Source organism: Saccopteryx bilineata, chromosome 5, assembly GCF_036850765.1.
Source record: "Saccopteryx bilineata isolate mSacBil1 chromosome 5, mSacBil1_pri_phased_curated, whole genome shotgun sequence".
Classification (NCBI taxonomy): domain Eukaryota; kingdom Metazoa; phylum Chordata; class Mammalia; order Chiroptera; family Emballonuridae; genus Saccopteryx; species Saccopteryx bilineata.
Genome location: NC_089494.1, coordinates 46184426 through 46472783, shown reverse-complemented (window position 1 = coordinate 46472783; position 288358 = coordinate 46184426). Strand labels below are relative to the sequence as shown.

The window sequence follows — 288358 nt, the reverse complement described above, 5'->3', positions numbered from 1 at the left end:
ACCACCCTACCTTCTGCTTCTAAAAGTTTAACTATTTATTTTTGTAAGTTTTTTTGTTTGTTTTAAAGATCTTATTTATTCATTTTATAGAGGAGGTGAGAGAAAGAGAGAGGGGGGGGGAAGAGCAGAAAGCATCAGCTCCCATATGTGCCTCCACCAGGCAAGCCCGGGGTTTCAAACCGGCAACCTCAGGGTTCCAGGTTGACGCTTTATCCACTGCGCCACCACAGGTCAGGCCGGAGTTTGACTATTTTAGATTCCTCATATAAGTGAAGATAATTTTATATTCCCACACACATACCTGCATCCCCTACAACCCCCATCTCCATCCATCCCTTTCAATCAAGCCCAAATGCAATAAAATTACAGTATAGAAAAAATTAGTGACTAAAATCTGTCAGCTAATTGACATGAACAGAATTGGGATCCAGGTTTTTGTAACTGAAATGTAGTTTGGGGATGTTTCAGCTGTGAGGAAAAACACTTCACAGTCTTTATATAGATTTAACTATTTTGGTTGAGCAGTGTGGGCATTTTGGGTAGAATAATGAGGATTGGGACTCAGGGATTTGGCAATAAGAAGGCAGGGAAAATGTATTGAACCAAAGGGCAGTTGAAACCAGCAGCTGGGACCCAGTAAAAGAGAGCTAACTAGCAATGCCTTCTGATGGAGAACGGGGAGGGGACCAAGGAGCAGAGATTTTTAACAGGCAGCTTTCAAGTCCCTTAACTCTTCTTATTAACCACCGTAATCTATAATCTGCCTATCTTAACACTACCTTAGAGCACAAAGGAAGGTGCTCTGTCCTTATTTGGGGGCTTAAAGGAGACAGAGAAGGATCAACATGGAGTATGGTGACCCAGATGACCCAGATAGCCCATGACAATCAAGAACTGAGAAGGTAGTTAAATAAAAAGTGACAAATGACAACAGGACAGGCAAGATGCCAAGGAACTCTCAAAAATACCCATAAGGGAAATGAGTTTCTTGTGAACAAGCAAATAAGGGTTTCAACAATTTTTAGTTGGATATTGATGAAAAAGACAATCACAAAAGGCTGTAATCCTTGGATTATCTAGAACATTCTACAAACAATTATGAGATTCCTTTTCAATGAATCTGAGGTATAACTTTCTGAACACCTACTATAGCAACAATTTGTTAAAACTATTCTATCTTCACCTTATCAGGTGGTGGCACAGTGGATAGAGCATCGGAATGGGACGCAGAGGACCCAGATTCGAGACCCCGAGGTCTCCAACTTAAGCGGGTCCTCATCTGGTTTGAGCAGAGCTCACCAGCTTGAGCCCAAGGTTGCTGGCTTGAGCAAGGGGGTTACTTGGTCTGCTGTAGCCCCCCAGTCAAGGCACATATGAGAAAGCAATCAATGAACAACTAAGGTGTTGCAATAAAAAACTGATGATTGATGTTTCTCATCTCTCTTTGTTTCTGTCTATCCCTTTCTCTGACTCTCTCTCTCTGTCTCTGAAAAAACAAACAAACATTCTATCATCTTTTTCTCAAGGAAGTGAAGCTAACTATCTGTACTTAGAACCCATATATCTGTTTTGTACTTTTTTTTATCCCCAGGAATGAATAAAAGGAGTTCAAAGGGCAAGGAGAACTAACATTTACTGAGCACCTAGTATGTTCCAAGTACTTTATAGACATTGTCCACATTTAATCCATAACAACCTTCTAAGGAAAGAATTATAAATCCTGTTTTATAGATTGTTTTAGATAGATACATGATAGATAGATGATAGATAGATAGATAATAGATTTATGATAGCTAGATTATTTTAAATTAATTTTAAAGGGGTGACATTGATAAACCAGGGTACATATGTTCAGAAAAACCATCTCCAGGTTACTTCGACATTTGATTATGCTGCATACCCATCACCCAAAGTCCAATTGTCTTTTGTCACCTTCTAACTGGTTTTCTTTCTGCCCCTACTGTCCCCCAACTCCCCCCGTCTCCTCCCCCCACCCCATAACACCCACACTTTTGTCCATGTCCTGAGTCTCATTTTTATGTCCCACCTATGTATGGAATTGTATAGTTCTTAGTTTTTTCTGATTTACTTATTTCGCTCAGTATAATGTTATCAGGGTACATCCATGTTGTTGTAAATGATCTGATGTCATCATTTCTTATGGCTGAGTAGTATTCCATAGTATATATGTAACACTGCTTTTTAATCCACTCATCCACTGACGAACACTTAGGCTGTTTCCAGATCTTTGCTATTGTGAACAATCCTGTCATAAACATGGGGGTGCATATCTTTTTTTAAAACAGTGCTATGGTGTTCTTGGGGTATATTCCTAAAAGTGGTATAGCTGGGTCAAAAGGCAGTTCGATTTTTAATTTTTTGAGGAATCTCCATACTGTTTTCCACAGTGGCTGCACCAGTCTGCATTCCCACCAGCAGTGCAGGAGGGTTCCCTTTTCTCCACATCCTCACCAGAACTTATTCTGTGTTGTTTTGTTGATGAGCACCATTCTGACTGGTGTGAGGTGATATCTCATTGTGGTTTTAATTTGCATTTCTCTAATGATTAGTGATGTTGAGCATTTTTTCATATGCCTATTGGCCATCTGTATGTCCTCTTTGGAGAAGTGTCTATTCATTTCTTTCGCCCATTTTTGGATTGGATTGTTTGTCTTCCTGGTATTGAGTTTTACAAGTTCTTTATAAATTTTGGTTATTAACCCCTTATCAGACGTATTGTCAAATAAGTTCTCCCATTGTGTAGTTTGTCTTTTTATTCTGTTCTTATTGTCTTTAGCTGTGCAAAAAGTTTTATAGTGTGATATAGTCCCATTTGTTTATCCTGTCTTTTATTTCACTTGCCCATGGAGATCAATCGGCAAATATATTTCTGCGAGGGATGTCAGAGAGCTTATTGCCCATGTTTTCTTCTAAGATGCTTATGATTTCATGGCTTACATTTAAGTCTTTTATCCATTTTGAGTTTATTTTTGTGAATGGTGTAAGTTGGTGGTCTAGTTTCATTTTTTTTGCAGGTAGCTGTCCAATTTTCCCATCACCATTTGTTGAAGAGGCTGTCTTTACTCCAATGTAAGCTCTTACCTCCTTTGTCAAATATCAATTGTCATAAAGATGTGGGTTTATTTCTGGGTTCTCATTTCTGTTCCATTGAACTATATGCCTGTTCTTATGTCAGTACCAGGCTGCTTTGACTACAATGGCCTTGTAGTATAACTTGATATCCGGAAGTGTGATATCTCCCACTTTATTCTTCCTTTTCAAGATTGCTGAGGCTATTTGTGTTCTCTTTTGGTTCCATATAAATTTTTGGAATATGTGTTCTATATCTTTGAAGTAAATCATTAGTATTTTAATCGGTATTACATTGAATTTATAAATTGCTTTGGGTAATATAGACATTTTAATGATGTTTATTCTTCCTAACCATGAGCATGGTATATGCTTCCACTTGTTTGTATCTTCCCTGATTTCTTTTATCAATGTTTTATAATTTTCTGAGTACAAGTCTAATCTCCCTGGTTAAATTTATTCCTAGGTACTTAATTTTTTTGGTTGCAGTGGTGAAGGGGATTGCTTTTCTAATTTCTCTTTCTGACAGTTCATTGTTAGTGTATAAAAATGCCTCTGATTTCTGAGTATTAATTTTATATCCTGCCACCTTGCTAAATTCATTTATCAGGTTCAGTAGTTTTTTTACTGCGACTTTAGGGTTTTCTATATACAATATAATATCATCTGCAAATAATGATAGTTTTACTTCTTCTTTCCAATTTGGATGCCTTTTATTTCTTTATCTTATCTGATTGCTTTGGCTAGGACTTCCAGAACTATGTTGAATAAGAGTGGTGAAAGGGGGCACCCCTGCCTCATTCCTGATCTTAAGGGGATTGCTTTTAATTTTTGCCCATTGAGTATGATGTTGCCTGTGGGTTTGTCATAGATGGCCTTTATCATGTTGAGTTATGTTCCCTGTATTCCCACTTTACTGAGGGTTTTGATCATAAATGGGTGCTGGATTTTATCAAATGCTTTTTCTTTATCTATTGAAATTATCATGTGGTTTTTCTCCTTCCTTTTGTTTATGTGATGAATCACATTGATTGATTTGCGAATATTGTACCAGCCTTGCCTCCCAAGAATAAATCCCACTTGATCATGGTGTATGATTTTGTTCATATATTGCTGGATTCAGTTTGCTAATATTTTGTTGAGGATTTTAGCATCTAAATTCATCAGGGATATTGGCCTATAATTTTCTTTCTTTGTGTTGTCTTTGCCTGGTTTTGGAATCAGAATTATATTCACCTCATAAAAGGAGCTTGGAAGTCTTCCATCCTCTTGAATTTTTTGAAATAGCTTGAGAAGGATAGGAGTTAGTTCTTCTTTGAATATTTGGTAGAATTCACTTGTGAAGCCATCAGGCCCAGGACTTTTCTTTGTTGGGAGTTTTTTGATAACTGCTTCAATCTCATTTGTTGTAATTGGTCTGTTTAGGTTTTCTGATTCTTCCAGATTGATTTTTGGAAGATTATATGTTTCAAGGAATTTTTCCATTTCACCTAGGTTGTCTAGTTTCTTGGCATACAGTTCTTCATAGTATTTTCTTAAAGTATTTTGTATTTCTGTTGTGTCAGTTGTTATTTCTCCACTCTCATTTCTAATTTTATTTATTTGAGTCCTCTCTCTCTCTCTCTCTCTCTCTTTTTTTTTTTTTTCTTTTGGTGAGTCTGGTTAAAGGTTCATCGATCTTGTTTACCTTTTCAGTGAACCAGCTCCTGGTTTCATTGATCCTCTGTATTATTCCTTTAGCCTCTATGTCATTTATTTCTGCTCTGATTTTTATTATTTCCTTCCTTCTACTACCTCTTGGATTTACTTGCTGTTCTTTTTCTAGTTCTTTTAGATGCAGGGTCAAGTTGTTTATTTGAGCTTTTTCTAGCTTCTTAAGGTATGCCTGCAATGTTATGACCTTCCCTCTCAGTACTGCTTTTGCTGTGTACCATAAATTTTGAGTTGATGTATGCTTGTTATCATTCATTTCTAAGAACTTTTTTATTTCTTCCTTGATCTCATTGTTAACCCATTCATTATTTAATAACATGCTATTTAGTTTCCAAGTGTTTGAGTATTTTTCAGTTTTTCTGTTACGGTTGATTTCTAGTTTCATGCCATTGTGATCAGAGAAAGTGCTCGATATGATTTCAATCTTCTTAAATTTGTTGAGACTGCTTTTGTGCCTAACATGAGCACAAAAGAATGTACCATGAGCACTTGAAAAGAATGTATATTCTGCTGCTTTAGGGTGAGAGGTTGTGAAGATATCTATTAAATCGAATTGATCTAGTATATCCTTTAAGTCTGCTGTTTCTTTGTTAATTTTCTTTCTTGAGGGTCTATCTAGTGATGTTAGTGGGGTATTAAAATCCCCTACTATTATAGTATTGCTGTTGATCTCACCCTTTAAATCCATCAAAGTCTGTTTTATATATTTAGGTGTTCCTATATTAGATGCATAGATATTTATAATGGTTATATCTTCCTGTTGGATTGCTCCCTTTATCATTATGTAGTGACCTTCTTTATCTCTTACTATAGCCTTTGTTTTAAAGTCCATTTTGTCTGATATAAGTATTGCTACCCCAGCTTTTTTTTCATTTCCATTTGCGTGAAATATTTTTTCCATCTTTTATCTTCAGTCTATGTGCATCTTTTTAGTTTTAAGGTGTGCCTCTTGTAGACAGCTTATGTATGGGTCCTGTTTTCTTATCCATGCAGCTACCCTATGTCTTTTGATTGGATCATTTAATCCATTTACATTTAAGGTTATTATTGATAGGTAGTTGTTTATTGCCATTTTATTCTTTAAAACTGTATTCCTCTTTTGCTATATTCTTTTTCTCCTTTGATCTGTTTAAAACAGGCCCCTTAGCATTTCTTGTAGCATTGGTTTGGTTGTAGTGAATTCCTTGAGTTTTTTGTTGTTGTTTTTTTGTCTGGAAAGGTTTTTATTTCTCCTTCAATTTTATTTTATTTATTTATTTTTTTGTATTTTTCTGAAGCTGGAAACGGGGAGAGACAGTAAGACAGACTCCCGCATGCACCCGACTGGGATCCACCCGGCACGCCCACCAGGGGGCAACACTCTGCCCACCAGTGGGCGATGCTCTGCCCCTCCAGGGTGTCGCTCTGTTGCGACCAGAGCCACTCTAGTGCCTGGGGCAGAGGCCAGGGAGCCATCCCCAGCACCCAGGCCATCTTTGCTCCATTGGAGACTCGCTGCAGGAGGGGAAGAGAGAGACAGAGAGGAAGGAGAGGGGGAGGGGTGGAGAAGCAAATGGGCGCTTCTCCTGTGTGCCCTGGCTGGGAATCGAATCTGGGACTTCTGCATGCCAGGCCGACGCTCTACCACTGAGCCAACCGGCCAGGGCCAATCTCCTTCAATTTTAAATGATAGCCTTGCTGGATAAAGTAGTCTTGGTCGTAGGTTCTTGTTCTGCATTACTTTGAATATTTCTTGCCATTCCCTTCTGGCCTCAAGTGTTTCTGTTGAGAAGTCAGAAGTCATCCTTATGGGGGCTCCTTTGTAGGTGATAGTCTTTTTTTCTCTAGCAGCTTTTAATATTTTCTCTTTATCACTTAGCTTTGGCATTTTAATTATGATGTGTCTTGGTGTAGATTTCTTTGCGTTTCTCTTTACTGGAGTTCTCTGTGCTTCTTGAACTTGTGAGACGTTTTCCTGTCTTAATTGAGGGAAGTTTTTAGCTATGATATGTTTGAACAAAGTCTCTATCCCTTGTTCTATCTCTTCTTCTTCAGGAACTCCTATGATGTGGATGTTATTTCTCTTCATGTTCTCACAGAGTTCTCTTAGAGTTTCCTCAGACTTTTTGAGTCTCTTTTCTTTTTCTGCTCTGCTTCTGTACCTTCATTTATCTTTTCCTCTAACTTGCTGATTCGATTTTCAGTTTCACCCATCCTGCTTTTAACTCCTTCCATTGTGTTCTTCATTTCTGATATTGTATTTGTCATTTCTGATTGATTCTTTTTTATTATTTCAATGTCAGTTTTTATATCTGCTATCTCTTTATTTAGGTGTTTGTAATGACCATCTATTGTTGTTCTAATATCTTTGAGCATCCTTACAATTGTTATTTTAAACTCTGCATCTGGTAATTTGGTTATATCTGACTCATTAAGTTCTTTTCTGGGGATTTCTCTTGATTCATTTGTGTTGCATTTCTCTGCCTTCTCATTTTGTCTGTGTAAAAGAAGGTTTTGGCCACTGGAGTCCACTGCATGTGGCCTCTGTGTTCCCTAGGTGTGGTCTGTCTGCATGCCTGCCACCCCCTCTGCTGTTGCTGCCTAGGGAGTTGCTGGTGCCTGCCCACTGGGGCTGTTGCTGTGGTTTCCGCCTCTCCTTCACGGGAGTGGCTGTGATCACGTGCTCAGGTGTACAAGCCTCAGTGGGCTTGGCCTTCACCTCGCCCCCACAGGTGGCATTATGCTCGGCCCTTAGGGCAGAGATGAGCACCTTCGCTCAGCTATGGGTCTCCACCTGATTCCAGGCTTTTGTCCCGCCCCTGCAGGAGGAGCCCACTTGTGGGACAGCTGCAAGCCTTGGCTCCATAAGCTGCAGGCCCACGCTCAGTAGTGGGACTCCACCTGTTCTGGGCTTTTGGCTCCACACCTGCAGGAGGAGCTGGCTCCCAAGTCAGGCCACAAATCTCGGATCTGCAGGCGGGGCAAGGCTGTGCTCTTGTGCACTTGCTCAAGGGCGGTCTTCGCCCCTTCTGGGGCTCCTGCCCTTCCCCCGCATGCTGGATTGCAGGAACCTGCAGCTGGGCTTGACCACTTTTGGGTGTCCCCTCCTCCCTAGCCGGGCAATACTGAGCTCACACCTGCGTCTCAGTGATGGCCAGCAGGCTTCTGCCCTTGCCAACAGAACTGCACTTCTGTGTCCCACTGCCATCCACCCTCGGGCGAGCCCTCAGTTTTATGGGTGGGGGCGCTGCAGCTCAGACCCTAACATTCACTACTGTAGTCCCAAAAGCTCCCCCCTTCTAAGCGACTCTGCTCTAGGTACTGGGAGAGCTTGTTTGGCTGGTGTCCTGCTTCCCTTTGTTGGTATTGCTGTTTCCAGAGGAAATATTCACTTCAGATTTGGGAAGTGACTCAGCTCAGAGGTTAGGGTGGCTGTCCCTCAAAGTGTTTCTCCCTATGCCTCCTAGATTACACTCTCTTCCCACTGCTCTGGTCCTCTCCTCTCTCCCCATCTCCCAGAGCCCCCGGTAAGTGGTTGTGAGAGAGGTTTTCTGCTCAGTCCCTTTAAGAAAAATCCTGGGTCTGGGAAATCAGTCTCTTTCTCACAAACAGTATCCTGTCTTGTTTCCAGCTAAATACTGTCCATACACCTCTTCTAGGCTCTGGGGCTGCAGGCTGGGGCTTTGTTCCTGGGACTCAGGACCCTCCCCTCTCTGCTAAACTCACTTCCCACCATGCGAGCCTCCCCCAGCTGCCATTTGCTCAGGGGAGCTGGGCAGCCCTCTCTGAGTTTCTGCTTTTCCTACCAGTCTCAATGTGGCTTCTTCAGTGTTCCTTAGTTGAAGAGTCCTCTTAGTTTAGTCCAAAGTTGGTTTTTCCAGATGATGGTTCTTAAAATTAGTTTGTAATCCACTTTGGTTCTGGCAGATGGAAGTTGGTATGTTCGCCTACTCCATCACCATCTTGTCTTCCTCTTATCACTAGGGTTTTTGTTTCTTAGACCAGTGGTTCTCCCAGGACAGTGTCAGCTTTAGCATCATTGATAGCTAGATATTTTTATATATTATGTTTTATAGATTAAGAAATTAGAGCTCAAGTTTAGTCCACTTGCTCAAGGTTACAGTATTTTTTGTGCTTGAGTCAAGAATGACCTCTTTTATAAGAATCACCAAGAATGTGATGTCAAGTCCCAGTTTTAAAACATATTGATCTAATATATAGGGTTATGAGAGCATCTTTCAGTTATGAATTACCACTGTAAAAAGAAAACTTTTATTTATGTAAGGGTAAACAATAATTTTAAATATCATTGAACTGAAAACACATACACATGTACATTTTTCAAAATACAAAGGCTTGAGAATAAGTTCCTCAGACTCCTAGATGTCTAGAGATTTTTGAGAAACATTATTTACTATACTTTCATCATTCAGGCATCAATACAGTGCTCTATCATAATAAGTAGAATGTTAAATTGCTGGAACTCAGCTTATAGTCTGCAAGCAAATATGAAAACCCATAATCCTGATTTTTAATTTGCATAAAAACTTTCAGAAGGTATAGTTGCATTTTTGCAAGGCTTTGCCAAAATACGTCAACTCAGAAAAGTCAAAGTTTAGATACCCTTACGCTCTGTAAGGCCACTCTTTTTGGATCTGGTTTCCGCCAACTGTGCATTCTGCTCCCATAAGCATGTTCAACTGGTTTGAGCAATCAGAGACTCTTGCCAGCAAGTTGATCTGGCTTTTCTTCCCTTCCCCATCATGGGTCTGCCTTGCTCTAGGCTCAATTTAAGCAAACCAGTTACAGCTGGCTCTCTATATAGCTTATCTTACCCTTCAAGAGCAATTTCAGTACAAATTCCAGGGTTCAACTCACATGATACAAACTACTTACATCTAAGAATAAATGGGCCCCTTCAAGCAGAAATTTTCTTTATCCTAAAAACTGCCTCGACTTCTTAAACAAACATGTGATTTGGTAGTCTTCCAAGGATTTCAATATACTCTCTCTTGGCAATAATAGAGATAGATATCACTGTTAAAAGCCAAGTACAGATGGAAAATACATTGTGTAAATCAAGCACCAGGTCACTAGCAATCATTCTTAGGAATTCAGATTTTATCTTCTTGAAATTTTTTTTAGTAGACATTCATTGATAATTTTTTAAAGACTTATTTTTTTATTTTTATTTAGAAAATTAAATTTAACAGAGGACATTAATCAATAAGAATACATAAGTTTCAGGTAAACATTTCTATAGCATTTGAACTGTTAATTATGTTGTATATTCATCACCCAAAGTCAAATAATTTTTTGTCACTTTATATTTGTCCCTCTTTACACCCTTCCCACTCCCCCCCCACATTCCCCTCCCCATGGTAACCACTTTATTTTTATCTATGTCCATGAGTCTCAGTTTTATATCCAGCCTATGTGTGAAATCATACTGTTCTTAGCTTTTTCTGATTTTTTTCACTCAGTATTATGTTCTCAAGATCCATCCATGTTATCATAAATAGCACCATGTCATCATTTCTTATGGCTGAATAGTAATCCATTGTATATATGGACCACATCTTCTTTATCCAATCCTCTATCGAGGGGCACTTTGGTTCTTTCCATGTCTTGGCCACTATGAACAATGCTGCAATGAGTTTTGGGGGGTAGATACCCAGTAGAGGGATTTCTGGGTTATATGGTAGTTCTGTTCTTAATTTTTTGAGGAACCACCATACTTTCTTCCACAATAGTTGTACTAATCTGCATTCCCACCAGCAGTGAATGAAGATTCCTTTTTCTCCACAGCCTTTCCAACACTTGTTATTACCTGTATTGTTGATAATAGCCAATCTAACAGGTGGTATCTTATTGTAGTTTTGACTTGCATTTCTCAAGTAGCGAGTAAAGATGAACATCTTTTCATATATCTGTTGGCCGTTTGGGAGAAGTGTCTGTTCAGGTCCTTTCCCCATCTTTTAATTAGATTGTTGACTTGTTTGTTGCTGAGCTTTGTGAGTTCTTTGTATATTTTGGATATTAACCCCTTATCAGAGCTGTTAAACATCACAAAGGGAGAATTATTTCTGATTGAGAACCCAGTCTCTTTCCCATGTGGGATCTCATTTGCTTCCTTTTTAGACAACAAATTTAAATCAAGGGGATTCAAGGACCTAATATAGTAGTAGATATTTGAATTACAGAGAAACTAGATGAACATTTTAAAGGAGCATTCACTGCCTGTCAGTATCTATGCTAGATGCTTTACCTACTTGTCTCATTGGATGCTCAATAGTCCTGTGAGGTAGCCCTATACAATCTTTTTTTTTTTTTTTTTTTAGTGAGAGAGAGAGGGACAGACAGGGACAGACAGGCAGGGAGAGAGATGAGAAGCATCAATTCTTTGTTGCAGCATCTTAGTTGTTCATTAATTGCTTTCTCATATGTGCCTAGACCAGGGGGCTACAGCAGAGTAAGTGACCCCTTGCTCAAGCCAGTGACCTTGGACTCAAGCCCTGACCTTGGGCTTCAAGCCAGCGACCTTAGGGCTCCAGCCAATGATCTTTAGGCTCAAGCCAGAGACCATGGGATTTTGAACCTGGGTCCTCAGCATCCCAGGCCACTGTGCCACTGCCTGGTCATCCTACTATGCAATCTTAAAAGCTACCTTTTTACTTAGACAACCAATTACCTCAGGGCAGTGGGGCCTCTAGAATGTCCCTATTAGAGGGCCTTTAGAACCACATACAATATAGGGACATTACACACTTGTCTTAAAAGTGTACATAGCAAGCACATTATTTTTAGATTAAATATTTAGTTGTTACAGTTTTGAAAGTGGCCAAAAGTGCTGTGAAAGAGTTCAGTGACCTCTCCCCAGTCATCCAGACAGAGCTGCTTCTAGTATCCCTGCTCTGTGACAACAGTGAGGAACAATACTGTGCAAGGAAGGGTTTACCATGGGTCTTGAGTAACTACAAGAGTGGAAAATACATGATAAAAATGTTTGTGATAACTTAAAAAAGGGAGATAGGGGAAGTCTAAATTACATTTTCCAACAGGAAAGAGCTGATCATAAACTGTAGAGATGTGAGATTTTTATAGCAAAATGAAAACCATGGTTCACAGCTCCCCAGCAGTATGTTTTCATCTGCTTTCTCTGCATAACTGAAGGACTGACCATCTGATTTAGGAGTCCTTTTCCATCTAAAATGTCTAAAAATACCAGTTCAAATGCATGGTGTCAGCAAGGAATGAAATCCACGCTGTACATTTTCTTCTCTCACTAATAAGAGCTGAGCCAGGTGTTCTCATGAGCCCACTTTGGCAGGGAGACTGGAAGCAAGCAGAGTGTGGGAGAGAAGGAATGATGGCAAGGTTTGCACATGCTTGCAGATGCCACAGTTGGCTTTCAGCTCGTATTGATTCACATGTTAACACTGGAATCCTCACTAAGTGGTCAAAACTGAACAAAGAGCTTCAGTTCTACAGAATTCTTTGGCCTCTAGCTAGGAAAAGAATGAATATTACATCAGTCCTATATGATATACACTGCTCACAAAAATTAAGGGATCAGGGAACAGGTAGATACTCCAGTACTTTCAGCATTTTGAATAGTTTATTTTCACCAATGAAATAAAAGTTGTTTTGCATCTCATTTGCATAATCAAATAACTTTCTTTGACTTTTTTGCTTTTCTGATGTTCTTGTTTAATAAAAAAGTCAAATGTTTCTTTTATTATTACTTCATATTCATTTTGAAATATCCCCTAATTTTTGTGAGCAGTATATTTCATCTCTTATTGTATAAACCGTGGGAGAGCAATTTGCCAAACATACACACACATACACACACATACACACACACACCCCCCAAAAACATATAGCTAACAGGTTTATTTTCCCCTCCTTCCTTCCCTTCTTCCTTCCTCCCTTCCTTCCTCCCTCCTCCCCTCCCTTCCTTCCTTTCTTCCTTCTTTCTTTTTTCCTAACAATGACCTAAATAATAAATTTGTTTTACACTATTCATGTACTAATTAGTTAATTAAGAAAGATAAAACAGGCAACATGTTTTTTTCTTAATATTAAACTTCAGGTACTGAGCTGTTTTCATTTCAGGAGTGTTTGTTTTTCACCAGTGTGAGTCTGCAGTCTTTTAGGTCTGGTGCTGATATCTGGAACACGTCACTGGAGGTGTTAGATAACAAAAGTCCCAAGCTTGCGGAAGGCTGGCTGAAGCAGGCAAGGCCATATCTCCTCTTTGCTTTCTACCAGCCAGAGCTACACTTCCTTTAATTCTTGTCTAATGTGCTTCTTTGCTGTTTTGAAAATGTTGACCAAAATGTCAAGATTGTTTGGCTCTCCAATCCCAAAATATCCATAACCTTGATCAGAACATGCAGGATTTCTAAAAGAGACATGGCAGAATTGATGGTAAACCTTTTTATACAGTTTTTTCTTCCCAGGGAATAATAGCTATTTTAAAAGAACAACTCAACAAAAATTTGAGTTTACTGGGGAGTCAGAAAATTAAAATTTGAATAAACTCAGTTCACACAACTGAAAAATATCAAATTCTAGGTTGAATTAGATATTAAACTCCTATCTTCCTTTCCCCTCTGCCCATACCTTCACATTTGAGCCAATTGTAAAATAAGAATTTCACAAATGCTTATCTCTTCAAGCAAAATCTCAAGAATAGTTTAATTTTCACCAAAAGAAGCAGGCAAATCTGATATAAGAAAGATGAGTCTGGCCTGGACAATTGGCTCAGTGGTAGAGCATCGGCCTGGCATGTGGATATCTTGGGTTTGATTCCCATTCAGGGCACACAGGAAAAGTGACCATCTGCTTCTCCATCCCTCCCCCTCCCCCTTCACTCTTTCTCTTTCTCTTCCCTCCTGCAGCCGTGACTTGATTGGTGTGAGTGCATCAGCACTGAGATGACTCCATGGAACCTCTACCTCAGGTGCTAAAAATAGCTGTTTTGAGCATGGCCCAATGTGGGCAGATTGCCAGGTGGATCCTGGTTGAGGTGCATGCAGGAGTCTGTCTCTCTATCTTCCCTCCTCTCACTGAGAAAAGAAGGAAAAAAAGAAAAGAAAGAAGAGGCTGCCACTCACTTAGAAATAAAAAAAAAAATAGTTAAATTTATTGGGGTGACATTGGTTAATAAGATTTTACAGATTTCAAGTACACAATTCTATGATATATCATCCGTATATTGCACTGTTTGCCCACCATCCGAAGTCAAATCTCCTTTCGTCACCCTATATCAAACTAGAAAGCTTCTGCACAGCAATAGGACACATTTTGAAGTGTGTATATTTAGGGTACATAATTCCCTAGTGCTTCTGGTCTGTACTTTCTGACCCACTTGATAGCAGCTCTTCCCTGCTGCCCAGCTGCTGGTAGGTATGCACTCATTTCCTGCAAACCACTCACCCTCTCCAAAGCTACTCTCAAGTTGGGACACAGAAGAACATTTCAATGTCACTATTGGGTCAGTTTAAGTAAATGTGTTAATCTCATGAAGTGTGTTTTGAAGATGAGGTATCTTTAATTGTGAAGCAAAAGGCTTTTTCTTTGTTAAAAGAAACATAGGCCTCTTTGTACAGTTTTGGGACTGTGATGGGTGGTGCCGGCAGAGAACTCCCTATACTATTCTTAAGACTGATTTCTAGGCCCTGGCTGGTTGGCTCAGTGGTAGAGAATCACCTGGTTATGTGGATGACTCGGGATCAAGTCTTGGTGAGGGCACACAGGAGAAGCGCCCATCTGTTTCTCTACCCTTCTCTCTCTCTCTCTCTCTCTCTCTCTCTCTCCCTCTCTCTCTCTCCCCTTCTCCCCTCCTACAGCCATGGCTTGATTGGAGTTGGCCCTGGGCACTGAGGATGACTCCATGGCCTCTGCTTCAGATGCTAAAAAATGGCTCCAGTTACAATGGAACAAGGGCTCCAGATGGGCAGAGCATCACCCCTTAGTGGGCTTGCCGGGTGGATCCTGGTTGAAGCTCATGTAGAAGTCTGTCTCTGTCTCCCCTCCTCTTACTAAATTAAAATAATAAAAAAAAGACTGATTTCTAAATTTGGTTTAGATCCAGGCCCAGCAATTGCAGGGAGTCTTTGTAAACGTGTCCCATATAATGTGTTTGAGGGGGTTCTGTGTATTTGTGACACTCATACTTTGCAAGCTCCATTTCCTTGGCAGAGTAAAAACAACTATTGCAAATTGCCTCTTCTTGAAAATAATAGTAAAGCATTATGCTAAAATGTCTTCAAAACATCTGCCTCACAACAACCTGTGAGATCAACTGAGCTGGCCCTATTTTCCCATTCTACAGATTGGGAAGTCAATGCCCACAGAAGTTGAGAATTAATTCAGGATCAAAGAATCGAGTCATCTCAGAATTCTTTTCTTTGCAGCAATGGATCCCAAACATGACATCAGAATCAGACTCCCAGATCCTACCTCTAAGAGTTCTGAAATAAGCCTGGGAATATGAATGCTTGTAAAGGGTTTGCTAGTCATTCTGGTGCTCAGCAGGTTCACACTAATGAAGCAATAATAAGCAGGCAGGTAAATAGAGGAAATGCTGACACAGCATGGTGTCACCTGTGATCATCCCTCAATCAACTTTATGTTTAATTGGATGGGGTCCTCAAAGGAACAGACCTAGAAGAGGTATAATAGAGATGTAAAGAAAGCAGAAAATCTAGATTTGGAAAAAAAGCAAGAAACTAATGATTAATACCAAATTAGCCATCTCTACAGAACATTGGTTCAGATTCTTCAGCACACCAGAGTTGCTGCTGACCATGTTGATGCCTTACTAGTGAGGAGCTAGTGTAGAAAAACACTCTCTTTGCTTTATTTCCAAGCTTTGGATAATTTTTGTTAACAAGGTATATCAGCAGGGAGCAAGGACTTAGGGCAAGAGGGAACAGTGGCAAGGAGAGGCTCTCTGCCTGCATCACTGGTAGATGAAGTCTCTGCTCCAGTGGCATGGGACAAGAGGGAGGCCTTCCTTTATATGAGTTCCTATGTCAGGTGTTCTGGAAGGAAACCTCATAATTAACATTTGCAATGATGACAGGTCACATGGATACTTCATGAATAAAGAAGACACAAAGGCTTTGTCGATTATAGAATTTATTAAAATGTTTTGGTAGATTGAATACTCTTGTTGTGTGTCTGATGCCACATAAATTTTATTGACTATTAACTAGTGATTTATAATTTTGTTCCTTTCTGGAAGTTGAAAGTGTTTTTCTTTCTCAGCTCTTCAGTTTTTGACATTCCTAAAAATCAAGTTTTTGTCTTTTCAGTCTTATAATTTGAGGACAAAGCAGCAGAATTCCAATGCTATCTGGTTAAAAAATGTCATTGTAACTTGGTTATTCTAGAATAAAACTGTCATTTTTAAGAAATCCTACTTTTCAGGACATCAAAATGGAATAGATGTTTATTATATTCTAGGATTGTTTTCTTCTGCTACTATCTGACACAGGGAATGAATTAGATGACCTCTAGGAGTCCTTTATATTAGGGCAGTCCCAGAATTCTATATTAGCCAGATTTCCCAAATGGTCCTATAACACATTTTAGCGGACAGATCTTTAAAATTATACATTGAGACAAATTTTAGCAATTCATCCCTTAAATTTCCTGTCATCAACATATTTAAAATATAAAGTCTGTGCTAAGAACAAGTGCTATATTCTACCAACTAAATTATAGGGAATTTAAGAGTTGGGATCCTGTTATCTTATGTACACATAAGTCTAACATGGTGTATAGTATATAGCAGCCGCTTAATACATATTTTTGATTGAATAAATGAGTATTGTTAAGTTAAATATCCAGAGACAGAAATTCTGATTAGAAAAATTATTGTGTTGGTCTGCCAAAAATGGAACCACCCTATAAAAATATTGAGAAAATAGTCATTTAAACAAAGGTGGGTTTTTTTTCCCCATTTGAGAATAGTTTATATTTTAGAATGCGAAAAAGAAAAGAAAGAAAACAAGATCTTTTGCTATTAATTGTTATATCACAGGTAAAGCAACAACTTAAATATTATTGACAGGATTAGAAGTCTGTAGTATTTGTCTCCAAGATGTTTCATCAGCTTCTTCAGAGTGTCTAAATTATTCTTTACTACACTCATATTTTGTGTCCTCTGGTCATTATCTGCACCTATCACACAATTATAAAGTTGTTCGTTCTATTTTGTTGTTTCTGTTGTTGAAAAGTAATAAATAATTTCTAACCTTTTGAGTCACAGTTTATTGAGGGGAAAAAACTTTATGCTCTTTTAAAGCTATCTAAGCTCTGTTTCAATGTGTTTTCAAATGTGTCTTTTGGAGAACTCTTTCAAAAACTCTTTCAAAATTAAAAGCAGATGGTGAAAGAATTCTTTGTCTAAGACCAAACTATAAAATTGTTGGAAGTCCAACTGTGGTTAAGTAAAATAACAAAATTCCATGTTACAACTCACATCCAGAAAAATTATTCCATCTTGTTTGAAAAAGGACTGTCAGAATTTATGCTGATGGGTATATGCTGTGTAATTTCACTCTACCTCCTTCTTTGCTTTAGCAAAAAGGCTTGGAGCAGGGAACTGAATAAAATGAATCTTTAGATCTGCTTAAAGTTCCCAGTCCATGCATCCAATAAATTTATTTCCATCTTCTAAGTCTCTGTTCCAGGTGCTGGTGATAACTAGTGAACTATACACGTATACAAAATCCCAGCCCTCAAGACTTACAGCCTAGTAGCTGAGACAGACAATAAACAATGAAGCAAATAAATCAAGAATAGAATTACAGATTTTGGTAAATAACATGAAGAAAATAAACAAGGTTCATGATAAGCAGTCATGGGAAGAGGGGACCATTTTAGATAAGTTTGTCAGATAAATCCTGTCTGAAAAGTTGTATAGATTAGAACACTATGTCATAAATAAAACCAACAAAAACTGACTTACACAATAAAGAGAATGTATTGGCTTGTCCGGAAATAGATCTAATTTTCTGCAGGTTTTGGTCTAGCAGCTCAAAGTCATTCCAAAAGATCTTCAGCACGTCTCCCTTCTTTGCTTTCTTCATGGATGAAGTCATTCAATAGATTCTACAAATTTGCCACTTTCCACTCCTCATCCCCCGCCCCTGCCACATGTACACAAATAGACACCCATTTCTGAGCATAACTATTATCCAACAATCCAGGGAAAGAGGAAAGTCTTGTCCAAAACCTCTCTTGTTGCCTGACCTGTGGTGGCGCAGTGGATTAAAGCGTCGACCTGGAAATGCTGAGGTCGCCGGTTCGAAACCCTGGGCTTGCCTGGTCAAGGCACATATAGGAGTTGATGCCTCCAGCTCCTCCCCCCTGTCTCTCTCTCTCTCTCCTCTCTAAAATGAATAAATAAAATAAAAACAAAAATAAAAATGTCAAAACCTCTCTTGTCCAATAAGTAAAAAGAAACTGTTCTTCCTCAGAAGCTCTGATAAATGTCTTCTCTCACATCTCCTTGACTCGGACTGGGTTACAGGGCCATCTCTGAACCAGTCTCCATGGCCAGGGTTATAGAAAATGCTTATTGGCTCAAACCATTTGAGACCACACCTGGAGCTGGACATGGAATCCACCCCCCTGAAACGACTAGCCTAAAAGGAGGTAAAGGTGGAATTCTAGAGGAAAATTTAGTCACTCTTCTACCAAAAGAAGGATGGATAAATGTTGGGTGCAAAATGACAGATGCATCTATAAGGAGATGACATCTAAGCTGAAAAATGAAGAAGCCAGCCATGTGATAAGCCAGTGAAGAAGGAATAGCAAGTGAAAAGGTCCAAGGTAGAAAAGATCTTGGCATGTTCAAAGAACAGAAAAGTTTAGATATTTATAAGATAGATAATTATTACTAAGCTCTGATAATTTAATCAAGAACAATTATCTAACCACAAAAGAAAACTGAGTGGAAATACGAGTACCTCGGGGCTGCTTTTACATATTCGGGTATTTTCCCTATTATAGTAAACACTTCACATGAGCTATTTCAATAATAGCAGACCGTAATAAGCCATAAAATACCATGCATGGTATAATTAAATAATTCTATATAAATTTTATATTTGATAGTTATTCAGGTAAAATTTGGGAGTACCTAAGTGTAATCTCAAATTCTCATTTTTAGATGTGTAGCAGGACTAGATCTATTTCCGTCAACATTAGAAAGTATTTACACAATCTGAAGTTTTAACCACATTTTCAATTGCTTGTTTGTTTTTGCATGTTGCAGTTGCTAGGTGATTGAAAGAGTATATGCTTGTGCACTCAAATTACTTGTGTCAGATGATGCCTTGTATGTTCTGTGAAGAAAATACACTCAAAGTAAACCCCAGAGCTGGCTAGAGAGCAAGGCAGACTCTTACCCAGGGGCTTGAAAGTGCAGTGAGTGCCGGGCACCAACGCTGTGGAAACCTGATGTGGAGAGTGTGTTTTTCAAGTGGTGAAGGCTGTGAGATCTCTAGAAGGCTGGAGAGTTTGCCTGAAGGGATTTAGCATCACCTGGAAGAGATGGGGGACATGAAGTTCAATTGGACTGCTCCTCTATTTTGTTAAAGGTGCTATTGTCACAAATGGCAAAAGGACATAATTTGTAAGGCAGGAATGGGTACATTACAATAATATTTTTTTCTCTGATATTTTGAAATCTTTCATAACAAAAATAATTAAAATTAATTAATTAAAAGATAATGTGTGCCTCTTGATCAGAGACAGTCAGCTGGTCATTATTTTAATTTAGGAGTAATGTAAAACCTAAAGAAAAGTTACATAACCCAAATTTACCCTCTTTGAATGGATAGACATTTAAGGGCAGGTTACATATACCAAAGCTCTTTACCTATAAATATTACAGTTTTCATGTAGTTAAAAAAAAGAGAGTCCTCTATACATACACACATAAATAAAACTACACTAAATTTAACAACTGTTACAAAATTTTATCTCTTGTCTTCATTAAAATCTTGTCAGTTTACACAATTATGTCAACAAAGGTATTTTCTTTGCCATTCAGAACACAATCCCATAGGATACTTATATTTGCGTTTCATGCCTCTAGATATCGCCACAAAATTGTCAGACTCATGAATCAACCCCTGCGGCTGGGTCATCCCCATTCCATGAGCCTTGTGTCCCCAACCATGCCCTGCCAGCATGGGTGAAGTAGGACAGGCTCCTCAGGGCACTGTCCCCACTGTTTCAGGCTTTGTCTTTAGGGATGCATTTCATCAAGTTAGCAAGAAAGGAAAATTTTTATCGAAGAAATGTTTCTTTACAATTAGAGAAAATTAATTAGTCCACGTGCTACCATATTCTCTGGAGAGGATGGTTCCTGCTATTTCTCAGAACCAAGGATATTTATTCTTTTCACATGTTTGTTTTTCTAATAGATGAGCACTCTCTTCTGTGGGTGCTGTGTTTGGGTGTTGTTCAGGGAATCTCAGAAGTTTGGACTTAGAGGAAGGAAGGGGTCCTCTTCAGCTCTTACTGAGTGCCTATTTTGGATTCTCAGAAGTGACCAGGAGCTGGGAAGGAGGCTGACATTGGCTTTGATCATTTACCAGCTCAGAGTTATATAGACACAGGAGGAGGCAGTAGGGAGGCAGCTGGGTCTTGTTCACCCACGTAAATAAATGAAGACTGATTTTATTCTCAATGGCCATATTTACAGACTAAAGACCTTTCCTTGCCCCTCACCCGAGAGAAGGTGCAAAGATCTGGTGTGAGAGTTACAAGTGTTTGAGTATGTACATAGTAACCTTGGCTACCTGACTATAGGACTCTATTTACTCAGGTTGAAATAAATAGACAAGTAAAACCATATCTTGTCTCTTTTCCTTTCTGTTAGGAGGAGGCCAACAAGAGGGAGGACATCAAGGAGCAAACACAGACTGGGACAAGCAGTTTGTATTTATTCTCATGTAGTGCTCAGGTCACTTTCTGCAACTGGAATGGAAATTGGATTTCCACCTTGATACATAAAATTGACTCCTGGTTTGGCTCTCCCCCCATCTTTTCTTCACTTCCTCACCTTCACACCAAGACAACTCACATCTGTAGTGGGTCAAATATAGGACATTTTTCCTAAAAACTGGATTTTTGCATTTTAGAGAAAGGCTACAGTATACTGAACCCAGACTGTGTACGCCTGGGCTGGGGTACGTGTGGTAGGCAATACCACTGTGTTGGATCCTGGGATGTCTCAGGGCACAGACTAAGATTAGGGTAAATTCACTTAAGAATCTGTCATGCCTGTAGTGTTACTCTGTCTAAGAAGCAAACTTTAAACATGAAAAATAGGTCTCCTTCTCAGGTGGACAACCTAGGGAAGGAAATTCCCTCCCACTGAGTCTCTCCAAGGTATCCAACTTGATGACACATTGCTAAACTAAGGTATTATCTCTCTATCAATGGTGGAAATGTTCATGGTGTAGTTTTCTGCCTGGGGGAAAATGAGGCAAATGAAAAAATGGTTTGGGCTTTAGTAAATAAGGAGGAAGGAAAAAAAAGGGAGAATGATTCAGCTGGTTGGAAAAAATAGAAATGTTTCCATTATTCCTAAACACATCTCTCCATACACATACAACGTGATCTGGGCCACACCTCAAGAATATTGATGTCATTCTAAAGGAAATGTACAAGTATCTTGTCGTTGAGAACAAGATAATTTTTATAGGAATATTTTTGGCATGACATGGCCTTATCCCCTCTCTGACAAAGGTGACCTTGATGTATTCATTCCTTCCAGCCATGCTTGATGACAGCCTGCAGGATGTGCATACACTTTGATCAGAAGGGTTAAGGTACTGCCTTGAGATTTTAAAGCTCTTGGTTGATCTCTGAAGACACCTGTAGTTCATGCAGGACAGGTGAGTGGCTACTTCCAGGGTATACTGGTGCTTCAGTTGCCTTAGACCCCAGTTCCATGCTTTGAAAATCCAAGTAGTCAGAGATATCAAGCAGGTTCTCCTCTTTATTACATGCATGTCATCTGATCAAATCTATAGACTTCCAAAGGGAGTATCTGCAAGCAAAGAAGATGTCTAAGGGATGGGGCCACAAAGAAAGCAAAGGTGACTTCCAGGGCCCAATAGCAGATAAAGTAGAAGGAGTCTTTGAACCACCTGATGTGTCAACACCAAAGTGTAAGCCTCGGGTGAGAAGGTGGGGCCATGCAGATCATCCTGTGTCCATCCTAATCTCATCACCTCATGGGCCTAGAACAGCAGTCATTACCTTTTACAGAGAGAGCCAATCTTATAGAGGAAGCAAAGCCTACACAGTGGCAAGATTAATTATAACTCTTAATAATATAGCAGATAATATTGCACATCCCCCATTTTTTTTATTATCATATCTTTCAGTTTAGAGAGGCTGAGCTACCCAAAAAGTGAAAAATTTAGTTACTACAGAAATTCAGATGTGACTGTCAGTCTGGGGATCTTTGCCATGAACACTCCGGAAGGACACCTAAGGGCTGACTGACTGGTCTGGGGGTACAGTCAAAGTCATCCTTGGTCCCTAGATTTTTTCTTATCTTTGGAAACACACAGGAGATAAAGTAATCAAATGGGATTAAAAAAAATATGATAAAATCAAAACAGGTGTTAGTAATAAGGAACCCCTAGTTTGCTTCTGGCATAATGTTTCTCCTTTGTAGGATTCATCCCAGGTAAGAAAGCAGGAAGGCAAAACTCATTAGCTGAATATTGGTGGGAGAAATTATGAACTATTTTATTTTTAAAATAAAGTTTTCAAAATACTTTGTGCCTAAACCTGGGGCTCATAGTGCTCAATTTCTGGGGTCATTGTTTACTCTGCATAGAGTTGTACTGCAGGAAGTGATACTGATATAAAATACAATGGGAATGGGGCTCCCTATTGTTACAGGATCCCAGCTCCTACACCCTACACTTAATACAAGGTTAATCAAAATGCATGAATGAAAAAAAATTGCATGAGTGGGCTGGCAGCTTGAGATGAAGTGGCTCTGGTCTACATAGTTTTGGGAGTTAGTATTTTAATGTTACAACTTGTCATAAATTTAATAAACAAACGTAGTAGGTCAGTGTTTTAATTTATAGTTCCTGTAAGTTTTTCAGCATTTTTTTTTAAATTTAAGAAGAGAGGAGGCAGAGACAGACTTCCCCACGCACCCAACCGGGATCCACCCGGCAAGACCATTAGGGGGCAGTGCTCTGCCCATCTGGGGCCCTTGCTCTGTTGTAACCAGAGACATTTTTTAGCCCCTGAGGCAGAGGCCATGGAGCCATCCTCAGCGCCTAAGACCAACTCACTCCAATCAAGCCATGGCTGCAGGAGGGAAGGAGAGAGAAATAGAGAGAGAGAGAGAGAGAGAGAGAGGCGAGAGAGGGAGGGATGGAGAAGCAGATGGGCACTTCTCCTGTGTGCCCTGGCCAGGAATCAAAACCAGGACATCTACATGAAAGGGCTGACACTCTACCACTGAGCCAACCAGCCAAGGCCTCTATTTTTAAAGGAATTTCCTGTTCCTTATCTTTAGCTTATTTTTCTGTAGAATTAATTTTATTCTCCCTTTTATTTTCCACTCTTCTCTCTCTTTCTTTCTTTCTTTCTTTCTTTCTCTCTTTCTTTTCTTTGTTCTTTTGTTCCTTTCTCTCTTTCACTGTTAATAGGCAGGATTTTTAGAATTTTAAACTTATGTCTCTTCTATGTTTTAAATATTTTTCTCAGTGTCATTTGTAGTTTGTTTCTGGAGTCTTTTGCCATATAGATATTTTACATTTTTAGGTATAAAGTCTGCCAAACATTATCTTTTTGGCAGTGTTAAAAAAACCACATGGTTTCAAATACCAGACAGATAACACAAAAAAGTGAAGTGGTTCAGGAGAGTAGTAGGTGTACTAGAAAACTTTAAAAAAAATAATAAGCAGGTATTACTTATTTAAACAAAGGGGGAAACCCCTACGTTATAGATATGGCTGAGCTGGTTTTCAGGTGCTCCCAGAGTTCTGGCCAAGGTGCCAAGGGCCTTAATGGAAGGGCTCATGGTCACGCTGGGCTTGAGGGTTCCTTGAAAGCATACTGAAGCCATGACAGGAACCTCTAATGGCTGAGTGGAAGATGGGACTCGCCCAGGTTGGGACTAGCCATTCTTCACATGTCCACTTTGGTGAAGAAGTACAATGTTTGTAAAGTCATGGTGCACTTTTGACTGGTCACAGGAAAGCAATAAAAGATGATAGAAATGTGAAATCTGCACCAAATCAAAGAAAAACTCTCCCAGTTTCATGCCTATTCAGTGCAGTTCGATGTGGGCTCATGCACAGATTTTTTAGGGCTCCTTAGGTAGCTATCCCGTATAGCCTCTACAGACTCGTCACTGACTGATGGCCTACCAGAACGGGGTTTCTCCACCAAACTGCAGGTTTCCATCAACTGCTTATCCCACCATATAATGTTATTCCTATGTGGTGGCGCTTCATTATAAACGCGCTGATATTCACGTTGCACTTTGGTCACGGATTCAAATTTAGCGAGTCACTGAACACACTGAACTTTCCTCTGTACCATCCACATCTCGGTTGGCATGGCCGTGGGCTACTCTGTTGCATACACGGTGTTACATCATCATCTGCGCATACGCACATGCTGCCACATCATTCTACAGAAACTGGGAGGGTTTTCCTTTTATTTGGTGCAGATTTACATTTCTATCTCTTTTGTTGCTTTCCTGTGACCGGTCAAAAGTGCACCATGACGTTACAGATACACTGCACTTTTAGTTCATCCAATTTTGATGTTTGAGATATTGAGTAGTGCAACATGAAGGCAGGGTCCAGAAACTGAGAAATTGCCCTGAAGTCTGTTTGTGGTGATTATGAATAAATACCTTAATTTTCCCTCCCTTTTATTTCCACTCTTTTCCCCTTTGTCTTGCTAACTTGTACTCCTTCCAGTCTCAGCTTAAGACTTCCTTTAACTTTACCCTGACCTCCTTCTGTTTACCCACCCCTCTGGTTTGAGGCTCCTCAGGGATGCTCCCATAGGAAATTACACTTTCCATGTCACAGTTTCTGTCAGTAAAGAGGTTAATTGTTCATCGGTCTACCTTACTAACTACATCACATGCTACTTGAAGCAAAGACAGTTACCTGTCTTGGTCACAATTATATTCCCAGCACCTAGCCTAACACAAGTAGAAGCTAATATTTATTTGAGGCACAAATGAATAATGTGAGTATGGCTCTGTAGGAAGTACTGCATCTGTCTCATATTTTCATTCTGCACAAGAATGTATAAGGCGAAAGTGGTCTTCCACATTGGGACCAAGAAATGCTTTCTGGTTGGGCAGTACAACACAGCCTTTGTTGCCAACAGAAATCAAGAGAACTATGAAAACAAACATGTGGTCACTTGAATCTATCTTCCTGTTAGCGAGGGAGAGCTCAGATTTCATTACAGAGATTTACCCATGTTACTCCTACAGTTGTTTGGGGTTTTTTTTTAACTTGAAAAGAAATCAAAATGCTAACATGAAACACAATCTGCTAAACAACATCAAGGGGTGGGATAGAGAGAAAGAGACAGAAATAGGAAAAAACCAGTGAAAATAAACTGACTAAAACAGCTTTTCAAAACAATCATACTATGAGAGAATAGGGAGCTGGCTGACTCTGGTTCTCATGATATAAAACATTTTTACAAAGTCTGTTGATTTTCTAAAGAAAAAAATCAAAGCAACTTCTGGATTTGAATCTAGATTTTTTCTTTGATACCAAGTAGAAAATAAAATATTATATTTCTTTTTCCTCAGCAGAAATTTTAACCCCAAAAAAGAGAAAGAAAGAAATAATCCTGAAATTTAGTTTTTATGAATAAGATTATGCTAAACATATATACTAGGAAATAATTAATGATTAAAAATAAAAAGTCTGTTAATTTTAATTATTCTTTTTATTTTTTTATATTTTTAGGTGAGAGGAGGGGAAATAAAGAAACAGAGAAACAGACTCCTACATCACCCTGACTGGGATCCACTCAGTAACCATCATCTGGGGCTGATGCTCAAATCAACCAAGCTATCCCCAGTGCCTGAGGCCAATGCTCAGATCAGTGGAGCTATCCTCAGAGTCTGGTGCTATGCTTGAACCAAGTGAGCCACTGGCTGTAGGAGGGGAAGTGGGAGAGAAGGCAGAGTGGGGTAAGAAGCAGATGGCCACTTTTCCTGTGTGCCCTGACCAAGAATCAAACCTGGGATGTCCATATGCTGTGCCAATGCTCTATCCACTGAGCAACCAGTCAGGGCCTAATGATTCTTAAAATATTTTTAATGCTCCTAGAAAGGAAACAGTCTTTCTTTAATCAAGTTGAGCCATTACTATAGGCATTTCAAGGGTATCTGTATTGTGAAGCCCTTCTCATTCTCTCCCTACTTACTCCTCCCATGCTCACCCACTAACTAGGACTGTGGTCCCCTCCATAGGAAAGATGCACTTCAGGGATCATATGATGCCCCTTTCCTGACATAGTTGATTGAATCAGGGCCAATGTCTTCTCCCACTATTCCAATTAAATATATTCTCGCAATTTGAAGTGACAGGAAGACACTGAAGTCAATTTGGCTTTAATTCATCCTCCTTTATATGTAGAATAAATTTCTGTTGCTCCAACTACTAACATAAATATGTATCCACTACAGTAGAGCAAAGAAAGAAAGAAAGAAGAAAGAAAGAAAGAAAGAAAGAAAGAAAGAAAGAAAGAAAGAAAGAGAGAGAGAGAGAAAGAGAGGGAGGGAGGGGGGAGGGAGGGAGGGGAGGAAAGAGAAATGGAGGGAAAGGAAACATACTGAGGATTTCTGCAGAGCTGAGATAAATGTACATTAACCCTAGACAGGTTCTCAAAGTGATTCAATACATTTTGACCTACCAAAATCAGAATTTGTTATTTGGGTCAAATACTTATAGATTCTGGTAATATGTACTGCAAAGCAATTTACTGATCTCAAAATTTCTAAAATGATTTTACAGCTTCAATATAAAAAATCTGTACCACATCAATCAGTTATTATAAAGTTATCTATGAATTTTGAATTCAAGTATAGATCCAGATAGAAAAAAAAATTAAATAATTGACTTCCTTAGAAAATATGGAATAAAAAACTAAAGGCAATAAAACCATTTCCAAGACTATTTAGCTACTTTAAAAAAATAAAATTCCATTAATAGGTAATAATATGGTAGACAATTAATTTTTAGGTAAGCCAACATAATTAATTATAAAAATTATGTTCATTTATTCAACATTTATTGAAAGGTACTATATGCCAGGCCTTCTACTAGGCATTGGGGATATAACAGTGAACAAAATAGACATAAATCCCTGCCACGTGGAGTTTACATTCTAAAGGAGAAAGACAATAAATAATATTAATAAAATATGCAGCACAGTCAGTGATATAGTGAAAAAGTACCATATTTCCCCCTGTATAAGAAGCATCCTTTTTCAAAAAAGTTGGGGTTTAAAAACTGGGTGTGCCTTATTCAGTGGTTGTAGATTTTTTTTTACTTGAATTTCCTGCTTTTTCATGCTTGTTTTTGCACTTATTGTTGAAGACAGTGATTCGTCATCAGACACAGATGAGGACAAGCTAATGGATGGGAGTTTTGACAGTGATGAGGAGTTGTGTGAATTTTATGATGAATAAAACTTGAGTTCAATAACTTTATGTAATACTTTTTTTTTTCAAATTCCAGGCCTCAAAATTAAGGTGCATCTTATGCATAGGAGCATCTTATACATGGAGAAATATGGTAATATGAAAAAGGTGAAATAAAGAAGAAGATGCTCAAAAAAAAAAAAGAAGAAGATGCTCAGGAAAATCTTCAGTGAAAAACGTATCTTTGAGTAAAGATCTGAAGGAGCCTTTAAATATATCCACGTAGTCTAAACTTTTAAATTGAAATGATAAATTGAACTGATATTTATTTCAGGAAAACAAAAACACAAAGGGGAACTCTTCCTAGGTAAGAGTAAATTTTTTATCCCCAGAGTGAGCAGCACTTTAAGGTGGTGTCACTGAGCCTCTGTCCATCTGTCAAGTGCAGTCCAAATCCTATAACACCTTCCCAGACCCCCAGACTCTCTCAGACAGCATTAAACACTCTTCTTTGTCTGCTGTCTTCTCACTATGTCCAGACTTCTAAGATATATCAGGCTTTCTTCCGTAATAAATTATAGTCTCCTTGAGGTCTTTTGGGGCTCTATTTCTCCCACATGTAGCAAAAGGACTTATTTATTTCAGGCACTCCTTTATTTTTAACTGAACAGATGCACATGGCTAAAGGGTTAACAGTAAGAACAATTATAAAACACATCTTTCAATATTGGCTAGATGATTCCTGACCCTGAGAATTGAGTACTTCTGCCTATAATCCTTCAAGGGCTTCTCATGGCCAACAGGAAAAAATGTTAGATCTTAACGAGGAATTCAAGGCCTACAGCAGTGGGGCCTTGCCTACTTTCTCAGCCTCCTTTCTGACCACCGCTGCTCACCTCCCTTATTTCAGTCATACAAACATGCTTATTATGTCTTGAAAGCTATGTCTGTAAGCTTCTGCAGAGGCTGTTTTCTTTGCCTGAAGTTCTTCTTCTCCTCCTGTGTCTAGTAAGTTCATACTCATTTTAAGACTCTGTTCTGCTTTGTTCCCTCTGAAAAGCCTTCACTGATGTCCTCAGGTAGAGTTAGTTACTCTTTCCTCTGAGTTCCCATATTGCCCGTTCCACTCCTCAGCTTGAGTATTTACATCACATTACAGTGTAACTGTTTCCTTGTCTGGCTTTCCCACTAGACTGACAGTTCTTTAAGGTTAGAGACAATTGTATTCTTCTTTGTATCCTCAATGGATAGCAACAGTGTGGAGCAAGCCACCAGTGTACTTGTTCCTGGATGCCATTCTGCATATGGAGCTGTGGCTCACATTCCAGAAGCACACAAATTTAAACCAGGTACATCACTTATTTAAGGAGCCAGGACCTCTGAAATCCTTGGTGGCAGAACATGTATGTAGCATACTATTTTATATGTCATTAAAGATTTAAAAAAACATTTAAAATCAGCAATGTGAATAACTAAATGGAAGAATTTAGGCAAGTGGTTTTAACTAGGGACATTCAGCAATGTCTAGGTCCATTTTTTGTTGTCATAATTTGGGGGATAGAACTGCTACTGACATTTAGTGGATAGAGGCCAGGGATGCTGTTAAACATCCTATAAAGCACAAGAAAACTCCCTATAAAAATTACCTGGCCTCAAATATCAATAGTGCCAAGGTTGATAAACTCTGACCTAATCCTTTTACCTCAAGGAACAATAATTTTTTAAAAGTACTCTAATTACAAGTTATGATGGGCTCTTATGTATGTAGATATGACTGCTTCTCTAGTCAACTCCTGGAAATGTACAACTTCTAAGAGTACTGTAGTCATAAAACACTGTACTCTGAACTGAGGAAACTGTCAGTTTCAGGGAAAAGGGAAGGGCTGTGTTTTCATGTTCCACATTTGATCAGTAGCAATTTGAACTCTGCTAAAATAATTAGATGATAATAATCATCATACTCAATCTCAGAAACATTTGGATGAATTATTAGTACCATTAATTGAAGTATTATTGCTGATAAATGGATGACAACTTTGGAAAGAATAAGTTGAGTGCTTAGCAACAAGATTACCAACCTTTGTAACATTTTAGCAATGCATACCAGGCTATAGTGGTTTAAAAATAAGGAAATACATCAAAGCACAACCAGGAATGTGAAAGTACTCTAAATGGTAACACCTAAGATTAACTAGTCACCCTGACCCCAGAAATATGTCAAGAATCTGATGAGAGCTGCAACTCTTTAACCCTACCTACTTTATTCCAGTGACATAATAGCAATGTAGTACAAAAGCAAAATTCTACCCGTCTCTAGCTTCTTATTGATCATATTTTGATTGTCCAGAGGTTGATCTGCCCTTAGATTTTCATTTGACATATAGAATCTAACATTTCAAAAACTGAGCTTGTCTTTTTTTCATAATAAAATAGAAAGTCTTAAATTATTCTTAATGGTATCACCCAACTCCTGAGCACCCGGGCTCACAATTCTGTTTTCTTAGGTTTCACTGCCTGTACTTCAGTCTCAGCATCCAAATACCCTCTGGTTTTGTATCATGCAATGTCCTTTGATTTGGTCCTTTGCACCACTTATTCCATCTTTTTTTTTTTTTTTTTTTTTTTTTTTACAGAGGCAGAGATAGACAGGGACAGACAGAAAGGAACGGAGAGAGATGAGAAGCATCAACCATTAATTTCTCGTTGCACGTTGCGACTTCTTAGTTGTTCATTGATTGCTTTCTCATATGTGCCTTGACCATGGGCCTTCAGCAGACCGAGTAACCCCTTGCTGGAGCCAGCGACCTTGGGTCCAAGCCAGTGAGCTTTTTGCTCAAACCAGATGAGCCCGCGCTCAAGCTGGCGACCTTGGGGTCTCGAACCTGGATCCTTCTGCATCCCAGTCCGATGCTCTATCTACTGTGCCACCGCCTGGTCAGGCTTATTCCATCTTATTTAATCTCTGCTTTTCAAGCCACTACCTTAATGCAGGTCCTTATCACTTGCGCCTAGATTTCTGTAACAACCTCAGACAGTCTCCTATCAGGTAGTGTCTCCCTGATCCACTCTGATTCCCATCATATTGTAGAAACAACAACCACACCATACTGACAATTTTAGGCTGCTGTAGCTTAGGAGTTTATAGCTCAGATTTTGGGGTCAGACTACCTGGATTTTAAGCATTTAAGTACATTAATCCTATAACAAACTGATGAAGTAGCTACTATGATTACCCCCATTTTACAAATGAGAAAACTGAAGACCACACATCTAGTAGGCACTGAGCCAGGATTTGGCCCCAGTCTGCCTGACTGCACATTCTGAGCCCTCAGCATTGTATATACTGCCCATCTTCCAGCCGTTACCCAGGACTTCGTGAGTCCCACATTCATTCCATGAGGCCTGTCTCCATATATCTGGATCCTTGAACCCAATCGTTTTCTCTTTCTGTATCTCGTTTGCATGTAAGGGCTAGTTGCCTTTATTTTATGTGGTATATAGTAGTGAATTGTTGTGCTGTTGTTCTCAAATAGTTCCATTTGCTTATAGAGTATTTTGTCTCTTCACCTAGGTTTAAGATTTTAAAGAACTTTGTTATTTTTCTACATTCTTCCAAAGAACTTAGTATAATGCCCATGAGTGTTTAAGACTAAGTTTTTAATTACTTATGTAATTAAATACATAATTTACAAATAAAAAATATAATGAATTTAGGTGAATAGTTAATACTAGGTATTATTATGAATATAAAATTCAAATTGAAGATTTCCTAACAGGCATTCAAAGAAAGCTAGATTTGGAGAACTTGAAAATAATAAAATTTTAAAGCTTCATTTGTTAATCCCAAATATGGACTGAAAAACCAAAGACTTTATTTTTCCAATTATCTAACTGGACTGATCATTCCATAACGCTGTCTAGGTTGAGGCATAAAAACTTCTGATACTTTCAATTCCATGTGCCACTAAACCTAGGTTAGAAGTAAACAGTGGTGGGCAGTCCTACTATTTACACACTAGCAGCATTTGGGCAGGAATCCAGGGAGAATAGAGATCGACATCTTGTACCACTCAGCACCGCTATTACCACTGTGCTACCACTCAGGAATCTCGAACTGGAATAATAGTTGTGACAAGTCATTACCATGGGTTTTTGGTCTGACTTGTCCATATTCAGAAAAGGGAAAGAGATAAGAGGCTTAATGTTGGTCAAATAAGTCTTTAAATATGATATATGTTTGCTTGCTTATAGTTTGCATTGGGTGTGGGGGACAAGCTGTAAGCAGGCAGGGTAGTTATAGTCTAAGGCAGTGGTAGTCAACTTGGTCCCTACCGCCCACTAGTGGGCGTTCCAGCTTTCATGGTGAACAGTAGCGGAGCAACCAAAGTATAAATAAAAAGATAGATTTAACTATAGTAAGTTGTTTTATAAAGATTTATTCTGCCAAACTTAGCAAAAATCCGACATAAAGTACTTGGTAAGTAATGATTATTATATGCTTTAACTTGCTGTAACTCATATGAATTTACTTCCCTACTTTATAAATCACCATTACTGTGGAACTGGTGGGCAGTTAGAAAATTTTACTACTCACAGAGATACAATCGTGGGCAGTAGGTATAAAAAGGTTGACTACCCCTGGTCTAAGGCTTAGTTTTAAGACTAAGTTTTCCCCACACCCTTGATTGATTGCATGATGTGGGGTGGTGCACTCTCATGAGGAATCCCATTATGCTTCAGATAAGTGACTTTGTATCAGAGACTTCCTTGTTTGTATTCAATATATTGGATTAAAGGTTTTGATTTCTACACTTTGAAGTGGGGCAGACTGGGAGCTTACTCTCTCGGTTCCTGAGATTAGCACTAGAGGAGAGAGCAGAGAAAAGAGAGCAGAGAAAGGCCACGTGGAGGAGGCCAGAAGAAGCAGCCAAGATGGTGGAGTGCTGAGGGAGAAGCCATTTAATGCAGAGTTTGTGCAGAGAGAAGAAGATGGGGAACAGAGGTGAATAAAGCTAGTGAGCTAGAAACCTCTGATTCTAGGAAACTCGGGTAAATCAGTAGCTTTGTGAGTACTGAATGAGTGGGTTTTGGAGCCCAGTGTGTGTTTTTACTTGAAAGCCGGGTGCAAGCTAGGATTAAAGGTAATGGCGCACCAGTTGTTGTCTCCGTTGTTTCATTACCGTCTGTTCAAATCTAATGTGAACCTGCATGGGCCAGGCGGCTGTGATGGTGGCTGCGGCTACTGGCTTTACACTTAATTTATCAATTCATGTAAGCTCAGATTAGTTCATTGCAGTTCACTAGTTGTCTGTTTTGTTAATGTACGCACAACAGACAACTCAATTTGTTGGAATTAACAAATAGGTTCAGAAAATTATATTCTCTCTACATAACAGTAATAAAAACAATAATTTATTGGATTGGTAGTATAACATAGTAGTTAAAAACAGCTCTCTAGAGTCAGGCTGCCACCAGCAATTTGTCCTTGGGAAAGTTACTCAACTGTTCCGACTCCTGGTTTTTTCACCTGTAAAGTAGGCTAATAAGAGTAACTACCTTCCACAGGATTTTTGAAAGGAGTCAAGTAGAAAATGTCTGTTCTACAACTAGTATAGTATTACACATATTAAATACTCTAAAAATTATAGCTATTTTTGAGTGCCTATTCTATGTCAGGTATTATATCAGGGCTTCTCAATTTTGACATGAATGACACTTTGGACTAGATAATTCTTTGGTATGGGGTGGGAGGTTGTCCTGTGCATTGCAGAATGTTTAGCACATCCTTGGTCTCTATCCACCAGAAGGCAGTAGCACCTCCCCGATCATGACAATCAAGGGAGCTAAATCAGCCCTGGTTGAGAGCCACTGCAGTAAACTCAGCTCTTTACAAATATTTTATTGATTCTTTAACATACTCTGACCAGGTAGTATGCCAATGATATTCTCTCCATTTCACAGGTAAGGAAAATGCAATTCAGAGTGGTTACTAACTGGCCCAGGGTTACCCAGCCTGCCCAGGTTCAGTGGATTCCACAGTGTAGACCGTGCATTATACCTCCATACAGTAGGTGATGCTTCTCTTCAAGACTCTTTCTTGGCTTCTTACCTACAAAGGCACTACCTGTAAGTCGAGTTCACAGGAGGACCTTCAGAGGATAATAGTAAAGCCAAATGTCACTTCTACAGAGTCATGAGATGATCTCAAGAATCCTCATCTCATATTCATAACCCTTAAGCCACAGTATTTCTATGCAAAGCAACAGAGTTTTGATAAATCCCACCTAGAGGGTGTTAAAAAGAAAAAATGGTATTATTCTAAAAATATACTCAAGAATGTAAACTAAAAATATATAAGGCCCCATTTCTAATCTCTCCCTCTCCCTCAGTTTCTGTGTGAAGTCCTTCTCTAAGTAATAAGTATGCGCTTCCATTTCATTTCTCCTTTTTGTTTCCACAGACTCCATCTTATCCGTGGCTGTCACTAAAGAACATGTCCCAAATGCGTCAATGGCCCTCTCTGTACCACCGTTCAGTTAGCATCCTGCTGCCAGACCAATTTCCAGCAGCAATTAACTACACCCAGGTTCCTGCCCCACTGGACAAATGCCATGTTGGGCAGATAAAATATATTATGCTCACTTGGTTAAAGATGGCGCTGCCCACGTGGAAGCCATTGCCCAGGTGATATTAATGTATGTTGGGGGCGAGCTGTGGGTAGGCAGGATCCTTGTAGCCTGGGGCTTGGCTTTAGGAATAAGCCTTTCCCACCCTTTTTGATGTGGGGTGGAGCAATGCCATCTTGCCTCAGATAAGTGACTTTGTATTAAAGACTTCCCTATTTTGTATATTGAATTAAAGGTTTTGATTTCTACACTATAAAGTGGGGACAGAACGGGAAGTTTGCTCTTGGTTCCTGAGATTAGCATGAGAGAGCAGAGAGGAGAGCAGAGAAAGGCCACGTGGAGGAGGCCAGGAGAAGCAGCCAAGATGGCAGAGTGTTGAGTGAGAAGCCAGTGCAGAGTTTGTGCAGAGAGAAGGAAGGAGATGGGGAACAGAGGTGAATAAAGTCTTGTGAACTAGAAACCTTTGATTCTAGGAAACTCAGATATGTCAGTAGCTTTGTGAGCACTGAATGTGAGGGGGTTTTGGAGTCCAGTGTGTGTTTTTACTTGCCCGCTGGGTGCAAGCTAGAATTAAAAATAATGGCCCACCAGTTTTTGGCTCCGTTGTTTCTTTACCGACTGTCCAAATCCAATGTGAACCTGCATGGACCAGGCAACTGTGATGGTGGCCCTGGCTACTGGCTTTACACGCTAATAGATCCTTATTTTCTGAACCATCAAGTTTAAATTTCACTGACAAACATTCAAACCTTTTGAAACTCTCTCTCTTCTGCTGTCATGCTGTCTCTCTACTTCACCCCCTCCCACCCCGACTCTTCATCACCTCCCCACCAACCAAACGCCTAACTATCTTACCAATTGGCTGAAGGGAACCCTTGCTTCCCTGTGCTCCTCATCCTGTGTCTCCCATGTTTAGCAATGCTCTCCCTTTCCTATGCCTGTCAAAATCCTAACCATTCTCTTAGATCCAGCTCAGGCTGACGCCTCTCCACAAAGTATTCTCTGATTATTGCAGCCTCACCAAGACCTTTCTGTTTAAAGGTGTTCACAGCCCTAACATTCTATCCTATATCACCTAGCACCTTAATTTAACTCTCTGGTATCTGCTGCAGTTTCATGTTTGCCCAAACGGATTATAATTCTGTTGCATGCTGGTACCATAGCTCGTATTTATGGGCTGCGCTCAGAGAAGGTCCTTTTGAGTCCTTACAAACTGACTCCAGGGAAGCCTCCTGCTGCTCTGTTCTATTCATCTAGGTAATCTGCAAAGGAATGTACACCCTGATCTTATCCCTACATCTGGGCTCCACCCTATATGAAGTCACCTCATATGGTTTACTGCTACTTGGAGACACCATCGCCAGCATACCTGCTTTTTGCCAACTCATTTTGAGCCTGAGACTTCTTTGGCCCTCAGCTCTCAAGACTTCTGATCTCCTTTTCTTATCAGCATACCTTGACTTACTTCTGCATCATGGTCTTTGATACTGACCTTCTTCCTTGGGAGTAAACCCAAATTACTGTGCTGAAATTAGCTCTTTATGACCTCTTTAACTGGTGTCTCTGGAAATGGAAATTATGACATCATCAATTAAACCAATGATTTCCAAACTTAACTGATGATAAGCTCACTTGAGTGCTTATAAAACATCTGATTCCTGGGTGCTGCTCCAAACCTACTGCATCAGAATATTCAGGATATGCACTGAGGAATTGGAATGCTTAGCTAGCATACTGGTTGAATCTTATGATCAGACCAGTCAAGGAAACCCTAATCTAAGTTACTGGGTAATATTTTACCAGTTGATCTAATGAGATATTCAGGCTCAATTGCCAATCAGAAATTAGATATCCTGGAAAAAAGAAAATTCAGGGGCTCAACCGTATTTTTTCTTATCAATTTCCATTTTTCCAGCTAGTAATATAAGAAAGTATGTTCTACTAAATAGACCACTAATATAAAAACTTGCCATGTGACCTTGAATAAGAAACTGGGCTTCAATATATTGTTCAAAGTAAAAGGAAGGGTTGGGCCAGATTAGTAGTAGTTCTTTTTATACATTAGACTCACTTTCAAGAGTTTTCAGAATATACCATCCCCAGGAATTCTAATTTAATTGATCCAGGTGATTATGTTGTATAATTGAGCAGAGGTGGATTAAGATCAGTTTAGGCCCCGGGTGCAGAAGAAAATATTGGGCCCCTTAAAAAAGAGAGAGACAGGGAAAATAGAAATTACATGTTAAACATATTTTTAAATAAATAAAAAATATTATGTACCATTAATGTTAAAATTGCACATATGAAACCAAACTTGGTGTCATTAGAAAAAAGTGTAAAGTTGGGGTTTTGAGGGGCCCTTCAAAAGTCAGGGCTCAGGGTGTGCGCCTGGTGTGCCCACCATTAAATCCACCTCTGTAATTGAGGTTAGAATAAAGTGAACTGGGTGATTTTTAAGATACCTTCCAGTTCTGAAACAACTGATTTAATAACTCTATCATTTTTCAATTCTTTTGTCAACTCCAGATATATATGGCATATGTAAAAACATATATACTTTTTTATTCCACTTTCTTCCAATAATATCTTTGTTAGGTTATTTGATGTTCATGTAAGAAAGAGACTGAATAACTTTAAAAGACTCTTTTGAGTTACTACTCCCTGCAGAAATATTCAGAAATATAATGAAGTCTTTTAAAATAAATCTGTAGGTCTAGATATAAATAGCAATGACCCAGCTACTAATTAAATCAAAGATAGGGGTATACCTATCTATTCCTTCAGTATTTCAAGTAATATTGATTTCTGAGCACCTGCTATCTATCAGGCACTGGGCTAGTTATTGGTGATACTGCAATACATGAGAGACACAGTCCAAGCCCATGTGGAAAGATAAACATTGTATAAACAAACATTACAAATGTGATTAGGATCACAATGGCATACACAAAGCTATAAGAATGTATCAAGGGGACTTCACCAACTTTGTGCAGAAAAGCCTTGTAGGATGAAGTGAGAATTAAGGTGAAATCTGATAAATTAATTTAATTAAGTGTATGTGTGGGGGCATGGTGAACAGCATGTTGAAAGGAACTGAGGTAGAAAGAACTTAGAGTGCACTAGGAACAGAAAGACGTCCACGGACACTGTAACTGGTAAGTGAAGGGGAAAGTGACACAAGTTAAGGGCTATGCAAGGGAGTTTAGAATTTATTCTAAAATACCCAAGCATCAGAGTTTAGAACTTATTTTAAGAGCATTGAATATTTTAAACAGGGTGCTGGCCTGACCTGTGGTGGTGCAGTGGATGAAGCATCAACCTGGAAATGCTGAGGTTGCTGGTTCAAAACCCTGGGCTTGCCTGGTCAAGGCACATATGGAAGTTGATGCTTCCTGCTCCTCCCCCTTCTCTCTCTTTCTCTCTTCCCTCTCTATAACAAATAAATAAAATCTAAAAAAACAACAACAACAACAAAAAAACAAAACAGGGTGCTGAAGTGATCTGATTTATATTATTTATATATAATTTGAAGTCCCCACAGTGCTTGGAGTGCAGAGATGCCTATGTGGGTACAGGGAACACAGGCTATCACAGTAGTCAGGGGAAATATGGCAGGCTGAAGTGGTGTGAGCAGAGACAGAGAAAGGTGAATAGATTCAGGGTATCTATCTAAGGAGACTCAGAATGGCATGGGGATTGACGGGCTGGGGGAGGTCAGGGAACTTAATGAGTCAGGGTTTCAAAGTTGAGTAACTGTAGATGGCTATACCATTCACTGAAATGAAGAGCCCTGGAGGAGGAGCAGCTTCCAGTGGGAAACATGAGTTCAGTCTGGGACACGGTGAGTGTGAAACACTAGTGAGTCAATGAAGTGGAGATCTCGATTAAAACAGGTCTAGAACTCAAAAGAGAGACCTGGACTAAAGTTACAAACTGAGAGTCGTCAGCACATAGATGGCAATGGAAGTCATCAAAGATGAATGAAATCATCTACTCTGTGTCAGGAACTTATGGTCAGTCCTGGGGCAATAGATTGACTGCACTTCAGTGACTCACAGTCCAACAGATGCAGCCAGGTATAATCAGGGCCTGAATTTTAGTTCAAGTGCCATGAAAACTACCCTGAAAATCTCTATTATTGATCATAGTAGGTAAACCATTTCCTTTTTTGCTCTCTGAAGGTTTACCTCCCAATTCAACCCAAAGAACTAGAAATTTATCTAAAAGTAAATTAGTCTATACTTTGTTCTAAGAAAGTGGGCTTCAACACAGAGTACCTCTTAAGCTACTAAGGTGGTTCACTTAAATGTTGAAAATAAAACTTACAAGTTGAAATACATTTATACTAACACCATACCTTTTAAATAACATTGACTATGAGAATCCAGGAAGTAAATTGCAGATTTTCTGCTTGGTCATTCTCATGGCGATGTGAACTTTACAGTTTACAGGGCTATGATCACAAAGCCCAAGGTCTGTTAGGCCTATGCCACATGTAAATAAGTCCACAGTCTAAGGGGTTCTTGGGACATGGTCTACTTTTAAAATGTACTTTGTAATCTAAAAGAGCACTGCACCCAAAAGTTAAGCTTTCTGTTTGAAAGTTCACTGATACTAGAAATAATTACCAATAAACCTAATGGAGATTGATATTTCTGAGACTTGACCCTTCTCCAATTATCCTTTCCCTTCCTCCCTTCCTTTCTCTTTCTTCCCTCACTACTTCCTTCTCTACTTTAATACCTTTTTTTTTCATTTTTCCTTATTTCCATAAATAGTTTCTGCCTCACAGTTTTTATGGAATGAGACAAGGTGCACATGTACAGTCATCCCTTGTCATTTTGCGGTTCACTTTTCGCTCTCACTGTATTGCAGATTTTTAAATTGTATACTGTATTATTTGTATACCACATACAACAGTGTAAATGACCCTTCTATGCAAGGCACTTTGACAGAACCACAGCATTCAAAATAGAAATGGTAAAGATCTCAAAGGCCATCCTACTTAATTCACCCATTTTACAAATCAAGACAAACTTTCTTGATGTTCCACTGATGTGCCTGACATTCATCTTGGAATTTATTTGGCCATTATGTTAGACTTCACACAATAATGACAGAGCCTCTTGTATTGTTTTATTAAGGCAGCAAGCCTAGAACTGCACTAACCAATACATTAAGCATGAGTGCCAATTGAGCCCTTGCAATGTGCCATCTCAATTGAAATGTGCTATAAAATACATAATTGATTTTGAAGAAAGCATAAAAAGAATGTAAGTTATCTTGTAAATTATGTTTATATTGATTACATGGTGAAATAATAATGTTGGGATATATTGAGTTAAATATTTTAAAATTAATTTTACCTTGTTTCTATTTACTTTTTTAATGTGGCTACTCAAAAATTTTACATAAATAGATGATTCCCACTTGCTACTCATGTTATAGTTTAATTGAACAGGGTTGTTCAAATATAATAGTGCCTATCTCATATAAGGCTATTTTTGGTTAGTTAACATTTAAAGTCTTTATAATTTGAGTACCTAGACTCATGCAACATTGACAGATAAAAGCATTCACTCACAAAATAAAAGGGGGAGGGGGGTGGATCACATGTTTTAGACAACCCATACTGAGAATATACTGATTACAGCTCAAAAAGGCTAAGGAATTTAATGATTTGTCCAAAGTCACCTAGTTTATTAGTACAGAGATAATACCAGGACCCAGGACTATTTGCTCATTGTTCTTTTATCATAGGACAGTTCAATGAACAAAATTGTGAAATGGTTTTCAATGGCTGCAAAACGAGTTCCAGTTGAATTCCACAAATATTTGAATGCCTTTTAGGTGACAGGCATCATTCTAGGAAACAGTGGTTTAATTTATCACCTTAATGTCTGAGGAACTACCATGCAGTTCTAAACAAAACACAAAATTATTTTCATCACGTTTTTCTCATACTCATAACTTAAATAATACTACATCTATAGAAGAATGTTTTCTTAATTTTCATATTCTAAACTGAATATTTGATCCAAGTAAAAAAGCTGTTAAAAATTCCCTAAAATGCAAACATATTAATAAAAAACATTAATTTTGACTTTATGTGATATACATTAAAGCCATTTGAAAGTTTTTTTTCAAAACAGTAATATTTATTTTGGTTATGATTTAGTTAAAGCTTAAAACTGAAATGTACTATTACATGGTGGGGCAAAAGTAGGTTTACAGTTGTTTGCTGGTAAAATAATTTAATAATAAGTAATAATACAAGAATAAACCCTGTGTTTTGTATACTCACAACTACAAACCAACTTTTTGCCCCACCTGTATATTTTTTTCTTAGAGGGCTGGATTTTAACATCTATTGATATCATTATATGGTTATATGGCTTATAAAGACTCATCTGTTACTGAATAGTTTATTTACTATAACTTTAGTTTATTCACTATAGCAAATTTTATGAGTATCCTTGGTGAATTTAGAGTACTGTAATTTCACTTTATCCAGAGTAAATCTTGGTTGTGATTGTATTAAAGGAACTAATTTAATTACACTGCTGCTTAATTCTCTTTTTCTACTAACATCTTGGCTTTATCTGTCATTTAGGTCATCAACAAGGAAACCTGTCTTTGTAACCTTGGAATAAATTCTACTTTGCATGATCTTCTTCCAGTTTGATGAGGGGTTCAATTTGTTAATATTTCATTTTTTAAAAACTTCTTTTTAAATTTAAAAATTAAATTTAAGCCTGGCCTGTGGGGCACAATGGATAAAGTGTCAACTTGGAATGCTGAGGTTGCTGGTTTGAAACCCTGGGCTTGCCTAGTCAAGGTACACAACAATTATTATGAGTTGATGCTTCTTGTTCTTCCCACTCTTCTCTTTCTCTCTCTCTCTCTCTCTCTCTCTCTCTCTCTCTCTCTCTCTCTCATATTAGTCAATAGGTCCTGGCCAGTTAGCTCTGTGGTAGAGTGTCCACCCGGCATGTGGATGTCCTGGGTTCAATTCCTGGTCAGGGCACACAGCAGAAGTGAGCATCTGTTTGTCCACCCCTCTCCTTCTTCCTTGTTTCTCTCTTCCTTTCCCACAGCCATTGGTTCAAGCAAGATGGGCACTGAGGATGGATCCATGGCCTCGCCTCAGGCACTAAAATGGTTCAGTTGCCAAGCAATGGAGCAATGGCCCTAGATGGGCAGAGCATCACCCAGTAGGGGGCTTGCTGGGTGGATTCTGGTCTGGGCACATGTGGGAGTCTGTCTCTCAGCTTCCCTGCATCTCACCTAATAAAAAAAGAAAAATCAATCAATAACATCCCTTTGAGGTAGGCACTATTAGTAACCCCCTTTACAGATTATGAAACTAGGGCTTAAGAGATTCATGACTTACCCAAAGTCACACATCTAATAAGTGTAGAAGCCAAAATTCAAATCCAGCCATTTTACCATAGGGTAAATGGTAAGCACTATGTTAGGAAACCGACACAAAGATTTGATTTAGTAAATCTGGGGAAAGGACTGACAAATCCTTATGTATTTGAACAATACTTTCAGGTGATTTTACCTAGTGAGAAGGGAACCCACCTACTACCTGGTTTGAGGACCATAGCTCTATTCCCTACCTCATTTGAAACAGACAGGGAGGAGACTTATGTGACTGGAAACAAAACAGTGTTAGAGTATTCTGAGAAAGCGAGGAAAAACAGAGGTTTGGTACTATTCATCTAAACCTTGAAATCCAGGCTAATAATACACATCACTTCTATAAAACAGTTAGTAATGAACTGTGTGTTATTAAACAGAATAAAATGTATAAGAATACAGCATCAGAGAGTCTATAGAGCATTAATAAACATAAAATGATTCTATTAAGTAGGTTGTATGACAGCAATGGACTTAAATGAAAGAAGAACGAACAGCCCAGCTAGTTGTATGGTACGCTGCTCACCATTAGTCCTAAACCAGTTAGGCAAGGCAAATGATACAAGTGTGACTTAAAGCAATGCAGGAGTTACAGCAGCTGAAGGTGGAAATAGAAGCAACTGGAGAAACATGAAAAAATTAGATAAAATGTGAAAGAACTTTAAAAACAGTTTAGCACCATACTAATATAAACACCACTTTGTTTTGTATTATGGTATCTTCAGTGCCTCCTGTAAATAAATGGAAACATCAGAACCAGACAGAGCCTTAAGCAACAACCCATCCTCCAAAAGGGTGAACAACTATGGAACAATCAATAGTGTTTCTAGCCACTCAGAATGGAAATGATTGTGGGTCTAAGAGACAATTTCAAACATTAACCAGAGCTCCCACTCTGGCAGACACTGCCATAGAAGGAGGGGTATAAAGTACACCCATATGCCAGTATGTTCAGTCTCTTTCAGGTTTACAGATAAGTCTCACCATCACCTCCAAACACTAATTAAAATGACAACCCATGTGTCAGGAGCATGTTTCTAGGTTCCTACAAGCTCAGTTATGGTGAACCCTAAATGTTTTAGAAAATGAAGCTGAAGAGGGGAATTAAGAAAATACCAAATTTTAGTTTTTATTCAATATAATATTTGGCAGTAAAGTTTTTAAAAGATAATTATCTTGTGAATAAGCTTTCCAAACTGAAGATGCTTTGCTGAAACTTAAACATATTTCATAGTTTGTTTTTTTTCAGGGTAAAGTATTATAAACCAAAGCAAATAAAATCTACTTTCATCAAACCTTCTCCAATTTCCTATACTTCCTCCAATTTTGTCTTTCACTGTGTTCTTTCATATTCCCTATTTGAGAACACCCCTTTTCCTTGCAAAACAAAACTCATTCCATTACCTTCTATTCTCTATTACTTTTTCCCTTAGCCTCCCATTTTAATTATAAATTTTTAAAATTTTTAATAACTTTTATTTCATATAATTGGAGGTAGATAACTAAGAATTGTCATATACAAGAATTTTAGCAGACAAATAGAGTTCTTTCATACACATAATACAACTGTACAGCCATACATATTCCCTTTATACTCTTGCAAAATGGCAAAAATGAAAATGTCCCTAAACATGACTCAAAAGGATAGCCATTCAAATGCATATAAATACAAGAAGCAAAAGTCTATAAACTTAAAATTATGCTTTTATTAATCATTGTTTCAGTATTCAACTTTTAAAACAAATTATGTAGTTAAATAATGATTAATTTAGTCAATTTAATGTTATCCCAGCATCTTAAGTGACCTAAAATTTTTGAATTGTGTTTAAACTTACATGGTACAAAACATAATTATTGTTGATATAAAAAATTTGTTTGAATAACTATTCATTAGTGAACATAAAGTTATATATTTCAGAAAGTTAAATATTCATTAGCAGTATTCTAGGCATTTTAATCAGTAACCCAATGTAAGAATTAGGAAATTCAGATTAGATCTCTTCATAAAAAAACAAATTTAAACATCATAAAAAATAAAACATATACTTGTATTTTTACTTAGCATTGAGTCAGATAGAAGACACAATTGCCTTTTCTTTCTTAAACCAAAATTATTAAAATACCCTGATTTCACCTTACTTATATAAAGTTGTATTCTTCAAATGTTAGTTTTTGTAAAAAGGACTTTTTTTCTTAAAAGCCTAGTACATTTAAAGTATTGGGAATTCTGGACTTCCAAAAATATATATAAGCGCATATTTATGTCTATAGACCATCCTTTAAGAAACATTATAATGGAAATTATTAATACCATCCAAAAGTATGAAAATATTTTACATCTTCACAGCAAGATGTAAAAGCTGTTCTAAATTCAGACACACAGGCACACAAAGAGTTTATAACTTCAGTTTTATAACCTCAATCTCAAGCTGAAAGGAAACACAGAAACACAAAACTCACCAGCACAGATCTCAAAAAGTTGTTCTCCTTCCTAGTAGGCACAAAATTTTTAATTAATGTGAGCTTGCAAAGGACAAATGAAAAGACTAAAACACCATATTCTCTTTTATCGCTCTTCTAGACTAGGTCTACAGCACCAAACAGGTATAACCAAATGATTTAGAACATAAAACCAAATTCCCAATCAATGCCGCTGCTATCAGTGTGGAATAACTTAGCCATGCACAAATCAGAACTAAAAACAATAAAAATTTTAAGTCATTACTCAAGGAGACAATAAAATATAAGTCTGGGTTAAATAACTCATGAGGTACACTTCTTAACCATAGAGTTTGGCTCCATCTATCCTGTGAGTCCACTTCAGCATATCCATGCAATGTTGAGATTTCCAGCGTCAAAGTATAACTTAAAAAATATAAAATCATGTCCCTCATACAAATATAAAATGAACATATGCCAAAATTTTATTCAACTCATTAATTAATGAGGTAGCAGGTAAGATGTTAAGACCAATTCAAAGAGTCTATGAGAAGCTAGGCCTATACTAGTAAAAACATTTTACTGATTTCAGGGTTTGATACAAAACTGATAAATGTTTTACGGAACAATATATTATGTGGGATTATGTGGTCTGCCAAACAGAAATTATTTTTATTTCTGTAAGACAAAAATCTACAGGTTAACCTCTGTCCTTACAGAATTGTTAAGAGTCAAGTCAATAGAAAATTAAGCCCAGAAAATCACTGAAAAACAGCCAGTTATCTCTTGCTTGTTTCCAAGTTTTGGATCGCTTTTCCCGAAGGAGTGAGACATTGCAAATATTGTGTGGGATGTACATATACTAAAAAGTTATTCATTTATCTGAAACTCATATTAACTGGGCATCCTTCATTTAGTTTTTAAGTCGAATAACAAGTTAACAAAAACTTTACCAAGTCTGTATAGTTCAGTTTCCAACAATGTAGCGCTTAAATCAGGGCCAGCTTCATATCTTTGACTAGATATAAATAATAACTAGTATTTCTACTGCGCTTCTATTCATTATTATATATACCACTAGGGGGCGCAAACAACTCATAGCACTGCTCGTGAGGAACTGAAGAGGTCACAAAAACGTTTCTACTTGGGATCCGGAGACCTCTCAGATTTCGCAACCTGGTTCTGCGCACGCGCGCCTTAAGCATTTGTGCGCACGAGCAGAACTGCTCCCACGCCAGACCTGAACTGCGCAGGCGTTCCGGTCAGTGCGCAGACGCTATTGGTAAGGGCTCTTGGGAGGGACCCGAGGTGGGCGGAGCCCTGCGAAACGTGTTCTTGCTGGAGTCTGAGGCTGGAGGTCTGGCTCGTACTCCGTAGTTTTGGGTTGATGGAGATGCCTCTCCCGGAGGCACGTCCGGAGGACGGCGCCGGGCTGATCCCTTCCAACATTTCGGCTCCTCACAAAGAGGATATTAGCAGCAAGGTGAGTGTGAGACGAAGCGAGAGGCCGCGAGGCCGGGACGGAGCGCTGGTGGCCCCCTGACAAGGTCCACCGCGGCAGCACGTCTCGGTCTTGGCTTTACCCGGCTGCTTTGCGCCTTTGATTCTTCGCTCTGGACAGATGCAGTAACGGGAGACCTGAAACGTGTCCCGAAATTAGACCCAACGGTCAGTTGGCGATTTGGTTGGGATTAAACTTTCAGAACTGCCGCCCACCCCCGATCCGCTGCGGATATTCTCCATTTCGGAAAATACCACCACCATCTATCCCGTATCCTTGTCAGTAACTTGGGAGCCATCCTTGACACCTACCACGAAGTCCTACCCATTGTGCTCATTTCGCAGATGTCTCTTATCACCCTGTGCGCTCCTACCATCCCAAACCAGCCACCTTCATCCACCTGCCACGGGAACCCTGCAGAGGCTTCCTAACTGGCCTCCCATCCTTTGTTTCCTTCTTCCAGTCTGTTCTCCACTTCAGCCGGGGCAACGATCTAAAAACACGTATCTGCTTGTCATTCTTCCACCCCAAAATGGGGAGAGGGAAACCAATATCATATAAAATATAAATCTTATCTGCCATTGACAGATAAAACCTTTAAAAAACATTGGAGTTGGAGATGGTTACAGCCTTTCAGGTATTAGATGTTCTGGATCCTTTGGTTCTTTCCTAAACTGATGATTATATCTTGGGCAAGTCTCTAATTCCTCTGTATCAGTTTCTCCGTTTGAAGTAAAGTGAAATATATGTATAGGTGCAATTCCTAAAATGAATGGGAAAGCATTGTTCAAATACAAGTTTCAAATTCGGTCTTGGAATTCCACTCAAAGTAGTCAGTTACTATACAAGAATGTTAACTGGGGAGACAGAAGTGTGCAGACTCGTGGGTAGCGTGGATTTTCAAACCACACACAGCACACCCTTGATTACTACTATAGCAAGCCACTGACACTGATGTATGACCAGTCCCTGAGGTATTGAGGTAGGACAAAGATTATAAACCTGGTTTCAGAAACACTGGTTATACCATATAATCAGTCAGGTTCACAAAATAACTACTATTACTGAAAAGAGTTAGAAAAAACTTAGTTGAGCCCTTTCCTACTAATAAAAAGTGAAGCCTGACCTGTGGTGGCGCCGTGGATAAAGCATTGACCTGGAATGCTGAGGTCACCAGTCTGAAACCCTGGGTTTGCCCGGTCAAGGCATATACAGGAAGCAACTACTACTACGAGTTGATGTCTCCTGCTTCTTCCCTCACCTCTAAAAACCAATCAGTCAATCAATAATAAGTGACACCTCCTTCAACAGTGCCAGCACTGTGCTAGTCTGACACAGAGGAATAAAGCGAAGATGGAAGGTGGTAGGTCGTACTGCCCAGATAGGGCACTTAGTACTACTTGCTTTCTCTGAAGGCCTGGCTATACCACTTAGTACATAAATCATGAAAAGCATTGGTATTTGTGGGTGGAGGGGAGTAGCCTACCCTTCTTTCCATTTGCTGTTCTTTATTTTTAGAAGATAAAACATAACAAAAGAAATCACTGAAAAACTGGCACATACTGTCTATTTTAAGTAAAGGATATAAACCTTGTTTAGTAATTATAACCCTTGCATGAATACTGACTACCAATACCAAGCCCCCGTCTATACACTTGGGGAGTCTAATTACTGTTTCCTCTTCCAACTTTTCCACACTTGCACCCTCAACTAAATGGAAACAAAGAATCTGTATTTGACCATTTGGACAATCAGTACATTATAGCCCTTATCCCGTCTCTACTTTTAATGGGCCTCATTGAGCATACTTTGAGAACCTCTGATTTAAGAAGTTTTTCTCTATTTCAATAGATTAAAGAACAAAAAATTGTGGTGGATGAACTTTCTAACCTGAAGAAGAACAGGGTGAGTTATTAGAGTGATTTTGAATAGTATGCAGGAGGGTTTGATTATATAAGAATCTTATATAAGATTTATATTTCAGCATCTTTTTAAAGTGCAGAAGTGAAGTGTCTAAGATTTTATGTATGCATATATAGGTCTTATGTAGATATCTGTATAAATATAGGTATATAATATCTTAATTTTTGCAGTTCAAAAGAAAATTTAAATAAATATGTAGATACCTTTATATTAAAAATACTTGATCATTATGTTTAATTATGATCTTTTCCCCATAATATAAAATCCACATTACCTTTAAACCAAATGATACTAATTGTACTATATCTTGGAGCTGTAATAACTAATGTTATTTATTTTGTACTTAAATTTGATATTTTTTTAGAAATAAATGAACTTTATATTTATTGAGGAGAGGATACTGTTCCTTTAAGTGAAAGTGGATAATTGTTGAAAAAAGAAAGGATAAATTGCTTCCCTTCCCACCCTCACATTTTTTTTACATAGATATTCCAAATATTTAACATGGTTATTTAATGCCATTTCTATTAATGTATTCATAAACAAGCAAGCTACTGGTTCATGAGTTTATACTGTCATAAAATTACATTTTAAAGTTCAGGAAGAAATTATTTTGAACCCTTTAAAGCATTTTACAGATTATTTGATAACTGACAGGTTAGAAATTTCTGATATTGTCACTTGTGGAATATTAGAGAGTAAGGCACAATTAGAAGGCAGATTGGCAGAATGGGTCAAAAAGTATGTAACACTTTGACCCAGCAGTTCCATTTGTAGATATTGATACTTAGGAAAAAGCCATGGGAATGCACAGATATTCCCATGTTACCAAGACATTCATCACAACATTGATTTATAATAGTTAAAAATTGGCAACACCTTAAATAACTAAAACTTAAGGACTGAACAAATAAACTGTAGTATATGCATACAGTACTTTATAAAAGAACACAACATTAATTAATAAGAAAAAAGTTCTTGATATATTGTTCATTGACACAAGTAAGTTATAAACCTACCTGTAGTTATAGGAGCCTTTTTCATTTTTTGGTGAAAGTGGTACTGTGTTATGGTATATGCAGAGATAAAAGAGTTTCATCTCAATGTTAATGGTATCAATGACAGGATAATGAATAACTGTTGTTTATGCTAAGATACTGTTCTGGACATGTTACTGAAGTTCAAGAATAAGTCATTGAGGTCAGAGTTTTAGCATCTGCTGCTTTTTAGATCAAATCATAATGTTGGCTTAAATAATGTTTTGCAGAAAGTATATAAGCAGCAGCAGAACAGCAACATATTCTTTCTTGCTGACCGAACAGAAATGCTTTCTGAAAGCAAAAGTAAGTTCTTTTGGTATCTTATATGGAAATGCACAGAGAGTCTTTTGTAGGCTTATTGTAGAAACTCATGGTGGTACCTAAATTATGCTCTATATACATCTGAATTTTTAATTATGTGTCTGAAGATTGGATAGTGGTACACCTTTAATAAAATTAATGCAGTAGTTTGGTTTTCTTCAAGTTAGCTTTCCAAAGATGAGTTTATGGTAGAGATAAAAGCAAATTAAATTACATCTAATGTGTTAGAAAGCAGTAATTATTAACATGTGCTTTAGAGTTTGAAACATCTATACATGAAAACCTATTCTACCACTTTCTGAAACCTTTGTGACTTTGCAGAAATTACTTTAGTTTTCAAAGTCCTGTGGGATTTAAATATGATGGTATGTATAAAGTGCATAGGCCAAAATAAACATTTCATATATAGAAACTGTTTTCCTAAAAGATAAGCATTCATCATGAGAAACCTCTTGTAAATTACTATTTGCACTAACACACTGTGTGTTATACTCAAATGGTTTGATCTTGGTAAATACATTGTCCTATGAATTACTGTGTAAAGACCAAAAATTTTTATTTTACTTAATATTCTTCTCCCCTCCCCCCACAGATATATTGGATGAACTGAAAAAAGAATATCAAGAAATAGAAAACTCAGAGAAGACCAAAATCAAGAAATAGTCAACTTGATTTCACATAACAATGTGTGGCATTTGTTGTTCTGTAAGCTTTTCTATTGAACATTTCAGCAAAGATTTGAAAGAGGATTTACTGTGTAATCTTAAACGACGGGGACCCAATAGTAGTAAACAGTTGTTAAAATCTAATGTTAACTACCAGTGCTTATTTTCTGGTCATGTCCTTCACTTAAGAGGTGTTTTGACTGCCCAACCTCTGGAAGATGAAAGAGACAATGTGTTCCTGTGGAATGGTGAAGTCTTTAGTGGAATAATGGTTGAAGCCAAAGAGAATGATACTCAAATAATGTTTAATCGTCTTTCCTCTTGTAAGAATGAATCTGACATTTTGTCACTCTTCTCAGAAGTTCAGGGTCCGTGGTCTTTTATATATTATCAAGCATCTAGTCATCATTTGTGGTTTGGTAGGGATTATTTTGGTCGCCGTAGCTTGCTTTGGCATTTTAGTAATTTGGGCGTCTGCCTCTCTTCAGTTGGTGCCCAAACATCTGAAGTGGCCAATCAATGGCAAGAAGTTCCAGCATCTGGAATTTTCAGAATCGATCTCAAATCTACTTCTATTTCCAAATCTGTTGTTCTAAAATTGTATCCTTGGAGATACATTTCTATGGACAATGTTATCAAAGAATGTGTCAGTAGCCTGACTCAGATTTCAGAGAACTTGCCAACATTTGTATCAGTGGTAGCAAATGAAGCCAAACTGTATCTCAAAGAACCCGTTGTACCTTTAAATATGATGTTGCCACAAGCTTCATTTGATGTTAATTGCAATAATATTTCTAGCATCCCACCTACAAGGGAAACACTTCAGGTCTTTCTTACTGATGGACACATGAAGGAAGTAGTTCAGCAATTCATAGATGTCTTGAGTATAGCAGTCAAGAGACGAGTCTTGTGTTTACCAAGGCATGAATACCTGACACCAAATGAAGTTTTGAAACCTTGTGATAGAAAAGCAAATGTTGCAGTTCTGTTTTCTGGGGGTATTGATTCCATGGTTATTGCCACCCTTGCTGACCGTCATATACCTTTAGATGAACCAATTGATCTTCTTAATGTGGCTTTCATGAATAAAGAAAAGACCAGATCAACTAGTTTTAACAAAAAAAGGAGAAAACAGAAGATTTGTGAAATACCTTCTGAAGAATCTTCTACAAAAGCGGCTGCTGCTGATAGTCCTGAGAAACAATTCAGTGTACCAGATCGAATCACAGGAAGAGCCGGGCTAAAGGAACTGCAAGCTGCCAACCCTTCCCGGATTTGGAATTTTGTTGAAATTAATGTTTCTCTGGAGGAACTGCAAGAATTAAGAAGAACTCGAATATGTCACTTGGTTCAGCCCTTGGATACAGTGTTGGATGATAGCATTGGCTGTGCAGTCTGGTTTGCTTCCAGAGGAATTGGTTGGTTAGTGACCCAGGAGGAAGTCAAATCATATCAGAGCAGTGCCAAGGTATGGCACAATATTTCTGCTCAGAAGAATTTCTGAGACCTAATCTTGGCCCTTAAAACTTTTGGCATTGTAAGAATACAGCATATTTTAGTTGCATTTAAACTACAGTGAAATGTATATGACTTTAAAAATTGAGTGTATTGGCCCTGGCCGGTTGGCTCAGTGGTAGAGTGTCGGCCTGGCAGCAGAAGTCTCGGGTTCGATTCCTGGCCAGGGCACACAGGAGAGGCGCCCATCTGCTTCTCCACCCCTCCCCCTCTCCTTCCTCTCTGTCTCTCTCTTCCCCTCCCGCAGCTAAGGCTCTATTGGAGCAAAGATGGCCCGGGCGCTGGGGATGGCTCTGTGGCCTCTGCCTCAGGCGCTAGAGTGGCTCTGGTCGCAACATAGCGATGCCCAGGATGGGCAGATTATCGCCCCCTGGTGGGTGTGCCGGGTGGATCCGGGTCGGGCGCATGCGGGAGTCTGTCTGACTGTCTCTCCCCCTTTCCAGCTTCAGAAAAATACAAAAAAAAAAAAAAAAATTGAGCGTATTTTACTGTTTTATGACTTTGTCTTGTGATTTTTCTCTGAAAATGTTATCCTTGAGGTTATAATTTTTTTTTAATTTTATCTAGAAAATTACTAGGGTGACATTAGTCAATAAGAATACATAACCTGACTAGGCGGTGGTGCAGTGGATAGAGCATCGGGCTGGGATGCTGAGGACCCAAGTTCGAGACCCCGAGGTTGCCAGCTTGAACACGGGCTCATCTGGTTTGAGCAAAAGCCCACCAGCTTGAACCCAAGGTCGCTGGCTCCAGCAAGGGGTTATTCGGTCTGCTGAAGGCCCGCGGTCAAGGCACATATGAGAAGGCAATCAATGAACAACTAAGGTGTTGCAAAGCGCAATGAAAAACTAATGATTGATGCTTCTCATCTCTCTCCGTTCCTGTCTGCCTGTCCCTGTCTATCCCTCTCTCTGACTCTCTGTCTCTATAAAAAGTAAATAAAATTTAAAAAAAAATACATAGGTTTCAGGTAAACATTTCTATAGCATTTGAACTGTTAATTATGTTGTATACACATCACCCAAAGTTAAAGCATTATCCATTACCTTACATTTATCTCTTTTTACACCCTTCCCCCCATATCCTCCCCCACATCCCCCTCCCTCTGGTAACCACTTCACCTTTATCTATGTCCATGAGTCTCAGTTTTATATCCCACCTATGTGCAAAATCATACAGTTCTTAGCTTTTTCTGATTTACTTATTTCACTCAGTATAATGTTATCAAAGTCTAGTCATGTTGTCGTAAGTGGCACTATGTCATCATTTCTTATGGCCGAGTAGTATTCCATAGTGTATATGTACCACATCTTCTGTATCCAGTCCTCTATTGAGGAGTACTTTCGTTGTTTTCATGTCTTGGCCACTGAATAATGCTGTGGTGAACATGGGTGCGTGTGTCTTTACGTACCAATGTTTCGAGTTTTGGGGGTAGATACCCAGTAGAGGGATCTGGGTCATATGGTAATTCTATTCTTAATTTTTTTTAAATATTTTGAGGAACCATCATACTTTCTTCCATAATAGGTGTACTAATTTGCGTTCCCACCAGCAGTGAATGAGGGTTCCTTTTTCTCCACAGCCTCTCCAACACTTATTACCTGTCTTGTTGATAACAGCCAATCTAACAGGTATGAGGTGCTATCTCATTGAAGTTTTGATTTGCATTTCTCATATAGCTAGAGAAGGTGAGCATCTTTTCATATATCTGTTGGCCATTTGTATGTCCTCTTGGGAAAAATGTCTGTTCAGGTCCTCTCCCCATTTTTTAATTGGACTGTTGGTCTGCTTGTTGCTGAGCTATGTGAGTTCTTTGTATATTTTAGATACTAACCCCTTATCAGAGCTGTTGTTTGCAAATATCATTCATCTCCCATTTAGTTGGCTGCCTATTTGTTTTGTTGTTGTTCAGTTTCTTTTGTTATGCAGGAGCTTTTTAGTTTAATATGGTCCCATTCATTTATTTTTGCCTTTACTTCCCTTGTCTTTGGGGTCAAAGTCATAAATTGTTCTCTCCAGCCATGTTCCATGAGTTTAGTACCTACATGTTTCTACTGTGTAATTTATTGTTTCAAACCTTATATTTAGGTCTTTGATCCATTTTGAATTAATTTTTGTCCAGGGGGACAAACTGTAGTCAAGTTTCATTCCTTAGCATGTGACTTTCCAATTTTCCCAACTACATTTATTGAAGAGGCTTTCTTTTCTCCGTTGTGTGCTTTTGGCTCCTTTGTCAAAGATTATTTATCCATGCACATATGGTTTTATTTCTGGGCTCTCGATTCTGTCCTGTTGGTCTGTATGTCTGTTTTTCTGCCAATACCGTGCTGTTCTGATTATCATGGCCCTACAGTCAGGTAGTATGATGCCTCCAGCTTTACTCTCTGAGGTTATATTTTAAATTTTGCTTTTATCTTTTTTCACTTACTGTGTGGTAGATAACATTTTTATATGGATTGCTTTAAACCTTTATAGGTAGTTCTTACTGGAATTGGTGCAGATGAGCAACTTGCAGGTTATTCTCGTCATCGTGTCTGCTTTGAGACGCATGGGCTGGAAGGATTGAATAAGGAAATTGAGATGGAACTGGGTCGAATTTCTTCTAGAAATCTTGGTCGTGATGACAGAGTTATTGGTGATCATGGAAAAGAAGCAAGGTAACGCCAATTCTCTGCATGTTGTGTAATTTTGTAAAAATAATAGATGTAAAAAGATTTTTAGGTTCCTGTTTAATTGTTTAATTGAATAACCATTAGCTAAAATAATATCTTGGCTTTATATAGCTAACACAGACAGCAGCAAAGGAAGATAGCTGGTCATTTAGTTATAAAGAGAAGAAATTTGTTCAAGTAGATTAATTTATTAAGTGGTAGTTTATTGCAAGGATACAGCATACGAAAGCAGGGAGTCCAGATAAGCTTTGTGGGATTTGGAACATCACAGTACATCTGCGCTGAGCCTTCATTTTTATCTCTACTTCAGCCTTTTCCTCCTTCCACTGAACTATATACTATTGTATATAGTTCTGAACTATATACTATATACTATATACTATATATATATACTATATACTATATACTATATACTATATACTATTGTCATTCTTATGTTGCCAGTTCTGACACATGTAAAATTTTAACCACTATATCATTATTCCATCATAATTTTCAAAATTCCATTATAAAGAGATAATGCCACAATATGTTTTGAAGGGTGTATGTGTGTGTGAGAGAGAGAGAGATTGATTGATTGACTGAAATTCAGTCTGTTATTTCAGCTGAGTCAGAGAAAAGGAATTTACCTTGTTAAGTAAAAGCTGTTAAGTTTAAAGGTCCTATATGATGCCCTCAGGTAAAAATGCATATGAAGAATGTTTCAAACAGAGTTGTTATTTAACAAGTACAATCCAATGGCTTCAGCTATGTATTATGTGTTTTTAATGGTAATATATCAGTTAGATTCTTGTATCTAAATATGCTTTTACAGTTAATTTTTTATTTACTTTTAGCAAGAGAGATGCAGAGAGAGGGACAGATAGGGACAGACAGGAAGGGAGAGAAATGAGAAGCATCAATTCTTTGTTGCAGCACCTTAGTTGTTCATTGATTGCTTTCTCATATGTGCTTTGAGTGGGGGATTCCAGCTGAGCAAGTGACCCCTTGCTCAAGCCAGTGACCTTTGGGGTCAAGCCAGAGACCCCGCACTCAAACTGGTGAGCCCATGCTCAAGCAGGCAACCTCGGGGTTTCGAACCTGTGTCCTTTGCATCCCAGGCTGATGTTCTGCTGTGCCACCGCCTGGTCAGGCTACAGTTCATTTTTATAAAATATTCCATATAGCCAGTGTCTTTACCGTTTTTTCCAATCTCTCTACTTGAGCCTTAGTAAAATAAAGTGAAATAGAAACACTAGTGTAACTATTGCATTTTGAGAAATCCAAAGGAAGGAGAATGTTAAAGTATTTTAAATTAAAAAAATACAATTTTGTAGGAAAACAAGGAGGCCAAAAGAGCTGTTATGTTTTAAAATCTAATACTTTGTTCTGTAATATCAATTTAATGGTTTAAATGTAATAAAACTGTTTTGACACATAAAGCTTTACCAGAAGTAAGTGTTTCACAAGTTCACGATTGTAGAGCCCTTCTATTTTATTGGTTTCATATCCCTAAACTTCAGCTTCTTTAGACATAATAAAGACCAGATAGAAAATGACTTAAGACCCTGCTTATTTTAAGACATCCCCAAACATGTCTTGTAAACCAATTTGAAATTATTTCTCAATGCTGTAGGCCTAATTTACTTATTTATTGAGGCAAAATTTATTTATTTTGTAGCTATATATTAAAATTGCTCACATGTTGTGAAATATTTTTAATGTAATTAAATTTAGCTGCTGAATTGTGTAAATAACTGGAATACATTTAATTAAGAAAAATAGTACCCTCAAAAATTAATTTTATATTATAATTTTAACATATTAAGTAAAATGCAAAAGAATTATAGCAGATTGATTTTATTTTTTATAGTGTTATATTTATCTGTTTATTTTAGATTTCCTTTCCTGGATGAAAATGTTGTCTCCTTTCTGAATTCCCTGCCAGCCTGGGAAAAGGCAAACTTGGCTTTACCCCGTGGAATCGGTGAAAAACTAATCCTGCGTCTTGCAGCAGTGGAACTGGGTCTCACAGCCTCTGCTCTTCTGCCAAAACGGGCCATGCAGTTTGGATCCAGAATTGCAAAAATGGAAAAGAGGAATGAAAAGGCATCTGATAAATGTGGAAGGCTCCAAGTCATTTCCTTAGAAAACCTTTCTATTGAAAAGGAGGTTAAAACATGATATTTCACAATGTAACAACATTTACTAAATGATTATATAAAAATAAGTCTGTGCGGCTCGATTATTGTATAATGTAGTAATTTCAAAGTTCATCATGTGAATTTTTACTAAACTCTGCCGCTTAATATAACCAATTTAGTCAAAGTGACAGTCTACTTGAAAGAACAACTTGGATATTTGGACTATGATATTAACATTGTTTTAAACTCTTACATGGTAATGTCCTCCCAGCCCCCTGAAAGACGGAAGCTTTTACTGACTCTTTATGGTAGCCACATCTAAAAATAATTTGTTGTTGTTAGGATCCTGGTTTACACGATGAGAGAAGTAAGGTTTAGAGAAGCTAAACCATTTGCTCAAGGTTCACACTCCTGAGCAGTACTTGCTATTTCTGTTAACATCTCTTTAAGCAACTCATCCCATCCTGAGAACTTTTAAGACAATTTTAAACATGCTTCTGTCCCACACATTTCTACTTTCCTCTCTTTTCCCCTTTCTCAGCTCATGACCTGGGCTTTTCACAGAAAGTTCAGTCATGAGGTCAAGAACTGCGTCCAAGCCCTGGCCGGTTGGCTCAGCGGTAGAGCGTCGGCCTGGCGTGCGGGGGACCCGGGTTCGATTCCCAGCCAGGGCACATAGGAGAAGCGCCCATTTGCTTCTCCACCCCCCCCCCCTTCCTCTCTGTCTCTCTCTTCCCCTCTCGCAGCCAAGGTTCCATTGGAGCAAAGATGGCCCGGGCGCTGAGGGCAGAGCTGGTGGGCAGAGCTTCACCCCTGGTGGGCGTGCCGGGTGGATCCTGGTCGGGCGCATGCGGGAGTCTGTCTGACTCTCCCCCCCCCCCCCCCCGTTTCCAGCTTTAGAAAAATAAAAAATAAAAAAAAAAACAAAAAACTGCATCCACTTTCCAACACCAGAATTTCTAACTTAGTAGGCACACCAATCCTTTTTTCCCTTCTTGCCAATAGAAAAGGAAATGAGTCAATCCATCCATCAAAAGTCTGTGCCGCCTAACTGGGCGGTGGCACAGTGGATAGAGTGTCAGACTGGGATGCAGAGGACCCAGGTTCGAAACCCCAAGGTCACCAGCTTGAGCGCGGGCTTATCCAGCTGAGTGTAAGCTCACTAGCTTGAGCATGGGTTTGCTGGTTTGAGCTTGGAATCATAGACGTGATGCCATGGTTGCTGGCTTGAGCAGGAAATCACTCTGCTGTCGCCCTCTCCCCTCCCCCATCAAGGTACATGTGAGAAAGCAATTGATGAACAACTAGGGTGCCTCAGCAACGAAGAATTGATGTTTCTCATCTCCTTTTCTGCCCGTCTGTCCCTATCTGTCACTCTCTGTCTCTGTCACACACACAGACACACACACACAAAGTCTGTGCCTCCACCTGTTCTCTGTTATCTCAGCCCTTCCTGCCTTTCAGAAACCTTATACTCCTCTCTCCAGCAAGTCTCTTCAGTCTCTTCGTTGTAGGATCCTTCCTGTCATTATTTAAAATATTTCAATCTGTACCAATTTAAAATGCACCTCTCTAGTCCTCCCTCTTTCTTTACTTCTCTTGCCTCTCATGCTTGCCCTCTCCACCTTTCCATGTGATTCACTCAACTCCACTCCAATCTGACATCGGCCCACATTATTCAGCTGTGATCACTATCCCAGGGTCACCCCGATTAAGAATGACATGCTGGCCCTGGCCAGTTGGCTCAGTGGTAGAGCATCGGCCTGGCGTGCAGAAGTCCCAGGTTCGATTCCTGGCCAGGGCACACAGGAGACGCGCCCATCTGCTTCTCCACCCCTCCCCCTCTCCTTCCTCTCTGTCTCTCTTTCTCTCCTGCAGCCAAGGCTCCACTGGAGCAAAAGATGGCCCGTACTCTGGGGATGGCTCCATGGCCTCTGCCTCAGGCACTAGAGTGGCTCTGGTCGCAACAGAGCAACGCCCCGGATGGGCAGAGCATCGCCCCCTGGTGGGCGTGCTGGGTGGATCCCGGTCGGGCGCATGCGGGAGTCTGTCTGACTGCCTCCCCGTTTCCAGCTTCAGAAAAAAAAAATACAAAAAAATAAAAAATAAAGGATGACATGCTTTCTGGATATAGTCATTCTTTGATTCTTTTTTCTTTTTATTTTTAAGTGAGAGAAATAGAGGGATAGATAGAGACAAACAGGAAGGGGGAGAGATGAGAAGCATCAATTCTTTGTTGTGGCTCCTTAGTTCAATTGCTTTCTCATATGTGCCTTGACTGGTGTAGGGGGGCTCCATCCCAGCCAGTGACCCTTTGCTCAAGCCAGTGACTTTGAGCTTCAAGCCAGCAACCTTTGGCCTCAATCCAGCCACCCTAGGGTAATATTTGATCCCACAATCAAGCCAGCGATCCCGTGCTCAAGCTGGTGAGCCTGCACTCAAGCTGGCAACCTCAGGGTTTTTCGAACCTAGGTCCTCTGCATTCCAGGCCGATACTCTTATCTACTATGCCACCACCTGGTCAGGCATTCTCTCATTCTTTTAATCATAGAAAAATTAGGATACATATATGACAATTCTTTCAGACTTTCACATGACCTGAATTTATTCCCTGGTGAATGCAATGTTCAAACCAAATTTAGTATTACCTGGATAGGTTTCATGTCTACCTAAAGGCAGGTCTGTGGATAAACTCAGTGGTTAACCCAGCAGCACAGAGTTAAATATAATAATTATAATACAGTTCAGTATAAAAACAGCTATCAATTATATAGTGTTGCCTATGTGTCAGACACCATCATGTAAGCTCTACCTGTTAATCAGTTGAACCTCCAGGGAATCTCCAGGTCATATTCTCTAACAGGTTACTCTGTGTGCTGGTTTATTTGCTTTTTTGTTGGTTTATTTTTTTAGTCCCCAAAAGCCTAATTGTTTATAGCCTTCTTGTTAATTAATCCCATAAACTCTGGGATAAAGTTCTATCTTAATCCTTAAAGGAACAAACTTTTTCAAGATTGAGACACTTGGAACAAATCATCTGGGAACTTGATTAAAAATCTTTTAAGTAGAGGAATTTACATGTATTGTTCACACTTCTTAATCACAAACATACAACTCTTAAAGAAGGCAATGATTTTTGACATCCGTTGCCCTGGAACAGCAATCATAAATTTATAGATACTTACCTCCATAGCAAGTGTAAAAGAAACAGCAGATGCAAAAATGGAATCACTTGTGCTAAGCCCCACCAACACTTAATAGCTAACCCATTTCCACTTCAGCCTCTCCCATAAGTAGAATTTTGAAACCAGTCTGGAATTTCCTGGTCAGCACTAGAGAGGTAGTCTGCTTGATAAGACTCCCTGACTTCCCTAAGGGAAGCTGACCTTGCTTGAAATCCATTCTTTTAACCTTGTCCCACCACCTTCTGCCTGCAAAAACTCCATTTGTACGAACTTGCTTCGTATTTGCTAGGTTGGATACTGCTGATTCACGAATCCCTCAATAAAGCCAGTTTGTTTGTTTAATTCACTCAGTTGAATTTTGGTCTTTAAAGTTGCTAAAATAATTATATGGTTGGAGAAAGAAAATCTCCCAGTGGTCACCAAAAACCTCCATGTTGCTAACTTCAGTTAACCAGTTTCAGTTCCCATCTCCCTTGACGTCGCAGCAGCAGCCAGTGAAGTCGGCCATTCCCTTTTCATGAAACACTTCTCTTGGCTTCTGCGGCCACTGGGTTTTCCTGCTACCTTCCTGACTGCTTGCTCTTTGTCTTTGCTGACTTCACCCTCTCCACCTGACCTTTAAATTTTAAATGTTATTGGTCTCTGTCCTGGTTTCTCAGTTCTTCTTTATTTTCTCCTTTGGTGATTTCAACCATTCCCCTTGCTTCAATTACCCTAAACCTCCCAAATGTATTAATATATATCCAACCCAAGGTGCCATATTTAGCCCCGACCTGTGTATCTAATACATATCTGACATCTATACTTTGTCATGTCACAGGTACCTCAAAATCAGTATGTTCACAGCCACTCTTAAAACTTGCCCTGATTACCTGTTGCTCCTGACGGAAATTTTAAGTGTCACCTACAACCCCATCTCTTTTGAACACTCTGGCGATTAAACAGGCCATTTCATTACTTCTCAAATCCATCCACAAGCATCCATCCCCACTGCCACCACTCTAGCCTGTACCTAGCCTCTACTGCCACCAACCTAGCCTAAACTTTTGGAATAAACTTCAAAATTATAAACTCAGCAGCTTCATGATCTGCCCCTCACCTACCTCTGTGGTCTGATTTTGTGCCCACTTCTCTTTCGTTCTGTGTGCAAAGTTTTGTTCAGTTTCTCAAAAATTTCAACTTTCTTTCCAAGTCAATTAACTCTTCATCACCTGTTCCCTAGCCCTAGCCCTCTCCAACTCTGCTTGAATAGTCCTTCTCCATCTTCAGGCTCAGCTTAAAAGATCACTTCCTGGAGTTAGCCTTTCCCAGTCCCTGGTCTTGGTTTGCTTCCTTCCTGTTCTGTCCCTATACCTTACTTCTGTCACACCATTTGAATAAACGTATACGGTTATCCATGGAACTAAGCTCCTTGGGGTTCGAGATCTGCCCTGTGTCCCAGGGTCTCCAACTCCTAACGCAATACCTGACTCTTAAGCGGCCCATAAATGTTGAATAAAAGAATAATGATGGCGGTGGGGTTCCAACCTAGAAACCTTAGAGCTTGGTGCTTTCACCTCTGACACTGTTTTTTTCTTCTCAAAGATAAATAGTGAAAGTAGAAAGTAATAGAGTCAGGGTAACCAGAACGTGAGGAAGAACTGAGTTCTAAAGGGGGCGGGAAGAGGTGGGGGTGGGGCACGTGTATGGGAGGAATCTGAGCGGTGCCCAATGGCTGTGATGTCAGCGAGGGGGTGGGGTGTCCTGAGATGAGGCTTGGCCCCAAGGACTCCTATCCGTAGACCTTAGACTACTAGGTGGTGGGCTCCGAGAAGGCAGAGCACCACGCGAGGGAAGGTGGCCTCTCCAGGCTCTCGCCCAAGCCTGGCTGCTGATGGTGGATTCCCGCCCTGAGAGAAGTCATTCTGGACAACCACTGTCTGGCCCCGAGGAATAAGTACCCCGAGAACCCGCGTGGATACAGCTTCCCTCTTCAGGACAAGAAAACAATCCTTTCAAAGTAGGTTTCTATCCTTTCTCTTGACCTATGGGCATAAGTCTTGGACTTGCTTATGAACCAACCTGGGTGGGTCCTGATTCTGTTGGTGTAAACCTTAGGACCGGGCTGTAACTTTCTATACAGTGGGGATACTGAAGCCTGCCTCTAGGAGCCAGGTTCTCAAAGTGCCTTGCCAGCATCTGCAACACCTCTTTTGAGAAATGCAAATTCTCTGGCCCGACTCCTACCTACGGAATCAGAAACTCTAGGGTAGGGTCCAGCAATCTATCTTAACAAGTCCCAGGCAATTTCAGTGCAGACTAAATTTTGATAACCACTGTGAAAAAAGGGAGATGGAGGAATTAAATGGAATAAAATATTGTGTATAGAATTAAGCAAATAGATGTCAATAAATAACTGTTATGGTTTTATTATTCCAGAAACAGAAATAGCTAGTTGCGCAGAAATAGAAAGTTAAGCAGGCACTTCTTGTCTTTCCTTTTTTTTCTTTTTTTTCTTTTTTTTTGTATTTTTTGAAGCTGGAAACGGGGAGAAACAGTCAGACAGACTCCCGCATGCGCCCGACCGGGATCCACCCGGCACGCCCACCAGGGGGCGATGCTCTGCCCACCAGGGGGCGATGCTCTGCCCCTCCGGGGCGTCGCTCTGCAGCAACCAGAGCCACTCTAGCGCCTGGGGCAGAGGCCAAGGAGCCATCCCCAGCGCCCGGGCCATCTCTGCTCCAATGGAGCCTTGGCTGCGGGAGGGGAAGAGAGAGACAGAGAGTAAGGAGGGATGGGGGAATGGGGGGGGTTGGAGAAGCAAATGGGCGCTTCTCCTATGTGCCCTGGCTGGGAATCGAACCCGGGTCCCCCGCACGCCAGGCCGACACTCTACCGCTGAGCCAACCGGCCAGGGCCAATTTCCTTTTCTTTTTAAGCAAGTCTTTAATTTCTTGCTTTAAAAAATAAAAAATAAAAATATGCCAAAAAGCATCTCCAACAAAAAGTATGCAGCATTAGCTTCTCATATATAAACTTACATTTCTTTTGACATGATTGTTAGTATCTTTTGATATTTTTTAGAAAAGCAGAACATGATTATGTTAAAAGAGTTTTCAATTTTAATTGTTTTAATTCAAATTTAAACTTTCTTATGCTGCAATTAGTTTAAGACTGAAAAAAATATATGAAAAATCTGTCATATGACCCAGCGATGCCACTTCTGGGTATTTAGCCAAAGAAAATGAAAACACTAACTTGAAAAGATGTATACATCTCCATGTTCACTGCAGCATTATTATTATTATTTATTTATTTATTTGTATTTTTCTGAAGCTGGAAACGGGGAGAGACAGTCAGACAGACTCCCGCATGCGCCCGACCGGGATCCACCCGGCACGCCCACCAGGGGCGATGCTCTGCCCACCAGGGGCGATGCTCTGCCCCTCCGGGGGGTCGCTCTGCAGCGACCAGAGCCACTCTAGCGCCTGGGGCAGAGGCCAAGGAGCCATCCCCAGCGCCCGGGCAATCTTTGCTCCAATGGAGCCTCGGCTGCGGGAGGGGAAGAGAGAGACAGAGAGGAAGGAGGGAGGGGTGAAGAAGCAAATGGGCGCTTCTCCTATGTGCCCTGGCCGGGAATCGAACCCAGGTCTCCCGCACGCCAGGCTGACGCTTTACCACTGAGCCAACTGGCCAGGGCCTGCAGCATTATTAATTAGAGACAGGATATGCAAACAACCTGTGTCCAGCAATAAGTGAATGGATAAAGATGTGATATAAATAATATTTTATTAGATATATAACATGTATAATTTAACAATAAAAAAATAAATAAATCTTGCCACTTGTGACAACATTGATGCACCAAGAGGGTGTTATGTCAAGTGAGATAAGTCAGAGAGAAATAGAAATGCTGTATGATTTCACTTATATGTGAAATATAAACAAACAAAACAGAAAGAGGCCCTGACCGGTTGGCTCAGAGGTAGAGCGTCGGCCTAGCGTGCGGAGGACCCAGGTTCGATTCCCGGCCAGGGCACACAGGAGAAGCGTCCATTTGCTTCTCCACCCCTCTGCCGCGCTTTCCTCTCTGTCTCTCTCTTCCCCTCCCGAAACCAAGGCTCCATTGGAGCAAAGATGGCCCGGGCGCTGGGGATCGCTCTGTGGCCTCTGCCTCAGGCTCTAGAGTGGCTCTGGTCGCAACATGGCGACGCCCAGGATGGGCAGAGCATCGCCCCCTGGTGGGCAGAGCGTGGCCCCATGGTGGGTGTGCCGGGTGGATCCCGGTCGGTCGCATGCGGGAGTCTGACTGTCTCTCCCTGTTTCCAGCTTCAGAAAAATGAAAAAAAAAAAAAAAAAACCAACAGAAAGAGACGCACAGATACAGAGAACAAATGAAGGGGTGGTGGGAGAATAGTGAAGAAGGTGAGGGGTGTAAGAGGTACACACTTCTGGTTATAAAATAAAATAGTCGCATGGGGATAATGTACAGCACAAGGAATATAGTCAATGATATAATAATTTTGTACAGTGACGGAGGTTACTAGTCACATTGTGGTGACCACATTGTAAGGTATACCAGTGTAAAATCATGCTTTACACTTGAAACGAATATAATGTTGTCTGTCAGTTACACTTTAATTTTAAAAAAATGCTTTTAGAAAAATCGAAAATGTAATGGTTAACCATGAAACAATTAACCTAATAAGGATGAAAGAAACAGATGTATTTCTTGAGCAGTCCAGCTTTATCACCATGGCTAATCTTATTGTTTGTTTGTTTTTTTTCTTTTTACTTATTACAGAAAATTCAAAAAGGACACACTTGAATTAGTTAGAAATGTTGAGGTTTCCCAAAAAAGGATTACCTAGATTTGATCAAACTCAAGATGAAGAAACCTACATGAAAAATTTAGCAGTACAAAGAAATGCTTCTGCTCTTTTTGAAAAATATGACCGCAGTGAAGTGCAAGAGTTGCTAACTACTGCACTGTTTAACTGGCTGGCTGTCAATGAAGATGTGCACTGTCAACTGGACATCCCATCTGGGATTGCAAGTCAAATGAGTAATGTAGGCTTCAACACTGCAATCCTGCTGACTCCTGTGGACCCTGCTGCCCCCTTAGACTATAAAGAAGTCCATCAGATCCTAAGGGAGTTGGCTGTTGGGATTTATTGCTTCAATCAAATTCCTTCAATCACTTTAGAATCTAATTATGATCAGAGTTCTTCCTGTCAAGTACCTCCAGCTTATTATGATACCAGAATTGGGCAGATTCTGATCAATGTTGACTACATGCTGAAAGCACTATGGCATGGAATATACATGCCCAAAGAAAAACGAGCCCGATTCTCTGAACTGTGGCGTACCATCATGGATATTGATCCAGATGGAAAGCCTCAAACATATAAAAATATTTTTGCTGAGTTTAGTTCAGCAGGTAAGAGAATTTAACACATTTTGTTTTTATTAGAAGTCATTTTTTTAAAATTAAAGGTAATTTATGGTTCAGTTTTAGGTATTTAGCCACATTTCTTAAAAAGGGCTTTTTATGGCCCTGGCTGGGTGGATCAGTGGATAGAGCGTCATCCCAGTGCCCCAAGGTCCAAGTTTGATCCCTGGTCAGGGCACATGATAGAAGCAATCAATGAGTGCACAATTAAATGGAACAGTTAAGTAGAATGATGAATAAAAACCTCAAAAATGAATGACATAAGAATTGAAGTTAAAGGTAAAAAATGTGGCCTGACTGGTGGTGGTTCAGTGGATAGAAAGTTGATCTGGAACACTGAGGACCCAGGTTCAAAACCCTGAGGTTGGCGGCTTGAGCATAGGCTCAACAGATTTAGCACAAGGTCTCCAGATTGAGCGTGGGATCATAGACATGAACCCATGATCCTGGCTTGAGCCCACTGTCACTGGCTTGAGCAAGGGATCAGTGGCTCAGCTGGAGCCCCCTGGTCAAGGCACATATTAGAAAGTAAACAATGAACAACTAAGGTGCCATAATGATGAGTTGATGCTTCTCATCTCTCTCCCTTTTTGTCTGTCTGTCCCTGTCTCCCTCACCTTGCTTAAAAAAATGGGTAAATAAAATGCATCGGCAATCTAAGCTTTGGTATTTTAGTAACATTTGGTTTCATGAGTATTTATTCTTGATTTAACTAATTTTTAAATTTCTCCCTTCTCATGGCCATAATTCTCTAGTGCCTGTATATAAACAATTAGATACCACTAAATCTGGGTTCATGCTTGTTAGCATATTTCAGTTTTTTATTGAAATTTAAAAAAATTATTTTCCCACAGTTCCTTTGCAGTTAGCTAAGTGGAATGGAGAGTGAAATGGAAAATGTGTGACACTGTTTCCAGTAGTGTTCATTGATCAAATATATATTATCATTTTCTAACTAGATTTCCATAGTTTTTGGACACAGGTTTAAAAACAAGTCTCAGTTCTGGTAAAGAAAAGAAATGTATTAGAATCTCACTTGACTGGAAAGAGCCTCGCAATAGAGTTTATATAGATTTTATCACATCTGAAACTGGATGGTACCCTTCTTGGCTAATCTAAGAATAAACCTGTTGATTTACATATTGCATGTCAACTGCCTGCACATTATAGGGTTAATATTCAAAAATATAATATTTTAGAATTTTATTCAGTCCATTTTTATACATAGTCTTAATATGGCAAGAAGTTTTTGCATTGTCTTACTAAGACAGAAAAAGGTTATTATTCTCCCATAATTGGCCAGATTTTCCTTGGTGAAATAGATCTAACAACAGAAGCTTTTTTTTAATTAAAATTATTGGGGTGACATTAGTTAATAAAATCATATAGGTTACAAGTGTACATTTCTGTGATACACAATATGTATATTGCATTGTGTGCCCACCACCCAAAGTCAGATCATCTTCCATCACCATGTATTTGCCTCTTTACCTTTACTATAGTAACTTTTCACCCCATCCCTCTGGTAACCACCAGACTGTTGTCTGAGTCTGAGTTTCAGTTTTATATTCCACATATGAGTGAAATCACATGGTTCTTAGATTTTTCTGACTTATTTATTTCACTTAGCATAATATTCTCAAGATCCATTCATGTTGTCACAAATGGCAGTATTTCATCTTTCCTTATGGCTGAGTTGTATGCACCACATCTCCTTTATCCAGTCCTCTATCAAAGGACACTTTGGTTGTCTCCGTGTCTTGGCCACTGTGAATAATGCTGCAGTGAACACAGGTTTGCATATATATTTGCAAATAAATGTTTTTCAGGTAGATACCAAAAAGAAGGATTATTGGGTCATATGGTAACTCTATTCTTAATTTTTTGAGGAATGGCCATACTGTTTTCCAAGTGGCTGTACCAGTTTACAATTGCCACCAGCAGTGAATCAGGGTTCCTTTTTCCCTACAACCTCTCCAACTCTTATTACCTGTCTTGTTGATAACAGCCAATCTAACAGGTGTGAGGTGGTATCTCATTGTAGTTTTGATTTGCATTTCTCTAATAGCTAGTAAAATTGAAAACCTTTACATGTATCTATTGGCCATTTGTATGTCTTTTTGAGAGAGATATCTGTTCAGGTTCCTTGCCCAATTTTTAATTGAACTGTTTGTTGTTTTGGTGTTAAGTTGTATGAGTTCCTTATATATTTTTATTATTAACCCCTTGTTGGAGCTGTTGTTTGCAAATATCATCTCTTATTTGGTCGGTTGCCTTTTTGTTTTGTTGGTGATTTCTTTTGCTGTGCCGAAGCTTTTTGGTTTGATATAGTCCCATTCATTTATTTTTGCCTTTACTCCCCTTGCCTTTGGAGTCAAATTAATAAAATGTTTTCTAAGACCAAGTTGATAAGTTTAGTACCTATGTTTTTTTTTCTATGTAATTTATTTTTTCAGATCTTATATTTAGGTCTTGATTCATTTTGAATTAATTTTTGTACACGGGGACAAACAGTAGTCTAGTTTCATTTTTTGCATGTGGCTTTCCAATTTTCCCAGCACCATCTATTGAGGAAGCTTTCTTTTCTCCATTGCGTGTTTTTGGCTCCTTTGTCAAAGATTATTTATCCATATACATGTGGTTTTATTTCTGGGCTCTCACTTCTGTTCCATTGGTCTATGTGTCTTTTTTCTGCCAATACCATGCTGTTTTGATTATTGTAGCTCTGTAGTATAATTTGAAGTCAAGTAGTGTGACACCTTCCAGCTTCATTCTTTTTTCTCAGGATTGCTTTGACTATTCGAGGTCTTTTGTGGTTCCATACAAATCTGATGATTTTTTGTTCTAGTTTTAGAAAATGGCTTTGGGATTATGATGAGGATTGCATTAAATCTATATATTGCTTTGGGTAATATGACCATTTTAACTCTTTTGATCTTCCAATTCATGAACACAGAACAGCTTTCCATTTCATTGTGCATTTTTCAATTTCTTTTAATAAAAGTTTGCAGTTTTCAGTATATATGTCCTTCACATCCTTTGTTAAGTTTATTCCTAGGTATTTTATTCTTTTTGTTGCAATTTCAAAAAGTTTTTTTTAATTTTTTATGAAGTTTTATTTTTAATATAAATAAAAACACTGTATTTTTGTACATTGATTTTTTTTTATCCTGCACCTTTACTGTATTTATTGTTTCTAGTAGTTTTTTAGTAGAGTGTTTAGGATTTTCTATATACAGAATCATGTCATCTGCAAAAAGTGACACTTTCACTTCTTTCTTCCAAATTTGAATGCCTTTTTTACTTCTTCTTGCCTGATTATTCAGGCAAGGACTCCCAGAACTATGTTGAATAAGAGTGGTGAAAGTGGGCATCCTTGTCTTGTTCTCGATTTTAGAGGAAAGGATTTTAGTTTTTCAACTCTGAGTATAATATTGGCTAAGGATTTGCCATATATGGTGGCCTTTATTATATTGCGGTGCTTTCCTTCTTACTTATTTTATTGAATGTTTAATCATAAATGGATATTTTATTTTATCAAATGCTTTTTCTGCATCTATTAATAGGATCATATGGTTTTTGTCCTTTGTTTTGTTGATGTGGTGTATTACATTGATTGATTTGCATATGTTGAACCATCCATGTGTCCCTGAAATAAACTGTACTTGATCATGAGGATTTTTGCATCTATATTCATCAGAGATATCAGTCTGCAGCTGTGTGTGTGTGTGTGTGTGTGTGTTATCCTTGCCAGGCTTTGGCATCAGGGTTATCTTGGCCTCATAAAATGTGTTAGGAAGTATTGTCTCTTCTTCAATATTTTGGAAGAGTTTGAGAAGGATAATTATCAGATCTTCTTTGAATGTCTGGTCGAATTCACTAGTGAAGGCATTTGATCCTGCACTTTAATTTTAGGGTATACTTTTGATAGTTTAAATTTTCTCACTGTTTATTGGTCTATTTAGATTTTCCAATTCTTCATGATTCAGCCTAGGAAGATTATATATTGCTCACAAATATTAGGGGATATTTCAAAATGAATATGAAGCAATAGATATCCCCTAATTTTTGTGAGCAGTATATATTTCTAGGAACTTACCGGCTTCTAGGTTATTGTATTTGGTGGCATATAATCTTTCATAATATTCTGGTATGACCCTTTGTATATCTGTGATGTGTTATCTTTGTATAACTTTGCTTTCATCTCAGATTTTGTTTATATGAGACTTTTCTCTTTTTTTCCTTAGTGAGTCTAGCCAGTGGTTTGTCAATTTGTAAAATGTCCGTCTTTGTCTCCTGTTACCTTTGTTATTTTGAAATCTATTTTGTCAAGTGTAAGTATGGCTACACCTGCTTTTCTGTGAATGTTATTTGCTTGAAGAATCATTTTCTACCCTTTCATTCTAGTCTAACTTGTCTTTGCAGCTTATTTAGATGTGTCTCCTGAAGGCAGCATATGGCTGGGTTTTGTTTTTTGATTCAGTCTGCTACTCCAGTGTTTTTCAACTGCTGGTCTGCAGACTGGTCCATTTTTGTGCTGGTTCGTGAAAGTGTTAACCACTCTGATGTTGTATGAAGATTATAGACCCAATGATCTTAGTCAAATCACTTATGCTCAGGGTGATTTCTGCCTTAGTGCTCCTCAAAATAATTCTTCTATTTTCACTGGCCCCGAGTGTAAAATGGTTGAAAATCACTACTCTGTTCCTCTTCATTGGTTAATTCAGTCTATTTATATTTAAGGCAATTATTGATGAATGAGGTCTTCTTATAGCCATTTCATCTTTTGTTTCCTGGTAGCACTGTGCCTCTGCTGGTTCTTTTCCTTTTTGTTTCTGTTATTTTTGTTTGGTGGTATACCATACTTCTTTCCTCTAACAGAAGAGTTTAATGTGGAAATTGATCACTTTGATCTAAAGTGGATATGTAATTGAAGAGAAAAGTATCTGAAAAAAAACTTTCTTTTGTCCAGGTAAATCTGCTTACTAAAGAAATTGCCTTGGAAACCAAATTCTTTGTTTCTTAGCTTCTCGATAAAATATCGAAGAATTATGATCATTTGAATATTTAATGCATCTGCTTATTTGTATCTTCTTTGATTTCTTTCCCTAGTGTATTATAATTTTCTGAGTACAGGTCTTTTACATTCTTGTTTAAATTTATTCCAAGGTTTTATTGGGTTTTTTTTATGCAATTGTAAATGAGATTGCTTTCTTAGTTTCCTTTTCTGATAGTTCATTATTGGTGAATAGAAATGCAGCTGATTTCCGGATGTTTATTTTGTATCCTGCTACTTTACTGAATTCATTTATCAGTTCTAGTAGTTTTTCGGTGGAAACTCTTAGGGTTCTCTATATACAGTGTCATGTCATGTGCAAATAACGACAGTTTTACTTCTTCCTTTCCAATTTGGATGTCAATTTCTTCTTGTCTGATTGCTGCGGCTAGGACTTCCAGTACTATGCTGAATAAGAGTGGTGAAAGTGGACATCTCTATCTTGTTCCTGATCTTAAGGGAAACACTTTTAGTTTTTACCTTTTGAGTAAGATGTTGGCTATGAGTTTGTCATAAATGGCCTTTATTATGTTGAGATATGTTCCCTTTATTCCCACTTTGCTGAAAATTTTTACCATAAATGTTGCTGGATTTTATCAAATGCTTTTTCTGCATCTACTGATATAATCATATGATTTTTATACTTCATTTTGTTTATGTGGTGTAACACACTTATTGATTTGCAGATATTGTACCAACCTTTATATCACCAGAATAAATCCCACTTGATCATGGTGTATAATGATATTTTTAATGTATTGCTGGATCTGGTTTGCTAATATTTTGTTGAAGATTTTAGCATATATGTTTATCAGTGATACTGGCCTATAATTTTCTTTCTTTGTAGTGCCTTTATCTAGTTTTAGAATTAGGATAATACAGGGCCTGGTAAAATGAGCTTGGAAGTCCTCCATTCTCTTGAATTTTCTTGCATAGTCTGAGAAAAATAGGTGTAAGTTCTTCTTTGAATGTTTGGTAAAATTCACCTGTGAAGCCATCTAGTATAGGACTTTTGTTTGTTGGGAGGTTTTTTATCATTGTTATTACTGCTTCTATTTAATTAGTTGTAATTGGTCTAGTCAGATTTTCTGATTCTTCTTGATTTGGTTTTGTGAAATTGTTTGTTTGTAGGAATTTATCCATTTCTTCCAGATTGTCCAGTTTGTTGGCATATTGTAGTTTGTAATAGTTAATGCAGCTAAGATGGTAAGTTAGCCTCATGGAATTGGTTTTCTTATTTTTTCCTTTTGTCATTGATAGCTAAATCAAAAATTATATACACACATAGTCTACGGCCATACCACCCTGAACGCGCCCGATCTCGTCTGATCTCGGAAGCTAAGCAGGGTCGGGCCTGGTTAGTACTTGGATGGGAGATATACACACATAAAATATACATATACATTTGTAAAGAACTCTAGTTTGATTTATTCTTTTTTCAAATATCCATTTAGCTTTTATTTCTTGCTGAAACACAAAACTAAACCTAATGACAAGAACAAGTAAACAGTAAACTTAAGTGTAAGCTCCTTTAAAAAAAGGACCCTTACCTGCCTTGTTTATCACTGTATTAATGCCTAAAACTGATACATTATAAGTATCAACAAATATTACATGAATTGAACCAATTAATTTAATGCAGAGTTGTTACATATCTTGAAAGATTACGTCTACTTTGGCTAGCTTGGCTGTCCTTGAAGGATTTAATAATTGTGAACTAAGGAACAGCCTCTCAGCAAGAGTATCACCTTCCTACTTCTGTCTCAACCAACTCATTCTTCTCTAAGCACTTTATTTTCTCTACAATACATTCTCCCAATCTCTTCTCTCCCTCTCCCCTGCCCATTCCTCTCCCTTCCTCCCCTTCCTCACCTGCTCACTTCCCCTCCCTTTCTCCCTTTCTTCCTGCTGTGGTATCTGGGAAAGGTGATCTGGGAATCTCACTGCTGCTTAACCTTATACCACCCCCTGTTCTTCAGTGCTTACAAGTCTGAGCCTTTCCATGGTGACAGCTGACTTGCTCCCACCCACTCCAACCCATTGTTTCCATGGTATTGCCTCTCTAATCCTTTAAAAAGAATGGAAATCTAGCCTGGATTGTGGTAGTGCACCTGCTTTTCACCTTTAACAATTGTATTGGCATTTCATTATCCCTTTACTGTCATGTTAGTAGGATTACAGGATTCACTCTGTGTTTAATCTGCTATATTTATCTAGAAGCCAGTATGAAGTTTTCACTATCTGAAATTTTTCTTTTTCAATGTGAAGGTTTGATTGATATTACAGAGGATCCAGACTTTAATGGAATCTATGATGAAGAGATGAATGAAGATCCAACATATAAACCCAATTGCCCTGAAGAAAAAGCTGTATTTATGAAATATGCTGAAAATATTATGCTAAAGTTGACATTCAGTACCACACATGTTGAACAGTGTGAAAATGTTTTTATATTTGAAACAGCCTATTGGCTTACTAATGCTATAAAGTATAATCAGGATTTTCTTGATATTTGTACCTACCAGAGACTACAGCAAAGATTATATCTTCAAAAAAAGGTTATTCAAAAACACTTTGAGAAAAAAAAAGAAATCAGAAGAGGGATAGGATACCTAAAGTTAATATGTTTTCTGATTCCATTTCTACTGAGTTTAAAAAAGAAAATGAAAGTTCCGTATTTAAATAGTCTGCTTCAGCCTTTTTCAGGTGAGTATCATCAAAAGTCAAATATAAAATACAGATATATATTAAATTTAAATTTAACTTTGTTTTAGTATGTAAATTGAGGCATGTAACCTAGTGTTAGCCTGTTAGAAAGAAAAAACAAGATTTAATGTCTCCAAAGTAATTAAATATACTCAATGTTTGTACATACTACTTGGTATATATTCATATCAACTATAATGGTTATTGAAAACTTAAAACAATTTCTGAGAAATTGGAAAATGTGCTGTGTTTATGATGAGACAACACTGGATTTATCTTATCCAAATTATTCTATAAAGTCAGTGTACTTCTCAAAATTCTTATCATGTTATTCATGAAAGTTTATAAATTGATTATGAAATTAATATGGAACACTAAAAAATCATAAATAGTCTAATATTTCATAAAAAGAGATAAAAACACATTTTAACCTTTTTGTATATGGCACTCTAATTAATAAACAGACCGATGTAAGAGAAGAACTGAAATGAGACCACGCTTCAATGGAGTCTGACAAGAACGCAGTGCAAACTATTCCTCCCACCCAAATTAACACACAATTTATGTATTTTCATTAGTATCTGACCATATGGATTTTCTTTTCATATGGCAAGTTTTCAGTAGAAATTTTGCAAATCACTTAATAAAAATTTGTATCATGAACATTTAAATGCTGAATATTATTCATACCGGTGAACTCTTTGAAAATGAATCCATGAAAATGCTTGTCCCAGGGATGGAGTGTGTGTGGAACTAAGAGGGCCTTACTTAAAGGGGACGTTAGCTATATATGTAATATTTTATTATTTAGATTATTAAAAGCAAATGTGTTGAGTTAATATTAAGAGTTAACTCAGGTAGTGAGATTAGGATGTTATATTATTATTCCTTGTCCTTTTCTGTATGTGCCTTTTACATTTCTCAAAATATATTATATACTTTATATTGATGAAACCATATTCTGCTAACAAGTTAAAATATTGAACAAATTTAATCCTTACTGAGATTTCATAAAATTATTTTTTAAAATAAATGTTTTATGTGTGGTTTTATTGTTTTCCAGAAATACGTAGTCTGATTATTTTTGTTATGTAAGAGATACCCACTTATTTCTTTTTAATGTAACTTTTTACCTAAGCTAGCTCAGGTAATTCTTTGTTTATTTAACCAAAGATCCTCTAAGGCACCAAGTTTCAAATATTTCTGGTAATTGAAGGTAAAATACTAATTTTGAACTCACACATAGAAATCAATATATAGAATAATGTTTTGACTATTATTTTGGAATGTCTTTGCTATGAAACTACAGAAAATGCCCAAAAATGAATAACATAAATATATTTTAATCTTTAAAATACACACTAAAAGCATAAGTAATTATATAAACTAAAATTGCCAAGTTTTTCATTTCATGTAGATTTTTTCACTTTCTTTACATAAATGAGAATCTAGATTTCCAAAATGTGATTGTTTGTATGCTGTTCTTACCTTTTAAATAAAAGTTTGTTTTTATTTTTGGAGATGACAAGGTCAAGACAGAGCGAGAATTGCCTCCATTTATTTATGGACGAGATTTTAAATGCCAGAATTTTCACTACAAAGAGGATCAGTATTTTCATGTTCATGGAGGAATTGAATTTGATATCACCACTCCTTCAATTGAGAATGCTTTGGAAGATTTTAAGGTTTAAATTATTATTGTTCATGAAATGGTTTGTTATTTCACAACTCTTTTATTCTATTATCTATTTAGAAAGAATCTCTGTTGTTACAGACACTAGGCAGCTCTTCAAATTCTGATTTTTCCAACTCACAAATTTTTTTATACATTATGTAACATATGAAGTAAATGCAAACTATAAGGTACTATGTTAGATGACAGAGATAACATAATAAGTAAACTAAGTACACCTATCATCCTCACAGAATTTACAGACCTCTTATGGACACTAGTTGCCCTAGAATATTTAATCAAAAAGTGTAGTAGAAATCCCTGACCATTCACTACATATTCTACTATTTTCCTCAAAGATTAGTATTAAAGCAGAAATCCTCTAGAGTTTGGGATTAATAATTCTTCATCTGGTATGTAGTATAAATATTATACATTTCACTTGTCATTGCTTTTCAATCTTTACTATATTCTTTTCTTTTGCATTTTTTCCCTTATTGCCGAAGTAGGGATCTGATACATGCAGATATTATTAGGGTTAGGGAAATATATTATATATTTTTAAATTGTCACTTATATGTATAAAATTTTATCTAAAAGACATCATAATTATTTAAATTTGTTTAAAGATATTTTTTACTAACATGACTCATATTTTAGAACAATTTAGAAAAAATACAGGAGTGTGCTGCTCATACATTTGTAGAAGACTCAGGATACAAAGAACATTACTCAATACCAGTCATGGAATTTAATGGAAAAAGGTAAGAAACTTTTAGTAATGATGCACAGTGGCCACAAGTTGTTGAAAGTTAGCAGAAAACAGCGAAGAGTCAAAATTCAAAGTCTGTCTTAAAACCTTAAGATGGAGATTTTAGAACAATAGTAATCCTTATGATTGATGTGCAAACTCAACAAAGTATTAAGTGTACTATTTATTACTTCATGCACTTTGATACATTCTGTGTAGTAATCATTAGAGGTGGTAATTATAATCAACACACTCCTTAAGGTTCTAGAGCTTATCACCACTGTGATTTGAAAACCTTCTCAATGGAATTCAGAGTACGCACTTTTTGATTTTGGAGGTTGTAGTCTAGTAAGTTGACAAGTCCCTACTGATGAAGGTGGCACCTCCACAAGTGACAAGTCTTGCCACCAGCCCTGGCACTATACTTGCAAAGTGTGGGTGAAGACAGCCTTTAGCTTATATTCTTGTGGTCTAATTGCCTTTTGTTAGAGGAATGGTAGAGAAAAAGAATGACAACCTCAAATGCAGATAGCTCCTCAAGCCTACATTCATGCAAAGGTCTATAATATTCAGAAAACTGGGAAGACTGTTCTTTTTCTTTTCTTTTCTTTTTTTTTTTTTTTTTTTTTTTTTAGTGAGAGGGACAGATACGGACAGATAGGCAGGAAGGGAAAGAGATGAGAAGTATCAGTTCTTCATTGCAGCACCTTAGTTGTTCATTGCTTGCTTTCTCATATGTGCCTTGACCAGGGGGTTCCAGCAGAGAGACTGACCCTTTGCTCAAACCAGCAACCTTGAGCTCAAACCAGTGACCATGGGGTCATCTCTATGATCCCATGCCCAAGCTGATGAGCCCGTGCTCAAGCTGGATGAGCCTGCGCTCAAGCCGGGAACCTTGGAGTTTCGAACCTGGGTCCTTTGCATCCCAGGTAGAGAATCCCAGTAGACAGATTCTCTATCCAGTGTGCCACCACCTGGTCAGGCCCTAAGACCTTTCTTAACTGACCAGTGGGGCTCAGTCTCCTTTTCAGCTTCTAGGCAAGCAGTCTCCTGAGTGTAGCCAGTCACTGACTCACTTCCCTGAAAATTAGTACAATGGAACCTAATTCTGGGAACTCTTAGGAGAACTAATAGTCACTAAGCATTAAAGTGAAGAGCCATAGGAGAGGATGGCCACTGTCAAGAATACTGTATTCGGCCTGACCTGTGGTGGCGCAGTGGATAAAGCGTCGACCTGGAAATGCTGAGGTTGCCGGTTCGAAACCCTTGGCTTGCCTGGTCAAGGCACATATGGGAGTTGATGCTTCCAGCTCCTCCCCCCTTCTCTCTCTCTGTCTCTCCTCTCTCTCTCTCTCTCTCTCTCTCTCTCTCTGTCTCTCCCTCTCCTCTCTAAAATGAATAAATTTAAAAAAAATAAAAATAAATAAATACTGTATTCACAGCAATAAATAGTTATGTTTGAAACAGAAACCCGGGTAACAGTAAGAGGCTTCTCTGCTAGCAGAGGCAGTCAGCAACTGAAATGCTGACCATTGAAATGTGGCGACAGGAAGCATATTTCACGGGCAGAAGTGGAGAAAGGCCACCATTTTCTGTTAACTGTGATAATAAGCAACCCCAGGGAATGGATTCATTAAAAATTTTGTTACCTTTCCACTCCAGATGGTTTGGGGACTGGGACTATTGTCCACTTATGTCTCAAGGACCTGGTGGGTTGGGGTTTCCCTATTGCTGCAGTGATTAAAAGTCAAGGAACAATTACCCAATCATTATCCAGGTCAAATTCAAGGTAAACTCTTGAGAAAGCAAATGAAGGCATAATTAGATTAAAAGAGAATGTATAAATTTATAAAAGGAGAGTAAGCAGATGGTTAAAAAGTAAGCTTAGAATTCCTTAAAGCAAGAGTTAGGGCTTCCAGTACTTACAGGAAATGTGCCTGGTAGTGGGATGGGAAGGACAGAGTCAATTCGAAGGACCAAAATGGAGAAGATACTTGTTATAGAAAGACATGAGTAATAACAATTGATAAGCATGTTATTAAACTATTTATAATCAAATACAATTTAAACTACATATTTGTATTTGATTGTTATAAAAATAAAGTTTTACTAGCATATAAAACATAGCAAATCACTTCAAAGTTAAACTTACCTCTTTATATTTTTTTATAGCTACTATGTGATCTATTTTGAACTTGAAACTTACTATCACCAACTATATAAGACACAGTGGTGGGGAGCCATAAATGAAATAGTGGACAATCTAAAACCAAAAAGACTTCCATTGACAGATGCTCAGTTACATGAACAATTTAAGAAAAAATTTGGTTTCAAAAAAGCTATGAAATGCAAGGTATTTCAGTAATTGCCACCTAATTTTGTGTAAGAAGTTATATATTATTGATAAATATATGTCTCAGATTTTATCTTAGGTGTAAATAATAGCTTAAAGTTTTCAGTATGAACTAAAAATTCCACATTTTAAAAGACAAAAAGCTGTACAATTCTGGATAAATTTCAGGCAAGATTACAAATGTTTTGTTTCTAACAAAACAACCTGTTAATGAATTGGATTGTGATTAATCTTAATAATGCTAATATTTATTGAGTGCTAATTTTGCATGCCAGGCACTATATTATAAATCCTTTCAACAAACTTTTTGAAAGTACTAGTAGTATTGTCATCATTCCTATTTTACAAATGAGAAATTTGAGGTGCAGCAAGTTAAGGATCTTTTCCAAATCACATAGCTCATGGATGGTAGAGCCCCACTTCAGTCCTGGGAACAGAAGCTAAGGAGCAAACCTCACACCCTGAACCAAATCTCTACATCTGTATCAACAAACCTTGATTTATAACTTCTGGAACTGATATATTAAATGTTGAGTTCACCAATTTCAAAGAATACACTGGCATTTACTTAACATTTATTTGTTTTAATGTCTATAAAATATTAAACTATTAGTTTAACTTTAAAATATTAACTAGAGGAATGTCTCAAAGAAAAATGTGACATTTTTACCTTTTCATTTTTGATATCTAGATCAAAGAATGCAAACTGTATTTCTATGGCTATATACAATATTTTAGTTTCTAGACTTCTAAATTAGAGCTATCTTCTCAAGTCAGAAGAGGAACCCAGTGATCTTCCTTTGCTTTTAAAGTAGTTCAGAAAGATATTTGTCTACCCCGTTTTACTTGTCTCCAAAGAAGATCTGCAACTTCTCCCTAAAAAAGGAAGGGAAAAAGAAACTTTTCAAAGATAATGTTTAAAGTTCTTGATGCTTTATTAATAGCTCAAACAGCTTTAATAATTGCCCAGTGAGACACTTTTCACAAGGGTCATGTTAAAAGTCTACTGAAACTGAGAACTAATCATGTGATTATATTAAAATATTTCCACTGTTCTTTTTCCCCTTGAACCAAACTTTAGGTGTATTTTGAAACAACTAATTCTAGCCTTCTTAATTTTAGAGTATCCCATTTGGGATGAAGTCTGCTGTTGAAAGAGGATTATCTGCTGTTTTCCATACACTTAGCCGTAAAACCTCAAGCTCAACCATCAATGTTTCAGATGAGGCAGGTTATGCTATTTTCCATCATGCTGCTCTGCACAACAGAGTTTCCATCATATGTCATCTGTGCTATGCCAACGTCAATGTCAACCAGAGACGCTTTACTATATGCAGCCAAGGTACCATCAAGTTTGTAAATCTTTTCAGAAGTTTTAGAATGTTTTTCCTTTTCTTACCCCTATTCAACATGAAGAATGAATGTTGATTTTAGAGTAAGGCTAAAGTGTGATATTATAGAACCTAGAGCCAAGTTAATATTTTTGTTTCATTTATTACAGAGTGATCTCTTTTAGTTTTCTAAGTATCACTTATTGCTTTCTTGTCTGTTATTTATTGTGTCAACCTCACTTGAATATAAGCTCCACAAAGGGCAATGATTTGGCTTACTTTGTTTGCCATGGTATCCTAGTGCCCAGGAGAAGTCCTGGCATTGGTAGGTACCCAGGAAATTATTGTTGAATGAATGCAGAGATGTATAAACACAGAGTAACATTTGATAATCACTGGCATAATATATAATGATTTGCTATAGAAATTCAGAGAAAAGGGAGATTATAAATAGAGAGCCTAGCAGAAAATTATTTTCTCACTCCAGGGTCCTCAGCCAAGGGATGGTTTTTTTCACACTACATACACTTAAATTATATTTGTAGCAAAAATTTCCTCTATAGTAAAAATTTTTAGGTTTAATGACCCCTTTAAGGCCACCCTCATTTGAACTTTGAAAAGTAATTTTTCCTGGTTATTAGCTATACTTACATATTTATATATTCTCTGGAATATATTTAGCCAGTATAAAAATAATAAAGTTGAGAATGAACGTGGAGGTCCTCCATACTGAAGACAGAGATAACGATAAAGTATCAGGAATGACTGATGGCAACAATACTGGCCATAAAAATAATGGTAATTTTATATGTTAACTATCTATCTTAACAAGCTGTGAGAAATATTCAATCACTAAAACAAAATATTCTGCTTTAATCCTATTGACTATTAATAAATTCTATACTCTTACTATAATTAAAATGTTTTGATTATAAGATACTTCTGTTACTCGATTAAAATACTCAATACAGAATAGACTTAGTTAAAAAAGAGCACAAATTTAGTTGTTGATATTATTTAAACATGTGTTATGTTTTAAGTCCTCTTTGGTGGGAAAAAAAAATCTTTGATGTATATGTGTCTCTCATTCATCCTGTGACTACTTGAATTTCCATTGACTAAGAATTGGGTAGATTTTAAAGTATAGAAAATGTATAGCTCAGCCCTGGCCAGATAGCTTGGTTGGTTTAAGCATTGGCTAGAAGTGCAGAGGTTGCCGGTTGGATCCCCAGTCAGGGCACATAAAGGAATGGATCAGTGTTCCTGTCTCTCTCTCTCTCTCTCCCATCCACTCCCTCTAAAATCAGTAAAATATGCATTAAAAAAAAGAAAATATGTAACTCTATCAGAAACATCTATTATTACTTAACCAACACAAAACTGCGTCAACTGTGGGTTTTGACCACTGGAGAGGCAGGGCTTCCAGGTCTTCTCTGACATGATGTCATCAGGTGCACACAACATGCCCAGGTTGCTTGACCAAGTTACACCCAATCCTGTTTGAAGTAATCCTGACATCTGTGTCTAAATATAGTCTTTTTGTTTTTATTCATATTAGTTTATTTTGACTAATTCAGGAAACTGCTATATATTAATAATCATATATCTATCTGTATTTCCTTTTAAAACAGAATCATCAAAAGTGGACATTAAAAAACCAAGAAATGGTAAGACAGAAATAAAATATATGGTGCATTCTAAAACATTAATATAGGCCTGACCTGTGGTGGCGCAGTGGATAAAGTGTTGACCTGGAACGCTGAGGTCGCCAGTTCAAAACCCCGGGCTTGCCTGGTCAAGGCACATATGGGTGTTGATGCTTCCAGCTCCTTCCCCCTTCTCTCTCTCCTCTCTCTCTAAAAATGAATAAATAAAAAAAATTAAATAAATAAATAAATAAAACATTAATATATATTGAAATTTTTATAAAATCTCCACAATGCTCTGTCTCACGAGAATGTCACATAATGATGTTTTGTAAACATTTTGAAGTATAAAAGTTTTTTACCTTTGGTTATTTATTTATATTCCTCCTAAGTTTTTTTTTTAACTGTGAAATTTTCAGTCACCTCTACCTATTTTAATAAAATCAGACCCAAAAGTGGTTTTTAATACCTTAAACAAATGAAAACCTTAATATTATTTAGATATGCTGCCATCTATTGACCATAACAATCTATTAGGTCTGAGGGATGAGTCCTAAATGAGGTGAGAGACTTGAGCTAAGCATTGTGTATGGAGAAAACAAAAATAAATTTAAAGGCTATATACCTTTTACAAATATATATCTAAGCAGCTATACCTTCATACTCTGTATTGGATAATTCAAGGAGGGTTTATTTTTAAAGAAACCATTTACAAAGACCTGAATTTTTAAGGGGAGGGTGGTAGTTATTCAAACCAGGCAGCTCACATTGATGGAGAAACACAGCTAACCTGCGATGACTTCAGAGAGGGACTCTCTCAAAGAGAATGAACAGCCTAGCCTCCTCCTCCTCCCTCCTCCAGGAGATACAGATTCCCCACTGGAGATACAGATAAGAAGCCAAAGGGCAGGGCTTGCTGAGTCTGTAGGAGCAGAGCACAGGGTCAGAGATAAAGGGAGGTGAGTGGGCATGTGGAGGAGGAAGGAAGGTTATCGGCCCGCCTACACTGGAGGAATGTGCAGTTGACTAACAATAGTGTGCTCTCTGTATTATTGTTCTCTCTTCTTTTTTCTTTTATTTTCTAAGAATTGCTTTACAGCTACCTTGTATAATATTATTTGTTTGCTTGTTGAGTTTCACTTATTTGAACATAAACTCCATAAAGGGCAAGGATATAGTTTACTTTGCAATGGTATCCTAGTGCCCAGAAGAAAGCCTGTCATTAGTAGGCACTTGGGAAATGATTGTTGAATGAATGGATGGATGGATGGATGAATACAGGGGAGCGTTTGACAATCACTGGCATAATTAATATAGAATGGTGTACTATAGAAATTCTCAGAAAGGGGAGATAAAAATGGCTTTCAGGCTTGCTTCGTGGTTCAAGTTAAGTTGAAACCAATGGATTTTCTTCCTACATTCATGATCAGATGGCCTTGAGAAGTCACTGAAGAGTTTTAAGCAAGGGGATAAAAAGCTTACATTTACATTTTGAAAAAAAAAATATGGGGAAGTACAAGAACAAGATGGAGATATCAGTTGAGAGGTGATTATAGCTTGGAGGAGGGTAGTGGTGGCAGTAAAGATAGGTTCTAGAAGGCCCTGGCCGGTTGGCTCAGTGGTAGAGTGTCGGCCTGGCATGCAGGAATCCCAGGTTCGATTCCCGGCCAGGGCACACAGAAGTGCCCATCTGATTCTCCACCCCTCCCCCTCCTTCCCTTCTGTCTCTCTCTTCCCCTCCCACAGCCAAGGCTCCACTGGAGCAAAGTTGGCCCAGGCACTGAGGATTGCTCTGTGACCTCTGCCTCAGGCGCTGGAATGGCTCTGATTGTGGCAGAGCGACACCCCAGATGGGCAGAGTATCGCCCCCTGGTGGGCATGCTGGGTGGATCCCGGTCGGGTGCATGCAGGAGTCTGACTGCCTCCCCGTTTCCAACCTCAGAAAAATATATATATAAAAAAAAGATAGGTTCTAGAGATATTTAGAAGGGGTGGTGGAGGAATGGAGATGAAATGAAAGGGAGGGGCCAAGGAGTCTTTCAGGTTACCAGTCTGTAGAACTGGATGGCTGAATGGTGATATCCTCCACTGACTTAGGGCGCAGTGAAAGAGGACCAGGTTTGGAGGGAAAGACCGGAGTTTAATTTTGAATATGTTAAGTTGAAGGTAGTGTGTGGAGATGCCTAGTCAGATGTTGGAGATACAGATCTGGAGCTTGGAGAAGAAACCAATCTAGACACAAAATCCTGGGAGTCATCACCTTAGAAGTGGTAAGCATAGCCATTGAGAAGATAGAAAGGACCAAGACAGGGCCTTAAAACTCATTAGACATCAGGACAATGAGAAGTTCCCAAAGGAGATTGTGAAGGAATAGCCAGAGAGGTAGGAGAAAAATAGGAGGGTATGATATCACAATAGCCATGGAAAGAAACTATTTTGAAGAGGCAGATGTGGTGAATTTACTGTTAAGAGGCCAGTAAGATGAGAATTGAAAAACACCCACTGCTAGGACATGGAAACAACCAAAAAGCCCATCAATAGATGACTGGATAAAGAAGATGTGGCACATATACACTATGGAATACTACTCAGCCATAAGAAATGATGACATCGGAACATTTACAGCAAAATGGTGGGATCTTGATAACATGATATGAAGTGAAATAAGTAAATCAGAAAAAACCAGGAACTGTATTATTCCATACGTAGGTGGGACATAATAGTGAAACTAAGAGACATTGATAAGAGTGTGGTGGTTACGGGGGAGAGGGGGGAATGGGAGAGGGATAGGGGGTGGGGAGGAGCACAAAGAAAACAAGATAGAAGGTGACAGAGGACAATCTGACTTTGGGTGGTGGGTATGCAACATAATTAAATGACAAGATAACCTGGACTTGTTATCTTTGAATATATGTATCCTGATTTATTGATGTCACCCCATTAAAAAAATAAAATTATTAAAAAAAAAAAAAGAAAAAAAAAAAAAAGAAAAACACCCACTGGATTTAGTGACATAGAGGCCTTTTGACTGAGATTTTTACTTTTTTTTTTTTCAATTTCACAGGATCTTATCTTTTATGCAAAAAATTTGAATCAAATGGAAAATAATTTAAACAAAAATAACATTTTATCACAAGACTATTTAACACATTGACTTAATTTTCAACTATTTAATATTTTCAGTGTTATTTATTTTTAGCAAGAGAGAGAGAGAGAGAGAGAGAGACAGAGCTAGACAGGAAGGGAGAGAGATGGGAAGCATCAGTTCTTCATTGTAGCACCTTAGTTGTTCATTGATTACTTTCTCATATGTGCTTTGACTGGGGGCTCCAGTCGAGCCAGTGAATCCTTGCTCAAGCCAGCGACCTTGGGCTCAAGCCAGCAAACTTTGGACTCAAGCCAGCAACCATGGGGTCATGTCTATGATCCCACACTCAAGACGGTGACCCTGCGCTCAAGCTGGTGAGCCCACGTGCAAGTTAATTGAGCCTGTGCTCAAGCCAGCAACCTTGGGGTTCCAAACCTGGGCCCTCAGGGTCCCAGTTGATGTTCTACCCACTGCACCATCACCTGGTCAGGCAATGTTATTTATTCTTAACTTATAAAGAAGTATTCATTTTTAATGGTCATACATACTGAGTTAAATAAATAAATATAGCATTACCTAAATTAATCCAGTTAATGCTTATCTTGGAGCTTCTATCACACAATACTAAGCTCTGGTTGGCTACCAAAAAGGCACGATTTTAGGAATGTTAGGTCTTTAACACTGAAGGGATTGTCCGTCCATTCTAGGTCCAACTCCTCTACACCTGGCTGCACAGGCTTGCGCATTAGAAACAACCATCTGTCTACTTAGTTTCAAAGCTGATTACATGCTTCCTGAAAAAAGAGGCTGGATGCCCATTCACTTTGCTGCTTTCTATGACAATATCTGCATCATCATTATTCTCTGTAGGAAGGATCCTAGTCTCCTAGAAGCTGAGGCAACAGCTGAGTAAGTTATTAAGCATTTGTAAAGGTATACATTTCTGCTTTTGTGGCTTGCCCGAAACACTGACACTAAAAGAAATGGTTGGTATGATTGATTTGAAAGGCTGTGTAAGGAGTGTTCTACCTTTTCTGGTTACTATCTTCTTCCCCTAGCGCTTACCTTTAGGATTTATACAGACAGAACTTCTGTTAACCTAGGGAGTAGCCCTAGGAAACTCTTCCTAGCTGTTTCCCAAGGGTATGGTTCCACAGACCAGTTTGCCAGTTTTACTACTTAGTGCCTAAGAAGAAGCCTGAGACTAGGAAGGAGAAAGTTCCTCTAAATTGGAACCTGTACAGTTAGGAGGCAGCCCGTGGGCTGCAGATCAAAGTGAATAGGCATCAGATAACAGTAGACATATGTAGTGATATCCAGAAGAAAAACACATTTTAAAGAAGTAAAGAACTCTGAGATAAGGAAATATCCCAAACAGGCTTCTGTTTCATAGTTTAGCTGAGGACCGGCTTTTAGAGTGGAGGTATAACTTTTTCTGGCTGGGAATCAAAAAAACAGGTTATTGTTTTAAATCTCTGAACATGATTTAGGCATGGTTTCATTCAGATATTTCTTAGTCTTCTTATAGCCTGTCCATTATTATTCAATGAAAAAATTAATTATCTCTCTGGGTTCAGGCAAAGATGCATGTGGAGAAAACTTTCAGGAAACCAGGGTTTCTGGATAATAGATTGTCTAACTAATAGACTCCGGAAAGAGCCATGGAATACGGAAACCTGAGGTCGGGTCCTGGTTCTGTCATAGTTTGACGTGTCTTTGGTCACAAGAGGATTAAAAGACTGAGTGGATTGTAAAGGCCAAACAATTGGATATCAGTGGTAGAAGTAAGAAGTGATCTGTGAACATAAGGAAAGAGCAAAGGATTAGTAGAGAGGTCAAATACCGAGGTTGAGGTCTCCTATGTGGAGCTAATGAGGAGTGGGGCTGTGCAGAATCTGTGTATGAATATGAAGCACGAGTGAAGGCGTGACAAGGAATTGAGATATCAGAAAACAGAAGGTACTTACTGTGAGTGTTGAAGTCATTGACAATAGGAGGGGCATGTGGTGAGGCAGTGTATGGGCTAGAATGTGGAAGAGGACTCACTTGGGCAGGGGAAATGGCAATGTGGAACTAGGCACAATAATATAATAGGATAGCATATTTTTCAAATGATATGAGTTAGAGTGATGGCATTAGAGGTAACAGTAATCTTTATTCCTACTACTGAGTAGGAGAAAGCAAGCAACAGGAGAACAGTCTTGTTAAAGTAGCAAAGGGTGAAAGTAAAGAGATGTTTATTCATACAGGGCAAGAGTTTTCCTAGGGCTCAGGAGAAAAGCAAGCAACAGGAGAACAGTCTTGTTAAAGTAGCAAAGGGAGAAAGTAAAGAGATGTTTATTCATACAGGGCAAGAGTTTTCCTAGGGCTCAGGAGAAAAGCAAGCAACAGGAGAACAGTCTTGTTAAAGTAGCAAAGGGAGAAAGTAAAGAGATGTTTATTCATACAGGGCAAGAGTTTTCCTAGGGTTCAGGAGAAAAGGGAATAGAGGAGAGACTTGGGACCAGCTGGATAGAGGTGAGAGTTTAACAACAGGTAGCAAGAGAAAGAGCTTTCACAAATAGATGAAGGCATAGGTGTAAGGATTTTAAAAAGTAATGTTTGAGGCAATGTGATGTGATGAAAAGAGGACGGGGGAAGACCCTGGCCTTGTAGCTCAGTTGGTTTGAGAGTTATCCCGTTGCAAATTCAATCCCCGGTCAGGGCACATATCAGAATCACCCAATGAGTGCATAAATAAGTAGAACAATAAACATGTTCTCTCTCTCTCTCTCTCTCTCTCTCTCTCTCTCTCTCCCCTCCCTCTCTCAATCAATAAAAAAAATTTTTAAGAAAAATAAAAGGAGAATTGAGGAACTATGTATCAAGACTGTGCTAACTGTGCTAAGCACCTTATTCATTCCTTAGACCAACACTATCAGCTGATTGTTGTTACCTTCATTCTTTTACAAAGAAAATAACCCAGTTTGCTTGAGGTCACCTTGCTAGTTAGTACATCTATCTCTCAGTTAAGATACAACTGAAGCTGTTGTAATGAAGATACCCCAAAATATTTGTAGTTTAAATGAGAAAAACATGTAGTTCTTTTTTATGATGTTTTGTTTCATGGTCAAAGGCTGGCATAATGGCTTGACACTATGAGGGACCCAGACTTCATTTTGTTATTTGTTGTTGTGTGGTTTCCATATTCTGGTACAAAATGGCAACTCGTGCTTTTATTATTACTCCTGTATTTCATTATTTCTCCTTGAGGAGAAAGAGAGAGGAAAATTAATAGTACACTCCTTTTCTCTTTAGGTTGTTTTCCAGGTAACTTTTATAAATATCACATTGGCCAATCATAGTCTGGTGGCCATACATATTCATATGGGAAGTGAGAATGTCATATTTGGCTGCAGAGCCATGTGGCCAACCAAAAGTTCTTCATATTCTAAAAAGAAGATAATGGGTTTTGAGAAAAACTAGTAGTTTCTACCATAATGAGGAAGCTGGGATCTGAGAACTGAACATGAAGTTTAAAGAAATGAATTGTAATACTACTTTAGTATGAGTTTTATCATTTGTAAAACGGGATGATTAGAATTGCCTTGCTTTTTCCTTCACTCATAGAGTGGTTGCAAGGATTAGATGAGATAGTGTATTCTAAGAATTTTGTGAATTATCAACTTTTAAGTGAAGTAGAAGACATGATAATTAATTTGGGAAGGAGCACAGGGGAAAACAGTAAGGACAGCTAGAGCAGAAGAAGCAAATATATTTACATATGGACCGTAAAGAACAATAACGTGTAGGAAAGAGGAGGTGATGGTGTAACTCAGATTTCCTCCAATAGTGATTTGGATAGTTTTACAAAAAATAAATATGACATTATATGTGTGCTTAATTATTATTATATGTTCCTTGACTTCTAGGGATCAATGTACTCCCCTGTTACTAGCTGCCACTTCAGGAGCACTGGACACTATTAAGTACCTATTGTCTTTTGGTGCTAACTGGAGAAAAACAGATATTAAAGGAAACAATATAATTCATTTATCAGTGCTTACTTTCCACACAGAGGTTCTCAAACATATAATAGAGTTAAATATCCCTGAACTTCCAGTTTGGAAAACTTTGGTAGGTGAGTATAGAACACATAACCTCTTTTTAAATAAATTGTCTAGATATTATTCAGTTTAATTATTGATGCTGATTCTGAAATAGAGCAAATAAAATGCAGTGATACATGCATCATATTTTACATATTTAAAAATCATGAACTAAACATTTTGAGTTAAAACCAGAAATAAAAATAACACTGAATTATATATATAATATTTTACATGCAGAAATAGTTTTATTTCTAAATTAAATTCAAAGATACTAAACAAAACAGACTACATTCTTCACACTTTTATTTTCCAATTTTCTCCAAAAGTCCAATCATTTTCTCCATCAAAAAAATTTTTTTAAATAAAAAAAGGAAAGAGGGAAGAAATTAAAATTTGAGTGATAAAGATTCCCTTCAATTTATTTGCTACTTCCTAATTTTACAGGCAGATTCAGCAACATTTTTTCTCACATTTTAGTAAATGTTTTTCGAAAAATTCTGTTCAAGGTTTTTGTCCAAATTTGTATTCAGTCTAACCAGAAATATTATAAGGGTAAGTAAGCATTATGAGGCCAATTGAAAGCACACATCTGACTCTTCTCCTTCCCACTAAAAGTACATGGAGATTAAATAAAAATAACACCACCACCACCAAGAGCAAACAAGTATTGAAGAGAAAACAGGAAAGGATGCGACAGCAGTAAAATATTGGAGACATTTGTCAACTGAAGAAACCGTTCCAGGCCAACAGTGAGAAAACTGGGAACCTCTTGGACTCACACCATAGACCTTCCTCAGACTCAAGAACTCACAGTGCCAGTTAGAAAGGTTCTCTTCAGAGGCAAACCAGGAAAGACCTAAAGACACTAAGGAGGGATTCTCCCCAACAAACAGGAAACTGGGACCTGACCCAAGAGAAAAGCAAAGGGAATTTCAAAGATGACAGCAAAGGGAAGTCCCAGAATGGGTACTGTGTACCAAAGCCAAAGGGAGAAGGTGAGAGGAATTATCAATAATTACAAAGAAAACTAAGAGGATGAAATAAAACAGGAAAATTATTATGTCCAAAGAAAATAAAAGTAAGAAAGGAGACACAACTGTAGTATATTGTAATGCTTAGCTATGAATAATATCTGTAAAGGCATCATAATGTAAGTATTGAATGTTCATTTAACTAAAAACTATAAATATGGAGGAGGGGAAATAGAAATGGAAGAGCAGTGTTGAAAGAGCTAGTTTCTCATTTACTGGAACATGAAGTCAATCAATGATGTCTAAAATTTTTACAGCAAAAGGTAACAATGTGTATTAATATTTAGAAATATATAAATATGTAAATCACAGAAGGTATAGGGAAAGAGTCCAAAGTGGTTATATCTGGAGAGAGAAACTCAGAAGACTGAAGAGGGTGGGACAAGCAACCACGATACTTTGCTGTAGGCCTTTTAGTAACATGTATTACTTTAATTAAATAAAAACTAAAGCAAAAATGAAACAAACTGGAGAACTGATACTTCCAAAAACTCATTTTAGGATGGGAAATGATATATTTATGATTTTCAGCCCCAGTCTGCTGATTCAAGAAGTCTGATAATTGGTTTCAAAACAACTGGGTACTGGGAACACATTCCAATTATATTAGCCCCAAAAGATTGTTGGAAATTGTTTTCAATGTTTATATTTGTATGGATATTTGTCATTTTATATCTTAGCCTTTTTAAGGAGGAACTAAGAAGACCATCCTGCTACTTTTAATAGACTAACACATTTGAAATATCTCAGTATGGAAAAGTATTTCTACCAGGAATAGCTTAATGGCACAGAAAATTCCCAGCAGCCACTGTCTCCTTCAGCCATTTTTGGGAAGTCCCAATAATGACGCAAACACAATAATCAGTGAATGTATAGCCACCGTTGCTTTGGTTTAAGCCCTGAAATAGCTCTTCTCCTTACATTGACCATTTCCAGCATGAGGGAAAATAGACTAACCAGAGTTGATTATGTTTTCGGGACTAGCTCTTAGAGTGGAAATTAAATTTTAAAAGAGAGGTCCATAGAGTGATCTAGCCAAGGTAGGAGTTATTAGGGCAGATTTGTTATTATAGGAGCTGACTAAAGTGAGATGAGGCAAGGATACTTCTGTGTGGTTTTTATTGCACCATAAACATTTGTTTGGAAGCATATACATTTGTATTATCTCATGTCTGAATTATAAGTTCATTCTTCTTCACACTCAGGAAATATATAAAGCCTTACATATGATTTAATAGATACTACATTTTTGTTGACAATAATACAGTTCACATACTCCAGCAACTGATTTCAAACCACTGAGGTGTACTGTTTTCCAAGCGAACTTGAATCATGTGACCATCCATTCTAAGTCATTCAGACTGAAGATAAAAAAAATACTAATGATACAGATTATAAATCTCAACGATCATGGGTAGATAGGGTATGTTCGGCTTCTCACAAAAGACCCCACATAGAGGAAATTTAATGAGTGCAGTCGGGGGGTGATGGTGGTGATCTCAATTCATGGCTTCACTTGGCCTATAGAGAAACAGAAGCAATCATTCCACTTCTTTTTGTGTTTTTCTGTTGAATACTTACCAGAAATGTTGCAGTGTGAAAGCTATAAACGAAGGATGATGGCTGTCATGTCCTTAGAAGTAATTTGCTTAGCAAAGGATGAATACTGGCAATATATTTTGAATGCAGGTGATGTAAAATTTATTATCTATCTTTTGCTTATGCTGTTTTATACAGAGGTATATTATATTCAGTTCATCACTTTAAGATATTTTTTATTTTCCACTAGGAAGCTGTACAGGATCAAACAACTCTGTAAATTCCATTTCTCTAAAACTTTCAAATTTAAAAGTGTTATTAAATTACCTTACCATACTACTTCTAATAATTACCACTTCCACTTAGAAGTTATCTCTATTCTGTATTTACACAATCTAGTTTTTAAATGGAAAATAGTTGTCATGGTTTGTCAAAGCAGTCCTGAGTGTGTAGGTAGCGCTGCATTTAGAAGTTAAGCTAATTGCTTAACCTTTCTAAGCCTACGTTCCTCACTCGTAAAATAAATATAGGTCCTACTGCATAGGGTTGTCTGGAGAACAGCACTGTCCTACATAACTTTCTAAAATGATGGAAATATTCTATCTGCACTGTCTAACATAGTAGTTACTACTCTAATGTGAATGTTGAACACACATGAGGTGCTCCATAAATATTTGTTGAGTGAATGAATGTGTGAAAAAATCATTATAGATTAGTCCCCTAAAGTGTACAAAACATGTACAAAAGTTCTATGTCCAAAAAGTGAACCACGGATAAATACGTCACAGGGGAGATTACATTTCAGATAAATAAATGAATCATACCTATTATATTTTTCAGTATTTTATGTGTCTCTATAATGTGCTCTTTTCTTTCACATTGTACTGATGTAACCAGCATCTAACTGAAGTCAGATTTACTATTTTCACCAAGCCCAATGATTCTTTGAACCAATTGTAATTAATCAGGCTAAGGTTGCTTTTTACTAGATTCAGCATTTTATTTTTATTTTTTAGTTGCTTGTATAAAATATGGGTAATATATAAAATAATGATCAAATAACTGTACAAACACTGCCACACAAACTTGATGCAATAAACAGAATAAAGTCTACCACATAGTAGCTCAAAGAATTTATTTGTCCATGATCTTAAGCCAAAATTCAGTGTTTCAAAGGTGGTTAAGGTTACCAGTATGACCATGGTATACTATTCAGCTAGGAGAAATGATGACATTGGATCACTTGCAGCGGAATGGTGGAGTCTTGGTGGCATTGTGTGGGGTGAAATGGGCGAATCAGAAAAAAACAGGAACTGCAGGATTCCATACATTGATGGGACATAGAAGCGAGACTAAGAGGCATGGACAGGAGTGTGGTGGTTCCGGGGGGTGGGGGGAGGGAAGGAGGGAGAGGGGGAAGGGGAGGGGTACAGAGAGAACTGGATGGAGGGTGGCGGAGGACGATCTCTCTTCGGGTGATGGGTATGCAACAGAACTAAATGACAAGATAACCTGGAAATGTTTTCTTTGAATGTATGTACCCTGATTTATTGATGTCACCCCATTAAAATAAAAATTTATTTAAAAAAAAAAAGGTTACCAGTATGAAATGTATGATTGTATGCTGTGTGAAAATTAATAATATGAACACTGAGAGCTCTCTAAACTATAGACAAGACAGAAAAGTACATTCATGTAGTTTTAAGTGATAACTTAAAAAATATGTTATAGAATTATTTGCCAGTTGTTTATATGGCAATACCCATAAACATTATTTAAATCTTATGATAAATTGAATACAAATGGTTACAAATAATTCATACTTTTTTCATTTCTTCATTGCAGGCACCATTCCTGCCTTGATCAATCTATTAAAAGGTTCCAAAATAAAATTACAATGCAAAACAGTTGGGTTATTGAGTAATATCTCAACCCATGTAAGTGTAGCACATGCTATTGTGGAAGCAGGAGGCATTCCTGCTCTGATCAACCTGCTGGCTACTGATGAACCAGAGCTACACTCTCGCTGTACTGTCATTCTGTATGATATTGCTCAATTTGAAAACAAGGATGTTGTTGCCAAATATGTAAGTTCTTTTCATAGAACATCATGTTGACTGACAGTAATTCCCTCATATGGAAGCTAGAAAGATACATATCCATGTTATTATGCAGTGGCAAAACTTTCAGGGAAACATTCCATCTCAATGAGGATGGCAAAGAGCAAACCTCCACAATCCAATGAGCGCCGAAGTGAACAAGAGCGAGACTGTACCAGAGCAAGCACAGCAAGAGAGGCATGAGCTTCAGCAGAGATACCCAGTTCCCCTGTTCCCAAATCTCACGAGGCAACACAGTGGGCCCAGATGGATGCTACCCTACACGTTGGGTTTGTGTCACATCTGTGGAACCTTGAGCTTAAGAAAACTGTCACTTTGCAGTCAGTAAGCAAGCCTGTCCTTTATCTGGAGGGAACTGTTCCCATACCTTACAAGATTGCTAGCCACATAAAAGTCCTGAACATGGCTCAGGTGAAAGAGCTGTTGCAATCTTGATACACTCACACAATACATGTAGGAGTGCAAGAGGCCCAGGGAAGACTGTTTCTCAACAAAAATATCCGGTAAAGCTATCACCTGGGAAAACATAGAAGGCAGGCAAGTGCTGACTTATCTCAAGGGGATGTGGTTGCTTCTTGCTGTTTATGAGAAGGTATTATAAGAAACACTACCATTTTAAATTTTCATTCTGCCTAAGAAATGTAATCTAATTGTGTACCAGAATTAGAAGAAAATTATTATTTGGTTAGTAATAATATGCCACTTTTGGTTATAATTAAATTTTTTTTTAATTTATTGATTTCAGTAAGGTAGGAAGGGGGGGGAGAGAGAGAGAGAGAGAGAGAGAGAGAGAGAGAGAGAGAGAGGAACATCAAGTTGTTCCTGCATGTGCCCTGACTGAGAATCAAACCAGCAACCTCTGTGCTTCAGGATCATGTTCTAAACCAATCAAGCTATCCAGCCAGGGCTGGTTACAATTTTTATCTATTTTATGGTAATATTGTTTTCTTTTTTTTTTTAATTAATTAATTTATTTATTTATTCATTTTTAGAGAGGAGAGAAACAGAGAGGGAGAGAGAGGAGAGAGAAACAGAGAGAGAGAAGGGGGGAGGACCTGGAAGCATCAACTCCCATATGTGCCTTGACCAGGCAAGCCCAGGGTTTCGAACCGGCAACCTCAGCATTTCTAGGTCGACGCTTTAGCCACTGCGCCACCACAGGTCAGGCTAATATTGTTTTCTGATGCACATTCTTCATCTGTTATAAGTTTTTCCTATTTTTCCCCCTTATATTTGTACAGATCTTATCCTGGTTCTTTTTTTTTTTTTTTTTTTTTTTTACAGAGACAGAGAGAGAGTCAGAGAGAGGGATAGACAGGGACAGACAGGCAGGAACGGAGAGATGAGAAGCATTAATCATTAGTTTTTCATTGCGCGTTGCAACACCTTAGTTGTTCATTGATTGCTTTCTCATATGTGCCTTGACTGCGGGCCTTCAGCAGACCGAGTAACCCCTTGCTCGAGCCAGTGACCTTGGGTCCAAGCTGGTGAGCTTTTGCTCAAACCAGATGAGCCCGTGCTCAAGCTGGCAACCTCGGGGTCTCGAACCTGGGTCCTTGGCATCCCAGTTCGACGATCTATCCACTGCGCCACTGCCTGGTCAGGCTTGGTTCTTTTTTGATCATTACTCATCTCTAAATTAAGTTCTTTCCAGTCCAACTATTCACAGGAAGTATATCTGGGAAAGGGCTAGGCTATGAAGAAAATGGCTTATGCCATAGGGTTGTATGTGTGGGTCCTTTCAGCTTTACCAGTGGATGGTATTTTACAATGTAGATTTTATTCCAGAGTCTGAAGTCTATTTCTTCCTTTTTACCTCACAATAGACTACTTCTGCCAAACATAAATGTTGGTATGATTCCTTGTTTATCCTTGCCTTCATTGATACAGATTGGTCCAGAAAAGACCAATTTATCATACACATTTATTATGGTTCACATTACAGATGTTGCCTAACTTCATTGAAATTAAGGTTATATTTCAGTTTCTTTTCTTCCTTAATACTATTGCATTATTTCTATTAGTAGGGAGAAATCCCATCTTTACTCCATTTAAAATTAAACAATTGTATTTACATTTAAAAATAATTTATGTTGCACAAATATAATTACCAAGAATTAGAACATCTACAATGGCATATATTTCCAAATAAACACTGTATTCAGTTGATCTTATTCAGATTCTATACTTTTTTAGATATTTAGTAAACGTTACAGTGAACTTGTAGCCTCAATTTATTTTGGTATTAAAAATAAGCTATTTTAAAATATATTTAGCTGACCTGTGGTGGTACAGTGGACAAAGTGTCAACCTGGAATTCAAGTTGCCAGTTCAAATCCCTGGGTTTGCCCAGTCAAGGCCGTTACAGGAAACAACTACTACAAGTAGATATTTCCGGCTTCTCCCCCTCCCTTCTCACTCTCCCTCTTTTTCTCTCCCCTCTTTTCAAAAACCAATAAATAAAATCATATATATTGTAGATGTTCTCATTCTTGTTAATTACATTTGTGCAACATAAATTATTTTTAAATGTGAATACAATTGTTTAATTTTAAATGGAGTAAAGATGAGATTTCTCTCCTTTCTTTCCAAAAACCAATAAATAACATTTTATATATATATGACTTACCTTAATAGTTAAGCATATAATATTCTCAAAGTTGTATTAACTGTCACTTTATGTGCCATATCAGTAGACACATTTGTTATGGATAGTTGTTCTTTCCTAAATAAACAGGTATTTACAGCAAGACTACAGACTTGTGATTCTAAATAAAGATCACATACACCTCAAATAAATTTAATTACATTTTTTGTTTATTTTCAGAATGGAATCCCAGCTCTGATAAATCTCTTAAAGTCAGACATAGAAAATGTGCTAGTAAATGTAATGCACTGTGTACGGGTATTATGTATGAGAAATAAAAAAAATCAAAGAGCAGTGAGAGACCATAAAGGCATCCAATATCTTATCACATTTCTGAGTTCTGATTCAGGTGAGCCTCTGTTTATGTACTTTTAAGTGAACAACCAGATATATTAAGTGAAGCAAGCACAGATTTTGACTTGTCCTACATGAATTAGATGTCCTAGATTTATCATAGAATGGATCTAGACATATGTAATATAACCTAAATATCTGAATACCCAAATTTAAACTGCTGGGTTTATAAAATTAAGAGAGTGGGAAAGGAACCTTTCCTTCTCTTCCCTTATATTTCTGCTTCAATCCAAAAAGTAGAAATTCCTACTTTCACCTTACACTCAGCAATCTTACTCACTCCTCCCATTAAAAGAATAGTGAATTATATAATTTTTCAGTTTGAAGATTGAGTCACTACAAATGCATGGAATAGTTCTTTTTGGCAGTTTTTCTCAAAGCAAGCTTTCCAGCAATAAAGGTGATTTTTTTTTTAAATCTCTATTTGATTCCTTTGTCTGTTTATCAAGTGAGTAGAAATTCTAAAGGAAGCACCTCGATCATCCCAATTATCTGGGCTTTGAAGTTCAGAGGTGAAGGTTAGGGATTTAGATAGAGAACTGGAAAGACTATATTATAACCATAACAAAGTAATTAAGAGTAAGTAAGATTGCTAATGAAAGTTTGCTGTATGAAAAAAAAACAAACAGCAGACCAAGATGAGAAACTGAAGAAACTCCAACTTTAATAGTTGGGTGAAAGACCACTCTTATTCAACATAGTACTGGAAGTCCTAGCCTAAGCAATCAGATAAGAAGAAGAAATAAAATGCATACAAATTGGAAAAGAAGAAGAAAAACTGTCATCATTTGCACATGACATGATACTGTATATAGGAAAATCTAAAGATTCATCAAAAGCTACTAGAACTGATAAATGAATTCAATAAAGTAGCAGGATACAAAATAAATATCCATAAATCAGTTGCATTTTATAAACCAATAATAAACTATCAGAAAGGGAAACTAAGAAAACTATTCCATTCACAATTGCTTCAGGAAAAAACAAACAAACAAAAAAAATAAACCTAGGAATAAATTTAACCAAGGATGTAAAAAGCTGTACTTGGAAAATTATAAGACACTGAATGAAGAATTGAAGAAGATACAAATAAGTGGAAGCATATACTGTGTTCATGGATAGGAAGAATTAACATCATTAAAATGTCCATACTACCCTAAGCATCTATAGATTCAATGCAATTTCTACCAAGTTACCAATGATCTATTTCACAAAACTAGAAAAGACATTTCAAAAAAATTTAGGTAGCACAAAGGACCCTGAAGAGCAACAGCAATCTTGAGAAGATAAAAGCCATAAGTATCATGATAACTAATATCAAACTATACTATAAAGCCAGAGTAATCAAAACAGCATGGTACTAGCATAAAAACAGACACATTGGTCACTGGAACAGAATAGAGAGACCAGAAATAAATCTACACATTTATGGTCAATTAATGTATGACAAAGGAAGCAAGAACATACAATGGGGTAAATGCAGTCTATTCAAAAAGTAGTTTTGAGATATTGGTCAAATACATGCAGAAAATGAAACTAGACCACCTTTTTACACGATGTACAAGAATAAACTCAAAGTGGGTTAAAGACTTAAATGTAAGACTCAAAACCATAACACTTCCAGAAGAAAACACAGGCAGTAAAATCTCTGGTATTAAATCTTAGCAATATTTTTTCTAATACATTTTCTTGGACAAGGGAAACAAAATAAATAAATAAATAAACAATTGGGACTACATCAAACTAAAAAGATTTTGCACAGTAAAGAAAACATTAGCAAAATGAAAAGACAACTTACAGAATGGGAGAACATATTTGCCAATGATAGATCTGATAAGGGGTTAATATCCAAAATTTATAAAAAACTGATATAACTCAACACACACAAAAAATCCAATTACAAAAATGGGCAGAGAACCAGAATACACACATCTCCAAAGAGGACATACAGATTGGCCAATGTATGAAAAGATGCTCGGTGTTACCAATCATCAGAAAGATGCAAATTAAAACCACAATGCGATATCAGTTCACACCTGTCAGAATGTCTGTCATCAATGAATCCATAAAAATGTGTTAGCAAGGATATGGAGAAAAGGGAACCCTTGTGCACTGCAGTTGGGAGAGCAGATTTGTGTGGCCACTATGGAAAACAATATGAAGTTTCCTAAAAAAAAAAAAAAATGGAACTGACTTATGAGCCAGTGATTCCACTTCTGGGTATATATCTGAAAAAACTCAATGCACTAATTGGAAAGAATATATGCACCCTTATGTTCACAAAGTGTTATTAACAATAGCCAAGATATGCAAAAACAAACCAAGTGCCCATCAATAGATAGGTAGATAAAGTGGTGATATAAATACACACATATATGTGTGTGTGTGTGTGTGTGTGTGTGTGTGTGTATGGACCTAGATGAATGGACCTAGAGGGTATTATGCTAAGTGAAATAAGTCAGTCAAATAAAGACAAATACCATATCATTTCACTTATATGTGGAATCTAAAGAGCAAAATAAATGAACAAACAAAATAGAAATAGACTCATAGATACAGAGATCAGATGATGGTTGCCAGAGGGGAGGGGGTTTGGGAGACTAGGTGAAAAAGATGAAGGGATTAAGAAGTACAAATTGTAAGTCACAAAATAGTCCTGGGGATTTGAAGTACAGCGTAGGGAAGACAGTCAATAATATTGTAATAATTATTATGGTGCCAGATGTGTACTTGAAATATCGGGGGATCACTTTGTAAAGTCGGAACACTATGCTGTGCACTTGAGACTAATACAAAATAATATTGCATGTAAACTGTAATTAAAAAATAAAAATAAAATGTGATTAAGGAAATGTGATATACCCATTCATGAATTTAGAAGACACAGATGTCCATAAAGAATAGGAAAATGTTGGCCCTGGCCGGTTGGCTCAGTGGTAGAGCATCGGCCTGGCGTGCAGAAGTCCCGGGTTCGATTCCCGGCCAGGGCACACAGGAGAAGCGCCCATCTGCTTCTCCACCCCTCCCCCTCTCCTTCCTCTCTGTCTCTCTCTTCCCCTCCCACAGCCGAGGCTCCATTGGAGCAAAGATGGCCTGGGCGCTGGGGATGGCTCCTTGGCCTCTGCCCCAGGCTCTAGAGTGGCTCTGGTCGCAACATGGCGACGCCCAGGATGGGCAGAGCATCGCCCCCTGGTGGGCGTGCAGGGTGGATCCCGGTCGGGCGCATGCGAGAGTCTGTCTGACTGTCTCTCCCCGTTTCTAGCTTCAGAAAAATACAAAAAAAAAAATAGGAAAATGTTATATTGGTAAACTAAAATGTAAGGCATGCGTTTGTAGTGCAACTACATTAAATGTCTTTAACTATCTAAATTTATACGTATAAAAAAACAGTAGGTGAGATTAAATGATATGTTCATGTTTGTATGGTGAGAATCTGGACAGTTATTATTCTATTATTTTCTAAATTTTCTATAAACTCTACAAGTTTGATTTTATAAGGTGAGAAACTAATGATATGCTGTATTTTTGTAGTGTTACTTTGTTAAAGATTTAATTAACTGGTTCTCAAATTCATTTGAAGATGTGTTAAAGGCCGTATCTTCTGCTACAATCGCTGAGGTTGCACGTGACAATAAGGATGTTCAGAATGCTGTGGCTGCTGAAGGAGCCATTCCTCCTCTGGTGGCTCTTTTTAAAGGGAAACAGCTTAATGTCCAAGTGAAGGGTGCAATGGCTGTGGAATCACTGGCACGTTACAACCCTTCTATACAGAGAGCATTTCTGGAAAACTCATTAAGTAAAGATCTTTTAAAACTCCTTAAGGTAGGAATTGTATGATTACTTATCCCTTTTCTTAGACAAAGTACACAATAATGAATTTAGTTCAGTGAAAAGAAAACAAATTAATTTAGAATAAACATTTTATAAAGTAGATATTCCTACAGTATTAAATGCTCAGTGAATGAAATTTTTTTTTTAAATAGGCATTTCAAATAGATGTTAAAGAACAAGGAGCAGTAGCACTTTGGGCCTTGGCAGGACAAACACTGAAACAACAAAAATATATGGCAGAACAAATTGGATACAACTTTATAATAAATATGCTTTTGTCACCGTCAGCTAAAATGCAGTATGTTGGTAAGTTATTTTCTATGTAAAAATATGCGCAATGTAGAATTTTGGAGATCAGACATGTTTCTTGCTTTTCTTTATCAGGAGGTGAAGCAGTCATCGCTCTAAGTAAGGACAGCAGGATGCATCAAAATCAAATATGTGAAGGGAGTGGAATTGCACCATTGGTTCGCTTACTAAGGATTAGTAAACTTGCCGAATGCACACTTCTGAGTGTCATCAGAGCGGTGGGATCAATGTGTATTGGTTTGTAAATTTATTCTCAATTTTTAAAGAAAATCCTTGCTTTCAAATTCAACAGTTTAGATTGGTTACAAACCACACGCATGCACACACCCCTATCTTCCTTTTTCTTCCTGATGGTGTTAATGCTTTCTACATTCTTGAACAGATGCAGCGTATTTAAACAGCTGTTTTATAAATCCCTGTATCTAGTTCCAGCATCTCTGTCTTTTCTGGTTTTCTGTCTATTGGTTAACTTTTTTCCTAACTATGAATTGTTTTTTCCTGCTCTTTTGCATGCCTAAAATTTTTAGATTTTTTTTTCAGTTTTATTGAAATATAATTGACATACAATATTTAAAATATATAATAGAATAAAATAAAATACATTATTTAAAGTATACAATTTGATGACTTGTAGCATATGTATTCAGCTGTGACACCACCGCTGCAGTAAAATAAATGAATACAATTATCACCAAAAAGGTTTTATTTGTCCCTCTGTTATCCCTCCCTTTTTGTACTCCCATCCCCCAGATAACCTCTGATCTATTTTCACTCACTATAGATTGGTTTGCATTTTCTAGAATTTAATTAATTCTATATGTAAATTGAATTACTCAGATATACTCTTTTTTCATGTTTCTTTCACCCAGCATAATTATTTTAATATTCATCCATATTATTGTGCATGTCAATAGTTCACTTCTTTTAAATTCTGAGTAATATTCCACTGCATGGTGTGATGGTTAATTTTATTCTTTATGAGATACATACATACATATCCCATTGGTTCTGTTTCTCTAGAAAACTGTGACTAGTACATATCGATATACTACAATTTGTTTATCAGTGCACCCATTGATAGATATTTAGATTGTTTCCAGTTCGTTAATATTGTAAAACTGTTATGAACATTTATGTACAAGCCTTGGAAGAGACATGTTTTCATTTCTTTAGTGTTAATACCTAGAAGTAGGTTTTCTCGATCATATGATAGGTGTATGCTTAACTTTTAAAGAAACTGCCAGACTGTTTTTCAAAGTAGAATAACCATACCAGCAGTGTGTATGATTGCAGTAGCTTCACTTCCTCGTCAACACTTACAATGGTGATTTTAGCCATTCCAGTAGGTATGTAGTAAATCTGTGGTTTTAATTTGCATTTTCCTAATGACTGATGATTTAGAGAATCTTTTCATGTGCTTATTTGTCATTTTTATATCTTCTCTGGTAAAGTGTCTTTTAAAATATTTTGCCCATTTTTATTGTGTTATCTTATTGAAGTATAAGCATTCTTTACATACTCTAGATACAAGTCCTTCGTTAGATGTATGTTTTGCATATATTTTCTCCCAGTCTATGGTGTATCTTTTGATATTTCTTTCTTACAAGGTCTTTTGATGAGCAAGAGTTTTTGAATATGTCTAATTTGTTAATTTAAAAAATTTAGTTCACTAGAGTGAAGGGAAAAGAGGGGATGGGACCAAAGAAGGTGAAAGGATTAGCCAAAATTATATATATATATAAAACACACATATACAGACAACAGGGTAGGAATAGCCAGAGAGATGGGGGGTGGAGGTATGGGGAGGGGGCAAAGTTGGGGAGAAAAGGGGTGGAAAGAGACTTTGCATTGGGTATGGGGGGCACAATGTGGTATTATATTAAGTGGGACACCACTCGAAATCATGTCAACACATGATTAAAAATTAAAAATTAAAAATTAAAAATTAAAATTAAAAAAAGAAACCTCTGCCAAATTCAAAATCATAAAGGTTTTCTATTTTCCTGTATACTTAGATTTCTGATTCATTTTGAATTAATTTTTGCATGTGGCTAAGATTCATTTTTTACTACCCATTTAGCATCATTTATTGAAAAGATTATCTTTTCCTCCGTATGATTTCCTAGGTACTTTTGTTAATAATCAATTGACTAAATATTTGTGAGTCTGTTTCTGGACTCTTTCTGTCTACTTATCCATTTGTCTATCTTTATGCTATACTTACTGTCTTACTGGAGGTTTACAGGAAATCTTGAAAGCAGTTTGTATAAGTCCTTCAACATTTTTCAAAGTTGCTTTGGGATCTCAGATCCTTTGTTATTTCCATACACTTTTTTAAATTAAACTGTCAGTTTTTTAAAAAGATCTGTTATCTTTATTGGAATTACATAGAATCCATAAATACATTTGAGGGAACAGACATCCTCTTAATACCAAGTTTTCCAATATATAAACATGGTTAAGTCTCTCTATTTATTTGGGTCTTCTTTAATATCCTTCAGCAATGTTTTAGTTTTTCATATACAATTCTTGCATTTAATTTTGTCAATTTTATCTTAGGCATTTCATTTTTAAATCATGCATAAGTTTTGATCGAATGCTGGACATTGTGCGTTTTAAATTGATAGATGCTGAATCTTACTGTTTTCCTTTAATGAGTTAGGCTCTGTTTGGGCATGCCTTAGTTACTTGGGATCTGTGTGATCCTTTTGAAGCTAGCTTTCAAGCTTTTTTAGAACAGTGTAGAGCACCCTTTCCATTGGAACAACTTAACCCCAGTATTATGATACTTTTCCACGGACTCCATCCCTTGGATATAGCCCCTTGTATTTTGAGATATCTACACTCTGGCCAGTAGGAACACAAACTGTCTTTAGCTTTGTGTGAGCTCTGAGAACTGTTCAGCCTATTGTTTGTAGTGGTTCTTTTCCCACCTTAATAAAATTTCAGTCCATTATTACCATGTGAAGTTTTAGTCAAAGATGATATATAACAATACCATTTTTATTATCATAATCATTATTTAAAATACTAAATTTTGCTGGCAGTGGGGTGGGTGGAGGAGTGTATAGGGGGCATAAATGGTGATAAACAAAGACTATAAATAAAAAAATTAAAAATACTCATTCTTTGAGACCCACCTGTAGCATCTTCACCCTTTGAAATCTCCCTTCCTACCCCTTTCCCACCTACTCTGAAGTGTGCAGTTCCTCTTCTGGGCTTCAACTGTACAATTCCATACCTCTATTAAAACACTTGTAACAAAGTATTGAAATGGTATATTTACATAGTTGCTTCCCCTAAATAATATAAACTCCTTGAGGGTAGATATTCTAATTCCTCTTTTTAGCCCTACTTCTTATCTCAGTGCCTGGTGCATTAGGTAATCAGTACCTGTCAGTTTAATGGAGAATATTTATGTAATCAGTGTTTGTGTACATGCCTAGGTGGCCAGAGGGTGAACAGGGGACAAACAAAAGTGTTCTTTGCTTCTGTTTACCTCAATTCTATCAAACCTCCCCAGATCACAGTAATTAGATGGCTTCTATTCATTGTCCATAAAGAGGCCCAGTCTTGCACTTAGACTTAAATATATAAATGCACTGTATATGCATTGTGACATTTATGGCAAAGGAAAAGAATTTAAATTGCTCATACATATCCCCTAGGAAGAGATGATTTAAGTTTTTTCTTTGAGATTAGGCCTACAATTTAAAGTATAGGTTAAAATAATAATAAATAAATAAAGTAGTAGGTTATAAAACAGTAAGATTATCTTTTAGTATGTGTATTTAGGGAATCCAGAAATTTTAACTAGAATATTTACTCTAGTCATTTTTATAAAAATGAACTTATTTTGGAAAACATTAGCATTATAATCTTAAGTACCTTGCACATAATTCCTGAGTAGATGATAGCTATAATATATTATTCCTTGAGAGTCTAGCATTTCTAACTTCTTTATTTTGTGACTATTAGAAAACTAGGTATGCTCCTTTTCTGTTGTTTTTTAATGCCATAAATTTTCATTAAGCATTTTTTAATTTAGAAATTAAATTTAATGGGGTGACATTGATCAATAAGAGTACACAAGTTTTAGGTGAATAGCTCTATAGAATTTAAACTGTTGATTGTGTTGTGTGCCCATCACCCAAATATGTACACTTCTAGTAGTAAATTTTCCATTTTACTTTGCCTTTTAAAAATTTAATTCAGCTAAATTAGTGTAGACATAGCCTTTCCTCTTGTAATTTATTAATTATATATATATTTTTTTTACAAGAGAAAAAATCCACTTTTATTTATTTACTTTTCAATAAGTTTAAATCCTTGAGGGGTACAGCATGACACAGAGTCTGTGTCCAATGGCCTTAGCAAGAAGGTTGCTTTGGAATTCGGCATGGACTATGCCACTGTTTCCATGAGCATGAGTTTCCTTTTCCAAGATGACTGATTTTGTTCAGTTTGCCAGCAAAAGTCACTGTGTGTTCTTTGCTTTGTACACATAAGGGCATCTCTTGCATAGATAAATAGTTTCATATTGAGCATAAACACCTTCAGTTTTAAGAAGAGCTGTGTGCTCCCTCTGGTTCCAGGGATCCAGCTTATGCCATTAAAAATGGCCCTTGGACCATAGCCTTCCAGATGTATTTGTCATTTTAGAAGTCCTTTTCCAAACAGGCCCACAAAGTTCAGCAGCAACAACTCCACTTACCTCCACAAGCTCTAAGATGGTGGGAAGAGTTTACTAATTAATCATATTATGCTAGGACACTTCATCAATCAAACATATCAAGCTATGTTTAACTTTGCCATTTCCAAAATAGAAAAAAAAAATCTTATTGACATGTGGATTCTTACAGGTGTCGCCCATACAAGAAATCCCACTAGTCAACAATTTGTTGTAGACGAGAATGCCTTTCCAGTACTTATTCAACTACTGAGAAATCACCCTTCTTCTAGCATTAAGGTATATATAAGGTTCTAAGGGGTTTTTATTTTCTGATACTATAAAAATTAACATAAATATGATTTTAAGAATTCATGCAAGTTCACAAGTACAATAAAAATATTTAACTTTTTAAACAAAATTCTAAAAGTTTTAAACAAAAAAGTTGCTACAAAGATAATAAATTGTATTAAAATATTTCTTCAAAATACTAAAGTCTTGCCTGTCCAGGCAGTGACACAGTGGATAGAGCATCAGATTGGAATTTTGTGGACCCGAGTTTGAAACCCCAAGGTCACCAGTTTGAGCACAGGCTCACCAACTTGAGTGTGGGGTTGCTGGCTTGCGCAAGGGGTCATAGACATGACCCCATGGTCACTGGCTTAAACCCATAGTCAATGGCTTGAGTAAGGGGTCAGTCACTCAGCTAGAACCTCCTGGTCCAGGTACATAAAAGAAAGCAATCAATGAACAACTAAGGGGACACAACTGTGAGTTGATGCTTCTTACTTCTCTCCCTTTCTGTCGGTTTGTCCCTGTCTGTCCTGTATCTCTCACAAAACAAAAACAAACAAAAACAAACTAAAGTCTTATGTCCTTATTCATCAAACCTCAGATATCTGATTATTTGCAGAATTTCTTCTCTACTTCCTCAGATATTGTTTGCTAAAAACTGGGTGGGGGTAACAGGGATGGGATTTGTGTAGCAAAATTTCTCAAATAGAAATGAATCCTGTCAGTGTTAGACCATCAAAACAGCCCTACCTCCTACTCAACAGCCTAGTTTGGCTGGCAGCAAGACTTTTCTCAAGGCTAAACATTACCAAGAAGTACTAAGAGTTGTTAAAGAGTCCTCTCTTCCAGTTACTTCTAGTAGAATGCCTTTAATAAAATGACATTCACATCTACTAAAACCATTTTACTAAAGGTTTGGAAATTCAGGACAACTATAGTTAGCCAGGCAGAAAATAACAACAAAAATGCATTTTCTTTTCAAAATTTAGTATGGGCTCTGTTGGAAATGAGAAAATAAAAATAACCTAGGAGGAAAATATGTAAGTAAACATAGCATTATTTCTTTTAAGGAATGTGCTTGTCATCAGAAAAGATGTTATAAGTTACGTGGCTTTTCTGGCTATGAAAGAGATTATTTTATTACGGGAGATGAATTAGCAAAAAAAAGGAAGGAGCCTATGTTTGCAGTTCTTTTGGCTTGAATTAGAGTAAGAATTGCACTGACTTTCAAAGTACAAATAAATTTCATAAGACTATGGAAAATGCCACATAAATTTTTTTTAAAACATACATTTTCATGGCTAAACAGTTTGCTTCAATTGCATCAATCTATATTTCAGTATATACTTTCAATGAGTTCTTAAACTTATTAAAAATAAAACATACATTTCAATACTTTCCCTCAAATAAAATTCTGTAGCAAACAAATTCTGTTTGCAATATTCATGATTTTCTAAACTCATAACATTTTTCATAGAAATGTGTAGTGTAGCACTTTAAAATTTTAACTATTGGGCCCCAGATGGACAAAGCATTGGCCCCAGAAGTGGTTGCCGGGTAGATCCTGGTCCAGGCGCATGCAGGAGTCTGTCTCTATCTCTCTCTCCTACTCTCACTTGAAAAAGAAGAAAATAATAATAATAAAAATAAATAAATGAACACGACATAAATTTCCACTACTGAAAACTTCATTTCTAAGATGGGGAAAAAAAAAAAAAGAAATCCCTGGGGTTCTTTAAAAATAAACAAAAAACAAAAAAAACTATATTGGTAAGATCTGTGGTGGTACAGTGGATAAAGTATCGACCTGGAATGCTGAGGTCACTAGTTTGAAACCCTGGGCTTGTCTGCTTAAGGCACATATGGGAGTTGATGCTTCCTGCTCCTCCCCCTCCTTTCTCTCTTTCTCTCTCTCCTCTCTCTCTAAAAATGAATAAATAAAATTAAAGAATAGTAACTATTGAATCCTAATAAACAAGGTTCATTGACATCCTAAAGGTCTTCTGTACAATAAATGATTACAGAAATAGAGGAGAGTTAGTCCTCAGTACTTTGTTTAAATTAATAGGCGATCCACTAAAGGCTTACAGCTCAAAGGTTAGTAGCTAGCAAGCAGTTCAAAACAGCCTTTTAACCCAGCCAGAAAATCATTTTTAAATTAGATATAGAAGGGATACTCCTCTGTCCTCAGAATTTTGTGGTCATGCCAATACAAAGAGGAAGGATATTTTCCAGCTGCTCAAAATGATATAGGGCATTCCTGAAGCTGTAAATGCCACTCTCTTAATACTAGTGAGAGAATTGGAATCAATGGATTTTATAGTATCTTTGAATTACTATATTTCATATAAACATATAAAAAATGATACTTGAGTAAAAACTAAATAAATTTCTGAAAACCACATATTTAGGTGGAAGTGGCAGTTTCCCTGGCCTGCATTGTGCTATGTAATAATGCATTGCAGAAAGAATTACAAGAAAATGAAGGATTTAAGTATGCTGATGTCCTTAGTCTTCTCCACTCACAAGATAAGGTAATACCTTTACAAAATGTTGAAGATCATTTAACAGTGGTAGTCAACCTGGTCCCTACCGCCCACTAGTGGGTGTTCCAGCTTTCATGGTGGGCGGTAGCTGAGCAACCAAAGTATAAATAAAAAGATAGATTTAACTATAGTAAGTTGTTTTATAAAGATTTATTCTGCCAAACTTAGTGAAAATCCGACATAAAGTACTTGGTAAGTAATTATTATTATATGCTTTAACTTGCTGTAACTCTGCTTTATAAATTTTATAAAGTAAAGTTACTTGCCTACTTTATAAATCACCATTACTGTGGAACTGGTGGGCGGTTAGAAAATTTTACTACTAACAAATATACAAAAGTGGATGGTAGGTATAAAAAGGTTGACTACCCCTGATTTAGAAGAAGATATTTTTTAGATCACATCATAAATTATCAGCAAGTCTTTTGTGGCAATATTCAAATGTATTACTAAAGAAATTTAAAATCTCTTTGTTAAATATATTAGTTTGTAATGATGGAATTAACTGTTTTATATTTTTCAGTTTGGAAATGAAGCTATTTTATGCATTGGGACAAACTAAAAAACAAGTCTCTTCTATCCTGAATGCATCAAATCTTTACCTATATTTACAACCTTTCAACCCTCAGTCTTCCTCTTCTTACCCAATATTCTAGAATGGTGGTTCTCAATCTATTTGTGATGAAGGAATACCCTTTCCTCACCAGTCTGCCAATTAAAAGAAATAAATAAAAAACCTTAAGCCTGACCTGTGGTGGCGCAGTGGATAAAGCATCGACCTGGAAATGCTGAGGTCGCCAGTTCGAAACCCTGGGCTAGCCTGGTCAAGGCACATATGGGAGTTGATGCTTCCTGCTCCTCCCCCCTTCTCACTCTCTCGGTCTTTCTCTCCTCTCTCTCCCTCTCTCTCTCTCCTTTCTAAAAAATAAAAATAAAATAAAATAAAATAAAAACCTTAAAATTTTGAAATAATTTTAGACCTTCCAAAATTTTGCAAAAATAATACAGAGTATTCTGGTATCTTCCTTCATCCATTCCAGTTTTCCTGACTGTCAACCAGGAAACTGACATTGATACTTTACTATTAACCAAGCTGCAGACCTTATATAAATTTTGCCTATTTTCTCACAATGTCCTTTTTCTGCTCCAGAATCCAATCAGGGATTCAACATTGTATATAGTTGTCTTTTCAGTCTCCTTCAATCTGTGAAACTCAGTCCTTGGAATTTCAGGATTCCATGTCTTTCATGATCTTGACATTTCTGATGAGTTCAGGCCAATTGTTTTGTAGAATGTCTCTCAGTTTGAGTTACCTGATGTTTCTCCTAATTAAACGGAGGTAATGCATTTTGGCAAGACAGCCACAGGAGCGACATGGTCTTTGTCCTTCGCCTTCCCAGTGCGTCCTTTCAGGAAGTACATGTTATTGTACGTCTTATAACTGGTAATATAAACTTTGGGTACTTGGTTCAAGTGGTGTCTATCACATCTCCACTGTAGCTACTGTTCTTCCTTTTGTAATTAATAAGTATCTTAGGTGAGACACTTTGAGGCCATGCAGATATTCTGTTTTGCATTGTACTTTTGCTCACCAATTTTAGCATCCATTGAAGCCACAGTGATTACTGTGGCATCTGCCTAATGGTGATGTTTTTTTAAAAAATACCCTCCTTTTTCCTTCTATCATACATTTATTAATTGATATTTAACTGTAAGAAAGGCCCATTTCTTTTAAATGCTTATTCTTGGTTTCTGTAATCCTGTTATAAACCATTTTGTGGACTGTCACTGGTCCATGAGCCATAACCCTAGGAAAACTCAGGGACTTCTGTTATCTACAGTGTATTTGGCAATTAGGGAAGAAAACTGCAAACTATGTCTCTCTCATTTTGGGGAGGTTTGGGGAGGGAAAAAGAAGGATTGTAAGGAGAGGAATGAAATCACTGCACTATTTTTTTTTAAATACAGAATTCTACTTTACTGTGGTACACAAAAGATGGAGAAGTTCTGCTTTAGTAATATGAGGAATAACAGAATGAGGAGACTGAATTCATGTTTGACTGACTCAGTAAGCCACCTTTCTTCCCTCTGTCCTCTGTTCCTTTCACATTTTAGTCTCATCACCCATCCCTCAGGGATACCCTTCTTCTTCCTCTTCTTCTATTACCCATTGCACTATAAATCATTCTCCTTTTCCTTCCAGCCCAGACTGTTACCACTTGTTTCACTCTCTATTCCTTTGACTGTACCTAATAGTTTTCTTCCTACATATGGCCAAGTGACTACTTTATGTGTATATAATTTTTATTATGGAAAATTTCAAACAACTCATGGTCAATCTTACTTCCTCTCTATATATACCTACTCACTAATCTTATGTTAATGATTTTATTTTTTAATTGGATTTACTGGGGTGACATTGGTTAATAAAATTATATAGGTTTCAGGTGTAAAATTCTACAATACATCATCTATACATTGCGCTGTGTTCACCACCCCAAGTCAATCTGGCATCATATAATTTTATCTGTAAGCATTTCATACCTATAATGATTCATAGTGGCAGAAAAAAACTAAGATTAAGAGTTCTCTCTCTCTCTACTATACTGTTCAAGTAAAATAGTAAAAATAAGATTTAATCATAAAATCCTATCTTTTGGGCCTATCTGAAAGATCTACCAAACTTGTTCATCTTTGGCAAGCAGACTGTCTCTAAGTGGGATTGGTTTTTGCTCTTTTCCTGGTCCCAGAATGTTAAAATGTGATTTAAAAAAGTAAAACATTTTTCTTTTATTCCCTCTTAGAATACAGCACAATAGAATTTTTTTTCTTTTACTTAGAAGCAAGGAGGCAGAGAGACAGATTTCTGCATTCACCCTGACCAGGATATACCCAGAAAGATGCCTACAGGGTGATGCTCTGCCCATTTGGCACTGCTGCTTCGTTGCTCAGCACCTGAGCTATTTCAGTGCCTGAGGCAGTCCATGGAGCCATGCTCAGTGCCTGGGGCCAACTTACTTGAATCAAGCCATGGCTGTGGGAGGAGAAAAGAGAGTAAGAGAGAAGGGGGGGGGGTAGAGAAGCAGGTGGCACTTCTCCTGTGTGCCCTGACTGGGCATCGAACCAAGGACTTCCACATACTGGGCCAATGCTCTACCACTAAACCAACCAGCCAGGGCCAGCACAATAGAAATTTACAAATGAACTTAAGAGATGATTACCATCTTACACTGCATAAAATACAACATATAGCCTGTTGCACAAGGGACATTTCAATTTATCAACTCTAATTTGGAATGTTGAAAAGAAAAACATGTTGAAATAAAATAGTTGTGGGTAAACGATATTGTGGAGTTTCCTGTTACCATTTAGGTATTCATTTACATAATCAGTAATCTAACATTCCCTTTAAAAATTGTATTTTTTTCCCCTTTTCTTCTCCCTGATACCACAACCTAATTCTCTGTTTTCTGTTCAGTAACATTCTGAGGTAATTGTATTATGTTTTTCCCAATACACTAATGTCATATTTTATTTCCAGAGATAAGAATACAATATATTATAATGGGCAAGAATTTGAAACCTATTACCTTGATAGTATGATAAATGAAGTAAATTAAACATAATGCATGTTTCTCCTATTTCTAGGATATCTGTTTAAGAGCAGGCTATGCATTAACCCTTTTTGCCTTCAATGATTGCTTCCAACAATATTTAATATTAGAAAATGGAATGATAACCATATCAATTTTTCAACCTTTTCTTGAATCAACAATTGAAACTGAGAAGGCAATGGCAGCATTTCAGGTATAAAATTGGAGGTTAAACCTCAATAAATGTCTTTTTAGTGAAAAATTAAAAATTTTTGAGGTCTGGAAAAATATTTACAAACTTGTAAAATTCACAGTATTTTTCATACCAGCCCCTTTCACATCATAAAAGCCCCATTATCTACAAGGATTTCTTTATCTACATAGAATTTTACAAGTTAAAATGGAATTTTTGCCTTTATCCATCACCTGATGTTTATACAACCCTGTCAGGTAGATAGGCAGGTAGTAGTATTTTTGTCACCTCCCTATTACAAGGAAATAGGTAGAGAAACATGGTAGTATCCAACACAAGTTTTCTAACTGCAAAACTTTTGCTGATCCCACTGATTCTTCCACCTGTGACAACTAGGTGTATCTGGATTCTTAGTTTTAGTCTCCCTCTTCTTTTTCTATCCTGTGACCTTCAGGCAATGTATTTTCTATGACGGATATTTCTATTCAAGGATATTAAAGTTACAAATATTGTAGAAAAAATACTATGGCCTACCACAGTCACTAGAATGATCAGATAGGGACAAGTACTCTAACTCTTATTCCTGCTACTTCTCTATTCATTCATACCAAATTACCCCTCTTACCTTTCCAAGAAGTACCAAATAAATACATATATAAAAACTTAGAGAAGCTGTGTAGAAAAAGTTTAATAATTCTGTGCTTTTTTTATTTTTAGATTATTATATTAGCTAAAGTCATTATAGATGTGGACCATATTACTTTGTCTTCAAGAGGTATTACTATTTTAGCTGGTAGTCTGTATTCAGTTAATACCACTACTATTATCTTGACGGGTAAGAAATTACTAGATAACTAGAATCTAATTGTATACACATAAAACTATTTTTATAATGTTTTTGTATTATGAGCAATAATAAAATAATAAGACTGACACTGTCATACGGTTTGAAGAATGAATCTACAAGTCAGTCTATTCTGCCCTAAATAAGAGCAGATCAAGTCTAAACATGGCCTTTTTGATTTAACTACTTTTTCAAACCCCTAATTATTTTTTCCAGAATATAAAATGAGAATTTAACTATGACTTACTGCCAAAAAAATGTATGCACTGGTTTATAATAGTGGGATATTTATATTAATATGCCTGTGTCCAGTTTCCTTTTGACCAATGGTACACATTTTACTAACATTTAAGAGTTCTCTACATTGATACGCAATATAGCAAGGCAGACTAGCCTAGTGGAGTTCCTGACACAATGCTTATTGTATAGCTAACTATATCTACTTCAGATCTAACTCCCAGATGATCAATAAGTAGTAAATTGACTTCATATATCACTCTCAGCACAACATAAAACAGTATCAGAATACCAACCATATGGAGTAACTACTTCCAAAATATAAATAAATAAGATATATTTTTTTAACTGAACACAGCAAAAGAAATTCTACTTGCTGCCGTAAAATTCTATTTTTATGTTGTAAATTTACTTAGCATGAAGCAAATAAAAACTGATAGAAACTACCTAAGGAAAAAACATATTTAAAAGAAGTTACTAAATATGTTTTTCTCTAAATAAAATTCTTAATTCAATGTCATAGTAATTATATGACTCTGAAAAACAATTGTAGTGGGTTTAATTTTACTCCATAAACTATTATGTGCAAATAATGCCACATTATACTAGCTTTCAAATATTAATTTTCCCAGGCTGGTAGGAATTGAGTCTCAAAAATGACTGGGCTTTCTCTGTACTCCATCATCACAGTTTTATACATCTCCAGAGTCAAACGCACGCAGGGGTATCTCAAGCAAGCAGGCTCTCCGAGCCTTAGATATACTGTAAAATAAATGATGTCCAAGCCAACATGATTCCCCAAAGAGGCTCCAAAAGCACAGAAGTTTTGCAGAAACTGGAATTTCTGTTGCCAAGTCTCCAGTTTTCCTATGTGCACCATTTAGTTATTCTCCATTCAAAGCTCCTACTCTTACTGTGTCTTCGTAGTCTTAAACTCTCTGCCCTCCTCCATTTGCTCACCCCATTTCTTATGCCACATGTTTAAAGACACATCGCTCCCTTCCCACTAGCATCATGGCTTCTCTAAACTCAGGCTATTGAAAAGTTTTGCTCTAGGCCATACAACTCAAGACTCCCCCATCCTGAGACAATAAATACAAAGCTCTTCTTGGCTTAAAATGAAGGTTGGAAAAAAATAGAACAAATGCCCAGTTAATACATCAATAAAGTATCTACCCACAAATGTAAAAATACACTTATCTATATCTTAAAAGTTGTATTACACTTATATCAACACAACAACAATATTTTGAAGGAATATTATAAGAAAACTCTAAAATTAAAATTTGAATGAAATAGTTTTAAGTTGGTAGCTGCACATTTATTTAATTACTGGATCACTTATTTTTAATCCCAAAACATTTCTTTTCATGGCAAAAACTTCAATGATTTTTAAACTTTAATAAGCAACACATTGCTTAATTTTAAAATACCATTAAGCTCTTCTTAACTCAAAGCCATTTGATTTTCAAAAAGGACATATTAAGTTTTCTAAGGACATATTAAATTTTCTTTCTTTCTTTTCTTTTTTTTTTTTAGTCTCTACATATTAAGTTTTCTTAAGGTATGTCAAGCATTATGTTCAGTCTTTAAAAAAGAAAATAGCCCTGAAACCTCCAATCAAAACATTCTAAAGCATGGGAAAGAAAACCTTTGATTTTCAAATATTCCCTCTCTTAGTAAATCTATTTATCTTTTACTGTTTGTGACAGAAAACCAAATTATAATTTTGGGTAAAGTTTATTCTAAACTTGATATATAAATGCTTTTATTACTTTTTTTCCCTGCACTTCTTCGTTAACAGAGATATCTTGAGACTCAAATATTTTTAATACTATGTACAAATAACCAAAAGCACAGTATCTCAGTTCATAGGAAATAACACAAGCATTGTTTTTCTTGTTTAATTTATAGGAAATTTAATAGCGAGCCTGGCTCATTCTAGAGCTGGTATTACAGACACATTTATCACATTAGGGATGATTCAACGGCTCTGCTATCATCTGTACTCAGGAAAAGAAGAGGTAATAATGAAAGTAATTCTAAAATTGAGTATTCTAAAACTATAATTTGCTCTCCCTCATTTCTGTGGGCTAATTTTTCCACAGGTTGACTGTGTTATAATAGCTCATGTTACTAACTCAAAATGAGGTGATTTCTCTAGTATTATATCTGCCATCCACAATTCTGGTTCCCACAAAATGTGAAAATTTGTTTTAACTTTGATATTTAAGATTCAATCTAAAAATAAGTATGTTGATGATATAGAAATTTATAATTAAAATATCTATAAAATATCTCACCAAATTTTGTGATCCCACTGTCATTTCTATGAGTATCTGGAATGAATGAAAGTGGAATCTTGCCTGACCTGTGGTGGCGCAGTGAATAAAGTGTTAACCTGGAATGCTGCGGTCGCCAGTTCAAAACCCTGGACTTGCCTGGTCAAGGCACATATGAGAAGCAACCATTGAACAACTAAAGTGAAGCAACTATGAGTTGCTCCTCCACCACCTCTCTGTAAAATCAATAAAATAAAATAAAATAAAAAAAAGAAAGTAGAATCCATCAGACAGTTTTTCTTATCTGCCAAGAGGGTTAAAGATGAGGGTGTGTGAAGAAGGCCTGGCTGGCCAGTAGTGATTTGCCTCTAAGTATTCCCCTACACTTTCCCCCAAGGTCCGAGGCATTGTTTCTCCAACTCTGGGGTACACTGGAAGCACTCAGAGGAATCTGACACACCGTAGATTGCATGGGTCTATTCCAAGAGTTTCTGATCTAATACATCAGGTATAGGCCCTAGAATGTGTACTTCTAGCAAGTTCCCAGAAGCTGAAGCTACTCTTTTGGGGACCATATATTGAGAACCACTGTTCAAAGCATGGAAGATATAATGGGTACATACAGCAGTCAGATGCCAATGTAAAGACCTACATGTCAAGCTTCTGGTGCCCTGCATGGGCCTGTTTATGTTTATTCTATAACATTTCTTATGCTACCACTAACAGATTTTCCTAAGAAATGCCCAGGAGTTTACTTGAACTAATCATATCAACAACCTAATTAAGGTCACAGGCAGAGGGTGTTTCCTTCAAGGAAAGAAAAAACTTTTTCTGGAGTCCCATGGCCTAATGCTTATTCTCGTTTCTTTATTTTTTGCCAATTGAAAATTTAGTTGCTTTCCTAAATTCATTATTTTTAACCTACATTTATGCTATAGGTTTAACCTGTTTTTCTATCACAATCACTTGAGCAGCTTCGAAAAGTTTGTCGTTAGTTCAAACTCAATGATTCTTCTCTGGCTGCACATTAGAATCTCCTGTGGCACTTTGAAAACAATATAGCCCTGGCAGGTAGCTAGGTTGGTTAAAGCACCATCCTGATATGCCAAGGATGCTCAGGGCATGTGCAAGAATCAACCAGTGAATACACGACTAAGTGGAACAACAAATCGATCTCTCTCTCAATAAGTAAGTAGATAGATACATAAGCAGATAGATAAAAATTAAAAACAATATAAATGCCCATATTCTACTCCAAGAGTCTGATGTGCTTTAAAAAACAAAAAACAGACAAAAAAAATTAGTGATTCTAAAATGCAGTCAAGAACTAAGAACAACTACTAGAAATCAATGGCAGTCGACACCCCTCTCTAAAAATATTGGTGATTGCCATCAATTGACATACATAGTTGCTGTGCATAGCTACAGGGACATTCCTATGAAATATCTAATGAGAGCACTGGGTTTGATATTTTAAAAACAAAGCTAACTGGTTAAGAAGGAATTGTTTCTTCTTGTAGGTTCGCACAGCTTGCTCCTGTGCTCTTGGCTACTTAACTTACAATGCAAATGCTTTTCGCATCCTATTAAAGGAATGCAGAAATAAGCCTAATCAGTTTCTTCGTATAAAAAATAATATCAGCAGAGATGCAAGTATCAACCCGGCATTTTTAAAGGAATTTCAAATGCAACAAAAAGTGGGACTTCCTTCCTTAAGGTACTGTGCCTTTATTTGAAGTGGTAGTGAAATTATTGATAGAGGAACTTTTAAGTTTAAGGAAGGTAAAACAAGGGGAACTACCCTTGATATGAATATATGCCTTTCAAACTAAAGGATAAACTTCATTCTAATTGTCCATTGCCAAAGCCTGTTTTAATTCCAATTTAGCAACAGAAGTGTGACCGCAGAGAAGAATACAGTTACATGTGGCTAGGATTATTCACATTTTAGAAAAATATTTTGGGAGCCTGATTGCCTCCACGTCTGATCCAGGAAGCCATTTTGGGGTAGAGGGAGGAATATTTGAGAGTTCTGAGCCACCAGGAACACCACCATGACCATATAGCATCAAACGGACGGACTTTGGGACTTGATCCAAAGCTAGGTGAAATCGGGCCCAGTGGTTGGAGTTATGCCAAAGTTTGCCAGGCATTTATTCAGAGGAATTTGCATCAGTGTTGTAATTACATCATGAACTTAAGTTTCTGAAAAAAGAGAGGAGAATCTTCTTACACCAGGCATATTTCCTTCTGTATATGTAGCTGAATTACAAGTCTTCTATGCAAATAGCACTATTTATATATAGGAAACAGATCTACTCAAGATGTATGATTAACTTTATAATAATAGAAGAGAATAGGACGCACTGTCGTGGTTCTAAAAATCAATTTTAAGTATAGAGAAAAAATAAGCACATCTTCAGAGTCATTTTAATTGGAATTCTTTGAAAAAATGAAAATTTAAAACTTATTACCTAATTTTATGTAAAATGCCAGGGAAATCTAAATTGCAATGGCTTTAATTGAAAATGTCAGAAAGTAATATTTACTGGTTTAAAAAAATTAATTCAGGATAAATAATGTAAGTATTATTTAACAGTCACTCCCACAGCTAGGCCCTAAGGCAGGCATGGCCAAAATATGACCTGCGGGCCAGTAATAAGTTTATGTGGCCCGCGATTAAATTTTTAATATTCTTTGCTACTTTAAAATCTCAGCTACTCAGAAGCGGAAGCGTCTTTGATTATTGGAAATCAAGATATTTAAGAAGATAGTAATACAAGGGAAAAGAATTCCGCATGTGACTAATCTAGGGTTAACTTCCAATAATTGGTCGAATGGATTCGCGATACTTCTTTATTTCTTAAAAAAATTCCATTATAAAGATTTACAATTTTTGTACTCATCTGTACTCGATATGAACTGTTTGATGTTTAGTGGCGATGTGAAACCCACATTCTTTTAGGTGGGGTTTGCCAGTGTGCACCCAAGGTCAAACAATTCGTTATTTTTGTGGTCAAGTGTGCTGAATCAAGTGGCATTGTAGCATAGACAATAGCTGCAGTTGATAACTGAAAATGTGTCCAGGCTGTTTGTAAAGTGAAATAATTGTTTTATTTGCGATATAACCCCTTCAAGCTCATTCTATTAATTAAATATTGTTTTGATTGATTGCGATACAGTTTGGATACTTAGACAGTATGTAATTATATTTTTATTAAAATAATATTGTATATTAAAATATTTTTCACTCACACTTATTCATAAACAAATTACATAATTAAATTTTATTTACTTAAACGAATCGTTTTTGTATTTAACATTTTTTAAATATTTCCTCTGGCCCGTGAAAAAAGTTTTCTTTGTAATCTGGCCCGGGGGCAAAAACTGTTGGCCACGCCTTCCTTAAGGCAACTTTTTGGGAATTAGAAAAAAAGTACCCCTTCCTCATGATACTTCACTGCCATCTGCTGGAAAATTGTTGTAACTATACAAATCTATGATGACTTGGAGGTGAATAGCACCCTGTATAGTTGTAAACACTCAACTTTCAGGATTATAAATAGCAGTGACAAGTTGTCAGTAAACTAGTTATCCAGTGAGGTGGAATTAGTGAGCAAATTGTGCTATGCACTCTCCTTAGAGCATTTATATGGGCTATTATATGTTACATCTGCAGGATGACGATTAAAATAACTTCATTTAAGGTCACAAACACACACCCCTCCCACACACACCCATTAAATTAAGTATACCTTATTATTCTTTGACTTGAAACACTTCATTGGTACCCAATTGCTTTGAAAATAAAGTTTAAATTTTCTCATTCTTTTTTTTTTTTTTTTTTTTTTATTTTTTTATTTCTCTGAAGTTGGAAACGGCGAGGCAGTCAGACAGACTCCCGCATGCGCCCGACCGGGATCCACCCGGCAGGCCCACCAGGGGGCGATGCTCTGCTGCAATCAGAGCCATTCTAGCACCTGAGGCAGAGGCCACAGAGCCATCCTCAGTGCCAGGGCCATCTTTGCTCCAATGGAGCCTCGCTGCGGGAGGGGAAGAGAGAGACAGAGAGGAAGGAGAGGGGGAGGGGTGAAGAAGCTGATGGGCACCTCTACTGTGTACCCTGGCCGAAAATCGAACCCGGGACTTCCGCACGCCAGGCCTACGCTCTACCACTGAGCCAACCGGCCAGGGCCAATTTTCTCATTCTTAATACATAAAATGACCTGATCTTTATTCTCCAATTTTATCTTCTATCATATCTCCAAAAACCTTGAATCCAGCTGCCCCAGAGTACTTAGTACCGTTCGAACATACCATACTGTTTATAGTATTGCAACCTTCCATTCCCTATTCCCTGTCTGGGATACTCTCCCCTACCTCATCCATTTGAAGACCTATTTTCTTCAAAACCCAGATGAAGTGTTTTTTCTTCCATGAAGGTTTCCCTGATCACTTCAAGCAGATTTAATATTTCAAATGTTTTGAATAAGTGAGTAAATGAGTATTTAAATATAAAATACTTACATGTAATGTGCATAAATGAGACCATTAGTCATTGAACATGATATATTGGTGTACAAAGTCTTTATAAAGTTCTAATTTGATAAAAATGTTTTCCTTCTAGTCTGGAGAAAAATGGAGGACCATCCATAATTCCTGTCTTTAAAAAAGGTAATTGATTTTTCTTTTATCTCTGAGGTACCTTCTAGCCCTGATGCTTTACAAATCTGTGTGCCACTTATAAAAATTTAAAATGTAGTTACCAAAAGGTTTACCTGTACAGTTTTGCTTTTGTAATTCTGGATATCTAAAGTATCTTCCCACTTACAAGCCAATGTTAAACATTTCTTTTAAGGCCTTCACTACTAACATCATTTGACAGAAATTCCTCTCTTACTTTGCTTTTTCTGATAAACCGTGCACAGTAATAAGTCATTACTGAAACAGCATGTAAGTATGACTTAAATTAAGACCCTGCTATTCTGTCCCATGCACAACTTTTCTAATGAATCGTTAGGGCACAGATCACATTTTTTCCTTTGATACTTTGTACAGTTTTATACAGTTGGTAGATGATGGCTGAGTGGCCCAGGCCTGCGAGATCAAAGTCTAGATCTTACAATGTTACCCATCAATGCCTATTAGACGTGTGACAGAAAAACTAAATTATTTATCGATTTCATGTTTACACTTAGTGCTTGTTCATATGTGTTTAGTGTAGGACCAAAATCAGTCTTATTTGGTATTTTGTCCTATTGTCAAAAGCAAGGACGAAAGCATTCATAACTCATTTTGCTGCAGTCACAAATTGAAAGGGAGATAGAACAAAAGGAAAGAAAAAAAGCATTTATTCAAGGAGTAGCTAAGGGAAGCTAGCTATGAAGGTATGGGGAGCTATTATTTCTGAATATCAGGAGTAGATGAATGTCTGTCTTTTGTACAGCTTCTTTAGTTTCTTTCTTTTTTCACTTTAATGCTGACCTCTAAACAAAAATCTGTGTACCAGTAAGGTTCTGATGAAGTTTTTGCAAGTTTGAGGTAACGTTAGAAAAAATAAGAGCATAAGCAATTTCTAAAAAAAAAAAAATTTCAATATAAAGTTTTTCATTTTGAGATAATGCCTTTTACACTTTCTTTTGGTGTTAAAATATCTACTTTTACAAAATAATATTTAAAAGAGTTGGCATTTGTTCTTTTATTAGTGCCAACTTGACACAATAAAAAGTTGGTAACCATATATTTGGTCCCCCAAGATTTTTGCATTCTGACATCTGAAAGTCTAGAACCTACTGATCTGTTCTCTTAGTATTTTTGAGTGGTGCAAAGAAAATAAAACTATATAGAATTAAATGGAATGAAACTATACCTAGCATTCTTAGACTTAAGACAGACATATTTAATTATGGCTCTCTAATTTTTAGGAAAAGAGCACCGAAGAAAATTAAAACCTAAAATTCAACCAAGAGATTCTTTGACTTTATTGCCTCCTATAACTAACTTCATGGGACTCTTCAAAACAACAAAAAAGACCACTGTTACTCATAATACTTTTTCCTTTTCATCTGCAATTTCATCAGATTTCATTAAAGTATCAAGACCAAGAATAGTGTTTTTGAACGAACTTGGGAAACACATACAGAAAGCTAATTCAGAACCTGCAGAAGGCTAATAAAAGCATTTTAGTATGAAAGGGATTCCTGAGCAATCTTTTTAAATTTTTTTTATTTTTAATTGGGGTAAAATACACATAACACAACAGAGTAATCTTTTTAATGGAAGTTCTTGATATTGATACTTAAGAGATTTCCCTTAGTATGTCTACTATAATTCAACTCAGGCCAGCATTATGGTTTCAAAAAATAGAATTTTCTGAAACAGAATGTCTGCACTTAAAACTGTTAATAGCAACTGACACCAGTGGCATACTTAGTATATGTATCAAGTATTATAAACATTGTATAATTGGTATGCTGGCCTAAAGAGACCTGATTCAAAGTAACCCACATGTTAACACTTACTGTAATACCTTAAGATATTTAATGATAAATAGTACAAATGCATGAGGCTTCTTACACCAGAAATATATACTTTTAAAACATCTTATTAAAATTAATATGAACTCATTGACCATCAAGTACAAAGATATAGCTAAAAAATATGGCAACCAGTATTGACCACTCCATACCGTTGGTTTGCAGTTGAAAAGGGTGATACTCTTTGTGGCTTAGAATCACATGGTGTCTTTGCCCAAAGAATACTGTTTCCAGTAGGTGGAAATTATGATGTATGTCTGCTTCTTCTATTTTACAGCGGCAGACAGATTTGATACAAAAACTTCACTGTGTCCTTCAAAGCCCCCCTTTTTCTCTATCCACTTTGTTCAGTGTCTGCATAAGGACTACCTGGGTTGCACCAAACATATATATTAATAAGAAGTTATTTTCCACAACGTGTCTTAACACAACAGTAATGATGGTGATGACAGCAGCTACATGTACTTAGACTTTTATATGTACCAAAGTCCAAAGCCATATTCTTAACCATTGCACAATAAGAGGCCTCTTTAATCTTCAAATTCAATTTTATATTCTCTTAATTGCTCTGTGTCACAACTGGGGGGAATGGCATATTTAATTTTATACTAAAAAGGGATACATAATTCAAATGATAAGAAACTGTATCATTCATTAAGTACCATTAAGAATAAAAAGTCATACCAATGGAAACATTAAGCCTCTGTAGATTTTTTTTTAAGGCCTTAGATAGAAAACTTTAGCTTTGTGAGTAGCTTCAGGTGGGCTAAAGACTATGTGAAGAGTATTCTCAGGTATGAGGATCAGAGTTTCTTTGCACTCAATAAAATAGACATTACCGGGATATCTTGGCTTAGCCAGACCATCCTACTGCTCCTATACTTTAAGTATTTCTCCTAAAGTACAGTCCCCTCCTCCTTGTAAAGATTATTTTTATTACCCTGCAGTTTCTTGTTTTTTAAAATTATGTATGAGAAAAGCCTCAAGATATAGAGATTTCAGCAAATTGCTTGCCTCTTACCTGATTATAAGCTGACTCTGGCACATGGGCTTGCCGATAGAGTTCAGTGTTTCTCCTTCCTTTTCCTTTCCATCTTTCTCTCTTTCTTCTTCCCCTTCCTTCCTTATGGCTAACTACTGAAAGGTCTAAGGATATGCAGTGCTTCCAGATTTGCTCTTTTTTTTTTGTCTATAATTTCCGTTATATCATGAACTCGATTTTGACATGTGTTCTTGTAGCACCTGGAACAATTTTTATACCTTGAAATTTTAACAACTTCACACTGGGGAACGTATTTTTTTTCATTTTCTGTTGCATGAGGTTTTAGAACTGTTTCTGTATATCTCCGCATCGCTGATTCCAAATCTGAAACCCATCTTTTGGTGCATGCTCTAGTTTTTATGCAATTTTAATTTCTTTTTGTTACACTTAATGGCATGCATTGGTTTTTAAATTGGAGTTAAAGGGCAGCGACTCTTGGATTGAACATAACCACAAGGCAATTAATGTTTTACAAACATCACTTTTACATAATTGTAGTTGTTTTTAAATGTAAAAAATTAACTGATAAAAACACCCTCTTGTTTTAAGATTGAATCATGGCTTCTTCGAGTAGGTGTAAATGTAAGAATAGTCCTGACAACTTCTGTTACATATGTGGCTGTTACACACTTCAACATCAAAGGTGCAATATTTCATCATTTGTGACACGTGCATATATTGCCTATTTTCAAGTTTCCTTTGGCAATCAAGACAAGAATTGAGCTCCTCATAATTGTGAGGAAATGCTTCGTGACTGGACAAAAGGAAAACGCAAAGGAATGCCTTTTGGTATTCTATGGTTTGGCATGAACCTAAGGACCACAGCAGTGACTGTTACTTCTGTCTGATCCATACAAAGGGCATTGGCAAGAAAAAACGGCATATGATCGCATATCCTGATATTCCTTCAGCAATATGACCTATCCCACACTCTGAGACACTCCCAGTTCCAGTTTTCAATGGTTTTATTTCTTTTAAGGACAAAGAAAGTGAACTTGATGATCAAGTGTATTTTGATAAGATGCATGAGGAAATGTTTGTAGAATCTGAAGGGTCTTCTGATACCAAGCAGTCACTAACCCCTCAGCAGTTTAGCCAATCCAAATTGAATGACTTAGTAAGAGATTTGGACCTATCAAAGAAAGCAGCTAAGTTATTAGCCTCCAGGTTCAAGAAAAGAATGCACTTCACTGGTCAGCTAGAATCCCATTTCAGAAAGTGTGAATAAATTTTTGTGGACTTTTTTCCCAAAGACATACACTTTGATTACTGTCATGATATCAGTAGTCTTCTCAGCCAGCTAGGTGTTACCACTTACAGTCCAACAGAATGGCAGCTATTTCTTGACAGTTCTAAACAGAGTCTGAAATGTGTTCTCCTACACAACAGTAATGTTTATGCAGTGGTTCCAATTGGTTATTCAACTCATCTGCGAGAAGATTATAATGACATAAAAATTATCCTTGACTTTCTGAAGTATGAGGAGCATAACTTGATCATTTGTGTGGATCTTAAAATGGTAAATTTCCTGCTAGGACAACAGAGAGGTTTCACGAGTATCCTTGCTTTCTGTGTTTGTGGGACAGTCGAGCTTGGGAGAAACACTGGACACAGAAGGAGTGGCCAAAACGTGAAGCTCTGGAAGTAGGGATGCAATATATTGTGAATGAACCTGTAGTGAATCGAGACAGAATCATTTGTCCCTCACTTCACATCGTACTTGGCTTAATGAAACAGTTGGTTCAGGCTTTGAATAGAGAGTGAATGCTTTCAACATATTATTTCTGCTTTTCCTGCCTTGTCTTTCAAAAAGACAAAAGCAGGTGTATTCGATGGACCTCAAATTCGAACTCTCACACGTGATAAAAAATTTGCCATGATGAATAAGGAGGAGAAAGCAGCATGGCAGTCTTTTTGTGGCAGTTACAAAGAACTTCCTTGGCAACAAAAAAGCAGAAAACTATGAACTTCTGGTTCAAAAGATGCGGTTGGCTTTCCGCAACATTGGATGTAACAGCGTTAAGATTCACTTCCTGAACCTTGAAAAGTTTCCTGAAAATCTTGGAGCTGTTAGTGATGATCAGACTACTGCTGGAGCATCAAATGAGATTGTCCTCAACAAGTACACAAACACAAGAGCTACAAATGCAAATTTTTGCCTGAATAGAATTTAAATAAGTTTTGTGCAAATTTAATGATTAAAATAAGTGTTTTAATATGTTTTATTTTGAAATTGTAGAAAAATTCTGATGCAATCTACCTTTTAGTGTATTAGTGCAGTGGTCCCCAATCTTTTTTGGGCCACAGACTGGTTTAATGTCAGAAAATATTTTCACGGACCGGCCTTTAAGGTGGGACGGATAAATGTATCATGTGATCGAGACAAGCATCAAGAGTGAGTCTTAGATAGATGTAACAGAGGAAATCTGGTCATTTTTTAAAAATAAAACATCGGGCCCTGACTGGTTGGCTCAGCGGTAGAGCGTCGGCCTGGCGTGCGGGGGACCTGAGTTCGATTCCCAGCCAGGGCACATAGGAGAAGTGCCCATTTGCTTCTCCACCCCCCCTCCTTCCTCTCTGTCTCTCTCTCTTCCCCTCCCGCAGCCAAGGCTCCATTGGAGCAGGGATGGCCCGGGCGCTGGGGATGGCTCCTTGGCCTCTGCCCCAGGCGCTAGAGTGGCTCTGGTCGCAGCAGAGCGATACCCCAGAGGGACAGAGCATCGCCCCCTGGTGGGCAGAGCATCGCCCCTGGGGGGCGTGCCGGGTGGATCCCAGTCGGGTGCATGCGGGAGTCTGTCTGACTGTCTCTCCCCGTTTCCAGCTTCAGAAAAAATACAAAAAAATAAAACATCGTTCAGACTTAAATATAAATAAAACGGAAATAATGTAAGTTATTTATTCTTTCTCTGTGGACCGGTACCAAATGGCCCACAAACCAGTACCAGTCCATGGCCCGGGGGTTGGGGACCACTGTCTTAGTGTATTTACCGCATTATATAAATTATTATATTTTCACAAAGATGATGCCCAAGAAGACATTCTACTTCATTATGTTAAGCTAAATGTTGAAAATTTTACAATAAGATGAAAACCTAAAATCTTGAGTTGCAAAAAAACTGTACCTTACAGAGAAAAACTGTCAGATTTGAGATTAGCACATTCTAATTAGGTAAGAACAAGGGTTTTTGTGGATGCAACAAAAATTTTGTTCTCCAGTGTTATAAATATCCCTACTTTATAATACTTGTGATAGTGGGAAGAAATTTGGGTCAGTTTTCTTCCACATTTTATATGCATTCTGACTGTAATGGCCACAGGAAATAATTACACTTGTCTTTGATTCAGGCCGCATGATATAGAATACAAATCCAAATGTAAAAAGTGAATTCACAAACTCATTGTTTCTTTTAAATATTTGTAAACCAATTCCATCATACCTATACCTCAACATCAAAAAATGCAAAGCTTTATAACTACTGACTGTTTCTACATGTTCCTTCATATAAATTATATTTTCTATTTCCACGATAAAATGGATAATCATAAAACAATACTCTATGACCACAATTCTAAAGAAGAGAATTACTTATGGAATATCCCAAAAGGGAAGTCATCTTAAGGTGAGATTAAAATAGAACTTTTCATTATAGATATTTATCCTTACTTCCTAATTTCTCAAGAAAGTAAGTCATTGACTAGAAAGTTAACAACTTGTCCTATATGGCTGACACAATATAAATTTGTATGGGAAGAAATCTGGGTCAACTTTCTTTCACATTTTATATGCATTCTGACTGTAATGGCCACAGGAAATACATACACTTGTCTTTAATTCAGGCCAGATGATGTAGAACACAAATCCAAATGTAAAATGTGTTCTAAATAAAATCTAAATATTCAAAGTTACTTTAATCTAGGCAGTAAAAAAGTGATAATCTGTTATATCTACAGTACAAGGTTTCAGATTCAAGGAAATTATCCAAAAACAAAACAAAACACAACACTTTTCATCTCATATATTATCAATTAAATTACTTTTTTTTTTTTTTTTGAGGGACAGAGAGAGAGAGAGAGAGACAGACAGACAGAGAAAGAGAGTATGAGAAGCATCAACTCATAGTTGCTTTCACTTTAGTTGAGCATTGATTGCTTCTTGTATGTGCCTTGACTGGGGCCAGGCCAGTGTCCTGTTGCTCAAGCCGGTGACCTTGGGCTTTTCATGCCAGCAACCTTTGGGCTCAAGCTGGTGAGCTTTGGTGTTGGGGTTGTGTGGACGATGCCCTACTCAAGCCAGCAACCCCATCCTGATGAACTTGCTCTCAGAGCCAGCAACCTTGGGGCTTCAAACCGGTGACCTCAGCATTCTAGGTCAATGCTTTATCCACTGCTCCACCACCGGTCAGGTATGTCAATTAAATAAAATTTCTAAAATAATGGACATAAGTATATGTGGTCAACCAAAAAGTGCAATATATAATAAAAAATTACTTGCATGTCAAATTTCTTATTTTTAAAATCTCAGATGGGTTTTAAGAAATGCATAGACATTCCACTTGCTCCAGAGAATATACCTGTATAATATGTGTTTTTATAACTAATAACATACATTCTGTTAGACAAAGTTACCTTTTCTCTTGATTTAAAATTCTATAATTTGTCACAAGTTTGACCTGGCTCCCTTTCTAAAACTGTTCTCTCATTAGAAAAGTCAGGCTAATTTTTCAGAAGCCAAAAAAATAGCTTCTACTACTCTGATATGAAAAAGGGGGGAAAGATCCAGGCCGGTTTAACATGGGGACAGAATTTAGCAGAATCACTGTATTTCTTCCTGCAGGTATGTTTTTTACCTGCCAATATCCGTTCTGCTGCAAGATATCTTACTTTGATTTTTGATTAAAAAATTTATATTCTCTTATAAGACAATAACATATTATTACAGTCACTCAGAAGAGCAGATTAAACATCACACATAAACAATAACAAAAGAAAGTCTTGATGAACATTATATATCTCCTACAATTTGATATACAAAAAATCAAAACTGAATGTTGAAATATACCTTTAGCAATGTATGAAAAGCAAAAATCAAATCTTCATTCTTAATTGTGGTACTTTTATAGCAGCTTCTCCAACTTCTTTTGATATATCTACTCCTAGAGGACATCTGCATCATAATCAGACAAATCACATTATTTCAAATACTTGCATCTTGATCGGTCACTAGTTTTGTAGACTGTTTGCTTAGAATTCTAACAAACCATATACATATCTAATTTATAATTAATCATTAGATGGTCATAGTTCTTGAATACATACAAATACAATAGGATATCAAACAGGAATACAATACAGTAAAGAAAGGCCAGTTCCATTAATAAGAAATCTAAATTTGGAGATTTTTTTAAACCACTCTAATGTATATATTTGACATATATAAAGCTATCATATTTAATATATACAACTTGATGGCTTTGGGAATTGAGATGTTTTTAAAGAAATAATTCTACTGCTCTCAAATACTGTAAATAAAAACTTAGTATCAAGTAGAAAAATAAAAAACAAACAAGTCTTAAGATTCTCTACAAAGCTAAACACATGAAAACAGTTTGCCATATGCAGTCAAACCTGTATCCATTCCTACTTTAGAAGTTCCTCTGGTTTCTACTGCTTCTTGTTTGAGGTTTCAAAATGTGGCTTATTCTTTTTCTCTTTACTTTGTCTCTACTGGCAGGAGAGGTCTTAGATCCTACCCTCTTTCTTCGTCTTTCCCTAATAAATACTTTTGGCTTCAGATTTCCGCTTTTTCACTATGTTGCCCAACCTGGAAAAGTCATCATATCCAGCTTCCACATTGCCAGAAGGCGGCAGTGTGGATCAGATGATAGAGTCTATCAAAGGCTAGGCTAGAACTTGGTAACAAATTGAAAAACTGTGCTATTCTTTGAAACTTCTTTGCTGAAAACATCCATCTTTTGGCCATTTTCAGCTGCATGTAGAAGAGTATATTCACAGCCCAGTCTCACACCTGAATAAATTCTCTTTGCACATTTTCTGTAGTTTCCCAGCATACTAGCTGGTTCTAAGATAGTTTGGATATTGCAGAAGCCAGGTCATGGACATGGTTCCCATTCTGGTTCCAAATGAAGGAATTCATCATCCTCATCCACTACCTGTTTCTAACCTATGATTTAAAAAAAAATTTTTATAATTAAAAATTGTAGCAAAAGTATACTGCTCACAAAAATTAGGGGATATTTCAAAATGAATAAGAAGTGATAAAATATTCCAATTTTTTGTGAGCAGTGTATTTCTTATAAAGTATCTACCTCTTGGGTTCATGAAATAAATTAATGTAACCAGAATGTCAATGAAAAACTCATATAGAAAAGCAAAACCCAGGCTTTAACTTTTATAATGCAACTTGCATAAAGATATGAATGGTACTACATACTTTGGTTCATAGCGGATGCCTTCTGTGTTGTATAAAATGCCCAAGCCAGCACGCAGTCTTTCAATACCATTCCTAAATAAGAATCATTAAAATACAGTAAATAGCCCAAGATTTAAAGAGGAAGATTTAGCATGATGAAATGGCAGTGAATATTTACATAATTGTGATATCCCATGGCTTACCACGCAATCATAATACCGTTGTCAGTGCACAGTCTGGGAGGAGGACACAACAAAGTGCATTGTGTTGCATCTGTTACAATTTCTAGAACTTTTCGAATATATAAGTTACTTGCAACTCCTCCAGATACAACCTGAAGGAATTGAGAAGACCAATATCACATATGGATATCTAAAAGTATCACATTTTCATAGCTGGATAATGGGAAACTGATATATCTCTATAATAAATATTTGGAGAAGAAAAAAAATCACCAAAAATTCAATATCAGCATATAATTACTCCTATCATTTTTGTATATTCTAACCTTTTATCTAATTATAATCACAGTATAACAATACTTTAGACCCTAAAGTTTTTACTTATGTGTTATTTCCTTTTACTACATACTTTTTATAAATTTTTTATTGATTGATTTTAGTGAGAGAGGAAGGAAGAGAGAGAGAGACAGGAACACTGAGCTGTGCCCTGACCAGGGATTGAACCAGCAACCTCTGTGCTTCAGGACAACTAACCAAGCTATCTGGCCAGGGCAGTTTACTACATAATTCTTTTTTTTTTTTTAAGTGAGAGGAGGGGAGATAGAGACAGACTCCCATATGTGCCCCTGTCTGGGACCGATGCTCTGCCCATCTGGGGCCCATGCTTGCAACAAAGTTATTTTTAGTGCCTGAGGTGGTGGCTCCATAGAGCCATCCTCAGAGGCAGGCAGATGTGCTTGAACCAACTGAGCCTCTGGCTGAGGAAGGGGGAGAGAAAGAAAAAGAGAGAGAGAGAGAGAGAGAGAGAGAAAAGGGAGGGAGAGGGAGAGGGAGAGGGGAAGAGAAGCAGATAGTCACTTCTCCTGTGTGCCTTGACCAGGAATCGAACCCGGGACTTACAAATGCCAGGTCAACACTCTACCACTGAGCCAACTAGCCAGGGCTGCTACATAATTCTTAAAAAGTTATCTCTGATATTCCATTTTGTGAATCTGCCATCATTTAAATATTGTCTCCCTTTATAATGTTCAAAAGAATGAAGTGTAAGATACAGTTAAACGAGGAGGTTATCGACGCCTTAAACACAGGGATTTCAACCCAAGGAACATAAAATTTAAGGAAATCAGCTTATTTTTCTAAAAATAGTAACACTAGTTACGGCATCTCATTTCTCATTGTAAACCCTCTTTTAAATTCAATGAGAAGATACAGCCTTAGACTTTTTTTGGCACATAGGCTGTAAATACCTGTACAAGAAATGGATGTTAGTCTTTATTCTGCATATTTCATACTGTCAGGTGTAGTATACAGCATAAAGACCTCTTCATCCTATGCAGAGGGTTAGGTAAGCCCTTGGGTGAAAAGTATCATAAAGTGTTAATACTATTCCCAGATGAGATAACTTACCAGTACTGCATCACGCTGGGGTAACAAGTCTCTTTGCTTGCAAAACAGAATAGCACGATGTGTTCTTTTTGCAATGTGGCATGCTGTTATGTGCTGTACTGCAGCAGCAATGTCCGCAGCTGAAGACAGAACTTGCCCCTTCTCAATACCTACAGAAATGAGCAGGTACTTTTAGGCACGATCCAGAATTACTTATTTGTCTAAACTCACTAATTAGAAGTATACCTTCCTCTTTTTCCTTTTGCATTATTGTCTTATCAATAACATGTTGAAGTCCAGTAAAAGAAAAATCACAATTTTTAGCGCGTTGCATGGGAGGTTTGAAATCAAAATGCAATTTGTTTCCTTGTTTAGCCAAATGTTCTATAGCCTTCCCACCACTCATGGTGGAGCACTCTGGATGTTTTATTAAAGAAAGTCTTCTTGCTACCTATCAAACACAAACAAAAAATGAGTCATCAAATTGCACATTTTGAAACTCAAGATTCAAAGAAAATGAAAAACACACAAAAACCTGGATGAATTAGACATGCTATACTTTTACAAATATAAATGATAGCTGGTGGTCAGTAAAGACAGACAAACTTGCTTCTGACAATTTGATCAATAGCGGCCAAGCACTGCCTCCCTATCTACTTTTTTTTTTAATTTTATTTATTCATTTTTAGAGAGGAGAGAGAAAGGGAGAGAGAGACAGAGAGGGAGAGAGAAGAGAGAGAGACAGAGAGAAGGAGCTGGAAGCATCAACTCCCATATGTGCCTTGACCAGGCAAGCCCAGGGTTTCGAACCGGTGACCTCAGCATTTCCAGGTCGACGCTTTATCCACTGCACCACCACAGACAGGTCAGGCTACTTTTTTTTTTTTTGTATTTTTCTGAAGCTGGAAACAGGGAGGCAGTCAGACTCCTGCATGTGCCCAACAGGGATCCACCCGGCATGCCCACCAGGAGGCGATGCTCTGCCCATCTGGGGTGTTGCTCTGTTGCAACCAGAGCCATTCTAGTGCCTGAGGCAGAGGCCACAGAGCCATCCTCAGTGCCCGGGCCAACTTTGGTCCAATGGAGCCTTGGCTGCAGGAGGGGAAGAGAGAGACAGAGAGGAAGGAGGGGGGGGGGTGGAGAAGCAGATGGGCACTTCTCCTGTGTGCCCTGGCTGGGAATCGAACCTGGGACTCCTGCATGCCAGGCCAATGCTCTACCACTGAGCCAACCAGCCAGGGCCTTCCCTATCTACTTTTGGTCTTTTACTGACCACTTTATGATGAACTTCAAAAATAAAAACCTTCCCTATTTCTTCCAATCACTGCAGCTGTTGGCAGCCAGACTTCTGTATATGGTATTAGGCTCTGTAGGATTCTAAAGCAAGGGAAAAGAAACCTGCTTGGTCACAGTGTTGGCAATTGTGACATTTAACCATAGAACTTTGTGCATCTTCAGTACCCTAGTTATCTTTGTATATCTTTATATTTCAAATTTTTATAGTACTTTACACTTCAAACAATAGTTCCTTTCACATACATTATTCTATTTGATTAAAATCAATGGCCTTTGCAAACTATTTGAGCCTTTATGTGCTGATGTATACCTCTGACCATTTTATTTGGAATGGGTAGGAATGAAACTTTTGTAAACTAGGTACTACATTTTCTTTTTGTCTTATTGCATGTATATTTTTTCAGTCTGACATGACATTACTCAGAAATATTTAGATGGGGCTAGTACAGCTATTACTATTTAAGTGAAAATGATACCTTAACAAAAAAAAAATGGAGAAATTCTTAATTACCTTGTCAAGCATGTCACCTGGTGCTATGTCCAAAGACTTTCCAAGAAGCAGAAAATCTGAAACTCCTCTAACTAAAGCCAATAGACAATGGCCTCCAGAAATCAAAAGAACTAAAAAAGGAAATTCAACTTTATTTGTCAACCTAATAGTAAGTGCATGAGCTTCCATATGATGAATGGGAATGAAGGGCTTTTTTAACTGGTCCACCAGCTGTAAGCTAAATGATAAGCCCACTCCCAAGCTTAAAGCAAGTCCTGGTTTTATGGTAGTTGCAATTGCTGTGAGTTCACTTGGACAGACTTTATTGGCAGAGAGAGCTTCTTGTACAATTCGTTGAATATTTTCTCTGTGAAGCTGTTGAGCTACTGGAGGAATAATCCCACCTGTTCTGAAAGAAATTTAAAAAAAAGCTTTTTATAATTTTAAGGTTGTAAAAAGAGAAGAAAAATTGTATATTATAGCTGAAGGCATATTTTCAAATTATATAGCTAAAAATGTTAGTCAAGTATTTTCAAATAAGTTTCTCAAAATGTAGCACACTCTAAGAACTCAGGATGTAGTGAATAAGGATGTAATATCTCTGTTCATAATTGTGCACAACAGATGCCTATGGATTTGTTTGTTGATGAAAACACCAAAATAATCTTGAAAAGTATTCTAACAAAGAAATCTTGAACAAGGAAAGGAAGGACAGGACAAAATTGGATTTTAGGAAAATTAACCTCTCTGCAGATAGGGTGATTTTTAAAGATTTTTTAAATTATTGCAAAAGTGTAAGGTGATTACATCTTAAACTAGTGACTGTGGGAATGAGAAGAAAAGGACAGAGAGCCTGAAAAACTGTAGTAACTAACTGGATAGAATGAGAGGGGAGACCAAGGCATCAGATGGTTCAGATACTGAGCTGGAGTGACAGGGAGAAAAGAAATACTAACAGAAACATACAGACAGTTTTGTGAAGATGAGTTTATTTTTAAACAACCTGCACTTGAAGTCATGGCAATCCTGAAATACAGTTTGTGCTCAGAGTTGGTAATTTTGATTTGGGTCCAGGAGGACAAATAGTGGATCACTCCAAATGTCAAGAGTAAAATATTAGGAGGTAAAGTTGCCAGCAAACAAATTGCCAGCATGTTACAAAGAAGCAGAGCAATAAAATATAGTGTCTGCAACATGCATCTCAAATGTCAAAAAAAAAACAAACCCCAAAAAACAAAACTTCAAATATTTGATGTTGAAGATCTGCTAGTTCTATACACAGAAATGAAAATCCTCAGTAGGAGCATCCAGTGAATATTTAATACAGTTGACCCTTGAACAATGCAGGGGTTAAGGGTGCTAACCCCATACAATCATAAATCCATGTATAACTTTGACTCCCACAAAACTTTACTACTAATAGCCTTGTGTTGACTGGCAGGCTTACTGATAACATGAACAGTTAATTAACACATATTTTGTATATGTGTTATATGCTACATCCTTACAATAAAGTAAGCTAGAGAAAGAAAATGTTACAAAGAAAACCATGAGAAACTACATTTACAATACTATACTGTATTGTAACAACATAAGTTTATGTCATTAAACCTGAAAGGATGGGGGAGGGAGTGATTGGGAGGGGTGTAAGGAAGATGCTGAAGGGAATACGGGGGAGGGGGATGCTTTTGGGGAGACACTAGAAGCTATGTAAACACAATAAATAAATAAATTTTAAAAATAAATAAAATCAATCAATAAAAATTTTTAAGGCATTGTATGAGATTAAAAAAAATAAAATATGAATCATCAGTACCTATATCAATATTGTCTTACATGATACAAAACATTGTAGATTTATACAAACTATTGACACTAGAAATCAAAAATAAAGATGTGAAAAAATCCATATTTATTTAGATATGATGATCCATACATTGATAACCAAGATGCAGCAATATGACTGCTTTATGGCAGTGTAGTGTAATCGATGATTGCTTCACAGTAGCCTAGCTTATGGCATACAGTATTATAGTCTTATTCATAATACAGTATTGGAAATAGTTAAAAAACACTTGTCTATGATGATTGGCTGATATGCAGTTTCTCCAGTTTTGCAAGGTGCATACTGTACAGTAATTCTTTGAAAACTAAGTTATTAAACAGAAAGGAATCTAACATATTATTAAGTTTATATTAAATATATCTCACTTTATGCCTAAGTAAGAATAGGCTATCCATTTCCATACAAGTCTTGCACATGATGTTCTACATGATGAATATTTAGATGATGATGAAGACACAAAGAAGTCTCAGACATTCTTGGCATAGTTATTAGATTTTTACATGTACAGAACAGATGAGTTGATTAATCGTATGGCATGATTATTTGCTATTCATTAAGTGGAAGTGGATCATCATAAAGATCTTCACCCTCAGTGTCTTCCCACTGTGTAGGCATAGGAGGAGGAGGAGGAGGAGGAGGAAGAGGGGTTGGTCTTGCTGTCTCAGAGGTGACAGAGGCAGAGGAGGGAGAGGAGGCGAAAGAGAAGGTAAGAGAGGCAGGCACACTTGATATAACTACACAAGTACATCATCATTTCTGTGTCCTTTTTCATTTCTATAAAAATGTTTCTATACAATACCAATTGTTCTTCTACTGTTTTCTCTAGTTTCAGTGCCCATATCATAGAGGAATCCATGTCTTAAAAGAAGTCAAAAGCAGTCTTGAATAATTGGAACTCTTCTGCCAGACTGTCAATCTGTTTTCTGGCACTGCTGCTTCTACATCCTCTTCCTCACTACCTGGCACTCATTTGGAAACACTCACCTCCATCAAGTTGCCTTGTGTCAATTCCTCGTGTCATTTCTGCTAGCTCTTGACATTCTGCAAGATCCATATTTTGAAACCCTTCACCCCTCACCTTTTTTTTTTTTGCCATATTCACAATTACTTTGATGACTTCCTTGATTGGCTGTTGTAAGTCTTATGAGGTCATGCACAACATCTGGACAGTTTTCTCCAGTTTGGGGGCTTTATGGCTTTCACAGTTTTTTTGTTTTTTTGTTTTTGTTTTGTTTTGAAGTGAAAGGAGGGAAGATAGAGCCAGACTCCCGCATGCAACCAAGCCGGGATCCACCTGGCAACCCCCATCTGGAGCTGATATTCAAATCAATCAAGCCATCCTTAGTGTCTGAGGCAGATGCTTGGATCAACCAAGCTATCCTCAGTGCGTGGGGCTGGAGCTTGAACCAATCGAGCCACTGGCTGTGAGAGAGGAAGAGAGACATAAAGGGGAAAGAGAGGAAAAGAGAAGCAGATGGTCCCTTCTCATGTATGCCCTGACTGAGGATCGAACCCGGGATATCTGCATGCCGGAATGACACTCTATCCACTGAGCAAATCAGCCAGGGCCACGGCTTTTTCTATAGCATTTTCCACAGTGCAATCCTTCCAGACTTTCATGAGGTTCTCTCTGTCCGGGTTATCTTCTATAGCATTGACAATCCTTTTCACAGAGTACAATGAGAGGCTAAATTATATACGCAGTGTTTGGAGATACACAGACCATTTTGACACCTTCAGCATTAAACTCATAGGTTTCTGGGTGTCCAGGACATTGTAGGCAGTTCCCGACTGGCAATGTACCTCCTGACTTTAGGGACAAAGCTTGGATGGGACCAATCCAGAAAAAGGTTCTCACTTTCTAAGCCTTCTTGTTGTCATACAACCAAAAGACTGGCAGCTGGTGTTTGTTTTTTCTCTTCAAGGCTCAGGAGTTAGTAGCTTTATATATAGATAAGGGCAGTCCTGATCATAAATCTGCCAGCGTTTGCACAAAATAGGGGGTTAGCCTCTTCCTCCTCCCTTAAATCCTAGTGCTCGCTTCCCTTCCTTACTAATAAATGTCCTTTGTGGCATGTTTTTTTCCTGAAAAGGGTACTTTCACTGCATTAAAAACCTGTTCAGGCAGATATGCTTTCTCCTCAATTATTTTCTTAACATTTGGGAACTCATCTGCCTTTTGGTCAACAGAATCTTCTTCACCTGTTACCTTGACATTTTTTAAAGCCAACATCCTTTCTAAAATTATCAAATCATCCGTTGCTGGAAGAATTCTCCAGCTTTAGGTCCTTTCCTTTCCTTTTGCTTTAAGTTGTAATATAATGACTTCACTTTTTCTATAGGTATGCCTTTCTTATAGCAATCCTGCACCCACATAAAGGCTGCATTTTCAGTAAAAAATAACAAGGTATTTTATAAGAAGTGCAAGATTTTCACATACCTGCTGGTGCTGGTATAGCTGCAGCAACAGGCTTATTAATTCCACTCCTCCCCCCTTTTTTAATGGCCCTTGCACTAGATTCATTTACCTTGCAATGGTGGGCATATCTATATATACATACATCAAGCAATACACCTTTTTCTTGTAATGTCATGACTTTCCTCTACTTTTTGGGAGCACTTCTAACATCATTAGTGGCACTTCATATGGATCCCATGTTGTTATTCAAGGTTTATGATACTGCATGAAAAACAATGAAAACTACACAAGAACCCCAAGAGATCACTTGGATACATAATTTACTGGAGAAATGAATTGCTTACATAAAGGTAGTTAGAGCCAAATAGCTTTTTAAGCAGATACTTGCAACACAAGCTCACTGCAATAGCAACAGGAGGTAGCTATAAAACTGTTACAGCCTGACCAGATGGTGGCGCAGTGGAGAGTCAGACTGGGATGCGGAGGACCCAGGTTTGAGACCCCAAGGTCACCAGTTTGAGTGCAGGCTCATCTGGTTCAAGCAAAAGCTCACCAGCTTGGACCCAAGGTCTCTGGCTCGAGCAAGGGGTTACTCGGACTGCTGTAGATCCATGGTCAAGGCACATATGAGAAAGCAATCAATGAACAACTAAGGTGTTGCAATGAAAAACTGATGATGGATGCTTCTCATCTCTCTCCATTCCTGTCTGTCTGTCCCTGTCTATCCCCCTCTCTCTCTATCTGTAAAAAACAAACAAAAAAAACCCCTGTTACAGTAGTATAATATGTACTATAGTTAATTTTATGCAGTTATGATTCATCTTCACATTTGTTTACATTTCTCTCAACTGCAAATGGTGCCACGTATGCCCTGTAAGGATATGCATAAGTTTGGATAAATTTTAACTTTTTACAATAGATTTGTGTGTATATAATACCTACATATATTTTATACATTCATGACATACCTTTTCTTATTTTTTTTCAATATTTTTAAGCTATGCAGTTCATTTGTGAGTTTTTTCATTATCACAAATCTCCAAAAATATTTTCCAATATATTTGTTAAAAAGAAAATCTATGCATAAGTGGACCTATGCAGTTCAAACCTGTGTTGTACAAGGGTCAACTGTATCATGTCTTAGAGATTAGGTTAAACTTCTTGAAGGCAAAGACTTTTTAGTACTTCATTGTGCTTTATTAACACCTACCAGTCTCTTTTACACATTATATAACAATTAGAGGCCTAGTCTGCTGCTTCACATATATTATTTTTATTATACTTCCCATAATCCTATAAGGCTGGTATCTTTACCACTCTATGAATGTGAAAACAGAATCAGGGAGGATAAAGAACTTGCCTAAGGTCAGCCAATAGCAAGTGCCTAATTCGTGACTCAAATACAGGTGTCTATTATCTCAAAATAACCCTTTCCACTATTCAGATATTGTTAAATTGATAGCTTCAAGGCTTTTTTGATCTGTACAGTACTTCCACATATTTTGAATTAGGTACTAATTTCTTTAAAAATATGAATTCTGGATTTCCATTTTCTCTTGAAAATTCCGATGATCAAATAACACAGGGTCTATATTACTGCGTGGCAATAACTGGCTAAACTAAGTAGTGAGTTCCCCCAGATATTGCCCACTCTATATCCTGCCCGCTTATTTATGTAACCAGCTTGATGGTCCTCTGGAAACATCTGAGTCTACAAACCGTGCACCATTCTGTACTTTAATACAGTACTATATTATTATTATATATAGTACCAACATGAGTTATGTATGTAAATATGAAGATTTTTTTTTTCTTTTCAGTGATTAACACAGGCCAGAGGTTGTTTTTGATTGTGCACTGGAAGCTAGCCTGAATATAAAACTTTTCACACAAAACACATACAGGTGAACAAAAGGACATTACTGAGGGGAATCATGGATAAATACTGGTTTGGAATGAGCAGTTTCTTTTTGGCAACAGAATTAGCTAAGGTTTGAACCTTATAGTGGAGAGCCTTAAAAGACAGGTAGAGGGTTTAGGTTTTCTAATAATAGCAGTTATTAGAAGTTCTTGCACACAAGAGAAAATTAGCTCCTAAAATTTAACTTTTCTATAATGATAAATACAAAGAATCATCTGATTTTATTTTTTCCAAAAAGATTAAAACTACCAAGATAATGTCTACTTACTTTAAATGAACTTCAGTTTGGGAATGGATTGCTTCTCCCAAAACATTTCCAGTTTCATCCACCACAGCAGCCGCTGTGTCATCACAACTGGTTTCAATTCCCAACACTAGTCTATGGAGAAATCTTTTTCGAGGATGAAAATGAACACTTCTTAAATATTCATAAATTTTCCTTTTCCATGGTTTAGAAAAAACTCCTGCTGTCTTATTTAACATTAGCATACTTACTCTATAAATAATTCCTGGAAGAGAATTAAAGAAACAAACTAAATATTATTTAGAATTGGCATTAGCCACTACTCCATTCAGTTAAGCAAAACTCTGAAAGCTTGGTTTATTTTTGAATACACAGTTTTATAATATTATAGCAAAGTTTTGTAAAAGTGAGCAAAATTTTTTAAAGACTGTAGCAACTTATTATATAATATAAATAACAGTATGAATGAATATGATGATTTTTAAGGGGGAAAACAGGAAAGTCTGATATAATTTTTGTATTACTCTTAATTTCATGCTGTTCTTACCAAATCACTCACTATTCTTTATAAAAACAGCTAATAGTACATACAGTACAATAGTTGCATGAAATAGGTCTCTGAAAAGTTCTATTTACTTTTTGACAGTTAAAATTAAGACAAAATGTGGCTTTAAAAAATCAAATGATAAAGACAAAATGGAACAGTAAAAATAAATGCATTCCACTTCCTGAAAACATCTTTCAAAATAAAATTTAATCATTTGGTTGAAAAAATAGAGTACACGCAAAACACAAGCAAAATAAAGTTTAGACGTCTACTTTAGAAACAAGTGTTCTCATAAAGCTCATCTCAAATGAACCACGTCTCGACTAGAGACTGCAAGCTACTTATCTATTAATTACAATTTTTCAAATTAAATCTACCTTTTTGCCACAGATTTATCATAACAGGGATCTCCCCAAATCCTATTTTGCCCAAAACAACAGCAGCATTACGAAAAGCCCCCAGGTATTTCCACACTGCCAAGTATCTAGTTTCATGTTCCCAAATCACCTGTTCTAAAATTTTCTGGGTGTTTAAGTAGGCCCTTTCCCTACCACACTAATGGGCAGCATGGAAAAAAGAGCGAATAAATTTTGGAACTTTTCTTGTTCCACGGAAGCAGAGGGCTCTGTGTGTATAGGCTGATTAGATATGATCAGCCTACACAGAGAGGAGCCGCGGTGAGTGCAGCTCAGGCAGACACGCCCCGAGAAATTAGATTTGCAATACTAAATCCGTACAAGGCAGTGTGTGCGAACCATATACTTCTCTTTTGGGTCAGGAGAACTGGCTCCCGAGTGAACCCAGGCGAGTTGGCCAGCGCTGTTCGCTCTAAGAAGGCGAGCAATTCGGTCCGGAACTACTTCTCCAGGTGCGCAAAGGCATCAGTAGGGAGGAGTGAGCCACTGACCTGCCTTCCAGGTGAACGACAGGAAGAACTCGTCCCTTTCCCTTTGTAACGATGGGCGGACCGCCCTGTCTTGGTACTAGAAAGCCCGACCTTGGTACCCGGAAGTGATGTCATCAATACGGTGCCAGCATCCACTTGTCAGGGCCGGCTGCTCTTGCCTCCGAGTGTATATACTCCTGAGGGACGCTGTGAGTGTGCTCATGCATTTCCTCCCAGATCTAAAGGTAACAATACGTACTTCTCTGTCAGGTCAGGGCTAGCGACTGAACTCCGGGAACTGAACACAGATTTCTCGGACTGCACACCATTAAGTTCTAAACACTGTGCTACATTAAAAGGAAAATCAATTGACTGGAATTCGAACCCAGTGTGAGAAAAGGATTGGGTAGATAATTCGTCATTCCACTTTCGAGGAACTTAAACTACCCCTGTGGCCTAAGATACCCAATATTTTCAGACAGTCGAAACGAGGGGCGCCCACAAGGGCTTGCTTGCACAAGGTTCCCAGGGAACGGAAGCGTTTCCAGTCGGACAGTCTAAACCGCTACTCCAGTTCTTGAGGTAAAAGGTGTGGAGCTGGTTCGTTTGGAGGGGCTAAAAATAAAAGGGGCGTTGTGGTAAATATTCACTTAGTTTAAAAGTTTAGTATCTTATTTTCTTAATACATTATGTGGTTTTGCCTGCTATGTACCCAGCTTAAACATATTATGTCCTCATATTCTTGCACCGCCTTCACTTTTTTTGCTTTTATTGGTATGTGAACTGATTACGGTTTGAATAGATTTACCCCAAGAGGACGATTTCTTCCCTGCTAGACTTCAAGGTTTTACATAGCAAGAAGCTATAAATGCAAAAAGTTGGTAGGGCTAGCACACATACCTGTCTGTATTTTGCACAGTGAGAAGTTCCTGGTAAGAAAGACAAATCACAGTCGGGAAGTTACAGTGATAGTCTAGTGGTAGATACAGATATGTAAACTCATAATTACCAGAATGTTATGGAAACTTTTTTAGGTAGAACTTACGTTTTCCAAAATTTTCATTTATGTGTGGCAATAATAATCATAATGAACAATAAAATGGCACATACTATGTGCCAGGCAGTGTTGCAGATTAATTTTCTTAATCTTCGCAACAATACCATGAGGTAGTTACTGTCTTCATTTTACACATGAAGCAACTGGTTCATAGAATTTGGGTAGTTTGCAGGTCATAAAGCTGGTAAGTGCAGAGTGAGGCTTCGAAGTCAGGCCTTCTAGCTCTGCAGTCTGTTTTCTTAACTGCTAGAAGATAAAATAACTCATATTTTCCCTAGGCTACATTGTTGACTTGAAAGAAAAAAGTAAAAATTAAGACCTAAAGGTTAAGAAAGATTAGTCACCCTATCTGAATGGATATGATAGGTCAGATGTTGTTTTCGATTGCGCTTTGGAATCTAGCCTGAACATAAAACCTTTCACATCTGGCATTGTTTCTCTTGCTATTTGAATTACGTTCAGCAGGTGTCTCTCAATGCTCTCCTGTGCTGTCAGAGATCCTTGCTGTATGTCCTAGTGTCATTGATAGATTCCTCATCTAGGTGCTCTTGGCTGGTTTTGTGTCTGAATGTTGCATTATGTGAAACAGCAGAACTCCAGGACACAATAGGAAGGAATTTTATTCTTCCTTTCAATTGCGGGCATGCTAGTAGAAAGAAATGCCACTTATATCAGTCCCACAAATTTGGCAAGTGAAAGTATATATATATCCCATGTTCTTTATTGTGTTAGAGAATTTATTAGGAAAAGGCATGGGTACTCTCTGGGGCCTATCTAGGCTTTCATCAGGTAACATCATATGGTTTGAGTGCCACTCATGGGCATTATCAACCAAATATGGCCTAAGTAATTTCAGCTTGAATTGAGACTTTCAAATAAATCTCAGTATGCCCATTTTGTCTCTGCTGTTCTCTAACTTTCCATTTGTAAACTTTAGAGGAAAATTATATACAGAAGAATCTGTACAATACTCATTCCCTAATTATGTCTTACTAAATTGAATTTTATTAGGTATCCATTGGGTTCTTCCCTTTGGACTAGGAACTTTACTAGTTGTTAGAGATAAATTATCCATTCCCTATCTTCAAGGAACTGAGTCAAATAATAGGCAATTCTAATACATTATGGGAAGTGTGCATTGAAAATGTTTCTTGGGGAAGTTGATGTAGTTTACCACAGATGTGTCCATAGCCTTGGTGTGATTGCTGGGTTTCAACATCTGATTCTTACCTAGGCTTGAAATTAGTTTTATCAGAAGTGACTGCACTATGGGGTACTTAGTCGCACATTCAGTTTGCTAATAAGCTATGTAAAAAACCATTCATGAGAAATGCAATCATGAAGGAGCTAGAATAGTTGAGCTTGCTGGTCTTCACCTTCTCTGTGTTGACCAAATACAATGAAAGCCAAGTCCAAATTATAATCAGATGGTTGATAAATATGAAATGGAAACAATAGAAATGAGTTTGGTGCTATTTATGACTGTTTTGAGTCTGATGCACCCCTTCCCGCTTGAGTTACATACTTCCCTTACCTTCTTTATAGATTGGCTTGTGCTAAAAACAGTCATTTGCCTCTCTCCTCTATAAGTTTCTTTGATCTCTTTTGATAAGAAATGTTCTTTCATTGATGGTAGTATGTCAGTCAGTTCTCATCTTTGGAAAGTATTTTGCTTTTTGTTTGCAGAGCCATTAAGCTAATCTTACAAATTTACCCTAAGATGATTTTAACCATTTTTAGGAGTACAACTTAATGGCATTAAGTACATTAGTATTGTTGTGTAACCATCACTACTATCTATCTCCAGAACTTTTTCATCCTTAACTAACTCTGTATCCATTAAACACTAATTCCCCAACCCCCCCGGCCCCCAGACCCTGAAAACTGCCAATCTTTCTGTCTTATGACTTTGACCACTCTAGGTACCTCATATAAGTGGGACCATAAAATATTTGTTCTTCTGTGACTGGCTTATTACATTTAGCATTAACAAAAAGGTTCATCCAATGTGGTAGCATGTGTCAGAATTTCCTTCCTTAATATTTTACAAATTCAGTTGCTTAGAAAAACACCCTTGAAAAATAAAAGTGTAAAACTGATGAGAGAATTTGAAGAGATCTTGCAATAATACTACACCAAAGAAAAATTTTATTGAAAGAGATTACTGGTTATTTAAAAATACATGGGAAAAGACAAACATACAAAGACATCATCATAGAATTGATTTCTAAAGTCAGTACTTTTGAAATACAAAACATTGATCATTACCCCCAAAAGTCAGTTTATTGAAACAAATTGATTTTAAGTTGGCCCACAACTCTTTTCACTCAATTTTGTTCACAAATGTTACTAGGTTTTTCAGTTTCATCCCATATCAGAACTTTGTTTTTTGGACATATTTACTTCTCAAAGTTGTATATAGTTATTTCTTGCAACTAATGCCAGCAACTATAGGAAGCTTCTCTAAGTCACAAGAGTTCAGTATGGTTGCTGCTTTGGAAATAGTTACCATATTGGGTTATCTACACGAAGACTCATGTATTGAAAGTCAAATAGTAATGGGAAAAGTATGGAGATTGAGAGCAGGACTAAGAAGAGATGTTACCTTTACTGCAGACCTGCTAAAAAGACTCCATTATTTACCATGGTACTATTGCTAGAGAAATAATTGCTGCCAGACAACAGGTTGGCTATATAGTTGTCCATTTTATATTTCCTTTTCTAAGAATGGCAGACTTTATTAATTAGATTGTTCAATCAAATAAGCAGAGACTTTGAAATTACCATATACTTTAACTGTGTGAAATAAATTATTTCTTAATTGGTTTAACAGCTTTGTGTCTGCAAAGGCAGCAAAACCCATTTTGTTTCAAAATTAGAAGGCTGATTCAGAGCCTGTCTGTACAATGCCTAGCTATCTTCTATTACCAATCAGTCATGAAAGTGGACCTTCATGAACTCAGTAACTTATTAAGTGTAAAAATGATCTCATCTATCAACACACAATGTTGAGCCAGCAAAATGAAAAAAGTACACTCATAAGGTAGGAACTGGCTTATATAAAACAAGAGGGTATAAATCCTCTTACATAACACAAGAGAAATATGTATTCTACAATATACTTGTAGATGATTTTGGTTGGTATTTAATGTAAGTCAGCTTAAACTAACCATGACTGAATGATTGGAAAGTTTCTTCTCCTAACATAATGCCCATTCATTATAAGCTAAGTTGGTCTCAGTTTCTTATAAATCTCTTATTTCCTTGGATTTATCTACTACACCCTTACTTTAGAGCCATGTAACTTAAAAGCTGGGCCTGCCCAGCCTGCCTATAAAGCCTCTCTTCAGAAATATACCAGATGCATTAAACACAGGTATCCTCTAGTAAAAATCTGCACTTCAAAACAGCATATGAAGAACCAGCAATAAGCGCTCCAATGTCAAGACCTCTCATTTCACACTACCATAGAAACAGTGCAGTTTACTAACCACTCCTTCCTTACAGGCAATTCAGTAGCTGTAAAAATTTGACTTCAGCTTCAAAACATTTCAATACTTGTTAATTCCAAAGATCCGAACACCGTGTAGCTGTGGCATTTTGGGAATTAGCACACTCAGGAGAGAAGCTGTGTTTAGGATGAAGTGAGTTGGATCATACTTCGTATAGAAACTTGCCAGGAAATATCTGTAGAATTAAAAGTTAAGAATATATTTAACATCAAAAAATAAAATTGCTTAAAATTTTTTAAAAATTTAAAGGTAGAGAAAAAGCCACAAAAACATAAATACCTAAAGGCAGAACCATTTTTGAGCACTATAAGAGGAAACACTTTAGTTTGAGGACCTAAATTAATTTTATTTAGAATTTATTTTTTAGTGGAGGTATACATGCACATTTTGCATTTCTGCAATTACATTATTCCTTTAATAGAATACATTTGCTACTTAGCATCCTTTTATAGCTGGCTTTCAAACTAGGGCTCACATGCTCCCTGAAATTTCTCCTCTAAGAGTTTTGTGACCCCCCAAAAGGTTAAGAACCACTGCTGTAAAGTTGTAGAAGATGGGGTTAATGCATTAGTATACTTAGTACCTTTGAAAGAAAACAAATACTTGCTTGCCCTTTTGATGGTCTCATCTTTATACTGTAGATGAATAGATCTATAACCAGTTCAACTGGAAACTTGAAAGACACTTGTAAAATTCCAGTTGTTTTGCTATAACTGAACATACATACATATTCAAAGACATCCAACACCTGAGAATTTGTTGAAACAAGCCTAACCAACATAAATCATCAATTCAGAATGTCGATATTGTTTAACCGAAGGGGTTTATTGGAATACAGACACATCATCTGAGTCCTAATAAGAATAACCTAACATAAACAGAATTTAAAGAGTAAAATGTCACAACTAAGAAGTTAGTTTGCATATGACTGTCTAATTCATTTTTTTAAGAGTACACAGGAAAGTATTTCTGCTAAGTACTGTCATTCGTTTCTTATAAAGGTAGATAAGTGTTTAGATATGATTAAAAAGAAAAGCTATTTTCAAGTATGATTAAAAATATCAGAGAGCTATATACATCATTTTCAGAACAATCTAAATTGAGAAATTCTATAATCTTCCACCTACTTTACAAAGTATATACATTAGTCAGAAAATTCTTTCTCGAGAGTAATTCATACTCTAATCTTCACATTAACCCTTTTCTTCTTGCTTTCATATAATTGAACAATTCTCTTTTTACTCTGTTCAATGAAAAAATAAAATAGTACTTGCATTTAGTAAGTTTATTTGATTTCTCATCATCACTATGGGTTTAAGCCAGGGGTTCTCAAAGTGTGCGCCCTAAAAGATTTCCAGGTGTGCCCTATGGTATTCCAGAGAAATATGTCCCTTTGAGGACCAAAAAACCAACAGGATTTTTGGAGTTTAGATTTTTGGGGGACAGAGGTGTGGGGAATTGGCTATAAGTTGACAGTCTGCCCAACCCCTCACCTCACTTGCCTAATTAGGTTGCAAAAAGCTGTTAAACTGTGGTGCTGGATTATTTACACTACTGCCATGTTCTCCGGAAAGACTGGAGGCAAGTTTCTTCTATCCTTTGTTTGATGTAAAGTTAAGATGATATGTATGGTGGGGATTTTCTGCACTCAACACAAGAGTAAAAAGAGAGAAATTCTTCCAATGTATTGACCAGGAAATGAGAGTTTGCCTTTCAAATATAAATATATGCCCAAACATTGAAGAAATCTCTAGGACACATCAGGCTCATGTTTCTCATGAACACAAGGATGAAAAAACTTAACACATTCGTGCCAGGACCTGCCGAATTTACTAAATCTTACTAAGAATGTATCTATATATATATATAAAGATAACTTTTTGGCGCTTTTTAATTTTTTAACCCCTTTTTTACGAATTCTAAAAAAGCATAACAAAAAATGTAACATAAAAATGTTTTTTAACGTCAGAATAAATTTAATTTTGTCATATTTATTTCATTTAATTACCATAAAAGCACAATTGGACTTCATATTATTTTTCTTTAATATATGACTTAATTATTATAACATATTTCTCAGAAATTTGTATATAGTGCGCCTACAATTATTTGTAAGATTTTTAAATGCTCCCCAACTCCAAAAAGTTTGAGAACCACTGGTTCAAGCTATAATCTAATGTTGGAAATAATAAATCTACTCAGAATGGCTTCTCCTTAGCATACCATAGCATCTTTTTTTTAAATGAAAAATGTGTGTGTATATTTTATGGAAATTATGTGACTCTTAAAAGAAAACTAGACAATCCTCCAAGAAGATGCAACACCAGATGTAAATCAGTGTGACAGTGTTTATTTGCCACAAGATATACTGGAAAGAGACCTGTATTAGAAACTAGAAGTTTAGAGGTTTACCCTGGCTTTTGACTCCAACTAGCTGCAAGATCTGGAGCAAGGTAAAGTACCTGAGACTATTCCTTTATCTAAAAATCTGGAATGACATTGTACAATCCCACCTATCTGACAAATAATGATCAAACATGAAAATGTGAAAGCATTTTGAAAAGTATAAATACTTATATAAACGGTTTTAACACTGTTTCTTCAGTTTTATAAGGAATTTAATGACAAAATACTTGAAATCATATCTCTGGGTCAAAAAGTATTTTTAGAAATATGGATTAAAGACTTAAATGTTAAAATTTGCAACCATAAAAATCCTAGACGAAAACACAGGCAGTAAAACTCAGAAATTTCTTGTAGCAATAGTTTACTGCTGTATCACCATAGGTAAGAAAAACAAAAGAAAATAATAAACAATTAGGATTATATATATCAAACTAAAATGTTTTCACACAACAAAGGAAACTATATTCTCCAGTGATATATCTTATAAAGGTTAATATCTAAAACTTATAAAAGCTCATACAACTCAACATAAAAAAAAATCCAATTCAAATAAAAAATGAGCAGAGGACCTGAACAGAAACCTCTCCAAAGAGGACTATATAGGTGAACAAGAGACATATGAAAAGATGCTCAATGTCACTAATCATCAGAGAAATGCTTAATTAAAACCACAATGAAATATCACTTCACACCTGTCAAAATGGCTATCATCAATAAATCAACAAACAAGTGCTGGCGAGGATGTGGAGAAAAGGAAACCCTCATGTTCTGTTGGTAGGAATGCAGATTGGTGCAGCCACTCTGGAAAGCAGTATGGAGTTATCTCAAAAAAACTAAAAATGAAGCTGCTTTATGACCCAGTGATTCCACTTTTAGGAATATATCTGAAGAAACTCAAAACATTAATTTGAAAGAATATGTACACCTTTATGTTCACTGCACCATTAGTAATAATAGCCAAGATTTGGAAGCAGCCCAAATGTCCATTAGTAAGGTGAGTGGATAAAAAAGCTGTGGTACATTTACACAATGGAATACTATGCAGCCATAAAAAGGGAAATCTTACATTTTGTGATAGCATGTTGGACCTGGAAAGCACTATGCTAAGTGAAATAAGCCAGTCAGAGAAAGACACATACTATATTTCATATGAAGACTCTAATGAACAAAATAAAGTAACACACCAAACAAAAACAGACTCAGAACAGACTGATACCTCTCACAGGGGATGGAGATTGTGGGGCTGGATGAAAAAGTGAAGGGATTAAGAAAAAACAACCACAAAAACTCACAGACACACACACAACAGCATAGTGATTACCAGAGAAGGGAGACAGGGTGAGGTAGTAGAGGGTATAGGGGGTATAACAGTGATAGAAAGAGACTTAACTTTTGGTGGTGAACAGACAATACTACAATATATATACAAATGATGTATTATAGAATTGTACACCTGAAACTTCTATTACTTTATTAACCAATGTCACTCTAATAAGTTCAATTAAAAAAAAAATTGGGCCCTGGCCGGTTGGCTCAGCGGTAGAGCGTCGGCCTGGCGTGCGGGGGACCCGGGTTCGATTCCCGGCCAGGGCACATAGGAGAGGCGCCCATTTGCTTCTCCACCCCCCACCCCCTTCCTCTCTGTCTCTCTCTTCCCCTCCTGCAGCCAAGGCTCCATTGGAGCAAAGATGGCCCGGGCGCTGGGGATGGCTCCTTGGCCTCTGCCCCAGGCGCTAGAGTGGCTCTGGTCGCCGCAGAGTGACGCCCCGGAGGGGCAGAGCATCGCCCCCTGGTGGGCAGAGCTTCACCCCTGGTGGGCGTGCCGGGTGGATCCCGGTCGGGCGCCTGCAGGAGTCTGTCTGACTGTCTCTCCCCGTTTCCAGCTTCAGAAAAATACAAAAAAAAAAAAAATTGAAATATGGATGTTGTATACAGGGTACATCTCAGTTGACCTTTTTTGTTGAGGAGCCACTGCGTCACCTCACCCACAGGTGTTGTAAAGTACCAAAAGCTACAGAATTAGTACTAATATTTTGGGAGGCTTGAAGAACATTTTATTAATTTGGGTTAAGGTGTGCAGAAAAATTGTGAGAAACAGTCTCTGTACTGGTGATTGGCATGACCAGAATGGCCCTTGGCATTGTATTGTAAATGCAAAGGGGAGGAAAACATGGATCCCCAGACATTCCTCCACACCTGTGGGGAAAGGGGTGAATGGCTAGCCAGGTACAGGGAGAGAAAAGCCAAAATAAACCTTTTCTTATAGCAATGAACCATTTGCGGGCATTTGTCTCCACTGAAACTACCTCTCCTATGTAAATGTGTGTGGTTAACACGCGTGACTCTGGACAGAGAAATGGCAAATAAACACTAGATAATATAGGAATGCCTTTTAATATGTAAAAGACATCTTTCTACCATTGTGTTGACTTGTAAATTTTGTTTTCTCCAAAATAATGTATGGCTTGCAAATTGAACATGGTCCTATCATGTTAAAGGACATATGACTATAACCAATAGTGGTAAGGGGCTCCTAATTACAAGTTTTGCTTCTGTACTTCCCACTTACAAAACTATAAGAACTAAGTAGAACAAAGGGCCAGCGGGCTCTCCCTCAGACCTCTGTCGGAGTTGCCACCGCTTGGCCAAGCTAGACAATAAAGCTTTGATGTGTAATCGACAGACTTTGTTCGTGTCTTCAATGTTTCAGGTCCCTCCGGGTTAGGGTTAACATTGTGACAGCTCTTACTGAAAATTCATCATATCAATCAGGCTTTTTACATTCATTATAATGCAATCCTCACCATTTTAGAGATGAGGAAACTGAAGCTATCAAGAAAATAGCCAAGTCACATAGCTAGAAAGCAGTATAGCTAAAATCCAAATTTAAGGCTGTTTGGATAACCCTTATTTTTGTTATTGCATATATCTTTGTTAGACCATACATATCATTTTTCTTTTGACAGCTGTTTTGTTTAAAACAGTGGTCCCCAACCCCTGGGGCCGTGGACCGGTACCGGTCAGTGGGCCATTTGGTACCGGTCTGCAGAGAAAGAATAAATAACTTACACTATTTCCGTTTTATTTATATTTAAGTCTGAACAATGTTTTATTTTTTAAAAATGACCAGATTCCCTCTGTTACATCCATCTAAGACTCACTCTTGACGCTTGTCTCGGTCACGTGATACATTTATCTGTCTCACCCTAAAGGCTGGTCCGTGAAAATATTTTCTGACATTAAACTGGTCCGAGGCCCAAAAAAGGTTGGGGACCACTGGTTTAAAACAATTAAAAAATTTTTTAATTTTCTCAAAGTGCTATAAATATAAAAAGAAGAAACCTACCACTTTATGACCAGTTTATTCTTTTCATTTGAAAATGCCTTCCCTTACTAGAACATCTATCCAAAACCTAATCTCCTGTATGTCCCTGTTTAAGGAATTCTAACACTCCCAAGTAGTTTTTCCAGCTACTCCACACTGCACTGATTCTACTGTGGATATATTTAGAAATGTGGTATAGAGTGTTTGAGTAAGAGGTATGTGAACATGTATTATGTGTAAGCAACTGTACTGTGTGGAATTCAAAGCAATTTATACACTTACAAATTCTTTGCAGATATAAAACATTTATAATAACAAAGGAATAATATAAAGCAGCATAAAAGATATATAACAACTACTATGGGAGTTCAAAGCAGATCATTATTACTGAAGGTTGGGTGCTCTGGAAAAGACCTCACTATGGAAGCAGAATTTCAATCTTGAAAGAAGAGGAAGATAGAAATTAAGGAGGAATTTCAAGTAGGATAAATTATTTGAATAAAGGCATAGAAACAGAACTATACATGAAGTATTCAAGAAATGCTGCTTCAAAGAGTCTGACAAGGTGGGAGTTGGGTGGGGATAAATATGACCATCAGATTTAAAAAAAATAAGGTAGGAACCATTTTCTGGATAGCCCTGAATAACAGGTAACAGGAAATTAGATTCCAGATACATATTTAAATGCTTTACAGGCAAATGTTATATCATTTATTTATTTATTTATAAAAAGAGTCAGAGAGAGGGATAGATAGGGACAGACAGGAACAGGGAGAGATGAGAAACATCAATCATTAGTTTTTCGTAGCGACACCTTAGTTCATTGATTGCTTTCTCATATGTGCTTTGACTGTGGGCTACAGCAGACCAAGTAACCCCTTGCTCAAGCCAGCAATCTTGGGTCCACACTGGTGAGCTTTGCTCAAACCAGAGGAACCCACGCTCAAGCTGGCGACCTTGGGGTCTCAAACCTGGGTCCTCCGCATCCCAGTCCGATGCTCTATCCACTGTGCCACCACCTGGTCAGGCATATCATTTATTTCTTATAGCATCAGATTGAGTTAGGTGTGATGGGTTAGAATTTTATTGATGAGCAAACCGAACTGGCTGCATGATACAGCATTCAACTCAGGTCTGCCCTATAAATAATAAAAGCCTAACCTATCTTTTCTCTAAACCAGCATTTTTCAACCAGTGTGCCACAAGAATTTTTAAAACATGCAATAGCTAACTATTTAGTCAGGGACACAGACCTCTTTTCCCTTGGATTGTCAAGAAATGACAAGAGCTAACACAATAGCTGTCTGGTGTGAATGAGTCAAAAATACACTTTTTTGGGGGGAAGGGTCAGATTAGCAAAAATATATGTTTTGATGTGCTGCAGGATTTTAGAAATTAGTTTATATGTGCCATGGGTGAAAAAGGTTAAAAATTGTTGCTCTAAATACTATCTCTTGTAAGGAGATGGGGCAGGTGGTCAATGAAATTTGTCTATAATCAATCATCCAAATCCTTGTTTAGAGATTAATCTGATAGTGGAATATAAAATAAGATTATGTGTTTTGTTTTCTTGTAAACAACTTATGGACATGAACTAGAATATATCTGACCTGTATATCCTAAAATGTCTAGGCATACTGATGAGCATGTAATGTTGTCTCCATATGTCAGTGACTGGAGTAAAAACTGGTTTATTACCAGCTTGTTAAAGATTTTGCCTGTATTCCATACTCTCTCTGAGGTAGTTATTTATTGACAGAAGTTTTTAATGAAATATTATTTCTAATTCAGATGAAATCTAACAAAACAATAGGTTCCTTTCATCCAATCCTCTTCATACATAAAAATTTGCACCACTTACAGAATTATTGGAGAAATTGTGAAAAACTTCCGTGAAGATGTAAACTGTACTCCATAATCCAATTGTTCCCAATGAGTTAGGAGCCTTGCTTTACCCTGGTCAGGAGTTTCAAAAGGTGTTCCTTTTACAGCATGTAAAAATACATACATCCCCTAGAAAACAAACCAGGGAGCATATAATCAGTATCAAATACAAAATTGGAATTTGTCCGTAAGCATTTTGTGACAGTGTACGATTTAACTTACAGCTCAAGTTTTAAGCTTTCATACTACTGTGAAAAGCTGTGGCCAGTTTCTTCATAGTCAAGTCAAGCTTCTAGGGGCATATAAATACTATTTGGTGAAAACCAATAAAAGATCAACCGAAAGTAACCTGCTTTCATCCTTTATTATATTGAAAATAAACAGAGAAAGTTTACATCATTACACATTTAGTTTTCTAACACCTTTCCTATTAGGAAATAGGGTTACCTTTTCCCTGAAGTGTAGGAAGGTTTAGAGTATCTTATTAGTAAATCTGATATTTATAAAATGATTTTAAAAAATACAAATTGATAAATAATACTAAAATAAACAAAATCTCTGTATGAGGAAAAATGGTTTTGAAAACATTTAACATTAGGACTGTGGCTGTCTTTGTCTCAACAGTTCTCTTACAAAGCAACACAGATGGTTTATTGACTATAAGGCATAATGTTCAACTCAGTTTGCTTTTAAAATCACAACTGTGCCTCAACAGTGTTTCTTCTGAAGTTAGTTTTTAAAAATTAAAAAAAAATTACCAAAAGCCAATCTGTTCAGTGATATGTTTAAACATCTAATCTTGTGGTTAGTTAGGAAAAAAAGCAATATATTTTAGATTTGGTTTCCTTGCGGTTATGATACCCATTTAGACAACAGGTAGTGCTTCTTCCTTATAGGATCACTGTCTCAGGAACTAGTAGCAATAAAGCCTAAATATTACCATGAAACAGTTTTTTCCCCTAGAAGTCATAATGCGATGTCATATTTTCTACTTATACTTTTAACAAATACGTGGGGGAAAAAAATTTGTGTTTTGAAATTTTACATTATTAGTATAGGCTAAGAAAGCCCTTATTTTCAAAGCTTACTCTGCTTCTTTATTCAATTAGGCAATTCTTTATTCCATTAGTTGTTTAGCTGCAGTAACAGCTAAGCTATACAGAAATGGACTCGTGTTCATTTGGATTTAATTCAACATACACTTAGTAAGTGGTTTAAATGTACAGGACACAAGACATGCATGCAGCAAATACATGAAGAAAAGTTTCCTTGTTGCTAAAGCAAAAGCCTAGATGCTACCTTGTCAATGATCTCATTCTTGAAGGGTCAGCTCAAATGACAAGTCTTGAGTGAAGCCCTCCTCATAATAACCTCCTATGTGATGAATTTTGATTTTTATTATAGCATAATACATACATTGTGTTGGAGTTGTTTACATAATGTTTGTTTTCTCATTAGCCTGAGTACCTCAGGAACAAGGGCTGATATACAGCAAGTATTAGATATTAAGACAAGATGACATTAAGCCAGAGAATGTTTATTTTATAAACACAAGAAAACATTTTCACATAGGCTTTAAAGAAAACTATAAAACAAATTGTATTTTTTCAAATTCCTAGGAGTATATGACCTAAAAAAGTTAAGAGTCTTTACGCTAGACCAGGTCATGTGTTAGAATTATCAGAGAAGAACAATCTCCTTGTTATTTCCTTCAAATCAAATGGACTCACTAGTATTTAGAATGTAGGTAATATTTTATATAGCCTTTTCAATTAAAAAGTAAAATCTTATCTGCCCATATAGCTTCTACTCCACTATTCTTATTTTTAATAATTTGTCTATGAAATTTTAGTGATGATTTATACCCACATTAAAATAATTAGGAAAAAAAGTATGCAGCTCATAGTTAGCCCTTCACCAATATTTGCTGACTCAAAATGAAAAGACTTCACATTCATTTTAAAATCAAGGCAAAACTGTGGCAAAGTATTAATACCTCTAAGGTGAACTGTGGCCCTTCAGAAATACAGGTTTCTAATGCATAGTTTCAAAGAGGCAAAAGCTACATTTTCTAAACAGGGATAACAACTAGGTCTACTTTTCCATTTTAAAAGCATTCAGCATGTATTTCACATTTTTAATTGGTTTAATGTAGGTTATCTTCAAAAGAAACAAATTTGGAGTCATATAATTGCTACAGCTGCGTCTGGTTAGTTAGGTTTTTAGTGTGGTAAACTAAGTCAGTCGTTGGCTTCCCTATATGTTCTCAACTTCCTATTCTTTGGCCATTGCCATATACTGTTCCTCAACCTCGGTCAACCAAATTGAAAACATGAGGGGTGAGAAGACTTCTAAAGTATTAATACATTATTTCATTGGAGAAGGAAAAATTACAGGACAATACAGATTAATTAAGCAAACACTGAAGTAGGTATTTGGAGATCTAAAAATTAAAAATAAAAAAAGAGATAAACTGCTAATTATAAAACTACCATAAATACATGATAAAAGAATGTAGCGTAGGAGTTCTGTTGCTTCCTGGAGATGGTGATACTTGAGTGTAGTTTTCCTGAACAAGTAGGAATCAGACAGGAAGAGCAGGAAGATGGGAGTGGTCTCAAAATAAAAGACCCTAAGCCAAAGCAAAAATGTTAAGAGCAAGAAAATTTTCATTGGTGTTAGAACATACCTTGTGTTTGGAGATGGGCTGAGATAAAACTGAGTCTCTTTCTTAGCTCTACAGTTATTAACTCGTCTTGTATCTCACACAGGTAACTTAGCATTTTACTATAAATTTAATAGGGAATCGTTGAAGAATTTAAACAGTGTGACTTGAGCAGACATGCCATTTTAAAATTATCACTCAACCAAGTTGGAATGGAGGAACGGGAGGATCAAGAAGACCATTTATCCATTGCAGCGATTTTCAACTCTCTTCATCTCATGGCATACATCAACTAATTACTAAAAAATCTGCGGCACGCCAGAAAATATAGTTTTACTGACTCAACCCCAAAAAAGGTTTAATTTAATTTTGATTCATTCACACTGGAAGGCTATTGAGTTGGCTGCTGTCATTTTTTTATTGGACAATCTAAGGGAAAAGAGGTCAGTGCCCCTGACTAAACAGGTATCGCATGTTTTAAAAATTCTTATGGCCACTGGTTGAAAAATCACTGATCTATTGGAATAACTGACAGAAAAATAAGTGTATGAATTATAGCAATGCCAGTGGGGATCAATTTGAGAGACAGTAAAGCAGAACAAACAGGAATGTGACTAAATGAGTAAAAATATATAGGAAAAGGAGTTACTCTAAGAGTAGGGTGACCATATCTGCTAGTTTGCATAGACAGCCCTAATTTACACCTATTCTGTTGGGAGTAGTTATTACTAGAGCTTACTTTTATTCTCAATACAGTCTCAGTTTAAATTATAACATTATATTAATTCTTTTGCTTTGACATTCAGCTATCTGGGTTGGCTTACTAGACAGATAGTGGTACCTTTAGATTAGATTAGGAACAAAATGATAGGAATAGACCGTGTGTGGTAAGGAATGGGTTCAGTTTATAGTTGTTTGGTTTAAGGTGCAAGGTGATCTAGCAATTTAATATAGGTATCATTCTTCTACAGATAGAAACTGAAAATATGGGAAAACAAAGTAACATATAGAATAAGAAAAAATTAAGAACCTTGGGAAAAGAGAAGGCAGGAAGTGCAAGAGGAAACAAAAGACCAGAAATACATATAGAAAAAAGCAATAGCTTGAAATCCAAAGGGAGAGAATTTCAATACAAGGGATCTGATTAATAATTTTATTAATAATATTATTTTAATAATAAATATTATTTCAGAGAAGTTACTATTTAAAAACAGTGCTTAACCCTACCAAAGTCTATCACTGAAAATGGACTAAATGAACATTTTGCTTATTTCTACATCATCCTTGTCCTCGTCTGGTAAACTTTAAATACTCTCCATAAGAAATGAAATAAGTAGTAGTAATTTTAAAAAACCCTATTTCTTCCACATTTTTGTCTTAATTCTAATTTCTTAACTTTTTGGATACTTTAAATAAATATATAGTTAATCTGTATTTAATCAAAACTCTCAGTAAACTGTTTCTCTTCTTTCATTCTACTTTAATAAGTTGTTAGAGACAAGAAAAGTCACTATCAAGTTTTTTAATAGCAATTTTCAAGGCTGCATAAGATGTCAGTAGAGTTGATCAGATCTGATTCTTTGCAGAGCTATCATATTAATACAGAAGAGTGCCAAGGCTGCATAATATGGTCAGTAGGGTTGATAAAACCTCTGATACCTTGCAGAGCAATCATATAATATAGAAGAGTGATAGTCAATCTGAAGATGCTATAAAGCACCACGATCCTGAATCTCATAAAATATGATTAAGCTCAAAATTTCTATATAGAAGTAAAAAAGTATACAATTCAGAAAGACTTAATGAGGATTGAACCAAAGATGTTCACTAGACTCTGGTTAATAAAAAAATAATTATTTATTTTGAAGTATTCTGGTTAATCAGTATAATGTAGTACCCTGAATTGTAATGTCTTAAAATTTTTTTGCTAAAATGACTATTTTCTAGATACTATAAAACAAATGGGGGGGGGGGGGGGGAGTCTTGCTTAGAAAACGAGTCCAATGTTGGCCCTGGCCGGTTGGCTCAGCGGTAGAGCGTCGGCCTGGCGTGCGGGGGACCAGGGATCGATTCCCGGCCAGGGCACATAGAGGAAGCGCCCATTTGCTTCTCCACCCCCAACCCCTCCTTCCTCTCTGTCTCTCTTCCCCTCCTGCAGCCAAGGCTCCAATGGAGCAAGGATGGCCCGGGCGCTGGGGATGGCTCCTTGGCCTCTGCCCCAGGCGCTAGAGTGGCTCTGGTCACGACAGAGTGACGCCCCGGAGGGGCAGAGCATCGCCCCCTGGTGGGCAGAGCTTCGCCCCTGGTGGGCGTGCCAGGTGGATCCCGGTAGGGCGCATGCGGGGAGTCTGACTGTCTCTCCCCGTTTCCAGCTTCAGAAAAATACAAAAAAAAAAAAAAAAGAAAACGAGTCCAATGTTTACATATAGTGTGACAGAAAAATATAATCCCATTCCAGATTAAATTCTTAAAAATTATCATATATACTAAAAACCCCTGAGCTGTACCCTTTAAATGGGTGAATGTTATATTATGTGAATTTTATCTCATCAAACTTAAAAAAAACTAAGTCGACTTCTTTGTAAGAAAACTTTTAAGCTTTAAAAAAATTTGTGTTCAATTACACAACATAAAATGTACTAGAGTAACCATTTTTAAGTGTACAGTTGAGTGCTAATAAAGTAACTTCACATTGTTATGCAATCATCACCACCATCCATCTCCAGAACTCTTTGCATCTTACAAAACTGAGACTGTACCCATTAAACAATAACTCCCTATCCTTTCCTCCCCTAGTCCCTGACGATTAAACCTTAAACTTTCAAGTGCTTAGAATGAGGTGAAATACTTACCAGATTATGTATAACGTTTGTTAAGGTCCAAGCAACAGGAACACTGAAGAAGGGAATACTGAGTAAGACAATATGAAGCAAGCCAACTCCCAGTGCATATGTCAGCCACATACCCCGGCTATTCATTACCCGGGTATTTGGATTCACCTCACTGTGGGCAACTCCAACATTCATGTTTGCTCTGTAGGAAAGCAATGAAATGAATCAATACTGACATACTGAAAATCTAAACACTCCTAATTGTGACATGATAAAATAAATGTTAATAGGATTTTTTCCTAGTCATTCTGAAATATAACATACCCACCAAAATATGCCACTTGCAGATGCTGACAAAGGGAGTAAAGAATTAACATCTGGCCCTGGTAGGTTGGCCCAGTGGTAGCATGTCAGCCCAATGTGTGGATGTCCCAGGTTCTATTCCTGGCCAGGACACAGGAGAAGCATCCATCTGCTTCTCACTCTTCCCCCTCTCCTTCCTCTCTATCTATATTCCCCTCCCGCAGCCAAGGCTCCATTGGAGCAAAGTTGGCCCTGGTGCTGAGGATGGCGCCATGGTCTCTGCCTCAGGTGCTAGAATGGCTCCAGTTGCAATGGAGAGCATTGCCCCCTGGTGGGCATGCCGGGTGGATCCCGGTCACGCGCATGCGGGAGTCTGTCTCTCTGACTCCCCGCTTCTCACTTCAGAAAAATACAGAAAAAAAGAACATCTGTCTCTTTTTTTTCTTAACCTGTCTTTATGGTAAGACAAACAAGATTTATTTTATGGTTCTCATTGAAAAAAAAGACAGTTAAAATACCTTTCCCAAAACTTGTCTTTCAACATGTTGGTTTTACTAAATCAAGTAACAGGCAGAAAAACTCAAACTCAAAACTACATTTTCTTACATCACGAGAGCAAAGTAAAAACTCACGAGGTAAATTTATCAACAGAATAAGTTCGTATAAAGAAAGCAAAGCTGACCCAGCCAGTCTGTTATAAGCCAGACTTATATCTAATGTAATGCTGCATTCATAAAGAGTGATCAGAGTTCAAATCACTGCTTTTGAATACTGAAACTGGGAGGAACACATAGTGGTGGAGAATTTACTTGGTCAAGGGATATGGTTTTGTTGCTCAGCCTTGTGATACAATTAGGTCAAAACAAGTCTTTCTTCTGAACACTTTAGTCAACTCTTTTTTTTCTTTCTCTTTTAGGTTTTTCTTTTTCCCTTTCACGTTCAAGATGAGCATCAAAGGAAGTACTGATAATAGTACCTAGTTATTTTAATAATGATGTTGGCTTGGGTCTAAGAATCGCTTAAATAGGTGTTGAAGGATACCTATCATCCCGGTAAAAACCCGACCAGTAAGACTGGAGGGAGAGAGCCTGATTATATTTGGAGTAGCTCTGACATATAAATATATAAACCCTTTCTATTACAGAGTTGGCATTGAGAGAGGAATTTCTCATAATCCCATTTAACAAATGTTTCCGGAATACAATGCCCCTTATTCCTCCAAAAAACATCTCGGGAAGGATTCAAGGCATCAAGGCTTACGGCGATGACAGTTGGTTACACCGAAACGAAGCAAGTCTCCGATCTACACGTGCAAATATTTTTTTCTAAACACCCACCATGTATCATATATTATTTTTTTACGGTATCACTCAGAAAACACCACCACTCGGGGTTACTATTCCCACTTGCCATATGGGGTTGGGGGAGCAATGTTCGAAAGACGCTTAAAATGTACATCTCAGCTGGGAGACAAAGGTGGCGTGGTGCTGACCGTACCGCTGTTCAGAATACCTTTCCGGGGAGTCTGCCGAGACAACGGCAATGACCAGACTGAGAAAAGCCTGTCGCTGGAGGACGACGGGGCGAAGTCCCTGCTGCCAGCCTGCCAGCGGCCGCCCTCCCGACTGCGGGGCTCCGGGAGAGTGGGAGCTCAGCAAGAGCGCCGCAGCCCCGCAGCACCTCCCCCACCAGCCGCCGCCGCCTCCTCCTCCTCCTCCTCCTCGGCTCGTCATCCGTCAGGGCCCAGGCACCACGGCAAACATTTGGGGCGCTAGCCCCGGGGGCCACTTGGCCCGCACCTTTATCACGGAGCGCGGACACAGCCGAAGCCCACTCTTCTCCCTCAGCCCGACTCCGGCCCGCGAGCAGCTCCCTGCCGCCGGAGGCAGCAGCACACCCCTGCGCCGTTCGGGCCCACTCACCCGCTGCCCCACTGCCGGCGGCCCCCGACGGCCGGCTCAGAACAGAACCCGCTCCGCACCGACGGCGTCTCCTCCAAGCGGAACGCCAGTGGCCAGCCCCAGCGCGGCGCACCTTAGCTTGCGGAAGCTTTCAAAGACGAACGCGCTGCCAGCGCATTGGCTGTGTGTCGTGCCAATCCCACGTCCCGGGCGGGGCGGGACTAAAAGCCGCGCGCCTGTGCCCGCCCCGCTGCGCGCGCAAGGCTGGGCCTGGGCTGCGGGCGGGACTCGGGCGCGTCTGCTGGTGGATGATAATTGCCGTCCTCGCGCGAGCAAGAAGGGATCGTCGTGTGGCTAACGGGTATTTCTGTTCTCGTAGACTCCGGTTCCCCTTGCCACAACTCGTCTTGGTCGGTAGGCGAGCAGCGCCGGCCTCTGTGGGCGCCCCTCCCCCTCCACGGGCGGGAAGCGGACGCGCACACGTGAAGAGCGAGCTTCGGGCCGGTCGGCTGTGGTCTTGCCTAACTAAATCGCGGTTATGCCTTTGCTGCAGCCAGATCCCCAGATCCTGTGGGTGCGAGGCTTAACGCCGTTGTTTGCCAGGCATAAACCCACCCCTGACAGCCGCGGTGCAGCCTGTCTTGTTAGTGTGGTGTTTTGTACACATGTCGTGGCATCCTACGAGCGGGGCAAACCAAGTCTTTTCAGTTAACAGTGATTTTTACTGGTGTCATTCTGAGTTTCTCCACATGGTTAAGTCAGGCATCTGTATTGCCTGCTGAGGAAGTGTAGATACCAAAAATTGGTTTGATTTGAGAACCGAAAGGAGAAATGAAGTTATTTGGCGTCATTTGAAATCGAATTACATTATTAGGCAGTACACAAAGTTTGTGGTTTGTGTTGCTGAACTAGCTTTCAACAACAGAATTTCAAAATTGGTGTAAAAGAATGTTAATTATATCTGAATATTTTGTGTTCTGTTGGCTCTATGAAAACAGTTGTGTTAGACTTATTATGTACTTTAAATAAATTATTTCATGGTGTTCTCTGATTTCTGTTTCTTTTTCAGGTACCCTGTTGTTCTTAATGACTTTCCTGGTCATCAGCAGCACTCTTTCAGGAGTGTTTGATTTCCTGCTCAGCAAATACGGAAGAAGGACGCCTCACATTTTCATACATTCTGTGCTATAACTTGTAAGCCTGATATCAACCTTCCATGCCTCAAAAGATGCCATTTGTTGCACATAGAGTCGAGTGCTTGTGTTCCAGAGGTTATGCTAGGGATGTGAGATTAATATAAAATCCCTGTCCTCAAAGAATCAGGAGTCAGAAGGAAGGAACAGAAAAACAAATTAGAATAACCTGTGATGAGTTCTGGGCTAGAAATGAGGAAAAGATGCTGTAGGAATACGGAGGAAGGACTGTTAATCTGTCAGGGGTAGAGGTAGAGCCTGTAACAAAGTCTTGCTTGAGGAGATAATGCTTGAATTGCCTCTGGAAGGATCGTTAAGTCACCTGTAGAAAAAGAAGGGAACCTTGTGAGCTAAGGAACAGTGAGTACTACTACATCAAGAGAGGGACAAGTGTAGTGTGATTGTCCAGTGTATCAGGACAGTAGTGGGATGAGATTAGAAAGAGGTCCCATTGTTAAGAATTCAGACTTTACCTGATTCTACTAGTTAGAAATATATGAATTTTTAAGTAGGACAGCAACATGATGAAATATTATAGACTGAACTATTTAGGTGGTTGAGATTCAAGGCAAAATACAGTACCTATTAGGTGGTTATTGCAAAATACAAGGTACACATGTTGAGGGGCTGAACAGAGGCATAGCTATTGGTATAGAAAGGAGAGGTCTACTGTGAGAAATATTTAGGTAGTTGGGTAGATAGGGTTGGTGCCAGGAAATAGTAAGAAGAATAGGATGACTTCAAGGTTTCTAATTTTGCCTTGTGACACTGGACAAGTATGGCCTTCTGAAGTCAAACATGCCAGGGTGTGCAGGTGTGCATCTGTCACTTACTAGTACTGTGACCTTCAAGTTATTAAGCTTTTAAATCCCATTTGTGATAGAGAAATGATAATATGTACAGAGTTGTTGTGAGGATTAAAGGGAATTTTATATATATAAATATTTATATATATGATATATATATCAATATATACACACACATATATGTACACATATATTTGTTTATGTTAACTCTTTTATTATCAAAAAGAAATATAGGAAGAAGGTTAATTAGAGAAAGATTCTGAGATCAGTTTGGGAAATGTTAAGTTTAGGATTCCTCCAAGTCATCTAAATTATGATATTTAGAAGGTACTTGGAAGTGAGGCCCTGCCTCGGAGTTCAGAAAACATCTGCTTAGGAGATACAGGTGAGGTAAGAGATGATATGGAGACCAGTCACTACTGGGCTGCATGCAGCCACCTGAGGCCATTTATCCGGCCCCCTGCAGCACTTCCAGAAGGAGCACCTCTTTCATTGGTGGTCAGTGAGAGGAGCACTGTATGTGGCGGCCCTCCAATGGTCTGAGGGACAGTGAACTGGACCCCTGTGTAAAAAGTTTGGGGACCCCTGAGTTAAAGTATATAAAGGGAAGGAGTTAAGGCAGTGGTAACTTGCTGGGAGGGAGGACAGTCTTCTTGTTTACATTGGCATGAGGAAGGTGCTGATAAAATTATTTTTCATGACGCTTCATTAGTATTAATGAAGTGTTTGCTGTGAGTGACATACTCTGAATATTCTGTGTTGCATCCAGAAATATATAATTCTCTGCATTCAAAAGTTGTACAGGTCAGGACAGGGGTGTGATGAAGATACAGGGAGTGGCCTGACCAGGCGGTGGCGCAGTGGATAGAGCGTTGGACTGGGATGTGGAAGGACCCAGGTTTGAGACCCCGAGGTCACCAGCTTGAGCATGGGCTCATCTGGCTTGAGCAAAAGCTCACCAGCTTGGACCCAGGTCGCTGGCTCCAGCAAGGGGTTACTCAGTCTGCTGAAGGCCCGCAGTCAAAGCACATATGAGAAAGCAATCAATGAACAACTAAGAAGTCGCAACGTGCAATGAAAAACTAATCATTGATGTTTCTCATCTGTCTCCATTCCTGTCTGTCTGTCCCTGTCTATCCCTCTGACTCCCTGTCTCTGTAAAAAAAAAAAAAAAAAAAAAAAAAAAAAAAAGATACAGGGAGTGATTCAGTCCAAATTCTTTAGGAATGTAGTGGGAAGGAAGGATCATTTCTGGTTGGGTAATCACAAAGGACTATGTTACAGATGTTCCTGAAACTGGGTCTGTAACAACAGGATTGCATTAGGAGGAAGGGGAGATACAAGTAGGGGAGGATTGCTGGCCAAGGAAGGTTGAGATTTTTTACCTTGGTCACTAAGATCATTGTGTTATTAAGAGAAATAGCAAAATTCAGTGGAAGGAATGCGGAAGGGACCAAGTTGATAAGTTCTGTTTTAGAAATATGTATTTTGAAGTCACAGTGACCCTGTTAGAAAGGCCTGTCTTGGGAAGAGAGAGCTCACTGTTGGGAATATAGATTTAGATATTCTGTAACTGAGGCTTCAGATTTTAAATTTAAGAAGAGAGAGGGTTTGGGCTGTGCCCATATTTCTGTGAAGAGAGTGAAGAAAACATGAGGTCAAAGAGGTAAAGATCTTTGAGAATTAGGGAGTATCATCAAAGTTGTGCTTCAGGAAATCATTGGTGAACTTGAAGAGAATTGACAGTGATTGTAGTATAAGCTATTTTGCAAGGGTTTTAGAAGTATTGATGATAGGAAATTGGTGACAGTGAATATAGGTTACTTATTTAAGTTTTGGCTTCATAAGAAAAATAAAGAAGAGCCTGGCCTGCTCGTGGTACAGTAGGTAGAGCGTCAAACTGGAATGCTGAGGTCACCAGTTCAAAACCCTGGGCGTGCCCAGTCAAGGCACATACGACAAGACAGAAAGGAGATCATGATTAGAGTAAAACTGTAGAGGGAAGAACTTCTTTTTACTTTAAAGGCCAAGATGCCAGTAGGGAAATAAAGAAACTAGGCATGTTAGCTTAGGAGGAAGTGACATCGACCTAAGACTGAGGAAAGAGGGTATAGGAAGAGGTGCATTTTTTATTGATTGATTGATTTTAAAGAGAGCAGAAGGGAGAAAGAGACAGAAATATTGATCTGCTTCTCTAGGTGCCCTGACTGGTGTTTGAACCTGAAACCTTTGCATATGGGAACAGTGCTCTAACCAACCAAGCTATCCAGTCAGGGCTGAACCTGCTCTTTTGTATTTTTCTGAAGTGTGAAGCGGGGAGACAGAGAGACTCCCGCATGTGCCGGATCAGGATCCACCCAGCATGCTCACTAGGAGGCAATGCTTTGCCCATCTGGGCTGTTGCTCCATTCCATCGGGAGCTGTTCTAGCACCTGAGGGGGAGGCCACAGAGCCATCCTCAGCGCTCGGGCAAAGTCTGCTCCAGTGGAGCCTTGGCTACAGGAGGGGAAGAGAGAGATGGAGAGGAAGGAGAGGGGGAGGGGTAGAGAAGCAGATGGGCGCTTCTCCTGTCTGCCCTGGCCTGGAATCGAACCTGAGACTTCCACACGCCAGGCTAATGCTCTACCACTGAGCCAGCTGGCCAGGGCTTGAACCTGCAGTTTTATCTACCCAGCACTGTTCAATAGAACTATAATGTAAGCCACACATACAATTTTGACTTTTCTAATAGGCACATTAAAAAGTTTTATAAAAAATAGGCCCTTGCCAGTTTGCTCAGTGGATAGAGCGTTGGTCTGGTATGCTGGCTTCTCAGGTTTGATCCCCGGTCAGGGAGCACATAAGAAGCAACCATCTGTTTCTCTTTCCGTTCCTCTCCTTCTCCCTTCCTGTCGCTCTCCTCCTCTCTTCCCATCTCGAAGCCAGAGGCTCAGTTGGTTCCAGCGTTGGCCCCAGGGCTTGAGGATGACTCAGTTGGTCTCAGCATCGGCCTAATTTGCTCAGGATAGCTCAGTTGATTCAATTTGGGCCCCAGATGAGGATTGCCAGTTGGGGCACATGCTGGAGTCTGACTGTCTCCCCTTCTCTCACTTAAAATAAGTTTTAAAGAAAAAATTAATTTTAAGGTTTTTATGTGACTCAGTATATCCAGAATATCCTTTTATCCTGTAATCAATATAAAAAATAATAAGATTTTATATTTCTTTCTACTGATTTTGAAATCTAGAGTGTGTTAACACATTTCAGTTTGGAGTAATTATATTTAAGTAATTATAATAAATTATATTTCAAGTTTTCATGTAGCTAGTGGCTACCCTATTGGATAGTGCAGTCCTATATCCTTGGACCTGAGGCCAGTCAGAAGCTTAGGAAAAGTACAGAGAGGGTGCCTTTTGCTTATGACACCATTAATTTGTATGACTTAAGGTAATGAAGCAGCCTGACTGTCCACTGTTTTACTGACTTATTAGGAAAACCTCCTGGCCCTTGAAAGCAATAGAAACCTTTGAGAGGTAGTTCATAGCTATTCTCCTTAAATCTGGGTGACAAACTAAGTCAAACACATAATTAGAAGACAATTGTTAGAATTAAAGAATTTCCAGCAGTTCTTTACATAATCATCTGTCATTATCATAATGTACATTTTATATGGCCTTATAATTTACAGAATATTTTATATATGCTTTCTTATTTGGTCCTCACAACAGACAAATAAGGCATTATCTCTACTTATTCAGATGATGAATTGATTTTACAGAGGGATTTATTGATTTGTTTCAGTTTATGTTTAAGAAAGATGAACCCCCCCCTGGCCGGTTGGCTCAGCGGTAGAGCGTCGGCCTAGCGTGCGGAGGACCCGGGTTCGATTCCCGGCCAGGGCACACAGGAGAAGCGCCCATTTGCTTCTCCACCCCTCCGCTGCGCTTTCCTCTCTGTCTCTCTCTTCCCCTCCCGCAGCCAAGGCTCCATTGGAGCAAACATGGCCCGGGCGCTGGGGATGGCTCTGTGGCCTCTGCCTCAGGCGCTAGAGTGGCTCTGGTCGCAACATGGCGACACCCAGGATGGGCAGAGCATCGCCCCCTGGTGGGCAGAGCGTCGCCCCTGGTGGGCGTGCCGGGTGGATCCTGGTTGGGCGCATGCGGAAGTCTGTCTGACTGTCTCTCCCTGTTTCCAGCTTCAGAAAAGTGAAAAAAAAAAAAAAAAAAAAAGAAAGATGAACCCCCAAACCTGCTTTTTTAAACTCTAGGATATTTGTCTACTATGCTAATCAGCTTTGTCTTTTACAAATCAAAGTGTCTTTATATTGTTGAATTGTAACCAGATAATACCATTCAAAATTAAGTGTGTTGACCTCCTCCCAGAAATGTATCCTTTAAAATCCTATGTAATTGGGCCCTGGCCGGTTGGCTCAGCGGTAGAGTGTTGGCCTGGCGTGCGGAGGACCCGGGTTCGATTCCCAGCCAGGGCACACAGGAGAAGCGCCCATTTGCTTCTCCACCTCCCCCCCCTCCTTCCTCTCTGTCTCTCTCTTCCCCTCCCGCAGCCAAGGCTCCATTGGAGCAAAGATGGCCGGGCGCTGGGGATGGATGGCTCCTTGGCCTCTGCCCCACACGCTAGAGTGGCTCTGGTCGACGTCCTGGAGGGGCAGAGAGGGGCAGAGCATCGCTCCCTGGTGGGCAGAGCATCGCCCCTGGTGGGTGTGCCGGGTGGATCCCGGTCGGGCGCATGTGGGAGTCTGTCTGACTGTCTCTCCCCATTTCCAGCTTCAGAAAAATAAAAAAATAAAAAAATCCTATGTAATTGTTATATTAGCAATACTGCATTTCTTGCTCAGTTACTAACTCTTCCTGTATGTTACCCTGCTTGTCTTACGTTGCCTGAAAAAGAATTCTAAAAGAATGCCTTTTTGTTTTGCTTTTTTTTGCATTGCTGTTTTGTTTGGACCTAGATTCATTAGGACCAACTCACGTGAGCATGTAACTAGTCATGGTAAATTAAGGATGTACCTAATCCCCCCCTCTTGTTATTTGTCACAAAAAACCTTGACTTTAGAGTAATTGCATGTTGTCAAGCTGGTGTTTTTTATTGTCCTGAAATCTTTTCTGAAATTAGGCATTACATATGCAAACCCAGCTTCCTGTATATTTTGCATATGTGATTTTCATAGGAGATTTTTATTTCTTTGTATGAAAGGGTTTCATACCTTAAACAATTACTGGCAGAGAAATTTTACTTCTATAGGTTGGATTGGCGTGTAAGGGACCTTAAATGCCAGCACAGAGATTTGAGCTTTATCTTATTTCTGACTTCTGGGAGCTACACAATTAGAATGTTTTAGGCAGAGTAGTGTAGAGCAATGTTTTCCAACCACTGGTCTGCCAGAAATTACATGCTGGTCCGCAAAAAAGTTAACCGCTCTGATGTTGTATGAAGATTATAGGCCCAGTGATCTTAGTCAAATTCACTTATGCTTGGGGATTTCTGCCTTAGTGATACTTGAAATAATTGTCCCATTTTCACCTGTCTCCAAGTGTAAAAAAAATGAAAACCACTGGTATAGAGGACAGTTACCGGCTATATTAGGATCAGATCAGATAACAGTAATTCTAGGGTCTGGATATCCTAACTCCGAAAGAGCTCACTAGTTGAAAAAGACATTGTAACTCATCAGAACATATGAATGACTAATGATTTGTTTTTAAGAAATAGTTTAATACTGTGTTTACTGTAGTGCCTGTCATATAGTGAGTCTGTTAATATAAGCTGCTATTGTTATTGCTGTTCTATCAGGAATGTTTAATGGTTTTTGTTTTTACAATTTACATTTTAATTTTATAGCTACTCTGCTAAAAGCTAGAATGAAACAGTTACCTGCAGCAACAGTTCGCCTCCTTTCAAGTTCCCAGGTAATCACTTCAGTGGTCAGTGTTGTGAAAGAGCTCATTGAAAACTCCTTGGATGCAGGTGCCACAAGCATAGATGTTAAATTGGTGAGTGTCCTCGGGAAGCCAGATACTTTTAAAGAAAAAAAAGGGAGGGGGGAGTTTGACAGGTATTTTCTCCTTACAGCTATTACCTTTCTTTTCTGTATATGTACCAATAAATTATTTGCAGGACATAGAACGCTTTGTCGTTTTTAAGAGTAAATTCTTAAAAATAAATTTTAATTTAAATCAACATTAGTAACACTAAAAGAAATTATAAAAGGAAACTTAATATTTTGACTCCATTACATGAATTTAATTTGTCTGTATTTTCTAGTATTTATCCTAGGTTATTGATATACTGTATTGTATATTATATATATATTCTTTTTGCATTTAACTTTTTCTACCTAACCTAATTTAAAAAACATTTTCTTTATTGCTTCATAGTTCTCACTATTTTATTTTATTTTATTTAGCATATGTGGGAGAGAGACGGGAAGGGAGAGAAATGAGAAGCAGCAACTCCTTGCGTCACTTTAGTTGTTCATTGATTGCTTCTTATACATGCCTTGACTGGGGGGCTCAAGCAGAGCCAGTGACCTCTTGCCCAAGCCAGCAACCTTGGGCTTCAAGTCAATGACCTTTGGGTTTAAACCAGTGACTATGGGATCATGTTGATGATCCCATGCTCAAGCCAGTGACCCCTTGCTGAAGCCAGTGAACTTGTGCTCAAGCCAAATAAGCCCACTCAAGCCAGCAACCTTGGATTTTGAACCTGGACCTCAGCATCCCAGGTCAACGCTCTATCTACTGTGTCACCACCAGTCAGGAACACATTTTAAAATTTAAGTGCTGTTGTTAAACAACTTGAGTTAATGTGATGTGACACTAATGATTTACTAGTTATTTTGCATGTCTGCATCCTCTGTTATAAATTTCTAGCTCATAGAGGCAAGATGTATATTTTTTTCTATTTTGTGTTCACCATACCTGGCCAGTACCTATTAACATAAATCAGGGGTCCCCAAACTTTTTACACAGGGGGCCAGTTCACTGTCCCTCAGACCGTTGGAGGGCCAAACTATAAAAAAAACTATGAACAAATCCCTATGCACACTGCACATATCTTATTTTAAAGTAAAGAAAACAAAATGGGAACAAATACAATATTTAAAATAAAAAACAAGTAAATTTAAATCAAGAAACTGACCAGTATTTCAATGGGAACTATGGGCCTGCTTTTGGCTAATGAGATGGTCAATGTGCTCCTTTCATTGACCACCAATGAAAGAGGTGTCCCTTCTGGAAGTGCAGCGGGGCCGGATAAATGGCCTTAGGGGGCTGCATGTGGCCCGCGGGCCGTAGTTTGGGGACCCCTGACATAAATCGTGAGTGGTATATAAATCATGCATAGATAGTAAAGAAATTTCTTTGAGTGAATGTAAGAATACAATTTTTGTAATCTAATTATCATTATTTGTAGTATTATATATAGTGTTAGAAATAATACTGATAGAAATATATTTGTAGGAAAGAGACCTACCCTGTTCATATAGATATTTATATCTTATAAAATTTTTATAAAAACTCTGTGAATTAACTAATACCATACCCACTTTACAAATTATTAAGGTTCTGAGAACTTGCCCAAAGTCATATAATTCATAAATAGGGAATCTGAGATTGGAATTCAGGTCTTTCTGACTCTTAACACCCATTCAAGATCTTGTATGCCAGTGGTTCTCACAGTGTTTGGGTGCATCATCATTATTTAAGGAGTTTGTTAAAAAGTTACTGTGCTCCAGAATTTCAAATTCTAGGCGGAGCCCAAGAATTAGCATTTCCAACGGGTTTCTAGTTGATTCTGAAAACTGCTATTTTGTTTTTAAATATAAGGTTTATAAACATGGGGGGGGGGGGATTGCCCTGGCCGGATAGCTCGGTTGGCTAGAGCATCGTCTGGATATGCAGAAGTTGCCAGTTTGATTTCTGATCAGGGCACATACTGATCAATGTTTCTTTCTCCCCCTCTCCCTCTCTCCCCCTGTTCCCCCTCTCCTTCTCCCCTTCCTTTTCCCCCTCCCTTTCTCTCTTTAAAAAAGTCAGTAAATAAAATAAAATAAACCATGGAAAAAATTATGAAACCCAAAGAAAGTAATTTTTTTCAGACATCGTCTGTATTCACTTTAGTCTGATTTTAGTAAAATTGATAGTAATTAAGTAGGATTAGATAATTATACCTAACATATTTCACTTAAGAATCTTGGGCAGACTAACAAATCTTGTTCTTCAAGTTCTCTGAAAATCAACATAGTTTTTAAGAATGATGTTTCAGAGCCAACAAAAGTTCTCTTTGAAAAGTAAAAGAGGTGGTGAACACACAATGCAATATACAGATGATGTACTATAGAATCGTGCACTGGAAACCTGTATAATTTTATAAACCAATTTCATCCCAGTAAAACTTTTATAAAGTAAATGAAAGCACACTTTTTTATCTTGCTATATTTTAGTCCCTTGACATTTATCAGTTTGTTTTTCTCTGGTTTGTAGAGTTTTAAAATAAACAACTTTGTTACTATACATGATAAGGCCTGATATACATAATAAGGACTGTTTTATTAGGATTTCATACAAGAACTGTCTTGGCTAGGAATGTCTTCCCAATTAGCTAAAGAGATTGATATTGTTTTGAACATTTAAACCTAGTTGTGTTATTTTTTTCAGACAACTAGAGTTCTTATTTATGTTGAAAAACTTGCAGTTTGGCCCCAGATGGGGTTGCCAGGTGGATCCCAGTTGGGCACATGTGGGAGTCTATTATTTCCCCTCTTCTCACTTGGAAAAGAAGAGGAAGAAAAAAAGAAACACTTGCATTGCTGTAGTTAATGATTTTTCTGTAAAAAGCAGACTAGCTATTCCTAGAATAATTTAATTTTAGTTTGGAAAAAGATGAGGAACTAAATATTGGATTTTTCCCCCAACACCTTGTATATCTTATCTAAAAAATACTGACATAAATAGTATTAAATAATTTAAGTTATTAAAAAGATGTGGTATTATTTTAAATACCTGAGTCATTGTAATTATAGAAAGATTTTTTTCCTCTTTAAAACTTGTATCAGTGGCTATGCACACAAAACTTTGTGAAGTCAAGTTTGTGATAGAAGGTTAGTGCCAAATTTAGAATATGATATTCAGAGAAAGTGTGATTACTATAGGAACTTAGATTTTATTTTTGTTGTGTGCTTTATATGTATATATTTAGCTAGAGAGAGGAGGGGAAAGACAGATGGGAAGGGAGATGAGAAGCGTCTGCTCCTTGCGGCACTTCTAGTTGTTCATTGATTGCCTCTCATATGTGCCTTGACCTTGGGGCACCAGCTTAGCCATTAACCCCTTGCTCAAGCCAAGTGACCTTAGGCTTCAAGACTAAGACCTTTGGAGTGGAGCTCAAGTCAGTGACCACGGGGTCATGTCTATGAGCCCGCACTCAAGCTGGCAACCTCAGGGTTTCGAATCTGGCTCCTTAGCATCTCAGGTCAACGCTCTATCTACTTACTGCACCACCACCTGGTCAGACTGTATGAATATTTTTAGTATTAGATAACAAATACTAAGGTATGAATTGAGGGAGGTTTTTCTTGATTTTTCAAATTAAAAACTAAGATTGCCACATTAGGTGTATTTTTCTCAGCAGTTTCCTGTTAGATGAATATGTAGAAAATTACTTATTTTTAATGTAAATGCTTAAATTTCTTATGAAGACAAGTAGTTCAAGGGAGAAAGTATTACAAATCAGGTTTAAGAGTATTAAGTGTTAGACTCTTGGAGGGCATTGTTTTTATGGTTTTGGAGTTTTATTTGTTAGAGACTACATATACAAAGGTACTTATAATTTAGAAGAGGTTTTTTTTTTAATTATTTTTATTTATTTTAAAGAGAGAGAGAGAGAGAGAAGGGGGGAGGAGCAGGAAGCTTCAATTCCCATATGTTCCTTGACCAGGCAAGCCCAGGGTTTTGAACCGGCAACCTCAGCATTCCAGGTCAACACTTGATCCACTGCGCCATCACAGGTCAGGCTAGAAGAGTTTTTTTTAAATCAACTTTAAACATAAATACCTATGATACTGACAGTTTATAGGAACTTTATAGATCAGGCTGACTTTTCTTATTTTATAGTTTAATCTGCATTCTGGAAGAATGAAGGATTTGCCCTAGTCATAACTAGGAGTTGGTAGACTTAAGAAATTAAACTCTTACTTCCTTAAGACTACGTTTTCATAAAGGATAAATGATGAAATGATTTCATTTCTGTTTCTAAGTGTAACAGTTTAATGTCTTGACATACTAAAAGTATTCTTAACTTTGTATAGGAAAATTATGGATTTGATAAAATTGAAGTGCGAGATAATGGTGACGGTATTAAGGCCACTGATGCACCTGTAATGGCAGTGAAGCACTACACCTCAAAAATAACTAGTCATGAAGATCTTGAAAATTTGACAACTTACGGTTTTCGTGGCGAAGCCTTGGGGTCAATTTGTTGTGTAGCTGAGGTAAGGTACTTTATACTGACTCTTTTAGTGATTTTATAGTCATAGAATATTAGAATTAAGAAAAAAACGAAGCCAGTATTTGGCAAAGAGTATGTTTGTTTTTTTTTTAATTGTGATGAATATGCATAACATAAAACTCACCATTTTAACCACTTTTTAAAAATTAAACACGATGACATTGGTTAATAACATACAAATTTCAGGTGTACAGTTTTATAACAGGACATCTGTGTACTCTTGTATACTGACCAACTGAAGTCTAGTCTATTTCCATCACAAGTTTAACCATTTTTAAGTGTACCAATTGAGTGGCATTAGGTATGTTCACGTTGTGTGCAGCCGTTAACACTATCCATCTCTGGAACTTTTTCATCACCGCAAACTGAAACTCTGTATCCAATAAATCCCCATTCTTCTTTTGGCCCATCCTTGGCCAATCCCCTAATAACCATTACTCTATGAATTTGATTATTCTACGTACCTCACATAAATGGAGTTGTACAATATTTGTCCTTTTGTGTCTGGCTAATTTCACCTACTTTAATGTCTTCAAAGTGTATACATGTAACTTCTATCAGAATTTCATTTATTCTTAAAGCTGAATATATTTCATTATATTTCATTGTATATTCAATATTTTATTGAATCTTTAAACAAGTTTTTTATCCATTCATCTATTGATGGACATTTGTTTCCACCTTTTGGCTTCTATTGTGAATAATGCTGTTGTAATTATTGGTGTACTAAGGGTCTGTTCGAATCCCTGTTTTCACTTTGGGGTATATACCCAGAAGTGGAATTGCTGGGTCATTTCATAATCCCGTTTAATTTTTGGAGGAATAGCAAAGTGTGTGTTCCAGTGTTTACATTTAGCAGAGGAAAAAATGCTTTAGTGGCCCATGGGTTTGGGAAAAATGTATTCAATAAAATTAAACAGGTATCTTAACTAGAAGTGCTTTTCAGAGTCTTAATTATATTAAAGTGTATTGTGAGGTTGGTGGTTTATGGTAGGTGCATTGCACTGCCACTTACTTGATTATGAAACATTTTTATTGAGAAACATTGGTGTTTCTGTTGTGGTTCTGTGGAACTCGTCCTGGAAATACCACTCTAGTCAATACATAGAATTAGATTGTGCCCTATGACATGGATTTAGTTGCCTTCTACCCCTAGTTAGAGGCAGATTGGATCCTAGAACTCTGCTCTCCTGACCGATGGTTAGATGCTTTATGTTTATAAACCCCCTGAGTTCAGTGCCTGGCCCACTTGATTGCCTTGTACCAAAAATAATTCACTGCCTCTGTTGTAGATTATACAGTTAGTTTATGGCAAATTTCATCTCAAACCTTGTTCTCTTCATTTGCATGTATCTCAGTTGTGTTGTATCACATTATTCTTTGTGCTGTACTGTCTATGTGTGTTAGGCTCTGTCAATAAAGTGATAGTGTATGTGTGCCAGTGGCTGTGTAAATCTTCTTTTGTGTTTAGGCTGGCAGACTAGGTAAGAATGTTCAGGTTAATAAAATGATAAGATTTTATACCTGTTGTCTGTGAAAAGTGTCATGGACACAAGATGTTTCTGTCTCCTTCTCTGGTCTCTGGACAACTTTTTTGTAACCTAGTCTCCCTAGAAGGGATATATTCTCCAGGCTTATTGTGGTCTTCCCTCTGCCCTTCTGCCCTTCACAGTGTTGCTGTAGTACAGGTTTTCTCCTTTTTTGTGGATAGGGTCCCAGCTAGATATTCATTTACTCTGAGTGTGGGGCTCTGAAAGGTGATACTTAAGAAAGAAAAATTGTGGGTGGGAGAGCAAGTGGAGTTTAAAGTGGCCGATTTTGCTACCCTAGCATAGAGGACTGTGGGCCCTTGCTTTCTGCATCACTAAGGAGGAAACACCTTGTCATTCCTTAAGTGCACTCTGCTTAAAACTTCTACCCCAAAACCAGCACCCCCTACACTTCTGTTATTTTTCTCAGCACTTGCTTTATTTAAAGTTTACCCAGTTTTCAAATAGGTTTTAGGGAAGAGTGACTAGAGGGTACAATTGGGCACTGCCCATCATTCTCCTTCTGGAATCTTGCAGAAAGCATCTTTTTATAGTGGGATGGGATTTGTACCAGGGAACTTCTGAAACTCCCAGTACTAGTTCTATTGTTTAAGCTCTCGGTGGCTATTTTAGAAATCATATAATTTATTTGAGAACATAAGTACTTGATTTCCTAGTTGTCCAAGTTTGGCAGTAGTTTTTAAGCTTTATTTTGGCAGTGTACAGTATTGTTGAAAACTGTATAATTTAGTATACAATATTTCTGTGTTTTCTAAGATCTATATTACCTTTCAGAACTGAATTTAGTCATTATTTACTTTGTCTGCTAGGTGGCAGCACTACACTTAGTCTTTAAAAATATGTTGTACATAAGCCATGTGATTTATCCAAATCTACATTGTAATTCTCTGATTTTATTTATGGCTGCTTGCATGTCCTTATCCAGAGGTACTCTGTTTTGTTTCTTTATCTGATTACTTGAACCCAGTTGATATCTATGTTTATTATTTTCTTTTTTTAATTCTTGTATCACTTTTTTATTGATTTTTTTATAGAGAGAGCAAGACATCGATCTGTTGCTCCACTTCTTTATGCACTCATTGGTTGATTCTTGTGTGTGCCCTGACCAGGGATCAAACCCGCAACCCTGGAGTATTAGGGTGACACTAACCAACTGAGCTACCCAGCCAGGGCCTCATTTTGTCTTTTGTTTCATATTTGAGGCATTTGAATTGCTTGAGTATAAATGAAATAATTCTTCTCACCACAATTACAAAAGGAGTAAAAGACTCCCCAAAGTATCACAATAATAGAGAACTATAAGCTTAAAAATTTATTTTCATTTTTCACATTTTAATGTCAAATGCTTGCAGAAAATATTAACAGCATTTTGTGGAATCTCTTTGCTTATAAATCTTTGGGAGAACCACACATAAATATATATGTGTGTGTGTATACAGCCATACACTCCATATGAATTTTTACGTATGTATACTTTAGATACATGTATAGACCGTTGTCAACCCCCCTGAAGATTCATGCCCCCTCCTCAGAGTGTTGCTCTTCTGAGCTATGTCAGTATAGATTAGGTCTATCTGTTTTTGAACTCGATCTAAGTAGAATCTTAGAATATGTATGGTTTTTGTCACAGACAAAATTTTTTATGATGATTTAGGTTTGATTGTGCCTGAAAGCCAAAGGAAACACAGAACTTTGGTGGTAGTAGTAGTAATGGACTCTAGTCACTTCCCAGACCCCCATTTCAGTACTGAGCACTCATTCTCCCAGCTGCCAAGAGTTTTGGCAACTGAATGCTCACAGCTGAGTCTCCCTCTGCAGATTGCGCTTACCTCAGCTAAAGAGAATTGCCTTACTCATGTCGTACAGGGCACCTGCATCTAGTGACAAGGGGTTGTAAAGGCCCTGTTCCAGTTCACAACTCTGACATGCTATCTGTGCTCTAGAGTGCCCCCTTCGGGTCAGCCAAGGCTTTGTGACTGGCACAGTGTCACTTCTCTTTCTGTTCTGCCCCCACAGATCATCCTAGAAGCACTTCCTAATAAATATCCTTCTTACTAGTTCCCATCTCAGTCTCCTTCATGTGTAAGCAACCGTACAATGAGGTGTTATAATAACTGAAACTGAGGTCTTATGAAGATTAAATGCCAGTTCTTCTCACCCCAATTTTAAAACATAGTCTAATAATCTGTCAGCTGGTATTTCATTGTGTGCAGGGCCCTGTGCTAAGTTTATTTCAGAGGAACTGTGTATAGTGAATAGAAAGTATGAAAATTGTGTATTGATACATATGTATGGGTGGTGAAACCAGAAATTCAGTTTCTATTTCTTGCCTTTCACTGCTGAGCTTTCTATAGTAAGTCATGCTGCTTTCTTATTAGAGTGGTTAGAAAGATATTTATAAGATTAAAAGTACTCATATTTAAATAATAGACATCCCAGGCTTGCAGTGGTAAGCTCAATCAGTAGGTTATCAAGAAGTCAAATTGAAACTTACGTGGGAGGATTTTGAATAGTATTTCAGAACTATAGAAAGCAATATACACTTGTTAAAGTAAGTTATATTTTTTAAAAAATGTTTTTCAGGAAAACTTAATGAGTGCTTTTTTGGGGAAAAAAATTACTTTTTAAACTTAATCTTCACCACTGAGAATTGAAGTTTCATATATAGAAGTTGCATATTTAGTTTAAGGCTCCAGTTATTTTGAAAACTTTTGGATGGAGATTGCAGTTACATAGTAAAAATGAATATTTGGTTATTTTATTTGCCAAACTAATTGATGGAGATGATTTTAATCATACAGATGTAAATCATTTAATTAATAATACTGTATAATTGGGATAATGTTCTTTCACAATATTAAACAGCTATTCCCCAAAACTCCATTTGTTGAAATTATTTATTATTAATTTTAAATATGTTAATGATTTTAGTTATAAAAATAAAAAAAAGGCTTTGCCAAATTTGACTGGAGAAATTTAAAATACATCTAATTCTATATTCCTTATATACTTTAAAAGAATGGTCAATTTTCTAGTTTATTGATAATGAAATGACTTTCAATATTAAAATTAAACAGCCCAAAGGAATAAAACATTCTCTTTATCTACAGAGTATCCTATTAATATTTTTTAATGGGATTACTGATTTCATAATCGATGATTATCAATGACTGGCACAGATTGATATGGTTTCCTTTATCAACATCATCAAACATAACTTCTCTTGAAATTTATTGTTGTTGATAGGGTAAAAGTTTTGGTATATTTGTCATTATTCAGTGTTAAGTTTCTGATACCGTTTACTAAGCATGTTGAGTAGAATGAGCTAGAGAGTAAAAATCTTGTTTTGACCTATTCATAAAAATTTCTATGAAAATTGTATATGTTGTTCCTGTCATATAGTAAAACAGGAAATACATATATGTTATTTATTTATAAACATACTTTATATACATAATATTAAAAATGATCGTTTTTCTTCAAAGAACTATTTTAAAAACTCAAGAGCTTTTTGAACTGGATTATAAATGGAGGCTAAATCATACCTCAGTTTTAGGACTATAGAATAGTTTTTGTTTTCTTAAAATCAAAACAAACTGAACTAGAAGTCAAAAGACTAATTCTCAGCCCCAAGCATTTGAATAAGAGACTTGGCCAAAGACATAAAGCAGGTTAGCTTTTCTGAGAATCTTTTTCTTTTTTAACCTGGAAAGTGAGGATAATGATTGAGGGTCAAAGGAAATAATACACATTACAGTATCTTGAATATTGTCATGTGCCATTCAGTGAGTTACTTTTACTCTGTACTTACATTTGGAAAGTAGTATGCAGCTGCATCATATAGGCTATATCATCAGCCTTGCTCATTTCCTTGTTGACAAGAAATATTTCACCTCAACTTTCAATGTTGTATGAACTCTTCAATACTTTTGAAAATTTTACAGTTGTTCCTAGGTAAATTCTTTCTGATTTTCACCAAAGGTCTTATTTTGTTGCATAAGTTCATGTTTTCTCTTTTGGTTTTCCCTCAGAAGAATAAGAATTGCCAGTCATCCTCTCCATAATACTCATGTTTATTGATTTATTCATCTGATTTCTTAAAGTGATTACACAGTGCTGGGTATTATTCTGATCTGTCAAGTTCATATACATAATTTTGTGATGAGCTAATATGGAACTGTAGGTTTGTTACTGTTATCCATTATATTAATACTCCATGACTTAAAGAAGGCAGAATGAGAAGCTAAGTGATTATGTTTTGAAGATGGAAGTTGAGACTCCCTTATGAGCGTACCCATTTAGCTGTAAAAGGATATGAGGAAGCCCCTAGAATCATCCTGATGGTTCCTGCTTCCTGCTACCCTGTAGGATACTGTCTATGTCCTTTAGAACTTTAGTTAGAATAGGCATAGGAATTTTTGAAGATTTTGTTTCTTAAATACAACCTCCTCACTCTGTTGAAAAGGGAAGAGCCAGGGCCAAGATCTCTCTGTTGCTAGTCTTCCACAGTGGAGTATCTGGGAGAAAGTTCTGATGTCATATTGCTTTTGTTAATATACATCCATGCACAAGCAGGCAAACATACGCGCAGTAAGAAAAACATTTCAATCATCCAGGCAAAAATCCATATTTCAATTGAATCATGAGCACCATTTACTTTAGTGTTCAGACTCATGTATGGGGCATTCTTCCAGAAGTCAGTAAAAACAAAAACACAACTTTAACATAGTTATCTTAAATGAATTTTTATCAAGGGAGGATTTTTTGCATGAATTACCAGGATGTATTATGAGTTTTTAATCTCTTTGTTATCTAAAACATTGAGAAAAATTGTGCTTATCTAAACTTTAAATGCTTTTATGTAACTTTAGCTTTGTACTTTTTAAGTTTCTTTTTCTCTCCCCACCCCCAAAAAATTGATTTAAAAAAACAAGTTTTTTTTTTAATACATATTACAGTATTATAGTATTATAGTACTGTAATATTTTGGAACTCAGTAACTGAACCAGAATCAATTTTTTTGTTTTATTTATTGATTTTGGAAGGAGGGAGAGAAAAAGAGACAGAAACATCGGTCTCTTCCTATATGTGCCCTGATGAGGATTGAACCTACAGTCTTTGTGAATTAAGATGATGCTCTAACCTGGCAAGAGTCAGAGTCAGTTTTAAATAGCTGATAGCTATATACCCTCAAAGGTCCTCTGAGAACTTCTAAAACTTTTCTTTTTAAAATTCTTTAAATAAATATCTTTATTTCTTTTATTAACACCACTACATTCATTCACTGCCACAATTCCTCAATGTCTCCAGTAAGAGGCACCAGTAATATAATAATTTGTAATATTAGAGATGCTTCTGAGGTGGAGTTACTGCAGATTCAGATGCTAGCTAGTGGACTGCTAACACATTCTGAACCTGTGCCTGGTCCAAAAAAAGGTTTCCTGCCCAGGACACAGGGTCATATGATGAAATGAACTCTTGAAATACAATTCCTTCCTCTGAGGAACACGCTGTATTTCGTGAATTTGTGAAACATGCTTATGCGCTTTATCCTTCACTGTCTTTAGCAGTGGATTGCAGAGCACTTCCTATCTAAATGAATTTTCATAGTACTCTACATGTTCTAATTTTTAAAAATTTAATGTCAGAAAATGATATTGTGTTATATATTATATTTTTATTTTAACATAAATGTTACATTATGACCTTCAAGGTCCTATTTAGCTTTTTAGTACTTCAGTTTACTTATCTAGGCTGGAATATATCTATTATTTACTGATTTTAAAAGATAAACAGGTTAATATTTATAAAGTGCTTTGACAGAGTCAAAACAAAAACTCATGTAACTTTATAAAGTATTAGCATCATCTTCATCTTATCATCACCTTTCCCTTAAAGATGATAGTGTAATTTATTCAGGACTATCTAGCAAGCAACTGGCAAAGTCAGTGCTAGAACTCAGAGTTCCAGGGCCGCCTTTGCTCAGTGACACCAACTTCAGGTCAGGTGGCTAGCTCTTTGGAGAATACAAATAGAATTCAATTGACCTTGGCATTTTGGAGAAGTGGTTGGTTAAATGTAGAATTGTTTTTAAAGGGATAATCATGGAGTAATTAGAGAAAAAGTCTCTAGCAATCTGTCTTATTTTGACAAACTAGAAGAAATAATTGGACACAATGGAGTTGTGATGTAGCAGGGAAGATTAAGATCAGTTGTCAGGAAAAGTTTTAAATTATACGAATTTTGAACCATGAAATATATTTTTGGAAGAAGTAAAATAAGATTATTAGAAAAATGTTATTACAGAAATAGCAGCTTGGAGCAGCAGTACCCCATAGTATGGCTGTCATCCTAAGAAAGAACCTAATGGATTATACTGGGATTGTCGGTTAGAGAAGCCATACTTTTTAATGGTGACTTTACAATCATGGTACCCACATGTTCTACAGAGCCCTATGGCCTACAGTAAATCAGTGCATGGTTAGAACAGGGTGACAGAACCATCACATGTTGACTCAACTGGACCTACCGTAGCTGAATTCCAGCAGTGGACCTGGATCTTTGGGACTTCTTTCTTAATTATATAGATTTATTTTAAGATAATCATCTCTGCTTAGTCCAAGTATGGCCAAGAAAGACTGCATCCAATTTGGGGTCAGCATTGCTCACCAGAAGTGTAAAGTGTAAGGAAGCTACCTGTTTCTGAATCTACCCTGCTTTCTCTGCCAGCATCCTCACTCCCCACCTGTGGTCCTTTCTGGCAAGGATGTGGTTTAATATTGTTACACTCTCCTACTAATTTCATCAGATAGACAAACAGAAAACTGACAGAGGGCAAACCTCCTTAAGTTTATATTTCTATGACTGTAACATCATAGGAAATGTTTCACTCTGAATGAAACCCTTTATAATACTTAGATTTATTGGTTTGTTTGTAGAGAGAAAGAGAGAGAGGCAGAGAGACAGGGAGGGAGAGAGATGAGAAGCAGCAACTTGTCCTTGTGGCACTTTGGTTGTTCATTGATTGCTTTCTCATATGTGCCTTGACTGGGGGTTCCAACTGAGCCAGTAACCCCTTGCTTATGCCATTGACCTTGGGCTTAAGCCAGCAACCATGAGGTCATGTTTATAATCCCACTCTCAAGCCGGTGACACTGCGCTTAAGCCACATGAGCCCACACTCAAACCAGCAACCTTGGGGTTTCGAACCTGGGTCCTCAGCATTTAAGGTTGATGCACTATATCCATTGTGCCACCATCTGGTCAGGCTATACTTAGATATTTTAATGCTAAATTTTTTTAAATCAATTTTTGGGAGGAGGGGAGAGAGAGAGAAAAAAAGAGAAAAACATAATTTTTTTTTCCCACTTACTCATGCATTCATTGGTTGATTGTTGTATCTGCCCTGACCAGAGATTGATCTGCAGCCCATCAGGAAGATGATCCAACCAACTGAGCCACCCAGCTCAGTATTTTCTGATTAATAAACTTTTTAATAAAAATTTTACATTAAACAGTGAGTTCAAAGCTTGGGTTTAAACAGAAATTAGCTATACAGATGTATGTGTTGATTTGCATGTTTTATTCTTTGAACCATTGACTTGAAATACAGAAGTGCAGTTTTAAACAGAATATAAAAGGAGAGGATGATTACAAAAGGATTATTTACTTTACCAACAAATTTATGGAAATAGTTGTTAAAAAGCAAATTTTCCTACTATATTTGAAGTATTTGATTTACAAATGTAAGTCACATAATACATATAATAAAAATAGCCGTTTCAGGTATACTAGATTATATATGAGTGTTTTAACTAGAGTAAAATATTTAAAAATCAGTAATTTAACAAAAAATATATAAACTGACCTATTACTTATTAGTATAATTTTAAGTAATATTATAAGAAGAGGGGTCATAAGAATTTATTATGTAAAATTCTTCATTTTTAAATAAATATATAATTATTTTAAATCTGGTTTGAGAATGAGTTCTCTGCAAAAATCATAATTTTATTAGAGGTGTTTTTTTTAATTCCAGGTTTTAATTACAACAAGGACAGCTGATGATAATTTTAGCACCCAGTATGTTTTAGATGGCAGTGGCCACGTAATTTCTCACAAACCTTCACATCTTGGTCAAGGTAAGAGAAAATAGCCTTGTAGCTTTCTTGGCCTTTTCTGTCTTAATTATTTATTTTTTAAAAATTCTCACTCCTTGAGTTCAAATGTACTGCTTTGTGTTTGGTGCTGATAATAGCTAGTTAACTTCCAAGTGAACGTTCAGCCTGCACTTTAGCCAGTCTCCTAAATGCTTAGGAGTTGCTCTCAAGAGGAACTGTGTGAGAAAGACTTTGGACAACAACAGGATTAGTTACTCCTCTGTAAAAACTGAAAGAGCAATTATTTTACTTTTGCTGGATTACTGCTGTCTTCTTTATATATGAAGGATAACATTTTATTGACTTGCTTAAACATTGATTTGGTAATTATGGTAATAAACCATACCCAGATTTTATGATTAAATAAATAATTTAAAACTATTTTTACAGAAAACTTCAAGTATGTGCACAAGTAGATAGAATAGTGTATCCGTCATTCACTTAAAACTATTATTATTGCTAATATTTTATTTAATACCCTTACCCACCTATTCCCTTTATTTAAAGTAAATAAATACATTAATTATTATTGTTTATTATTGCTGTTGGTCATTTAGTTCTTTAGTGTTTTATACAGGTAAGTAATTTTATTATATTTTAATTGACTTCTTAGTTTCTAAGTACCTCTATTATTTCTTTCTAAGGGAAGAAATATCTCTTCAGACTTATGTTTCATATTTCTCCTTTAATCTTTTTTATACTGCTAACTTGTGGTAATAGGATGTTTAAAGTTGAGAGACTATAAAAGGTACGAGTTTTTTAGAGTCATGTCCAAAAATAATTGTTAGATCTGAAAAGGGACTTGTGTTTTTATTGTTTGCCCTTCTCTAGTTTGTATTGAAAATTCATTTTTAACTTTGTTGTCCCTCCCTGTAGATTTCAAAGTACTATATATTTTTTTGGTTGTTTCTTATCTCCAGCTTTAATGTTAAATTTTTAGATTTATATTTTTCAAATGACTTGTCTTCATTGAAATTTATTTTATCTTAACACTGATAACAAATTCTCTCATTCTTTTTTATTTTAATAGACCTTCAGTTATTAACTGATTAGTTTGCCCATTAAGTCCACCTGGCGTTCAGGAGTCCTGGGTTCGATTCCCGGCCAGGGCACACAGGAGAAGCGCCCATCTGCTTCTCCACCCCTCCCCCTCTCCTTCCTCTCTGTCTCTCTCTTCCCCTCCTGCAGCCGAGGCTCCATTGGAGCAAAGATGGCCCAGGCACTGAGGATGGCTCTGGATGCAACAGAGCGACGCTCCAGAGGGGCAGAGTATCGCCCCCTGGTGGGCGTGCCTGGTGGATCCCGGTCGGGTGCATGCGGGAGTCTGTCTGACTGCCTCCCCGTTTCCAACTTCAGAAAAATACAAAAAAAAAAAAAATTAACATTTTTATATCCACATGGGGGAAAGAGTTAATAGAAACTCCTCTAAGAAAACACACTAACATTTTTTCTCATTTATTCAGTTAATAGAAATAAGCTCATCAAATTACTGATTAATTTGATGTATATATAATATTTATTTTACTTAAAAATAATATGTTGTGATTCTTTTTCTTTTTATATATGGAAGATTAGGACAAAGAGAAGGCATTTTTAAATATGGTTCCTCTCCAGAAATGCTCTGACCCCAGTTCTTAGGAGTCAAATTAGGAAACCATTAGGAGATATTCGAGTGGCTATCCAGTAGAGTACTTTTAAGTAATCTAGTTACCTTATAAAATTTAAATGCATTTATTTTTATCTTAGTAGTAGCCAGTCTAATTTGGATGGCCAATGGCTTTGCATCACTCATACTTTGCATGCTTTCCCATCTCCATGAGAACTATGAAATAACAATTCTTCAATATGAAATCCTTCTGATCTTTGCTCATTTTCTGATTTTTCTTTTTTTGCTGACCTAAGTCTTCTACTTTTAGTAAGTGAGATCGGGTCTACATATTTAGGAATTTCTATAGTCAATAAATGAACCTTATTTTCTTTAACAATATTTATTTTACCTTAAGAAACAACATACTTGCATAGTCAGTAGTTTTAAACCAGTTGTAATTGCCTTTCATAGCTCACTTTCTTCTCCTAATTACAGTTGATTGGCTAGGAAAACAATGGAAAAATTCTCTTAGTTTCAATTTGTTCTAGGTGAACATATTATAGAAGCCCGCAAACACTTTCCAAAGTATTTTACATTTATATTGCCTTAGTGCCGGTAGTTTCTGAGTGGTTGAATCACGGACTCACATTTCACCACCAGCTGTCATTCAGCTTCCATTTAAATATTTTCTGTGTAAGATAAAACTACAGTTCAACCATCTTAATTAATACCTGTGCATTTAGGGTTCTTGTAGATTAATTTCTGCTGTGGTGTAAACATCCTTACTTAGCAGTTATTCCTCATACCATTTGGTAGGATGATACCTGTAGATAGCCTAACTGTATGCAGGGACAACTTAACAACAGAATCTTTTTAAAGCATTGGAAAATTTGTTACCCTTTTGAAAAGCATATTTCAAAATGTTTAAAAATCATTTAATGGAGGTTCCAGTTCTGGTGTAAGTATTTGTTTTATGGATTAGCCTAACCATTTAAAATGATTTATGTGTTTAACAGTATGTCATTTAAAATTACCCTTACCTTCTGTTCACTTCTATTTTAAGACATTTAAAAAATTAACAAGAAATATAAAAATAAGTCTTCAGCTTTTAAATTCTTTTACCAACAACACTGACTAAATTATTTTTTAGTCATATCTTTTTGGTCATTACTTCTAGTCCTTTTACCCTAAATAATCAGTATTAAACTTTCTAAATTGATTTACTCTCCTCGAAAAATTCTTTTAACATCTCCTAGTACTTCTTCTGTCTTAGGAATTTCTCAGATATCAAAAGTAGTATATTTAAAGTACTCTGATCAGAGTATTTCTCTACCCTGTTATTAGAGTAGAGGAGCATCATGTTCTTGGTAAATCCTTGTTGTGTATGATTGTGCGTTCATTGAAAGATGTTTTAATCTTGAGAATGGAACTTTATTAAATAGTTTAGGGAAACTGATATATTCAAGCAATCATACCTCTTTACATTAGGAATATAAATAGCTGCTGATATAAAAATGGCATAACATAGGCGTCATGTAAAAATATAACAGGGAGCATATCACAGGACTGCAGTTTAATTCTGGTGTTTGTAGAATGTGCTAAAGTTAGAGAGCTGAGCAGTTCTCTTGTAAAATATGATAGTATACTAGGGCCTCCTCCCTATTGGCCAATATTACTTGGTACTTTTTTTTTTAAGGCTATATATTTCATTTGGATTCAGCAAAATTTTCCATCATTAAGTTTTATTCCAACATATAGTTCTTGACTTATTGGAATTTGCATTTTACTCTGAAAGAATATTTTTAGCTGCTAAAGCAATTATTTACAAATTAATATATGGACTGGGTATAGTGTGGTCTTTGATAATATTTTTTAGATCAACATACACTTTTTCCTTTCACGAACACATTTATATTTTGCTATACTGATTTCTCTCTGCCTTCCTTCACATCTGTTCACAGTTATAGTATATTCCATTATATTTGTCAGAGGCTAGTGGAGAACATAAGTAATTGCAGTAAAAAACGGCTTGTAGCTGCCAAGAGGAAAGTTAGCAGATTTTTTCAGAAGAACATTTGAGTTTAAAAATGGTAGTTCAGAAGGGATGGGAGTATATCCGTTCAGCAAGAGAAAATGATGGATGTGGATTTCAAGAGACTACTGCTTTCTATGTAACCAGGAGAAAAACACAGAATTTTTTAAACTTTATTTTTTAAAACCCATTTAAGAACTGTGTCACAAAGAAATTTAAATGAATTAAGTTCAAGAGAAAGATGACCCCTTCCTAGATAAGAAGAGACTGGTGGCGACTTGCATCCCTGGGAACATTAACTGAGTCTGCAGGCCTAGCAGGCAAAATAACAAGCCTGCTATAGCCATGGGATCTTTTATAGCCTTAGGAGAAATCAGCTGAACAGTCAATAGCAACGTACAAGTTGACATACAGATTGGAAGATGGGATCCTCAAACAAAGAGCTAGTTCACCACAAATGCCAAATCTTACCAGGACTTTTACTGAGTAAGCAAGTGATGAAGAAAGTTGGAACTGAGCTAGAGAGAGAAAGATCTTAAAGTCTTATGGTGCTTAGGTCCCAAAGCCTTGCTAGAGAAAGAGACCTTTATCCATCCTCAAGACATTTGAAACTGGAAGTGAACAGGAACTAAACATAGGGGCAACTTGTCTCCAACACAGAAAACTTCCTGAATATGCATGTTGAAGAGATCCACTCTTCACACTAGCTGCTTAACAGAGGAAATGAAGTGCCTTCTGGGAGGGGGGGGGGGTATTATCCACTTCATTATATATTATTCTTTTATGCACAATGTCTGGCAGAAGTAAGAATATTGAGAGATCTGAAAAAAGGAAAATGGGATTCATAATCAAGAAAAAAAATAGTTGATGTAAGCAAATTCATAGATGACCCAGATATTTGAATTAACAGACAAGAACTTTTTAAACAACTGTTATGCTAAAGCATTTGGAGGAAAAGATGGTCCAAATTTAATGTTGTTGTTTTTTTAAAATAAAATCGAATCAACTTGGTATTTGAGCAATATAATTTTTATACCTTTATTCAACCTTTTAGTTAAATAAATTCACAGTTTAAAAAATACTCAGTTTTGAATATTTATTGTTCAGAAAATGAGGGTAAATTATGGTCAGTTAAGTATTTCAGGTAAGTTTTTTGTTTTTTGTTTTTCTGAAGTGAGAAGTGGGGAGGCAGGAACAGACTCCCACATGCGCCTGACCGGGATCCACCCGGCAGGCCTACTAGAGGGCGATGCTCGGCCCATCTGGACCTTTGCTTCTTTGCAACCAGAGCCAATCTAGCACCTGAGGCAGAGGCCGCAGAGTCATATCCTCAGTGCCCTGGCCAACTTTGCTCCAGTGGAGCCTTGGCTACGGGAGGGGAAGTTAGAGACAGAGAGAAAGGAGAGGGAAAGGGTGGAGAAGCAGTTAGATGCTTCTCCTGTGTGCCCTGGCCGGGAATCGAATCTAGGATTTCCACACGCCAGGCTAATGCTCTACCACTGAGATAACCGGCGAGGGCCTCACGTAAGAATTTTTAATGGAATAACTGAGGTTATCTCATGTGCTATGTAGCCACCTATATATTATATTTTAAAGTGTAGAATAAGAATTATCCCCAAGTGGTTGAAATACCAGCAGAATTAAGATACTACATTATAGTGAGCCAGAGAATGTGTCTGCAGTGGGAAAAATAAGATTCTTGTTTAGATGACATAAAAGAGATTATACTGAGCAGATCAGTACTGTAACAAATAGAAGAATCTAGCACAGAATCAGAATATCTTGCAAAGTTAAGTCTTTAGGTTCCAAAAGTTGGAGGAGGACTGGTCTTCAGTGATAGTGAATTACTGGTTTTATATGGATTTGAAGATCTGATGTTCCTTCCGCATCTAAATTTGCTTTCCTCTTTTCTGCCAACAGGTACAACTGTAACAGCTTTAAAATTATTTAAGAATATACCTGTAAGAAAGCAGTTCTACTCAACTGCTAAAAAATGTAAAGAAGAAATAAAAAAGGTCCTAGATCTCCTGATAAGCTATGGAATACTTAAACCTGATTTAAGGATTCTATTTATACATAACAAGGTAAGCATTGTACTTCTATAAGATTTTTGTTCTTGTTATATGATATAATAAAGGGACAGTGTATTTTATCTAAATCAGATATGTAATGAGTTTTCTTCAAAACTTTGTCCACGTTTTACTTTAATCTTAGTAAATAGAGTTTACTTTGTTACCTAGTATCTATATAAAATCTGACTCAACCTTTCATTTCTTAATATCTAAGATCAGCAATTCCACTTTTGTATCCAAGAAATGTTTGAGTGCTTTCTAAATATGCAGATGAATAAAGACTTGTTCTTTTCACAGTTTAGTGAAAATTTTTATAGTCTGGTTTAAACTTATTTTCTTTGGAAGAGTTTGTTTTTTAAAATAAATTCTACCTCATTTTTCCCATTTTTCAAAGCAGGACTGATGAGGAACTTCTGTTTCTTGATGAATCTTAGGGGAAAGAAAGAAAGGTTCATGTAATTTTTGATTATTTTGTTTTTCATAACATTCCACATGTGTACCTTGAAATAGTTAATGGAAAGAGAGCAGAACCACACATCAGAACTGTGGGAGCTGATGGGGAATAAGGAATTAACATGTATTTAAGACTTAAATAATGCCGGACCTACGTAGGTGCATTAAATTTATATAATCCACAGCAACAATCAAATGAGGTAGACATACCAGTTTTGCAGTTGTCCTCTGAACTGAACTCAGGGAGGTTCAGGACTTTGCTCTTTGTTGCATAGCTGGTAAATTGTTGTGATGGGATTTGAAACTAACATGCCTAGAGAGAGCAGGTCTTTATACTCTACTGCAGTAGTTCTCAAAGTGGTTCTCTGGTGCACCCTAGAAGATTTCCAGGTGCACCCTATGGTATTCCAGAGAAATGTGTGCCTGTTGGGACCAAAAAACCAACAGGGAGCCTGACCAGGTGGTGGCGCAGTGGATAGAGCATCAGACCAGGATGTGGAGGACCCTGGTTCGAAACCCCGAGGTCGCCAGCTTGAGCGTGGGCTCATCTGGTTTGAGCAAGGCTCACCAGCTAGAGCCCAAGGTCGCTGATTCGAGCAAGGGCTAACACGGTCTGCTGTAGCCTCCCGGCCAAGGCACACATATGAACAACTAAGGAATCACAACAAAGAGTTGATGTTTCTCATCTCCCTTCCTGTCTGTCTGTCCCTATCTGTCCCTATCTGTCCCTCTCTCTGACTCTCCCTGTCTCTGCCACAAAAAAAAAAACCAGCGGGGTTTTTGGGGTTTAGATTTTGGGGGGACAGAGGTGTGGGGAATTGGCTGTAAGCTGACAGTCTGCCCAACCCCCCACCTCACTTGCCTGATTAGGTTGCAAAAGGCTGTTAAGCTGTGGTGCTGGATTGTTTATACTACCCCCCCCCCCACCATGTTCCCCAAAAAGACTGGAGGCAAGTTTCTTCTGTCCTTTGTTTGGTGTAAAGTTAAGATGATATATATGGTGGGGGTTTTCTGCACTCAATACAATTAAAGAGTAAAAAGAGGAATTCTTCAATGTATTGATGAGGAAATGAGAATTTGCCTTTCAAATATATGCCCAAACATTGAAGAAATTGCTAGGACACATCAGGCTCATGTTTCTCATAAACACACGAATGAAAAAACTTAACACATTCGTGCCAGGACTTGCCGAATTTACTAAATCTTACTAAGAATGTATCTATATATAAAAAGATAACGTTTTTGTCGTTTTTTTATTTTGTAACCCCTTTTTTACAAATTCTAAAAAGTATAACTCAAAAAATGTAACATAAAAATGTATTTTAATGTCAGAATAAATTTAATTTTGTCATATTTATTTCATTTAATTACCATAAAAGCACGCTTGGACTTTATATTTTTTTCTTTAATGTGTGACTTAATTATTATAACATATTTCTTAGAAATTTTTTTTTTTTTTTTTTTTTTTTTTTTTTTTTTTTCAGAGGCAGAGATAGACAGGGACAGACAGACAGGAACGGAGAGAGATGAGAAGCATCAATCATCAGTTTCTCGTTGTGCGTTGTGACTTCTTAGTTGTTCATTGATTGCTTTCTCACATGTGCCTTGACCGTGGGCCTTCAGCAGACCGAGTAAGCCCCTGCTGGAGCCAGCGACCTTGGGTCCAAGCTGGTGAGCTGTTTGCTCAAACCAGATGAGTCTGCGCTCAAGCTGGCGACCTCGGGGTCTCGAACCTGGGTCCTTCTGCATCCCAGTCCGACGCTCTATCCACTGCGCCACCACCTGGTCAGGCTCTCAGAAATTTATATATAGTGCGCCTACAATTATTTGTAGGATTTTAAATGCACCCGACTTCAAAAAGTTTGAGAACTACTGCTCTACTGTATGGCTTCCCATTTAAATACTGTATTATATTTATATAGTTTTTTTTCCAGATTTCAGAGCAATTGTAATAACTTTGTGAGTTAGACATCATTATCTATTTGTATGGGGAACTTGAAGCTCAGAGTGATCAAAGGAATCATTTTATATTTTCTAGTAAGTAATAGTGCTTAGGTCAGAACCTTTTTCATCCAGTTTTCTTTCTACTCCATATATTTTTACTTGTTACTAAGAAGATTTTGTATTAAACCAAGCTATGGTGGAATATTTATAATAAAAATCTTAGGTCCTAAAAGAACAAAAAAGAAAGAAAAACTATAGAGTAGTTAACCACCTGTTCCTGCTGGCATAAAGCTGAACCAAATGATACCTTGAGATTCCTTCCAGCTCTACCATGCTCTGATTCCTCAGAATGTTGATAGATGGAGGCCGATCCTGCTCATGTAAATAACCTAACCCTATGACCTCTTGATCCAAATAACATTTAGTAATTAAAAGTTGAATTTACCGGCCTGACCTGTGGTGGTGCAGTGGATAAAAGCATTGACCTGGAAATGCTGAGGTCGCCGGTTCGAAACCCTGGACTTGTCTGGTCAAGGCACATATAGGAGTTGATGCTTCCAGCTCCTCCCCCTTCTCTCTCTCTGTTTCTCTCTCTCCCTCTCTCTCTCGTCTCTGAAAATGAATAAATAAAAACAAACAAACAAAAAAGTTGAATTTACCCAATTAAGGAAAAATTAAAGACAGAAGAAACAGTGATCAGGAAGAGAAAACATATGGAAAAGTTAAAATATTAGGGACTGCATAGTTATGAAAGTGAGTACAACTAAAGGGAAAAGGAGAGTAAGAAAACATAATTGAAAAATAAAACAAGATTGTTGCCTCATGTAATAGGAATGAATATATAAAGTCAAATTATATATATATACATATATATATCGTAAGCTTTGAATTGTAAAATTTATATTATCCCAGCTACTATAAGATCATCAGTATAAGTATTTTCTTTTGAGAATGGAAAGTAGGATCTTGTAATGTACTGCATTTTATTATTTTTAAAGGGCAATGTATCTGAACTTATATTGAGCAAACCTGAATCCCTTATTTGCCTTTACTATGCTGAGAGTGTTATACCATGAAAATACTATATGTAAGATTATCAAAAGTGTTATGGTAAAATTAGATATTAGCTATTATTACACAAGGAAATCACAGACTAAATTACAACAAGCGTCTACCTTCTAGTTTTTCTCAATACAAATTGTTTTCTACTTTCTTATTTCTTAATCTGTTGTGCCTCAAATTTTAAAATATATTGTTAAACTTCCCAAAATAGCATTGCCACATTTTCTTACATCTTTTTGAACATTTAGTACATACAGTTCTGCCCTTAATCTTTTTGTTTTAAGTATGCTTTTGTCATATTTTATGTGCTTTTCTGAAGAATATTTTTGCCTTTGCTTAAAATTTAAACATGACAATATCGGCATCATTTTTTTTTTGAAATTTTTTTTTTTACATTGGAAACAAACAATCACATTACATATAATATGAGAAGTACTATTGCTATTTTGACATCTTGGATTAGATAGTGTTCCTTCTTTTTATGAAGGTTTAACCTGCCAAGACATTCTTTGAATACTGATAATGTTGATGTTCTTGCCAGTATGGTTATGTTAGAAAGAGGTATTTTTCTTCTTTCATCATCATGTTCCTTGAAAGCATACTGAATAATGAGACAGCCAAAGAGAAATAATTTACAAGTGGATTCAGTGAGTTTATTTAAAGTAGATATTATTTGGAGAACTACTAGAACCACTCCTTAGGATGAGCACTACAGTTTTCAGCTTTAGTTATAATAACTGAATTCCTATGAAGTTCTGTATATATTTTCATTTATAAAGTATTTTCCTTAATTAGGAGTTTTTCTCAGTGTGATAATATCTGAAATCAATTTCATATTCTTAACTGTTTCATATGTATATGAGTCTATAGATCACTAGTTCAGAACATGTTAAATGTATGATTTCAGATAAGATTTACTTTCGTACTTCATACTTCTTGATTTTTTGTGAATTTTTTCTTTGGCCAAAAATATTGTTTGTAGTTTTAAAAAAATTTTTGAATTGAAATTTTTGTCTTCATAATTAGAAGCCCACTGATACTGCAAAAGCTGAATTGGATATCATTGATACAAGGTTTTAACTGATACAAAAGAGAAGTAATTGAAGGAATGACTTCCCACATTCTCTGCCTCCATGTGACATGATATTAAGGCTTTTTGGAATCAATTTATATATTTTTGAGGTTTGGAAAAATGGGGATACAGCTATGAAGAATTAATTATCTCTAGTTTCTTTTAGTGAGAAGAAGCAGGGCCTTAGCCGTGAACAGAAACCCAGAAAACTGGCCATGGAGATTTGGTAATGAATGTGATGGCTCCCTCTCTTGATATAGTTTTTGGGTCTCTAGGAGCATACTTTTTTGTGGTGGTGACTAAAGGTTGGGGAGAGTGGCCAAGAATGAGAAAGAAGGGACACATTTATTGGATTATAAATTAAAAATAAGTGGTAGTTTATAATCTGTATTCTCTACATTCATGTTATTCTCTTTGCATCTTTATAACTTTATTCTTCTTAACCTTTTTCTCTAATATGTTTGAATGTCCCATTTTTGTTTCAGCTGTGTTATAAGGAATCAAGGAAAAGTCTCTTTCCCACAATTAGACCAGTGTTAGAGTGGCATGTCCTCTTCCCAGTCAGGGTTGTGGAGGCAATATAATCTAAGAGAAATTCCAATTTAGGACTGTGGTTTAATGTTTCTTCCTTATGAAGAAATTATTCTTTCAGTTGCAACCTTGAAAGTTTGGGTGGGTTTTGTTTTTGTTTCTTTTTAATGAAGGCAGATGTCTCTTCAGATGTATTTTAAAGTTAGCTTGGGGCTGATTATCAATTGTGATTGGTTGGTTGGTTTTTTTCTTTTTTGCTACTTGTAAATTAATTATAACTAAATCTTTTAAATGGTTCTCGTGTTTCTTCTATTGTTCTTACTGTTCACCTAACTTCTATGAAATATTACAAAGGTGGGGCAAAAACAGATCTACAGTTCTGAGTATGCGAAACAAGAGTTTTTTATTAATTATTGTATCATTTTACATAAGAACAACTATAAACCTACTTTTTTTCACCCTGTATATAGTAGAGATGAGAGATTGCGTAAGTCAAATTTTAGTGAAGTTGATTTCTGAGTTTGATGCTTACGCACAATATAAAAGGAGTCTCTGAAGTCTTCCTCTATTCCCTAGCAAGACTTAGTTCTCAGTTTTTTTCCATAGTATTTTCTGCATATTTCTGTTATGTCGTTTGTAATTTGTTGGCAACGATTTGTATTTTGTCTGCCTTTTTCAACAAACCTTTTGGGAGGGAGTGATGCATCTTAACCTGTATTCCCTTTCATGCTTACTCAGTGCATAGCACAGAATAAAATACTAAATGAATTAGGAAGTGCTAAAATCAAAATACATAAATTTATAAAGCACCAGTTTTGAACACTCTGGCCTCCTTCAAACTTTCCTCATACTGTTAATTCATGAAATGATTATCCTTTTTTGAGGATTCATTCTTTTGTATTACCCAGTGAACTCTTAAATTTTTATAGAGTATATTCTCACTTGTATCCACAGGCATTCTATTTTATGTTATTTTCTGGCATCTAAGTCACCAAAAATGTCTTCATTACAATCAGTCAGGAAATATACGAAGATTCTACAGGGATGGCATAATGGAAGGAAATACTTGACAGGAATACAGTCTATAATAGCCATCAATTTAATATATTTTGTTCCGACTGAATTAAATAGGAGCATAAAGTTATTTCTTTACAGCTCCTCTAACTAAATGCATTTTATATATTTACTATTTATTCTAATACATTTTTCTGCTTCACCACAGTAAATTTTTCTTCTAATCAGTGATACCCAGAGAACTCTGCACAAATCCAGCTTTTTGAGTTTAGCCCAATAAAAGTTGATCAAATGATCTCTAATCTGTTTTCAACTCTAAAACTCTTTGATTTTATATATTAGATGATTCTACATCTTTCTAACAAAATTGGAATTTCACATTTCCATCAGTTAGAGGTTCTAACAAGATGATTTATATATCAAATCATAAAATAATAGAAGGAATAAGGATGCCATGATTTTTACATGTGAAGAGGACCACTGAAACCCTTTTTTGTCATGCCTTACATCTTTTAGCAAGTATTTTTATTCCTGTTCCTTCTCATTTTTATCTTCATGTGACACCCCCCCGCCAAGATTTTGGAGTTTGAATGGAATACCCAATAACTGAATGCTGAATATAGCAGATGATGACCTAAATCTGTTCATTTTAATGCAACATTCATTTTCCTTTGGCTTTTTTACAGCTGCTAGGGACAGAACTCTGAGTGGGTACTCTGGCACAGTTATGTGATGGCCTACATTCTGAAAGAGTGTAAGTGAGAAAGTAGATGTGAAAGTGTGTGAACATTTAAATAAATGAAAACTTGTTGACTGGTTGTTGAATGATACTGATAAATACAATAGAAATTCAGAGGAGTAAACATTTACTTCAGGCTTGAACAGACAGGGAAAACTTCATGGTGAATGTGTTCTGAGAGCCTTTGCTCTAAGGATAAGACCATTCCTCTCTCTTCCATGCCCCCATCGGCAGGTGTCAGATCTGATTCCCAGAACTCTTATAATCATGCCAAGTAAAAGTCAGAATCTTGAAACTGTTAACTGCTTTGGGACTATCAGCACTAATCTTATGTTTTCATTCCTGTTTATGTCAACACAAGAAGCCTGGATCTCTCAAATCATGCCTTGTCACTCTGGACTCTTACTCATATAAATTATTGCTTTTTCTAACTCTGTCTCTCACACATCCCCATCTCCTAAAATGTCCCGTTTCAATGTAAGTCAAGTAAAATCTCGTATGTCCTTAGCCTTTTCTTTGATTACCTCCTTGCTCTAACGGAAATCTGCCTCTCTCTGAAAACCTTGTATTCTCTGCAGCCTTTTCAAATGATGACTAATTTCTCACTCCTATTTCTCACTTCATTGTGCCTCACTGCTACTGCCAGACCATTCCTTCTCTCCATCTAAAAATCGCACTTAGCTTTGAATCTTGCTCTGTAAAATTCCTAGATTACTATCACTTCAGTGAATTCAGTGCCCCCCTAGATAGTCTTAGTTCTTGAATCTTTTGCCCCTCTCCTCCAGTGATTTTATTCTTTACCTTACCTCAGCCATTAATTCCTGTGGCAAACTGTAGACCATGTCTTGCCCAAAACTGCTCCTCTTCCATAATTTCAGTGTTAAGTATTTTACTCTCTTGATTACCACCTCCTGTCTCTCCAGTTTACTCCCTGCAACAGTCCTTAGACTCTGTCATACCTGTGATCCTTGATCTTACTGCCTTTCGACTGCTTCTTGTTGTTGTCTTCAGTTCTCTCCTTACCCTGCTTAAATTACATGGTCCATAATTAGCATTCCTTGAACAGTCCTTCAGTTTTCTTCTTTCTCCCTTAACTGTACTTGTTTGACTAACCAAATCCTGGTTAAATCCATCTCTTTGTCTTCTTGGTGCCTCAGTCAGTAGAGCTGAATGTAGCTAGAAGAAAACACACAACTCTCCTGACTTGTATCACATTAAATTCATGATCACTAACCTTAGTACTTCCTAGAATTTATACTTTATTTCTCTAGTCTATTTTTTCTCTTGGTATCCTATATCAGTGCTTTAAACATACTTTAATATGCATGCAGGTAACCTGAGAATCTTGTTAAAAATGCAGATTTTGATTCAGTGGGTCTGGGAGGGCTTGAGATTCTATATTTCCATCAAGTCTCCAGGTGAAGCAGTTGCTGCTGGATCATGAACCCTTTTGGAGGACTCCTAGAAAGTCACGGAAGAGGGGGGCTGTCTTTGGCCACTTGGCAGGTGGGTATTATTATTGATTCAGAAGAGTAGAAACAACATGTAAAAGTGATCTCACCTAGGACCTTTTTCTCCCAGGTAAATGCATCATAGGGGAATTTCTGTTACAGTAAAATTTGCTAATACAGCTAAATGGATCAAGATCACTCTAGGTAGAGAAATAGTGTGAACAGAAAAGGTGCAGAGTACATTTAAAATCAGTAAGTCAATTTAGATGAGCAGGTATTTTATATAAAGGAATAGAGGAAGATACTATAAATTTTGAAAGATAATTTGAGGCTAGATTATAAAGAGTTTTAAATGCTGGATTAATCTTTTATTTATCTTTTTAAATAGAAAATTGGGAGTAGTGAAGTGACTTGATCAATGTGTTAGCTCTGACAATTTGGCAGTGGTTACAGGGAAGAATTATAGGCGGCTATAACAGTAACACTAGTTAGGTTATATGTTTCTAGGAATTGAGCCTTTGCTTCTATGTTATCCAGTTTGTTGGCATATAATTGTTCATATAGGCTCATGATTCTTTTATATGTGTGGCATTAGTTATAGTGTCTCTTCTTTAATTTCTTTCTATTTTGTTTTTTTTGGGGTTTTTTTTTTTCTTTTCCAAGTGAGAGGAGGGAGATAAACAGACTCCCGCATGCACCCTGACCAGGACGCACCCAGCAACTCCCATTTGGGGCTGATGCTCTACCCATCTGGGGCCATGATCTCAATCGAGCTATTTTTACAGGCTCCATGGAACTGTCCTCAGCTCCTGGGGCCGATGCACTCGAACCAATCAAGCCATGGCTGGGGGAGAAAAAGAGATAAGGGGAAGGGGTGGAGATGCTTATGGTCACTTCTCCTGTGTGCCTTGACCAGGAATCAACCCAGGATATCCACACACCAAGCCAGTGCTCTACCACTGAGCCAGCTGGCCAGGGCCTCTTCTTTCATTTCTAATTTTATTTGAGTCTTCTCCCTCTTTTTATTTTTATTTTTTTGGCTAAGGATTTGTCAATTTTGTTTCATTTCAAAAAACCCAACTCTTAGTTTTGTTGATTTTTTTTCTGTCTCTAGTTTCTACTGTATTTATTTCCACTCTACTATTTATTTTCTTTCTTTTGCTACCTTTGGGCTTAGCTCTTTAAGATGAATAGTTAGTGAGTTTGTTCATTTGACACCTTTTTTTGAGGTAGATGTTTATTACTATGAAATTCTTTATGTACTGCTTTTGCTGCATCTCAAGAGTTTTGTTGTATTGTGTTTTTATTTTTGTTTATCTTAAAGTATGTACTAATGTCCTTTTTGATTTCTTCATTGACTAATGGTTGTTTAAAAATGTGTTATTTAATTTTCACTTTTTGTGAATTTTCTAGTTTCCTTCTGCTATTGATTTTTAGTTCCAATCCATTGTGAACAGGAAAAAATGCTTGGTATGTTTCAGTCTTAAATTTGTTAAGACTTGTTTTGTGATCTAACATGATACGTCCTGGGGAAAGATTTATGTGAGCTTGAGAAGAATGTGTATTTTGCTGCTGGGAGAAGTGATTGGTATGTCTGTTAGGTCTATTTGGTCTGTAGTGTTATTCAAACCTTCTGATTCCTTATTGATCTGGATTTTCTATCCATTATTGGTCTTTATCTGAAAAGAGAACAACTAGGGTATCATGTAGAGCAGGGGTCCCCAAACTATGGCCCGCGGGCCACATGCGGCCCCCTGAGGCCATTTATCCGGCCCCCACTGCACTTCCGGAAGGGGCACCTCTTTCACTGGTGTCAGTGAGAGGAGCATAGTTCCCATTAAAATACTGGTCAGTTTGTTGATTTAAATTTACTTGTTCTTTATTTTAAATGTTATATTTGTTCCCGTTTTGTTTTTTTCACTTTAAAATAAGATATGTGCAGTGTGCATAGGGATTTGTTCATAGTTTTTTTTATAGTCCGGCCCTCCAATGGTCTGAGGGACAATGAACTGGCCCCCTGTGTAAAAAGTTTGGGGACCCCTGATGTAGAGTATGGAGTTGCATTGCAGAGGAGATGGTTGGGGTAGCTTTATTTAGACTGAGTTAGGGAGAAATAAAAGCAAGTTTGGAGAAGCAAAGTCTCATAAAGTATTTACAGTGAGAAGAAAGCGTAAAGCTGAAATCAAATATTGTTAAAAAGCAATAGCAGCTTGATTTGCAAATAACCTTTTCTGTAAAGTTAAATATGGGAGGAAGTAATGGTTGCTTCAGGGTTCCAAGATTAAACAGTTGTTCAGAAAGGCTGATCTGAAGAGTTTTCTGTAAACAATATTGAGAAATATGGGTAATCTGGAGACAGTTATTAAACTCTGGTTAGGTTCAAAAAGGATTTTCAGAGGAGGTGGCCTTAGAATGGGTTCTCGAGATAAACTAGGTGAGCAGAGGCACATGAAAGGTTAGGGAGTCCTCAGAGGTCCTAGAAAGTTCAAAATGGTGTTGAAAATATGAGATGAAGCCAGAAAAGTTGCTTGGGTCTACATTCTAAAGGACTTTGTGTACCTTACATGGGAATGTATACTTCTTGCCAGGTGACTAAAAGGAAAGAAAATAAGGAGTTTCATTAGGAAACTAACAAAATAAGATACTTCTCATGGCAGTTGGAGGATGGACCAAATTATGTTTAGTAGTTGTGTAACTGAAGAAGGTGTTTTAGTAGTCTAGGTAGTTGCACAGAGCATGGAGAACAGGGTCTGGACAAGTAAAAACATTTATGATGTATATATGACAAGATTTGGTGAGCGGTTGGCAATTTCTTATTTTAAAGATCACAAAGAATGAATATCTACAATCTTTCTTTGCAAGTTATGCAAAGATTAACTCTGTTTTTAAATATGTATTTACTTTTTAAGTCATACCTTTATATGGTTTAAAAACCAAAAAGTAAGAAAAGGTAGAGTAAAAAAAAATACTCTCATCTTTGTCTCTCATTTGCCTACTTCTTAAAAGCAACCTCCTCCCCCAATAAAAAGGTAAAGTTAACAATTTGTAACTTTCAGGGGAAATAATTATGCACGCTCTATTCCATAAAATAGGAAACATTTAAGCAGAGTAAAAGTATAAATAACATTTTAATTTCAGAATAGTGCTGAATATATTTTACCAAGATAGAATTTTTTTTCAAAGCTGAGGCTACTTAAGAATCAAATCATAATAGAGTGTGATGTTCTTTACAATAGTATTGATGTTGTAATGGAAGAATACAGCAATTTTCAACTAATGTGCCCCAGAATTTTTTAAATCTGTAATACCTATTGGCGCACTGACCTTTTTTCTCTTAGATTGTAAAAAAAAAGAACAGCCAACACAAGATAGCCATCTGGTATGAATGAATCAAAATTATACTTTTTTTTTTGTCAGATTGACAAAATATGTATTTTTTGGTGTGCCACAGAATTTTAGTAATTAGTTTGTGTGCCATGAGATGAAAAAGGTTAAAAATCACTAGAGTAATACATAATTTTATACTCAATTCAAAACATTTAACACTTAGTGATAAGCTTCTGCAGCTGATATCATTGTCATATTACCAGTGTGGGAAAAAATTGCCATTTCCTATCATTTTGTGCCCCTGCTCTATTCTGATCCAGAGTCAGTACAAATACATATTTAGGAGTAGATAGAAACAGATACAGATGAGTTATATCAGTTTGTAAGAACTTGGAAGTATTAGTACATCTGTGCATATAATTTGCATGAAAAGTTTTGCTGCACTCTAGGTCACTATGTATACTTTCTATATATTTCATATTAATGGGGGAATCATCTTTGCCCCATTATCCCAAATTGCCTTCACAATTCAGTTTTACTAATTAAATATTGAGAATTCTCATCTAATTTTATTTTCTTAAAATAGTATCAGTATATATGTCAATTAAGTAGGAACAGTGGCCAAATATATTTACATATATCTTCAATCAACTACATGGTGTGCATGTAATGTATTTTTGATTGAGGTGTTTTTTGCACTGTCATCATACTGACTAGAGTCGGGTTCTTACTTGGCACATCTGAATGCTCCAACTTTGTGTGACCTAAATAGAAAACATATGGGGGCATGTGTGTGTATTTTTAGCACATATTAAGCTTTCAGCCTAAGCACAGAATACATGAAAAACTTCAGGAGTGAAAATAAAATCTGTTTTAGAAAATAATGTAGGATTGGTTGAATGGTAGTGAAAGCAAACTAAAAAAACTGTTTACTGTAGAAAATGTATTTAAAAGTTCAGTTTCTTCTAGATTCTTCATTTTTAATTACCACATTTTGTTGTTTAATTCTTTAATAATGGATTTTATTTGAAAATGAATCTTAATTGCATAATATTGAAGATTGAATTCTTTGGGAGACCTCTTTATCATTTATTGCTAGCCCAACTGTCACTGGTTTAGAAAATGCTTCCAAATTGGCCCCTTTGATGCAGTAATTGCCTGACATGACATTATGCTTCAGAACTCCCGGTGTGTACTTTAAACATTTTCTTTCACATTTAATGGTTCTTATGTTTCATAGCTTTTTTAGAACTCATTTTCTCAAGTGATCTTTTTACAATTCTTTATACTGTCTATTTAGCACATCTGGCAGTGAAATGGCATCTTTGTATTAATTAACAAAGATTTATATCTGTAGCATCACCTGAGGCAGCACTCTAATAAAGACTAAACAATATAATGTTTATGTTAGAAGTATCACAGGTTCTATAGCTGTATTCAGTGCAGGAATTTTGAAACATAAGTTTTCTTGAAATTTTTTTTACTATTTTAAGTATATCTTATATATGTATTTCAGTATCAGCTAGTATAGCTTTGAAGAAGTAAACATTTTGTGAATAAGTTTTTATAGTGCAACTATGTTTTGTTAAAAGTAACTTATGACATGGAAGGTATGAATCAGGAGACATTTCACTCCACTATTTGCAAATTATTCTTAACTTTACCTACTTTCTATTATTTTGAATATTTTCCTTTAAAGCACCAGCTACTGGCTAGCTTAAAATAACAGCCATAATAGCAGAAGCCAGTACTTCTTTTTCTTTTTATACAAACACACAGCACAAAGATTTTAGTTTGACAATTCCTGAAAAAAATAGGCAGTTATTGCACTCCCTACCAGTTCCACTCCTTGGCATATACTCAAGAGAAATGAAAACGTGTCCACTCAAAAACTTGTACATGAATATTCCTAGCAGCATCATTCATAATAGCCAAGAAATGGAAACAACACAAATGTCCATCATCTAATTTTAATGTATACCCATACAATGGATTCATATTTATCCGTTAGAAAAGGAATGAAGTACTTAAACAATATAGGTAAACCTTGAGAACATTGTGCTAAGTGACAGAAGCCACTCACAAAATACTATTGTATAATGCCATTTATATGAAATACCCAAAGTAGGCAAATTATAGCCAGAAAGTAACTTAGTGATTATTTGGGGTAAAAGTGGGGAAGTGGAGAGTGACTGAAATGGGTATAGGATTTCTTTTCAAAGTGATAAAATTGTCCTAAAATTAATTAATGGTGATAATTGCACAACTTTGTAAATATACTAAAAACCATTGAATTGTGCACTTAAAATGTGTGAATTGTAATAGTTTGTCAATTATATCTCAATAAAACTATTATGTTTTTCTAAAAAGAAAGAAGAGGAAAGGTTGTTTTGGATTTACTAAAGCAGAGTAATTAAGACATAATTACTAATGTGTATATAATATGGCAACCAGCAGTCTTAATCTTTAAAAACAAAGCTAGTTTTCATCTCCACTGGAGTTACTTTTCTCTAGAAAAACTATTATTTCCTCACTCCTTCAACAAATTAGGGCTTATAGGGCCCTGATAGTGTTCTTGGTACCAGGGACTCGATCACATTCCTGATTCTTCTCTTTTTCACCTTTATGTGCAGTCACCACATCATATCAAGTCTTGCGTATCCTTTAGTCTGTTCCTCCTGATAGCTAAATACTCTGGCCACATCTGTATTCTTACCTTGATCTCTCGACATTGGTCACATATGACTACTTTTTTCTTGTTAAAAATTTCCTTGTTGTGTGCACTATCCTGTCCTGTGGTCACTCCTTTTCAGTCTTCTCTTCTTCCTCTGCCTGCCCCTTGAATGTTGATATTTATGTTTCATGTTTTCTCTTAGGCCTTTTCCACACTTCCTCAGGATTGGGAGGTTGCTAAGTAAATATCTGTTGAATGAATGAATGTATCTGTATTTATAGTTTCTCAAGAGATTTGAGTATAATTGGACTTTATTAACTGAAGAAATTGTAATACATCATACCTGAATGTGCTCTTCACAGCTAAACCTTGGTCCATGCTTCTCTTAAAGTATCCTACTACATATGTGCAATGAAAAAAATTGCAAGCTCATAATTCAGCTTTTGAGTTTATTAGACTCAGGTGGCGTTTTGTAAGTTCTCTGTATAGAAAAGGTAATTAACAAAGGTAATTTTAAGATCATGCATTATCCCAGATTTGTATACCATTTTGAGTGTTTACCAAAATTTTACAGCATAGCTGCCTACCCTTAATGAAATAAATACCTTACTTCTGGTCACAATTTAAATATACAGTACTCCGAAGTTTAGAAGAGGGAGAAAATTAATATTTAATGAAACTGTGATATGCCAGGTACTGGTCTATGTATCTGCCTCCATTATATATTTTTATCTTCCATCAGCTCTGTGAGATAAATGTTTCTGGTCTTCTTGTAGAGAAGAGAAAACTGAGGTTAAGAGAAGTGAAGTAGATTGTACACTACAACATATATAGCTACAGCTAGTGCTCGACTTACAACCACGATTGGTTCCGACAGACTGGTCGTAACACGATTTGGTCATAAATTGAGTAGGCTATATATACAGTACTGTGAAATGATGTTATAAAAATCTTTAAGTCATATTTTATCATAATTTTCTTTCATTATTGTTATAATTTTCTTTGTTCATTTTATGCCATTTGTATCATCTCTACACCATTTTGTTTCTTATTTTTACATTTGTCAGGTTTAAGTAAAATACTGCATTACCAGTACAACTGGTTTAATATTTGCAAAGACAAGTTCCTCTTGGTAGACATCTTGGGAGGGGTTTGATGAAAAATATCCAAGACACAAAACACAAATTGCTGTACCGAGTCTGGGATAACAGTTGAAATGGTGCACGCAGAGATGGTAGTGCTGCTAGAAGCTGGTCCGCACTGTCGTACGCCCAGCTGGGCAACGCTTGCGCTGCCAGATGCGGAACAGTCGTGGCTAGCGATTGTGGTCATAAATTCGAATGGTTGTAAGTTACATAGGTCGTAAGTCGATCAATATTTGTACTAATATTCAGAACCAGAGCTCTGGTAGACTTTACATGCATCTCTTCTAAATGATACTGAAAATGTAAACTGGGGATGAAGACTAAATATAGAAATAAATAAATAAATAAATGGTGTGAATACCTGAGTATAGTAAATCTAAATTGTGTTAAGTTATGTGTGTCTTTTTGTCCCTAGGCAGTTATTTGGCACAAAACTCGAACATCAGATCATAAGATGGCTCTCATGTCTGTTCTGGGGACTGCTGTTATGGGCAATATGGAATACTTTCAGTACCACTCTGAAGAATCTCAGGTATACAGGAAAAATGTTCTTTAAAAGCTCTAATTTAGCAATGAAATTGTTGAATTTTTTTCCTTTGGGCAATTTGGAGTGGCAAGAGGTCTTTTTTGCTTGTTTTTAACATTTTTTTCAAAAATATGTATAAGGTAAAACCCAAAATACATACAAAGCTTATATTAAGCCTTGTCCTCAGTTCTTTTTTGTACATTCTCTTTGTTATTTGTAATTTTAACAATTGTGCTTACACTTATTTTTTTAATGACTTACACTTTAGTATCTCGTGTTTACTTTCTACTATGAAAGAAAGTTGAGTCTTACTTTTGTTTTTTTTATTCTAAATACATGCTTCAACTTTCTTTTCTTGAACTATCAGCTGCAGACTATTATCTTGAGTCCCTATAATATTGGTTGTGGTTATTAACAACCCCACTCTTCTAACTTGCCCTCTCCTCTCTCAGTCATTTCAGCTCTACTTTATGTTATCAAACTTAATAACCTATTGTCTTATGTAACTATTTTTTATCTTCAATCTTTTGTTTGAAGACTGGTTCTCAAAGCTGAAAATGTATATGGAGTATACATTACTAAACTATATAAAACACTGGGGAACAAAATTTTTGTTGCATCCACAAAAACACTTGTTCTTACCTAATTCAAGTGTGCTGATCTCAAATCTGACATTAGTTTTTCTCTGTAAGCTACAGGTTTTTTTGCAATTCAAGATTTTAGGTTTTCATCTTATTGTAAAATTTTCAACATTTAGTTTAACATAATGAAGTAGAATGTCTTCTTGGGCATCTTTGTGAAAATATAATTTATATAATGCGGTAAATACACTAATACACTAAAATATATGATTGCATCAGAATTTGTCTACAGTTTTGAAATAGAACATATTAAAAGCTTATTTTAATCATAAAATTTGCGCAAAACTTATTTAAATTCTATTCAGGCAAATATTTGCATTTGTAGCTCTTGTGCTTGTGTACTTGTTGAAGACAATCTCGTTTGATGCTCCAGCAGTAGTCTGCTCATCACTAACAGCTCCAAGATTTTCAGGAAACTTATCAAGGTGACTGTTCAGGAAATGAATCTTAACGCTCTTGTTACATCCAATGTTGTGGAAAGCCAACAGCATCCTTTGAACCAGAAGTTCATAGTTTTCTGCTTTTTTGTTGCCAAGGAAGTTCTTTGTAACTGCCACAAAAGACTGCCATGCTGCTTTCTCCTCTTTATTCATCTTCCTGGCAAATTTTTCATCACGTGTGAGGGTTCGAAATTGAGGTCCATCGAATACACCTGCTTTTATCTTCTTGAAACACAAGGCAAGAAAAGCAGAAATAATATGCTGAGAGCATTCACTTTCTCTATTCAAAGCCTGAACAAATGCTTCATTAAGCTAAGTTTGATGTGAAGTGGGGGAAAAATGATCCTGTCTCGATTAACTACAGGTTCATTCACAATATTTAGCATCCCTACTTGCAGAGCTCATGTTTCGGCCACTTCTTCTGTGTTCAGTGTTTCTCCAGAGCTTGGCTGTCTCACAAGCACAGAAAGCAAGGATACTTCATGAAACCTCTCTGTTGTCCTAGCAGGAAATTTACCATTTTAAGATTCACACAAATGATCCAGTTATGCTCCTCATACTTCAGAAAGTTGAGGACAATTTTTATGTCATTATAATCTTCTTGCAGATGAATTGAATAACCAATTGGAACCGCTGCATACACATTACCGTTGTGTAGGAGAACACATTTCAGACTCCGTTTAGAGCTGTCAAGAAATAGCTGCCATTCTGTTGGACTGTAAGTGGTATCACCTAGCTGGCTGAGAAGACTACTGATATCATGACAGTAAACAAAGTGTTTGTCTTCGTGGAGAAAAGTCCACAAAAATTTTTTCACGCTTCCTGAAAATGGGATACTTTAGCTAACCGGTGAAGTACATTCTTTTCTTGAAGCCTGGAGGCTAATAACTTAGCTGCTTTCTTGGATAGGTCCAAATCTCTTACTAAGTCATTCAGTTTGGATTAACTAAACTGCTGAGGGGTTAATGACTGCTTGGTATCAGAAGAAGACCCTTCAGATTCTACAAACATTTCCTCATGCATCTTATCAAAATAGACTTGATCATCCAGTTCACTTTCTTTGTCCTTAGAAGAAATAAAACCATTGAAAACTGGAACTGGGAGTGTCTCAGAGTGTGGGATAGGTCATATTGCTGAAGGAATATCAGGATATGCGATCATATGCCGTTTTTTCTTGCCGATGCCCTTTGTATGGATCAGACAGAAATAACAGTCACTGCTGTGGTCCTTAGGTTCACGCCAAACCATAGAATACCAAAAGGCATTCCTTTGCGTTTTCCTTTTGTCCAGTCACGAAGCATTTCCTCATAATTATGACACACAACATGAGGAGCTCAATTCTTGTCTTGATTGCCAAAGGAAACTTGAAAATAGGCAATATATGCACGTGTCACAAATGATGAAATATTGCGCCTTTGATGTTGAAGTGTGTAACAGCCACATATATAACAGAAGGTGTCAGGGCTATTCTTACATTTACACCTACTCGAAGAAGCCATGATTCAATCTTAAAACAAAATAAGGGTGTTTTTATCAGTTAATTTTTTACATTTAAAAACAACTACAATTATGTAAAAGTGATGTTTGTAAAACATTAATTGCCTTGTTATGTACAATCCAAGAATCATTACCCTTTAACTCCAATTTAAAAACCAGTGCATGCCATTAACTATAACAAAAAAATTAAAATTGCATAAAAACTAGAGCATGCACCAAAAAACAGATTTCAGGTTTGGAATCAGCAAAGCAGAAATATATAGAAACAGTTCTAAAACCTCATGCAACAGAAAATGAAATAAAATTTGTTCCCCTGTGTAATCTTGGTTGCAAACCTGTATATTTGCTAGAATTACATTTTCTCTGTAAGGATCCAATTTTATGTCTCTGTGCCATACAAATGAGAATATTCCTGTTGTCCCAATTAAATGGTGCTGAGACCAGCCCTGCTATGGGTGTGCACTAAAGGAAGGCACAGCAGGACTTCAGAAAAAACACACAAAAGACTGTATTTTTTGAGGATGTCCTTACCACTTTCCTGTGGTGGACTGAACTGAGGCTTCCATTTCCCCTCGGGTTCTGCAGTTATTTCCTTACTTTCTCGCTCTAGGGATCCTTCTTCCAATCAGGTCACTGTTCCTGTCGAGGCCCCATTCTGGTCGGATCCCTGTTCAGCAGGCCCCACATTGGGTGCCACTTGCCGAGACCAGCCCAGCCATGGGTGTGCATGAGAGGAAGATGCTGCAGGACTTAAGAAAAAATATACACATAGAGAAAAGATGGGTACAGGGGACTCCCAGTCTCTAGGACTGAGAGTCCAGATTTTGCAGCCTCATTGTATTTATTGGTCTCTTTGCTCATCAAGCAAATTAGCAGAACCTGTGTCAAATTAGTCTACATTGGCGTTAAGTGCTGAGAAAGATGACTTACTGATGACGTCCAGGCATGTAGGAAAATGGCTATAGGGATCAGCTGCTTCCTATCAACAATCATAATAGTGTTTGCCGGTGCAGCGTTCTGCCCCCGCAGAACTTGGCGTTCCGAAGTCCACACCAAAGACTTGTCTCAAAGCTGCAGTTCAGTCTCTCAGCCATTTTCCTACAAGATGGAATCTCTCTTTCTCCCATCAGTTACTCAAAATCTGTCATGGTTTTCTTTGCCTCCTGTATAAACTACCTTATATAGAATTTTGGGTTTTCTGGGCTTTCCATTGGGGTTTTTTTTTCTGTCTTTTTATTTACTTATTTAGTTATTTTCCTTTTTTTAGAAAGAAAAAGGGGAACTCTCATTCTGTGCTTTCTTTTCATAGGAGTACTGGTTGTTTCAATTATTTCTTATATCCCATACCTTCCTCTCTTTCTTTTGGTATTCATTCTCATTTCTCTAATATACATCATTAAGTAACTTCTACAGAAAGGGAAAATGACAGATAAGCTTTCATGTCTAAGTGACTTTATTTTGCACTTTCTCTTTTTTTTGTATTTTTCTGAAGTTGGAAATAGGGAGGCAGTCAGACAGACTCCTGCATGCGCCTGACCAGGATCCACCCGGCATGTCCACCAGGGGGCGATGCTCTGCCCATCTGGGGCGCTGCTCTGTTGTGACCAGAGACATTCTAGCGCCTGAGTCAGAGGCCATGGAGCCATCCTCAGCGCCCGGGCCAACTTTGCTCCAATGGAGCCTTCGCTGCGGGAGGGGAAGAGAGAGACAGAGAGGAAGGAGAGTGGGAGGGGTGGAGAAGCAGATGGGTGCTTCTCCTGTGTGCCCTGGCTGGGAATCGAACCCGGGACTCCTGCACGCCAGGCCGACACTCTACCACTGAGCCAACCAGCCAGTGCCTGCACTTTCTCTTATTGATACTATGGTAAACAATTCTAAATTGAAAAGAATTTTTCTTCAGAACTTTAAAGACATTGAGTATTTCTGACCATCCATTATTGCTGATGGGATAATTAATATATTCCAATTCTTTCTCTCTAGGCCAGGGGTCAGGAACCTATGGCTCGCGAGCCAGATGTGGCTCTTTTGATGGCTTCATCTGGCTCACACACAAATCTTTAATAAAAAAAATAATAACATTAAAAATATAAAACATTCTCATGTATTACAATCCATTCATTTCCTACTGCTCATGTTCATGGTTGTAGCTGTCCTCCGGACAACACCAAATTTTTATTGGATAGTGCATAACGTACACAGGTCATTGTATGGCTCTCACAGAATTACATTTTAAAACATGTGGCGGCCTGACCTGTGGTGGCACAGTGGATAAAGCGTTGACCTGGAATGCTGAGGTCGCCATTTCGAAACCCTGGGCTTGCCTGGTTTAAGGCATATATGGGGGTTGATGCTTCCTGCTCCTCCCCCCTTCTCTCTCTCTCTTTCTCTCTCACTCTCTCCTATCTAAAATGAATAAATTTTTTAAAAAAAACAAAAAACATGTGGCGTTCATGGCTCTCTTAGCCAAAAAGGTTCCTGACCCCTGCTCTAGGCAATGTATTTTCCTACCTAAAAGTTCTTAGGATCTTCATCTTTGTTCTTAAAATTTACAAGGATATGTGTAGGTATATGTCTCTTACTGTATATTTGCTTATTATGTGATGAGCTCTTGGTGTGAGATCTTCTGAGAATATTCATTTCTTTTTCAGCTCTAGGTTATGTACTTTGACCTGTCATCACTTTGATATTTTTTCTGTTTTTTAACAGAAAACTGTATTGTTAATTAGGACCTCTTGTTTTTTTCAAGTTTTTCTTTTTTTTTTCCTGGAAATTTTTAGAGATCTAATTCTTTTACCCCTTCTACCAAATTTTATTTTGAAAGTTTTTTACGTTTAATTTCCAAGAGCATCTTAAAGTTTTATTGCTTCTTCATACTTTCTTAGTGTTTTGTGGATACAAAATCTTGAACATTGCTGAAGATATTTTTTGTTTCTGTTTTTTTAATTATTTGTTTCTTAAATCTCTTTTTCTTAGGAGATCAAGTTTTATTTTGCTTATCAGGTCTTTTTACTGCAAGCCTCTTATTCTCTTGCTATTTTTTTCCTCTGAATAGCAAGTCTAATTTGGAACTTAGTGCTTGTGGTTGGATTTATTTGCATTCAGGCTCTTAAGTGTTAAGTAATCAAGACCCTGACCCTGTTCCTGGAGTGTAGGGAAGTTACAGGTGCCATCATGGGGTTGGGGCTTATTCTGCAGCCATACTCACTGCCCTAGGGAAATTTATTTCATCTCTTTCCCTCCCCTCCATTCCATTCTCTTCTTTTTGTCTAAATTATAATTGGTTTATGGAAAATTGTTCTTATTCATTTTCTTTATAGAAGAGCCCTTTGGTTTGTTTGTTCTTATGTGTCTGCCGACATTACGCCTGAAGGCTATTTGTTCGGCCGGACAGTCTCTGTTCTCCTCCTCCCCTTTTTCATAATTTATTGAAATCTCTTCTCTACCACTGTTTTTCCTCCTATTCTCTTTGTAGGATTGAGTTCTTAATTATTACCATTTTAGTGTATCATTTTAGTAGAGTCTTGGATGGGAGTTTGTGCTCAATTAATGTCTTATGAGTTCTCTCTGCCCAAGGAGCAATTCAGGCCAGCCTCAGTGGCCAGCTGTAGTATCTGGAGCACGGCCATGATCTGACATGGATCTTTTTTTCAGAACTCGCTTAGTAGTAGTTTAATAGTTTCGACACACCCGAGTGCCACCTTAGACTGGTTATGGTGGCTGACTTGGGATAGGAGGAGTATTGCCTAAATTCCCGTGGGTTTCCTATGACTTCATGAGACTTTGTTGTCTACACTGATAACTCAGAAAGCTTGTGACTGAAGACCCATACTTGATGTCTGTGGTATCATACTCTAGCAATTTTCACTGCTATGTTTTGATCCGAAGACCGGCAGCATTCATCACCTAGAAGCTAATTGTAATTGTTAGAAACGAAGAATCTCAGGCCTCATTCCACACACACTGAATCAGAATCTGAATTTCAACAAGGTCTCGGGTGCACATTGAAGTATGAAAAGTACTGATTTAACATTTGGTCAGCTATGGTTCCAAAAACTTTGGTACACCTCCATGTAATTATTTTTGCATGGAGGAATGGGAGAATTTGGAAAGTATGTGTTGCTGAGTGGCTCCAGTTCCATGGGCTACCCTAGTGTTAAACTTTTCGAGTGTCTCTCTAGTGAGAGTAATCATCTAACCAATACTTCTGTTGTGCACTGTGTGTGTAAACAGGTATTATTTTATGTTGTAACCAGCCACCCATCACCATTCCATGCTTTTTGGGCTTGTAAGGAGAGTTATTTTATATCAGAGTTTCTTTGACTTTTTCTTTCTGGCCAAAAGCAGTCTTTTAAGTTGTTTGCCAACTCTGGTGGTTGCCCTCTCACTGCATTTTTATCCCCATTACATACCTTTATGTTATGAAACTTAGTCACCAAAGCCCCTTCACTGGACTGGGATGGTAGATGCATAGGCATTGGGAACCTTGGGTGTAGAGCAGGGATCCCCAAACTACAGCCCGCGGGCCACATGCAGCCCCCTAAGGTCATTTATCTGGCCCCACCACACTTCCAGAAGGGGCACCTCTTTCATTGGTGGTCAGTGAGAGGAGCATAGTTCCCATTGAAATACTGGTCAGTTTGTTGATTTAAATTTACTTGTTCTTTATTTTAAATATTGTATTTGTTCCCGTTTTGTTTTTTTACTTTAAAATAAGATATGTGCAGTGTGCATAGGGATTTGTTCATAGTTTTTTTATAGTCCGGCCCTCCAACCATCTGAGGGACAGTGAACTGGCCCCCTGTGTAAAAAGTTTGGGGACCCTTGGTGTAGAGCATCTTTATGTGTTTTATCCCATAATATTAAGGGTCACTTTTCTTTCTACAGAGACTGGTAAGAATCTCCTAGTTATGGATGGTGGCCGCAGCGACACCTCTGCTGCGGTAGCATTTATTAGGCCTTTTCCAGTGTGTCTTTGTTGGCTTGATGGAGCTCCTCCAGTTTTGTTTTGTTTTTTCAGACATCTTTTTCTCTTTGATATTTTTATCTCTGCATTACTTCATGCTAAGTCTGGGCGAATTCCTTGGTACTGCCTGATTTTTATTCCCAAAACTATAGATTTTATTTTCAAGATTCAAAATGTATTCATTTTTCTATTCTTCTTAATTTATAACTATTAACTTTGATTTCTTTATCTTCTGGGTTATTTTTAAATGGATTTTTTTTTACTCTTTTAAAAGCATGGTACACATACTAATTTCAAATTCTTTTCATATTGCTCAATGATTTCTACTTTCCTGAGAGAATATTCTCACTCTGCTATTTTATATGCTTTGAAATTTTAATTTGCAAAATAACCTTGAATGCAGATTTATCATTTTGTCGTTTTGATTTTCCCACCTACATTTTCCTCCACGTAGTTTGTCATATATCACTCCCCCTTCCAGCCCTGGTTCAAAATCAAGTGTTACATATTAGTAGTTCATGCCTTCCATCCTGCCTGAATTTTAGGTACCCCTTTTCCTGGCAGACTTGGCTTAGCCTTATTCTTGGTTTTGGAGCTGTGTGTGCTTTTTCTTGTGACTAACCATTGGAAGCAATTCCAAACAGTGGTCATAGTGGTTTCAGTAGTTTTAATTATTTTGGGGAGAAAAGGTGGGAGGAGGTGCCCATTCCAAATTGAAAGACTGTTTTCAATTCCCTGCCTTGTATGGGTGTGTTTTCTTTCTCTGTTTCCATACCAGAATTTAATTTCCAACTGACATAGCCAGTTTCTGATCCAGAGCAAAATAGAGCTTTCGACTTCACCATCTGGCCCTGTTATATTTTGCACAGATAACATCTTTATATTTTTCATTTTTAAAAATGATTAGATCTTGAAATTATTGTAAAAATTAATTTTATCTCAGTGCTATTTGCAGTAAGGATGCAGTAAGGAAATTTCTACGTAACTTAAATTATTACTTTTGAAACTTAACTCCATGATGTTCTAAAGGTTTACTGAAATAGGAGAAAGACTAGTGTTAGGAGACCAGTCAGGGTTACTTCAACAGAAGCACAGTAGATGAGAAGAGATGGATTTGATGGATTGGGTAGGTAGAGCAGGGCTCTTTATCATAGCAAAAGAATACAGGAGCCAGTTAGGTACAGGATAGAAGTATAATGAAATATTTGATCAAGATTTGAATGTAGTGAGATTGAGAAAAATTTTGAAACTCGTTGAAGATAGTAAGCATTTAGGGGTGAAAGAAATAAAGGCTTTCATTTCATCTGTATCTTAGCATCACTGGTATATGTGTATAGATGTGAATGAAATTACTCAGGAGAGTAGAGAATAAGAAAAAAGGGCTTGATAAAGGAATGCAGGCAGATCATCATCATCACTTATGGGGGTAAGGAAAGGAGGAGAAACAAGCAAACCAGACTAAAGAAGTGTCATAGAGGTAGCAGAAAAATGAAGACGACTGAAAGAGGATTGTTTCCCAAAGGAGAGTTGTTATTGGTATCACGATCTGCAGGGAGTCAAAGAGGACTGAGAGTACATTGGAGTTCATAATTGAGACAGATTGAAGCCAGATTATAAGTGGTTGGAGATGAAGAGGAGAGAAAGACCCATAGTTGAAAAACAAAAGGGGGAGAAATTTTTGTTTATATTGTCTTTGTTTTATTTTGCTTTTTAGGTTGAGGAATACTTGGGTTCAAAATCTTATAAAGTCTATCAAATTTTTTTATTTTATTGCACTGATTTGGACTCTTTAATACACTTTTTCTATGAACGACTAATTTTCTCTTTTTAATAGCATTTTATAAGACTTTGCTATTTGATTTTACTTTTTTATATACCTTAAATATAGTTTGTTCTTCAGGTTATCCTAAGCTATTTTTAAAAGCTCAGTATTTTGGAATTAGTAATAATTATTCAGTGGCCAACAAGATGGTAAGAAAGGAAAACATGAGCAGTATCACCAGTTTTTTTTTATTTTATTCATTAAAGTTACCTATTTGGGGCAGAATTAAAAATTTTTTTTTTCATCTACAAGCCCAGTAAGTCTTTCAGACACTAAATAGGCTCTCCCTGATGCTCAGCAGGTGCTTTAAGAAGAGTCTCATGTTACCTGGTTAATTATACAACCATTTATAAGTGCTGTGAAGTTTTACAGTTAATTAAGTAGTATCATTTTGTAATGGATTATCCAGCTTTATTAATTTACTTTTTAAGATTGACATAATTTGGCACTATGACAATAATGCACTTAGCGTTCTAAAATTGGTAATGCATCGTCTTAAACATTTATTTTCAAGGGCAGTGATAGCCATAGACATAGGTGGCAGCCTGCAGGCTATGTTGTTAAAGAGCTTCGTGGTTTCTGCTTAATTACAAACGCCACCCTCACTGATTTTTCTCACTTTTCTAAACCTAAGCTGAACCTTGACTATTAATTTTTTAACAAGTTAATAATATCAGGTTCCACTTGCTTCAGAAATGAGATACAGGCCTGTATTTTAAATTAGTTGACCAAGATCACATAGTTAGTAGTGGAACTGGGATTTCAGTCATATTAATCTAGGTCCATGTTGTATTCATAATGATTATATTATCTTTAAAAGTAAAAGTAGGATTATTTTCTTTTCCTCCTATTGCCTCAGTGTCTCTCTTTTGTATTATTTTTCTAGGATCTTTTTTCATTTTCTTCCTCATCTTTATAAATTTATAAAGTAGAGAAAGAATGCATAAAAATAATTGGTTTGTAGAAAAGTTATCTAAACAAAAAATAAGGTAAAGTATAACAATGCAATCAATGTCAAAGAGCAAGAGATTTTTTCACTCAGGAATGAAAACCCAGTTAGATTGACTTCATAACATACTCAGAATAGATACAGAAACAACCACTTCTTCACAGGAAAAGGTGGCTAAAAGAAAAGGACAAATAGAGGAAAGGCACAATTGAGGAAAGACAATATTTAAAGATAGAATTTAAAATTGAGTAGAGAGCAGTATTTATATCTTGTGGCAGTAGATATCTATATACCCATTCATGAAGCTTTTATCAATGTCAGTTTTTTTCTTAAAATACAAATGCAGAGAGAGAGAGTTAGAGGCAGAGAGCACCAATTTAACATGCTTTAATATTTTATTTAAGGTTAATGCTCAAGACATGGTTATTAGGAAGTATATGGCTCCTGAGACTGTAAGATGAAAATCTATTTATTTTTTGATTATTTTTAATGTATTGTATAGAGCCAGACCTGTGGAACCACATTTATTGTTGATTTTGCATATTAATTCTGTTATTATGACAATTATAGATTTATCTAAGTGGATTTCTTCCAAAGCATGATGCAGACCACAATTTAACAAGTCTTTCAACCCCAGAAAGGAGTTTCATTTTTATAAACAATCGACCAGTACACCAAAAAGACATATTAAAGGTAATGTATTTAAGAAAAAAGTATTGCTTGGATCAGAGATAAAAACATTTGTCAACCTGTTACAAGGATTACTTCTAAGACTTTGTTCTAAAATCAGGAAAAGAAGAATAAGAGTATTATAACATGTATTAAACATTGTTCTAGGAACCCTACATATGGTATCTAATTGACTCTTCACAACTATATGATATATTATTTTCCTTATTTATTGGTGAAAAAACAAATATTACTGACTTTCTTGAACACATAGCCAGGAAGTAATAGAGTTTGCATTTGAACTCTGGACTTTGACAGTATAATCTTTAACTATGAAGCCAGTTGCATTGTATATTTGTACTTCTTGATGATGCTTTTACTTCAGTCATATAGGTTCAAGACCTCTGAATGTTACTTTTTAGATAGTGCTTTACCTAATAAGTAGTTATATCCACTCAGTTGAATATACTCCTTTTGGTGGTATTTTAAAGATGGCAGTATGTATTTATGTGTGTGGGGGATTTTTTTGTCTTTTATTCATTACATTTCTAGTTAATCCGGCATTATTACAGTCTGAAGTGCCTAAAGGAATCTACCCGTTTGTATCCCATTTTCTTTCTGAAAATTGATGTTCCTGCAGCTAATGTGGATGTGAATTTAACACTGGATAAAAGTCAAGTATTATTACAGAATAAGGTAACCTTTTTCTGATAATGTTTTAAATTTATTCGATATACAAATTTACTGTCTATACCGTTTTTATGTGACAAAGGATATTTGCTTGTTTATACGTTTTTAAATACTATTTTAAATCTTGTCTATTTATTCTTTTTAATAATTTCTGCTAACATTTGTTAATTTGTATTTTTAGGAATCTGTTTTAATTGCTCTTGAAAATCTGATGACGACTTGTTACGGATCACTACCTAGTACAAATTCTTATGAAAATAATAAAACTAATGTTTCCTCAGCTGACATAGTTCTTAGTAAAACAGCAGAAACAGATGTGCTTTTTAATAAGATGGAATCATCTGGAAGTAATTATGCAAATGTTGATACTTTAAGCATTTCTTTCCAAAATGATGTGCATAATGATGAATCTGGAGAAAACACTAATTTTTTAAATCAGCAAATGCACATTGGTGACCATTACGATGATCATTTTATTAGTGAAAATTCTAATATTGATAAGAACACTAAAAATACATTTCAGGAGACGTCTATGAATAATTTATCATGTGAGGACACCCAGAAGAAATATAGTGACACTAGTTTTGTACATTCTGTTAAGCACACCCAATCAGAAAATGGGAATAAAGGCCATATAGATGGGAATGGGAAAAGTGAGGAAGAAGCAGTTGCTGAGACATCTTTGGAAATTTGTGCAGATGACTGGAGCAAGGGAAAGGCATTCACAAATGCAATGGGAGAAAACATTGAACCTGTGAAAATTTTAGTGCCTCAAGAAAGTTCAGCTTGTAAAGTAAGTAAGAATAATAATCCAAGCCCTGAACAAAAGAATCTCACTGAAAGTTCCTGTAACAAAAAATCCAATGTGGTAGATAATAAATCTGGACAGCTTACAGCTTATGATTTAATTAGCAATCGCGTAATCAAGAAACCCATGTCGGCAAGAGCCCTTTTTGTTCAAGATCATCGTGTTCAATTTCTCACAGAAAAGTCTAAGACCCGTTTGGAGGATGCAACAATACAAATCGAAGAGCTGTGGAAGACATTGAGTGAAGAGGAAAAACTGAAGTAAGTTTGCAGAACTTGCATGTGACCTGAATGTTCAGATATTTCCACTTGGTTAAAAAGTTTTTTTTAATTTTATTTATGGAAAAGCAGAATGGAAAATACCTTTTGGCTTGGATAGACTACCTTTTTTGGCATCCCTTTTTTGTTTTTTAGTTTTTTCAGTATTGTTTAAAAATTATAACATTGTTACAGATTCAATTTAGTGGTGTTAATGCTGTCCCTGTTTAGTATAACTCAAGGCTTCCTTCTAAAGCCTTTTATTTATTTATTGGCAACTTTTAATTATTGTGGTTTTTTGGTAGGTAAATAAGCAGTTTGAGCTATCTTTGGTAAAAGTAACTACATATTGCCATCTGATGGTCTGAATAAATATTCCCAGATAATACGATGGGGACTTAGGGCACTTACTATAAACACAAAATATGTTTCAGTGACCTAGCCCACCAGAAAATGAAAGTGTAGTAGTATACTTCCCATAATACAGTATTCTCTAACCTATCTCTAGTCTCTGTCAGACATCTGGGGGAAAGATTTTAACATAACCTATTATCTAGAGTTTATCATTTGGTGATAAAATTTATGGATACTTGACCAGTTTTTTTTTTCAGTAGCTTATCCAGTCTTATACTATCAATTTAAAATAATGAAGACCACTATTAATACCAATAAACAAAACCTCGAAAAATTAACTTCTGTTTTCACCTTTTTTTTTTTTATGGAGATGGTTGTCATGTTTTGTTTTGTTTTCTAACATCTACAAAAGTAAACAAAACAGCACAGTAAGCCTATCACCCAGTTTTATTAACCCTCATCTCATGGTCAGTCCTGATTCATCCATACTTCCACTAATGTTACTTCGCCTTCTTTACCACTATTAATCTGAAGGCAATCCTAGGACAATACCTATATCATAAATATTCTAGCATGTATCTGTAAAAAAATTCTTATTTTAAATATAGTGATAATGTGATTGTCATAACTTTTTTAAAATGGGAATTCCTTAAAAGCATCAAATATTCAATGTTTAGCTTTCTAATTATTTCATAAATGTCAGATTTTTTTAAGTTTGTTTGAATCAGGATGCAAATAAGGCTCACACATTGTGATTGTCTGTAGTTTTACCTAAATGATACAACTGTGCAGTTTAAATATGAGTGCATTTTTTTTTTTTGTATTTTTCTGAAGTTGGAAATGGGGAGGCAGTCAGACTCCCACATGCGCCCAACCGGGATCCACCCAGCATGCCCACCAGGGGGTGATGTTCTGCCCATCTGGGGCGTTGCTCTGTTGCGACCAGAGCCATTCTAGCGCCTGAGGCATAGGCCACAGAGCCATCCTCAGCACCTGGGCCATCTTTGCTCCAATGGAGCCTTGGCTGCGGGAGGGGAAGAGAGAGACAGAGAGGAAGGAGAGGGGGAGGGTGGAGAAGCAGATGGGTGCTTCTCCTGTGTGCCCTGGCCGGGAATCGAACCCAGGACTCCCACACGCCAGGCCGACGCTCTACCACTGAGCCAACCGGCCAGGGCCATGAGTGCATTTTTAGTACAGCACACCCACAAAAAAAAAAGTTGAATAGCATTGGCCAGGGAGGTGATGAATTAATAGCTGTCTGAGAATGAAGAAATAAAAGCATAGATAACTTCTAGGTCTCATGGAAATAGAGACAGTGTAACAGCTGTAGGTAGCCAGTCCCTTGTAGCCTCACAATAGCAGGTATTGTAGTTTTGAGGAATGTCAGCATTGTTTCTCCTAGTAGGCTCCAAGGTGTTAAGACTACAAGGATTGCCTGATCAGGCGGTGGCGCAGTGGATAGAGCGTTGGACTGGGATGCCGAGAACCCAGGTTCGAGACCCCGAACTCACCAGTTTGAGCGTGGGCTCATCTGGTTTGAGCAAAAAAAAAAAAGCTCACCAGCTTGGACCCAGGGTCACTGGCTCAAGCAAGGGATTACTCGGTTTGCTGAAGGCCTGCGGTCAAGGCACATATGAGAGAGCAATCAATGAAGAACTGAGGCAGCGGTTCTCAACCTGTGGGTCGCGACCCCTGGGGTCGAACGACCAAAACACAGGGTCGCCTAAAGCAATGCAGAACGAAAAACTAATGATTGATGCTTCTCATCTCTCCATTCCTGTCTGTCTGTCCCTGTCGGTCCCTCTCTCTGATTCTCTCTCTGTCTCTGTAAAAAAAAAAAAAAGTACAAGGATTATGGTTAGTAGATCTCATCTAAAAGTTTGTCATCGAGCAGTATTCTGGAATCCGAAATTTTCTCTCTTACCACCATAGGCAGGCAAATGTTTTTGACAGGTTTATCAAAAGCTGACCTCTGAAGTTATACTTGCATTCAAACCGATCCCTCTCTTTGCTAGCTTTTTGTAAAAATGTGTGGACAGTATCTCCTGGATAGTTATGAGATTTAAATAACATATTGTTATAATATAAGATAAATGCCTGGCACATAACGAATGACTTTCCATGATGTTAATCAGATTTTTAATCTGTGAAAAATAAATTTCTCTGTTGTAACTGACATTTTTCATTTGCTTAGTCAATATTAAATTTAATCTGTAGGAAATAAATAGAAACCTATGAACAACTATAGCTATCTTGAGATCAGAGAGTTACTCAGTATCACAAAATATTGTATTAGAACCTTCTAGGACCAGATAGATGTCTTGGGACCATAATCAACAGTGTCCAAAACCATAATTAATGAGATGATGGGGGGAAAATAGCAAATCAGTAATACTAACACACTCTTCTCTTCTAGTCTTTATTTTAGAATTCTTTCCATGATTCTAATTTCTACAAGGAGTGCTAAGGTTTATGAGAATAACTTCTCTTCCACAGATAAAGTCTTTTATTAATCCTTCTTTTTTTCTTGTTCTTTCTTCCTGTTTATTTCCTTTCTTTTCTCCCTTTTTTCCTCCTTTCTTAGCTCTTTTCTTCCCTCCCATTCTTCCCTCCTCTCTCCCTTTTTTCCCTCTTTCCTTCCTTAAATTAGGGAATATATATTGAGAACATTATGTGTGTTTCAGCTGTTCACTTCAGTTATAGTCATAAACTTTTTTCTACTTATTAATGGTGCAGTTTAGGGAGGAAGATAAAAAATAGTAATCCCGGAATGTGATTAGTTTAAAATAAAAATGTATAGGGAATTATGAAAACACTTAGCAGTTAGGATTAATATCATCTATGGACAGGAAATGTTTCTGTGAATAGAAATTAAACCAAATGGTGTAGGGAATTTTCTAGGTAGAAAGAACAGCATGTAAGAAGGCCCAGAAACCAGAAGGAAAGTGGTATTATTTGGGAACTAAAAGATGCCCACTATGATAGGAATTGAATAAAGGGGAGTGTGGTCAAGAAAGATGTGGGGAACGCCGGCCAGATCCTGGAAGGGTTCTGTAAGCCGTTAACAAAGAGTTTGAAAAAGTCAAAGGTACCAGCTGTTTTTACTTGACCATTCACTTAATATTCCTTTGGACATAACTTTTTATATTTCCCAAGAAACTAATGAAATTGACTTCTTGAGTAAATCAAAAGATTAGTACCATATGTGGAAATTTGCACATTATAATTAATTATAAATGGTGACCTTCATCTTGAACTCATTTTCCACTGTACAGGAAATCTTGAATTTGTATATCCAGGAGCTAAGAATATTTAATTGTAGTACTATTAAAAGTAAATTAATCATGTGTTTTATATCACTAATCCAGAAGTTCAGATTCTAAGTAGATTGAGAGAAAATAATGAAATGTAAAAACTTATGAGTGTGACATGGTGGGTAAGTAAAAGAGACATTTTTCATCTAGTTTACAGAGAAACTAGTCTTTTATATATTCTCATCCAGCTAACATTTTTTTTATTTGAGAAACATGTACTAAGTACAAGCTATACAACATGCTATATGGTCTTTTGTCTTTTCATTTTATTTTTACCATTTGATTAGAGTTCTGCCAATAATATCATTTTTATTTCCTAACACATTTATTCAAATTTCTTCTTCAAAATGTTTTATGTATATTACCTACAGTAGAATTCGGTCAGTTTCTTAAAACGAGATAACATTCTCTAGTCTCAAATTTAGAACTGAATTTTTTTAAAAAATTTTAGCAAGATTGCTTAAATAATTAACCATTAGTCAAACTGTGTTCCTTTTTCATTAGGTTTTTCTTAATAGAAAATAATGGTACCAAACATTAACATTTACTTATGTGCCAAATACTATTCTAAGTGTTTGACACATTTTAATATATTTTATTACTTACATCAAAACTATGAAGTAGCAGTAGATTATCAATAATGAGACATGGGAAAATTAAATAATTTGCCATGGTAAAGAGGTATTAAGTGGCAAAGCTAAACTGGGCAGTCTGTCATGAGGGTCTGTGCTCTTAGCCAGTACACTTTGCTGAACACAATAACAGTAGTTTTCAGTGTGGATATGCATTGATATCATCCATGGAACTCTTTAAAAACAGTACATACTTCCTAGGCCTGGAGAATTAGAAATTGAGAGTGAGATCGAGGCATCTCAATTTTTCATGATAAGGTGTACCATTTTTTCTTTTATACCATATTTTTGTATAACTTCTCTGTTTAGATAAATACTTAGCATTATGTAAGTATTGGGTTGATATAACAATTATGCTAGAACCTCATATAATTTTAAAACGTTCATTGTTTTGTACCTTTGAAATTAAATTAGATGGTTTGAATTTGTTCAGTTTATTTGAATAATTTTTTTATTGATGACTAAAGTGAGAAGTAGCAACTAAAAATTAAATGTCTAGCTATGAAACTATTATAAATTTAATCCTGGTTTTTATTTTGTATGTTATAGTGACTTTAATTTTACTATTATCTAATTAGTAAATAGAGTATTAATGTATGTAATTTTTCTCTGGCGGTATTCAGGGAATTGTTTATTCCATGTTGATGTGATAGAAAAAGTATATTCAGATCTAAAATGGATTTATTTATTAATTAATTTATTTATTTATTTGTTTATTATACAGGGCAGAGATAGAGTCAGAGAGAGGGACAGATAGGGACAGACAGATAGGAATGAAGGGAAATGAGAAGCATCAATCATCAGTTTTTCATTTTGACACCTTAGTTGTTCATTAATTGCTTTCTCATATGTGCCTTGACCGTGGGCCCTCAGCAGACCAAGTAACCCCTTGCTTGAGCCAGCGACCTTGGATCCAAGCTGGTGAGCTTTTTTGCAAGCCAGATGAGCCCGCGCTCAAGCTGGCAACCTCAGGGTCTCGAACCTGGGTCCTCCGTATCCCAGTCTGACACTCTATCCACTGCGCCACTGCCTGGTCAGGCGATTTGCTTATTTTGTTTTATACTTTTCTTTTTTTATGTGCTTTGACCGCGGGCCTTCAGCAGACCGAGTAACCCCTTGCTTGAGCCAGCGACGTTGGGCTCAAGCTGGTGAGCTTTTGCTCAAATCAGATGAGCCCTAGCTCAAGCTGGTGACCTTGGGGTCTTGAACCTGGGTCTTCTGCATCCCAGTCCGACGCTCTATCCACTGCGCCACCGCCTGGTCAGGCTGTTTATTTTTTTAATGCTTGTGCCTTCAGGGATTTCTTGAATGGTTTTTAAAATTGAGTAAAACTTAACTGCTGTGAAATACTTAGATCTTAACCATATGTATAGTTCAATGCATTTTCATATATGTACACCTAAATATAGAACATTTCCATCACCCCAAAAGTTCCTTTATGCCACTTACCAGCCAGCCAACCTCCAGACGCAGCCACTATTTTGATTCCCATCACACTAACTTGCTTTGCCAGTACTTGAACTTCACATGTATAAAATTAAATGTACATTTATACCTAGCATTTTCCCCTCAACACAGTATCTTAATGATTTTCAACATATTTGTTGAATGTATCTCTATAGTTTATTTTTTTAATAGATTTGTTATATTCAGTTATATAAATATAGTCGTGCACTGCCTAATGACGGGGATATGTGGTCAGAAGTGTGTTATTAGGTGATTTTGTTGCTGTGCAAACCTCATAGTGTGTACCATCACAAACTTTGTTGGGTATGGTGTAGCCTATTGTTCTTAGGCTACAAACCTATACAGCATGTCACTACACTGAATACCATAAGCAGTTGTGACATAATGGTAAGTATCTGTGTATCTAAACATAGAGAGTTATAGTAAAAATAAGGTATAAAAGAAAAAATGGTGCACTTATATAGGGCACTTATCATGAATGGAGCTCTGGGTCAGTGATGGTGAGTGGATGTGAAAGTCTAGGACATTACTGTACAGTACTGTAAATTTTTATAAACACTACATTTAGACTACACTATAAAGAGGAGATTAAGTCAAGCTTTAAGAAATTGATTCAAGAGACATGGTAAACACAAGGTGTATGAGGCTACTGCCAGCATAACATTTCATACTATCAGTAAGAAAAGTGTACTCTAAAATAATAATTAAAAGTTTACTAAACATGTGAATCAGTAGCACAGTCATTTATTATCATTATCAAGTAGTATGTACTGTACATAATTATATGTGTTGTCCTTTTATATGACTGCCAGCACAGTAGGTTTGTTTGCATCAGTATCACCACAAGCATGTGAGTAGTACATTGCCCTATGACATTACAACAACTACTGTGCTATGAGGCAACAGGGATTTTTCAGCTTCATTATAACTTAATGGGACCCCTGTCATAATATGCTATCCCTTGTAACCAAAACATCCTTATGTGGCACCTAACTGTACCACAATTTGTTTATTCAGTTTTCAGTTGTTAGACCTCTCGGTTCCAATTTGGGGCTGTTATGAATAAAGCTATGTTTAGTTTCCAAATATCTTGAGTTTTTGTCTAAATACCTTTTGTTATTGGTTTCAAATTAATTTTGTCATGGATAAGGAAAATACTGTTTTAGACTTCAATTTTTAAAAATGTATTAAGAATTAAGGTCCTGGCTGTTGGCTCAGTGGATAGGGTGTCAGCCCAGTATATAGATGTCACAGGTTCATTTACCAGTCAGGGCACACAGGAGACGTGACCATCTGATTCTACCCCCTACCTTCTCCCCTCTTTACTCCCTCTCTCCCTCTTCCCCTTCCACAGCCAGTGGCTTGATTGGTTCAAGCATGGCCCTGGGCGCTGAGGATGGCTCCATTGGAACTCATCAGCCTCAGGCACTAAAAATAGCTCCATACTTGAGCATTGGCCCAAGATGGAGTTGCTAGGTAGATCCCGGTGGGTGCATGCGGAAATGGGCCTCAGTATCTGCCCTCATCTCACCTAAAAAAAAAAAAAAGAATTAAGCTCCACATGCAGTCTTATCTTGATGAATGTTCCAGGTGTACCTGAAAAAGGATGAATTCTGCAGTTGCTAGATGTAATGTTCCAAAATGTCAGTTAAGTCAAGGTAGCTGATAGTATTGCTAAAAATCTTCTATAGATACGCCAATTTTTATTCTTTGGTCTAGTCTGTCAGTTACTGAGGGAGGAGTATTAAAATCTCCAGCTATAATCTGGATTTATTTCTACCTTTAAATCTGTAAGTTTTGCTTCATGTAATTTGAAGCTCTGTTAATAGGTGCATACACATTTGTGATTGCATGTTAAGGTCCCCTTTGTCATTGTAAAATGTTCCTGTTTATATGTGGTACTTGTTTGAAGTTTATTTTACATCACTGTAATTACTCTGACTTTTATGCTTACCATGTGCATGGTGTACACTCATCCCTCACCATATCAAGGTTCACTTTAGCAGTCTCACTGTATCACGGATTTTTAAATTGTATATATTTAATTTTCTACCACAGATTTTTTACTATATTGCAGGATTTTGCAGCATATATGTATTTTTATATATCTTTTAATTATTTTTGCAGTAAAATAAGCATTTTCTAGCCTAAAAATTTGAAAACAATATAAAAATATTAATTAAAATATGTTAAAGAAATATGAAATTGAAATAAAGCCTTAAATATATATATAAATAATGAAATAAATATAAGGTCACTACTTTGCAATTTTTGCCTATCTGCGGGGGGTTCTGGAACCTAACCCCCACAATAGATGAGGGACCACTGTATCTTTTCTACTCTTTTACTTTCAAACTGTGTCTTTATATTTAAAGTGTAATTCTTGTATACACATAGCTGGATTTTGCTTTTTAAATTTAGTCTGACACTCTGCCTTGTTACTGGAATGTTTAGGCCATGTAACATAATGACTGACATGGTTGAGTTTAGGTCTACGTTTTTTTATTTTTTGTTTTTTATCCAGTTGAGAGGAGGGGAGATAGACAGAATCCCGCATGTGCCCTGGCCAAGATCCATCCGGCAACCCCCATCTGGGGCTGATGCTTTGCCCATCTGGAGCCATGCTCACAACTGAGCTATATTTAGCACCTGAGGTGGAGGCTCCATAGAGCCATCCTCAGCACCTGGTGCCAATGAGCTTGTACAATCAAGCCATGGCTGCAGGACAGGATGAGAGAGAGGGGGGATTGAGAGGAATGTAAAAGCAGGTGGTCGCTTCCCCTCTGTGCCCTGACCGGGAATCAAACCCGGGACATCCACATGCAGGGCCAATGCATATCTACCACTGAGCCAACCAGCCCAAGCCAGGTATACCATTTTCATACTTTGTTCCTCTCATCTGTTTTATTCCCCTGTTCTTCCTTTTTGGGGGTAGCAGCCTTTGTCAGGTCAAAATAACATAATTTTATATTTAATTTTAATTTCTCTTTTGGCTTAGCATTGATTTTTGCTTTGGAGAATACTTTAAACAACCTTAATTTATCATAATCTACTTAGAGTTAGTAGGGTATCATTTCACATAAATACAGAGTAGGGCAAAAGTAGCTTTACAGTTGTGTGAGAAAAAGTTTAATCTTGTATTACAACTTATTATTTTATTTGCCATACAAACAACTGTAAACCTATCTTTGCCTCATCATGTATAAAAATTTTACAAATGTAAGTCCATTTACCACCCTTGTACTTTCTGCAGTTGGTGTCATGTATTTTATATCGACATACAACATAAACCTCACTTTAAAATACTGCTTTTTAAATTTAAAGTTATCTTCAAAAAATAAGAGAATGTTTACTATTTCTGGTGTTCATTATTTCTGAGTGTCCATTTGGTGTCATACCTTAATAGTGCAGTGATAGTGAAAAAATATTCTTAGCTTTCTTTTACCTAAAAATGTCTTATTTTCATTTTTGTGATGGTGTTTTTTGTGATGTCTTTTTTTCTGTTACTGCTTTCCGGATATTATCTTTGGTTTTCAGCAGTAAAATGTCTTTTTTTTTTTCCCCCCCTTTGGCAGTTTTCAGGACTTTACCTTTGACTTTCAGCAGTTGGATTCTAATACACACACACACACACAACACACACAGCTGTGGATTTCTTTGCCTATATCCTGCTTGGGGTTTACTGACCTCGAATTTGTAAAATGTTGTATGTCTCTAAATTGTTAAGGATCAGATGTTCCCCCCTACACTTTTGTTTATCTGGAACTCCCGGGTTGTTGGTTGTGCCATAGATCACCAAAGTGGTTTTTTAATCTTCGATCATTTTTCTTTCTGTTGTTCAGATTAGATAACTTCTATTGGTCTGTATCTTACTGACCCTTTTTTTTTTTTGCCATCTCTGATCTGCTCCTGTGCCTACCTAGTGAATTTTTATTTCAGATAGTATGTTTCTTAGTTCTAGAATTTTTGTTTCTATTTGGTCCTTTATTATAATATCCCTTCTCTGTTGGGATTTTTTCTTCTGTTTTCTCATTATGATTGTCTTTTCCTTTAAGTCCTTAAATATTTATAAAAATCTATTTTTATTTTTTTGCAAATTCCAACATCTGAGTCATCTTGAGATTAGTTCCTACTGACCACCTTTTTCTCTTGACCATGACTCATTTTCCTATTTTATTGCTTGGGTGATCTTTTGATTGTATAATGGACATAGACTGATATGTTGTAAAAACTCTGGATTGAGCTTTCTTTTGAAAAGTACTGGTTTTTGTTCTGCCAGATATTTAAATTATTGACAGATTGCCTTGAGCTAGTGGAGGCTTTGTTTTACTTTGTTAGGGAGACTAAATTTTGCCTTTAGTCCTAGGGCAACTTCCATAGTTAAAGGACAGTAATTTTGTTTCTTACTCTTAAGATGTAGTCCTCCTTCAGTTTTAATTGAAAGCCCAAAGAGTTTTACACGGCCATCTAATTCGGTGGAATTCAAATTCGAAACATTTTTCACTGTAATGAGTAGCCGCTGAAATCTGTTTAGCTCATTTAGCCTTTTAGATATTGTTTTCCTCTAGGTTCCCATACATAGGATTTTCTCCATCAATTTTCAGTTGTTTTGGAAGCAAGGAGCTAACTCTGTTCTGACTCAAGCTAGTAAGAGTGCAGCTTTCCGATTAAGTTCTTGCCCTCCTCCCTCTTAATGCTGGAGACTGTTCTCTGGGTAAAGGTTATATAAATGGGGTTCTATTTATTCAAGTTTGGAACCCATTCCAGTTTCTGCCTGCTTTTATTTGCTCTTCAGTGCCTATTCTAAACAGCTGATATCTATATTTTGTTCATATATAGGAGGGGTATAGATGTTTGGGAGGTAAAGTACAATATAAGCTCCTTCATCATTGCAGACCTGGAACATCAGCTGTACTTTTTTGTAAAACTTACTTCAGATGGTTAATATATTTCTGATTGTGACCTCATTAGTTCTGTTTTATCTCTTAATAGATATGAAGAAAGGGCTACTAAAGACTTGGAACGATACAACAGGCAGGTCAAGAGAGCCACTGAACAGGAGTCACAAATATCATTACAAGATGGTAGAAAAAAGATAAAACCCACCAGCTCATGGAATTTGGCCCAGAAGCACAAGTTGAAAACATCATTATCAAATCAGCCAAAACTTGATGAGCTTTTTCAGTCCCAGATTGAAAAAAAAAAGCACCAAAACATTAAAATAGTTGAAATTCCCTTTTCTATGGAAAACTTTAAAAAACTTTTTGAAAACCACAAGAAACTTGAACTAGAAGAAAAGGATGAACTTTGCTTGATCCACAACCTCAGGTTTCCTGACGCATGGCTAATTACATCCAAAACAGAGGTGATGTTATTAAACCCTTATAGAGTTGAAGAAGCCCTGCTATTTAAAAGACTTCTTGAGAATCATAAACTTCCTGCAGAACCACTGGAAAAGCCAATTATATTAACAGAGAGGTATGGTAATATAATATTTTTTATACAAAAAAAAATAATATTAGAGCCTGACCAGGCGGTGGCTCAGTGGATAGAGTGTTGGACTGGGATGCCAAAGACCCAGGTTTGAGACCCTGAGGTCACCAGCTTGAGCGCAGGCTCATCTGGTTTGAGCAAATCTCACCAGCTTGGACCCAAGGTCGCTGGCTTGAGCAAGGGATTACTCGGTCTGCTGAAGGCCCACAGTCAAGGCACATATGAGAAAACAATCAATGAACAACTAAGGTGTCGCACCAAAAAAACTAAAATTGATGCCTCTCATCTCTCTCCATTCCTGTCTGTCTGTCTCTATCTGTCCCTCTGTCTGACTCTGTCTCTGTTAAAAAAAAATTAATATTAGAAATTGAAGATAAAAAGTTGAAAGTATTTCCTAGTAGGGAAAAGTGATATTTATTTTTAAAAATGTTCTAAAAAGTTCATTTTTAATCTTCAGTGGATTTAATTGGTTTTAAAGAAATAATTTTAAAATATTCTCTGTAGCTCTGCAATTAATAAATATCAAGCTCAATTTTCTTTTTGTACATTAATGATTTCCCTAGTGAAGTTAGATTGCCATGACTCTTCTTTGTAGTACAGCCTTTAACATTTCAAAAATATACCAAAATAAAATTATACAATGAATACCTTTATCAACAATTTTCAAGATATAGCCACATTTACTCTGTCTGCCCATGTATGTGTATATGCATATTTTCTTTTCTTTGCTTAAGTATTTTAGAACAATTCCTACCCATATATCTTTCAGTATATAGCTCTCAAAAATGGCTATTTTCTTACCTAACAAAAATGCCTTTGTTATAACTTATGCAGTAATAATTCCTTGGAATTGTTCCTCTTTGTCTCAAAATGTTTTTCTTATGATTTAAAAATTTTTAATTTTTATCTAAACAAAGTACAACCAACACACTTTGATATACACAAATCTGTTAATATCACACCATTAACTTTTTATTGATACTGACACTTATTCATTGAAACTCTGGATTTGTCCCTTTGCTTCCCTGTGGTGGGGGTCAGCTTGTTCTTCCCTTTCCTGTATTTAAATGGAAGTAACTAACGTTCAGGAGGATTGAATAGATTTAGATTCTACTTTCTAGTAAGACTGCTTAATAGTTGGTGCCATGTGTTTCATGTTTCATCACTTCAAAAGGCACTTACAACTGGGTTCAGCTGCCGACAGCCTGATCTCCCACCTTAAAGTTCTGTATTCACCTTTTCATCTAATGGTTTCATTCATTGATTTTTGCATGAGCTAATTTTATTATAGATTGTAGAATGGGGAGTTCCTTTTCACATTCTCCATGAGCCAGTTATTTTCTGTATAAAATGAATGCCTAATAACATTGATATTTCCATTTATGATACTTAGTATTTCCTTTTAGTCCAAAGTGGGTAGAAGAGAATCATATCAAAGGAATAAAAACCTAAAATTAAAAAGATAATTAGAATTTGTTATTTAAGACACATCACTAGATAAGTCTGTTTCAGACTTCTAAGAATAAATAAATAATTATATATTAAAACCTTTGTGTTGCCTGACTGGTGCTGGTGCAGTGGATAGAGCGTCGACCTGGGATGCTGAGGTCCCAGGTTTGAAACCCTGAAGTCACCGGCTTGAGCACGGGCTCATCAGGCTTGAGTGCAAGCTCACCAACTTGAAAATGGGGTCGCCAGCTTGAGCATGGGATCAGACATGATAATTAGAATTTGTTATTTAAGACACATCACTAGATAAGTCTGTTTCAGACTTCTAAGAATAAATAAATAATTATATATTAAAACCTTTGTGTTGCCTGACTGTTCGCTGGCTTGAGCAAGAAGTCACTTGGCTCAGCTGGAGCCCCCAGTCAAGGCACATATGAGACGCAGTCAGTGAACAACTAAAGTGATGCATCTATGAGTTGATGCTTCTCATCTCTCTCTCTCAAGAAAATAAAAATTAAAGATACTGTCACCGTAAGGAAAAAAATGGGACTGACAGAAAAACATTTGTTAAAGCTTTCTTTTATAATTAAGGCAACAGTAATCACAATAAAATCCAGTATCTTTCATGGTGTAGATTGGCTAAGACACTGTCAAAGGATGAATCAGAAAAAGAATATATGCAGCCTTGGATTGTATTAAAACAGTTCAAATATCCGATAGTTTTCTCATTGTTCCCTTAAAATGATCTACAGTCTTATCTGGAATTTTCTGAAATGTGACGTCCCTATCACAGTTAATAACGTAAGTGTTGCAGAACTGAGCTATGGACAGGGTAATTATGGTTTGGGCTCAGTCTTCTCATTAGAGTTCTAATGAGGATTGTGTTGCTCATCTCTGAAAGAAGTAATTTAGATACCTACCTGTAAAATACACAGAGCTCAATAATAATAATAATAGCTAATGTTTATTGAGCACTTACTTATGATAGGAACTTTACTAAGTTCTTTGTTTTCATGATCCTTCACACTATATGAGAGAGATACTATCATTATTTTATATATGAGGAAACTGAAACAGAACTAACTGTTAAGTAACCTACTAGGCTCACCTAGCTAATAAATATTATAGTTGGATCCAAGAGAGTGCAATCTAGACAGTAACTGTAGAACCTGCACCTTTTTTTTTTTTTTTTTTTACCTGCACCATTTGTTGCTATCATCATCATCACCACCACTGGCACTCAGATTGATTTTCTGAATGTTGGTTAGACCAGAGAGAGTACATATGATATGTATCCAAGACTTTCCTTTCTGTGACATCTGCTCTCACACCCTTTCAGAGATGATAAGCAAAAGCATTATCTATTCATTTACTTGTTTCAAGGGTACAGGATTTTAATGAGGAAATAGCAGCTTATAATATTGTACAGGAGCATAGAACAGTACCCTGTACACCTAAGACAGTATTACCTGATTGGCACATAAGTATTCATTGACTGAATGGAAAAATGGTAACCACTCACATGTCAACCTCAACAGACACTTGATTGTAATAACAAGTTTGAGAACTATGATCAAGCCTAAGACCCACATGAAAGGCTAATTTGTGCTATAGATAATCTTTGGCAACCTCAAAATTTTGTTAAAAGCCTATACCACTCAGAAGCATTTCATATGCCTCCTTTGGCAAACATGCCTTGCCTGTAGTAGACGGAAGGAAGCTCTCACAAGCTCCAAATTGCTAAATTTACAAGTTTTGGGGGGGAGAAAGATACATGCTTACCTTTTTATTATTGAAGAAACTTAGACTAACAATTGAAAATTATATAGGATGGACCACTTGAGTAACTTGACAGTGTGGTATTGTGTCTGTTTAAAAGTATAATGGTATTATTTACAAGGAAAGTTTTATTTGTATTATATAGAAAGCATATATTTTTATTTTACATTTCATTTGTAATATTCTAGAAGATAGAAACTGTCCTATATCGATTCTTCCTCCTTCTATACATTATATGTAGTAGGTCTTCTATAAAATATTAAAAGAAATTTTAAAAATTAAAGTTTCCTACAGGGCTACTTATATCTTTGTAATTTGGTTACTACTAACACTTTTTTAAAGGCCCTTGGGTTAACTTTTTTCCATAAATTTTTTTTATTTTAATAAGTTAAAGGGCTATCATTTAATAAGTTAATGGGCTATTATTTCTTTTTCAGTCTATTGGATGGATCTCATTATTTAGAGGTTTTATATAAAATGACAGCAGATGACCAAAGATACAGTGGATCAACTTACCTGTCTGATCCTCGTCTTATAGCAAATGGTTTCAAGATAAAATTGATACCAGGTACGATGATGTGGTTTAGTATTTCCTGACTTGGAAAAATAAATTTTGTTCCAGAGACACATTTGGGTTTCATAATTTAGAGAGATCATGGTATATTTTTGTCTCATCAAAAGTATTGTGTAAAAAATCATATTTTAAACATGTCTGTCTGAATTAAGTTTGGCATCTCTTTCAGTCTGTTGCCTTGCATTTGCATTTTCATAACTAATCAAGTAGTTTTATTGTAATTTTTGCCACCTTTGTTACATATTTAAACTGCCTGCTTTAACTATATTATCAAATACTACTTTAGATGATGAGATAGAAGTAAAATTGCAGCTTACTAGAGTGACCTAACAAAAATGGACATCTTTTTTAAAAATCATGTGATTACATTGCCAATTAAATGTGTAACAGTACTCTTACTGTTTGGAGAGTGGATGATTTGATTCCATGATAACACTATTTGTTTGGTATGGAAATTCACTAGGTGGGGAGAAAAAAGAATCCTACTGGCTAGGAGACCTCAGTTTTCCTGGCTGGCCTATTTCTGTTCTTTCATAGTTTCCATACTTAACTGCCTTCTGCCCATTTTTCCTTGGTTGCTATCAAGGGGCAAAAAGGAACCACAAAGGTGATACTACTATTCACCCTTTTACCCACTCCTAAACTTGTCATGAACAAAGTGTAGGTAAACAAAGTTTAACCAAAACATGTTGAAGATTTTTAAAGGAATTTACTGAAACCTCAAAAGGAAATAAGTAAAAACTATGTACAAAACCATGAAATTGGGTATATACTGAAAATACTTTGGTGTTCTAAACTTTAACTAGTTTTATTTTTTCAGTTTTAAGGATACCTACCCTAAATTTCTAACCTCTTGCCTAAATCTTGAATTTAGATTTGGAGTCAAATATCTAAATCCCAACTCTGCCTTTTAAAAACTGTGTTTATGAGAAAGTGGGTTAGCCTAAATATTTCCCTATCAATAAAAACTAGTAATTATTGAACAATTATGTGTAGGGCACTATTCTTAATAGTAAATGCATTAATTCATTAATCTTTCTCATAGCACTATGAAGTAGGCTCTGTTGCTTTCCCCATCTTATAGGTGGAAAAATCGAGGTACCGAGAAGTTAAGTTTGCTTAAGGGTACAAAGTTAATACAGTGTGTCTGTAAAGTCATGGTACACTTTTGACCGGTCACAGGAAAGCAACAAAAGACGATAGAAATGTGAAATCTGCACCAAATAAACCCTCCCAGTTTCTGTAGGATGATGTGGCAGCATGTGCACATGTGCACATGTGCAGATGATGACGTAACACAGTGTATACAGCGGAGCAGCCCACGGCCATGCCAATTGAGATGTGGACGGTACAGAGGAAAGTTCAGTGTGTTCTGTGGCTTACTAAATTCAAATCTGTGACCAAAGTGCAACGTGAATATCGGCGTGTTTATAATGAAGCGCCACCACATAGGAATAACATTACTCGGTGGGACAAGCAGTTGAAGGAAACCGGCAGTTTGGTGGAGAAACCCCATTCTGGTAGGCCATCAGTCAGTGATGAGTCTGTAGAGGCTATATGGGATAGCTACCTAAGGAGCCCTAAAAAATCTGTGCGTGAGCCCACATCGAACTGCACTGAATAGGTATGAAACTGGGAGAGTTTTCCTTTTATTTGGTGCGCTTTCACACTTCTGTCATCTTTTGTTGCTTTCCTGTGACCGGTCAAAAGTGCACCATGACTTTACGGAAATACTGTAGAAAAGAATTTGTACCCATGCAATCTGCTTTTAGAGTCTAGCTCTTAATGAATTTGTTATATTGCTTCCCTGTTGAGATATTTACTTCATAAAGTACTAAACACTAAACGACGTACTTATGTCAGTCAGTTAGCATAGTAGCTATAACAGGTGTTCAAATACTCTTTTCTTCTGCCCTCCAGCCCTCCTTTCTGACCTGAACGGACTCATAGTCATTGCTTTTAGTCTTAGAAATCATTCTTTCTCGCGGCCCCTGGCCTCTTTTAAATTTATTTGCAGTGTGGAACAAGGTGTGTGTGTGTGCATGTTGTATAGCAAGATATTTTTTTTCTTAATTTTTCTAATTAACTCTATGGTGATGGTGGCTGGTGCCATTTTTTCTTAAAAGTTGTCGTCACAGCAATTTTTTTAAAAGTTAGGATAACTACCCTGTTTATTTCAAGAGAATGTTTATTTTTGAGCTACCCAGTAAATTTCTGTTTGACAGATGACTTCAGCTCTTAGGTTATAGATAGTCTTTTTTTAAGTCTTCTTAAATACTAGTATTTTGCATGGCACCAAAGATGTAGAAATAAGATAATTATCTACAAACCAACTTGATTTGTTTGGAATTAATTTAGATTATCATTAGCATTATTTCTCTTGTTAATAATAGGTCAAGTTAAAGATGTTTATGTTTTCTTAATTTTTTGCCTTTTATCTTCATTAATTTTTATGCTATGTTTCCTAAATCCCATTTCGGAGGGTTTTGTCGTATTGGACTTAACTTTGCCAGTTTTCACAAAACATCTATGGATACACATAAAGGCATATGAAAGAAAGGAAGGATACATCTGGCTTTGAAGGAAAATATTCTGAGTGTGACACTAAGAACTTTGCTTATTGATGGGCATAGATTTTTGTTCTGCATCATTAAGAATTCCATATTTTAGGAAGTAAAAATTGTCAAACCACTTATTAATTTGAAATGTTTTCCCTGAAAATTGGGAAGCATTTCACAAAAGTTTATGGGCACTTCTTGAAAGCGTATTCTTACATGGCTCCAAATATTTCTAAGTTTTTCATATCTGAATTTTGCAGCACAGGATTTAAAATATTGTTCAATTTTTTCATCTGTTGCCAGACACTTTTTACCCATGTCCACAACTAATTCTGTGAAATGTGTACAATTTCCCAAGGCAAATGTAATCAGTATTAGACTTTTCAATCAAATCACATTACAAAAGGTATAGAACTAGTGACAAGTCTCTTGACTGATATTTTTGTAAATTTGTGTATATGTAAAATGATGTTAGAATATCGTGCCATCTCCTCTTCGCCTATCTAAAACCTATTCCAAGTCCCATTTAAGTTCTTCTATTTGCTTAAACTCGTACTTTATCTCCATTCATTGAACTCTGTATTTTATCACTTAATGGTTGATTATATGTCTTCTTATACTATTCTTCAATTGTTTCCCAGGAAGAACATTAGGATGCTTCCTCTGTTTAGTGTGCCACTATTGTATCTGCTACCCACGTCTAGGAACTAGTCTGTAAAAGAACAGATTAGGGATAAGATCTTTGACATATAAGGATCTGAAATGCTTCAAGCTACAAAGCTATATCACTCCTTTTTTTATTATTATTCATTCATTTATAGCTACCACTTTCCAACATTAGACTGTCTCATTTTCTTTACTTCAAGGTAACATTGTATGGACTTCAGTATCAAGAACATTGTTACACAGATATAGCCAAAAAAAGGTCTGCTGTTTTCCAAAATATCAATAAAGGTGGAAGAGAAAGTGACTATTTAAGTATTTTTATAATAATTTATAAAATAATCCACAAAAGCCTGACCAGGTGGTGGTGCAGTAGATAGAATGTCGACCTGGAATGCTGAGGACCCAGCATTGAAACCCTGAGGTATCCATCCGGCTTGAGTGTAGGGTCGCCAGCTTGAGCATGGATCATAGACATGTCCCCATGATCACTGGCTTGAGCCCAAGGTCTCTGGCTTGAGCACAAGGGGTCATTGGCTCACCTGTAGCACCCCCCCCCCATCAAGGCATGTTTGAGAAGTAATCAGTGAACAGCTGAAGTGCTGCAACTACGAGTTAATGTTTCTCATCTCCCTTTATTTCTCTCTGTCTCTGTCTTACTTAAAAAAAGTTTAAAAAAATAATCCACATCATTAAGTTAGATATTAAACCAGTAGAATAGAACTTGAACAGCAACATTTGTTAAAACACTTAGAGCAGTTTTATTTTAATAAATATCATGGGACTCTCATTTTCTCTCCAAAGAAAGAATTCGTCTAAACAAATGTAGGAAACAGAACAGCGGTTATTCAGATTAAATGATATAAACCTCATGTGATATCTATGATCATTTACAACTTAATGTAAGTATGAAATCCTGTGGGAAATTATTTGTTCTCTAACTAAGGAACAGAACTTTGTTCTAACTAGATTATATTCTACTGAAGGTTTACTAAATACTAAGTGGTTTTGTTTTTAATATATAATTTTTGGAATATAATTTAAGTATAACTAAATTAACAACATACATGCTTTTATTTTTTTCTTTTAGGAGTTTCCGTTGTTGAAAACTACTTGGAAATAGAAGGAATGGCTAATTGTCTTCCATTTTATGGAGTGATGGATTTAAAAGAAATTCTTAATGCTATAGTCAACAAAAATGCAAAAGAAGTTTATGAATGTAGACCTCGCAAAGTGATAAGTTTTTTAGAGGTATGCATTATTTGATTACATGTGATGGTTTAGATTTTAAAGTACCTAACTGTTCCTTAACCCTTTGAGTAGTATGAACGTTCATATACGTCCTCACTCAAAGGGTTAACAAAAAACTCACTACTCAAAGGGTTAATAAAATAAGTGGTTTCAAAATAGTAAAATTTCTGTAAAGTTTATTTTCAAGGAGGAAATACTATTAAAAGAAAACTCCTTTAAAAGTTTCACATCATAGACTGGTTGCCTGTTGTGAATCCTTAGTTTAACATTATTTCTTGTACATATTGAGGAAGAACCTTATGTGTGAGACATTTTGTAATGAAGTTCTTTTGTTTTGTTCTTGCTTATTAGAAGGGATTCAGGCCCTGGCCAGTTGGCTCAGTGGTAGAGCATCAGACCAGCGTATGGAAGTCCCAGGTTCAGTTCCTGGTCAGGACACATAGGAGAAGCCAGCCATCTGCTTCTCTTCCTCTCCCCCTTTTCTCTCTCTCTCTCTCTCTCTCTCTCTCTCTCTCTCTCTCTTTCTCTCTCTCTCTCTCTCTCTCTTTCTCTCTCTCTCTTTCTCTCTTTCTCTCTCTCTCTCTCTCTCTCTCTCTCTTCCTCTCCAGTAGCCATGGCTCAAATGGTCCCAGCAAGTTGGCCCCAGGTGCTGAGGATGGCTCCATGGCCTCACCTCAGGTGCTGAAAAAGCTCAGTTGCTGAGCAATGGAGCAGCAGCCCCAAATGGGCAGAGCATCACTCTGTAGGGGGCTTGCCAGGTGGATCCGGTTGGGATACATGTGGGAGTCTGTTTCTCTGCTTCCCTGCCTCTCACTTAAAAAAAAAGAAAGGATTCAGAATTGTTCCACCTTTATACCAGATAATTATTTTAAAAGAACTATAATGTGATTTTAAGGCGTGATCTTTTCAGGAGCAAAAGAACAGAGGGAAAATGAAAGATGTAGATTATTAAATAAATGGAAATATAATTTTCTAGCAATATCTACCACAAATGAGAAATGTAGCAATGGATGAAATAAATTTAAAAGTAAGAGTATAAAGGAAGATTATAAACTTTTAAATGCCCAAATATTACATAGTGGTGGGAAAACAATAGTGATTATCTCCATATTTGAGTCTTTATCTTTCAGGGTTGACTGGTATTGTTTTAAAAATGAACCTGATCTTTAATAAAGTTTGTTTTCTCCCATTTAAAAAAAATGAGCTGTTTTTGATTTAGACTATAATCCTAGTCTGCCCATTGCATTCTGATGGTCAGACTTACTGAACAAGGAAGTCCACTTTTACTGAAGACTGTGTTCAGTAGCATTCTGTGAATCGGTCAAGAGCTTTGTCTTGTGGAGCTTCTCAGCCTATTTGGGGCAATTCAGCGATGCTAGGTTCTAGGGATGGAAAAGGGATCTTTTTTTGTGAGTTAGTTAGTTTAAACTTAAATAAAGGTTGAAGCTATTATGGCTGGTGACTTGTATATTGAAGAACCATTTGGGAAGAAACGATTTCAAAAACAACAGGAAAAGTGGTTGGGCTTAGGTATAAATATTTTTGCTAATGTTATACCTCATTATATTAAGGTAATAGTGAATGTGATTATTAAAGAAGGAAGTCTAAGAAAAAAAGAACTTCTGTAAGAAACACAACCACAGGAGTACATTTACAATCAAGTTCAATTAGATGAAACAGATAAAGATAGAAGAATAAAAGAGCCAAGAATGGGGTGGATATAAAAAATCAAGAGAAAATTTAAATTTAAGTAAGTAGTATCACATTCTTCATAGATAATAGTTGTAGAGATCATTAGTTAAATGGCAGTGATAACCTTGAAGAGAGCCGTAATGGAGAATTATTAGGGATGAAAGACATTTATCAATAATCAGTGTGGTAGTGGTGAAAAAGTTACATGGTGGTGAAAGGAAGAAAAGAGGCATTAGCATGTTTGTATTGGTTAGAGAGGAGATGTTCTAAAAGAGACAGGAAGGAAGATGGGATATGTATAAGTTCTAGAAAGGAGAAACCGTTCCCTGAAGCAAGAGCAGAAGAGGGGAAGGAAAGTGAAGGTAAAAATATTTTGAGGTAGTGAGGGCATTTGGGGGAGGGGGCAAAGGGGGTATCAAGGGGAACACGGGGGTGGGGGGAGAGGAAGATATATTCGATGGGACACTTGAATCTTTGTAAACACAATAAATTAAAATATATATATTTTGAGGTAAACTTGAGAGAAGCCATGTATGATTCGTGTGGTAAAGGTCTAGGAGAGTTACCTGCCAAGAGTGAAGGGGCTTGGGAGACATTGGAGATTTGGGTATAGTAGAAACGATTTGAAAATAAGAGCTGTTGGCACTCTTAAGAGAAGGTTGTTTAGAGAAGATTAAGATTGTCCGGTGGCATTGAGGACTCATAAGAACTAACACTGGCATTGGAATCTAGCCCGGAGTTTTGTCATTCTCCAACATTGCTTGGTAAAATTTCACCAAAGGTTGGGAGTAGCAGTATTGCTGATGAAAGAACAGAAGGGTATGTGAGCAATTTGAACACATCATTTATAAGAAACTATATATTTTAGGTGTGAAAAGTGAATTACATTCTATTATTCATCTGTCTTTAGATTTTAGTAGGGGTCTAAAAAGAATGCAGGAAGCTAGAGACAGTATCTTTTATTTCTTACTCATTATTCATACCTTACATAGGAAAAGACAACAGAAAGGTGCTGGTGGACCAGAAGAATAAGGAGGGATTGTAAAGATTAAAGGTCAAAGTGAAGGAAAAAATAGGTTTAGTTAGAATAACTAACTAAATAACCATAGAGTACTATGGTTGGGAATATAATAGGAGAGGGTGTGTGATTAGAATAATGTTAGGATTCAAGATCTTTGAAGTGCAACAATTTTTTTTATATCTTAAAAGAAACTAGTTTTACTAATCCTATCTTACCCCCAAACTCTCAGTCTTCCCTATCTCAGAAAACAGCATTACCATACCAAAAATATAGACATGATCCATGCATCTGCATCCCACAGAACTACTTCATTAGCAAGTATGAACTTGACCTCCAACTCACGTCAGGAGTCTTTATACCTCCCTCCCTCTCCACAACTCTCTCCCTAGTCAAAAACGCTCACTAGGACTACAGTGATTGCCTCAAACCATGCTTCATACAGCAGACAGATGAGAATTGTAAAAACAAAAGCTCTTGTTTAAAAATCATCTGGTTACTTCCTTGTGTGTTCAGATTAAAACCCAAATTGCTCACCTCGTCTTAAAGGGTGGTGTGCTCCATGCCTCACTCCTTTTGTTGTTCCTTTCTTTCCCTTAGTAACTACTGTATTTACACTGAGCCTTTGAGTCTTTCTGTTCTCTCTTCCTAAATGCTTTTCTTTACCAGTGACCTTTGCATCCTGGTTCCTTGTTTAAACTGAAGTTTGTCACCTCAAGGAAGCTTTTCCCAACCACATGTTTATTTTCTATCATGTTGCCCAATTTAATTTTATACATATTATTCACTGAAATTTTGTCTTCTGTTTTCTATTTGAACTAGAATGTAAATTCACAAGAGCCAAGGACCTTGTTTGTCTTATTCTTGGCTTTGTTCCTAGAACCTACAACAGTGACTAGCACATAATTGGCGCTTAATAAATATTTGTTGAGTGAATGAATGATAAAAAGAATATTATCAATTTTCTGTCTTCTTGCCAGGAATAACAAAGTTCTGCTTCAGGGTATATTATACTAAAATGTATAGCTTTCTCTTCATAGGGAGAAGCAGTGCGTCTGTCTAGACAGTTACCCATGCACTTATCAAAGGAGGACATCCAAGACATCATCTACAGAATGAAGCACCAAGTTGGAAACGAAATTAAATGGTGTGTTCATGGTCGCCCATTTTTTCATCATTTAACCCATCTTCCAGAAGCTACATGATTAAACATGTTTATAAAAATTAGAAATTTTGAAGCTGATTTGGTTATAGAATAATATGAATCAGTTTTAAGCTATCTTTGCACTGTGTGAAGTGGTTATTTATAATTGAGATTCACTAGCTTTTTTGTATATTGAGAAAAAAATGTTAAAACTGTGGAAAACTTAAATAAAATAATATAGACTATTTTATTTTCCAGAACCAGCCTTTATAATAATAATTTGTTGTAAACACCAAAATGGAAAGTGCCTAGTACTCTTGGCAACTTGGGTGGTTGGTTTACTAGGTACTGTGGACTGGTGTCCCTAAAACTCATATGTTGAAACCCTAACCCTCAGTGTGATGGTGTTTGAATGGGGCCTTTGGAAGGTAATTAAGTTTCAATAAAGTCTTCATGGTGGTATTAGTGCCCTTATAAGAACAACCCACAGAGAGTTTGCTTGTGAGGATGTGGAGAGAAGGTGGTTTTGGGGTTAAAATTTGAGAGCATGGTGAGATCTCCATTTTTTACAGAAAATTTAGGTTAAGATTGTTTATTCTGTATGTGCCCTTTCAAAAAATAGGTCCCACAGTGCATCAAAATACTTAATTTACAAAAAAGTTTAAACATGATTTGCAATGAATATATTTGTTATATAAAGAAAAATATACTGGGTACATGTCTCCAACACTCACAATACCTCCTATATTTCTCAAGAATTTTTAAGTTAAGACCTGGTGTTGCAAGATTTGCAAACTGTGATACCAGGAATTCTACCTGTAACCAGGCCTTTCTCCTGTCAATATTGCCGTTTTCCATAACCCAAATACTATTTTTTTCTTTATTAACCCCTTTAAAAATTGGGGACCCTTCTTAGAAAGACCTGGGAGTAACCATTTTTAATATGCTGGATAAACTGAGGGAAGAGAAGCTCACAGAGATATAGAGGATGACGAAATTTGTACCAACCCTAAGTGAAAAATTTGGGCTCGTTTTCTAGCTGATAGTGTTGCTGTTTAAGAGGTCCTACAATGGCCTCTTAGATTAATACACTTATATTCCCTTTTTTTTTCCAGTTCTGGATTCTGCCAGATCAGGTTAGTAGTAATGACAGCAGATATTTACCATCTGTTTGCTGGGTACGCTGTGCACTTACCTTGTATGATCTCATTTGATCAAAACAAATTTCAGATTGTATGTAGTACTATTGAGACTTATACCAGAACTCCTGTTCTTTGACTATCTGCAGAGAAATATAAACTCTAAAGGATAATTAGGGTCAACGTAAGTATTTGAGGAGGAAAGGAAAATATAAAATACTCCTTGATGCCTCTTAGGAATGCTAGATCAACTGGGCTACAACATTTTTTCTAACAGCAATCGGGTAATAGAGGTGGGTGGGAACAGGGTGGGTTCAGTTGGGGTTCCACTAACTGGCTTCCAAGGCAAAGGCTGAGGCCCCACCCCCATGAGCTATGCTCAGCGCCCTCCTGGCCTCCCACAAACGCTGTAGTGTCCCCTGCACTGTGGGACTAAACAACTGCAGTGGGCAGCAGCAAGGGTGAAGCGCAGGCTCCCAGGATGGAGGTAAAGGCCGCTGTAGGCTGAGAAGACAGCTCTGGGGAATCATGGTAAGGCAAGGAGATATGGAAGGGAAGGATAGCCTCACCCTAATTGCCCATTTTCCTCATTAGGTTAGGGCTTGGTGGGGAAGAGGGAACATGCAACGTGTGACTACCCCAGAGTGCTCTTGAGACCCAAGGGCCTTGCATGGCTTGATGCCAAACCATGAGGAGATACAGCCAGTAGGCCCTTTTGCTTTGAGGGTAGTCATATATGGTCCAGCAATGCCTATAATGCTGTAGATATTGAACATACTGAAAAATGTTAGGACCTAATTCAGATGGACAGATTCGTTATTTTCATTGGCTATTTGAGTCCCTGATTTTAACCAGAATTTGTGGCTCAAATTGCAGGAATTACAATTCATTCCACCACAGCCACATTTCTTACCTAAAAATATAACTGACCTATTGGGCACTGAAATGTTGAACCACTAACAAAAAACAAAGTTGCCAAGCAATTTAAAATTTCACTATGCCCTTGCTGATTGGCTCAGTGAATAGAGCAGTGCTTGGCATTCAAATGTCCCAGGTTTGATCCTTGTTGGGGCACACATGAGAAGCAACCATCTGCTTCTCTTTCCTATCCTCTCCCCGTCTCTCTTTCCTCTCCCACAGCCAGTGGCTAGGTTGGTTCAGCGTTGGCCCTGGTGCTGAGAACAGCTTCACTGATCCAAGCATGGGCCCCGGACAGGAGGGGGTGGGTTGACATGTGGATCCCTGTTGGGGCACATGCAGGAGCCTCTCACACTATCTCCCCTCCTCTCACTTAAAAAAAAATTCCACTAAGTATATTAAAGTATTTAAATAAATTAGACTTGTTCTTGGAATGAGCATTCTACATTGATTCAGGCAAACCAGTGTCCATGGATTTATAGTTGCTAAAGAGAATCTTTGAGGTGATCTAATTCTAACATTTTACAGACAAGAAAGTAGATCGGCCCACAACTGAGTACCCATGGCTGGTTAGTACTATACTATTATATTTCTACTTTAAATGTTGCTATTACCAACTGAAAGGTAAGCACTGAAAAAAAAATCAAATTTTACTGCAAAGCCTAATTTAAAAAAGACGACACTGTGAACTACTTCCCTTCATAAGCATAGATAATCAAGAGTTAATTGTTAACTTTTTCTAAATCTTTGGGTTGATCTAAACAAAATTTTTCATCTTCAAAATCATTGTTACACTAGCAACACACAGTTGACCTCTCACCAGTGCTGCCTTGAGATTTTCTCTGCTTTTTTTTTTTAAATCACACTTTTTATTCCTCAAACAGCTACAAATTAATATGTAACATCCCTTTAGTTTTTAAAACGTTCCAGGGTTTATCAAGTTGAGCCGCACTTGGAGAACCAGTCCCATTCTATATCAGTTTTCCTGACAAGCTCTAGTCCAATTCTTTTAGCTCATATTTTTTTCTTATTGAATCGTACTAAAAATCTGTCACCAAAATAAAATAAAAAACAAACTAAAACTTAGGAGCACTCACCCTCTCTGTATTTTAGACATTTCTTCACCTCTGAAATAAAGATGTTAAATTTGACCCCCAAGTATACAATTATTTCTAAGAGTATTTTGTCTTGAATATTTATTAACAGGAATAAAATTACCTCTTTTCAGTTAATTACCACTACATTACTGTTGACCATATTGCCTCTGAAATAACCCACTTTTTTTCATAAAATCTTTTACATCAGGGAAACGGTAGATTTCTTTTACCCTACTCAAATTGAACTTGAAATCACTATAGCAAATACCTCCATCTCCCCTTTAGTTTTATATTCATTCCTTTTATCTATTCAGTAACATTTATTGAATGTCACACTTAGTGCTGAACAAAATATGGAGAGGAAACATCCATCCCTTGCCTTCAAGAGGAGAAAAATTTGCGGTGTAATGTAAGTATCGAGGATATGTAATATATACTGTGGAAGCATAGAAGGGTGCCCATTCCCAATGGGATAAGCTAGAAGCAAAGGGTTCTTCAGACAGAACAGCATGTACCAGTACATTGGTGAGCGCAAGTAATTCTACAACACTAGATCCTGAGTAAATGAAGATTGGATTAAAATGATAGTACCTTAATTATAGGGGTTCTCATGATCCTTTAAGGATTTGGGAAATTTTATCCTAAGGATTATGGAAACAGTTTACAAGCAGGAAAGTACACAAAGTTCAGAGCACTTCCAACAAATTAAAATCAGCAAGTGAATAGGCTACTTGAGAATTCAGACATGAGTGACCCAAACAGAAACAGGCTCTGTGATAACAATAGAGGATGTCTGACAGTTACTGGATCCTTCACAGACTTGCAGGAGTTTTCATGTCAAATTCTCTGGGATGATGCCATATTAAAATTATTAAAGTGGGCCTGACCTGTGGTGGCGCAGTGGATAAAGCGTCAACCTGGAAACGCTGAGGTTGCCGGTTCAAAACCCTGGGCTTGCCTGGTCAAGGCACATATGGGAGTTGATGCTTCCTGCTCCTCCCCACTTCTCTCTCTCACACTCTCCCCTCGCTATAATGAATAAATAAAAAATAATAAAATTATTAAAGTGGAAAAAAAGTCTTCCCATTTTGCTAATGTATGGTGATAACAGATTACTGGAAGAATGGAGGGTCATTTGCCTGTCCTTTCTGTACTGTGAAGACAGTATGAATTCTGCCAGTTTTGAATTCCTTGCAGCCTAGAAAAACCAATGTCTTTTATTTATTTAATTTTTTTATTTATTTTTTATTCTTTTCCAAGTGATAGGAGAGGCAATAGAGAGACATACATGCCCTGCATGAGCCCTGACCAGGATACACCTGAAACCCTGTCTGGGGCCATGCTTGCAACCAAGCTATTATTAGCCCCTGAGGTGGAGGCTCCATGGAGCCATCCTCAGCACCTGGGGCCAATGCGATTGAGCCATGGCTGTGGGAGAGAAAAAGAGAAAGGAGGGGAAGGGTCGAGAAGCAGATGGTTGCTTCTCATGTGTGCCCTGACCAGGGACCGAACCAAGACATCTGCACGGGCCAATGCTCTATCCTCTGAGCCAACTGGCCAGGTATAGGTTAGGCATTATTAAATACATTTTTTACTTAGGCTACTTTCAACTTATGGGTTTATCAGGATGTAACCTCATTGGAAGTCAAGGAGCATCTGTGTGTTTTAAGTAACTCACTAATAATAGCAAAAAAAAAAAAAATCCATGTGCCTTTACATATAAATAGCTAAATATTTACATATACATATAAGATACTTATATATTGGGAAGTTGGCAATTTTTTTGGTTTTAGCTTCCCTAGTCATATAAAAATCTGTTCTAGATCAAACATTTCTCCATCTACATAATGATGATCCTTGATGTCCTAGATAAAAAGATTTTCTCTCCATAAATGCAGTTTCCAACTTGTCAAAGATTTTATAGGTGCAATCAAGTTTTAGCTATTTTCCCACTTAAAATCAAAATAAAATGTGCAGTCAGCCCTAACCAGGTAGTCAGTTGGTTAGATGACCCTCCTATATGCCAAGATTGAAGATTTGATTCCTGGTTAGAACACATACAAGAATCAACCAGTGAATGCATAAATGAGTGGATCAACATTGATATATTTTTCTCCCTTTCTCTCTCTCTCAAAAATTAAATTATTTTAATGTGCAATTCTTCTCTGCTCCCAAAGTTGGAAGAAGAGGACTTCGGTTTTCTAGGTTTTTCAGATAACAACTTGAAGGATATTCTCTGTATATTATTAGCATATGGGTATAGCCCATGTCGGCACTTTTCAAACTTTAACGTGTGTATGAATTGCTTGGGAATCTTGTGAAGATATATGTCTAATTCAGTAGGTCTGGGATAGGGTCTGATATTTTGCATTCCTACAAGATCTCAGATGGTGCTTATATTACTGGTTTAGGAACCACACTTGGGTTAACAAGAGCACACCTAATCCTTGGCTTTCTATTATCTTAAGATAAAATACAGATGTACTTTTAACCCAAACATATACTAAAAATTAAATAATCAGAATATGAGTCTGTTTATGGCTCTCCATTTTCTTTGGGAAGTCATATTTAGGTCTCCTTATGGAACATTTTTTTCAAGAAATTGGGTTTATACAATATATTCTCTAAAATGTTATTGCAGTAGCTGGCTCCAAAATGGCCAGCATTAGTTGTTACCTTTGTTTACACTCATTTCTCCATTAAGAGGTGGAGTCTATTCCTTAAGTCTTTGAATCTGGGCTAGTTTGTGATTACTTTGACCACTGGATTATAGTAAGTGATCTACGTGCCTTCCAAGGCAAAGTCATAGAAGCCTTGCAGATTTCCTTTATCTTTGAAACAGTTTCTCTGGTTAAGTCAGTTACCTCATAAGAAGTCAATATATCCTGAGTCTGCCATTCTGTAAGAAAGTACAGGATAGCTAGATGAAGAGGGCATGTGGGGAAAGAGAATCTTGACTAGTTGATTCCCAGTGTTCAGCCATACTAGATTAGGTGCCAGACATTGAGTAAAGATGCCTGCAGATGACTTCACAGCTACCTTCTAATTACAACTCTCTGAGGTATCATCCCAAGTGAGAACAGTTTAAGCTCTTCAACCCCCAGAACCATGAAAGATAAATTGTTGAATTACTATCATGCCTTTGAGATTAGGGATAATATTATTTTTGAGAATTGTTTATTTCTACATCTGATTTGCAGCTCTTTCACATAAATACTGGAATTTTCTATTCTCATACTGTTACCCATCCATGGACCAAACTATGAATGAAAAATACTAATATTTTTTACTGAATATGAAGTTTTTAAATCTTTAATTCATGCCATGATTTGTGTAGATATTGACTACACAATAGTTTCTTAAGGGCTCTCTCCTTTTAGTTTTATTTTTATCTTAAAGAATGATTTTAATGACATTTTAAAACTTATTCATTCCCTTAGTTTTTACAAGATATCTACCATAAACATGTTAGGGGTTTTCAGACACAGAGGGATTCAAAATTAAATGAAACAATCCCTTCCCTCAGGAAGATTTTGGTGTATTAAAGGAAAATAACCCACATATAACCCTATTAAAGCCAAAGCTTAGTGAGAGAAATATGCAGGGGAGTTTCAGAATAAATAAAAATCACATAATCACATAAATGGTAATCAGCATCATGAAGACTGCTTTTGAATTGGGCTGTGAAGGCCAGAAAGGTTTCTTTCTTCTTGCATATTTTAAAATTAAAAATCAGAGAATGACAAAATTCTAAGAATGACATAGGGGAAAAATGGAAATAATAGACAAGAAACATGTTCAGAACTATGCTTTAGATTAACTGTGGCTACCAGGTGTAACGTGTGAGATAGAAAGGTTTAGTGGGGAGCCTATTGCAATAGTAAGAACACAAATAATTCATGAATTAAAGCAATGACCCTGGAAATTGAAACAAGGAAACAAAATTAATGGAGATAGACTCAACCAAATTTAGTGCCCGGATGGATGGATGGATGGATGGATAATTAAGGTATCATAGATATTACAAGAATCTTGATTTGAGTTTGTGCATTAATTATACAGTACCATCAAGGAAGGCTATATTATGTAGGAGTGTTTTGTTTTTTTCAAAACAGTGAAGTAACCTGACCAAGTGGTGGCGCAGTGGATAGAGCATTGGACTGGGACGCAGAGGACCCAGGTTTGAAACTCCGAGATTGCCAGGTTGGGCGCAGACTAGTCCAACTTGAGCGTGGGGTCACCAGCTTGAGCGTGGGATCATAGACATGACTCCATGGTCGCTGGCTTGAAGCTCAAGGTCAATGGCTTGAGCCCAAGATTGCTGGCTTGAGCCCAGGTCTCTGGCTTGATCAAGGGGTCACTCACTCTGTTGTAGCCCCCCCTCCTGGTCAAAGCACATAAGAGAAAGCAATCAATGAACAACTAAGGAACCGCAATGAAGAATTGATGTTTCTCATCTCTTTCCCTTCCTGCCTGCCCCTATCTGTCCCTCTCTCTGTCTCTCTCTCTGTCTCTGTCACAAACACATACAAAAGAATAGTTAAGTAACTCCTCTGGTACCCTAGCACTTGTGTTACCACTCATTCAATGCTTGGTAACTTAGTATTCAAGTCATTCAGTATTATGACTATTTTTTATGATTTTAATTTTTGTTTACATAGATTCAAGTGTCCCACTGAATATATCTCCCCCACCTCCTTACTCCCCTTTGATCCCTCCATACCCTCTCCCCCCAGTGCCTTTCCCCCTTCCCTCCAGGATTTGCTGTCCTGTTCTCTATAATGCTGTGTTATGTATGTATAATTTTATTAATCTCTTTCCCTTCTCTTATCCCATCTTCTCTTCTACTTTCCCTCTAACCGCTTTCCCTCTGGTCCCTTTGATCCCGCCTCTGTCTCTATTCCATTCTTCAGTTCACATTGATTGTTCATTGGATTCCTCAAATGAGTAAGATCATATGATATTTTTCTTTCTCTGCCTGACTTATTTCACTTAACATAATAGTTTCCAGTAAGCTCTTCGACATCTCTCACAGCAATATATTTGCTGATATCTCCATAGGCAAGTGAATAAAGGACAGGATGAACAAATGGGACTATATCAAACTAAAAAGCTTTTGCACAACTAAAGACAATATGAACAAAATAAAGACAAACCACACAATGGGAGAACATATTTGACAATATGTCTGATAAGGGATTAATAACCAAAATTTATAAAGAACTTGTAAAACTCAAGACCAGGAAGATAAACAATCCAATCAAAAAATGGGCAAAATAAATGAATAAACACTTCTCCAAAGAAGACATACAGATGGCCAATAGGCAGATGAAAAAATGTTCAACATCACTAGTCATTAGAGAAACACAAAATCACAATGAGATATCACCTCACACCAGTCATAATGGCGCTCATTAACAAAACAAAACATAATAAGTGTTGGCAAGGATGTGGAGAAAAGGGAACCCTCCTGCATTGCTGGTGGGAATGCAGACTGGTGCTGCCACTGTGGAAAACAGTATGGAGATTCCTCAAAAAATTAAAAATGGAACTGCCTTTTGACCCAGCCATTCCATTTTTAGGAATATATCCCAAGAACACCACATTAATGATTCAAAAGAAAAAATGCACCCCCATGTTTATGGCAGCATTGTTTATAATAGCCAAGATCTGGAGACAGCCCAAGCGTCCATCAGTGGACGAGTGGATTAAAAAGCTGTGGTACATATACACAATGGAATACTATGGGGCCATGAAAAAGAAGGAAATCTTACCTTTTTTGACAACATGGATAGACCTGGAAGCTATTATGTTGTTCCAGTTATTAATGAATTCATTGGTTGATTCTTGTATGTGCCCTGACTGGGGACTGAATCTGCAACCTTGATGTATTGGGGCATAATGTTCTTACTGTACTACCTGGGCAGGGCAGCATAACTTTCCTTTATTTAGTGTTCTCTTACATTATTTTCAAGTCTGTAGTCATTGACTGGTCTTATTCCCCATCCAAAGGAGAATTATGGGAAATAAGATTAAAAGTTTATTTGAAATTATTTCTATGGACTCTAAATATCAGTCTAAAGATTTTCAACTTTGGTTAAGAGCAGCTAAATTTTGAGCAGGAAAGTAACATAATCAGAACTGTACATTAAGAATATTAGTTTAAAATTATGTTGAAAATGAATTGGAATAAATAAGAATCGAGATGGGGAGGACAGTTGAAAAAAAACATACTGTTAAAAATTCTATTAATGTTAGGTATAGCTAAGTGTCTTAGTCACCTAGTGTTCATTGTGTTTATCCAACATAGAAGAAGTTTATCTTGGCTAAGTATTAGAATAACTTGAAGAATTTGACATTCTTGAACTATAAAAAATATATTTCTAAATTTAAATCCAATCAAAGTAAAATTTTAAAGCATTTATTTTAACTTTGTAGCTCTAATATTTGCCAGTAAAACATATTAGTAGTGACTGGAAGGTGACAAAAGACAGACTTAACAGAATGTTGAGGTTACAGTGTACATGAACAAAAAGGTGCTTTATTTTTAATTTTATCTTGAGTTTATCATATCAGAAAATATTCTGATGTTTGCCTGCTGGAAGAGTTCATATTTTGTTATCCTTCTTTGTAGACTTGTAGATTCTTTGTATGTACTGCTGGCCCTATACTTTCTCCAACATAACACATGGGCCTAAATATTTCCAGATAATCTCTTCTTTATTTTCTCTTCCCCAGCCATCAATTACACCACCTTTTCTCTTCATTAATCTTAGCTAAGTGTTAAAGTAAAAAGAATTAAATGACAAGGGATTTATATCAACGTGACTAATATAAAGATATATTCTAAAAAGGGGGTAGACTATAATGTAAGTGACTGGGATATTTGGATTTTAAAGGATTTAAGGAATCAGTTGCATTGGCTTAATCTGTAATTGTAAATTCGGGCAATTTAGTGATGCACATTTTGGGAGAAAATTCCTACTCTCATATACATGTTAAAACTGATCCTAATATTACATTTTTCTTTTCCTCAGAAGAGGAAGCAGCAGACAGTATAAGTGAAGATAATAGTTCAAAAAGAAACACAGTGTATGTCAGTGAACTATATAAATGTCCTTTAAATTTATAAACTTTTTTCAAATATAAGGCATATATTTTCTATACTTAATAATCAATAACATAGTGTAACTCTATGGGCCCTGGCATTAAACATTTTCAGTATTGAATTCCAGCTCTATTACTAGCTGTTAGTATAAAATACTTGAATTTCATATACTTCTTCTATATTGTCTCAGAATAATATTTACTTTGCCCGATTTGGAAAGACTGAAAGGAAATGTAGAGAATTTACAATGCCTAGAACACAATAGATACTTAGCCAATATTATTTCTTTTCACCTATTTCTTAGGGAATTTTTTTTTTTTTACTAAGTGAGAAGCAAGGAGGCAGAGACAGACTCCCACATGTGCCCTGATCGGGATCCACCCTGCAAGCGCCCTACTGGGCAATACTCTGCCCATCTGGAACTGCTGTTCTGTTGCTCAGCAACCAAGCTATTTTAGCACCTGAGGCAAGGCCATGGAGCCATCCTCAACTCATGGGGCAAACTTGCTCGAACTTTTCAAGCCATGGCTGCGGAAGGGGAAGGGGGGGCTGTTGGAGAAGCAGATTCTTGCTTCTCCTGTGTGCCCTGACTGGGAATCAAACCCAGGACTTCCACACGCCAGGCCAATGCTCTACCACAGCCATCCAGACAGAGCCTTAAGGGAATTTTATAGTTTAAAAATAAAGTATTTTAAAAGTGCTTAGTCTGCCATTGTTTATCATAAGTGTACTGTATATTATTTTTGGTAAATCACTCATTATGACAGTATTTTAGAGTCAGATACCATCTTAATGATTAGATACTGACAATTTGATACAATGAATTTTTAACTTTCTATTACACTTATGAAAAAGAGCCCCTATACAAGGCCATCTTTTGTTTTTATATTTATATTCTTTACAGCATCCTGGTATATTGAACTTATTAAATGATGTTTTCAATTTTATTTGAAGACATTTTCTGAACACTTTTATATACCAGGAGCATTCTAGCTGCTGATGATATACTAGAGAACAGAGCACACCAAAGTCTTGGCCTTCATAGTCCTTACATATTATGCTTAATGATTGTATTAATTAATGTAAATTTCTTAAACCCACTTCTTCAGAGACAGAAAATATCCATCATGGAGCAGTTTTCTGTCAGGTCATTTACTTATGTAGCTCAAAATATTAATCTGATTTATTCTAGATGTTAATGTAAATTATTATTTTTTAAATTAGTATTATTATATTTTATTTTTTATAGTGTAAGAACACCTCAGGAAGTATCCTCAGGAGTATCTCATCAGTAACAGATGAAGAGGTTATGATTAAATTACCTAAGAAATTTTTCAACTTTTAGGTACTAAATGACAAAAAAAAGGTAAAATTTTTATTACTAATTCACTATAAAATAGTTTTATAAGAATGTAAGATACTACCTGACCAGGTGGTGGTGCAGTGGATAGAGTATTGGACTGGAACACAGAGGACTCGGGTTCGAAACCCTGAGTTCACCGGCTTGATCGCGGGCTCATCTGGTTTTAGCAAAGCTCCCCAGCTGGAGCCCAAGGTCGCTGGCTTGAGCAAGGGGTAACTCGGTCTGCTGTAGCCCCCCTCCCCGGTCAAGGCACATATGAGAAAGCAGTCAATGAACAACTAAGGTGCTGCGGCAAAGAGTTGATGCTTCTCATCTCTTTCCCTTCCTGTCTGTCCCTATCTGTCCCTCTCTGTGTCTCTCTCTGTCTCTGTCACACACACACAAAAAGAATATAAGCTACTGTGCCAACATTTTTCTTAGAACCCAAATGCCTTGTTTTAATATATGTTTATATGTAGTAGTCTAAATATTATTTTATGTATCACAAAATGAAAAGAGCTTTAAGCTATCTATGCAGTTGAGAGAAGGATTATTCACTACTACTTGATGACATGTTATGGAGGCTGCTAGAAATTGTCCTGAACTTTTTATTTATTAATGAACTATTCAAACATACAGAAAATAATAGATTACACTGGGGAACAAATTTTTGTTTCATCCACAAAAACACTTGTTCTTACCTAATTCAAGTGTGCTGATCTCAAATCTGACATTATTTTTTTCCTGTAAGCTACAGTTTTTTTGCAATTCAAGATTTTAGGTTTTCATTGTAAAATTTTCATCATTTAGTTTAACATAATAAAGTAGAATGTCTTCTTGGGCATCATCTTTGTGAAAATATAATAATTTTTATAATGCAGTAAATACACTAAACACTAAAAGATGATTGCATCAGAATTTGTCTACAATTTCAAAATAGACATATTAAAACACTTATTTTAATCATAAAATTTGAGCAAAATTTTTTTAAATTCTATTCAGGCAAAAATTTGCGTTTATAGCTCTTGTGTTTGTGTACTTATTGAGGACAATCTCGTTTGATGCTCCAGCAGTAGTCGGCTCATCACTAACAGCTCCAAGATTTTCAGGAAACTTATCAAGGTGACTGTTCAGGAAGTGAATCTTAATGCTCTTGTTACATCCAATGTCACGGAAAGCCAAAAGCATCCTTTGAAACAGAAGTTCATAGTTTTCTGCTTTTCTGTTGCCAAGGAAATTCTTTGTAACAGCCACAAAAAACTGCCATGCTGCTTTCTCCTCCTTATTCATCTTCCTGGCAAATTCTTCGTCACGTATGAGGGTCCAAATTTGAGGTCCATCGAATACACCTGCTTTTATCTTCTCGAAAAACAAGGCAGGAAAAGCAGAAATAATATGTTGAAAGCATTCACTTTCTCTATTCAAAGCCTGAGCAAACTGCTTCATTAAGCCAAGTTTGATGTGAAGTGGGGGGAAAATGATCCTGTCTCGATTAACTACAGGTTCATTCACAATATTTTGCATCCCTACTTCCAGAGCTTCATGTTTCAGCCACTCCTTCTGTGTCCAATGTTTCTCCAGAGCTCGGCTGTCTCACAAGCACAGAAAGCAAGGATACTTCGTGAAACATCTCTGTTGTCCTAGCAGGAAATTTACCATTTTAAGATTCACACAAATGATCCAGTTATGCTCCTCATACTTCAGAAGGTCAAGGACAATTTTTATGTCATTCTTACTAAGTCATTCAATTCGGGTTGGCTCAGCTGCCGAGGGGTTATTGACTGCTTGGCATCAGAAGAAGACCTTTCAGATTCTACAACCATTTCCTCATGCATCTTATCAAAATACACTTGATCACCAGGTTCATTTTCTTCTTCCTTAGAAGAAATAAAACCATTGAAAACTGGAACCAGGAGTGTCTCAGAGAGTGGGATAGGTCGTATTGCTGAAGGAATATTAAGATATGCGATCATATGCCATTTTTTCTTGCCAATGCCCTTTGTATGGATCAGACAGAAATAACAGTCACTGCTGTGGTCCTTAGGTTCACGCCCAACCATGGGAATACCAGAAGGCATTCCTTTGCATTTTCCTTTTGTCCTGTCACGAAGCATTTTCTCACAATTATGACACACAATATGAGGAACCCAATTTTTGTCTTGATCACCAAGGGGAACTTAAAAATAGGCAATATATGCATGTGTCACATATGATGAAATATTGCGCCTTTGACGTTGAAGTGTGTAACAACCTATGTGGACATATATAACAGAAGGTGTCAGGACTATTCTTACATTTATGCCTACTCAAAAAAGCCATGATTCAATCTTAAAACAAAATAAGAGGGTATTTTTATCAGATAATAATTTTTTACATTTAAAAACAACTACAATTATGTAAAAGTGATGTTTGTAACACATTAATTGCCTTGTGGTTATGTTCAATCCAAGAGTTGTTGCCCTTTAACACCAATTTAAAAACCAATGCATGCCATTAACTGTAACAAAAAGAAATTAAAATTGCATAAAAACTAGAACATGCACCAAAAAACAGATTTCAGATTTGGAATCAGCGATGCAGAAATATATAGAAACAGTTCTAAAACCTCATGCACCAGAAAAATGAAAAAATATTGTTCCCCAGTGTTATTTTATGGTTATCACATAGATTTAATAAAGTTAGCTATATATTTTTTAGATCTAATGATCTAAAGTGTGGTCCACAGTCCAGCAGTATTAGTGTCACCTGGGAGATTATTAGAAATATAGGGTCTCAGCACCTTCTCATCCCCAATCCTACTGAAGTCCAACCTGCATTTTAATAAAATTCCTAAGTTACTTGAAACTTTGTTGCAAATTTTTTAACATAAAAGTATATATCTAATTAAACTTCCCCTTTTCCCATTCTATCACTTCTCTTTCTAACAAGAGTTAAGATCAATTTTAACATTTATATACAGTCTTCCTGTCTATATTTTTATGACATATATTATAGTCCTAATTATACACACATGCACACATACTGTTTTTTAACTTTAAATGCAGGGATTTTTTTCAAATTTTTCTTATCCCGAAGTGTTTCTTATCTGTGTTTTGGTATCTTAGTCAAGAAATCCTTGTCTCGGTGTTACTAAGGCTTTCTTTCACATTTTTAAAAACTGTTTTATCAGCCCTGACCGGTTTGCTCAGTGGTAGAGCATTGGCCTGGTGTGTGGAAGACCCGGGTTCGATTCCTGGCCAGGGCACACAGGAGAAGCACCCATCTGCTTTTCCACTCCTCCCCTCTCCTTCCTCTCTGTCTCTCTCTTCCCCTCCTGCAGCCAAGGCTCCATTGGAGCAAAGATGGCCCAGGCGCTGGGGATGGCTCCATGGCCTCTGCCTCAAGCACTAGAGTGGCTCTGGTCCCAACAGAGTGACGCCCTAGATGGGCAGAGCATTGCCCCCTGGTGGGCATACCGGGTGGATGCCGGTCGGGCGCATGTGGGAGTCTGTCTGACTGCCTCCCCGTTTCCAGCTTCGGAAAAAAAAAAATTGTTTTACCACTTTGCTTTCCATGTTTATCAAAGGCACCAGACAATTTAAAAAGATGATTTTATTCAGCATATTGTGATAGAACAATGTTCTTTAATGAGGAACATCTCAAAATGTCACAGCCGCCTGGCTTTTGCAAGGTCACTTTTAATTAAGGCAAACAGTAAAGAAACTGTGGAGCCAAGAACTGGTGAGCCTTTTCCCTTTATTCTAGACTCGTAGCAGCCAATGAGTAAAAACGAACACACAGGGCACCAAAAGCCACTCACATGTTCTCCTGTTCTATAACCAGGAGAATCTTCCTGGTTTTTTCTAGAATCAAAGGCTTCACCAGCCTCACTCAGTCCCCTCTGCATGCTCCATTTTGGCTGCCTCCTCTCCTCCATGTGGCCTCTCTTCCCTGCTACAACATGGTCTCCTCTTCTCTACAACAATGTGGTCTCTCCTCCTTTCTAAAATGGCCTCCTAGCTCCTCCTGGGACAGCCTCTCCTCCAGCACTCATTAGCATAACCAAGCCCCTTCCCAAGCATGCAGGTAATCAGCCACCCCACATGGGCAGCGCCATCTTTAACAATAAAAGTGAGCATAAAAATCATATTAAACTTATTTTCCCAACATGTCTTATTAACTACTTTTATGACTAGCAACAAATTTTGCCTGTCAATGTAGTTCATTGGATATTATTGTAGCTATAACAGCTTTCTGTTTTCTTTTGTTAATATTTGTAGAAGGTGTCTTTTTTCTTTCAACCATTTCTGTATCCTTATATTTTAAGTGTACAGGTGGATTTTTGTTGTTGTTAAGTCTAATAATCTTCTTTTAATTAGAAAGTTTTGTCCATTATGTGTGGTAATTATTGATAAATTTAGTTTATATAACATATTATTCTTCTCATCTTATTTTTGTACCTTCTATTGGTCCTGCTTTTTTCGTGTTGTATTGTTTTGTTTTATTTTTTTCTCTCTCACTCTCTCTTTATGACTACTGTGGATTAATTGAATTATTTTTTTTCCTTGTTCCAAAGGAAGGTTTTGTTTGTTTGTTTTTGTTTTGTAGTAACTGAAAGTTAATATTTTTATTCTGATTTCACATTTCCCCCTTAAAATACCTAGGGACTGTCCTTATTTTGATGTCTTAGGAAGCCATATGTGTGTCTATGGCTTAGAACAAAGAATAGAGCTAAAAATGCAGACTAGAAATAACAGTTGTTATAGGTAAAGCTTTAGGTGTGTATCAGTTATTCAAAGAGACTATTGAGAGGAAGAATATTTAGCATTTAAATTTATTTAGAAAATAAGAATGGAACCCTAGCCAACACACATATTTTAAGAAATGAGATGCCCATAGAGGTTCCTAAGAAGCAGCCAAAGAGATGTTGCAGAGGCAGGGGAAATGAAGAAATGGTGGTCACAGAACCCAAGGGAAATGATAATTTTAGGAAAGAAGGGGGAAAAAATTAAATGCTTAAGAGAGGTCAAGTAAGACAAGGATTGCAAAATGTCCTTTATTTTTAGGAGTTTAGAGATCATTAATGACCTTAGCAGGAGAACTTTTAGTAGAGTAGAAAGAACAAATATAATGGATTGGCAAGTTCAAGAGAAAAGAGAGGAGTGTACACGTACTGTGATGTGTGAGCATAATATGAAGATAGAATGTGTTAGCTAAAGTGGGACATGAAGCCAAATGAAATTTTTGTTTTAAACATGTAAAAAGAAAAACCTTTAAACCTGTTTTTATATTAGGTAAGAGGCATAAAGAGGAAGGAGTGAGGGTTCAGGAGAGAACCATTACTAGAATGAAACAGAGATAGGATCCAACAGCATAGGAGTAGATGAAGATGGGCTGCCGGAGTCCAGCCCTGGGGGGAATCCAGGGGTCCCACAGGAAGAGACGGCGTCGGCACGAATCGAGTGAGAGAGCCGAATTCTTTTCTTTCTCTTTATTCTCCGGTTAGCATTTACTGCCAGGCATCTCTCTCAATTGCTGGTCTAGCTTTCCTTTTATGCACACACACTAAGTTACAATCACATGGTATTCAGAATACATTGATTAATCATTGTTTTTGTTTCACTATGGTTACATTTTCTAGGTAACAGTTAATTCATTTCTATAAACTGTAAGTCATTCAAAGTACAATTATACAATAACTTGAACAGCAATAACAATATTGATACAAACTTCCAAAAGGTCAGTACCGATTAATAACTCTACCTTGTCTAGGATACTATTGTCTAGTCAAATTTTATTTATTACTATATTCATACACTAATTAAGTTCTAACTTTACTTTTCTCAGAGTGTTCCACCAACTGCAGGTCAGGTATGCAAGAAGAATGGAAAGTTTCTTTACTCTACCACATGAGAAGGCTAGGGAGGAAAAGTGATGAATTAAGTGAAGGCTGAAAGGTGCTCTGTGTATAGTTACTGTTTCCTACCTATTCATAAGTCACAATCTATTCTTTCTAACATGATTAATAAGAAGAAGTTCTCCTACCAACTTAACCCTTTACGAGGGATATCATAGCCAGCCTCTTATGTCTATGAGCCCAGTTCAAGGGGCTTACAGGCTTTTCTGTGGAACTCACACCCTCTGTCTCATTTCCAAAGAAATTACTATGAATCCACAGGGAAAGTACGGTACTATTATCCCTGTCCCATAAATGATAGCACACACCCAGAAAAGGGGGGATATAAGGCCAGATTAATTCAAAAAGGTCTAAAGGGGGAAGTATCGTTGTGCCTTTCCTTTGCGGTGACTTTGTCAACCCACAGCTGTTAGTCTTCACTGCGGTGACTTTATTAACCAGCAGCCATTGGTCTTCTTCTGCTGTGACTTTGTCAACCAGAAGTTGTGGATCTTCTTCTGCTGTGACCTTGTTAGCCAGCACTAGTGGATCGGCTCCCGACAATGGGCAGCTGATGAGGGGGATGGACTATTAAGGACCACTTTCTATACAAACTCAAGTACATACCTTAGCTTTGCTTAATTGCAGAGTTATGCATATCCCACAGTGTTTTTACTTTTAGGAAACATTTAACTGCTGGTAGAAGAAGGGAATGTTTTATCGTCTCTCATTTTCTTTATGTGTTTCCAGCTTCTTTAGAGTACTTTTAACTACCCCTAGATGTGAGGAATGGAGACTTCTCTTTAAAAGTCAATCACGTAAGGTTCTAAGAAATTTGAATATTCTTCTCAATTAGCCTCCGATTTAGCTGGCCAAGTACCTGTGAAACTGAAGCCTACCCTTGTTCTAAATGATACAGTTTATCTTTTTGTTGTTGTTGTTGAGGACTAGGACTTATCAGATATAAAACCATACTTCTGGAGGTTTAAAGATCAGGCTTAACTCTCAGTGTTTTAATGTATTTTATGTCAGAATGATTTTGGCTTTACTTGGAGACCTTTAGTACAAAGAATTTGAAGGAGTGTCAATTTTGTATGTTTGTTTTAGCTTTTCTGATTTGGGGTTTTTTATATAGCAAGAAAAAGGAGGCAAACTATCTGATTTGAGTTATTTTGTCTCAACTTTTTGAGAGTAGCATATCATTTGAAACAAAAAGGCCTCTTTTATCTTCTTGCTCTAAGCATATCTAAAAAGCTTCTTATATTACCTCTAGTATTTTTTTATAAGTCAGTTCTCATTCTGAGCTAACTGTAATGACTCAATTTTTATAGATTACTAATATTATTAGTGAAGTTCTGGGCAAATTAGAAAGTACTTAAACAAGTGGTCACTGTCTTAGCTGGAGCCCCCCTGGTCAAGGAATATGTAAGAAAGCAATCAATGAACAACTAAGGAGCCACAACAAAGAATTGATGCTTCTCATCTCTCTCCCTTCTTGTCTTTCACTGTCTCTCTCTCTCTCTCTCTCTCTCTCTCTCTCTCTCTCTCTGTCTTAACAACAACAACAAAAAAATCTCTATATCTTGCTTGTCTTATTAATAATTATGAGTGCATTTTCATATCAGTAAATTTAGATTTGAGTGTTAATTATCTATTTTTTCTGAGAATTATTACTAGCTGTATTGTCTTCTTTAGTTATCTTTTGTTTCCAATGTGACAGTTTTTACAGTTATAAAATAGTTTACTTATTTTATACTTTCAGAGACTGAATATGAGTATTAATGAATTTGGTATAATTACAAATGAAGAATTCAGAAAATCATCAGGGAATTCTTGGAAACTCCTGCTTTTCTAATTTAAATTGTATGTAAAATATGAAATATTTTCTACATTAGTTGCACAATTAGCAATTTCTCCTAGAGCTTTATTTTTCTCTTTTACTGAAAGCTATAAATTTAATGTGTCGTCTAAGAGGTTTGTACTGTCACTATTAAAAATAGTGCATGAGAAATTATAAATATGCTGTTAAAGAAAACATGTCTGGGACATAAACACTATTTATAAGTAATAGGTCTCAGAATTGCCTTTTTAAATCTCCTGTGAAAGACCCATACTTCAGCGTTCAACTCTGGCTAATTTTTTTTTTTGTGACTCAAATTTTTATTTGAATTTAGCTAGTAAGGAAGACTAAAACAGGAATCAATTTTACTTTACAACATGACAGCATCTATTTTTTCTTCTTTTATTTCTCAAGTGCATTAAATAAAAGCAGTTCTTTATTGCTCTCTTGAGATGATGAAATAGCTAAAGGGAAAGTGACTAACAATTGGGAGATGAGGAAAAAAACTAAATGGTATAGCTCAGCAGAATAGATATTAGAAGATATTTTAAAAGAGGGTTTTCAAGGATTTTACATATAAGAAATATCAAAAGTATAAACTAAAAGAAACATTTATAAATGGAATATCTGGGAGTAAAAGTTGAGCAAGTTAGCTGTCTGTATGCCTTTTATAACTAAACATTCTATTGAACAGTTTTCCTTGGAGGTTATAAAAACTAAACACTGAATATATTATTAGGTTTAATTTTTTTATGGTAAGCTATTATAAATTAATAAAAATTAAACAAAGAAAATCTAAACAATATGACACAATGTATTTTTTTAAAGATTTATTTTTAGATTTTTATTTATTCATTTTTTCAGAGAGAGAGAAAAAGAGAGAGAGAAGGGGGGAGGAGCAGGAAGCATCAACTCCCTTACGTGCCTTGACCAGGCAAGCCCAGGGTTTCGAACCGGGACCTCAGCGTTCCAGGCTGATGCCTTATCCACTGCACCACCACAGGTCAGGCGACACAATGTATTTATACTCATATTAAACACATTTATAAATTAAATTCATAATCACTATGCCATGATAGTTGATTATTAAAATACTGTATCATTTATATTCATAATAATCTTAGAGCAAAGCAAGTGTTTGAAGAGATGTTTTAATCATTTACTAAAGATGAATTTTTTGTTTGTTTTAAGTATACTCATTCATTATATTTTAGTTGAGAATCAATAGTCAACATTGCTGTCATCATTAGAGTCAGTTAATATTTGAATATCTTTTATATGTAAATATTAATTTAAATTGTTAGAACATTTTAAATAGAAACAGGAGTTGATACGTTGCCTGTAAAGACAGACTTCAAATGATAAGGTGGTGGGACTGATTATGTATATGATTGTGGACAGTAAACTTGGCATTTTATAGTCATTCTTTATGTGTAAAAAATTTTAATTTGTAAATATTAAGTGGGAGTGGTTATTTAAAATATTATTCAAAATTTGCTTTTATATGCAACTTTTTAGTAACACTTCTATAGCTTAAAATAAGTTTATACATGTCGTTTAAGTGGTGATTAGTATCTACATTAGGAATACAATGAGCAAATCAATAATTCTGTTGCCTTACATTTATATAGTTCTTGATGCCTTAAAAATTGCCATCATATATGTTTTTATGTAATCCTCACAAAAATACTGTAGTCAAATCTCTGTTTTGTAAATGAAACACAACATATTTAGTGTCTAACCCAAGATTTATCCCTGGTAAATCTCTTTACTCTTGGTTCACTCCTCTTCCTACTATGCTAGCATTCTACAGAGTTGCTTACAGAGTGATAGTTTCATTTAAACCTTGTTATAAAGACAAATTGTTTCTTTTAGTCATCTCTGGATATATTAAAGTTGTTAACACAACATAGGAAAAGATTATCTAACTGTATTTCTTAATGTGAAATGCAAAAACAGTTTTCTTGTGAGTCATCTTGGCCATGTTGAGGACAGAACATGTTTTTTAAAGTCAGTTTGGGGAAAAAAATATTTTAAAAGCGGGAATGGATTTTGTTCACTTGTTGACATTAGTGGACTTTAGTGTTTAACCCTCACAATTACACAACTTACCTAGAGAGAAATATGGCACAGATTTTGTGTATTACAAAGAACACTTTAGCATGAAAAACCTGTGTTTAGAGTCTAGACTATGGCTCTACTACTTGCTACTTCAGTGATCTCAGGAAAGTCATTATCACCTTTGAACCTTAATGTTTCACTTTAAAAAACGGGGGTGGGGGTGCTATCATCCGGAGAGGATTATTCAAATGAAATAACGTCATTTATGTCAAAGCACTATTTAGTTGTTTTCATGAATTGCTACTAAAAGTATATAATATATGTATGTATCTCAGTCACTTTTCTTTCCAACAGAGAAGGATGGGTAAATAGCCTCACTGATTCTAAAACTCACCAATAAGTAAAATTTACAAATAAATAAATTCAGGAGTGAGGTTTTCATTTAAAAGAAAACTTGATAAAGTATTTGGTAAGAGTAAGATATATTGTAATACAATTATTTTGTAATGTATTTGTTCTCAAAATCTGGGTTTTTTAGCTTTGAAACTAGGAACAACTGCAATTGTATTTCTGAAGAAATCAATGATTTTGTTCCAAATACAGTGTCCCAGGTTCTCATTTGTATGAAGTTGCTTAGAGAAACATTTGGAGTTTTAGATATCCTTTATTAATTTTTAAGGTGTGAAAATGAGGAAGTTTACTACCTCTGTCAGGGGCTGAATGAATAAAAAATATAGCTAGATGTATATAGTTGGGATAAGACTGTTATTCATAATTTCCCTACCTGCCACACACATGAAGATCTGAACCTCATCATTCTGGGGGAAATCTGTAGCAGACAAGGTAGTTTGGATTTCTCTAGTGAAAGGAAACTTTTACCCTTTGTCTTCAAGGTCTGCAGTCCGTATGATTACCTTGAATCCTCAGCCACTATTGAAGTTTTATGTATTTATTGTGTGGACAGAAATGAGGCCACACACTAAACTGAGAAGCTCAGGGAAAGCCTGCATGGCAGCCTTACCACCTCAGAGACCTAAAGTAACCACACAGGATGGTCTGGAACCCAGACTTCCTAACCGAACTGAGTCACGGCAGGTAGTCATGTCCTAGGTCTTCCTTGACAAAGGTCAATCTTTACCTTAACTAACTGAGCCTGTCTGTTATCATTTTTGCACCTTTAAAAACATACTTTTGAAATGTCAGAGCAATCCTTTTGTTTCCAGACTCCTTAGGGCACAACCTCCCACCAAAGCACGAGACCACAGAACCCCCTCATTGTTATCTTGTTGCCCTCGTACCAACTCTGTGCGCTGTAAATGTCAATTATTAACTATCCTGTACGCACCAATGCAAACCAAGTGTGTTTATTCATTTTACTTTTTATCCAGGCTCAGAGATTTCCTCACTTTGCTTTCTCCTCTATCCCTACTCTATCACCAGTGGATTTCATGTAACCTCTTCACATCTCCTTTGATTCTGATGTATAAAGTAAGTGGTAAAACTGCCATTTTCTGGAACATTTTCTTGATTCATTGAGATTTTGATTCCCAGCAATTGTCTTCTGCTTGGCTAAAATAAACTCATAGAAATTCTCTACAGGTTACAGTTCTTTCATCTCCATTATGTTAAAAAGTGCTTCCTCCTCTAATCTATTGTCAGCTGATGATTGCCTGTTAAATTGAATGAATACTGCATATGAATTTCCAGGACCTTATCAGCAGTGAGAAGTGGCTTTGATTAGTTTCATTCAGCATCTGCTTGAATAAAAAGAGACTTGAGAATTTCTATCTAGCATTTATATTCAACTTTAGGAAAAATTTTTATAGCAAAATTTGGAAATTTCTCTTTCAGCCCTGGCTGGTTGGCTCAGTGGTAAAGCATCAGCCTGGCATGTGGATGTCCTGGATTCCATTCCCCAGTCAGGGCACACAGGAGAAGCACCCATCTGCTGCCCCACCCGTCCCCCCTCACTTCTCCCTCTCTCTCACTCTCTCTTCTCCTCTCCTCCTGCAGCCATGGCTCAATTGGAGTGTGTTGGCCCTGGGTGCTGAGGATGGCTCCATGGCCTCTGCTTCAGGCACTAAAAAATGGCTCTGGTTGCAAAAGAGCAAGGGCCCCAGATGGGGAGAGCATTGCCCTCTAGTGGGCTTGCTGCGTGGATCCTGGTCAGGGCTCATGCAGGAGTCTGTCACTGCCTCCCCTCTTCTTATTGAATTAAAAAAAAGAAAGAAAGAAAGAGAGAGAGAAAGAAAGAGAGAGAGAAAGAAAGAGAGAGAGAGAGAGAGAGAGAGAGAGAGAGAAAGAAAGAAAGAGAAAGAAAGAAAGAAAGAAAGAAAGAAAGAAAGAAAGAAAGAAAGAAAGAAAGAAAGAAAAGAAAATTCCTCTTTTCATATTATAGAGAACTTTAGGCAGACAGATGCCATGAGGTACAAAGGTGGCAGTTTGGTTTAATTTTTACATTAGTTTTAGAATGACATATAAATATTAAATGTATATTAAATTTCTCATATAAAATTGCACTGAACTGTACACATTTTTATTTTCAATTAGTTAATTATACATACATTAAAATACACAGGGAAAGACTAGAGGGAATTACACTGAAGTATTAATAGCTGCTATCATCTCTCACCTGGGTTATTAAAACAGCTTCCTAACCGACCTCTTAATTCCACTTTTGCTTCCTGATAGTCTATTCTCAACATAGAACTCAGAGAAATTCCTCAACTACAGAAATTATTTGAAGTCCTTTCTTTGCACAGAACTTCCAGTGGCTTTGTCAGAGTAAAATCCAGACTCTTTCCAATGGCCTACGGTGTCTAACATTATGTAGGCCTCCTTTCTTCAACCTCCATTTTCTCTAAAATTTGAATACTTTCTAATTCCATGTTTTATTCTTCTAGTCACATTGGCACATACATATTACTTCAAAGTGTCAAGCATGCTCTTTTCTCAGGGTCTTTCCAGTTGTTTTATCTTCTAGAAGGTTCTTTCTCCAGATATCCACAGTGTTTTTTGACTCACTTCCTTGAAGTTTCTGCTTAAGTGTCATCTTATTGAAAAGGACTTCCCTAGTCACTCTATGAAAAATAGCATACCCCCCTTCCCAAAACTCTGTCCTACATACCCTACTTTATTTTTCTTTTAACCACTGACCTAGTTTCTTTTTTATTCTTTACTCTTTTTTTAATTAAGTGAGATGTGGGGGGCAGAGAGACAGCCTCCTGCATGTGCCCTGACTGGGATACACCCTGAAAGCCCTCCTACTGGGTGATGCTCTGCCCATCTGGGGCTGCTGCTTCATTGCTTGGCAACAGAGCTATTTTAATGCCTGAGGCAATGCCATGGAGCCATCCTCAGCACTTTGGGCCAACTTGTTTGAGCCAATCAAGCCATAGCTGCAGGAAGGGAAGAGCTAATGAGAGATAGAAAGAAAGAAGGGGAGAGAGAGGGATGGAGAAGCAGATGGTTACTTCTCCTGTGTGCTCTGACTGGGAATCAAACCCTGTACTTCCATAGGCTGGTCCAACTCTCTACCACTGAGCCAACCAGCTAGGGCCCCTACTTTATTTTTAATGGTTTGTCTTTACTCACTAAAATCTAATTTTCATGATAACAAAAGTTTATTTTAGTTATTGCTCAATCCCAGACACTAAATCAGAGCAGGGCATGTAGTAGGCATTCAATAATTATTAACTGAATGAATGTTTTCTCTGAGTAGTAGAATTTTAGGTGGTTTTAATTTTCTTCCATGTAATATTTTATACTTTCTACCTTTTTGGGGGGTATATTAAGCAAATACTATACTTGTATAATCTAACAACTTTAATAAATGACATTTTTAAAAGAGCACTTTCCTATTCCAAGATCAAACATATATATATTATATATTTTATGGCTTTATTTCCTTGGGGTTTTTACATCTGTCACTTGTTCACCTCCCAAATTTGCCCAGCTGTGTAAATTGCTTTCCAGTACATTTACACACATAAGTAGTCTATCAGTTTTCTTTTAAAGTCCCTCACTGGAAGTTACTGATCTCCTCTACTCTGAATTGTTTGTTCTCTACACAGCTGTTATCAAGGGATCCACCTTCATCTGGGGATTCATTCCACATCTCTCTACTCCATACTGCTTTCCACAGTGGTTGCACCAATATGTGTTCCCACCAGCAGTGCACAAGGGTTCCCTTTCCTCCACATCCTCACCAACACTTGTTTGTTGATTTATTGATGATAGCCATTCTGACAAATGTGAAGTGATACCTCATTGTAGTTTTTATTTGCATTTCTCTGATTAGTGACATTGAGCATTTTTTATATGTCTATTGGCCATCTGTATGTCCTCTTTGGAGAAGTGTCTACTTAGATCATTTGCCCATTTTAAAATTAGATCATGGCCTTGACCGGTAAGCTCAGTGGTAGAGCATCAGCCTGGTGAGTGGAAATCCTGGGTTCAGTTCCCAGTTAGGGCACACAGGAGAAGCACCCATCTGTTTCTCACCCTTCCCCCTCTCCTTCCTCTCTATCTCTCTCTTCCCTTCCCACAGCCAAGGCTCCATTGGAGCAAAGTTGGCCTAGATGCTGAGGATGGCTTCGTGGCCTCGACCTCAGGCGCTAGAATAGCTCCGGCAGCAATGAAGCAACGCCCCCAGATGGGCAGAGCATCGCCCCCTGGTGGGCATGACAGGCGGATCCCGGTCGGGTGCATGCAGGTGTCTGTCTGACTGCCTCCCTGCTTCTAACTTTGGAAAAATACACGCACGCACAAACACACACACACACACACACACACACACACACACACAAAATTAGATCACTTTTTGGTATTGAGTTGTGTAACTACTTTATAAATTTTGGGTGTTAAACCCTTATCAAATATTTCATTGGCAGATATGTTCTGTCATTCAATGGGTTGTCTTTTTATTTTTTTGATGGTTTCCTTTGTTGTGCAAAAACTTTTTAGTTAGTGGTAGTCCCATTTGTTTATTTTTTATTTCCCTTGTTCAAGGAGATATATCAGGAAAAATATTGCTACAAAAAATATCTGAGATTTTACTGCTTATGTGTTCTTCTAGGACTTTTATGGTTTTAAGTATAACATTTAAGATTTTAATTGCCTAACCAGGCAGGGGTACAGTGAATAAGTGAATAGAGCATCAGCATGGGATGCTAAAGACCCAGGTTCAAAATCCCGAGGTTGCCAGTTTTAGTGAGGGCTCATCCAGCTTGAGCATTGAGTCACCAGCTTGAGCATGGGATCATAGACATAAACCCATGTCGCTGATTTGAGCCCAAAGGTCATGGCTTCTGGTTTGAGCAAGAGGTCATTGACTTGGCTAGAGCCGCCTGGTCAAGGCACATATGGGAAAGCAATCAATGAACAACTAAGGAGCTGCAGCTATAAGTTGATGCTTCTCATGTTACTCCCTTCCTGTCTGTCTGTCCTTGTCTGTATGTCTCTCTCTCCCTCTCAACAGAAAAAATAAAATAAAAAATAAAAAATATTTTAATCTATTTTGAGTTTATTATTGTGTATGGTACAAGTAGGTGACCTGTTCATTGTTTTGCATGTATGTGTTTAATTTTCCCCAAACCATTTATTGAATAGACTATCTTTATCCCATTGTATGTTCTGCTTTCTTTGTCAATATTTATTGACCATGAAGATTTATTTCTGGGCTCTCTATTCTGTTCCTTTGATTTATATGTCTGTTTTTATGCCAGTACTATGCTCTTTTGATAACTATGACCTTGTCATATAGTTTGATATCAGATAGCATGATTCCTCCAACTTTGTTTTTTCTCAAGATTGCTGTGGCTATTGGTGGTCTTTTGTGGTTCCATATTAAATTTTTGTGATATTTGTTTTAGAATTAAAACATTGATACCTTGATAGGAATTATGTTGGAACTATAGATTGCTTTGGGTAGTATGGACCTTTTAATTCTTCATTAATTCTTTAATGATGTTAATTCTTCTTGTTCATGATCATGGTATATGCTTTCACTTATTTGTATCTTCTTTAATTTTTTTCTTTGGTGTCTTATAATTTTCTGAGTACAGATCTTTTACATCCTTTGTTAAATTTATTAGTAGATTTTTTTTAATGCAATTGAAAATGGGATTGTTTTCTTAGTTTCTCTTTCTGAGAATTCATTATTGGTCTATAGAAATGCAACTGATTTCTGGTGTTTATTTTATATCCTGCTACTTTACTGAATTCATTCATCAGTTCTGGTAGTTTTCTAGTGGAATCATTTGCAGGGTATTATGTCATCTGCAAATAATGACAGTTTTAGTTCTTCCTTTCCAATTTGGATTATTTTATTTTATTTTATTTTATTTTATTTTATTTTATTTATTTATTTATTCATTTTTAGAGAGGAGAGAGAGAGAGAGGGAGAGAGAGACAGAGACAGAGAGAGAGAAGGGGGAGGAGCTGGAAGCATCAACTCCCATATGTGCCTTGACCAGGCAAGCCCAGGGTTTCGAACCGGCGACCTCAGCATTTCCAGGTCGACGCTTTATCCACTGCGCCACCACAGGTCAGGCTCCAATTTGGATTTTTAAAATTTTTATCTTCTTGTCTGACTGTTGTAGCTCAAACTTCCAGTACTATGTTAAATAAGAGTTGTAAAAGCAGGTATCCCTTTCTTGTTCCCCATTCTAAAGAAAATGCTTTTAGTTTTTGCCCATTGAATATGATGTTGGTTGTGAGTTTGTCATGTATGTTCCATTATTCCTACTTTGCTGAGAATTTATATTATAAATGGGCACTGGATTTTATCAAATGCTTTTTTTTGCATCTACTGATATGATTATGTGGTGTTTATCATTCATTTTGTTTATGTGATAAATTACCTTTATTGATTTGCAGATATTGTACCAACCTTGCCTCCTGGAATAAATCCCACTTGATCATAGTGTATGATCTATGTAATGAATTGCTGGATCTGGGTTGCTAATATTTTGTTTAGGATTTTAGCATCTCTGTTCATCAGGGATATTAGCCTATAATTTTCTTCCCTTTTAGTGTCTTTATCTGGTTTTGGAATTAGGATAATGCTGGCCTTGTATAATAAACTTGGGAGTCTCCTCTCCTCTTGAATTTTTTTGACTAGTTTGAGAAGTTTAGGTGTTAGTCTTTGAATGTTTGGTAAAATTCACTGGTGAAGCTGTCTGGTCCAAAACTTTTGTTTGTTAGGAGTTTCCCATTCCTGCTTCAATTTCACTAGTTGTAATCTGTTTACTCAGATTCTCTAACTATTCCTGATTCAATTTTGGAAGAATTGTGTATTTCTAGGAATATACTCATTTCTTTCAGATTGACAAATTTTTGGCATATAGTTCTTAATATTTTCATACTTTTTTTTTTTGTATTTCTATGGCATCAGTTGTTACTTCTCTTCAGTGTCTGATTTTATTTGTGTCCTCTTTTTTTTGTTTGACAAGTTTGGTTAAAGATTTATCTTGTTGCCTGACCAGGCGATGGTGCAGTGGATAGAGCATCGGACTGGGATGCGAAAAGACCCAGGTTCGAGACCCCGAGGTTGCCAACTTGAGCGCAGGCTCATCTGGCTTGAACAACAACAACAACAAAAAAAGCTCACCAGATTGGACCCAGGGTCGCTGGCTCGAGCAAGGGGTTACTCAGTCTGTTGAAGGCCTGTGGTCAAGGTATATATGAGAAAGCAATCAATGAACAACTAAGATGTTGCAATGAAAAACTGATGATTTGATGATTGATGCTTCTCATCTCTCTCTGTTCCTGTCTGTCCCTCTCTATCCCTCTCTCTGACTCTCTGTCCCTGTAAAAATAAATAAATAAATAAATAAATAAATAAATAAATAAATAAAAATTAAAAAAAAGATTTATCTTGTTTATTTTTTCAAAGAACCAGCTCTTGGTTTCATTGATCTTCTGTACTCCTTTTTTAGACTCTATTTCCTATATTTCTTTCTACTCTGATCTTATTTCCTTTCTTCTACTCACTTTGGGCTTGGTTTGTTGTTCTCTTTTTTAGTATTAGATTAGATTGTTTATTTGAGATTTTTCTTATTTCTTGAGCTAGGTCTTATAAATTTTCCTCTTAGGACTGCTTTCGCTGTGTCCCATAGATTTTGGGTTGTTCTGTTCTTATTTCCATTTGTTTCAAAATATGTTTTGACTTTTTTCTTGCTCTTTTTATTAATCCAGTTATTGTTTATTAATGTTATTGAGCCTCTATGTCTTTATGTGTTTTTTATTTTTGTTCTTGTTATTGATTTCTAGTTTCATATCATTATGGTAAGAGAAGATGCTTGATATTATTTCAGTCTCTTAAATTTATTAAGACTAGTTTTGTGTCCTTTCTTCTTTTAATTTTATTTAGAAAATTAAGTTTAACAGGGTAACATGGATCAAAAAGAGTAATAGGTTTCAGGTAAATATTTCTATAGAATTTGAACTATTGATTGTGTTATATACCTATTACCCAAAGTCAAAATCATTTTCTGTCACAATATATCCTTTGCCCCCATATCCTCCACCACATCCTTCTCTCTGAGGTAACCACTTCACTTTTATCTGTGTCCATGAGTCCCATTTTTATATCTCACCTATATGTGATATCATATAGTTCTTAGATTTTTCTGATTTACTTATTTCACTCAATATTACTAAGTTCTCAAGGTCCATCCATGTTGTCATGTTTTATGTCCTAACATGTGGTCTATCCTAGAAACTGTTCCATGTACACTTAAAAAGAATGTGTATTCTGCTGCTTTCAGGTGAAATGCTCTGAAGATATCTATTAAATCTGTCTGATCATGTGTATTATTTAAGGCTATTTTCTTATTTATTTTCTGTCTGGAAGATCTATCCATTGATGTCAATGAGATCAATATAAATTCCTTATTATAACTGTATTACTGTCTATCTCTCTCATTATGCCCGTCAATATTTGCTTTATATGGTTAGTGCTCCTTTGTTGTGTACATAAATGTTTACATGGGTTATATCTTCTTGTTAGATTGTGCCTTTTATCATTGCATAGTGTCTTTCTTTGTCTCTTAAAGACTATTTTGTTTTAAAGATTACTCTGATAAATTATTACATTTGGTAGTTAAATTTATGAAGACTAGGAGCTTTATTAAGTCTATGTAAACAACTCATAAATTTCTGATCATATGATTTGGGTTATTGACTACAGACTTTGATTTATCTTACAAATCATAAATCCAGTGGTATGTTTCTGAAGTAATGTCATCATTTTACCACATTATAGGCAGAATTAAGCTAGATTAGATTCCACAATAAAATTAATATTTTCCTTTATTCTTTTTTTAAGAGCTTAGAAATATTTATTTATTTATTTATCATTTAATAGTGTTTATTAATTATGTTTATTTTCAGTATTTTTATTTTATTTTAAAATTTTTTCTTAATTTATTATGTTAACATGGATTCAAGTGTCCCACTCAGTATAACCCCCCATCCCCATGTTTTCCTTTGATGTAAAAATTTGCTTCCTATGTTTCTTTTTAAACTTAAGCAGCAAACTAATAGAATTTTTATTGATCGTAATTTGTTTCCAAAAGGATTTGAAAAATTGTTTTAACAAAAGAACCTCACTGAGGATACTTGACTGCAAAGCTGTAGAATATTTTATTTAATTTTTAATTTTATTATTATTATTATTATTATTTTGTATTTTTCCGATGTGAGAAGCGAGGGAGGCAGACAGACAAGATTCTCGCATGTGCCTGACCAGGATCCACCTATCATGCCCACCAGGGGGCGATGCTCAGCCCATCTGGGGCATTGTTCTGCCGCAACCTGAGCCATTCTAGCACCTGAGGCAGAGGCCATGGAGCCATCCTCAGTGCCCAGGCCAACTTTGCTCCAATGGAGCCTTGACTGTGGGAGGGGAAGAGAGAGAGAGAGAGAGGAAAGAGAGGGGGAAGGGTGGAGAAACAGATGGGCGCTTCTCCTGTGTGCCCTGGCAAGGAATGGAACCAAGGACTTCCACACATTGGGCCGAAGCTCTACTGCTAAGCTAACCAGCCAGTGCCTATTTTATCTAAATTTAAAATCTTCTTAAATAAACAAAGTATATATTATATGTATGCATTTTGTCAGGTGTGTATCTCAAAATATAGACATAGTCAAGGATTCTTTATTTTTTTTACTTTTTATTTTTAGAGTGAGAGAGAGACAGAGAGGAAGGCAGAGGTAAGTATCAACATATAATTGTGGCACTCTCAGTTGTTCACTGATTGCTTCTCATACATGCCTTGATCAGGGGGCTCCAGCTCAGCCAGCAACTCCTTGCTCAAGCCAGCTACCATGGGGTCATGTCTACCATCCTATGTTCAATACAGCCACCCCACACTCAAGTTAGTGAGCCTGTGCTCAAGCTGGGGACCTCAGGGTTTTGAACCTGGATCCTCAGTGTCCTAGGTCAATGCTCTATCTACTGTGCCACCACCAGGTCAGGTAGTCAAAAACTCTAAATATACATGTTAGTGAACTTCTTTTTCTAAAGCTATGACAAATGTCTTTATTTTAGGAAAAGAAAAGAAAGTTTCTAGAATGCTTTGGACTCCTTTGATATTCTTATTTAGCTTTTCCTCTAAGTTTTATATATTAAAAGTAAATGCCCTTGGCCAGGTAGCTCAGTTGGTCAGAGCATTGTCCCAGTACACCAAGGTTACTGGTTTGATCCCTGGTCAGGGCATATGCAAGAATCAACCAATAGCCCTGGCCGGTTGGCTCAGTGGTAGAGCGTCGGCCTAGCGTGTGGAGGACCCGGGTTCGATTCCCGGCCAGGGCACACAGGAGAAGCGCCCATTTGCTTCTCCACCCCTCCGCTGCGCTTTCCTCTCTGTCTCTCTCTTCCCCTCCCGCAGCCAAGGCTCCATTGGAGCAAAGATGGCCCGGGCGCTGGGGATGGCTCTGTGGCTTCTGCCTCAGGCGCTAGAGTGGCTTTGGTCGCAACATGGCGACGCCCAGGATGGGCAGAGCATCGCCCCCTGGTGGGCAGAGCATCGCCCCTGGTGGGCGTGCCAGGTGGATCCCCGTCGGGCGCATGCGGGAGTCTGTCTGACTGTCTCTCCGTTTCGAGCTTCAGAAAAATGAAAAAAAAAAAATGGAAAAAAAAAAAGAATCAACCAATAAATGCATAAATAAGTAGAACAACAAATCAACCTCTCTCTCTTTCTTTCTTTCTCTCCCTCCCTCCCTTCCTCCTCTCTTTCTCTTCTTCTCTCTCTTAAATCAATTTATAACAAGTTTTTAAGTGAATGTAATGGCTAAATTAAATATTCCACAGTGTTATTCCTTATCACCAATATGCTAATATTTTCATTGACATTTTATACTTGTCTTAACATGTCACTGTTATAATTTATAAAATTTAGAAATTAGTTATTCAGATTTATTAACTTACTTGTACTGTATTGGATCAGCTTTTATATTGAGGATATTTTAACTTATTATGGTATATTATGTTTTTTCAAAAAGGTAAAAAACTATAAAGTTCATTTATAGTATTCATAAATTTTATCTACTTTGACATTCTTTAGGTGAGTTATTGAGAATTTGTTATTAAAAATAATTACTTTCCTCATGGTGGCCTTGGATTAAATACATATGGCTACAAAGTAGCAGGAGTATTTGTCAAAATAAATTATAAGCTTAAGCTTCATTATCATTTGTAGTTTAAACACGCTGAATCTGATATAGTGTTACTTCATAATTTTGATGCTCTTTGCAGTAAATTTGATATAGAACAGTTGCTAAAGAAACCCTGTTCAAATGTGTGACCATTTTTATGGAAAACATCTGGGGTAATTATAATTAGTTCAGGATGTTCAATGTTTAAAAATAATCTTGAATTCATGAAGAAGGAAGCCTATCTTTTTCTCAATGCCTGGAATAATCCAAATTAGTATAAAAAGTGCTTTAAGTTATTGGTAGCTGTGCTTAGAGTAAAATTTTAGAGTATTACAAAAGGAAATGAAGAGAGTAAGTTTTATGTAAAATGCCAAATTGGCACTTTACACCTGTTAGTGTGTTTCGTTTAGAACAGCTGTGTCTTTTATTATCAGTAAACAGATGCAGAAAGTAATGGAATGTTTTAAAGCAATATGTTAATCCTGTCTTCCACTACTGAACTGTCTCACAATATAGTGATTAAATATTGACTGTGCAGCTGTTACTTACAATTATAGAATTTCTTAGTTAATTTTCCCTTCGGAGGCTCAAATGTTTTAAATTTAGAGATCTAATTTCTATTCTTAAAGTATTTCATAATGTAGTTTATTATAATTTTATTTCTAAGGATGTTATTTGACTGTTAGGGATATAAATTTATATGTTTATAAAATTTTTATTGTTTGCATGAACTAATAATCTAATAGGATAAATAATTTTTAAGTATTTAAAAAGAAATTATTTATGCATATAAAGATTATTATTAAATATTTCAATTTTGTGTAATTTTATACTTGAAAGCTGCCATCAATGAGCAATTAAGAAATTATGACATTTTATCAAATATTTATGGCACTGAGTACATAGTACTTTCTTAGGATAATGACCATATTCAGCAAAACTCAGTTCAAATTATTTCAACTCTAGTAGCCTTTTGCAATTTAATTATGTTTTAATCCTTAAATCTCACCTTGTTAAAGAAGGTATTTTAGATGCCACTTCTGTAATTAACACTTTCATATTTAAGCTTGAAGATCAGTTGTATTCGTTACTAATTATTATAAAGATTAATAGCTAACATTTCTTACACTCTTAATATATGAAAGGTATTGTGTAAAGAAGTTTATACATAATATAATATTTTTGTCCCCCTGTTGGGTTAAGGAAATTCAGCCTTAGAGAATCAAGTAAATTAACTGGTCTTACAGCTGGGAAGTGGTGGACGATGGATTTAATTAAATCCAGGCATTTTCACCCTCAGGCCTCTTGTTCTTAACAACTTTGCATTTTTCCTGCCTGTGGTATCTAATATCAATATTATACAGAGGGGAAATTATGTGAAAAGTAAACTTTGACAGTGTCCTGTTTTTGAAGCCTCTATGTACATCCCAAAGTGATGATTATATCATTCAGTCCTGCCTAAAGGAAAGCAAACATAATTAAAACATGCAGGGAAATATGGAGAGCTCCAATTCTCACTCTCTCACCACATGGTGACTGTGTTGGTGCTCTTCGTCGTTATCAGGAATGTTTCGTAACACAGGTATCATGACAAATCTACACTAGGAAAGATTTTCAAACATGCCTTTATGAGTTTACTTCAATTGTGCTACTTTGCAGGGACAACTCCAACAATTCCTCAAAAAGAACCTTTCTTTGATTCAAGAGATTTTAAAGAGCAGCATGATATAATTTTTACCTACATGACATTATTTTATTTATGCTTTACCCTAGAATTATTAGTTGTTATTGAAACATTTTTATTGAATGACTCTTCTCTGTCAGAAATTTTATTAGCTACTTCTATACTCTCAGGTTATTTTGGCATTTTTATGGGAAGTATGCCACTTTACATATGAAGAAACTGAGACGCAAAAATATTAAATAAATTGGTCAAGATCATAGCAATGATACTTGTATGTATTTCATTATTTTAAAAAAACTAGAGATCTGGAAGTATTCAGCTAATTATATTTTTAGAGAGTTTTAAGATTTCCACCTGTAACAGATGGTTACTTCAACATAGTTTCTCTTGACAGTGATGAGAATGTTTATAAGATTAACAAGGATCAGCAATGTCATGAAGTATTACTAGAAGAAATTTAATAATGTAGAAGTTTATTATAAGGTGGTTCTTAAGAGGCAAAATATTCTTGCTTGCAAGCTGCCTGAAATATCATAAGAAGGATAGAGAATATCCTTTTGCAGGCAATTTGAAATGTCATATTTCATGTTATCAGAGTTTTAATGAATATTTCACATATTTTAATAAATTTATTCCTATATTCACCATTACAGTTTTATTCAAATTATTTTTGTGTGTCTTCATCAAAACTAATTACTCAAGACAAAAAACTATAAGAGCTAAACAATGAAATTATTGTTTTATGCAGTACAGAGATTTCCCAGACAGAATTACTTGGTAGGCTTCTTTTCTACCTTTTTTGAAGACTTAGGAAATGAGAGTTTATTTTGAGATAGTTGTAGATTTTCACATAATTTTAAGAAATAGTAATACAGAGAACTCATGTACCGTTTACCCCAGCTTCTTCAATGGTAACATATTACAAAACTATATAGTACAGTATCCCAGCTAGAACATTGATGTTGAAATAGTCAGGATACACAACATTCCCTTCACCTCAGTCCCTTAACCATGACAACAACTAATTTGTTCTCCACTTCTGTAATTTTGTCATTTCAAGCATGTTATATAAGTGAAATCATACAGTATATAATCTTCTAGAATTTACTTTCTTTCACTCAGCATAATTCTCAGGAGATTCATCCAGGTTTTGTATTTCCCCATAAGACGCACCCTTTTTCGAAAAATTTGGGGTCTAAAAACTGGGTGCATCTCATACAGTGATTGTGGATTTTTTTACTTGCATTTCCCATAGATGGAACTGAGGACAAGGCAATATAAGGCAATATATGAAGACAGTGATTTGTCATCAGACACAGATGAGGACAAGCTAACGGATGGGATTTTTGACAGTGATGAGGAGTTGTATGAATTTGATGATGAATAAAATTTGAGTTCACTAACTTTATGTAATATATATTTTTTTCAAATTTTGGGCCCCAAAATTAAGGTGTGCCTTATACATAGGGAAATACGATAATTGCATGTATTGATCATTTGTTCTCTTTTATTGGTGATTAGTATTCCATAGTATGAATATATTATAGTTTAACTCTTCAGCCCCTGAAGAACATCTGGACCTTTTTTGTCTGTGGGATTGGGGTGGGTTAGAAATGAATGCTAAATCGGTCCAGCACCATTTGTTGAAACAACTAGCTGTCTTTGCTCCATTGAATTGCTTTTGCACCTTAGTAAAAAAATCAGTTGGGCACAACAGTGGGTGTGCTTCTTGGTTCTCTTCTGTGTTCCATTGGTCTATATGTGTTTCCCTCCACCAATATCATGAAGTCTTGATTGCTGTAGCTATATAATGTCTTGAAATTGAGCATACTGATTTTTTCTTTATTTTTTTCAAAATTGTTGTATCTATTCTAGCTCCTGTACCCTTCATATTAATTTTAGAATAATCTGGTATATATCTATAAAAATTCTTGCTGTTGTTTTGATAGGAATTGAATTAAACTTGTATATCAATGTGTGGAGTATTGAAATCTTTAGTATATTGAGTTTTCCAGTCCATAAACACAGTGTTTCTCTATTTATTTAGGATTTTTTTCATCAGTATTCTATAGTATCAGCATCCAGATACTGTATATTTCAGGTTTATATCTAAGAACTTTTTTTTCTTGAATGATTACAAAGGGTATTGTAGTTTTATGTCTTAGTGTTTACATGAGCATTGCCAGTATATAGAAGTATAATTGGTATTTTTGTATATCTTGTATCTTCAACCTTCCTGACTCACATATTAGTTCTAGGAGATTTTTTTTTTGGAAATTCCTTGGGATTTTCTATATAGATAATTATGTCACCTGTAAATAGTTAACAGTTTTCTTTCTTTTCAGTCTTTATGCATTTTATTTACTTTTTCTAATTTTGTCCTGGTTATAACGTCCAGCACTATGTTAAAGAGTAGTGGTTTACATCCTTTCCTTATTTCCAATTTTAGGAAAAAAAATCAGTTTTGCCATTAATTGTAATGTTGGCTGTAGGTTTTTGTAGATACTCTGTATCAAGTTGAAGAAGTTCCCTCTATTCCTATATTTCTGAGTTTTTAAAATAATGAAATGGATGTTGCATTTCATGATCATGTGATTTTACTTTATCTTGTCAATATACAGGAATATCATAATTTTCTTTTTTAAAAAAAAGTTTTAAGACTTTATTCACTTTAGAGAGGATAGAGAGAGAGAAGGTGGGGGAGGAGCAGGAAGCCTCAACTCCCATATGTGCTTTGACCAGGTAAGCCCAGGGTTTTAACCAGCGACCTTAGCGTTCCAGGTTGACATTTTATCCACTGCACCACCACAGGTCAGACCCTTAATTTTCAAATATTAAACCAGCCTTGCATCCCTGGAATAAACTTTACTTGGTCATAGTGAATAATCCTTTTTACAAATTGCTGAATCTTATTTGCTAATACTTTGTTAAGGGATTCTGCATCTATATTCATGAGAGATATTGATCTATAGTTTTTGTTTTGCTTTGTTTTGTACCATCTTAGGTTTTGGTGTCAGGGTATTACTAACTTCATAAAATGAATTGTAACATGTTTTCTGAAAAAAAATTGTGCAGAATTTGTGTCAATTCTTCTGAGATCTTTCTGGTTCTTGGTGTGATGAGTGACTTTCAGTTGAAACCTGGACATGTTTTTGTTCAGAATTACAGAATAAGACTCTGAATATTATTTAACCTATTGCATAGCTGGCTTCCTCTGACATTTGTCCAACAGGAAAAGGAGCACCTTGCATCATTACTGCCAGGGGGATAGAAGTTTTCTGTTTCCCAACTGTCCTACATTGGTTCCCAAGGGGTGAGAGTAGGCTTCTCATTACTGCTGGATAGCTGCAAATGTCTTAGCTCCCTACAAGGCCTCCAGTGATATCCCAGGGTGGAGCTTGTTATCAGCCAGTTGAGATAAAAGTTCTGGCTCCCTTTTGGTTTTCTCTAATACACCTCTGCAGAGTTGAGAGGTATCTTGTCACAGCCTGGTCAGAATGGAAATCTAGGCTTTCCATTCAGGCTTGTGGGGAGGAGATATAGGCACAGTTTTTTCTGTGATGTTTGACATAAATAGGTCAGATATTAAATAAAGGGATAAGTCCTACAATTGAAGGAACTGAGTGCTCTTTTTAGAAGAAAATCTAACGCTAGCTACCACCTTGATTATGTCCATCTAAGCAATGTTTAGACTCTGAGGCCACAGAAGCTGTGAGATACTAAATGTGTATTATTTTAAGCTGTTATGTTTGTCATAATTTAAAAAAAATTACCATTTATTTGAGAGACACAGAGAGAAGCATCAACTTGTTTCACTCAGTTGTTTCATCCAGTTGCACACTTATTGATTGCTTCTCCTACATGCCCTATGATGCTTCATCCACTGAGCCACCTGTCCAGGGTCAAGTTTGTGATAACTTATTACACTGCAATAGATAACTAACAGACTGCCCAAATATCTATTACCACTTTCTACATACAGAATAATTTCACATTATCTCCTTCTTTTACTCCAGTTCTGTTTTTTGGGAGGAATCCTCTTTCCCATTGTCTTCTGTGATCTCTGGGTTTTCTGTCTAGAAAGTTCTTGTCCATGTCCATATTTAAAGTGCACATTACAGACATGCTCTTCTTGTGGGGTGTACAACTTTGGGAGCTACTTTCTGCTGGTGCATTTTTGGGAACCCATCATTTACTTTAGTTGCTAAATAGGCACTTATAAGTAAGGTATATGAATTCTTTAAAAATTCTCTCAAACTTTAGGCTTCCAGTTTAACTGACTTAAGTTTGTTTTGTGTGTAAGTAACCATAGTCAAAACTCTCAACTAGACATAGCCTTTTATTTCAGCCTCTCTTTGCTCCTTCTCCCCTTAACTAACCTGATGTCGCCTGAAACTGTTTGCTTGCTACTGCCTCAGCTTTCATTTTCTTAATTACAAGAAGCTACTGGAAGCTGTAAGCGCTTACATTAAAAAAGGAGAAAGAACCCAAATCAGTAGCTTTTACTTTATATTTTTAGTATACTCTAAATGGTAGAATGTACAAGACTTGATAATCTTTTTAATCTATTTAATCTATTTTTCCTTCTAGAAAGGAAAAATCAGCTTCTATCTTGAGAAAATGGTGGTGCCATTTTTAAAAAACTGTTTTTCATTGATTTGAGGGAAAGGGAGAAAGGGAGGGGTGAGAAGGGAGAAGAGAGACAAAAAGAAAGAAAGAGAGAGAGAAACATGAACTTATTGTCCCACTTAATTATTCCATTTAGATGTATACTCATTGGTTGCTTTTCATATGTGACCTGACCTGGGATCAAACCCATGACCTCGGTGCACTGGAACAACACTATCCACTGAGCAACCCAACCAAGGCCAGTGGTGTCATTTTTAAAGAAGGAATAAAGGAAGAGCAGTTTGGGGAGAGGCAGGAAACATAGGGATCAGAGATGCTGAGTTTAGTTTTTTACATGTAGAGTTAGAGGTTCCTGAAAGACATCTAACTAGATATGCCCATGAGTCTATTTGTGGGTATGGACTTTAGGAATGGTTTCGAATAGGATGATTTTTGATTCATTTGCATATGGGCAACACATAGTTTTTGAAGGCAGGAATGTGGGATGAAATCACCCAAGGACAGAGTATACAATGAGAAGAAATGATTTAGGGCTAGGACAGAACTGTAAAAAATATTAACAGTTGAGAAATGAGTGAAGGAAGAAAGCATGCAAAGAATACGAAAGCAGAGTAAAGAGAGGTAGGAAAATCAGGAAATATACATCATTAAAGCCAGGTAAAAAGAATGTTTCTGTATTATCAAGCATTATGTAGACAAAGAACAAGAAATTATTTAGTGAAAGGTACATAGACGATCTTGCTGAAAATAGTTTCAGTGAAGTGATAGTATAAACCTGATTATAATGAATTAATGAGTGCATAGAAAAAGAGAAATCTGATTTGAAATTAGTGTAGATACCTTTTCTTCCTTATTGTCCAGGTTCCCTATTTAAAGACTTTTGTACTATTTATTATTGACATTTGATTGTTCACATGTAGCTGGAATATATAGGCATTTTTCAAAATGATTTTCCTAAGGATGAATCTACTAAATCTCATTCTTTACAGGGCTTTCCATCTTATTCTGTGGGAATGACTCTACCCGTCCCACATCTTCAGAGAGATGCCCAAAATGTTGCATTCTCCTAAATGAACTTAACTTCTAAATGCCTTTGCTACTTTTAATATTTAGTACTCAGGCTTAAATCTCAGCTCAATTATCTTCTCTACTAACTACAAAAGTTTAGAATAACTTAACATATTATACACTTTTGGCCAAGGAGCGAATAATTGTTTTTAAGTGGTGGAGGAGTTTTTTATGAAAATTGAATTAACAAGTGAATGTCCACGTTTCAAAAACTAAGTGAAAAATATGGAGCTGTATAGGAACTTGATTGATTTTTATTTAAAAAATAAGTTCTAGTGAAAACATAAATTTTATGCAGCTTTTTAATTCTCTTTTTTAACTTTTAATTTAACATAGTGCTATTGTCTGATCTATAAACCTGTGCTGTCCAATATGATGGCCACTAGCCAAGTTTAAATGTGGCTATTTAATTTAAATTAATTAAAATTATGTTAGAAATTTAGTCACACTAGTCACATTTCGAGATCTCAGCTGCCCAGTGGTGATTGTATTGGAGAACATAGATATCTAGACCATTCCCATCATTGCATGAAGTTCTGTAATGCAGTAATGCTCAGACATTCAAACTGTGCCAGTTCTTCCACAAATGCCCTTTATAGCAAAAGAAAACAAGTTGTTCCAAATTTTGTTAAGCATTCTGTTGTTCTTCCTTTGGTCCAGGGTCCCTGTTGCATTAGTTGTCATATCTCTGTTAGTCTCCTCCAGTCTGGGATAATTCCTCAGTCTTTCTTTTTATTTCATGACAATTTTTTTTTTTTTTTTCTGAAGCTGGAAATGGGGAGAGACAGTCAGACAGACTCCCGCATGCGCCCAACCGGGATCCACCCGGCACGCCCACCAGGGGCGATGCTCTGCCCACCAGGGGGCGATGCTCTGCCCTTCCGGGGCATCGCTCTGCCACGACCAGAGCCACTCTAGCGCCTGGGGCAGAGGCCAAGGAGCCATCCCCAGCGCCGGGGCCATCTTTGCTCCAATGGAGCCTTGGCTGCGGGAGGGGAAGAGAGAGACAGAGAGGAAGGAGGGTGTGGGGGTGGAGAAGCAAATGGGCGCTTCTCCTATGTGCCCTGGCCGGGAATCGAACCCGGGTCCCCCGCACGCCAGGCCGACGCTCTACCGCTGAGCCAACCGGCCAGGGCCCAACAAATTATTTTTTATAACACTATAATTTCTACCACTTTTACTTGTTGGAATTGTATTTTAAGAAAAAACGTCCTCTCCTTTATTCACTTTTATTGGTAGGTACTCATGGATTCTTTCACTCTGTAGTGAAAATCCTGTACTGTCATTAGTTAGTTTATGCTAACATTGTCCGAGACTTGAATAGTAAGAGCCCTTCAGGATAGTTTATATTCTGATTGAACATGTTACCTAATAAAAATGGGATTGTTTTGCAGTATTGGTAATATTTAAAATTATATGGTTCATAGCATTCTTTATCTTCTGAATATCTTAAAGCTATTTAAAATATCTGAATCATCATTATACTCCTATAAAAACAAAGGTTATTCTTCATATGCTTATCTGTATCTCCAGTTTACCCTCTATCTCATGCCCATTATTGAGATCAAGATATTTTCACTGACATTGCTTTGTTGTGCTTAACTTAGGCAAATATTCACTAATTTATGCTCACTTTTCAGTTTTGAGAGAGCTTTCATATAATTAGCATTTAGTTGTTTTCTTGATTGTTATGTGCCTTTGCTAGTGCTTGTGAAACAAGGTTAACACTACATGAGAACTGAAATTGGCAGTTTATTCATGTATAGAAGTCTGTCTCAAAAAGATCTCTAGTCTTTTTGTTGGGGAAATGTGAGGGTAGGGATGAAAGCAACTTCCCAGAAAGTTAAAACCATGTGCCCAGTGCCTAACACTATGTTTGGCCCTATTTGTGCTCAGTAAATATATATTTGTTAAGTGAATGAATAATAGCTAGAGGAAGGGCTCCTATATATTGTAATTTCTTTTATCTTAACTTCCTTTAGATAATTTTTAAAAATTTTATTGATTGATTGATTTTAGAGAGAGAGGAAAGAGAGAGAGAGAGAGAGAGAGAGAGAGAGACATTGATTTGTTGTTTCACTTATTTAAGCATTCATTGATTGGTTGTTGTATGCACCCTGACTGGGGATTGAACCTTCAACCTTGGTGTATCGTGTTGATGTTCTAATCAACTGAGCTACCCAGCCAAAGTTCTTTAGATTACTTTTTAATTTAATAGGTTTTCACATCTGGGCCATTTTTACTTTTAACCTTTTGCTGCCTAAATATCTATAATTATCTATTAAAGCAGTCCCAAACTGTCTCCTGTGGGGGAGAAATGTACTGAAACGGTCAAAGTAGGGTGGGAATTTCATATAAAAAAGTCAGGTTGGTTATTTTTCTGCACTTTGTTCACAGAGCCTTTCATATGTGTGTGTGTGGTTTTTTTTTCCTGTATTTTTCTGAAGCCGGAAACGGGAGAGACAGTCAGACTCCCGCATGCACCTGACCGGGATCCACCCGGCACGCCCACCAGGGGGCGATGCTCTGCCCCTCCGGGGCGTCGCTCTGTTGTGACCAGAGCCCCTCTAGTGCCTGGGGCAGAGGCCGAGGAGCCATCCCCAGCGCCCGGGCCATCTTTGCTCCAATGGAGCCTCGGCTGCAGGAGGGGAAGAGAGAGACAGAGAGGAAGGAGAGGGGGAGGGGTGGAGAAGCAGATGGGCGCCTCTCCTGTGTGCCCTGGCCGGGAATCGAACCCCGGGACTTCTGCACGCCAGGCCGATGCTCTACCACTGAGCCAACCGGCCAGGGCCCCTTTCATGTGTTTTTGAACATTGTGAACCTCTTAGGGGAAGGACAATTCCCAGCATTTTTTAATGCTTATTTAAATGATAGCTCCACCCCCTTTTTTTGCAGTTTGTAAAACACTATGGCTTTATGGAATATACTTTGGGATATGCTTATCTGATCTTTTTGGAATGCTGCTTAACTCTCTTTAGATTGAGTCCTTGGTTATTATTTTGTATCATTTTGTCATTTTTGGTTTACTTGATATGCCCAAAATTAACTTTCTTTCTCTAATCCACACAGTCTCTTTTCAGCTAAATATAACATGTCTTAGGAAGTTCATTGATTGTCCAAAAAGCTGAGATTATGAATTAGAACTGGCTTTAAGAAGAATACTCATCTAAATGTTTGTCACACACTCATCAGGCAACTTTAATGCAATTTTTCAATGTCATATAGATTTTCTGTAAGCCATTCCATACACCTTGGTAGGAGATGTTTTGTAATCTAATAGAAAACGTAGTAGAAATTTTAAACATTCAAGGAATGTTGAGTCAGTCTCTTAATGGCAAAATTATACAGAGTTAGAAAAAAGTCCATAGAAATAGAACCAAGGGGAGTCTATATAAATAGTAATGTGAAGAAGAGTGAATTCCTTTTTAGCTGTAACATCACATTTTTTGCATGTTGTACACATTGTTTAACTGTTTCTAAACACATTTCCATTTACGTCATTTGTAAAAACTGCCTAGTCTCATATTCTGGAAAACTGACAATGTTGTAACGAACAGATGCAGATTCCATAATTGTAATTGGCTTTTACTCTAAACTGATGTTCTGACTCATGCATCATTAATGATTTCTATTTTTCTCTGTTATTGCCTTACAAATTTGTAAGGGTATCTTTCAGAGTGAAACACTTCTGACTTTTTAAAATCAGGGCTTATTGTATTATGAGTTGTAAGTTCTCTAGTCACTTATATTAAACCTAGAATTTTATTTCACCATGCCCTTTCAAATATTTTTGTTGGTATTAAATTTTGTTTCATTTTCCTTTTGTATTTTCCAGAGAAGCACATTATTTTAAATGTAACCTATTTTAAAAACTAAAAAAAATAAAAAAATAAAAAATTCCCATTGCTTTGAGAGAGAGGAAGGGAAAGAGAAGCATCAACTCATTGTTTCATTTAGCTGTGTCCTCACTGATTGCTTCTATACGTGCCCTAACTAGGGGGTCAAACCCATGTCCTCTGGTGCTCTAGGGTCAACACTTTATCCACTAAGCACCCAGCCAGGGCTAAACTTCTTGGAATTAAATTTTTTATCAATTAATAATTTTTGTTTTTAAACTAGATATTAACAATATAATTTATCCACCTTGTTTTTCATAAATTCAACTCACTCTCTGAAGAGTGAATAATAAGAACAGGGGTAGGAGAAGTTGGTTCACAGTTGTGAGTACATGAAATATAGTTTTATTATTTATTCTTATGAACAACTGTAAACCCACTTTTACCTTCTCCTGTAGTAGTAGGACCCCAAACAGAAACAAAAAGATGTACTCTCATAGTACTTACTTTCTTCAAATAAGATTTTTTACAATAACATAAAAACAACTTTTATTTTCCAAAGTAGGACTAACTTAGGTGAATGTCTGAAGAACTTAAAGGGACCAAATAATCTCTTTCTAAGCATAATACATAAGCATTATCAAATAAGATGAAATAAATTTCAAAAATCTTTGTCTTTGAATAACTCCTATAACAGTTTCTGACTATTGCTAAAGTTTATTATATGAATAGAGAGCACAGTATTTACTAATGAAGAAATTATTGTTTTATAATTATTTGGGGCATTTTTATAGGTTCTTTTCACCAATGTACCAAAATATAGAGCAAGGGTTTTGGCATATTGTTGCCTGTCGTAAGGAAGATTTAATAGCTTTTTATGGACTATTAATATGGACAGAAGTCATTTAGAGTTCAGATATATATTTAGCACAAATATGTGCAAAAAGATACAAAGTGAATCAAGAAATTCTGAAAAAGATTGAAAGGACAAATTTCTATTTTCTGGCTAGCATTAATGGAATAAGTATGGAAAAGAGATTTAAATGTTTTATTTTGAAGGATTTTATTAAGAGCCTCAAATAGTAACAAAATTTATAGAGTTAAATCAGTGAAAGTATAAAATTCTATCTAAAAGAGTAGTTACATAAATACAATTTAATTTCAAATCTTATCTAGGAAGTCCAAAAGGACTATAGCTGTTGGTTTGATGATTACAAACTGAACATTTAACTGAGTTTAGTAATAAAATATTTGTAACTGTTTACTATACATTTAAAATAATGTACATAAATTAGTTTTCTCTAGTTTTGAAAATGTCTTTATCCTACCATTTTACATAGATAAAAGAAAAATCTTCATCTTTACATACTTACTGAGCAAATATTAATAGAAATGCAAGTGAATAATTTGTTCTTTAACTTCTAATTTGTTGATTAAAGGTGTCTTTAATGAAAGCACATGCCAAGTAGGTTTGCTGCATAAATTTTGCAGCAGATGGTAAACTAAAACGCTAGTGACCTTTGGTCTTGTTGGTCACATGCATGAAGATGATCATCTGTTAATCTCTACTAATCACTGGTACATCCTTGTATAGAAGACAGATTAGTTATTTATGCTACAGTTGCTCTTTTGGAATACGCTTTAACAAGGAACTTTTAAAAATTATTTTATACTCTTAAGATTGTTATAATAATGAATATTTTATATCTAAAAAGATAATTTTGAAATAAGAATTAGAATTTCCAAACTGAATATATCTCCATATTTTGTGGGGTTTTTTAATGAGTTTATTTTAGATAATAATTTCTGAAAGTCATAGATAGAAATGACTCTGTTAGGCTTGGTAATAAACATGCACACAGACTTATACACTTCTACATATACAATAGGTATTGTTTCTTGTTCGAATTATGAGGGCAAAAAACATCAGTGCTTCTCAGACTTTGATATGCATGTGAATTACCTGAGGATCTTGTTAAAATACAGATTCTGATTCAGTAGATTTAGGGTAGGGTTTAAGATTCTACAAGTTCCCAGCTCATGACTCTTCTGTCAATCTAAAGTCAACAAACTTTTTAAAAAGTGTTAGGTGGGAAATACTTTAGAGTTTGCAGGCCAAGAAGCAAAGTGAGAATATTATGTAGTTATTTACATAGCAACAGAAGAAAACAAATATCCACAATTTTTTTATTGATAAAGTTCAAAATATAATAACAATTGAGTACTTTTGACGTATATCTATATAATGGAACTCTATTTAGCAATAAAGAGGAATGATCTACCAGTACACACAACAGGAACGAATTTCAAAAAGTGAATGAGGCCTTACATAAAAGCTACATACTATGTGGTTCCATTTATATGAAGTTCTAGAATATACAAACTCATTCAGTAACAGAAAACCCAGTTTCTCCTTTGAAGGAGAAAGAAATCCTTGCTGTGAATTATGAAAAGGAAAAAGAGTTCTTCACTATAGCTTTCTAGAAAATTGATGCAGTTGCAGCCTGAGAAAGCCAAACTAGAACAATGTCTGAAATAGAAGCAAAAATTCCAGATTGACAAACTGATAAAGAAAATTTAAAACTGGAGAATGACACTATTTCTAAGCAGCTTACATTAGAGAAACTTCGTTGGAAGGATTACAATTCTTCCTTGCACTCCAGAGTTGTTTAAATATGAGCTGCACAGCAAGAAATAAGTTTGCATGGTAACCAAGTACACTGATGTTTTTGTAATTGTATATATGACTTGAACAATTTCATGAACAATCCTAAAAACAAACAAACAAACAAACAAACAAACACACTGCTGAGGCCAGAAGTGAAGAGAGGTACCTGATGGGACTCTTTGGAAGATAGAAATGTTCTGTATCGTGATCATGGCGTTGGTTATAGATGTATATACAATACGTTTTTCAAAACTCATCAGACTTGGAGAAGACCTGTGACATATTGTTTGGACACTCAAGCAGCCTTATGGAGATGTGTAGATGATTAAGAATTAAGGTCTGTTGCCAACAACCAGCAAAGAACTAAGGCCTTCTTCCAAGAACCAAACGAGTGTGCCATCTTAGAAGCAAACTCTCCAGCCCCCCAGAAGCCTTCAGGTTTCTCTAGACCCTGGCTGACAATTTAATTGTAATTTTATGAGACTCGGGGCCAAAATATAGTTTTATTTTTATATTTAGCTCTTTAATTTTTTGTTCAATGAAAGCCAAATTTACAGGGTAGGAAAATATATCTATAGGTAAACTGAATATCTTACCAACATTTTACTGTCTTAAGATACTTCCCCAAATACTCTGCTAAGAGAATCTTTAAGGTTTGAGAATCATCTTATCTTATTCTTTAGTAGAGCATTTGCTGAAAGCAAGAAAGGGGCTGAGGGTAACCCCTATTTCTCCCCTTGTCCTAAGGTGGTCGATGATACATCCTCAGACCTTGAGTTTCTGATCTTCCAAATCAAGCCCTTGTAGAATGAGGAGAAAAAAACCATTCTTTCTCCTTGAGTAAATAGCTAGATCTTGTAGGGGATTAGGGGGGGAGGAGTAGTCATACTATAAAGACCTGTTTTAGAATTCTAAGCCAAGAATTTAGCTCTTGCAAGGTTTTATTTATTACTTTCACTGAGGGCAATAATTATAAATGAAGAGAAATGGGTAAATGAACATTAACAACAAAGAGTGAAGAGAGTAACCTTTTAATATCTAAAAAAAATCCCATTATAGTTTTTATGGTCATTTTGAAGCAGAATATTTTCACCGTACTTAGGATGTGCAGCTCCAGAGTAATTACAGACATGTATCTTTTCAAAAACTTGCTTTTGCATTGGGGCTCACACCTTATAATCAACCAACTATATAATCAGAGGGTATTTCCTTTTTATTTTTGGCTATTTACCTAGTTGATTCTTATATAACTATAATAATTGTCAGTCTTCACTATAAATAAGTTACTTTTAATTGTACCAGTTTAGGATTTGGAAATTATAGACTGTAATGATGGAAAGGAGAAAAGTAAGAGCTAGAATTAATGTCAAAACAGAGGATAAGAGTGTAAATAGCAACAAAAAAAAGGAAATAGATGGCCAGATGGCTTTTGTTACCTGTGCCGGTCCTGGGAATTGTATCTTTTCTTGATGGTTTAAGTTTAACATTTTGGTGCCTACTGTTAAATGTGTCAGTACTCCTAGACTTTTTGTCTAGGGTCCGCTTAAGAATCTGAGATAGAATAATTGGAAAAACTCTGCATCTAAAAGGACTTTTCCAAAGGCCTTTCTATCTTGTTCGCCAATATAATCCAAATATGTCACAGAATGCTTGGCACGTAGATGCTCAAACAACAACAAAATAAAAGCAACTGACATTTATATGATTCTTACTACATGTAAGTCACTGTTATAAGACTTTTACATACTATATTGTTTTGTTCATTCCTCACAACAGCCTATGCAGTAAGTATTGTTAGTACCCTTATTTTACAGATGAGGAAACTGATACTCAGAAATTAAGTGACTTTTCTAAGGTCTAATGGTTAATAAAAAATTGTCAGAACCAAGATATAGACAGGCCATCTGACTTCAGGCCCTCAGTGTTAACCACTAAGCTACCTCTTTTGTTTGTGTATTGTTTGTGATGTTGAATGAATGAATGAATGAATGAATCTCACAATTGCATTGCCAAAATGAAAACATTGTCAGAAGTTTAGAAGAGAATTCCAAGAAGATGGTTGTAAAGATGGCGATAAACGTTGGGCCAGAGAGATCAAGTGAAGATGTAGTAGGTAGATGAATATCAAAGTTGAGGATCAAGGTTAAGGGAAAAGCAAGAGAAAGGGAAGAAAAGAGATATAGTCCAGGTTAGGTATTTCTAGAAGCAAAAAACCATTCTGCAAGCCCGGTTTTCTTTACTACCCTCTAGGTATAAACTTCAAGAGGCACATCTACTTCATCAAATTTATTTTCTCATAAGATTACTTTTGCATTTACATTCTTATATATAGTGGTACTTTGAGATACGATTTTAATTCATTCTGTAACCGAGCTCGTAAGTCAGTCAACTTGTATATCAAACAAATTTCTCCCATTTAAAATAACTGAAATTGTTAATCCGTTGCAGCCCTGTGAAACATTCCCAAGCCATCCTAAATTATGAAAAAAGACATGTTTTTAATTAAGAAACACACATGTATACTTTACCAATGCATAACAAAATATATGAAATAAAAGAAAAAAGTGTTATTTAGTACTGTATTCTTACCTTGAAGACAGACAAGTGCGGCTAATGGAGGTGAATGGCGGAGGAGGAGGGAGGGAGGAAGGGATGCAGGCACTGTAGACACGTAAACTAAAACTGCACTTTCTTAACACTAACTGTAAACTAAAACTGCATTTTCTTTACTTTAAACAAAACTAAAACTGCACTTTCTTTACTTAAAATGAAACCACCAAAACTTAATTGTAAAAAAATGTACTTTCTTAACTTTAAACTTAACC

At 36.7% G+C, this 288358-nt stretch overlaps 6 protein-coding genes across 12 annotated transcripts; 4 read left to right on the top strand and 2 right to left on the bottom strand.

Annotated features, from left to right (window-relative positions):
• Positions 1 to 45275: 45275 nt before the first annotated feature.
• Positions 45276 to 49493, top strand: ASDURF (ASNSD1 upstream open reading frame). The gene is made up of 4 exons (XM_066281014.1): positions 45276 to 45460; positions 47330 to 47383; positions 48669 to 48744; positions 49355 to 49493. Exons 1-4 carry the CDS (start codon positions 45365 to 45367, stop codon positions 49423 to 49425), a joined length of 297 nt encoding a protein of 98 aa, XP_066137111.1. The 5' UTR covers positions 45276 to 45364; the 3' UTR covers positions 49426 to 49493.
• On the top strand, positions 49447 to 55823 carry ASNSD1 (asparagine synthetase domain containing 1). Its single transcript, XM_066281013.1, has 3 exons — positions 49447 to 50895; positions 53418 to 53599; positions 55492 to 55823. The coding sequence occupies exons 1-3, from the start codon at positions 49447 to 49449 to the stop codon at positions 55775 to 55777; spliced, it is 1917 nt and encodes a 638-aa protein (XP_066137110.1). The 3' UTR covers positions 55778 to 55823.
• Positions 55824 to 63740: 7917 nt separating this feature from the next.
• Positions 63741 to 119708, top strand: ANKAR (ankyrin and armadillo repeat containing). Its single transcript, XM_066232962.1, has 22 exons — positions 63741 to 64341; positions 71678 to 72115; positions 73637 to 73800; positions 74448 to 74551; positions 76711 to 76891; positions 78014 to 78233; positions 83664 to 83865; positions 86868 to 87076; positions 89663 to 89767; positions 91463 to 91704; positions 94565 to 94733; positions 98319 to 98560; positions 98722 to 98875; positions 98954 to 99115; positions 103741 to 103847; positions 106253 to 106375; positions 110036 to 110194; positions 110891 to 111008; positions 113169 to 113278; positions 115057 to 115253; positions 118164 to 118210; positions 119461 to 119708. Exons 1-22 carry the CDS (start codon positions 63741 to 63743, stop codon positions 119706 to 119708), a joined length of 4302 nt encoding a protein of 1433 aa, XP_066089059.1.
• Positions 119709 to 121661: 1953 nt separating this feature from the next.
• Positions 121662 to 138869, bottom strand: OSGEPL1 (O-sialoglycoprotein endopeptidase like 1). 3 transcript variants are annotated; one of them, XM_066233367.1, is made up of 9 exons: positions 138787 to 138869; positions 137353 to 137593; positions 130920 to 131307; positions 129359 to 129563; positions 129134 to 129282; positions 127748 to 127878; positions 127566 to 127637; positions 126174 to 126278; positions 121662 to 125539 (listed from the first exon to the last, which is right to left on the bottom strand). In XM_066233367.1, the coding sequence occupies exons 2-8, from the start codon at positions 137571 to 137573 to the stop codon at positions 126200 to 126202; spliced, it is 1245 nt and encodes a 414-aa protein (XP_066089464.1). In that variant the 5' UTR covers positions 137574 to 137593; positions 138787 to 138869; the 3' UTR covers positions 121662 to 125539; positions 126174 to 126199. The 3 variants fall into 3 exon arrangements, with proteins under 3 accessions (XP_066089464.1, XP_066089465.1, XP_066089466.1); XM_066233368.1 differs by lacking the exon at positions 138787 to 138869 and having other exon boundaries at positions 130920 to 131302; positions 137353 to 137475; positions 137580 to 137594; XM_066233369.1 differs by lacking the exon at positions 138787 to 138869 and having other exon boundaries at positions 137353 to 137475; positions 137580 to 137588.
• A 28-nt stretch (positions 138870 to 138897) lies between these two features.
• Positions 138898 to 238870, top strand: PMS1 (PMS1 homolog 1, mismatch repair system component). 4 transcript variants are annotated; one of them, XM_066233364.1, is made up of 14 exons: positions 138898 to 139006; positions 159715 to 159839; positions 166483 to 166634; positions 170948 to 171130; positions 180736 to 180838; positions 186397 to 186560; positions 202376 to 202492; positions 213369 to 213491; positions 214020 to 214163; positions 214339 to 215225; positions 225982 to 226467; positions 230148 to 230278; positions 234596 to 234756; positions 238507 to 238870. In XM_066233364.1, exons 3-14 carry the CDS (start codon positions 166503 to 166505, stop codon positions 238669 to 238671), a joined length of 2796 nt encoding a protein of 931 aa, XP_066089461.1. In that variant the 5' UTR covers positions 138898 to 139006; positions 159715 to 159839; positions 166483 to 166502; the 3' UTR covers positions 238672 to 238870. The 4 variants fall into 4 exon arrangements, with proteins under 4 accessions (XP_066089461.1, XP_066089459.1, XP_066089462.1 ...); XM_066233362.1 differs by lacking the exon at positions 138898 to 139006 and adding an exon at positions 158883 to 159006; XM_066233363.1 differs by lacking the exon at positions 138898 to 139006 and adding an exon at positions 158906 to 159059.
• On the bottom strand, positions 141950 to 158804 carry ORMDL1 (ORMDL sphingolipid biosynthesis regulator 1). 2 transcript variants are annotated; one of them, XM_066233370.1, is made up of 4 exons: positions 158667 to 158804; positions 156463 to 156643; positions 150923 to 151074; positions 141950 to 143505 (listed from the first exon to the last, which is right to left on the bottom strand). In XM_066233370.1, exons 2-4 carry the CDS (start codon positions 156634 to 156636, stop codon positions 143370 to 143372), a joined length of 462 nt encoding a protein of 153 aa, XP_066089467.1. In that variant the 5' UTR covers positions 156637 to 156643; positions 158667 to 158804; the 3' UTR covers positions 141950 to 143369. The 2 variants fall into 2 exon arrangements, with proteins under 2 accessions (XP_066089467.1, XP_066089468.1); XM_066233371.1 differs by having other exon boundaries at positions 158544 to 158676.
• Positions 238871 to 288358: the final 49488 nt, after the last annotated feature.

Excerpts from the sequence above, each read along its gene's own strand:
- ASDURF (XM_066281014.1), top strand. The coding sequence starts at position 45,365 with ATGGAGATGCCTCTCCCGGAGGCACGTCCGGAGGACGGCGCCGGGCTG. Across the intron at positions 45,461-47,329 it reads AAGAGGATATTAGCAGCAAG|ATTAAAGAACAAAAAATTGT; the intron begins GTGAGTGTGAGA and ends CTATTTCAATAG. Across the intron at positions 48,745-49,354 it reads AATGCTTTCTGAAAGCAAAA|ATATATTGGATGAACTGAAA; the intron begins GTAAGTTCTTTT and ends CTCCCCCCACAG.
- ASNSD1 (XM_066281013.1), top strand. The coding sequence starts at position 49,447 with ATGTGTGGCATTTGTTGTTCTGTAAGCTTTTCTATTGAACATTTCAGC. Across the intron at positions 50,896-53,417 it reads CATATCAGAGCAGTGCCAAG|GTAGTTCTTACTGGAATTGG; the intron begins GTATGGCACAAT and ends AAACCTTTATAG. Across the intron at positions 53,600-55,491 it reads GATCATGGAAAAGAAGCAAG|ATTTCCTTTCCTGGATGAAA; the intron begins GTAACGCCAATT and ends TGTTTATTTTAG.
- ANKAR (XM_066232962.1), top strand. The coding sequence starts at position 63,741 with ATGTTGAGGTTTCCCAAAAAAGGATTACCTAGATTTGATCAAACTCAA. Across the intron at positions 72,116-73,636 it reads TCTGCTTCAGCCTTTTTCAG|ATGACAAGGTCAAGACAGAG; the intron begins GTGAGTATCATC and ends TTATTTTTGGAG. Across the intron at positions 78,234-83,663 it reads CTTTACTATATGCAGCCAAG|GTCCAACTCCTCTACACCTG; the intron begins GTACCATCAAGT and ends CGTCCATTCTAG.
- OSGEPL1 (XM_066233367.1), bottom strand. The coding sequence starts at position 137,573 with ATGCTAATGTTAAATAAGACAGCAGGAGTTTTTTCTAAACCATGGAAA. Across the intron at positions 127,638-127,747 it reads AACGGTATTATGATTGCGTG|GAATGGTATTGAAAGACTGC; the intron begins GTAAGCCATGGG and ends ATTCTTATTTAG. Across the intron at positions 126,279-127,565 it reads GGCATCCGCTATGAACCAAA|ATGTCCTCTAGGAGTAGATA; the intron begins GTATGTAGTACC and ends ATTATGATGCAG.
- ORMDL1 (XM_066233370.1), bottom strand. The coding sequence starts at position 156,636 with ATGAATGTTGGAGTTGCCCACAGTGAGGTGAATCCAAATACCCGGGTA. Across the intron at positions 151,075-156,462 it reads CAAACGTTATACATAATCTG|GGGATGTATGTATTTTTACA; the intron begins GTAAGTATTTCA and ends TTTGTTTTCTAG. Across the intron at positions 143,506-150,922 it reads ACAATTTCTCCAATAATTCT|ATATTTCCTGGCAAGTTTCT; the intron begins GTAAGTGGTGCA and ends TTAATTCTACAG.
- PMS1 (XM_066233364.1), top strand. The coding sequence starts at position 166,503 with ATGAAACAGTTACCTGCAGCAACAGTTCGCCTCCTTTCAAGTTCCCAG. Across the intron at positions 214,164-214,338 it reads AAGTATTATTACAGAATAAG|GAATCTGTTTTAATTGCTCT; the intron begins GTAACCTTTTTC and ends TTGTATTTTTAG. Across the intron at positions 234,757-238,506 it reads AAGTGATAAGTTTTTTAGAG|GGAGAAGCAGTGCGTCTGTC; the intron begins GTATGCATTATT and ends TTCTCTTCATAG.